Source organism: Elephas maximus, chromosome 21 (assembly GCF_024166365.1).
Source record: "Elephas maximus indicus isolate mEleMax1 chromosome 21, mEleMax1 primary haplotype, whole genome shotgun sequence".
NCBI lineage: Eukaryota > Metazoa > Chordata > Mammalia > Proboscidea > Elephantidae > Elephas > Elephas maximus.
The window spans coordinates 50257407-50545764 of NC_064839.1; the positions used below are offsets into that span (position 1 = coordinate 50257407).

A 288358-nucleotide genomic window follows, 5' to 3' on the forward strand; every position below is an offset into this window, starting at 1 on the left:
CACTCAGCAACATGGCTCCAAGGGAACTTTTCCGAGCAGACAGTTTGCAGGCCAGCTCAAACCTGAATGAGGCTGCAGCGTGAGCCCCCACCCACCCCGCCAGGGCAGTCCGTTCCTTGTCCACTCCTACCCAGGACAGCCAGCACACCTCCTGGGGAGGAGACCACCCAGCCCTCCAGGAAGTGCTCATTACCCAAGAGTGACAGGGCCAATCCTGGCCGTGTCTCCAGGCAAGCCCGGTGCCCCCTCCTCCTGCCTCCAGTGTCTCCAGGGCCAGATGTTGTAGGCCAGACTAAAAATAGCCAGGCAGGCTGGCCACCAGGGCGGGGCGGAGGGTGGTATGTTCTGGGCGCCGACACAGGATCCATCTGAGGTCCCGGCTGCCTGGAGCCAAGAAAGCCTGCAGTGCAGACTGCATGCTTGCCTCTCCCCACTTGGGGCAGGACTCTTCTCAGAGCATCTGGGAGGAAATGCCTCTGACCGGCCTCGGGATGGGCAGCAGTGCAAGGAGGACGATTCAGGCTCTGTGTTTCCTGCTGCTGCTCCTTGGAGCCGGCTCTGCCAAGAATCTCTGGAAGCGGGCGCTGCAGGCGAGGCTGCCAGAGAAGTCCCGAGTGAGTGCCGAGCGCCCGGTGGGGAGCTGGGGCTGCCTCTTCCAGGGGAGGCATCAGGGGGTCCCCACACGATGTGTACGCTCCTCCTGACTCCCGGACCGTCCGGACCGAGAAGGGCAGGTGTCTTTGTATCTCAGTGCTGGGGGTGGAGGGTGGACTGGGAAGACTTAGCCCACAGAAGGCTCCTGACCTGTAGATAAAGAGGCAAAGCACAGCAAAATATGCAGACGGTTGTGTGGCTGGCTTCTCCTTTCTCCTGGAAAAGAGCACCTGGCCTAAGAGTCAGGACTTAAGGCTGAGCGTTCTGTCTCAGCGATCAGTGAGCACGTGCTTATGAAGTATAGTTTGCGCTCATGTGGCAAACTATCCATTTGAAAAACATTAGTAGATATGACTCCAGACCAGGCACTGGGTCCCGTGGGTACAGGATGAAGGTGACACCAGCTCCCTCCTGTCTTTGAGGGTCTCATGGTTGCGGGGGTGGGGGCACATGGGGATGAGAGGAAGGGAAGGTGTAGCTGAGTGGGATTCCTGAGTGGAGTCCTGTCTGGGTTTGAACCCAGGCTCTGCTGCCCACCAGCTGTGTGCCTTCCACAAGCTGTTTGACATCTCTGAGCACCCATGAGCTCAGCTGTAAAAGACAAGCTTATGCATGTGTTTCAGCAAATCCATTTGGATAGCCACTGTGTACTAAGTAGGAGCCCTGGTGGCACAGTGGTCAAGCACTCAGCTGCTAACCAAAAGGTCGGCAGTTCAAACCCACCAGCCTTCCGTGGAAGAAAGATATGGCAGTCTTCTTCAGTGAAGATTTACAGCCTTGAAAATCCTGTGGGGGCAGTTCTACCCTGTCCTATAGGGTCACTATGAGTCTGAATTGGCTTGAAGATAATGGGTTTGGTTTTCGGCTTACCAAGTACTGTTACAAGCCATGGGCATACGGGCATTGATCCCCGGCCCTTGGAGCCCATGCTACCATAAGGTTGGCAGAGAATAAGCGAGCAATAAAAGGAAAGGGTGTACTGTGCTCAGTGGCAAATGTCAGGGAGAGAGAGAAAGCGAGGGGACTAGGAGTGAGAGAGATGAGTGTAGCCCATCTCCACATGCAGGCAGTGACTGAGTGAGCCAGGGGGTTCTCTGGGCATAGAGGACCAAGAAGATAATAACACCATTCGTGGCATGTTTGTGAGGATTAAATGACTCAGTACCCATAACGTGCTTAGCACATAGCAAGCACATCATCTTGGGAACTTTCAGTCAAATGTTTGTGGAATCGGTTAGTGCTTGCCTCCCTGGGTGGAATGTACGTTCCTCAGGACAGGCCTGATTCTGTCTTGTTCAGTGAAGTGTCCCCAGTCTCTCGGGAGGGGCTTGTCATTGAATAGGAGCCCAACATATTCTTGGAGATGAATGACGGCAAAATGCAGAGGAAGCATAGAAGAAAGTGTGTGTAGCTCTTCCCCAGAGAGTCAGGGATGGTTTTCTAAGAGTTGAGGACATTTGGCTTGGGGTTTGAAGGGATGGATAGGAGTTTGCCAGGTAAAGAAGACAGAGGGGGAGTGTCTAATGAAACTTTATTAAAGCTAATCCCTGTCTCCAGGGGCACACACTCACCAAGGACAACAGGTGCTCCTAGAGAGAGACAGGAGGCCATGTGGGAGTGGAAGAGTAATAAAGATGGAGATGATGGCGGGCGAGATGATGAAGTCAGTCACAGAAAGCTTCCTGGAGAAGGCGGAGACCCTGACCAGATCTTGAAGAAGTATTAATAATTAAGTGGAGGAAGGGGATTCCTGGAAGAAGGCTCAGCATGAGAAGAGGCTCAGGGGTAGAAACATTACATCTGGGATACCCTTAGGGGTCCTCACTTGGGGGGAGAGATCCTTCTCAGGTTTGACCTCCTCCATACTCTTTGCTGGCCCAACAGGATGATTTAACCCTCCCATTTATTTAGCATTTTGCTTCTAGGACCACAAAGAGATTTCCCATACATCATCTGATTTTATCTCTACCATGTCCTGGAGTGTCGGGGTGATGGGCGCCATGACATCCTCATTAGGAGGACCAGGGAGGCTGGGAGAGCTGGGGGGATGTGAGAAGGAGGCAGTGAGGTGGTTTCTTTAAAAACACGGACCTGGGTGGGCTTCGGAAGGTGAATTACTCCTAGTTATCATCTGTCGGAAACCCTGGTAGTGTAGTGGTTAAGTGCTACAGCTGCTAACCAAGAGGTCAGCAGTTCGAATCCGCCAGGTGCTCCTTGGAAACTCTATGGAGCAGTTCTACTATGTCCTGTAGGGTCGCTACAAGTCGGAATTGACTCGACGGAAGCGGGTTTGGTTTTTTTTTTTTTTTTTGGTTATCATCTGTCAGGATGAAATGCCTTGAGCTTATGCCTCACCAAATGGAAACTTTCCTCAATTATCAACAAACATCAGCCCCAGCCCACATGGAGACACACGAAGCCCTGTGAACTTGCCTCAGAGGAAGCCCCCAGAGAAAAACAGCCTCTTGAGTTGTGGCTCAGAGGACAGGGAGGCTGGGCGGGATGCCTGGCCATGAAATTCATAGAAGCCACTTCCTTAATGAGCTGTGTGACCTTGGGCCACTCACTACCCCTCTCGGTGCCTTAGGTCAGTAGCAGTGAAATGAATGTGGAGGACCAGATGGCCTCCAAGACCCTTTCAGTTGTGATTCAAATTTCTGTGCAAGTGTCCAACAGGGAATTCAGGGGTAATAGGAAGAAGCCCCACACGTGCTCAGGGTGGGCAACCCCCATGCTGAGGCCAACTTTAGCTGTGGCCCAGGACCCCAATGGCCTCAATGAAGTCACGTCAGTAGCTTGAAATCAGCCATGATGGGAGCACTTACACCATGGGAATTGGCAAAGGCTCTCATCCCTCAGTATGTTAGTTGTTGAACATTGACCAGCCCATTCATTACTCTGGGGGGTAACCCCTTCTTGCCTGTGAGCTCAGATGCCCCTGTCCTTTTGAGATGGGACTGGAGGAACAGCTGAGTTCCCCATGGCCTTCTCCTACCTTCTGAGAGTCCATCCCTCGACAGAGTGATTCTTTGTTTAGGGGCTGGCCTCTCAGCTGGCGTGGGAGTTCAGAGTTAATTTCTGGAACATTGTTTGTGCTTTATGGTCCAAACACTCAACAGCGCCAGAGGAGAAGATACTTGCCTTATATTCCCATGGGAGGCCCTAGCTCTGTGACCTTGAGTGAATTTCTTCTCTCTGAGCCTCAGTTTCCTCATTGGCAACATGGGATATGGCAGTGCCAGGTTTGCAGGGTTAAATGAAAAGATCACATGAAGTCTTTAGCCCCATGCCTGGCATAGAGCCACATTCTCTATGTGTGTGCTTTTTAAAAAAAAAAGGAAAAAAGAAACCAAATATTTAAGATGCTGGATAAGACAGAAGCAGGATGTTTGTAAACAGTCCGCTGACTTTCCGGGGAGCTCAGACCCACTTCTGTGGAGCTGGTGGTTTGCCTTTTCTTTCCTGAGGGCGAACGAAGGTTGCAGGAAAGCTGATTTACTCAGCATGTATTCTGTGTCCAGCCACGTGTTCAGTGTGTGTTAACTCTCAAGATCCTTCAGCAAATCTCCTGGTGGGGTCCATCGCAACCGCTATGTCAGCCTGGAACTGGGAGGCCTGGTGGTCCCTGTGAGCCGCTGTGGCTGTGGGTCTGTTCTGTGTCCCTCAGCTCCCTCCTGCATTGTGTGCCTCGCCCAGATGCTGCCCACCCAGGATGGTGGGTGCCTCTTTGTAGTCCACCCTCCCAGAGGGGGCATCTTTGGTGATGAACACAAAGTCCCTGTTATAGCCAGTTGTGTACCTTAGTTTCCCCACCCTGCTTCTCCATTTCCTTGTTACTTCTGTGAGCTCTTGAGGGCCTTCCAATACAGCCCTTCAGTTGTTTGCTTGAGATGGCAAGAGTGAGAGGGGCAGCCACTCCTGGGACTCTCCCAGTTGTCCCCTCATCTCCTTGATCTGCATTCTGTAAGCACTTGGTCTACTGGCCTAAAGGCCTGCTCAGCCACATGCAGGACAGGCCAAGGTTCTGGGAATAGTGCCCCAGGGAGCACTTGGGAGCTGGGGACACATGCCCTGGCCGCCTCGCCCCTGGGCAGGACTCCTCTGCACAGTGTTCTACACCTTTTCCCAGTGGCCCCCTGGGCTTGAGCTCCAGTTGCCCAGGTAGTCCCCTGCTCACCAACTGTCCCAGATGGGCTCTTTCCCTCCCCTGCCTCCATTCCCCATTCCCCTGCTGGAGCTTCCTGGGACCCCCTCCCAAATATACTTAAGCTGAAAGGAAATCAGTTGCTGTCAATTTGATTCCAGCTCAGGGCAGTGCCACATGTGTCAGGGTAGAACTGCTCCATAGGGTTTTCAATGGCTGAGTTTTTTAGAAGCAGATTGCCAGGCCTTTCTTCCGAGGCACCTTTGGGTGGATTTGAACTGCCAACCTTTCAGTTAGTAACTGAGTGCTTAACTGTTTACATTACCCAAGAACTCCCCCAAATATCCTCCCTGCACTCAAACCCTAGTTTCAAGTCTGCTTCTGGGAAAAAACACAGTTTTCATTACTTATAACCGGCAACCCTGACTTAGATAAAAACATTTCACGTACGAGGAAAATGGAAGCCATAGGGAAAGTGGCTCGGTTCATACCATCCTGGCCAGAGATGGGGGAAGCTACACACAGTCCTTGAATTCCTGGCGGCTTCTTCTGCTCCTTGAGAGATGAGAGATCATACCACCATGGTGTCACAAGGACCACTGAGAGGCCTCCATCAGATGAGCAGGGGTGCTCAGTGAGTCCTGGAGGATACATGACAAGGACCCTGGCAAACTCTGGGTTCTCCCTGGAGGCTGGAGAGAGGGAGGTGGCCTACCAAAGTGAAGCTACTGCACGGAAGCCTTCAGGCACGTCACAGGCTCTCAGCCAAGTTTACAGATGGAGGATGGGTGGGTGGAAGGAAGGAAAGTAATCGAATAGCATGACTTTCACTTTCCCTCTCTGGACTTCATCATCCTTTGCTGAGTTTCCAGCCCTGAACTTCCAGGTGGAAATGAGAGAGGGAAGAAACACCCAAAGTCCCTGTGCAGTTATAGTCTAGGAGCACACGTGTGAGAGGCAGGTGGGAATGCAGGTTAACCCAAGGTGAACACTGGGGGTGAGGCTGGAGGAGTGGATGAGGGTCCCTCTGTGTCCTTAGCACCGTGTTGAGGGGGCTCAGCAGCGGGGCTTGTTCATCATGCTGAACTCTGGTCATGTCTGAGCCTCGTGGCCACCTCTTACAACAGCTATTCCCTGGACGCCCCATTCTGATTCCCCTAAACGTCCTCATAGCATCCTGGCTTTCCATCATGGCACTTAGCTCCATTATTATCATCTGCGTGATTTGTTTTTCATTGTGGCTTTGTTTGGTTTTCCATTAACTACTTTTGTAGCTGAGAAAAACAATTAGTTTGCTTTACCTGTGTGATATTTTGTTTAGTGTCTGCCACTTGTCCTGGCACTGTGAACTGTGTGAAGGCAGAGGCAGGGTCTTCTGGTTGGACTAGTCCCCCGGTTCCCCACGCCCAGCCCTATGCCTGGCATGTAGCAGGCCTGAGAATTATGAATTTGTTATTAAGTAACTGAATATATGACATCAAAGCCTTCTGGAACAGAATAGAGGTATTCAGCAGCTCCTAGGAGACTTTCAAGGTCTCAGGGTGGCACAAATGGTTTGCACTCGGCTATTAACCCAAAGATTGATGGTTCAAACCCACCTAGCGGTGTTGCGGAAGCAAGGCCTAGCAATCTGCTTCCGTAAGATTGCAGCCAAGAAAACCCTATGGAGCTGTTCTATTTGGTAATACACGAGGGTACCATGAGTCAGAATCGACTCAGCACCAACAGGTTTGGTTTTTGGTTGGTTTTACAAGACCTTCAGGGGCACAGCTGTACTTAGTAGTCCCTGGTCGAAGGAGCTGGTGAGTTTGTGGTCGGACTTTCAGCACACTGCAGATGGGTTGTAACTTCACCCCTGGCAACCCCTGTGCCATCCCAGACTTTTGAGGCCCTCTCCCAGGAAGTCCCATTAGCCTTGCACCCAATCCTGCTCCCAGATTCCAGTGCTGAGGTCCCAGAGCACCAGAAAACGGGGCGTGTCAACGCATGCTGATCTCTAACCTCTGTGTTCCAGGGAGGAACATATTTTTAGATTTTTGACGTCCAAATTCCAAAGGAAGCACAAGTAATGCTTAGAGGAAAATTGGCTTTCTTCCTCTACCAGGAAAACCCGGCCTGGAGTGCCTTTTTATTGGTCTGCTTGTTAGGTCTCTGGAATATTCCAGAGGAGGGTAGAGCTCTTGCAATGAAGGGAGGGGGGACACTGAGGGAGGAACGTGAGTAAATAGGGGCAGAGTTTGGGGTTCTTCTTCCCGAAATGGAAGTGGCTTACTTTTTTTTTTTCTGATGATAAAAATACTAATAAAAAAAATCAGACTAGACAGAAAATTAATAAATAAGTAAAAGTTATCTAAATTCTTCCTCCGAGATGTAAATTCAGTAGACATTTTGGTGTGCAGGTGTATGTTTGTCTGGATTTTTCATAAAGCAGTTATAGACAGCATACATTTTTTTTCTTAATTTTATTCATACTTTTTTTTTATGGAAGTAAAATTTACATCACATAAAATGAATCCTTTTAAAGCAAACATTTCAGTGGCATTTAGAACGTTCATAATGTTGTTCAGTGACCACCTCTTTCTAGTTCCAAAATATTTTCGTCACCCAAAAGAGAGCCCACACCCATTAAACAATAGCTTCCCCTTCTCCCCCTGCCCCAGCCCCTGGCAACCACTAATCTGCCTTCTGTCTCTCTGGATTTGCCTATGCTGGACATTTCATATCAATGGACTCACACAATATCTGACCTTTTGTGCTTATTTGTGCTGTCTTGCGTACCTTGTGTTTTTCACAAGAGTAGATGTTGAATGTGTTAATGCCGTAGGTCTGCCTGGCTTGCCCATGTGAGATGTGCTAGTATTTATGAGATCAGCCTCCTTGGGTTGGCCAGCCAGGTCATTTGCTTTGACCGAATCCATACATGTGCTTGCTCAACTCAGCTTCCCATCGAAGCAGCCCAGAACGGGCACTTCCTTAGCCCCCCTCCTGAGGAAATCTGCAGTAGAATGGCTTTGCGACTCCATAGAGGCCTCCAAAAATATCTCCCAAGGGATGAAAAATAGCCACCAGAATGAAAACCTTCAGGGGATAATTTTTATCCAAGTGAGGCACACAGAACTGGAAAGTTGGTATCTGAGCTGTCGCATGAGTTTATGGTGGGCAGCTGTTTTGAAACAGACTTCACTGCCCAAGCCCTTGGCAGGAATGGAAATCTCTGAGAAATAGAAAACAGTGGCTCTGTGACTTTCTCTAAGGATGTTGTCGGTCTGCGGGGAGCTGCCTCATTTCTCTGAGGACTATATCATGCCTTTGTTTCATTCGCAGCTCAGGGGCAGCATGGGGGAGGTGAGGGCTGCCTGGGGCTGAAGAGAGTGGGGACCAGTGTGGCGAGAGAGAAGGGAGAAGGCGGGACAGTGGTGGGAGGGAGGTCAAAGAAGAGGGGAGGGAGCAGCTTGGCTCTGACCTGTAAACCAAGGGCCTTGGCCTTGAACCTGCGTGGGGCACCAGGAAGCCATTGGAGGGCGATTTATATATTTCTTGGAGCAAAAGTCAGGTCTTTCTCAGAACTCCTGGAAATATCCTCTGTTTAGAACTACCCTTGAGCATCACCTTGCGCTAAACAAAATTAAAAAAAAAAAAAAGAATTCAATCGTTTAATCTGAGCCCCTCAGTGAAATCAGTTCTTTATCACCTACAACCATCTGTTGTTCCAGCCGCACAGTAAATAATTCAGGGGGTTTGACTTCTAAGGCGCTTACCTCTGTTGTTCTCTCCAAATTCAGAGAATTGACGTTTGCATGTTTCTTGGGGTTCTGGCAGGTGGCACGTCTAAAACAGTTCTTTCTCCATACCTCCTGTCTGGGGAGATGTGGGGAGGCTTCGAGGGGCTGGGAAGTGTTTCCCTTCTGATCTCCAGGTTCCAGTAAATTTCATAAATGAGGCTTGATGCGAAAGCAGGCAGGGCGGAAAATGCCCCGTCCCCTTGGCCCCATGCCTGAAACACTCTTAATCACCCCCCTCCAGGAGGCCAAGGCAGCTGTCATATGAGATTAGGATTAGAGATAGCGGGGCCCTAACATGGGTCCAATTTTGTTAATTCTGTAAAGATGAACTAAGAGCTAATGGCATGGGATTAGGCCTCCTGCTTGCAGCTTGAAAATTATTCGCAATGATGCAGAATTAAGGAAACAGGATGGGGTAGGGGCAGTGAAAGGCTGAACCCAGAGTTACACAGGCCCATGCCCTGGCCTCCCCTCCGTCTCTGGGGAGACCCAGCACCTCTCCTTAAGCCTTCATCCCCTTATCTGTCACATGTTGGCTTAGAAGATGGATTCTCTGGGTGAAGCAGGGGTGGGGACCCAGGCCCTACACTTACCAGACAGTCACTCCTCCCCACAGTAGTCACTGAGGCTCTTGGGAGGCAGTTTGAAAACCACTGGTATTGGAAAGCCTACAGAGTCACACAAACGCCTACTCAGGTCCTGCTCTCAGTGACCTGTCGCCCCCTTCAGGGCATGGAGGGCAGTGCATGGAGTTTGCAACCATGTACCTGGCAGAGGCCTTTTAGATGAAAGGAATGGCTTAGGCAAAGGTGGGAGGTGGCAGCCCAGGTGGAGTTTTCTCCATTAACCTGTATCTAGCTGTGTGTATAAGGCCTGTCCTGCACGCGCCCACTATCCAATCCAGAAGCAGAACAGTGTTACTGGCATGGATGTTGTCTTAGTTATCTAGTGTTGCCATAGAAATACCACAGGCGGATGGCTTTAACAAACAGAAATTTATTTTCTCACAGTCTAATAGGTTACAAGTCCAAATTCAGGGCATTGGCTCCAGGGGAAGCCTTTCTGTCTCTGTCAGCTGTGGAGGAAGGTCCTTGTCCTCAGTCTTCCCCTGGTCAAGGAGCTTCTCAGGCACAGGGACCCTGTGTCCAAAGGATGCGCTCTGCTCCTGGTGCTGCTTTCTTGGTGGTATAAGGCCGCCAACTCTCTTCTTGCTTCCCTTCTCTTTTATCGCATGAGAGATAAAAGGTGGTGCAGGCCACACCTCAGGGAAATTCCCTTTACATTGGATCAGGGAGGTGACCTGAGTAACGGTGGTGTTACAAACCCACCCTAATCCTCTCAACTTAAAATTACAATCACAAAATGGAGGACAACCACACAATACTGGGAATCATGGCCTAACCAAGTTGACACATATTTTGGCGGGGGGATACAATTCAATCCATGACAGATGGGGCCTGGTGTCAGGAGAACACAAGGTGGGTTGCCTGATGTGACCTACACTCTCCCAGCCTCCCCTACAAAATATTTCTTGCTCACTGTTCCCTGCTTACTTTGTGCTGTTATGTCTCATATAACTTTCCTTTGAAACATAGCATACATGTTGGAAACGGTGCACATCGTAAGTGTCCACAGTGAACACACCCTGTAACCACCACCCAGACCAAAAATTGGAGCCTGACTAGCCCCTGAGGCCGCTGTGCCCCACCCGGTCACTGCCTGCCTAGGTGACCACTCTCCTGTCTGCCATCGCCAAAGATTAACTTGGTCTGTTTGTAGATTCATATAAATGGAATCATAATGTGTGTTCTTTTTGGGGGGTGTGGAGGGATTCTTTTTGTTGTTGTTGTTGTTGAGACTATACGCAGCAAAACATACACCAATTCAATTGTTTCTACATGCATAGTTCAATGACACTGATTACATTCTTCAAGTTGTGTAACCATTCTCATCCTCCTTTTCAGAGCTGTTCCAACCCCATTAACATAAATTCACTGCCCCTAAGGTTCCTGTTTAATCTTTCGAGTTGCTGTTGTCAACTTGATCCCACCCAGATAAGACAGTTCTTAAAAGAGCATAATACTCAAGGTAGAGACATTCTTTCCTAGTTAAGCTAAACTATTTTTTGGTTTTAAGAAGACTTCAGGGGATATTTTTGATTTAAGTTTTAAAGATTATCTCAGGGCAATAGTTTTAGAGTTTCATCCAAACTTCACGGCTCCAGAATGTCTGGAGTCCATGAAAATTTGTAATGGTGTTCAACATTTACCCCCTTTTGATCAGGACTCTTCTGTAGAATCTTTGATCAAAATGTTCAATAATGGTAGCTGGGCACCATCTGGTTCTGGTCTCAGGGTAAAAGAGGCAGTTGTTCATGGAGGCACTGTGTGTTCTCTTGATCTGGCATTTATTTTGATCACTATAATGTTTGTGAGATTTATCCAAGTTCTTGCATAAGTTTTTTCATTCTCTGTGTAGTCTGTAAAAGCTCTCTACAAACATATGGATTATGAATGAGAAATATGTATTTTATATATGCAAATTTCTATGTATCCATAATTGTCATGCATTTTGTATATATTATGTATATAATCCACTGCCCTCGAGTTGATTCCAACTCATAGCTACCCTATAGGGCAGAGCAGGACTGTCTCATAGGGTTTCCTAGGCTGTAATCTTTTTGTTTTTTTTGTAAGCCCACGGAAGGCAGGGCCTGATTTATTTGCTTCCTGTGGTCAGGCCAGGTGAGCACTCAAATTTTTTCTTTTTTGAGGTTATTATTATTTTTTTTTTATTGTACTGCAGAAGAAGGTTACAGAACAAACTAGTTGTTCATTAAACAGTTAGTACACATATTGTTTTATGACATTAGTTAACAACCCTGTGACATGTCAGCACTCTCCCTTCTCAACCCTGGGTTCCCTATTACCAGCTTTCCTGTTCCCTCCTGCCTTCTAGTCCTTGCCACCGGGCTGGTGTGCCCCTTTAGTCTCATTTTGTTTTATGGGCCTGTCCAATCTTTGGCTGAAGGGTGAACCTCAGGAGTGGCTTCATTACTGAGCTAAAATGGTGTCCGGGGGCGATATTCTTGGAGTTTCTCCAATCTCCGTCAGGCCAGTAAGTCTGGTCTTTTTTCGTGAGTTAGAATTTTGTTCTACATTTCTCTCTAGCTCTGTCCAGGACCCTATCAGAGCAGCCGTGGTGGTAGCCGGGCACCATCTAGTTGTATTGGACTCTGGCTGAGGCTGTGATAGTTGTGGTCCCTTAGTCCTTTGGACTAATCTTTCCCTTGTGTCTTTAGTTTTCTTCATCCTTCCTTGCTCCCGACGGGGTGAGACCAGTGGAGTATCTTAGAAGGCTGCTCAAAGGCTTTTAAGACCCCAGATACTACTCACCAAAGCAGAACGCAGAACATTTTCTTTATAAACTATGTTATGCCAGTTGAGCTAGATGTTCCCCAACACCATGGTCCCCCACTGGCTGTAATCTTTATGGAAGCAGACTGCCGCATCTTTCTCCCACAGAGGACTGGAGGGTTAGAACTGCTAACCTATTTATTAGCAGCCCAGCACTTAACCACCTCACCACCGGGGCTGCTTATTATATATGTAGTTCATATATGCGTGTATGTATATATAGATAGATAGGTGCACAACATACAAACTGTTCTCCCGCAAATATACCAAGATTCATGTATGCTTTTTGCTGTTGATGGCTTTGAGTCATTTGGGTTTGGGGCTATCATAAGGGAAACGGTATCTTTTAAACCTCAGAGCGGCCCTCTAGGCAGGTTCTGCTAGGCTCTCCCTTTTCTACGCCGCCGGAAGGCGGGGGCTCAGAGAGGTGCAGGGCCCGCCCGCGGTGCACAGCTCTGAGGGGCGGCGCAGGGGCTCTAACGCCGCCGCCGCCACCACCGCCCCCGTCTCTCCGCCCGCCCCGCAGGCCGAGGAGCTGAGCGCGCTGGGGCCCGGCCCCCGGCAGCCCCGCGCCGACCGCTGCCCGCCGCCCCCACGCCTGCTGCCCCCCGGCGCCTGCCAGGCCGTGCGCTGCCAGGCCGACGCCGACTGCCCGCGCCACAAGCGCTGCTGCTACAACGGCTGCGTCTACGCCTGCCTGGAGGCAGTGCCACCCCCTCCAGGTAGGTACCACCGTCGGGTCTGAGGCAGAGGGAGCCGGCCTGGGATTACCTGGACCACCTGGGCGGGTCACTTCACCTCTCCGTGCCTCCTCATTGCTTCACCTGTGGGAACAAGTAGTAGCTCACTGAGCCGGCGCCCTAGCTGGGTATATGAGTTGCCTGCTGTGTGCCGGGCACCCCGCCTGCCTCGGATACCTACAGTCTCGGAAACACCCAGTCCAGGGAAAATGTCACCTGCACTCCACCTGCCCTCAGGTGTCTATAGTCCAGGAAACAGCCAATCCAGGGAGGGGAGGGGGTGAGGTTTCTCATCGAAATCCAGATTTCTGGCTTTCTTGAACATACAGGGCTACATTCCCTGGCAGCCCTGGCTCCAGCCTCAAGTGTCCCCCCACAGGCTGCGGGCCCTCGTTCCCTCACTGATGAAGGAGGGGGCGGGGGAGGTTTAGTGGTCCAGAGGGGGTGTGCCCCAGAGGGGAGGGGAGGCTTAGCAGTCCAGAGGAGGTGTGCCCCAGAGGGGAGGGGAGGCTTAGTGGTCCAGAGCGGGTGTGCCCCGGAGAGGAGGGGAGGCTTAGCAGTCCAGAGGAGGTGTGCCCCAGAGAGGAGGTGGGAGGCTTAGCAGTCTAGAGGGGTGTGCCCCAGGGAGGGGGTGTGCAGAGTCCAGCTGGTTACTTCCTCACCTCTCCTCACCTGTACAGCAGGCCTGGAAATGCTCACACACAAACATTTCCAGATGTCCAGCCCTGCTTCCAGAGCACATAACCAATAGGACTTTTTGTGTGTGTATGTGTGTGTGTGTGATGCAAATTGCAAATCTCTGTGGGAGAAACAGTCCCCAGTGATTCCGCTCTGCAGGAAGGAATTCAGATTCCTTTTGGAGAAGAGGGTTTGGGCGGGGAGGGAGAGGAGCCTGTGGGGACACTGAGAGAGGCAGGAGGGGCAGCTATCCCCTGCCCCCACCAAAAAGGCTCCCCTAAGTTGGGTAGGGAAAACCTGGTGGCATAGTGGTTAAGAGCTGGAGGTGCTAACCAAAAGGTCAGCAGTTCGAATCCACCGAGCACTCACTGGAAACTCCAGGGGGCAGTTCTACTCTGTCCTATAGGGACGCTATGAGTCAGAATCAACTCGATGGCAACTTTTTTTTTTTTTTTTGGTTAAGGGGGGAGTACTTGTGCACTGCACAGAAGCACTTGCCCAGGTGAGGCCAAGATGAGGCTGCAGTTCCACCTACAGTCTTTATCCAATTCTGGGGCCCTGTCTCAGCCCAGAGGAAGAGTCACCTTTTTGACCTGGCCACCCAGAGGGAAGCACTTGTATGTGTTTCTTCCACCAGAAGGGCCACCATTCTGCCTTTTCTGAAGCTTCTTAGGGGCTGGAGCCCTGGTGATGTAGTGATTAAGAGCTTGGCTGCTTAACCTAAAAGGTCAGCACATCAAATCCACCAGCTGCTCCTTGGAAACCTTATGGGGCAGTTCTGCTCTGTCCTATAGGGTCGCTATGAGTGGGAACTGACTCTACATCAGCAGGGTTTTTTGGCTTTTCTTAGGGGCTAGCCTGGCCCTCAGCACCCACCCTGTCCTTGGCCAAGAGGTCTTGCTCAAAATGTGTTGTGGGTTGTAATTATGAATATTATTAAAGGTACCGAGTCCTTTGTCATCGCTGTGACCTCACCCCAAAGAAAACAAAGTGTGGTCATTCTTGCCTGTCTTCCACGCTCCTCCTCGGCCTTGGGAGAAAGGTCGGGACCACATTCTCAGACACCTTTGTAATGAAGGCGCAAGGCACCTCCCGCCTCTCACCAAAAAGCGCTGCCCAAAGAGGCTGTATTATCTGAGGGCTTGTCACCAGGCAGAACTGGCTCCTCTGTTGTTTCAGTGTCCATGCGGTGAGCGATCATCTTTATAATCATCTTTTTAAAGAAAAAGCTAATGAACATTCCTACTAGTACCCATCTATGACTTTAAAAGTTACCAAATAGTACACCGACCTCTTTATTTTTGTTGTATTTCACAGTCAAACTCAAGCAGGGATCACAAATATGATCTCAGACATGTCTTATTTGATCTCCAAAATGCCAAATTTTAAAAAAATTATTTGACAACATTTATAAGTGAGTAGACTTATATTTTAAAAATCCAGATTTATAGGTTTTTTGTTTTTTATCCGTAGTTCTTAGAACATTGGCGGTTAGAGCTACAGCTGCTAACCAAAAGGTCAGCAGTTCAGATCCACCAGGCGCTCCTTGGAAACCCTATGGGACAGTTCTACTCTGTCCTATAGGGTCATTATGAGTCGGAATCAACTCAATGGCAATGGGCCACAGGTTAGAACATTGGCAGTGGCTGGCCAGGGCTAAACAGCAGCTAATTCATTCAAACTGAAAACTCTCTCTAGTTTGCCACAGTCCCTACCTGGCCTGCTTTAGTCATTTATGTCACCTACCTGTCCCCTGGAGGCATTTGAGTTTTCAACCCCTGCTTTGGTTTTCTGAAGGTGTCCAAAGCTACTGCTTCAGCAACTCTTCCTATTAAAAATGTATTGGTTAGTTAGCAAGCTATGCTGCTGTAACAAAAAGACCCACAAATATAGGGTCCAGCCTATTAGACACTGACTTCTCTTTCGGTTAAGAGTCCAGAGGTAGGCAGGCAGCCTGTGGCATGAGCGGGTCTGCTCCACAGAGTCATCCAGGGACCCAAGGTCCTTCCATCTTGTTGTTCTACAGTCTGAGAAATGCCCTTGTGCTCATGGTCAGAGTCACTCCCAGCCACAGGAAGACGGCAGGAGAGGGAGGGGAGGAAACAGCCATCAGTTCAAGGGCAAGACAGGAAGTTGCATCATCAGTTCTGCTCACCTCCTGTTGGCCAGAACTTAGTCACATGGCCACACGTAGCTGCAAGAGAGACTGGGAAGCAGAGTTTCTAGCTTAGTGGCCAGTGCCCAGCTGAAACGCAGAGGTTTTGTTTCTAAAAGGAAGAAGGGGTAAGCTATGCTGGGGAAGCATAATGGTTTCTCTCACAAGGAGCCTTCATGTTTTGTTACAAAATGTAGGCTCCCCATCCCCAAAGCTGGAGCACTTCTCAGCTGCATAATGGGAGCCTGGATTTACCACGTCTTGTATTAGTCTTAGACTGGCTGGTGCAGCCGAAACCTCGATGGCTTGGTGGCAACGGCTGGCTCCTTGATGGTCCCGAGGAGATCTTGCAAGGTACCTGGATGGGAAGGCCCAGACCTGATGTAAGAGCCGGACCTCCTTCCCGGGCTGCTCTCAGCAAACTGAGAGCCAGGGGGCCGCCTCTGGCCCCTCAGCCAAGCACGCTGCCCTCTGTGACCCTCCCCTGCCAACACAGAAGGGCTGAGGTTGGGGGCCGGGCCAGGTTCTCAGAGTCCCCAGTACAAAGGGATTTGGAGTTTCCCTAAGAATGGGGCCTCCTTGCAGGAGAGAAGGGGTGACGTTGGTTTTCAGAATCCCTAAAATCACATGTAGGGGTTCACTACTTTCTAGTGATGAGGCCTTCTTCTGGGTGGGGTGGGAAGCAGTTTCTGAAAGGAATAGCATGCAGACCCGGGGCCCAGAGAGTTCCAGAGGTGTGAGTGTGTCTGTGTGTGTGCAGCCGTGCTTGTGACTGTGCACAAATCTGTGTGCATGACTGTGTCCACTAGGGTGTGCACATGTCCTGCAACTGTGTGGCTTTCCTGTGGCTGTGGTCTGAGGATTTGTCCATCTGTGTACGTGTATAGGTGTATGACTGCACATACGAGTGTGTATGTGTGAGAGTATATATGTATTTCTGCAGCTTTGTGTCTGAGGATTTGTGTGAGGCTGTGTGTATGCATATGTGAACATATGTGAGTGTGGGAGGATTTGAACATGTGTGTGTGTGTGGCTGTATGTGTGAACATGGGTATTTGTGTGTGGCTGTATGTGTGTGTGTCAAGATTTGTGTGTGCTGGTGAACATGTGTGTATGTGTGTGACTGCATGAGTATATTATCTGCGAGTGTTGGAATTTGAGTGTGAACATGTGTGTGTGTGTGTGTGTCACTGTGAATGCATGTATGTACATATATGTGTATGGGGTAAATATGTGTACATGTCTGACTGTGTGACTGTATATGTGTGTGTCAGGATTTGTGTGTGGGGTGAATATATGTGTATGTGTATGGCTGTCTGCATGAGTGTGCCAGGAGTGCGTGTGTGATTCTGTGTGTGTCAGTGTGCATGGGAGGGCATGTTTGGAAGCATCCAGCTTCAGACGTGTATGTGCGTGCGTGTGAACCCCTGTGAGTGAGACCCGAGGCCCAGCCTAGGATCTGGCGTGCAGCTGGGTGGCATCCCCCTGGGCGGGTATACCTTACTGCCCCAGCAGGCCCTGTGACCCTGGCATGTGTCCCCTCTGCAGCAGAGGCATGCAGCACCACCGAGGATGGAGCTGAGCCACTGCTGTGTCCCACGGGCTACGAGTGCCACATCTTGAGCCCAGGTGACATGGCCGAGGGCATCCCCAACCGCGGGCAGTGTGTCAAGCAGCGTCGGCAGACAGGTGAGTGTAGGTATCCCTGCCCAGCCCCCACTCTCCCCTGACCCCCTGTCTGGGACACTTGCCCTAAGAACACCCACCGGCACCCTCAGTCTGACCAGAGTTCTTCCAGTCAACCCACTGCCTGGAGCCTTCCCCAAACCCTCTGCCCTTTCCTTCCCAGGCCTGGGTGTGACACAGGCCCTGAAGTCAACAGACTGGCTTCAGCTCCCAGCTCTGCCACTTCCTAGCTGGGTGACCTTGGGCTCAATGGCTTCATATCTCTGAGCCTCAGTTTCCTCATCTGTACAATGGCTTCCTTCATGCTGTTTTGAGAATTGAGATCATACATGTAAGCCCTCAGAGCAGAGCCAGGCAGTAGTAGGTACTCAGGAAACACTGGATATTTTATATTTATCTATATATCTATTTGGAGTTCCAGGGGCACAATGGTTAAGAGCTACAGCTGCTAACCGAAAGGTTGACAGTTCAAATCCACCAGTCACTCCTTCGAAACCCTATGAGGCAGCTCTACTCTGTCCTATAGGGTCACTATGAGTTGGAATCGACTCCACAGCCACGAGTTTGGTTGTAGTTGTTGTTGTTTTTAAATGTATCTATTTAGGAATTTCTGGGTGGCACAAACAGTTAATGCACTCAACTGCTAACAGAAAGACTGGAGTTTCGAGTCCACCCAGAGGTGCCTCAGAGGAAAGGTTTGGTGATCTACTTCTGAAAAATCAGCCACTGACAACCCTAAGGAGCACACTTCTATGGTAACTCACAGGGGGTCACCATGAGTTGGAGTTTGACACTACTGATGACTACCATTAGTTGAGCACCTTGTAAATGGTCTCTTTAAGCTTCGCTGCTAGCCTGCCAGAGGAGAATGACACCCAGGAGGCGGGGTGGGGTATGCTTCAGCATACAGGCTCAGAACCACCAAAACAGACTAAAATCCTGTAGCTTCCTCCTGGGTGGCCTTGGACAGGTAGGCTTAGTGTCTTCATGTGTAAAATAGAGGAGATGATGGTAATTACTTTCGGGGTACTTTGAATGAGAGAATACCTATATTTTCTCAGGGTCTCAGTGAATGTGCCCCTCCGTCACGTCTGTCTTATGGTGGAGGGTGGACTTGGGATCCAGAACTTGTCCAGACACACACAGCTAAGAAGGGGCAGAGGTGGAATTCTGAGCCATCTACCTGCTCCAAAGCCTGTGTGTGTGTGTGTGCGCGCGTGCGCGTGTATCTGCGTGTGCGTGCGTGCGTGTGCGTGTGTGTGTGTGATCTCTCCCTTCCACTGCAGTGATTCCAACCTTCCCAATGGAAATGTAAGGGAAATTCCCTCTGGCCTTGTCCGCAGAGGGCTGTCACTTAGCAATAATTGCTGGTAATTATACAAGAGTTGGGAAACTTGTTGAATGCTACCAAATTGCTTGGATCAACAGTCTCAGGGGAGGGTTGGAGCACTCACATCCCAAGTCCCTGTTACCAAGGATGAAGCCTTTTATTTAAGGCTTATTACTTGAAGTAATTTCAAACTCACAGAAAAAGTGCAAGAATAGTACCTTGGACCCTTCACCATGCTCATCAGTTGTTAAAATCTTGTCACATTTGCTCTCTCATTCTCTCTCGCGCATATTTCTTTTTCTGAATCATCTGAAAATAAGTTGCAGATCTCATGCCCACACTAATTTGCAAGTCTCCCCTGAGAGTCTGCCTCTGAAGAGTGCCTATGGTCACTCATGTTTGAAAGTCGACCAGACACGTGAGGGGTTCACATCTTTCACAACAGGAAAACGAACACGGACACGCACAGACAGTCTTACTTTTCAGAGAGTAGGGTCAGGAGGAATCAGTGCATTTTCCAAGTGAGTTTCAGGTCACTCGGAAGCTGAGTGCCAGGGCCGAGATCTGGGAGACTGTCCTACCTCTGACAAAGTGGCTTTTCTAGGAGGCTTCACTGGAAAAATAAAAGTGGGACTCAGGCAACCATAAGCAGGAGGAAACTCACTGTGTGCAAATGAAAGGTTTGGTGAATAAATGAGATTTGGCCAAGGAAGAAGGAGCCCTGGTGGCACAGGGGTTAAGCGCTCGGCTGCAAACTGAAAAATTGATGGTTTAAACCCACCAGCCTCTCTGCAGGAGAAAGATTTGGCAGTCTACTTCCATAAAGATTACAGTCTTGGGAACCCTATGGGGCAGTTCTACTCTGCTATAAGGTCACTATGAGTCAGAACTGACTTGATGGCAACTGTGTGGTTTTTTGGTTTGGAGGTCAAGGAGGATGCCCAGTTTCCACAGGCAACTCTGTCTCCGTCCTGTGGCATTATGAGGCAGAATCCAAGCCCAGGAGTTGGAAGGAGGGGGCAGAAATATTTCCAAGACCCACTCAATAGCTCTAGCGTTTGCCTTTGGAAAATATTGTTGCTGCCGTAGCTGACAGGCAGTCACCCCGAGGGTGTGGATCAGCTCTGTTGGGTTTTGGCACCTTGTAAAATAAATGTCAGTGCTGGCCCTAAAACACCCTGATGATTTTTAGTGTGGCCACAAAACAGAAGAAAAACAAAATGTCCAGCTATTGCATAAATATGATTGATGAACGACGAAGCAGAGAAGACGAAGCTGCTGCACTGAGAACGAGAACGAGAAGCAGGGGTGGATTGCGGATGAGACACACTGCGTGTTGTCAGGTGTTTCCACCTTCCCACCAATGCTTTACTGCTATAATAGGGTGGGGACTGGGGAAAGAGGTGAGGGTTAATGACAAGCAATAGTGGGAATTACGTGGTGGAAATTCATATGATGTTTGAGACATGAAATTGCCAACAATTTACCACTTTTTACATACAAAAATAGTGATTTCATATGGTTCCACCTACATATAGATGCTTTAAAGGAAATTATTTCTTTTAATCCTCACAGTAACTTTAAGAGGTACTAATTTTATGCCCATTTTCTGTGGAGAAAACTATAAGACTCACAGATGATTAGTGAAGCGGTGGAATAAAGATTCATACTCAATAGTTACTTTCTCACTTGTAGTAGTTCTGTTACTTTCTTTTCGAATGGACTCAAGAAAGTACCCTTCATTCCCCATGCAAACTTTGATCCACCAATCTATCTATCCAGCCATCCATCCATCCAGTCTCTTTCATTCATCCATTCCTCCATCCAATCACCTATCCATCCATCCACCCAATCATCCAACCATCCATTCAATCATTCAACCACCCATCCATTTATCCTTCCATTCATCCATTCTTCCATGCACCCAACATATCCTTATCAAGAATTTTGTGATGACGTTTGCTGAACAACGTGTTGAAATTTTGCTTCCTATTCACCTGTTAAGGCAGCAGTTCCCAAACTTTTTGGTCTCACGATTTCTTTACACTCTTAAAAATTGTTGAGAAGCCCAAAGAGCTTTTCTTTATGTGGGTTATAACTATGGACATTTAATGTATGGGAAATTAAAGCTGAGACTATCTCATTATCTGACATTTCACATGTATGACAATAGTAAAAAAATCTACTATCCAACTATTTTGAGCATTAACGACATACATCTGGCAGTTAACAAATGCCAACACGTGAAGCAAGAGTAATACTGGCTTTGATGGTTAAGTTTATGTGTCAACTTGCATGGGCCATGATGTTCAGTGGTTTGGTAGTTATGTAACGATGTAATCTGGCAGTTATTCACGATGTAGTCATCCTCCATTTTGTGATCTGATGTGGTTATCCCTCATTTTCCCATAACACCAATTTTGCGTAACAGCCTGGTCTTGAGAACCTAACCATGTTGTCAAATGAAGAGAGGGTGTATTTATGTATTAATTCATTTAAAAATAGCAATCATTATATATTATTACATATTAAACTAGCAATAACATTTTATTAAAGATAACTGTATTTTCTGAAACCAAAAGAAGTAGTGAGAAGATTGGCATTGTCTCACATTTGCACAACTCTCTTTAAAAAGTAAATGACAGCTGGGTTCTCATATCTTCTTTTGCTTTCAGTCAGCTGAGGTGTCACAGGTCATGAAGCTTCTGGAATATCCCACTCTACACACATAAAAGTGAAAGGAAAAAACACATGTAGCTTCTTAGCATTGTTATGAATATAGTTTTAGCCTTATAAACACCCTCAAAGGGAGTTTTACAGCTTTAAGAAATTCTCTCATTTATTTTCCAGATGGAAGATTCCTACGACATAAATTTCACAGAGAATATCCAGGTAAAGGAAGGAATCGTTCTTTCTTTGCAGAGGGCGCTAGAAAGGGCAGTGAGCATGTCTTCGGTGAAGAGGAAAATAAAAACCTGTTAAAAAGCCTGTGAGAATGCTGCAGGCTGAAGCTGCTATAAAGCAGAATGGTCATGTTCTCCCCAGTTGCTCTCATGCCATCAGATGGCACTTTGGGGTGAGGAGGTAGGTGCCCAAGATGCTTCTATTGTGAAAATCTGTCCTCTACCCTGAGCATTCCTCTCAGTGGCATCTAACATGGGCAAGGGCCATCCAGATTGCAGACAGGGAGGGCTCTGAGGGGAGCAAGACCTGACTCCAGACCTGGGAACGGACTGGATATCTAGACAGGTGACCAAGACTGGGACTGAGGCAGCAGCTTGGGCTGAGACTTAGGGGATGAAATGGAGACCAGGACAGGGAAGTGAAAAAGACGCCCTGTTGTTTGATGATGGGAGCCAGAGAGGGGCTCACAGTAAACATGGCCTCATGCTGAACCTCAGAACCTGGGGCTGGACATGCTTAAGTCCCTCCTGATCTGAGTCAGGAAATTGGAAAATATGGGTGACACTATCCTTCCTCCTTCCATCGATCCACTCAGTCATCTATTCAATCACGCATCCATCTATCCATCCACTCACCTGTCCTTCCTTCCTTCTTTCCATCCAGTCGTCTATCCGATCATCCAGTCATCCACCTTTTCTTTCTTCCTCCTTCCTTCCATCCGTCCATCCATCCATCCATCCATCCATTCATCCAGCATGTCTTTACAAGAATTCGCAGCACACATCTACAAGCATTACTCTTCATTCTGTGCTAGAGATCGAGGCTACAGCTGTGACATGATAGGCCCAGTTCTTGTAGCTAATATTAAGCAGAGAATGCAAACGCCAATAATGATAACAGTGATGAGGGTTACTGAGGTCACATACAGGACCTCCTGTGGGGAGGATACTGTGTCAAGGAAGGCTTCCTAAGGAGGGGACTTGAATGTCAGACTTAAGAATAAGTAAGAGTGAGCAGAGGGGACAGCATGTGTGAAAACCCTGAGGCTGGAAGTAGCTGGCCATCCCTGCAGGCCATGGGGCTTTGGTGAGCAGAGGGAAGAGGCTGCGAGTGGGTTGTCTCATTTCAGGGAGAAGGGAGGTAGAGTGCCAGGGGACAGGCCAGGCCAAGGTATTTGGGCTTCATTTGAGAGTCACTAGAGAGCCATGGCAGGCACTGGAGCAGGGTGGACACACCTGCTCTGACAGAGGCATACTCTTTTTGCAGATGGTGACTCCAAGAATGTGGCCGAGCATGGTCGGGGCCAGCAGAGGCACGTTCAGTGAGGCAGCGGCATGCAGGTAGGCAGGGGAGGGAACGGGTCAGGGAGAGGCACAGGTTTGGGTATCAGGTGTCCTAGGTAGCTTTCATCATCAAGGTGATCAGAAGGGGCTTTATCTGCTGGTGGCATTTCACAATTCCCTTATACAGTGAAACCTGTGAGAGCCAGAACTCAACAGGACTGTCTTGTTTTTCTGGATCTCACAAGTTTCTCACCCTTGTTGGGCACAGTCTTACCACTTTTCTATCACTCTCTATCAGTGGAAAATATTTGAGTTTTCCTTCTTTGACATGTTTCCGCCTCACGCAGGCTCCAGCTTTCCCAGGTTTTGCTGTAGTTTCAAAGTGAACATATAAGAACTTCGTGTGTGATCAGTAGCGGGAGAGTTTCTATAGCCTTTTTTGGGGGGGGGGGCTAAATCCAAAGCTAGACTAGGTTCAAACTTTTCTTCCCAGCTCTTTTCTCATTCCTTTTGTTGTGGATTGAATTGTGTCCCCCCCAAAAAATAATGTGTTGTAAATCCTAGCCTCTGCCTGTGGTTACAATCTCCTTTGTGAATGGGTTGCGCTTACTATGTCAATGAGGATTAGGTTATGTTTGTTATGTTAATAAGGCGGAATAAGGGCGTATCTTGAATCAGAACCCACTCCACAGCAACAGGTTTGGCTTGGGTTTTGGTTTGAGTCGATCTCTTCCGAGATAGGAGAGTAGCAGAGATGGGGGAAGAGAGAGGCCAAGGCACATGAAGGTCACTTAGGAGCAGAAGCTCAAAAAAACAAGGACCTCCTTCTAGAGCCAGCAGAGAGAGAAAGCCATCCCCTAGAGCGGACACCCTGAATTCAGACTTCTAGCCTCCTAAAGTGTGAGAAAATAAATTTCTGCTTTTAAAGCCACCTACTTGTGGTGTTTCTGTTCTAGCAGTGCTAGGTAACTAAGGCACTTTTGCTTAATGCCTCCATGAATAGGCAAACAATGCTTCAGTGTGAAGTCTTATCTGTCTGTCCCTCCCTCTCTTCTGTCAGACCATACTGTTGAGCGCCAACTATAGGACAGACATGGTACCAGTCACTGTCACTCAACAGTAGTTAATGGATATCTACTGTATGCCTGGCATTGTTCTGGGGGTACCGCAGTGAACAAATCAAAGTCCTGCTTTCATGGGGAATACATCCTAGTAGGAAGACAGACAGTAAACAAGTCAACAAATAATAAAAGTGACAGGCTGTAATAAGTGTAACAGTGTAACAAATGTATACTTGTAAGAAGTTTGTAAGTAACAAGGTTACAAGTGCAAACTATGAACAAAGTAATGTGATACAGTCACTGGGCAGGGTATGGAGCGGGGTCAGGGAAGGCCTCTGAGCAGAGATGACATTGAGCTGAGACCTGAAGATGTGGGAAGATGTGGGGGAAGGGACACTTAGGCAGAAGGAGCTGGAAGAGCTGAAGTCCAAGGCAGAAAGATTTTGGTTTGAAAGTCAAAGGGAGGCTGCTGGGATGGGAACAGAAGGATGGAGGGGAGGCTGGCACAGAGAAGCTTACAAAGTAAGGCCCAGGCACCACTTCCAGGGTGCTCTCAAAGGTGAGATGCAGGTAGCTCCAAAGGTCTCTGGGATCATAGCCTCAGCCTGGAAACCCCAAAATCCTGCCCTTATCCCTGTGAAAGCTAATTATCTACACACAACAAAGGAAAGCCCATGCAAGTAGGCAATTTTCCCAGAATGTCCTTGAAAGGCAGACATCAGCTTTCAGATTCCAGAATATTCAGGCCCACCTCCAGGAAAACCTAGAGTCCACAGTGGTTGATGCCAGCAGGCATATTACCTGCCAATGACAGGAATAGTCCCTGGGAGTGAGCTCAGTGCATTTGAGAACTATGGACTATAAACCGGAAAGTGCTCATGGATCTGTGAATCTGAGTAAGACTTCAAGAGCTAGTTTCGAATGCTTTTTAAGAGTACGGGCTTTGGAGCCAGACAGACATGAGTTTAAATTCTTGCTCTACCACCGTGTGACCTTAAGCAACTGGCTTGAACTCTCCAAGCCTCAGTTTTCTCATCTGTAAAATGCGAATGCTAGTGAGGGATGTGGTAGGAACTAAATAATACACATCAAGACCTAATGGTGTGCTGTTCCCAGTAGTGAGCTCTCAACAAATGGGAGCCTAACAAGCCCCTGCTATGGAGTGTTTTTTTTTTTTTTTTTTTCCTTCTTAACTAAGAATCTGTTCAAGGGGATATTTCCCTGTGTGCCCTTGGGCAGAATTTAATGAGGGGCTGATAATAAGGTCACCCAAATGTATGAGAAAGATAAGCCCACAGGAATAGTCATGGCTTCATGAAGCTTAATATTCCACAGTCTGAAAATACAAAGCATGGACCAGACATAGCTTGTCAGCACTGATTTAGTTAGATAACATCAGGAAACAATTTCTTGGCTAGAACTGAGACACTCTTAATTCTTGCTTCTTTTGGTTGCACATGAAAGGAAGTCCAAGTGAAACTGACTTAAACAAAGGGGAATTTCATTGACTCATGGACCTAAAAAGTCCGTAGATAATTCTGGCTTCAGATGCGGTTTGATCAGGGCTCAAGCAGTGTCACCAGCACCTGTCTCTGTCCACCTCTTTGCCCTGCTCACCTGCATATTGGCTTCATTCTCAGGTTCCAAGAGGAGACAAGTTGGCTACCAGCAGCCTCAGGCACTCCTCACAGCATCAGAGTCCAGCCATAGAAGGACACCTTCCCTCCCCAGCAGTGAAATATAAGTACTGGACTTGACTCTCAAAACTGGGCAGGATGGGATCATGTGAACCAATCATCATGACCACTGAGTGGGACTATGCTGACTGGCTTTGGCCTGGGTCACATTGCACATCCCTGAGTAGGCTGGTCAACCCCTCCCCCCAATCCACATGGACTAGGTTAGGGGGAGCTTCCCTTTAAGAAGCTCAAGGTGTCACAAAATGGTAGATAGATGCAGGGGCATTGGCACATGCCCAAACCCCATCGACACCATATAACTGGGGCCCAGAGTGGTGAGAAGAGTTAGACCCCTCCTCTAATCACCACTCCATTTTGTACTCATGGGCAGGGGGCCTTGGCTGGGCTGGAGTCCCAGGAAAGGAGAGATGGCTGCAAGGAAAGAGTGGAATGGATGAAGGGGTGTCTCTTCCCTCCAGTTCAGCCCCTAGACCTGATCAAGCCCCTCTGTTAGGAGAACAAGTACAGGAAGCAGGCAGAAATGTGTTTGTTAGTAAATGTATTGTTCAGGGGTCAAGTCAACAAACCTTCAGTCAGGGGATCTTTAGAAAGTGACCCTACCGTGTAACCAGCACTGGATCAAGGAGGTGAACGTGACCCCTCTGCCTCGTGCTCCCACTAGTCTCTGCCCTCCCAAAGGGAGGCCATTACTCTTATCTCTACTAATAGGGATTGATTTCCCTGCACTTGAATAGCATATAAATGAATTCTACAGTGTGTGCTCTTATGTGTCCAGCTTCTTTTGCTGAACATTATGTTCATGAGATTCATCCTTGATGCTCATTGTCATTGCTGTATGGTATTCCATTGTATGAATATCTGACAATTTCTTTATTGATTCCACTGTTGATGGATGTTGGTCCGTTTCTGGTTTGGGGCAATTATGAGTAGAACTTCTATCATTGTTCTCATATGTACCTTTGGTAAACATACCCAGTGAACAGATGTTGAGTGTATACCTACAAGTAGAATTACTGGGTCTTTGGGTGGGTGTGTGTTCAACGTTTGTAGACATTGCTAGATAAGTTTCCACGGCGATTTCCATTGTGCACCCCTCAGTGCAGGAGAGGACAGAGTATGGGTGAAAGCTTTCATGTCCCGCCTCACACAGGCCCGTTCCTGCTGCATCACTGTGTGAGTCTCTTACGGCTACCGTAACAAAGTACTACAAACCAGGTGACTTGTGTTTGTGTTGTTGTTAGGTGCCGTCTAGTCAGTTCAGACTCATATTGACCTCATGTAACAGAATAGAACTACCCCACAGGGTTTCCTAGACCGTAACCTTTATGGAAGCAGATTGCCAAGTCTTTCTCCCATGAAGCCGCCGGGTGAGTTAAAACCACCAACCTTTTGGTTAGCAACCAAGCATTTAACCGTTCACACCACCAGGACTCCTTGGGTGACTTATACAAACAGAAATATGTTTTCTCACAGTTCTGGAAGCTGGGAGTCTGAATTCAGGGTGTCAGCACTGTACCAAAAAAGAATTGGTCAAAGTTTAACCATTTCAGCGTGTGATCAAGAACCACTGGTACTGAAAGAAGAAGTTCAAGCTACAGTGAGGGCATTGGTGGAAAAAAAAGGCTCCAGTTGATGAAATGGCAATCGAGATGCTTCAAAAAGCAGATGCAGTGCTGGAAAGATTCATTTATCTATGTCAAGAAATTTGGAAGACTGGTACCTGGTCAACTGACTGGAAGAGATCCCTATTTGCCCATTCCAAAGAAAGGTGATCAAATGGAATGCCGAAATTATCAAGCAAGATCATTAATATCACATGCTAACCAAATTTTGCTGAAGATAATTAAAAAATAACTACAATTGTATATCGACAGGGAACTGCCAGAAGTTCAAGCTGGATTCAGAAGAGGATGTGGAACGAGGGACGTCATTGCTGATGTCAGATGGATCTTGACTGAAAGCAGAGAATACCAGAAGGATGTTTTCCTGTGTTTTATTGACTATGCAAAGGCATTCAACTGTGTAGATCATAACAAATTATGGATAAAATACAAAGAATGGGAATCCCAGAACACTTAGTTGTACTCACGCAGAACCTGTACATAGACTAAGAGGAAGTCATTCGAGCAGAACAAGGGGATACTACCTTGTTCAAAATTGGAAAATGTGTGCTACAGGGTTGTATCCTTCCACCCTACTTATTCAATCTGTATGCTGAACTATATGAAGAAGAATGAGGCATCAGGATTGGAGGAAGAGTTATTAACAATTTGTGATATGCGGATGACACATCTTTGTTTGCCAAAAATGAAAATGACTTCAAGCACTTAATGCTGAAGATCGTAAAGACTATAGCCTTCAGTGTGGATTACACCTGAGTGTAAAGACAATGAAAATCCTCGCAACTGGACCAATAACCAACAAGATGATAAATGGAGAGTACATTGAAATTGTCAAGGATTTCATTCTACTTGAGTCAACAATCAATGCCCGTGGAAGCAGGAGTCAAGAAATCAAACTGTGTATTGCGTTGGGCAAGTCTGCTGCAAGAGACCTCTTTAAAGTTCTAAAAAAAGGAAAGGTGTCACTTTGGTGACTAAGATGTGCCTGACCCAACCCATGGTATTTTCAAACACCTCATGTGCATACGAAGGCTGGACAGTGAAAAAAGACAGAAGAAGAATTGATGCATTTGAATTGTGGTGTTGTGAAGAGTATTGAATATATCGTGGACCACCAGAAAAACAAACAAATCAGTCTTTAAAGAAATAAAACCAGAATGCTCCTTAAAATAAGGATGCTGAAACTTTATCTTGCTTACTTTGGACATGTCTTCAGGAATAGCCAATCCCTTCAAAAGGACGTCACGTTTGGTAAAGTTAGCAGGTCAGTGAAAACTAGGGAAACCCTCAATGAGATGGATTGGCAAAGTAGGTACAACTACGGACTCAAACATATCAAGAATCACGAAGATGGTCCAGGACTGGGCCACATTTCGTTTTTTTATACATGAGGTTGCCATGAGCCGGAGCTGACTCAACAGTAAGTAACAACTACAACAGCAACACTGCCATCCTAGTGGGGTGAAGTTGTGCCCTATGGAGATTTTCACAATAACTCAGACCTGGAAGCATGGACAATTGAACTGTGCACACTTTCCGGTCCATTTCAGAGAGGACCAGGGGACCACGTGATGTCTCCAGATCTCACAGTTCACGGGGCAGGCCTGGAAAGGGATTCTGGAAGTCACTCTTAGCAGACACTGGCATCCTTCTGGTGTTTCTGACAAGGAGGGGAAGGGACTAGATGTGACTGCGTGTTCTGTCCAAGCAGCTGCTTGTATTAATTCCTTCTTTGCTTCCTTTGCAGCCAATTTGCAAGAACATTTTTCCAACTTTCTGCTAAGCCGCAGAAACAGTTGGGTGGGAACAGTTTGACCCCCGGAGATCGCACCTTGCTCAGCAGAGCATGATTCCTGAGAACCATAGATTCTGGACTCCTGGCCCTCCATCCCCACTGGGCCTCTACCTGACTGGGTCCCTGCTTTACCAGCCTGGAAGTGAGACACCCTTAGAAGCCCACCTGACCCTGCAGTCCACCAGCTCTTACCCCAGGAAGGAGACTCCTCCTCTGTGAGCATCAAGGAAGTCCCTTCTGAGACAGAGGTCAATGTCTTGGCCACTTACAGATTTCTTCCAGACATGACACTGGGAGGCATGCACCCATTCCAAATGCCCTCTAAATAAATTTGCTTATCATAATATGAGAATGAGTTTACCTACTCATGCGTGATTCATAATTTTAACCCCCTTAGGAACCTAAGAGGAGTTGCTGAGTGGTGCAGTTAACACACTTGACTGCTAACCAAGAGGTTGGAAGTTCAAGTCCACCCTGAGGCACCGCAGAAGAAAGGCCTGGCAATCCACATCAAAAAATCAGCCTTTGAAAACCCTATGAATCACAGTTCTACTCTGACACACATGGGGTTGCCATGGATTGGAATCAACTTGATGGCAGCTGGATTTTGGATGCTGAAGCCAGAATGTTAGAAGAAGGTGAGGGGAGGTTACAGAACAACACAAACAACAAAGCGTGATGCTCAGTCTTGGGGATGTGGGGTACTTTGTCACTGTTTAATCCTGGGGTAAGGGACGAGGTGACTGGGATGAGGTGCCACTGAGCTCTGCTTCTGGAATCCAGGAGTACAGGGACCACCTGCCTTGCTGTATTGCTTTGGGTCCCTCTGAAGCAGACCCTGAAATGAGGATCTGTTGGAAGTGATTTTAGCAGGGAATTTCCTGGAAAAGACAGGCAGGGGCTAGGGGAGGTGGGGCAAGAGGAGAAGGAGGTCAGATGGGTCAGAGATCAAGGTCCCTGAGTCCTTCTGGGGTCCTGGAGGTAGTCTAAGTCCCACCAGGACCCCAAGGAGTCACACATGATGCTTCTCTCAGAGAGGCCCTGTGCTTGGTTTAACGCTGCACTGTCACAGTTTAGGAATTCTTAGTAATTATTGAATAAGAGCCACACACGTCTGTACTGCACCAGGCCCCACAGATGATGTAGATGGCCCTGACTCACACCGTGGAGTTGGCCCACTGGGTGCAAGTGAGCTAGAGTATTGAGAAGGCTCCCACCCCTATCAGTGCTTGGGTTTGAGGGGCTGCCCCTTAGGGGAGGGGTTGTCAGTTTCAGGGGCAGCCTCCCTCTGCTGGGGAGGGAAAGCACACAAAGGGACCCAAGGGGACATGGGAAGGCCCCGAGGGTATCTGTCACATTCTCCAAGTTTCAACAGTGTCTGCACACAGACACACACACACATACATGGCCTTCTTGGGGAAAAAATGGTTTAAATTCAACCAATAACCTGTCCCTTACAAAACAACCCAATGGTATCAATCAAGCATTGACAGGATTCAGCCTTTTCCATTCCAAAATGGCCCTGTGTGGAGACAAAGCCTGAATATCCGTATTTAAAGAACCAGCACCTTCTTCTGTCCCTGCCCCACCCATGAGCCTCTACCTACCATGTACACACTCTTTCTTTCTATAAAATGGATATTCTCTTGAAAATCACCCAAAATCCTATTTAAGATGGAGGTTGCTAAGTGGTGGGCCATTTTTTGTTTGTTTGTTTTTGCTGTTTCTGAGGCTCATTGCATTCATACTGCTCAAGAATTTTTTGTTTTTCCCCTGTACATATAGATAGGTGTGTAGAACATGGAAGAAAAGTAGTAAAATGATTTGTCTAAAAGTTGTACAAACTCGGCCTTTGTAGCACTGCCCAGGAGAGGTTTTGTCCCTCATTTTAATGGAAAAGAGACGGGGAGTTCAACAGGAGAGAGACAGTTGCCATTTTGGAGGACGAGCCTGATGCCCATCAATGCCAGGTATGAGTCCCATTGTGGAATCGATGCCCAGGATTTCTGGGGTTTTAAATCACCTGGTGCCCACCTGTCTCTGAGGGTCTGGATGAGGCCTGGGCCTGGGGTTGACTGAGAGCCCCCCTGTGCTTCTGATGAGCTGTGTGGTAGGGGAAAACACATCACAAAGTTTAGTAAAGCAAAAAGAAAGTTTTATTTGGTATAGATCCAAAAAGGCAAAAGTGGGACACTGACAAGCGTGCTGCTAGAGCTATGTCTGCCCGAATCTGAGGAAATACTACAGAATAAGCAAGAACGGAAAAAGGGACAAGCATGGGCCATAGCCATGTCTACTCGAGTCCAAGGAATGTTACAGAATAAACGAGAATGGGAAAACGGACAAACATACTGCCACAGCCATGTCTGCCCGAGTCCAGAGAATATCACAGAATAGGCGAGAGTGGGAAAGCGGACAAGCATACTGCACAGCCACGTCTGCCTGAGTCTGGAGAAGGTTATAGAGTCATCAGTATATATTAACATTACAAAATAGGCAAAACCATTGAAAGCTTCATCTTTTCACAGATTGGCTGGAAACTGTGATCCTCCATTTTGAATTGTCCCTCTCAACCATCATTGGTACAGGTTTCAGTGAGGACGGTCAGGAGGGTCCAACACATTCCTATTCACTAAATGCTAATACAAAAAGGTAGGACTGGAAAGTCTTTTGTCTTCTGGCTTATGCGAAGGGTTCCCTAAAAGATATTTTCCAAGATTATTTTAGGTATTGTCTTTATACCTCAGGGCCCAGTTGATGTGTCTCTGTGAGTCCTTGCAAGCCCAGCTCCAGCTGGGTCACATTCTCTATGCTCAAGGACAGGGAATAATGACACCAGTATTATTTCCTCAATCAGCAGCGAGATCTTTAGGGCTGAGGCCTGACGGTCTAAGGGACTATCTGCTTCTCGGCTGGTAGTACAACCAGCAGATAACTTGAGTGTGCCCAGCCCTTCCCATACATCTCTCAGATGGGGAAACTGAGTCTTGAAGAGCTTAAAGGACTAGCCCAGAGTCATGCAGTGAATCAGGGCCAGTGCCAGGATCCATACCAGGCCTGTCCAATTCCACAGCTAGGCCTCCGGCCCCTAGCTAGTCTGCTTGCTCTGGCCTGTGAAAACAGACTCCCACCTCTGAGGCCCAGGAAAGCAGAAAGGGACACCAATGGTGTGCAGTAGGGCAGAGGGCCGTGAGGACAAGGGAGAGGGCCACCACAGCCCCACTTCCCTGCTGGGCTGGCCACTGAGGTGGGTGGGGTGGAACAGTAGAGACTGGGCACCCTAGGTTTCAGTCCTGAGCAAGGCACTTAGCTCCTCTGAGCCTCAGTTTCCTCCTCTGTGAAATGGGTCTGGTAAGAGTAGCTGCCTTTCAGAGTTTCCAGGTGTTATACACTGAATTGTGTTCCCAAAAATATGTGTTGTAAATCCTAACCCCTATGAGTTGTCTTTGTTATGTTAATGAGACAGGATTAGTGTAGGGTGTGTCTTAATCTCTTTTGAGATATAAAGGAGATTAAACAAGCAAGTGAGTGAAGCAGAGATGGGGGAAGATTGATACCGAGCAACATGGAGATCTCCAAGGAACCAGGAAACAGGCTGAAGAGACAAGAACATTCTGCCAGGGCTGACGGAGACAGAAAGACTTCCCCTAGAGCTAGCACTCTAAATTTGGACTTCTAGCCTTCTAAACTGTAAGAAAATAAATTTCCGTTTGTTAAAGCCATCCATTTGTAGTATTTCTGTTATAGATGCACTAGATAACTAAGACACTGAGGGAGGTATATATTATTATTCTTAATTAACTTATTGTATCTCTGCCCTTGAGTTTAAACTCTGAAGAGGGAGACAAACAGAGGAATCTGTGATTCTGGTAGGTACTACGATACAGCACCTGAAATCTGGTAGGTGCTAGGATACAGCCATACAGGCACTCTGGGCATTTCATCCCAGCGAGGAGCAGTCAGGAAGGGCTTCCCAGGGGAGGGGATGTCTCAACTAAGTTTGGGAAGCAAGTAGAATGAAGTTAACCAGGCTTGGTGGGGAAGAGCAAGGAAAAGCATCCCAGGCAGAGGGAGCAGAATATGCAAAGGCACAGATCTGAGAGTTTTAAGGAACTACAAGCAGTTGGGCATGGCTGGAGAAAGAGGGCACTTTGGGAGTGGGGGGAGACGGGGCTAGAAAATTGTGTAGGTGCCAACGAGTTCACATCTTGAGTTTGAACTTGACTCTGAAAACAATGGAGAAGCCACTGAAGGGTTTACATGGGCCATTATCTCATTTGATTCTCCCACCACCTGGAAGAAGACACTGAGGTTCAGAGAGGTGAATTACTTTCCCAGAAGCACACCCTGGGCAGAGGCAGGATTTGAACTCCGGCCTTGCCCAGCTCCATAGTGGGGAGATGAGTATAACAGGGTGCTGTAGGTCTGAGAAAGGCAGGGGATGGGCTACCCAGAAAGAAGGAAAGGACCAAGAAGTGGAATCTTGCTGGGACCATGCTGCAGACCAACATCCCCTAATCCTTTACAGTGACAACAGCTCTCTGGGGCTGAACCTTGGGAGCCATGCTTTAACTCTGAGACCCACCCCCGCCCTCCTTGGCTATGGCTGATTGGACTAGAGATAGACCACCTGACTCAAGCTGAGCCAATCAGATTTCCTTCCAACAATGTGCTCTTAAGTCTTTTTGATGGCAAGAGGAAGCCAGCAAGTTGTCGAGGAACCTAGCTCAGGAGCCAGGAACCAGAGAGTTCAAATGCTGGCTCTGCCTCTCCTCTCAGCCGGAACAACCACGAAACACCTTGATTGAGACCATATGGCAGCCTGTAGGTCCCATGGAATCTGTTGGTGCCTCTCAGATCTGGATGCCAGGGAATTCCTGCCCCAGACCCGTTACCACATGAAGAAAGAGCCAGCAGGTCTTAGCCACGGCATGGGGCCCTGCCAAAGCCTGTCCAGGCCCTGTCTGGCTGGAACCCACAAACTACCTGCCCAGCCCACATTTCATACACACCTCCTGCTCCTGGAGGGGCGGGCTTCTGGGAAGTTTCACACTCCAGCACAGCACAAGGAAACTCGTTGAACAGGTGCCTTGGCCTGGGCACCACCTTGCCCTTTAGCCAAGGTGGGGCTGCCTGGCCAGGCTTGAGCAGGGAATATGTGGGCAGCAGAGGAAATTGAGCTGTTAAGAGCTACGGTTGCTAACTAAAAGGTGAACAGTTTCAATACACCAGCTGCTCCTTGGAAATCCTATGGGGCAGTCCTACTCTGTACTATAGGGTTGCTGTGAGTCAGAACCAACTCAACGGCAATGAGTTTTTTTTGTTGTTGTTGTTATTCTCACAATATCTCTGGTTATGTGCCAGGGCGAGTGCCGCATGCTTGACACCCTTTGTCTCATTTAAGTCCCACAATCCGGTTCGGTATTCACTGCAGTGTCTCACAGAATTTAGGATTTTGGGGTTTATTAGGGAAGTAAAAGGGTACAACTTGGGATCAGGATCAACTTGGAAGTTACAGGTACAACTCAGGATACAGTTCTTGATCAGGACAGCTTTTTTTGCCATGCCCAGCAGCACGCCTCTCCCTCAGCCCCTGGGCCCCTCAGCCTGGCCTCTGCCCTAATCCGGGAAGTGTTACAAAGCTCTTTAGCTCTGCCAAGTACCCGGAGGCACTCCACTCTGTCAGCAAGCCTCCTGCCCAAAGGCGCTCAGCCCTCTTGCTCTGTGGCTCGACATGCCCACTTTAGATGCCTCTCTCAGCGGGCTGGAAAGCCCATCTTGCCATCTCCTGCCAGTCTCCTGGTTCTGCTGCTGTTTCTCTGCTGCTGCTTCTTGCTGTATCGTGTCATCTCCAGTATTACAGCACTCTCTCTCTCTCGTCTCCTGGGTCTAGGAGGTTCTCAGCACAGGGACCCTGAATCCAAAGGACATGCTCTGCTTCTGGCTCTTCTTGTGACAGTAGTGAGCCCCTCTGCTCTGGGATTGACTCTGTCTAAGCCTAGCAGAATGGCAAAACTGACCAATCCCCTCGTTAGAGTTCCATACACCTTATTTGCCTGGTTCTACCCCTGCAAGAGTTCCATGCATCTTATTTGCATTGTTAGCAAGCAGTCCAATCACCTTGGTGGGCCACAAGCACCTTTTTCGCATAGTCCCATCCATTCATTTTGTGAGAGTCACAAGACCATGAATGGCTAGAAGGGCCATATAAAGTAATTCACTGCACTGCAGATACACAACTAAGAGTAGAAAGTGGTATAATGAACTTCTATGCATTGTTTCCTCTATACTACCAGTTTTTGGGGGGCTGGGCTGGAATATTTTAAAACAAACCTCAGGCATCATGTATTAGTTTCCTGGGGCTGCTACAACATGGTACCACAAGCTGGGGCCTTAAACAACAATATTAGTTCTCTCACAGTTCTGGAGCCCCAAAGCCTGAGATCAATGTGTTGGCAGGCAGGGCCATGTTCTCGCTGAGGCTCCAGGGGAAGATTCTTCAGTCAGATTGGATTAAGGCCCATCCTCCTCCAGTATGACCTCATATTAACGGATAACCTCTTAAAAGACTATTTCTACATGAGGTCACACTCACAGGTATCGGGGGTTAGGACTTCGACCTATCTTTTTGGGGGACACAATTCAACCCATAACATGTATGTCACCTGTAAATACTTCAGAGTGTGTAACAGATAAATACTTTAAAATATATATATATAACCATAGGGTCATTATCACAGAACTACCTGGTTCAGAAATGTCATGTTGGAACCACCACGCAGTGCATCCTGGCAAGGAGGCCCTACCACGTCCTGTTCCTCCATGGTTGGCAATTTCACTAGAACAGAGGTTCTCAAAGTGGGGTCCCTGGAGTGGGCCCAACAATCTGGGTTTTCACACACCCTGCAGAGGATTCTGACAGTGTTCAGTCCAAGAAGGGCTGCTCTAGAGACAGACAGATAGGATGTTGGTTCAGCAGTAGAATACTCACCTTCCATGTGGGAGACCAGGATTTAATTCTCAGCCAGTACAACTCATGCTCAACCACCACCCACCTGTTAGAGGAAGGTCGTGTGTTGCAATGATGCTGAACAGGTTTAGCAGAGCTTCCAGGCTAAGACAGACTAGGAAGAAAGGCTTGCCGATCTACTTCTGAAAATCAGCCGATGAAAACACTAGGAATCACAACGGTCTGATCCACAACCAATTATTGGGGTGGCGTAGGACTGGGCAATGTGTGGATCCATTGTGCATGGGGTCGTTGTGAGAGGGGGGCTGGCTCCTTGGTAGCGAACAACAACAGGGATAGACAGATTGTACAAGAAGATGATTCAGTTCTTGCATTTAGTCCATTTATTTATTATACAGATTCTGTCTCCTTCCCGCAAAATACGAAGGGCCAGTCTTGAACAGTATCATCTGTTGGTTAGAAGCTCCGACTGTGGAGCCCGACAGTCTATGTGTAAGGCCTGGATCCACCTCTGACTGCCTATATGACGTCCGGGCCCAAGTGTCCTCACCCATGAAATGGGTGTAGTAATCATACCTGCCTCACCTTAGGGTGATGATGAGTACTAAACCAGTTACGATGTTGTTATGGGTTGAATTGTGTCCCCCAAAATATATGTGAAAGTCCTAATCCCTGTACCTGTAAATATGACCCTTTTTGGAAGTAGGAGCTTTCTTTCATTACGTTAATGAGGTCAATCCAGAGTACGGTGGGTCCTAAACCTAATCACTGCTGAGTGTCTTGTAAAAAGAGCAGAATAGAAGCAGATACACACACGGAGGAAGGCAGATACCATGTGAGGACCCATATACAAGCAAAGGAATGCCAAGGATAGCCAGCAGACCCCAGAAACTAGGAGAAAGGCCCACAGAAGGAATTGACACAGCCGAGACCCTAATTTGGACTTTAAGCCTCCAGAATTGTGAAAAAATAAATTCCTGTTCTTTAAAGCCACCCCCCTCCCTCCCCGAGGTCAGCACAATTGGACTAAACCAAAAGCAGTTTCCTAAATAAAATGAATGTTTTGAAGGCCAGCGTAGCAGGGGCAGGGGTCTGGGGACCATGGTTTCAGGGAACATCTAAGTCAATTGGCATAATAAAATCTATTAAGAAAACATTCTGCATCCCACTTTGAAGAGCGGCATCTGGGGTCTTAAACGCTAGCAAGCAGCCATCCAAGATGCATCAACTGGTCTCAGCCCACCTGGATCAAAGGAGAATGAAGAACACCAAGGACGCGAGGCAATTACGAGCCCAAGAGACAGAAAGGGCCACATGAACGAGCGGCTACATCATCCTGAGACCAGAAGAACTAGATGGTGCCCAGCTACAACCAATGACTGCCCTGACAGGGAACACAACGGAGAAGCCCTGAGGGAGCAGGAGAGCAGTGGGATGCAGACCCCAAATTCTCATAAGACCAGACTTAATGGTCTGGCTGAGACTAGAAGGACCCTGGTGGTCTTGGCCCCCAGACCTTCTGTTGGCCCAGGAGAGGAACCATTCCCAAAGTGAACTCTTCAGACATGGATTGGACTGGACAATGGGTTGGAGAGGGATGCTGGTGAGGAGTGAGCTTCTTGGATCAGGTGGACACTTGAGACTATGTTGGCATCTCCTGCCTGGAGGGGAGATGAGAGGGTGGAGGGGGTTAGAAGCTGGCAAAATGGGCATGAAAAGAGAGAGTGGAGGGAGAGAGCGGGCTGTCTCATTAGGGGGAGAGTAACTGGGAGTGTGTAGCAAGGTGTATATGGGTTTTTGTGTGAGAGACTGACTTGATTTGTGAACTTTCACTTAAAGCACAATAAAAATTACTAAAAAAAAAAAAAAGAAGGTAAAGCCACTCCCTTGTGCTATTTTTTTGGTTACAACAGCACTGAGTAACTAAGACCCATATGTAAAGGGCTGAGACTCAGGCGTGGTGCATAACCAGGGCTATGGAAGGACTAGTTGTGCTTTCCCAAAAAGGTGTGCCCACAACAGAGTCAAGGTAGGTGCCCGTTCTATGTCCTCATCAAAGGACCCAGGAGTGAGAGCAAGACACGTCACCGGGGAGGGAGCAGGGAGCCTCCTGGGAGAAATCGGGAGGGGATTTGGGAGCTGCCCTTACAGCTTCTGGGAGTGAAGGATTCTAGAGGGGCCAAGGATGCCCAGGCTTGGGGGCTGCTGGGAGGAGCAGGGCCCTTCCCGGAGGAGGGGGAGGCTGCACAGCAGTGACTTGGACAAGGCAGCAGCTCACAACAGGTGAGGAATGAGCTCCTGATTGCCCAGGTGGTGCCTTCTAAATGCCCCTGGGATGGTCTCCCCGGAGCTATTCCTCAAGTCCCAGAGAGAGAACAGGAAGGGGGCCCCGCTGCACAGGAAGAGCTGCAGTGCCTCTGGGGGCCCCAAGAAGGTTCTCCTCTCTCAGGGCCCAGTGGGGAGGCAGGAGGCAAGAGCAGTCAAGGAGTGCGGGGTTCCCTGCACCCCTGGAAAGAAGAGGGGCCAGAAAGCTGGGGTGAGGTTCTGAGCAAACACTGGAGCAAGAATTGGCCGAGATTTGATTGTCCCCAGCTCTTGGGAAATAGAAATTGCATAGTATTCATTAAAATAAGACCCAGACGCTCAAGCTCTGTTTAAAAGAGAAATCTAGCAGAATGGTATGTGTTTCCTTTCCTTCCATGAATGTGGGAGAAGAGGGAGGTGCCTGTGATTGTCAACTGTCAACTGCTGTAACAAAGGAAACACATGGGGATTTACGCTTTGGAGAGAGTAGAGAAGTCAGTCAGTCTCAGCAGGGCAACAGTTGTGGAGTGAGACCAATTCAACCGCAGCCTTTTTAGAGCACCTCAGTATGAGCTCATGAAGCCTTTTATTTTGTATTTATACATATACATACATACATTTTTTTTTATATACATACATAAACAAAACTCGTTGCCATTGATTCTGACTCATAGCGACCCTATAGGACAGGGTAAAACTGCCCCATAGGATTTCCAAGGAGTGGCTGGATTCGAACTGCCAACCTTTTGGTTAGCAGCCATAGCTCTTAACCACCACCCCACCAAGGCTTCTCTAAAAGATATAGAGACTGGTGAAAATAAACCTGGAAGGATGCACTTTGCATAGTTGAGGAGGATAGGGCTGGACATCCCAGGTCAGTGTTCAGATTCAGAATCTTGAGCAGGCATTTTCGCATTACTCCATTTAATCTCATCTTAGTCCTTAATGGCCCCTGGGGGTGGGCACGTTTATCCTTCTGCTCTGACTTTTAAGAAACAAGGCTCAGAGAGTGGAACCGTTTGCCAGTGACTCCCAGAAATCAGTGGTAAAGATTCACTCAGGTGAATTTATTTCCCTAAATGCCCAAGCCAATTCTTCTGTTGACTGAAATCTTTCCCCCTCACACTACCTGGTATTCTTGCCACTGCCCAGCTTGGCCCCAAGGATGCTGAATCTTCTGGGCTTCAACGAGCTGTTCTCTGCTGTGGGGCCCACTCATGGGCACCAAGGATGTTCCCAAAGGCAAGTTCTGGCAGCGAGGGCCTTCTGAGCAGTAACAGCTCCCATACGGAGCCCCACTGGTAATCCATCCGGTACCTTTGCATGGATTAGAGAAGGGTGCCTTTTCTGCAAGACCCTCACTGCCATCAACGAGAAAATTGTCATAATCACTATGCGAATCTACCATGATGTGAATGGCGCCCTCTAGCATTCCACCCCAGCTGCCCAGTCATACCTGGTGGCCCTGCTGGATTCTATCAAGGGCTTGCTTGGGGCCAGGTAGTGCTCATCACATCTGCACAGCCACCTGTAAGGTGTATGTAACCGTTCTTGTTTTAGAGATGACCAAGGCCGAGGCTCAGAGGGTGGGAAAGGTGGCCCAAAATCCCAAAAGGGTGGAGGCAGGGGTCATCCAGGGCCTAGGCACTCAGCCCACACTGAAGGGTTTCCCATGGGAGGGCGTGGTGCGAGACACTTGTCTGAGGATGGGCAGAGAGCCCACCCCCGGGGCGTTTCCTTCTGAGCTGGGGCAAGACTGTGCTTGCCAGGGTTTCCTGTCCTTGCCAGGAGCCACAGATGTTACACAATGGCACCACTCCTGGGTCCCCTCCCCCACCCCCGGCTGCACCTTTAACGTGCCTTTAACAGGGCCCCTCTGCATCCTTTAACGTGATGCTACGTCACCTGCTCAGAAGTCATCTGCTGGTACTTCCCCCTCATGTCCCCACTGGGCCCTGTGCATGTTGTGGCACGCCCACGTTGTTCACTTGTCCCCTACAATCTACCCTTTCCTCAGAGCTCTCAGAAGGCAAGGACTTGTTTAAGCCACCTCTCTCCCTGACATCCACCATGGTGCAGGTGAATCAGTGAATGGGCTAAAGAATGAGGTTGAGTCTGCCTTCCTAAACAGGCTGAGAACCTCTGAGGAGGGACCTAAGGATCATGTTTTCCTGGACCCCGGAGCCCGGACTGTGCCTACAGTTGTTGTTAATGGCCATCGAGTCAGCTCTGACTCACAATGACCTTACGTAAAACAGAAAGAAACATCACTGTCTTCTACGCCATCACTGATCTTGCTATCCATGAGTTTTTTGTTGGCTCATTTTCAGAAGCTGATCACTAGGAGTAGGGGATGGTTAAAGCATGTTTGTGAATGAATGAATGTGTGAATGAATGAACAAACAAATGAATGAGGGTCTCCCTGGAGCCCGACTCTCCTGATGGTTGGGAGCGCAGGTCCTGGCCCCCGACTCCCCAGACTTGAATTCTTGCCTTCCCATTTCTCTTAGCTATGTGCAGTCACTTAACCACCGTGCACCTGGCTCCGCCTCAGGTCTGGTTCTCCGGAAGTATAGCCTATGATGAAAATTCAGGGGAGATGATCTACTAAGGACGTGCTCCCAGGAGAAACTGGTCAGAGAGTGGAGGAACAGGACGGGGAAGGGTGCATTGCAGGCCAAGTCCTGGCTGAGCCTGACCACACGTAGTGCTCTGGGGGGTGAGGTATAGCTCTTTGTTGTCCCAGCAGGAACCCAGGAGCTAGGCTTCCTGCCTGCACTTGTGGTCACTGGCCATGGAGTACTCTGGGACATATGATGGTCCTGCGGTCACTGTAACAAAGTACCACAAACTGGGTGGCTTAAAATGACAGAAATCTTTTATCTCCCAGTTCTGGAGGCTGGAAGTCCAAATCAATGTGTTGGCTGGGCCATGCTCCCTTTGAAGGCCCTAGGGAAGATCCTTCCTTATCTCTCCCAGCTTCTGGTAACCCCAGGTGATCCTTGGCTTGTAGACGCATCTTCGCATGGCTGTGGTCCTTCCTCTGTTTCTCTGTGTTTCTTTTTCTCTTTATAAGAACATGACTCAGATTGGATTAGGACTCATCGTACTCCAATATGATGTCATGTTAACTGATACCTTCAGAGAACCTATTTCCAAACAAGGTCAAATTAGGACCTCAACATCTCCTTTTTGGGGGCCAAATGTCAGCCCATAACAGGGGTAAGTACATATCCAGGCACATTTGGTCTCTGCACTTCCAAGCAAAGCAGCCCCAGGAGCTAAGGTCTGGCCTCCCCAAAGATCTGAAGGTGCTAGGTGTTAGAAGTGGGTGCCACCAGCCCTGAGGTGGGGGTGCACACGAATGGTAAAAAGGGGTGTGAGGGGATCTGGGTGGAACGCCACATGTCTGCTACAGTTTTCTCATCCATAAAACAGGGTGCTGATGACAAAGAGGGTATTTGTGAGGAGGGTTAAAAGAGTGTCCAAATCTGAGGACAGAGCCTGGCCCCAGTTGGCGATCCCTGCTCAGTGTTACTGTTATTGCCCTGCCACACACTCCTCATCTCTTTGCAGAAGTCAACTCCACTCTTTGCAGGCTCTCAGTGAGTATTTGTTCAATGAGCAAGTCAGCTTCCTACTGGTAAAAGAGGTTAGCGGTGCCTGCCCCATTCGCTGCCCAGCTGTCTATCACATGTCTCTTTGTGTCCAGGCTGGCTGGTAAAAATGACAGTGAGGCCCAAAGCGAGGAGAGCACCCACTGCTGTGGGCTGAATTGTGACCCCCAAGAAGATGTGTTCAAGTCCTACCCACCTGGTGCCTGGGAATGGGCCTTATTTGGGAATAGGGTCTGTGCAGAAATAATCAGGCTAAAATGAGAACGTTAAACAAACAAACAAACTTGTTGCCGTGGAATCAATTCTCACTCATGCAACCGCATGTGTTAGAGAGTAGAACTGCTCCATAGGGTTTTCTTAGCTGTCATCTTGACAGAAGCAGATCTCCAGGCCTTTCATCCGTGGCATCACTGGGTGGGTTTGAACTGCCAATCTTTAGGTTAGTAGTTGAGCACAAACCCAGGGACTTAAGATAAGGTCATGAAGGTGGCCCTAATCCAATGATTTATAAGATGAAGGTCTCCTGGGCACAGAGATGGACGCATAGAGGAGAAGGCCATGGATGATGGAGGCAGAGATTAGAGAGATGCAACCACAAGCCAAGGAATGCCAGGGGTTTATGGCAACCACCAGAAGCTGGGAGAAGCAAGAAAGGATCCTCCTGTAGAATCTTCAGAAAGAGTACCTCGGTTTCAGACTTATAGCCTCTAGAACTATGAGAGAATAAGTTTCTGTTGTTTTAAGCCACCCAGTTTGTGGTCTATTCTTATGGCAGCCCCAGGATCCTTACATAATCTGTTTCCCGGTGCACCTGCAGATCCAGCTCCGCCACCGTGCGGCACCCTAGACTCCCAGCGGAGCCCCCCTTGGTGGTTGAACATGGTTCTCATCCCTGGGGCTTGTGTCCCCCTCACTTTCACTGCGGACAAGGCTCTCTGTTGCCTCTGGCCATGACTCTTATTCATTTATTAATTCAATAAAAATTTAAGCACCTAGTAACCCTGGTGATACCCCCACATGTCTGTCAGTTTGTTGTACTGTGGGGGCTTGGATGTTGCTGTGACGATGGAAGCTATGCTCCTGGTATTCAAATACCAGCAGGTCGCCCATAGTGGACAAGATTCAGCTGTGCTTCCAGACAGACTAGGAAGAAGGACCTGGCAGTCTACTTCTGAAAACATTTAGCCAGTGAAAACGTTATGAATAGCAGCAAAACATTGTTTGATATAGTGCTGAAAGATGAGCCCCTCAGGTTGGGAGGCACTCAAAAGATGACTGGGGAAGAGCAGCCCCCTCTTACTACAGTCAACGTTAATAACCCTAATGACCTTAATGCCTATTCCTAAGAAAGGTGATCTCACCAAATGAGGAAATTATCAAACAATATCATTGATATCACACACAAGTAAAATTTTGCTGAATATCATTCAAAAGCGGCTGCAGCAGTATATCAACAGGGAACTGCCAGAAATTCAGGCCGGTTTCAGAAGAGGACTTGGAACTAGGGCTATCATTGCTGATGTCAGATGGATCCTGGCTGAAAGCAGAGAATACCAGAAGGATGTTTACCTGTATTTTATTGACTATGCAAAGGCATTTGACTGTGTGGATCATAGTAAATTATGATTAACCTTGCAAAGAATGGCAATTCCAGAACACTGAATTGTGCTCATGAGGAACCTCTACGTAGATCAAGAGGCAGTCATTTGAATAGAACAAGGGGATACTGCGTGGTTTAAAGTCAGGAAAGGCATGCATCAGGGTTGTATCCTTTCACCATACCTATTCAATCTGTGTGTGTGCTGAGCAGATAATCCCAGAAGCTGGTCTATATGAAGAATGGGGCATCGGAGTTGGAGGAAGATGCATTAACAACCTGCAATATGCAGATGACACAACCTTACTTATTGAAAGCAAAGAGGACTTGGAGCACTTACTAATGAAGATCAAAGACCACAGCCTTCACCTGTGGATTACACCTCGACATAAAGAAAACAAAAATCCTCACAACTGGACCAGTAAGCAACATCATGATAAACAGGGAAAAGATTAAAGTTGTCAAGGCTTTCATTTTACTGGGACCCACAATCAACACCCATGGAAGCAGCAGTCAAGAAATAAAAAAAATGCATTGCATTGGGCAGATCTGCTGCAAAAGACCTCTTTAAAGTGTTGAAGAGCAAAGATGTCACCTTGAAGATTAAGGTGTGCCTGACCCAAGCCATGGTGTTGAAGTTGCCTCCCATGCATGTGAAAGCTGGGCGATGAATAAAGAAGAAAGAAGAAGTATTGATGCCTTTGAATTGTGATGTTGGAGAAGAATATTGAATATATATCATGGACTGCCAATAAATGAACAAATCTGTCTTGGAAGAAGTACAACCGGAATGCTCCTTAGAAGCAAGGATGGCGAGACTACGTCTCACATACTTTGGACATGTTATCAGGAGGGATCAGTCCCTGGAGGAGGACACCATACTTGATAAAGTAGAGGGTCATCGAAGAACAGGAAGACCCTCAATGAGATGTATTGCACAGTGGTTGCAACAATGGGTTTAAGCATAACAACAATTGTGAGGATGGGGCAGGACCTGGCAGTGTTTTGTACATAGGGTCACTATGAGTTGGAACTAACTCGATGGCATCTAACAACAACCCTGGTGGCATAGTGGTTAAGAGCTATGGCTGCTACCCAAAAGGCCAGCAGTTCAAATCCACCAGGGTGCTCCTTGGAAACCCTATGGGGCAGTTGTAATCTGTCCTATAGGGTTGCTGTGAGTCAAAATCGACTCGACAGCAATGGGCTTGGGTTTTTTTTTTTATTATTATTGTTGGTACAAATGGTTAAGCATTTGACAGCTAGCTGAAAGGTTGGCGGTTAGAACCCACCCAGAGGCACCTCAGAAGACAGGCTTGGCAATCTATTTCAGAAAGGTCACAGCCTTGAAAACCCTATAGAGCTGTTCTACTCTGCACACTTGGGGTTGCAATGAGTTGGAATTGACTCGACAGCAACTAACAATACCACCATGTGCCACACACTCTTCTAGGTGCTGGGAATAAAGCAGGAAATGCAACAGACAAATTCCCTCCTTGACTTCATGGAGCTGGCAGTCCTGTGGCGGAGACAGACAGAGAACAGAAACAGATAAAGGCAGTGAGTGGAGGAGCAATGGAGGGAAATAAAGCAGGTGAAGGAATGCAGGTGACAAATGTGGGTGCTATTGCATTTTCATCTTTAACTTTTAATTTTGAAATAATGACAGATTCATGTTGTTAGTTCCTGTTGAGTCACCTCCGACTCATGGTGACCTTATGTATAACAGAACGAAATGTTGCCCAGTGTCGTGCCATCTTCATGATCATTGATACATTTGAGTCCCTTGTTGTGGTGATCCATCTTATGAGGGTTTCCCTCATTTTCCCTGACCCTCTACCAACCATGATGTCCTTTTCTAGTGATTGATTTTTCCTGACGATGTGTCCAAAGCAAGCAAGTTGAAGTCTTGCCATCCTTGCTTCTAAGGAACTTTCTGGTTGTATTACTTCTAAGACTGATTTGTTCATTCTTCAGCAGCCCACAGTATATTCAATATTCTTTGCCAACACCACAGTTAGAATGCATCAATTCTTCTTCTGTCTTTCTTTTTCATTGTCCAGCTTCTGCATACATATGAGACAATTGAATCAGGTGCCCCTTAGTCACCAAAGTGACATCTTTGCTTTTTAAAACTTCAAAGAGGTCTTTCGCAGTGGATTTGCCCAATGCAATACATCATTTGATTTCCTGACTGCGGCTTCCAATGTTGATCCAAGTAGAATGAAATCATTGACAAAACTATGGAGAGATTCATGGGAAGTTGCAGGCATAATTTTGAAATAATGACAGATTCAGAGAGTACCCTTCACCCAGTTCCCCAGGAAATTGACATTGTACAAACATGTGTGTCTAGTTCTGTGTTATTTTATCCCAAGTGTAGATTCCTGTAACCACCACCATCAAGATACAGACCTGGTCCATCACCGCAAAGGCCTCCCTACTTTATCTTCACCCCCACCCCCACCCCCACCCCTACACATACCATTCCTAACCCCTGGCAACCATTAACTTGTTTTCTAGCCCTAGACTCTTGTTATTTTCAGAATATTACATAAGTGGAACCATACAGTATGTGACCTGTTGAAATTGATCTTTATTTACTCAGCAAGGTGCACTTGAGACCTGTCCATGTGGGTGTGCTATTTCTTTTTAACTTTTTAATTTTGTTGTTGTTGCTGAGAATACACACAGAAAAAAAAAAGTTGCCGCCAAGTAGGTTCTGACTCATAGCAACCTATAGGACAGACTAGAACTGCCCCGCAGCGTTTCTAAGGAGCAGCTAGTAGATTTGAACTGCCAACCTTTTGGTTAGCAGCTGCGCTCTTAACTACTGCTTCAATAGGGCTCCATACGAAGCGAAAATACACCAATCCAGCTATTTCTACCTGTGCAGTTTAGTGGCATTGATTATGTTCTTTGAGTTGTGCATTTTCACCCTCCTTCTCTGTGTTGTTCCTCCCCATTAACATAAACCCGCTGCCCCCTAAAGTTACGATCTAATCTTTCCAGTGGCTGTTGTCGCTTTGATCCCTTATAGACAGTTCTTAAAGAGCATAATGCTCAAAGAAGACCTTTTTTTTTTTTTTTTACTAGTTAAGCTAAACTCTTGTTTCATTTTAAGACTTCAGGGGATATTTTTGGTTTAAGGTTTAGAGATTATCTCAGGGCAATAATTTCAGGGGTTTGTCCACCCTCCATGGCTCCAGGACCTTTTTAACTTAATTTCAGACTTACAGAATATTTGCCAACATAGTACAAATAATTTGCATATGTCCTTCATCGGAACTCTAAATCCATGCTCTCTCCCTCTCTTTCTCTCTGTGTGTATGTAATTATTATTTCTTTTTAAGTTGCAGTCTTAACTTCTTCAAACTCCAAGGTGCATTTCCAAAAACCATGAACATTCTCTTATATAACTTGGGTACAGTTACCAGAGTCTGGAAGTTAACACTAGTAGAATACCATTCTCTACAGACCTTATTCAACTTCCACCAGTTGTCCTGCTAATGTCCTTTAAAGCAAAAGGTAAAGACATTTTCCCCAGGATCTGATCCAGGATCACATGTTTCATTGAATCTGGAATATTCCTTGGCCGTTCCTTGTCTTTCTTAACATTGACATTTCTGAAGAGCATAGCCAGTCACCTTATAGAGCGTCCTTCGATTTGAATGTGATGATTCCTCATAACCAGATTAAGGGTAAGCATTTTGACAGGTACAGCCCAAAGTGATGTTGGGTTCTCTTCAGTGCATCCTATCAGAGGCACCTGATGTCGACTTGTCCCATCCCAGGTGATGCTAGTCCTTGTGTGGCACAAATGTTTAAGTGCTCAACTATAATCAACAGGTTGGAGGCTCAAACCCACCCAGAGACACCTGGGAAGAGAGGCCTGACCATCTACTTCCAAAAGGTGACAGCCACTGAAAACCCTATGGAGCACAGTTCTACCCTGCACACATGGGGTCACCATGAGTCCAGTCAACTCCATGGCAACAGGTTGATTTGATTTTTTTTTTCTTTTTTGATGATATTAACTTGGATCACTTGGTTAAGTCTGCCAGGTTTCTCTGATGTACAGTGACTGTGTTTCCCTTTGTATTTAATAAGTATCTTATAAGGAGAAACTTCATGACCCATTAAGCTTTTACCTGTTTTTCGTTAAACACACACGTGTTTTTCTTCACGGAGTTTTGTATTGAAGCAAAGCTTACATGCAGAAAAGTACACAGAGTTAATGTATGTGGCTCCGTGAATTATCAGCAGGGTGACACAAGGATGTGCTTTAGTTGGGGCGCTCAGGGGAGGTTCCCTTGGGAAGGGGACACTTTAGCTAAGATCTGAATAGAAGGAAGGTAGGCCAATCTAAGGTGCATCAATTGGTCCCATCCCACCTAGAGCAAAGGAGAATGAAGAACACCAAAGAAAGACACAAGGAATATATGAGCCCAAGAGAAAGAAAGGGCCACACAAACCAGAGACTCCATCAGCCTGAGACCGGAAGAACTAGATGGTGCCTGGCTACCACCAGTGACCACCCTGACAGGGAACACAGCCGAGAATCCCTGATGGAGCAGGAGAAAAGTGGGATGCAGACCTCAAATTCTAGCAAAAAGACCAGACTTAATGGTCTGAGACTGGAGGGACCCCGGAAGACATGGCCTGGGACTCTGTTAGCCCAGAGCCGAAACCATTCCCAAAGCCAACTCTTCAGACAAAGATTAGACTGGACTGTAAGACATAGAACGATACTTCTGAGGAGAGTGCTACTTAGCTCAAGTAGATAGATACATGAGACTAAATGGGTGGCTTCTGTCCAGAGGTGAGATGAGAGGGAAAAGGGGACAGGAGCTAACTGAATGGACATGGGAAATCTGGGGTGGAAGGGAGGAGTGTGCTATCACATTGTAGGGAGACCAACTAGGATCACATAACAGTGTGTATAAATTTTTGTATGAGAGACTGACTTGAACTGTAAACTTCCACTTAAAGCACAATTAAAAAAAAAAAGAAGGAAGGTAGGCTGTAAAATAGCTGGGGGAGAGCTTGCCAGGCAGAGTGACTTGTGAAGTATAAAGATTTGGAGGCAGGACTCAGATCAGTGTTTGACGAACACGAGGAGGCAGGGCCTGGGGCAGGAGGGGTGGGGTTGACAGACAAGCCAGAGCACGAGGGGCCTGTGTGTGGTGTAAGAGTCTGATGTTATCGCCAGCACAATGGCAAGTGTCCTGGCTTGGGTTCCACAAGAGGCAGACCCTGAGACAAGGATTCGAGAACGAGTAGTTTATTTGGGTGATTCAGTGGTAGAATTCTCACCTTCCATGTGGGAGACTCGGGTTTGATTGCTGGTCAATGCGCTTCCTGTAGCGGAGGCTTGTGTGCTGCTACGATGCTGAACAAGTTTCAGTGGGGCTTCCAGACTAAGATAGACCAGGAAGAAAGGCCTGGTGATCTACTTCTGAAAATCAGCCAGTGAAAACCTATGGGCCACAACAGTTTGATCCACAACTGACCATGGGCATGGTGCAGGAATGGGCAGCATTTCATTCCATTATGGGATACCATGAGCCGGGGGCCAACTTCATGGCATTAACAATAATCCCAGGAAATTGTGGTAGGGGAGTAAGGAATCGGGACAAGGAAGGGAAGTCGCCCATAGAGGGTATGTTAAACCAACACTTACTCCTGAGGGCAATGTTGGGGGAATCCTGGGAGATTGTAGAACAAGCCTCAGATTTCCCTCACCAAAGGAGAGGGAGCTGGGGTATTTATCCACCAGCTCTGGTGAGCCACTGATTGTGGGATGCAACCCTTTTGGTTCACGGTGTCAAAACCAAATCCTGCCGGCAGAGTTGCAGGTGTTAGAACCTTTCTTAGGAGCGAATGCCAAGGGGTTGAGGCAACAGTGTCTGCTCTAGGAAGCCATCGGAGGGCTTCACATCGGGAGGGATGGCACTGATTTTCAGCAGGGTCCCTCTGACTGTTTATGCAGGAGCGACTGTGGGGCAGCCAGAGTGGAAACAGGGAGAACATTCTGTTTGGAGGGGATCTCAAGTCCCTCTGAATTCCTCAGCCCTAGGGGGTGGAGCCCAGGAAATGAGCTGCACCAAACCAGGGGAGAGAAGGACAGGCCACAGGCCCTGTCTGGGTTCCTCTCTGCCTGTCTGACAACTACGTTACTGAGAACTAACTGTGGGGCGGCTCTACTCTGTTATATGCAGTTGCTATGAGTCGGAATCAACTTGATGGCACCTAACAACAAAAATCATCCCTGGGTGGCACGACGATTTGCACTCAACTACTAACCTAAAGGTTGGCTATGTGAACCCAGCCAGTGGCATGACAGAAGACAGACCTGGTGATCTGTTTCCGTAAAGATCACACCCGCAGAGCAGCTTTACTCTGTAACACACAGGGTCACCATGAGTCGGAATCGACTCCGTGGCAACGGGTTTCTGGTTTGGGTTTAACCCCACACTCAGGCCTCGGGAGCCCTGGGCCTGTGGGAGCTTTCAAAAGAGTAATTGGGACTTTGAACTCTTTTCATTGTATCAAAAAGTCCGACAGGAATCCTACCTTTAACTTCTGATCAGGCTTTCCAGCTTGAGTAAAATATCTATTTGTTCATTCTCCACTCGACAGATTTTTATTCAGTGCATACTTTTTTGTTAATTTTTTAATTAAGATAAAATCCACCTAACATCAAATTCACCATTGAAACCAATTTAAACTGTGCTTTTCAGCAGATTTTTTTTTTTTTTTTGTATATTCACAAGGTTGTACGACCATCACCACTATTTAATTCCAGGACATTTCTATCACCCCAAAACAAACCCCGTAGCTCCCCATTTCCTCCTCCCCCCGCCCTTGACAACCCCCAATCTGCTTTCTGTCTCTGTGGATTTACCCTCTCTGGACATCTCCTATAAATGGGATCATGCAGTAAGTGGTCCCTTGTGCCTGGCCTCTTCCACTCAGCGTCCTGTTTTCAAGGGTCACCTACGTTGTAGCACGCATCAGCGCTTCGTTCCTCTCTATGGCTGCATAATATCCCACTGTGCGGCTCAACCACAGTTGGTTAACCCATTCATCAGGTGATGGATGGGTTGCTCCCACTCAGTGCCTTCTTTTAAACTCAGGAGGATAATAAAGTGCCATGAATTTGCAGAAACTGCGGGGCTGAGGGATCCCCCAGCAGGGCCTCTCACTGAGCCCAGGAATCAGGAGGCCCGTCTCAGGTCCTCTCCTTTAACCCAAGGACCAAAACCAGCTGCCCTCGAGCCGACGTTATCTCATGGTGACCCCATGTGTGTCAGAGTAGAACTGGGCTCCATGGTATTTTCAGTGGCTGATTTTTCGGAAGGCCGTCAGGTCTTCCTTCCAAAGCACTTCTTGGTAGCCTCGAACCACCAACCAGTTAGCAGCAGAGCACATTAACCATATGCACTCCTCCCCCCCTGCCCCAGGGTCTCCTAAAAACCTGAAGATCAAAGGAGAGTTAGCCTGACGAGAGTTCGGGGTGAGGGTGCCACTGGGGAGTGTTCCGGGCAGAGGGACCAGCTCAAGCGGAGTTGGAGGGGAGAGGCCCACCAGGGGCCCTTGAGAAGAGAGAGTTTGGAAAGGATGCAGTGGGGAGATGGCGTGAGAGGTAGTAGCCAGGCGTGGTGACCCTGGTGTGCCATGTGAAGGATTCTGGGTGTTAACTTGGGGTGCAGGGTGTAAGCAAGGGGGTGACATGAGCAGGTGTGAGCTTCAGAACAATGCTGGGGGCGGAGGAAAGGGGGTGGCTGACCTTGCCTGGCCCGCGGGCTTCCTAGGAGCTGGGACTGCCAGTGCTAGAGCTTGGACCAAAACCGAAGTCAAACCAGTTGCCGTCGAGCTGACTCTGCCTCCTGGCGACCCCGTGTGTGCGGAGTAGAATTGTGTCCCATGGGGTTTTCATTGGCTAGTTTTGGGGGAGTAGATCTCCAGGTCTTTCTTCCAAGGTGCTTCTGGGTAGGCCTGAACCGCTGGTCTTTTGTTAGTATTCAAGGGCTTAACTGTTTGCACACAGGGTGGTTGGTTACCTCCAGGGCTGCCCTGAGGAGCATGGGCTGGAGGGTTTAAAGGAAAACCTTAGGCCCCTTTGCTTTCGGTTGGAATTCTCTTGACTCTGAGTGACAGGATTGGATGCCTTTGAATTTTAAAATTGAGAATAAATTTTAAAAGGGAGTCAATTGATACTTAGCAAATGCCATTTGTTTAGTGAGCAAAATCTTCCTGACCAGCAGTCCACTGGGTTGGGGAAGACTCATAAGAAGAGACTGTGGAGAAGTTTGGGAATCCTAAGGCCGGCTTTCCTCTGCCGGAATCTGTTCTTTCCATCCCCCAAACCCATCTTCTCTCCATCTGTGGAGATCTTTTCCTCCATTCATACCACCACCCTCTAGAAGGTTCCATGACTTCCCCCGCCCAAGGTCATTTCTTCCTCTTCTGAAAACCCTTTGGTGGGTAGGTTTGTTCGAGTGCCAAGTCTTAATAATAGCTGGTGGCCACTCAAAGTGTGAGGAGGAGGAGGACTCCTGGGCCTGCCCCTGCTTAGGGGAAAACGTCACCCCAGAATTGAATAGCCATGTCTGCTACAGGTGTCAGAGGAGGGAGGAGTGGTGTCTGTCCATGTGTTTACCTCCCAATTCACAAATTCCCTGGGTGGCGCAAGCAATTTGCTTTTGGCGACTAATCTAATCAAACCCACCCAGCTGCTCCACAGGAGAAAGACCTGCCCATCTGCTCTCGAAAAGATTACATCTTAGAAAACACCATGAGGGCAGTTCTACTACATCACATGAGGTCTCTAAGAGTCAAAAATTGAATTGATAGCACCTAACAACAACACTAATCTAAAGGTTGATGGTTCAAACTCACCCAGTGGCACCACAGAAGAAAGGCCTGGCAATTGGCTTCCATAAAGATTACAGCCAAGGAAACCCTATGGAGGTGTTCTACCCTGTAATGCATGGGGTCTCCATAAGTCAGAATCAACCCAATGACAACTTCTTTTTGTGTGGTTGTTGTTCTTGTTGTTTTTGTTTGTTAACACACTCCTTGGGCCCTGGGTTGTGTCTCACAGGTCTGTTCCTTGTGACTTCTGGTAGATCTAAGCCCCTTGCAAGGCTAGCCACGCCCACAGCATGGAGGATGCCTTTCTATGGTTTAGCCAACAAGGACTATGGAAAGAGCCACAGTGGAAGTCTGACATGAGCCGGGCCTGGACACAGGCTCGGTGCGGGAGTGTGGCCACAGTTCTGGTGCAAACATAGGAGCTACTTCACATGAGAGGGCCTCACTGTGATGGAACCAGGTGCAGAACATTTGGGGTCTTGGCTATTGCCCTTCTCTCTGGTTGGAATGCTTTTCCCGGAAATACTCACAGTGGTCCCCTCTGACCTCATTCAAGTCTGTGCAAATGCCCCCTCTTCTGACTGCTCCACCGACATCCCCCCACCTCTGCAGTCTCCGTCCTGTTTATGTTTCTCTGTAGCGTTGCTCACTCCCTGGCCTTGCAGTATGTATACACTAATGTGTGTGCAGTGTACCTTGTCCACTCAAAGATAAGACACAAGAGAGCAGGGATAGATTCTGTCATTGCACAGCTGTATCCAGTGCCTGTAACAGTGCCTGGCATGTGGCACGTGCTTAAAAAATATCTGTGGAGTGGACAAATGCAGGTGGCATCATCTCTCGGTGCCCCGATTTCTTCCTCTATAAAATTATACTAATTGCTGCAGTGCATGGCCAGAAAAAAAAAAGAAAAACACAAAAATATTTGAGGGTCTGTGTAAGGTGCCATGACTTCAAACACATTCCTTAAAATTTAAATTGTTGAGAATACAGTGTACCCTTTCTGAAAAGGATGCCTTCTGATGAATGCCAGCTCTATAACTTGTGAGGGAGGTTTTTACCAAATGAATTCCAGATGCCTTGAGATTGTATCAAGGCTTCCCAATAGCGTCCATTGTTCGGGGATAATTGATGGGTGATGAAATGACACCACTTTCATATGGAGAACAAATGGGTGGGGGAGGGCAGGGAGCTGCCTGTACAATGTGCCCAGAGCAGATATTTCAAGAAATGGCTGATGCCTTTGGCTGGTTTCACCCATGGCTCTCAACGCTGTCCAGGGTATCTGGGTCTTCCTTAGAGCTGCCAACCTTAGGAAGTTTCTCAGCTAGTTGTCTTGTGTGTGTGGGTTCTTTGACAGCAGACTCTAGAATTCTGCAGGCAGAAGACAAAAGCAAAATTCTTGGAGGAAAAGTCTTGTAATTGGTGGTAATGACCTTAGCACCATAACCAAGGCTATGGAGCTAAGAAAAGATGTTGAAAATGAATATAAATAGCAGCAGTAATTGCTGGGGGTGAAAATGGAGGATGCACAGCTCCCCTCCCCCCAAAAAGACTAAACTGTTGAGAAACTAGTTTGTTCTGTAAACCTTCATCTAAAGTACAGTAAAAAAAAAGTTCTTTGTTATTCCAGAAAAAACAAACAGACTAAAAAAAGGATGTGGGCAATTAGATTAAATTACTAAGAATCTGACAGCAAAAGGTAGCTAAAGATAGAAAATCAAAAATGAAAACGAGAAACGAAATTCCATTTAATTTGTAAAAGGAAATCAAGAGACTATATAAATATTTGTCTCTATTTCTGAAAGGCTTTCAGACAACTCCTGATAGAATTTTAAATGGAATGTTTATTCCAAAATCAAAGACGACAAAAAATAGCAGAGTGTTCACTTCAAAAAAAACACAGAAATAAAACATGAAAGAGGAAGACAGACATCGGTCTAATGATAACTATAATGATGTAAACAGTCAATGTCCTACTATGGAGCAAATAATCTCAAATAAGATTTTTTTTTTTTTAATTCCAGTGATCTGCTGTTTAGAGGGAGACTTATCCAGTAAATACGGCTGAACATTTGCTATGATTGACGCACTGTGATAGACGGCAGTGGGCACATGATGACGAAACCCACAGGCTCCTTCCTCTTGCAAAGCTTACTGTCTCGTTGGAAATGAACCAGGATAGCTAAAAACAAAATATCAGATGTCCATCACACAGACGGGAGCCACGAGGAAGCAGCACTGACCACGTGAACTCTTCAAAGTGGACTTTATGGAGCACAATTTAAGGAGATACAGGTGCTGCTAAACAATTAAAAAAGCTATAATCAACAGGTAAATCATTATTAATCCACCCAGCCCCATAATACAAAAAACGAAAATTCAGACATACAAGGAAAAAGTGGGCAGGAAAGCAGTCTGTGTGGGAAGTTTTAACTCATCTTGATCCTGTGCCAGGTCAAGTTCACAGTAAAAAATAAACAAAGATATTGTGTTGGTTACCTAGTGCTTCCGTAACAAAAGAAAAAGAAGGCCCAAGTGGGTGGTTTTAAAGAACGGAAATTTACTGTCTCATACTTCTGGAGGCTGAAAGTTGAAATCAGTGTTGATGCCCACTGGGGGCCTCTCTCCTGGTTTCTGGAGACTGCTGGAGATCCTTGGAGCTCCTTTGCGGCTTGTACACGCGTCTGCCTCTGTCTTCACAGGGGGTATCCCCCTGTTTGTCTGTCTGTCTGTGTCTGTTCTCCCCTTTATAAGACACCACTCAGAAGGGATTAGGTTTAGGACCCATCCTACCTTGGTGTGACCACATTAACGTAAGAAAACCCCCATTCCCAAACAGGGTCACATTCATACCTACAGGGGTTAGGACTTCCACATCTTTTTGTGGGACGCAATTCAATCCATAACAGACATGAACAATGTAACTAGATATGCAAAACTAATAGACACAGAACTAATTAACCCCCTTACGAAGTAGCATGCAGGAAGTTTTCTAGAACCCTTGAAACATAAGAATTGACTACAAACCAGGAACAAAGGCTCAATAAATTAAGAAAGAGGAAACAAACAAACAAACAGACCTTTGTATACAGGCTACATTTTCTGATCAGAGCGCTACAAAATAAAAAATGCTACTCAGAGATTCCAGGTGCAGGAGGTAAGTGTGAGGGCCGCCGCTCTTGGCTTCTGTGTGATCTTGGATGAGCTCTGTGCGCCTTCATCCTCACCTGCAGGCTGGGACCCTACACTCTCTGGTTTCTTAAGATCAGGGAGCCTTGGTTTACTGATCTGTACGATGGCCTTGGCCATAGGTGAAGCCACAGCCTTCTCCTCCCTCAACTAGGGAAGAGAGAGCTGTGGGTCACAGAGACGATGTGTGTCCAAAGCTGTACAGCTCAGGTAGGGGTCTGACTCAGCTTCCACCCACCTGGCTGCCATCATATTAGCGCTACCCACAAGGAGAATCACCTGGGCTCTTGTTACATACCCACCTTCCCGCTGGCTCCAGACCCGAAGACTCAGAGGAGGACCGGGTCTGAGAGTCCTCATTTTAAACAGACATTTTCTCCCCCACTCCCACCCCATCCTTCACCCCAGGTGATTCTTATAAGCCTGCTTGTTTGGACGCAGCCAGACCTCTGGCCCACGACACTGCGGGTCCTCGGGGCTTTCTGGGCCGCTGGCCCCCAGGGCCCGGGAGTCCCGGGAGAGCTCGCGGGCCGGGGCGGGGCCGGGGGCTCCTAGGGCGGCCGCGGGCGCAGCCCCGCCCCGGAGGCGGGGCCTCACCTGCGGCGAGCAGGTAGGCAGCTACCAGGTAACGTGGGCCTGTCCCTGGAGGCTTGGGCGCGCGCAGCCAGCCCCGGCCTCGCCAGGGACCAAGGGGCGCCGGACCGGAGGCCAGGCGTGGAGCCTCGCCGGCTCACCATGGTAGAGCGACGCTTCTCCAAGTTGCTGCAGAAACTCACCTTCTTCTCCCGCGCAGGCCACCAGTACGAGCCGCTGGAGAGGGGTGAGCTGGAAGCCCTGGTGAGTTGGGGCGGCGGAGTGCGGGGTGCGCGATCCGACCCCCCACCCTACCCCACCCCCCGGACCCCGTCTGAGCATTGAGGTCTGCCTTCCACACCTCGCCTTCCCCCCGGCTCTAGAAAGAAGCCCGTCTTCATGGCGATACAAGCTCTCTCCTCTTTGAGGAGGACACTTTATAATTTACCTTTCCCACGACCGCCCATTTTGCGGATGAGGAACTGAGGCCCGAAAGAGATTGAGTGTGACCCTTAAGAGCACACAGCTAATACACGACCTAGCTGGGAAGTTAACCCAGGTTTCCCTGACTCTAGAGAATTTAAACTCCGGGGAATTTAAGCTAGGTTTATCTGTCTACAGACCCGGGCTACTGTAAGAATTTTTTAAAAGTTACTTCCATCGAAAGCAAAGAAAAAACTGTAGCTCAAAAGTTGTAGTCAGAATAGCAGCAAATAATGATGGAAATCAAGAGCAGAGGAGCCTCCCAGCTTTGCACTTTTTAAAAACCACTCTGCCTTGCATGTTGACTTGGTGAACGCCGGGGACCCTTTAGAATAAACCAACAGGATTTAGATCCGGGGAGTTTACCAGCAGACAAACTGACACAGTCGTCAGATAAAGCCCTTCTGCTGCTCTGACTTGAGAAGCCAGGGGTGACTCCCGGACACCCTTGTGCTTGGCTCTGTTGGCGGAATTCCTACCACAAGTTAAAGGCAAGAGCACTCCGTTTTTGCAGAAGCATCTCCACCTGCGTCCCCCCTTTTTTTCCTTTTAATCACTCATTCAGAAATAAAATTCCTGAAAATTCATGGGAATTACCACTCTGAGGATGGTGCGGGACCGGGCAGTGTTTCATTCTGTTGTGCTTAGGGTCGCTATGAGTTGAAATCGACTGGACGGCACCTAACAACACCACCACTCTCCTCTGGCCTTTTTTTTTTTTTTTTTAATGGTGAAAATATACGCAGCAAAACATTTGCCAATACAACTTCCACGTTTACACTTCAACGATATTAATTACATTTTTCATGTTGTGCCACCATGATCGCTAAGCTCATTCAAAACATTCACCAGCACTAGCATAAACTCATTGCCCTCTAAGAGAAAACTCGCCCTTTCCCCCTTCCTCCCTCCCCTGGTAACCACTAATCCCTGGTTTCTATGTATTTGCTTATTTCATATGAGTGAGATCATACTGTATTTGTCCTTTTGCAACTGACTTCTTTCACTCAGCATAATGTTTTCAAGGTTCATCCGTGTTGTGGCCTGGATCAGGACTTCATTCGTCTTTATGACTGATGAGTAGGGTTCCATTGTACGTGTGTACCACGTTTTATGTATCCATTCATCTGTTGGTGGACATGTTGGTTGTTTCTACCTTTTGACTATTGTGAAAAGTGCTACAGTGAACGTTGGAGTATGCGTTTCTGTTTGCTTTTCTGTCTTCACTTCTGGATACGTATCTAGGATTGGACTTGCTGGGTCCTATGGTAGCTCTGGGGCCTCGTGGCGCAGTGGTTAAGAGCTCAGCTGCTAACCAGAAGGTGGGCAGTTTGAATCCACCAGCTGCTTCTTGGAAGCCCTATGGGGCAGTTCTACTCTGTCCTATAGGGTCACTATGCGTTGGAATCGACTGATGGTGGCGGATGATGGTAGCTCTATGTTCTGTGGCCTTTGACTGGTAAAGGGAAACATCAAAGTTAAATTTATTTTTTAATGAAAAAGATCAGCTGAAAAGTATTTGATTTTAAATTTTTCTCCCAACGAACGGCAACAGCCCAAACATTTTGCTTTTATGACTCTTAAATATTTGTGCGTTTTAAAAATCGTGTTTTATAACAGGTGTTGGGGTGAGTATTCTGGTGTTAGGATGGGGTACACCAAAGCACGGTGTAGCTAGCAGTTTTCAAATAATCTCTATTTTTTCTGAAGTATTGTGTGTTAAACTTCAACGGGATATAGACTTATTTTGCTACAAGTCATTTCTCTACTTATATTTTGTGTTGTGCATCCTGTTAAAGTAGTTTGGAGTTAGTTTGCCAAATGGTTTGCTTTTCCCGCATTACTTTTCCTCCTCCTCTTTGCTTTCCACGCTTTGACTTTTGCAGCAAGCTAGGTGTTTTCCAAACCCTCCTGACTTGTAGTTGGTGACAGTCAGGCTTTATAGGCTGTCCAGATAAGCCTAATACAGGGTGATGGACATGAACAGAGAGGCTGGGGCACTTTGGGGTTTGGATCACGGCCCCAAGGTGGACTGCATTCCCCAGAGCTTTCCAGAGGGGTCCTCCAGGCCTGGGCAGGTCTTCACCGTGTCTGTGGGTATGTAAGGTACCACCACTTGGCTGTGAACCGGTGTGTGTGTGGTGTGGGTGATGAGCCAGCGGTCTGGAGTGTGGGGGAGGTCCCTTATTCAGGCAGCGGGCAGGAAACACAGCAGAGAAACAAGGTGTCCTGTCTCTAAGGCACCTTGTGCAAACACAGGAAGTATAATAAAGGGAAGCAGGGTGTGGATGAGGGAGGAAGGCCAGCTGGAACCAGGCAACCTGCTTCCTTGCAGGGCAGCTCACAGCCCCAGCAGCTCCTCTGCCCTTAGACCTGCATCCTACAATTCAGCCCTTTTTCTCTCAAGAAAGGAGCCCTGGTGGCACACTGGTTAAGCACTTGTCTGCTTTGGTTCAAGCCTGCCAGCCACTCAGCAGGAAGGTGTAGCAGTCTGTTTCTGTAAAGATGATAGCCTTGGAAACCCTGTGGGGTAGTTCTCCTCAGCCTTAGAGGGTCACTATGAATCTGAATCAACTCTACAGCGATGGACTTAGTTTTTGGTTTTTTTCTCAAGAAAATTTAGAAATGAGGCACCACTGGCTTATAGTGACTTATTTCCACAATTGTCATAACTCTGTCTTATGAGCACGTACTGTATACCAAGTGTGCCACACCCATGGTGGCTTCCCAAGCTCCTTGTTGAGTTACCCTGGTTACAATACTAATCACATTGATTGAGAACTTGCTGTGTCTTCTCTTGGGTCCTCTTACTGCCTATTAATGTAGCAGTTTGCTGGATGAGGAAGTTCAGGCTCAGAGGTGGGGCTCTATCCTTCACAAGTATTTACCTAGGGCCAGCTTGGAGCTGGGCCCTGAGGATACCAAACCTGTTGCCTTGGAGTAGATTCAGGCTCATAGTGATCCTATAGGGCAGAGTAGAACTGCCCCGTAGGGTTTCCAAGGAGCAGCTCATGGATTTCAACTGCCCACTTTTAGATTAGCAGCCGAACTGGTAACCATTGTGCTACCAGAAGTCCACTGAGGATACAGCTATGTGCAGAGCAGAGCTACAGGGGCACAGGCAGTCAGCAGAGACGGCGTCAGGTGTTTCGGATACAGTGGTCTGGGTGCTGTGGAGAAAAAAGCAGAGTGACGGGGCCGGGGATGGTGGGTGAAATAGAGACCTGGAGGACCCAGAGTTAGTTAGCACTGGAGGCTGGATTTGAATACGGTCCCCACTCGCCCCAAGAGTGGCTTTTTCTTCCACTGCCTGCGTTGCCAGTGTAATGAAGAGGAAGGTGTTTGAGAGACCCATGTGTGAGTTTTCTAGGGCTTCTGTAACCAGTGACCACTAACTGGGTGACTTAAAACAGCCGAAATTCAACCTCTCACGGTTCTGGAGGACAGACATTCAAGATGAAGGTGTCAGCAGGTCCACACTCCCTCTGAAGCAGGGCTTTGAGTCGGTTCATTCTGGTCTGATGTCCTGCTGAGAATTCGTGTTTCTACCCCCAGATGTACTACGTTGGAATCTACATTTTAACAAGATCCCCGGGTGATTCTTATAGATCCCAAGGTGATTCTTATGGACATAACACCTAGAGATCTTGTTAAACTGTAGATCCTGATTCAGTATATCTGGGGGGTGGAAAGGCAAGTTATCAGCAGGGGGTCCAACCAGAATGAGCTGGTGTGAAGCCCTGCTCTGAAGGCTCTAGAGGAGAATCTATTCCATGATCTCCTAGCTTCTGGTGGCTCTTGGCAAGGTATTCCTTGACTTGTAGACGTATCACTCAGATCTCTGTCTCCATCACCACAGGGCCTTCTCCCCTGTGTGTCTCTGTGTCTCTGGTAAGGACACCAATCATTGGCTTTAGGGCTATGCTAATCCAGTACTACCTCGTCTTGACTAATTACATTTGCAAAGACCCTATTTCTGAATGAGATCACATTCACAGGTACTGGGAGGGTTAGGAGTAAACATATCTTTTTGGGGGACACAGTTCAACCTACAACACCTCCTTAATTTAACTACTGAAAACAGTTTCTCTGCTGACCTGAGAGTCAGAGTGAGGAGAACATTGGACCAGAAATTTCTGCTTCCCCATGACTAGGTGCCAATGTTGGGGAAGTCGTCTCTGCCCCTTAGGTCTCCCATGTCTTAACTGGGGCCAGTTGCAGCTCCACCGTGCGCTGCCTTCCTGGTTAGTAAACCGATTCGTTTTCCTGGGGCTCCCTGGCAGGAGGACTGGGTTCCCACAGAACCATGTAGTGGTCATCCATTCATTCAACCAAGATTCCCTAAGCCCTACTGTACACTGGCCTGGTGTTGTTCACCACAGATATGGTGGTAAAAAGAAGCTCACACGCCTGCCCTCATGGTACCCCACCCATGGGTAGAGATGGGCCCAGAACTGCCGGCCACAGCAGACTGTTTAATGACAGGTGTGTACGTACTGGGAGGAAGACGGGGTATTTAAGGTGAATGGGTGTGGCAAAGAGGAGTCTGCAGGACGAAGGGCAGAGGTTGGTGGAGTGATCTAGGCAGAAGGAAGTGAGGCTCAGGGGGTGGGAAGGAGAGATGGACAAGACTGTAGAGATGGAACAAGGCTGGGCCACAGTGTTTCGGATGCTGTCATAGAGATTGGCTTTATCCCTAGAGCAACAGGGAGCCACCCAAGGGTTTCAAGTCGGGGCTACAACATTCATTCATTCACTTATTCCCAGATGTGCCAAGTATTGGGAAAGTGGTGAACAAAACAGACACAGTCAGACTTGTGTTTTTAAGAGATCACATTTTGTTTGCAGGAATGGAATGTACAGGAGGAAGCTCAGAGGCTTACACACACACGCACACACATATACATCCTTAACCGTGTCTTTCTCAAGGACATCTTTTCATATGAAAACCTTTTCAAAGAAATGTCTTACAGTCTCCAGTGTTGTCTTAAAATGATTGTGCTAAAATGCAACTTACTTGAATAAGTCTAAAATAAGCATGACCCTTGTAATAACCGTAGCTGTATGCATACAACTTATGAAATCAAACTAAATTTACAAATAAAAGCACACAGATCAAATGTGACAACTTCCTTAATAATAAGGCTCATGACATTGAGTTCTCAGGCAGGGTTTCCACCAAGAAGGTAGCTGCAGTCTTTTTATGACCTCACCTCTGAGGCGATATGATATGCCATCACTCCTGCTGTATCCTATTCATTAGAAGCAAGTCGAGGTCCAGCCCACACTCAAAGGGAGGGAGCTTTGAAACAATGTGACTACCAGGAGGCAAGGGTGATTGGCGGCCAGTTAGAGCTGCCTGCCCCAGTAGTAGAAAGAAATATTTCCTTAAATGAGCTAACTCATATAAAAGCACTTAGAACCACACCTGCCATGTAAACCCAAACCAAAACCGATTGCTGTCGAGTCAATTTCGACTCATAGCGACCCTATAGGACAGGATAGAACTGCCCCATAGTTTTCCAAGGAGCGGCTGGTGGATTCGAACTGCTGATCTTTTAGTTAGCAGCCAAGCTAGTAACCACTGTGCCACCAGGGCTCCAACACCTGCCATATAGTCTGCTTAATAGTTATCTGTTTTTATTAGCGTTTTTATTTGTCTTGGGTTCTGTTCTTTATTTAGACTTTTTGAATTTTAATTTTGAGAATACTAATGCTGAGAGTGTCCATCCACATGTAAGTGTATAAAACAGTAGCTGAATTTGTCAACAATTTGTTTGTTTAGGATACTCAGGCCTCATTTTAAGCCACTTCTGCCGGCCAGCAGCCTGGGCATGCCAGTTTTAATGGCTGTCATTTGGTAACTTTAGAACCGACTTGTTCACTTGAAAATAAGATAAGCATCGGCCTTAGTGGAAGAGTATTTCTTTGTTTCGTACTTAATTTGTTTTTATAACCACACTTGGTACTCATTGCCTGTGACAGGTTGCTATGCACAAAGACTAGGTTCACGTAAGACCCCTGCTCGCAACACGACAAACTCAAAGGTAAAATTAGTAAGAATTTCAAGATGGTGACTACAGTGCATTAAACTGTAGTGTGGGGACCTTCTGAGCATGGAGTGCTATGCGGCTAGACTGGTCGTAGGCCTGTGAAGCTGGCCCTGCCCAGGGATTCTTGTTGGAGAGAAAAATGAAATTGACGTGAATTCTGTGGGATACTAGAAGTTCTTGCGAAAAGTCCTGGGATCAGCCTAGGCCTGCTGGCTATTCGGTGGCCGTGCGTCCTAGCATTCTCGCTCTCCAGGATAGCTTACGTGACAGTGATGATAGTGACAATTTAGTGAGTGTCCCGGGTGGTGCAAATGGTCAACGTGCTCTGCTGCTAACTAAAAGAAAGTTCCAGTCCACCCAGCGGCACCTTGGAAGAAAGGCCTGGCAATCGACTTCCAAAAAATTAGCCCCTGGAGACTCTATAGAGGACTGTTCTACTCTGGCGCACATGGGATCACCATTAGTTGGGGTCAGCTTGATGGTAACTGTTAATACAGTATCCCACGCTAAGACTTGCAGGGTTGGAGAGGCTGGGGGCCTTCCATCTAGATTACCCAGTGCCCCCATGTCTAAAACAGGGTTGGGTGCCCATCTGTGTTTCCAATGAGTGTAAATCCCAAAGATGTTTAGCCAACCCACCTTTGCTTGGGTAATTTTTTTTTTTTTTTTTAATATTTGAAGCTTAACACTATCTCTTTAATTCCTGTCTACCTCACAACTCTTTGGAGTAGATTCTCTTATCTCCATTTTACAGCAGAGGGAATGGAGGCTAAGAGAGGCAGTTTGACTTGCCCAGGACCACACTTACAGTAGTTAATGGAAGAAACAGACTGGAATGTTTCAATTTCCAGTCTAGGGAAGTATCCTTTCCACCACTGCTTTGTAAGATTTCGCCGGAAGACTCTCTTATCTGTTCACAATGTTCCTTGCTGTTGAGAATTTGTATCATTTTTAATATCATATATCATACTAAAAGACTAGAATATCTACTCTGTCACTTGTAGGAAATATACCCTTGAAGGGTATTTTCTTTTTGGAAAATGTGGGCCACAAGAAGAAACTGTAATTTTCTATTGAGGTGGCAGACACTTTTGAAATTGTGTTTATTACTCCACTCCCTGCCCCAAATCCCTAGTAGAAAGGAAGGAATTGTATTTTGGGGCTGTGCCAACTTCCCAATTGCCCACTCTGTTGGTGGATCTTATGGATTGTGCCCCTCCAAAATTTATGTTGAAGTCCTAATTCTGGTATCTGTGAATGTGACCTTGTTTGGAAATCGTTGTTGTACGCCGTTGAGTTCATTCCAACTTATAGTGACTTGCCTCAGAGTGATAGAGTAGAACTGTCCCACAGGGTTTTCTAGGCTGTAATCTTTAGGCGAGCTGATCACCAGGTCTTTTCTCCCGAGGACCTGTGGTGTGTCCGAACTGCTGACTTTTTGATTAGCGGCTGAGTGCTTAACCTTTGCACCACCAGGGCTCCTTTGTTTGGAAATAGGGCCATTGAAAATGTTACCAGTTACCATGAAGTTATACTAGAGTAATTCAAATTGATAGGAATCTGTATTTCCATCATTACTAATGTGTTTGTTAGCTATTTATATTTCCTCTTCAAGATTGTTTATTCATGTCCATTGCCCACCCTTCTCAGTGTCATCCCAATTTTTCTTATTTATTTTCCTGAGTTCTTTATGTTTGAAGGACATTAACACCTTTCAGTAATATTTGTATAAAATATGTAACCAGTTTATTTGCCTTTTGATTTTGCTTTGGATACTTGTAGTCTAGCTTTTTTTCTCCCCCACTATATAGGGTCGCTATGAGTTGGAATCGACTCGATGGCACTGGGTACTGGGTTTTGATCTTTCCTTTGGAAAATACTTATTCGATGCCCACAGCATGTGAGGCAACGTGTGGGCTCTTCTCCTCTGTCCTTCACTCCACCAGTCTATAAATCTGTATTAGTTGGCTCTCCCACGGACACTGTTTAAAGAACTCGGTCATATGAATCAAGTCTCACTAAGGGACAAATGCATAAGCCTAGAGCCTCTTTCCACCACCTGCCCTTCATTATGTTGTAGTGTGGTTGCTTGCATATTGCTGTGATGCTGGAAGCTATGCCACTGGTATTTCCAACACCAGCAGAGTCATCCATGATAGACAGGTTTTAGTGAAGCTTCCAGACTAAGACAAGACTAGGAAGAAAGGCCTGACGATCTACTTCTGAAAATTAGCCATTGAAAACCCTATGGATCACAACAGAATATTGTCTGATACAGTGCTGAAAGATGGGCCCTCAGGTAGTAAGGCACTCAAAAGACAAAGTGGGGGCAACAATGGACTTGAGCATACCAACGATCATGAATATGATGTCAGACTGGGCAGTGTGTCATTCTGTTTTACATGGGGTCGCCATGAGTCAGAGCCAATTCAATAGCAACTAACAACAACAGAGTCCGTTTATTAAACTCCGTGAGAGTATGACTGCCAAGTAGACTTGTTGATTGGTCGGTGTAGGAAAGTCTAAGAGGGAAAACGATTTACACCACAGGGTTGCTAGGCAAGCACAGATTCAGAACGAGAGGAGTGAATGTGATTTGCGAAAATACTTGTTTTTTGAGTAGTTTAGTACATTTACGTGATATAAAATCCAAAGGGCACTAAAGGATAAGGGCACCTACTTCCCTGCCACTCCTTTGTCTCTAGCTTCTCACTGTGTCTCCATCAACTGTGTCATTTCTTCTAGATTCTTCCAGAGGGATTTTATGCATTTTGTTGTTGTTGTGTGCTGTCAAGTTCATTCCAACTCATAGCAACCCCTTGTGACAGAGTAGAACTTCCCCATAAGGTTTTTCTTGGCTGTAAACTTTTTTTTTCTCTCTAAATTTTTTTTGTTGTTGTTGTCATTGTTGCTGAGAATATACACAGCAGAACATACCAATTCAATGGTTTCTACATGTACAACTTAGTAACATTGATTACGTTCTTTGTTTTGTGTAAGGATTCTTACCTTCCTTTTCTGAGTTGTTCCTCCCTCATTAACATAAACTCGTTGTCCCCTAAGGTTCCCATCCAATCTTTCAAGTTGCTGATATCAGTTTGATCCCATATACATAGTTCTTAAAAGAGCATAATGTTCAAGGCTGACCTTTTTTACTACTTAAGCTGGATTTTAAGATGACTTCAGGGGATATTTTTGGTTTAAGTTTTAAAGGTTATCTCAGGGCAGTAGTTTCAGAGATTCATTCACTCTCTCTGGCTCCAGAAAGTCTAGAGTTCATAAGATTTTGAAATGTATTCTGCATTTTCCCCCTTTTGATCAGGATTCTTCTATGGAATCTTTGATCAAAATGTTCAGTAGCGATAGCCAGGCACCATTTGTCTCGTGACGAAGGAGGCAGTTGTTTCTGGAGTCATTTAGCCACACATTCCATATCCACCTCCTATTCCTAACTGTCCTTCTTCCTCTGTTGTTCCAGGTGAATAGAAACCAATTGTGCATTGGATGGCCGCTTGCAAGCTTTTAAGACCTTAGGCACTACACAACGAACTAGAGGTAGAACAGAAGCACTAAATGTGTTATTAGGCCAGTTAACAGGAATGTCCAAAGAAACCGTGACTCTATAACTCCAAACCAAGGAATGAAATCCCATGAGATGTTTGGTAGTACATAAGCAGCCTCAGCAACTACTTTTTTTTTTTTTTTGCATTGTTGTAAATATGTTTATTACACAACTTTTGTCAATTCAGCTTTTTACAGGTGTATGACTTATTGACAGCAATTACAATAATTGGCTATGCAACCTACCCTTAATCACTATGATTTTTCCATCAGTGTTAGCCCTCCTTTTCCCCTTCCCTCCCATACCTGGTAACCACTAGTAAACTTTGGTCTCTCTACATTTGCCTTTTTTTGTCTTTTTATATAAGTGAGGTCATACAATATTTGTCCTCTTGTGACTGGCTTATTTTGCTCAGCATAATGTCTTCAAGTTCCATCCATACTGTATCATGTATCAAGACTTCATTTCTCCTACTGGGTAAGTAGTATTCCATTGTATGTATGTACCACATTTTGTTTATCCGTTCATCTGTTGATGGAAATTTAGGTAGTGTCCACCTTTTGTTTTTTGGGGGGGGCTATTGTGAATAGTATTGCAATGAACATTGGTGTACAAGCCTCTTTATGAGTTTCTGCTTTCAAATTTTTTGGGTATCTACCTAGGAGTGGGATTGCTGGGTCGTGTGGTAGTTCTATTTTTAGTTTTTTGAGGAACCGCAATACTGTTTTTCACAACAGCTGTACCATTTTGCTGTCCCACCAGCAGTGGATAAGAGTACCAACTTCCCTACATCCTCACCAACGTTTTTTTTTCTTAGCCATCCTAGTGGGAGTGAAATGGTATCTCATTGTAGTTTTGATTTGCATTTCTCTGATGGCTAACGATGCTGAGCATCTTTTCATGTGTTTGATGGTCATTTGAATGTCCTCTTTGGTGAAATGTCTATGTCTTTTGCCCATTTTATGATTGGGTTATTTGTCTTTTTGTTTTTTAAGTTGTCGAAATTTTATTATGGTTATTAGGTTCTCGTCAGATATATGGTTTCTGAAGACATTCTCCCAGTTGGTAGCTTGTCTTTTCACTTTTTGGTAGTCTTTCAATTTCATTTGACTCTAAGAAATTCATGATTTCTCTTTTGATTTCTTCCTTGAACTCATTGGAAGTTTAATAATGTGTTGTTTAATTGCTGTATGTTGTGTATTTTCTAGGTTTTTTTCTGTCACTGATTTCTATCTTCGCTCCATTTTGGGCAGACAAAATATTTGTATGATTTCAATCTTTTTAAATTTACCAAGACTTGCTTTGTGACCTAAAGTGTGGTCTATCCTGTGGGATGATCCACGTGCACTTGAGTAGAATGTATATTGTACCATTTTGGGATGGAGTGTCCTACATGTATCTGTTAAGTCTATTTGGCTTATAGTGTCATTCAGGCCCTCTGTTCCCTTGTTGTAGATATTCTGTCCAATGTTGGCAGTGGTGTATTGAAATCTCCAACTATTATTATAAAAAAAAATAATAGTCCTGTATATTTCTCCCTTCAATTCTATCAGTGTTTGCTTTGTATATTCAGGTGCCCTGGTATTTATTGGGTGCATATGTACTTAGGATTGTTAAATCTTCTTGATTAATTGGTCTGTCTTTATCTCTTCTGACAGATTTTGTCTTAAAGTCTACTTTGATATTAAGATTGCTACCCCAGCTCTCTTTTGATTATTTGTGTGCAATATTTTTTCTATCCTTTCACTTTCAACCTATTTGTGTCCCTGAGTTTAAGATGTGTCTCTTGTAAACAGCATACAGTTGGATCATGTTTTTTTTTTTAATCCATTTTGCCACTCTCTGCCTTTTCATTGAAGCATTTAGTCTATTTACATTCCCTGTAATTACTGATAGAAAGTGACTTACTTCTGCTGTTTTGTGATTTGTTTTTTGTGTGTCTTAAGCCTTCTTTGTCCTTTAACACTACTTGATTTTGTCTTTTGTTGTTTTTGTTGTTGATAGCCTTTTTGGTTCCCTTCTCCTTTCCTTTTGTGTATGTTTTTTTAATATATTTTATTAGCAGTTACCATGGATATTACATTTCAAAGCTTGATTTTATAACATTCTAGGGTAAGTTGGTACCAATTCAACTTCAGTAACATGCAGGAAATTCTATATCTATGCCATTCCTCTTCCCCCTTTTTGTTGTTATCACTAATTATGTCCTTATGTTTCATGTGCTCCATGACATAATTTTATCCTTGCCTTTTAATATATTTGGTATTAAGAAACATGCAGGACAAAATATTTAGAATTATCAAGCATGAATACTTTCCTACTAGCCCTTATACTTGTCCATGCATTTCGCTTTATTAGGGACCTGTCTTTTATGTATAGCCTTGAATCTTGGCTGTAATCTTTACGGGAACAGAGCAGATCTTTTCTCCTACAGAGCCGTTAGTGGGTTTGAACCGCCATCCTTTTAGTTAGCAGTTGTGTGTTTTAACCATTGCACCACTTGGACTCCTTTTTTATGCATTTACCAGCCTATAAATATGTGTATATATTCTTGTTGTCCCTTTCTTACAGAACAAGCATGCCACAGGTACTATCGAATTCTTCCTCACTTTTTTCTTTAATAAATCTTGGCAATCATTCCACCTCAGTGCAGAAGATGCCTCCCTGTGCTTCTTTGCAGCGGGTTTAAAATCTGGAGGTACCAAGCCTATCTAACCAGGTGGACTCTGAGGTGGTTGCTAGTGTTTTGCTTTAGCAGGCAGTAGTGTGGTGAAGGCCCTCACTGTCATGCCACCCCTCACCTGTGGAAGTGGGGTCACTGTTAGAAGGCATAGGCTTTGGTGGATTTTTAAAAAATGTCACTGTGGTAAAGTATATATAACATAAAATTTGCCATTTTAATCATGTTTAAGTGTACAATCCAGTGGCATAATTATATTCACCATGTTATGTAACCACCACCACTATCCCCCAAACTCTTCCATCACCATTAAGCAATAACTTCTTGTTATCCTTACCCACTAGCCCCTGATAGCCACTAATCTACTTTCTGTCTCTATGTGTTTACCTATTCTAGATATTTCATATAAATGGGGTCATACAATATGTGTCCTTTTGTGTCTGACTTATTTCACTCAGCATCATGTTTTCAAGGTTCATCCATGTCACAGCATGTATCAGAACTTCCTTTCTCTTTATGGCTGAGTAATATTTCGTTGTATGTATGTACCACGTTTTGCTTATCCGTTCATCTGTTGGTGGACATTTGAGTTGTTTCTACCCTTTGGCTATCGTAAATAGTGCCTCCGTGGACATTGGAGTACAAGTATCTGTTTTGTTCCTGCTTTCTAGTCTCTGCAGTAGATACCTAGGAGAGAAATAACTGGGGCATATGGTAATGGTATGCTTAACTTTTTTAAGGGACCACAAAACTGTTCTCCATAGCAGCTGTTCCATTTTACTGGGAAATGGTATTTAGAATTCAGGATCTAGAGCTTAGGGTGCTCATTGCTACTGGGGAGTTTTGCCTTCTCAGCCCTCTCGCCATCTATAATACATGCTGTTAGATCTACATTGAGTTCTATATCTGTCTACATTGAAAACCATAAATTCTAATCCAGTACCACAAGGTGTATGCAAGCCCTTTCACCAATAATGAGAACCCCAGCTCCAATTATCCTCAGCATATTTGCTTATTACTCAGTGTCCTGGTATATAACCAGTCTTCTCATATTGTCAGTCACCTTCTTGGCCCTGATCATGCTGGCCATCACCTTGCTCAGCCCTGACTTGTTCTGTCCATGCCAGAACAAGATACATACTCCATGTAACTCACTTTGTCCTATTGGTAGTTCATTTGCTGTCTGAGGTCACACGTATATGCACCTTACCACCACCATCACACACACACACACACAGATAAAAGGAAACATCACCAATATATACAGTATCATTGACTGGAAAAACAAACCCTGAAACCCATCCTGACCTGAGATTAAAATTTAAGAATGCCTGCCTCACCACAATCCTAGGGGTGTGATACCGTTATTCCCATTTTGCAGAGGGGAAACCTGAGTCTCAGAGAATCAAGAGGCTTGCTGAGGTTGGCACAGCTGCTAGGTGGGGCAACCAGCCTCTCGGACTGGTGATGCCCCCTTTACCCAGCTTGTTGCACATAGTAGGTTTTTTGACATTAAAAAAAAAAATAGGCAAGCTTCCTTGAGCCCATTAGTAACCTTCTTCTCCCTCTTTGCTCCCCGTGATCTTAAGCTCCACAGTCATGAGTCACCTGTCTTGGGCATGCTTCAGCACCTGACCTCCTTGTTCCTCTCTGCTCCAGCCACATTGGCTGCCTTCCAGTCCCTAGAATGAGCCACACTCCCTCTGGTGACAGAGTCTGAACACGCCATCCCCTGCTTGGGGTGCTTTTCCTCTTCTTGCCCTTTTCCTAGTTAATTTCCACTTGGTTTCTCAGAGCATCCCTTTCACATGAATTTTCCCCTACCTCCTTCATCCTCCCTAACCCCTAGGCCTGATCAGGACTGGTTTTCCCCCCACTGAGCCGACAATTCATACTCATGGTTCAAAATTTAAGAAGGTACAAAAAGGTATTCAATAAAGAGGCTCCCACCCATCCCTATCTTCCAGCCACACAGTTCCCAAACCCAAAGGCAGTTCACATCCCCAGTTTCTGTGTATTCTGCCAGAGGCGTGCCCAGCATATATAAACAAATACATATTCTTTCCCTTTTTGTTCCATATACACTATCTTATTCACGGTATTGTGCTCCTCCTTTTTTTTTTTTTTTTTTTCCTTCTCAGTCTATTGTTAATGGTACCACCAATTGGGAAAATTGTGTGGTGATGTCTGTATCCTGTAAATCATATCCTATGGCCCAGCAGTTCTACTTCTGGGTATATACCAGGAGAAATGGGTACCTGCTGGGGCTGGGAAAGTTTTACACTGGCTCTAAGTGGTGGGTACTCAGGTGTACACCTACATAAAAATACATCCAAATACATGCTTAAGATTTGTGCGTGTGCCTGTATGTAGGTTATTCTTCAATATATGTTTAATATTTTCCATATAGTTAAATAGCTTTCATAACTTTTATTATGTTAACATTTACCATTTCAACCATTTTTACATGTACAATTTGGTGACATTAATTGTATTCACCAAGTTGTGCAGGCATCACCACCATCCATTTCCAATTTCTTTCATCATCCTTAACAGAAACTTAGTACCCATTAAGCTATATCTCTGCCCTTCCAGTCCCTGGTAATCACTAAAGAACTTTAGACTCTATGCATTTACCTAGTCTGGATATTTCATATAGGTGGGATCATACAATATTTGTCCTTTTGTGTCTGGCCAATTTCACTCAACATCATGTTTCCAAGGCTATTCCATGTCATAGTGTGCATTAGAACTTCATTTCTCTTACTGGCTGAGTAATATTCCATCATACATATACATCACATTTTGTTTATCCATTCATGTGTTGATGGACACTTGGGTTGCTTCCACCATCTGGCTGTTGTGAATAATGCCACAGTGAATGTTGGTGTAAAGTATTTGTTTGAGTCCCTGCTTTCAGCTCCTTTAAGTATGTGCCTAGGAGTGGAATTGCTGGGTCATGTGGTAATTCTATGTTTAACTTGTTGAAGAACTTCCGCATTGTCTTCTACAGCGGCTACACCATTTTACAGTTCCACCAGCAATGGATGAAGGTTCCAATCTCTCTGCATCCTCACCAACACTTGTCATTTTCCATTTTTCTGATCTTAGCCATCCTGGTGGGAGTGAAGTGGTACCTCATTGTGGTTTTGGTTTGCATCTCCCTGATGACTGATGATGTTGTATATCTTTGACATCATTTCCTTTTATTCCATAGCAACTCTATGTTGTCCACACTAGTATAATCCCCTCTTACCAGATGAGGAAACTGAGGCACAAGGACAAACATATGTTGGAGAAATAAATGTTACATAATCCCTTGTGACAAGGAAGAGATCCTTAGGGTCTAGCTCAGTGTTTGAATGGAATTGGCCCCCGCGCTGGACAGGAAGGCAAGTAAAGCTTGGGGTTTGGTTCAGGTGAGGCTGGTTCACCCACAGGTACTGACATGCTCGTGTGGCCTGCAGTGGGCTCATGGCCCATTTCTTCAACCTGTCTTTCAGTGAGGGCCGCATTTGCTTTGTGTGGTTCCCACGGGAGCCACCACCAAAGTAAACATCAGCCCCTAGCTGTCTTTGCTTGATGAAAATACTCTAAATCAGCCTTAGGTGCAAGGCAATTTCCTAGTGGCTTAAGAAACCCTGCTCACCATCGCCAGCCCAGATGTACCAGTAGCAGGACTATTGGCCATGGGCAAACAGTCTCTGGGGTCACAGGGGAGAAGGGAGGGTTGGCTTTGCCCGAATCAGGATTGACAGGAAGTGAGAAGCAGGGGGGCTCCAGAGGGTGTCTGACTTTAAGCAGGATGTGCCGCCCTTTTTCCTACAGGAACACGCTGGTGATTCAAACCATACAGATGTCTACAAGCTAGAAACGAGCTGGCAACCCCTCTTGTCCTTCAGTCCACCACTGGGAGGCAGCTACTGTTATCTTCCTACTCTTTCTCCTGTGGTCACACAAATGTGTGTGCACACACATGCACATATGCATGTGCATGTGAACACACAATGCATACACACCCATATTCATGTGCACACGTGCAGTGGATGAAACACATGCATAAATACACACACACGCGCACACACATGCAGTGAGTATACAAATGCATGTACATGTGCACGCATGCAAACGATTCATGCACACACTTGTACACATACACATGCATGTGGCTAAGTTTCTATGTGTGTCTTTTCTTTTACAAAAGTGGGATTATACTATAAAGATAATTCTGCAAATTCCTTTTTTCTTTGGTGACATATCAAAGCCATCTCCCTCAGTCGACACCTGTAGCTCTCCTTTTCTTTTTAACTTTGTTTTATGGAGAGTTTCAGTCATTTACAAGAGTAGACAGCATAGTGTCATGGACCCACGTGGCTCCATCACCGACTGTCACCAGGTTACAAAGAGATGGCTAGTCTTGGTTCATCTGTACCCCAACCTACTCTTGGATTATTTCTGCACAAATCTCAGACTTCATATAACTTCATCTGTAACTATTTCTATATATATCTGTAAAAATATGGGCTCTTAAAAAATACAGTCACAGTTACCATCATCACATGTTAAAATACCAACAAGAATCAAGGACTATCAAATACGCAGTCAATATTCAGTTTTCCTTGATGGTCTCGTAAATACGGTTTCACAATTTGTTCAAATCAGGACCCTAGATGCATTTGGTTGAGATCCTCTTCTGCCTCTACATCTAGACACCCCTCCTTTTGTAGTCTTTGCAGTTCGTGTTGGAGAAGCTGGTGGTTTGTGCTGTGGTTGCCCACAGTCCTGTGAGTTGCATCCCAGTGGTATCATTGAGCATGTTCTGCTGTCTCCTGTATTTCCTCTATACTGGCTGTGCAGCGTGAGCTAGACTAGAGGCCTGATCAGAATCAGGCTTGATGTCTTTGGCCAGACAGCCTCCTCACTGGTGTTCCACCACCTCCTGTGTCATGGCTGTGCGATGTTCCACAGGAGAGGTTTAGCACGGTAGATTTAATTGGATCAATGTTTGTTTCCAGTTTTTAAGTATATCGGCTTCTAGATGGGCCATTCTTGGTCATATCAACGTGCTGATAACCAGCCGTTATGGGCCTATCTAGAGGGCAGTGGTAGTTTAGTGGTAGAATTCTAACCTTCTATGTGGGAGACTCGGGTTCAATTCCTGACCAATGCACCTTACGTGCAGCTACCACCCATGTCTCAGTGAAGGCTTGCATGTTGTTAGGATGCTGCACAGATTTCAGTGGAGCTTCCAGGCTAAAAAGAACTAGGAGGAAAGGCCTGACAATCTACTTCCAAAAATCAGCCAATAAAAACCCTATGGATCACCAAGGTCCAATCTGCTACCGATCATGGGGTTGGTGCAGGACCTGCAGCATTTTATTTTGTTGTGTGTGGGGTCTCCATAAGTGGAGGGGTCGACTCAACAGCAGCAAACAGCTACAACATGGGCCTGTTTGGAGAGAAAACACGGAGAGAGAGAGTGTGTGTGTGTGTGTCTATATGGAGGTGGAGTGGGTGTACCAGTCTTTGTATCTTCTTGCAACAGGGTGGGAGATTCCATTTTCAACAAAATGGTAATTCTGTTAAGTGCCATATGATTATAGGACTGTGGGCATGACTGTATGCCCCCTCCCCTGGGTGCTTTTAGGGAGAAAGAGGGGCAAACGTGAGCCTCCTGGAAGAAGCCACCAGGTGCAGCACAAGGGTGGCCGGGACCATCTGTTCAGTCGCAAACCTGAGGGTTCTGCATTCCAAGAATGGAGATGTTGGAGTGGAATGGGGTGAGCCCTCGCTCATGATATTTTGGGTCCAGGGGTATGTCCCAGCTGCCTAGAATGCAGGAGAGTCATGGAGGCCTGGTGAAAGTGGTTTGAGGTGAGGAAGTGGAGGCAGCAAGTGTAGATGAGTTCTTTGCAAGCTCGATTTTGGTGCATGAGGTGAGGAAGTGGAGGCAGCAAGTGTAGATGAGTTCTTTGCAAGCTCGATTTTGGTGCATGAGAGGAGTGAAAGGGTGTATTTCCAAAGCAAAGGCCAGAGAGGAGGTTATGGTTTCTGCAGAAACCTGCATTGAAATGTTTATGGGGGGAGCCAGTGGGGAGAGACAGCGAAGACAGGTCTCTGGTTGTTGGAAAGCTGCCTGGGGAGGTTATGGGAGGGAAGGGGAAAGGGGGGGAGAGGGGCGGGGGAGACCTGAGACCTGATGCAGGTGGGACCCAGGAGGGAGTGAGTGGGGATATGGGCTAGTTCAAAGGTCTGGAGGAAGTTCCTGTCTATGGCTTGTAAGTAGCTTTATCTTTTAAATTATTTTTTTATTTTATAGAGTTGAAATTTTCATAACGTAAATTAGCAATTTTAAAGCGAACAATTCTGTGGCATTTAGTTCACTCACAATGTACGACCACCACCTCTATCTAGTTCCAAGACATTTTCATCATTCCAAAAGGAGCCCCAATGCCCACTAGCAGTATCTCCCCCTTTTCCCATCCCTAGCCCCTGGCAACCGCTAATCTGCTTTCTATCTCTACGAATTTACCTATTCTGGACTTTCGTATAAATGGAATCATACAATGTGTGTCTGTCCTTTTGTGTCTGCCTTCCTTTACTCAGCATTATGTTCTCAAGGTCCGTCCATGTCATAGCATGTGTCAGAACTTCATTGCTTTTTATGGCTGAGTGATATTCCATTGTGTGGCTAGACCATGTGTTGTTTATCCATTCATCCATCGATGGGATATTTGGGTTGTTTCCTCCTTTTGGCTATTGTGGAAAGTGCTATAAGGAACATGTGTGGGCATGTATTTGTTTGAGAATCTGTTTTCACTTCTTTTGGATATGTACCTAACCAAAACCAAAACCAAACCTGTTGCCTTCGAGTTGATTCTGACTCATAGCAACCCGATAAGATAGAGTAGAACTGTCCCATAGGGTTTCCAAGGAGTGGCTGGTGGATTTGAACTGCTGAACTTTTGGTTAGCAGCCATACCTCTTAACCATTGTGCCACCAGGGCTCCCAGGTGTGTACCTGGTAGTGTGTAAATGACAGCAGGTGTGTAAGTATAGTAACCTTTGTTGTGTGCCGTTGAGTAGATTTCAGCTCATAGTGACCCTATATGACAGAGTAGAATTGCCTTGTATGGTTTCCTAGACTGTAATCTTTACAAGAGCAGATTACCAGGTCTTTTCTCCCATGGGGTCAGTTGGTGGGTTTGAACCACCAATCTTTTGTTTAGCAGCTGAGCAATTAACCATTGTGCTACCAGGGCTCCTAAGCATAGTACTACCATTACCATTACTGTCGAGTCGATTCCAATTCATAGCGTCCATATAGGACAGTAGAACTGCCCCATAGTGTTTCCAAGGATAGCTTAGTGGGTTCAAACTGCCAACCTTTTCATTAGTAGCCGTAGCTCTTAACCACTACGCCCCCCAGCGTTTCCTAGTATGTAGTATGTAAATATAGTCAGTCATAACAGTAGACTCAAGCATACCAACAATCATGAAGATGGCACAGAACCAGGCAACATTTTGTTCTGTTGTACATGGGGTCACCATAAGTCAGAGCCAGCTCAATAGCAGCTAACAATAACAACACTGTGTAAATGGTTTTTCCTTACAGAGTAAAGTCAGAGGCAAGGTCTTCTCACTCTGTGGGCTCCAGGCTGCCCCCATGGTCATAGGATACAATGTGTTGGGTGTGTAAGTCCCCTCTGTCAGTGCCCCCCAGGCTCCCTTGGCTCTCGGCGGGCCTTTCCCCGGCCCTGAGGCGTTTGCTGCCTGCACCCTGCCATGTTCTGACCCCTCCCCTTAACCATGCAGGCCTTCTCCAGCCACATGGCTGGCTCCCCAGGTGGTGGGGTGGACAGACGAGGACTGGGACTACATGTGAAAGGGTGGGGCTCCTGCTAGTACTGACCCACACAGGACAGGGGTTGTGGGTTCCTGTGATCCTTTTTTGTTTTAAATACAGAGAAATTATTTGAGAGTAGTGTCAAACACAAATCGAGGACGGTGGTTTTTTATAGGGTTCACAGTTTTCCTCCCTGCGGTCGCAACATTCACTGAGAGCACACTGTGAAGTGTTTACACGTCTTCTAGACCCACTGTGGAAATGCCACCTCTCAGAGAAGCTTAGGTGGTATGGGTCCCCAACAGGACAGGGTCGCAGAGAGGAGCCATCCTCAGGTCGGCTAGGCTCTTTAGGCTGCTGATCCCTTCCGGAACATTCATTAAGTTCATCTCATGGCCAAGTGCATTTACAGAGGTGTTTTTTTTAATCTTCAAAATGACTGTGTGACACATAAATTATCGTCCCGGTTTTACAGTGCGTATCTGGAAGTTCAGAGGTTATATAAGCGCTGGCACACAGCCTCACCATCAAAACACCATATACACTTCAGCTCTTTACTATTAGGTGAGTGGCAGGTGTAGGACAGGTATGATAGGCACTTAAAGCTAGCTGCTGTTATTGTGCTGACATACTTTATCTCGTGTAATCCTGTGGCAACCTTGGAGGCAAAGCTATTGTCCCCCCAGCGCCTCACCTCTTTTTTCTTTTCAAAGAAGAAAATTGAAGCTCAGAAAGGGCAGCTGTCTCACCTAAGGTCACACAGTCCAGTTGGGTCAGGGCCAGGACATGGACTGGATTTCAGAAGCACCATGTGGCACCTCCATCAAGGAGGAGCTAGGATTAGAACCCAGGGCTCACCTTGCCAGCCAGTACAATTTTAATATGCCCAGCTGGGGCCAGCTGTGGGCTCCAGAAGGCGGGCCAAGGGTTGTACCATTTTCTTGGCGATTTTCTGTCCTGGTACCTGGCCAGTGCCCCGGAGTGCTGCTGTTCTGGAGAAGGGCAGGTTCTGGGAGTGAGGCCAGACAGGCTGCCTAAAGATGTGGTGGGGACCCAGGGAGGGGAGCCTGGGGCTAGGAGAAATCGGCCTCGCCTGGCTGGGGAGTGAGCCATAAGCAGGTGGCCCCAGGCAGAGAGGGCTTCTTGAGAAAGGTGATAAGATGGTACTGGAGAGAGGTGTCTGCTCTGGGGAGGCAGAGCTACGTCAGGTGAAGGTTCCTGGACTTTCTAAGGGCCAGAGGCCTGGTGCGGGGGGTAGGGGAATGAGAGAGCTCTCCAGGGCTTGTGGCTGGAAGCCAGGAGAGAAAACTGCCGATGGGGAAGTACTCGCTCCATCCAGAGAGAAGAGGAGAGGGACAGACAGACAAGGAACAGAAGTGGGAGAAGAGGAAGAGATGGAGAGGGGAAATCAGGTCAGCAGGGAAGTGATATGCTCAGGACAGCCTGCTGTCAGATAAGTCACAATGGTTCAGGGATGGCGAGAGAAGAATTTGAGGGAGATGGAGGGATTTGATCTCACATCTGTAATTCCAGAGGACAGTGTGAACAAGTGGTATCAAATTTACAGTTGTTGTTGGTTATTGTTAGTTGCCACTGAGTCCTTTTCGACTGATGGCAACCCCACTTGTGCAGAGTAGAACTGCTTTTATAGGGTTTTCAGAAGCAGATTGCCAGGCCTGTCTTCCTCAGTGCCTCTGGGTGGGTTCAAACCACCAATCTTTTGGCTAGTAGTTGAGCATTTAACCATCTGTGCCACCGAGGGGCTCTAAATTTACAAAACCACTGTAAGGCAGGGCTGTGGTTCTGGTGACAGCTTGGATTAGGATGGTGACAGGGGCATGGGCGGCATGGTGGGGTCAGTTCCATCAGCCAGTCCTGTTGGTCTTTCATGATTTCTGATCATGCCTTCCTACCAGGAGAACAACGTTGACATAGATCCCCAAGACATTAGTGTTTTATAAACTAAAGCTTACATATACTGCTATAAATTCCCTACTCCATAAACGTGTAACAAAGTAAACACTCAAAAGAATGAGATTTTCTTCAACGAATAAATTCCGGGGTAGGGGAAGCATGGGGGAGGAACCTATAGATAAAGAGACTTAAGAAAACATCAGCTAAAACAAAAACAAAAAAAGTCCGCTAACCACAACTGCATAAACTTTATTTGGATCCTGATCAAACGAGCGGTTAAAGTTAAATGTTTGAGACAACTGGAAGTCTGAGCATGAACTGGATATTTGAGATTAAGGAATTGTTCATTAAAAAAAATTTTATTCTGGTAAAATATATATAACAAAAAATTTGCCATTTTAACCATTCCATTTAGCGACATTAATTATATTCACCATGTTTTACAACCATCATCACTATTTTCAAAAAGTTTTCGTCCCCCCACACAGAAACTCAGCACCCCTTTAGCAATAACTCCCCACCCATCTGCCCCCGCCCTTGGTAACTGCTAAGAAACTTTCCTCTGTGTGCATTTGCCAATTCTAGATATTTCACAGAAGTGGGAACATACAATACATGTCCTTTTGTGTCTGGCTTATTTCACTCAGCAGCATGTTTTTCAAGGTTCATTCATCCATGTAGTGGCATGTATCAGGACTTCATTTCTCTTTATGGCTGAATAATATACTCCGTTGTATTGTATATACCACATTTTGTATATCCATTCATCTCTTGATGGACACTGGGTTGCTTCTACCTTTTGGTTATTCTGAATAATGTTGTAGTGAACATTGGTGTATGAGTATCTGTCTGAGGTCCTGCTTTCCATACTCTTGGTTGTGTACGTAGGAGTGGAATTGCTGGTCATAGGAATTATTCCTAGGCTCAACCAGGACTCGTGTGTCTTTCTGTGTGTGTGTGTGTGTGTGTGTGTGAGAGAGAGAGATGATTGGATTTATGTCTTAGAGTCACTCAGGCTGCTGTATGAAAAATGGATTTGGTGTGGTCTTGGCAGGAAAGACATAGCAAGACCAAGAATACTAGGGGGTGGGAGCTGGTCCTTAGGCCCCCAGGACAGTCTCCCATTGTGGTGTGGGCAAGAATTGAACACTTTATTTGGTACAACCGAACCAGATCTTGAGGGTGGGAAAAAATTCTCTCATTTTGAAATACACGTTTCAAGATCAACAGTGATTCTTGCACAATAAAGAACGCAGTGTTGACGTAAGGAAAGCTCACAGCAACCAGAGGAACCTGTTGAATGGTCCGTGTAATTGTTATTGTGCTTCCTGGATGTCAGCATAGGTCCAAAACAATTCCTGGAAAAGGAGGTGGTTAGCATAGCTTTTCTAAGAAAACTAGGCATCTGGGGGATCATTTGCATATTGAGGGAGGAAAAAGGGTGCAGAAAGGGAAAGAGGAATTTGCAGTCTCTATTCCCGCTGCTGCAGGAAGAAGTCAGTCAACACGTCACTCTCGCCTTCCTCTTTCCAGTCCCCGACAATCTGATTGAAAAGGAAAAGATGATTATCATGTCCTGGGTATCAGAATACTAGGAACGATGTTGCAAAAATACCTAGCACTTTCCTGATTCTGAGTCTCCTCTGTAGTATCTGTCCTCCCAACCCCGCCAGTGTTTCTTATGGCTTCTCCCCAGACCTGTGGATCTCAACACAGAACGCTCACTCACACCCCCCAGAACTTGACTGTGTTCCCTCTTTCCTTGGGTTATTTAACAGGTCTCATAGAACCAGGCTGTGATGCCACCTATCATTAGTAGGAGGTGCTCTCTAACGTATGGGATATACTTACTGAGAATCTTGGACATTCAAGGCTCCTTGTTCTGAATATGTAACTTGTCACTCTGCTCTGTCAGCTTTGCAAGTTCCAATTCTGTTTAAATTTGCATGAAAACAGATGTGTTAGTAATGCCAACACCTGGGAACAGCCCAAATGTCCATCAACAGTAGAGTAGATAAATACATTGTGATACATTCATCTAATTGAATGCCCTGCAGTCATGAAAATGAGCAAACCATTGCTACATGTAATGTCATGCATGAATTGCACCAACAATATTGGGCAAAAGAAACCAGATGCAAGAGTTTATGTTGTACATTACCATTTATATAAGGAGCCTTGGTGATACAATGGTTAAGTGCTCAGCAGCTAACTGAAAGGTTGGTGGTTCGAACCCACCCTGTGACTCCACAGAGGCAAGACTTGGCAATCTGCTCCTGTAAAGATTATGTAAACATTATGGGGCAGTTCTACCCTGTCACATGGGATTGCTAGGAGTCGGGGTCAACTTGACGGCACCTAACACCACCACCACCATATATATGACATTCAAACCTGAGCAATACTCACCTAAGGTGATAAAGGGCATGATAGTGGTTATCCTTCTTGGGGTGGGTAGGCTGGATGGGCACAAGGAATCTCCTGGGAGCTGGCAACATCTGTCTCTTGATATGGAAGCTGGGTATGTGTTAGCTTGTGAAAACGAGAGCTGTATGCTTATGATATGCACACTTTCTATATGTAAGAATTTGAAAAGCCACATCGAGGCAAAATTCTAATCTGCCTAACCATAGTCCTGGTTTTTTCTCACAGACTGATGAACAATACGAGTTGAAAGCCATCGAAAAAGAGAGGACAGTGGTACCTCTGCCACCCAAGGAAGCATGCAAATGCGACAAAGAAGACTTGGCCAAAGCATTTTACGTAAGAATTGAATTTGCATCTAAGGTTGATTATGATAAGGTGTTTAGATTAAAAAGAGAGCAACACAAAATGGCCCCAAAACTGCCTTGAAATTCTATGTTGTAAAACGTTTTTATTAGCATCATTAGAAAATACTATCAGTGTTGACCGTATCATCGTTGTGGTTGTCAGTAGTGATTCTTCCCAACTTTCTCCTTCCAAACACTCCACACATTGTTACCTTAATCCTCCCATCTGCAGATGAATAAATGGAGGCACAGGGAATGAAATAATTTGCCCAGGTCGACAGTTAGGAAGTAGCACAGCCTTGTGTTGAATCCAAGTATTTTGTCATCAAAGCTCAAACTCTGCCCCATCCTTTATTCCATCTCTTGTCTTTTATAATCCATGGTGTGGCCAGTTACTTCAACCAAACTTCCACGAGTTTCTCAAATGGATTTGAATTCTTTTCTGTGCAAGACAAGTAACACCCCCACTCAGCCCAGGCTGAGGCAGAAGGGCACTGCTTGTTTTCATGTTTTTAATTTTCTTTACTTAGAAAACTGAGCAAACATAATGGGTGTGTGCCTGTGTGTGTGTGTAGTCATAACCCACCACACTTTTGGAAAACAAATAAAAATCTGCCAAGAAAGGGGCCTGTGTCACAACTTCAAGGAAGTTAGAAGGTAATGCTTCACACCAGCCTTGAGAATAATCCAGAAGTCTATTTAAATTCAGGTCCTGCTTGTATCTGGAGAGGAGGAAATATGTTTTTCTCTGCCTTGGTATTTTCTCTGTGAATGAGCTTGATTTTCTTTCTCTATTCCAAAGAATCTAGATAGGAATCAGCTCCCGTCACCCCCTGCATGCGTGCACCTCCGAGTAGAGCTTTCTCCTTGTCGAGTTCTTAGAAACAAGAATACCTTTGCTGAGATCAGAACAACAGCGCTCCCTTACACTATGCTTGACTCTTAAATTAGTTATATTTAGCGAGTAGATATACGCAAAGAGCGTGGAGCCACGTCTGGCACGATATATGCATGATATAATCGTTTTTTTGGAAACCCTCGTGGCGCAGTGGTTAACTGCTATGGCGGCTAACCAAGAGGTCGGCAGTTCAAATCCGCCAGACGCTCCTTGGAAACTCTATCGGGCAGTTCTACTCTGTCCTGTAGGGTCACTATGAGGCGGAATTGACTCGACAGCGGTGGTATAATAGTTTTAGCTGTTATTGTTTCTAAGGACAGGCCTATCTTTTTAAAGAAAAAATATAAGTCTTTCTGTATTTCTGGAATTCCATACTATAATTCCACTTGTTGAAATTTAGGCCAAAGATATTCATTGTGCTGTAACTTTAGGGCAGTTTTTTGTTATTTTGTTTTTTCGCTGCCATAGAGTTGATTCTGGCTCATGGCGACCCTATGTGTGTCAGAGCCGAACTGTGCTCCACAGGGTTCTCAATGGCTGATTTTTTGGAAGTAGATCACCAGGCCTTTCTTCTGAGGTGCCTCTGGGTGGACTTGAATTGCCAACCTTTCGGTTAGCAGTCAAGCACTTAACTGTTTGCATCAGCCAGGAGCTCCAGTGCAGTCTGTGAATCAATCTCCTCTCCTTTGTGGACAAGCGCATACTCCCCATCATCAGAGAAGCTGGTTCTAGGGCGGGGATTCTGTGCCCTGAGCTCCTCAGTCCTCACAGAGCCCATCGGTGAGTTTGTTCTTGACCGTCTCCCCTAGGTAGACTTGGAGAGCGGGCTGTCAGAGTTCTCGGTGACACAGCGCAGACTGGTCCATGGCTGGAACGAGTTTGTCGCCAACAATACAGAACCCGTGTGGAAGAAATACATTGACCAGGTAGGGCCCCAGGTGTCATGCCTGCTCTCTTCCGACTAGCCTAAGCCGGGGGTGGGGGGGGGAGTCATCCATTCTTTAAATATTGATTGAGGGTGTCCTTGGGCAGGTCCTGAGAGGTGGGACAGAGGTGCTATAAAGAAGGCTCACTCTGCTGTTCGGCAGGAGGGACAACCGTGCATATAACTATCCAGGCAGTCACGGTTATTAATAACAGTGGCCAAGCTGATAGCAGGCTGACTGCATGCCAGGTGTCATGCTCAGTGCTTTACAGGGACTAACTTAGTCCTCCTCATAGCCCAGTTAGTTAAGTACTAATATAATTCCCATGAAACACTGCTGGTTCAGTGGCAGAATCCTTGTCTTCCACGTGGGAGACCTGGGTTCGATTTCCAGACAGTGTACCTCAAGCACAGCCACCATCCACTTGTCCGTGGAGTCTTGCCTGTTGTTGGGATGCTGAACAGGTTTCGGCAGAGCTTCCAGGCTGAGACGGTCTGATCCCCAACCAACCATGGGGATGACACAGGACCAGGCAGCCTTTCATTCTGTTGTGCATGGGGACACCATGAGTTGGGGGCTGACTTGACAGCAGCTAACAACAATTCCAACCCTGTTTTACAGATGAGGTGCTAAAGTACACAGAAGTTGAAATATTTGCCTAGCTAGAGTTAGTAGGGCTGCCAGATTTAATGAAAATACAGGACACCCAGTTAAATTTGAATCCCTGGTAAAGAAGGAATGACTTTTTAGCATAAACATACCCCACGTATTGCTTAGGACATACATACACTAAAACATTCCTTATTTGTCTGAAATTCAGATTCAACTCTCCTGTATTTTATCTGGCAACCCCGGGCCAAAGCCACACAGCAGTAAGTGGCAGTGCTGAGAAAGGAACTAGATCCGGAATCTCTGTCCTTAGCCCTTCTATAGGTGCTGCCTTGGCTCTGAACCGAAGGCACATAAGTCAGCTGTCAGGAAGCCATTAGGAAGAGGGATGAAAAGTTTAAACTAGGCGTGGCTGCAAGTTCCAGTCTATAAGTCAACACCTCCACCACCCAGTTCAGAAAGCCCAAGTTAATAGGCAGAACTTTCCAGAACGCTGAAGGTAATCACACTGCCTCCCCAGCTGTTTGCAACACCACCCCTTCCCACGTCCACCCCTCTCCATCCTCTGGCTTTGGGGCTGCCCCGGCTTCAGCTTCCTTCCTATTGGCTCAGTGGTTAACACTTTCTTGATTGGTTGTTCAGGGACCAATCACAGCCTGCCTTGCAGCCTCCTCCCTCCAGCCTTCTCAAGTCCCACCCTGTTCATTGGTCCATTCTCAGCGCCTGGGGATGGAATCCACTGATGTGTTTTCCTCTGAAATGGGTTTCTGGGTATGCAGGTGGCTCTGGCCGGTTCAGAAATTTCCTAGAACCCAGTGTTCGAAAGCCACGGCACAGCCCCCTGGAAGCTGAAATTCAGGGAAAGAGACTGAAGCTCCCGTGGTGGTTGGGCGCTCTCTGCTCTGCAGCTGGAGACTCACCTTGCCCAAATCAGGAAGTTCAAAGCCTTCTGTAGCCGGCCTGCCCTGGATGGCCCTTCCTCTAAGACCTCTTGCCAGTCTCCCTTGGGTGTTCTCTTTCCTGCTGCTTGCCCTGTCAAACACACTCTCAGCTTCTTCCTTCACAGGAAGGTTCTCGTGCAGATTGCTTTCTTTCTTTCCACAACAATGCTGTTATCCCACTGGCAACATTAACACACTTCATTAATAGCATCTAATGCACTCTCCATTTTTTTTTTTTTTTTAATGCACTCTCCATAGTTAATTTTCCCAAATGCTTCAAAGATGCCTTTTGCAGTTGGTTAGAATCAGAGTCTGAATAAATTCCATCCATTGCCTTAGGATGATGTGCTTCTTAAATTGTCTTAATCTAGCCCATTTTTAAGTCTGTGAATTCATGGCCATGGAAAGGCTTACAGAGGTCCGCAGTTAGCTGACAGTTTATTTACATATTGAATACATCGCCTATATGGAGAAGCATGTAGCTTAAGTAAGTAAGGTTTGTCTCAGAAACTTTGGGTCATCTGACATGGGTCTCAAGTACTTGTGAGAAGGCCTTTTTGTGGGGCCTCCCTGGGTCATCCCCGCTCCCCACGTGTCTCGGACCCGAGCCCTGGGACTTGACAGGCAAGTTGGCTTGGAGGTGTGGTTCTTCCTGAAGGTGAGATGACCCTCAGCCCTGAAAACGATGGCTGGAGAAAGTGTCCCAGGAGGGCCAGCTATGGGACTCAAGAGCCCTGATGTAAGGCAGCTTTCTGGACTTGGGTGACCAAAATTCCTCCATTCAACTAGTGTTTATCAAGTGCCTTCCATAATCAATCTTGTCATTATGGCTACCATTTATTGAGCATTTACTATGTGCCAGTCACTGGCAGCCACTCTCCACTGAGAAAGCCATGGCTTGGAGAAGAGAGAGGCTTGCTCCAGGTTTCTCTGTGAGGTAATGGTGGAGACAGAGCTGGGACCTGGTTCTGATGCCTGAGCTCTTGCTGGCCACACCAGAGGGTCAGACTCGGTTCTGGGACCTGGGAGGACTGTGAACACCAGGGCGGACATGGCTTGTGCCCTCAGGAAGGTGGCATTCTAGCAGAGGAGAGAGTAACAACCAAAAAATTGGATTACCATTGTGATAGGCGATTTTGCTAAGAAGGCAAGATGTCTTTGGGTTCCTCGGTCTCAAGGAGTTGGAACAGCTGCTGTGGTAGCCTGAGGGCTGTGGTGGGCAACCACAAAGTACAGTAGACCTCTTTCACAGGAGAAAAAGCTGGCAACTCCAAGATGGCCTTAAATCCCTGAGTGCACTACCCCTGCGCAGCACAGATTGGCATCTGTTCACCAGCAGCACAAATCACACTTCTGATCACATTTCCCCTTTTGCTTTGGCTGTTGGGAAGCTCAGAGCCAAACATGCAGCCCTGTTTTAAAAACCATGACTTGCTGGCTCACATTCAGACTCTCTTCCTGATCCTGCTCTTCACTCTCTTCTCTCTGATCCTGTCTTTATGCATTTGTATTTCCTTTCAATTGTCTGTAACACAAGCCACCGTGAAATGTATCTGTGGGATGAGGGGGCATACATAAAACAATAAAATAAAAATCCTTTTGGGAAGTTTCTGGAGCAGCTAATCTCAAGAAGGACATAACTGGAGCCCCAGGTGGATGTTTGCATGAGCACGTTAGTGCCTGAAGCTGGACAGTTGGGACGTGCAGGATTTGGGGGACTCGGAGTGGTGAGAGGAGACCCCTTGGCCATGCTGGATCAGGACTTGTGTCCTGCTAGGAGGAATAGGTCATGGCCTATCGGGTCATGAAGATACAGTGAGAAGAGACCAACAACTCAAAGATGGGCCAGAGCTGGTGTGGTGACAGGGGATGGCAAGGTCTGTTTCAGGGACAGTGTCACCATGACCCCTGGGAAGCCAGTGTCGGTGAAACTGTAGTGGGAGGGGGGGTTAGGCAGAGTGCAGGTGGGTCGGGGAGAACTGTGGGATGGCCATCTTCTTCCTCCCTTAGCCCTCTGTCCCTCTAGTGTTGGCCTGGAAGACTGGCCTTGAGTGAATGTCTGAGTCACATAAAAATCCATTCCTGTCAAGTTGACTTCAACTCATGGTGATCCCCTCTGTGCAGAGTAGAACTGCTCCATAAGGTCTTCAAGGCTGTGACCTTTCGCAAGCAGATCTCCAGGCCTGTCTTGTGAGGCACCTTTGGGTGGGTTTGTACCACCAACCTCTCAGTCAGCAGCCGAGCACTTAACTGTTTGCGCCTCCAGTACACTGGTAAGGGTCTAATAGGAAAGAACCCCCCGCCCTGTTTCTCGTTTTCCAGTTTAAGAACCCCCTGATCCTGCTGCTCCTGGGCTCTGCGCTGGTGAGCGTGCTCACCAAGGAGTATGAAGACGCCGTCAGCATCGCTATGGTGAGTGTGTGAGGGGCCACCAAGGGGCTTTGTTTTAATTAAGAAAAAGTCTTATTTTCATTAAGCAAGGAAAAAAATGTAAATGTGTGTATGTATATATGTAATGTATCTCCCTCTCTCTCTATCATTCTCCCTCTCTTGCTGTTTCTATATATATCAGAATGACAAGAAAGCAAATCTAGTCCTTTCCCTGGCCTGGAGGTGTCCTGGTTTATCCAGCCCTCGCCCTCTTGGCTGACACTAGGTTGTTCTCAGGCTTTGCTGTTGGAAGCAGTGCTGTAGCCAGCTCCTTCCTTTCCTGATCCCAGAGCACATGCATCAAGGTTCTCTGGAAAACCAGGTGTGGAATTGCTGGATCCTGGGCTGTACACATGGCACTGAGTGACGGCCCATCATCCACTCTCCAGAGATCGATCCCTGGAGCACCTTTAGGTGGGCATCATTCCCACCACTTTCTGTTGGAGTGAGTACTCTTTTAAGATGACAAAAGTAAGGGGGAAATGCAGAACAGAACTTCAGATTCTTATGTACTCAGGACTTCCTGGTGCCGTGGGGGGTGAACGAACCCCTGAAACTATTGCCCTGAGATAATCTTCAAACCTTAAACCAAAAATACCCCCTGAAGCCTTCTTAAAACCAAACAGTAGTTTAGCTTAGCTAGTAAAGAATGTCTGCCTTGAGCATTAGCTCTTTTAAGAACTATCTATGTGGGATCAAAGTGACAACATCACCTGGAAAGCTAGGAACCGTAGGGGGCGGTACATTTGTGTTAATGGGGGAGGAATAACTCACAAAACGAGGGTGAGAATGGTTGCACAACTTGAAAATGCAATCAGTGTCACCAAATTGTACAGGGAGAAACTGTTGAATTATATGTTTTGTTGTGTATATTCTCAACAACAACAAAATTTTTTTTAAGTCAATATTAAACATCCCCCCCCCCCGAAAAAAAAAGCAGATAGGTTGGGAAGACAAGATCGAAACCTGGAACACTCAGAAAATTAGGCATGTGACAGAGGACCACAAGGATTTATATGTGTTTAAATTTTTATTTAACAAAAAACTTACAATAATACATTTGCCAGATATATTATATATCTATATATAAAAGCCAAAGCCATTGCCCTCAAGCTGACTCTGACTCATAGCGACCCTATAGGACAGAGTAGAATTGCCCCATAGAGTTTCCAAGGAGCATCTGGTGGATTTGAACTGCTGACCTTTTGGTTAGCAGCCATAGCACTTAACCACTACACCACCAGGGTTTCCCCATTATAATAGGAACTCTTTTAATATGCTATGAGGTTATCCCCATTTTACAGATGAGGAAAGCGAGGCCTGAAGAAGTTAAGTAACTTGCCTAAATCCTTGAAACTGGTCAGAAGCAGGGCCAGAGCTTGAAGTCAGGAAGGATGGCTCCAGGGTTTGCACTTCCGTAACCACAATAGTATGAAGCTTCTCAATAATGATAACAGGTCTTCTTCTGCTTCCTTCATATCTGCTGTTTTCAGGGTTCTGAAGCAAAGTGAATGAGGAAATGTCAAAGTTCCTCTGAGAAACCCCAGCCTTTGAGCTGTGGAGCGGAGGGGAGTATCTAGCCCAAGGCGGTGAGGACACCTTCGGGCAGCCTACTAACCCTGCGCCCAGGGGTGAGGAAGAGTTAAAAACATTCACTTAATGAGGTAGTGCTTTCCTTGTACCAGAATGAAAGATGAAATTTGAATCTTAACTGCAATTGGCAAATTAGGGTAGAGTTGGAATGAAGAAATTAAATGGATGTGCTTGGGAAAAAACAAAAGCAGGCTTGTTCCCCGCAGTGACATTTTCTGCACCTCTTTTCAATGCTGGGGTTAGGGCCACATCTACTGACCTGGAATGATGATTAGAATACACTGTTGAGTGAAAACGGAAGTTGTGTTTTGTTTTTTCAATTAATTTTTATTGTGCTTTAGGTGACAGTTTACAAATCAAGTCAGTCTCTCATACAAAAATTTATATACACCTAGCTATACACTCCTGGAAACCCTGGTGGCGTAGTGGTTAAGTGCTACAGCTGCTAACCAAAGGCTCAGCAGTTCAAATCCACCAGGCGCTCCTTGGAAACTCTATGGGGCAGTTCTCCTCTGTCCTATAGGGTCACTACGAGTCGGAATCGACTTGACAGCACTGGGTTGGGTTTATACACTCCTAATTGCTCTCCCCCTAGTGAGACAGCACACTCCTTCCCTCCACTCTCTTTTTGTGTCCATTCGGGCAGGTTCTGGCCCCAAAAGGGAAGTTTTTAAAAGGAAACGTGCTGTCGATCCCGTATTGTATGTGTGTATGTGCTGGAAGAAATCGAGAAAGATACCCCAAAATGTGAACTTGGTGGCAGAGTTGAGGGTGACTTTTCTGCTTTTTTTTTTTTTTTTGGCTTGCTTGTTTTCTACATTTTCTGCACAGTGCACTTCTTTTCAAGAAGGAAGGAAGTGCATTCAAAGACTGCCCCCTCCATCATCTCCCACCAGCTCATCCACCTGTACCCCGAGCACCTGGTGCCAACTAACTTTCTTCCTTGCTCTGCAGGCTGTGCTGATCGTGGTCACCGTGGCCTTCATCCAGGTGTGTATTTCCTGAGGTCCTGGCTGGGGTGAAGGGAGCTGTATGAAGTTCCTGTCCCTTAAACAGTGCATCCTATGTGCTTCTTGCCAGGAGTTCAGATCAGAGAAGTCCCTGGAAGAGCTGACCAAGCTGGTTCCCCCGGAATGTAACTGGTAAGTCAGAACCCCATGACTGTGTGGTCTGTCCGAGGAGCTGGTGGGCTGAGGAGTTTGGCAAAAGTTGTGTCCTTTGTAGCATTATCTAGGAGAACCACGGCCTGCTGGGAGTTAAAATCTACCAGTGGGTTGCTGTGTATCATTGGGCATCTCACTCAACCTCTCTGGGCTTCACCTCTACCCTTACTGTCTGCATCAGGGCCACAGTTTAGAAGAATATCTTTGGGAAGGAATAGTTCACAAGGCCTCTGAATTGTGTGTAAAGCTGTATCCATTTTTTCTAGGGGTAGGGTTCAGTGTTTTCATAGAATTCTCAAAGGATAGACTCAGAAGAGGTTAATTTGGCTTTAAGAAGTCAAAGCACCAAAACAGTGGATTGAAGCATGGGATGCCACTAAGAGAATGAAGTCCAGGCATTTGAAAGCATCTCACAAGTCTCTTTCCCACCTGGACAGGCCCCTTGGCCATCTGCTATCACAACTCTTACCCAAGATGTTTAGACAGGAAAAAGAAAAGGCAAAAATGTCCATCAAGACCTCGTGGGCGTTTCTGCTTAATGCTGTGCAGTAGAACTTTCTGTGACGATGGGGATGTTCTGTGTCCATGCCATCAATATGGCGGCTACAGCCACAAGAGGCTATTGAGGACTCGAAATGTGGCTGGTGCGACTGAGTTCTTAAAGCTAGTTCATTTCAATGAATTTTAATTAAAGTAACCACATGGGGCTAGTGGCCACTGTATGAAACAGCTCAAGTTCTGAGGATTTGTGAGGGCCCTTATTTTAGGGCCATTGGTAAAGGAAAATGAGCCCTGGTGGCTAGTGGTTAAGCACTCGGCTGCTAACCAAAAGATCCCTGCTTCAAACCCACCAGCTGCTCTGCAGGAGGAAGACCTGATGTTCTGCTTCTGTAAAGACTACACCCTAGGAAACCCTATGGGGCAGTTCAGCCTTGTGCTATCAGTTTCTATGAGTCAGAATTACCTCGACAGCAGTAGGTAGTAAAGGAAGCCGGAAGACATGGAAGGGGAAAATGCTTTAGGCTTGGAATTTTCTACATTTAGTTTTATGATACCAGTAATCCGTAATTTTATTTTGCTGGTAAGAAATGAAATGATTCAGAAGGGCCAAGTCTCCTCCCTCACCCCTACTCCCAGCACCTCCTTCTCCTGCCCCAGCTGAACTCGGGCAGAGAACAGCTGGTCCTTGAATTTAAGCAACTTCACATCAACCTAATCCTGACATGGAAACAGGGATGGACGGGAGGGGGCTGGGGCTGACTCAGGTATGCCTCAAGCTTACCCAGACCCCGGGCACAGCCCCTGTGGGTGGGTTAAGTCCATTATGTACAGCATCTCCTTTAATACCCACCTCAGCCATGCAAGGAGGCCAGTGTTATCCCCTTCTTACAGGTAAGAAACTGAGACCCAAGTCCATGGTGCTGAGGCCCAGGGAGGGAAGGTAGCCAGGAAACTGGCTGTGAGACAATTTCAAATTGTTTTATGGTGTGTCTGTCTTCCATGTCCCTGTCCCAGCTTCCTCTCTTTCTTCTTCTTGGATAATTGATGCTCCTAGATGGAGATATTGTTTAAAAACTTGCCAAGTGTGTTTCTAAAACAAGCCCAAAGTCGGGGCCAGATGGAGGCCAGAAGGGCATGGGGGAGGGGAGTAGGCCATCTCAGGTGGTTCCAGCATCGGCGCCTTCTTGCTCCCGGGGCCTTTTTATACATGGATGGGCTGTTACATATCAAATCATGGTGTCCTAAACTCAAAATCGTGTCCTTAAAACTGCCTTCACAGTTAGACTAGCCATTCTGTGCATATGCGGTGTTGCACAATTCACAGACCTGAAACCTTGCTCACCATGCAGCCCAGCAAGCCCTCACTGGGCAGCCAGTATTACCTTACATGTCTGAATATAAGGTCACCCAGATATAAGGCAATTCTGTCTTCTCTCCAAGTAGAAGAGAGAAAGTTTTGCCAACATGAGCATACAAACTTTGTGTGTTCGATGTCCTTCTTGCCAGGAGCGTGTGAAACAGTCAAATGTCTATTTAAATCACTTTCTTAAGTCAGTGATACAGGTTTAAATTGACTTTTTAAATTGGCTGTTATATAAAAAGTGCTTGCTTAGAAGTGCTGCACCTCACCGGACTCTTGCACTTCATGAGCCAATGTTGCACCAACCCTCTACTCGTACCTTATTGACCTCGGGTCTTGGTCACCCCGAGGGAAACTTTGTGAGCCCTTCACCCAGTCCTCCAGAACATGCCATCTGCACTTGTGTCTAAGTTATTAGAGCACAATTTTTGAATCCATGCAGGGTGCTGTCATTGGAAATCTTATCCAGGGTCACAAGTACTAGTTGTTGTGGAGCCAACCCTGATTCATGGTGACCCCATGTGTGTCAGAGTAGAATTCTGCTTCATAGTTTCCAGTGGCTGATTTTTTGGAAGTAGATCAAGAGGCCTTTCTTCTGAGGCAACTCTAGGTGGACTTGAACCTCCAACCTTTTGGTTAGCACACAAACAACCCAAAACTTAACCATTTATACCATCCAGGGACTCCAGATATAAATTATAGAAGTAAAATTTGACCTTTTCAGTATACAGCTCTATGAGTTTTGAAAAGTACAGACAGTCACGTAACCACCACTGCATTCAAGATGGAAAACACATCCAACACCCAGAAACTTCCCTCATGCCCCTAAGGAACTGAGCCCACCTCTGGCCCCTGGAACCACTGCTCTGTTTTCAGTCCCTAGAGGTCTGCCTTTTCAGAACAACATATAAATGGAATAACATACAGTATTGCTTTTAAATGACCTTTAATAGGCTCATTTGCAATAACACCACACACCTGGAGTTTAGGAAAACTTACCCCAGGAACTGTGGCTAAATTTGCATTGAATTTTGCTGGCTTCTAAAAGAATCTCCCATTGATTGAGGTAGTTTCAGGCTAATGTATCTTTCCCAAATATATGTTGCTGCTCAAAATAAGGTCATTGAAGGTATCTCATGAGCTGAGAAACATTAGGAGGACTTATGCTAGAAGGCAAGTCTGTTTTCTGAAGGGTGACTTTTGGGGAAGAACGTTAGCTTGTATTTGGACGTATACAGTATAAGCAAGCCGTGGGGCTGGGGGATAGAAAGATCAAGGGAGATATCTTTCTGCCTCTCAAGGAATTGGCAATTATGGTATGTCTTTGTATGTATGTTCAGGTCCCTGATACAAGACAGAGAAGGATGAACAATGAAACAGGGACCCAAAAAGGACGATATGGGAGCATTAGGGAAGAGGAGTTGATTCTAAACAGGCCATAAAAAACCAGTTGCCATCAAACCCAGTCTGACTCATAGTGACCCTATGTGTGTCAGAGTAGAACTGTGCTCCATAATGTTTTCGATGACTGGTTTTTTAGGAGTAGATCTCCAGGCCTTTCTTCTGAGGCCCCTCTGGCTGAACTCAAACAGTCAACCTTTCACTTAGCAGCTGAGCATGTTAATTGTTCGCACCACGCAGGGGCTCCAGATGAGCTATGGGGGGCAGTACAGCTGAGCATGGTGACTGTTTGCACCCCTCAGGGCCTCCAGACAAGTTACGGGGGCGGGGCGCAGTTAAAATGTCTGGGTTTCACAGCTGGACAGACAAGGACGTCAACAAACCAGATGTGTGGTGTGTGACCCTGATCACACGAGCTGGTGGAAGCATAAATGATTTATGTGGTTAGATGACCCAGTCTTTAAATATCAAGTCTCAGCCTTTCAGGTGGATAGTCTGCATTATTCGTGTCCTCAGAAGTCCCTTCTAAGAGGCGGTTTTATGTGTAAGAACAGCAGGGCAGACTGCCTGAGAGAGTGAGAAGAGCACTGAAGACCTGAAGGCTGAGCAGACCTCACTCTGAGGCTCCATTTACTAATCGGATGGAGCACCTGCATGCAGACCTTTCCTGCGTTCCCTCCACCCTTTGCGCAATCAGCAAATATTTATCGAGCACCTACTGTGTTCCGGGGTAAATGGCTCTGGGATTATACTGTGAGCCAATTAGAAAGGTGTCAGGCTTCACAGAGCTCCCATTCCTACATTAGGGGAGGCAGGTAATAAGCAAGGAAAAACAGGGGATTCCAGAACATGGCAGGTGTGTTCAAGTTAAAACAGCAAAACCCCAAAACTAAACAAAAGTTAAAACAAACCCCACAGCGGTACAACAGTGACTGGTGGAGAGGGGTGACTTTAGATAGTGGGTGTCTTAGTCTCCTAAAGCTGCTGTAACAAAATACCACAACGTGGCTAGCTTTAAGGAATAGAAATTTACTTTCTTATAGTTGTGGAGGCTAGAAGTCCAAACTCAGGGTCTTGACCACATTGATTCTTTCTGGGGCTTTGAGAGAGGAGCTGTTCTGTGCCAGATTACCTAGCTTCTGGTGGCTGCCGGGGATCTTGGCGTTCCTGCGTCTTCCCCCTGTGTGTCTATCCGTTTCCACGTCTGTTTTCCCCTTTTATAAGATGCCACTTAGAAAGGATTAGGGTTAAGACCCACCCTGCTCCGGTATGACTTCGTGAACTGGTAACATCTGCAAAGAAAAACCCTATTTCCTCAAAGAGGGTCACATTCACAGGTACATATCATAATTCAATCCGTAACGGTGGGTGACCGGGCTGCCCTGACCTGACGTCTAAGAAGGAGCTGACATTTAAGTTCACGCCTGAGAAACAGAAGGACCCAGCCACAGAAAAAGCTGAGGGAAGGATGTCAGAGACAGAGGGAACAGCAGCTGTGTATCTGATAGGTGCTCTTGGCCACAGGGAACAGAAAACTCCAACTCAGTTGCACAAACCACCAGGAATATATGTTATGCCATGTAGCAAGGATCTGAGGTGCAGGCCAGTGGCGTTAGTCAATTCAAAATGGCACCAAGGACTTGGTCTTTTCATTTCTCTGCCAACTTTGGCTTGTTGACTTTGTTCTCTGTCTGGATCTCCTCATGGTCCCGAGATGGCTGCACAGTTGCAAGCATCGCAGCCAGACATGAAAAAGTCCTGCGGAAGAAAAGGCCAGTGTGTGTGTATGAGAGAGTGAGTGTGTGAAGAGTGAGCACTCACGTTTCATGGGCTAGTGCCTGAGCCAATCTCAGACAGAGAATGGGGCCCTGCTGATATTAAGGTGGTCAGGACCCACCCCCTGAAGGCTACACTGTGCAATAAAAAACCATGGCGGGGGGTGTCTGCTCCCACTTTCAAGGTCTCCATAGACTCTGAGACTAGAAAGAACTGGGTGTGTCCAGGGGCTGGACAGAGTGAGGGGGGAGCAACAGGAGGGGGAAGAGGCGGACAGATGGAGGTCCTTGGACTTGATTCCCAGGGCAGCAGGAGGCATCAGAGGTTTGCAGCAAAAGGAAGCTGTGGGCTGGTTTTCACATGTAAAGAGCTCTCAGGCCTCTGTGTGCGGGAGGAATGGAAGGAAGCCAGAGGGGAGGCTGCTGCTGCCAGCCAGAGGCAGTGTGTGGTGGGGTTCTGCGGGACCTGTGCACAAACGCACATCATTATCTAGTGGTATACGGACGTGCAGACAGTCACTGCACTGTGGGACGGTGGTCCCAGACGTCCCGGGCATTGCGATGCTCCTCGAAGCTCTGACAGGCTCTCCTGGGCTTGACTTCTCTAGTTGGGCTCTGCACCCAAAAATGGCGTGTGCTCTGGGGAGGGACATGATGTTAGCAGTAGGCTCCACTAAACAGGCTTTAGAATCACTGCTCTAGACAGGCAGAATGCTTCCGGAAGTCGTCAGGAGTTGTTTCCACAGAGAGTAAACTATAAAAAAGCAAAAACCAAAAAAGCCAGTTGTCATTGAGTCGATTCCTATTTTGTGATGATCCCATGAATGTCAGAGTAGAACTGAGCTCCACCATAGATACATCCAAACTCCCTGAGGGACCAAAGTGCCAGGCTGAGGGCTGTGGGGACCATGGTCTCAGGGAACATCTAGCTCAACTGGCATAACAAAGTTTATAAAGAAAATGTTCTACATTCTACTGCGGTGAGTAGTGTCTGGGGTCTTAAAATCCTGTGAGTGGCCATTTAGGACACTCCACTGGTCTCACCCCTTTGGGTGCAAGTAAAAATGAAGAAAAATTATGAGGGAAAGATTAGTCCAAAGGACTAATGGACCATATCTACCACAGCCTCCACCAGACTGAGTCCAGCACAATTAGATGGTGCCCGGCTGCCACCGCTGACTGCTCTGACACGGATCACAATAGAGGGTCCCGGACAGAGCTGGAGAAAAATGTTAAACAAAATTCTAACTCAAAAAGAAAGACCAGACTTGCTGGCCTGACAGAGACTGGAGAAACCCTAAGAGTATGGCCGCCAGACACCTTTTCAGCTCGGTAATGAGGCCACTCCTGAGGTTCACCCTTTAGCCAAAGATTGAACAGGCCCATGGAACAAAACAAGACTAAAGGGGCGCACCAGCCCTGGGGCAGGGGGTGGAAGGCAGGAGGGAACAGGAAAGCTGGTAATAGGGAACCCAGGGTTGAAAAGGGAGAGTGTTGACATGTAGTGGGGTTGTTAACCAATGTCATAAAACAGTATGTGTACTAACTGTTTAATGAGAAACTAGTTTGTTCTGTAAACCTTCATCTAAAGTACAATTAAAAAAGAGAAAAAAAAAAAAAAAAAAAACCTGAGCTCCATAGGGTTTTCAAGGCTACGACCTTTTTGGAAGTAGATCATTGGCCTTTCTTTTGAGGTGCCTCTGGGCGGACTCAAACTTCCAATCTTTCTGTTTGCAGCCGAGCACTTACCATTTGCACCACCTGGGATGTGCACTTGTTGTTATGTTGTTGTTGTTTGCTGTTGGGTCGATTCCAACTCACAGCAACCCCGCTGGACAGAGCAGAACTCCCACAGGGTATCCTAGGCTGTAATCTTCACTGGAGCAGATCATCAGGTCTTTTCTCCCTTGGAGTGACCGGTGGGTTCGAACCGCCAACCCTTTGGTTAGCAGCCGAGTGCTTAGCCCCATTTTCAGATGACACACAGGGCTGCCCAGAAGCCACAAATTTCCCCAAAGTCTTTTAGTAAAGATGAATTACAGCAATAAAATCCATACAGGCACAAGAGTGTGTCCCTAGCCGAGAGAGAAAGTATGTATTTATCACCTTTGCTCTGATCTATCCAAGTGTGTAAACGACGGGTGTCATCGTGGATGCTTTTGCCTTTTTCTCTCTCAAATGCAGCATAAGAGAAGGGAAACTCCAGCACCTGCTTGCACGAGACCTGGTTCCCGGAGACATTGTGTCACTCTCGATTGGCGACCGCATCCCGGCAGACATCCGCCTCACTGAGGTGAGCACCCCAAAGCCTCGTCCGCAGGGCATGCAGACCCTGAGCTCAGCCGGAGGACACACTTCATGGTCTTGCTCCCTCTACCTCAGCACGTACACAGGCACACACACAGACATGCACACACATGGGTATGTGCATACACACAGATCAGCCAAAAAAGGCGCCAAACAAGCCAGTCTTAAGCATTTTCCAGTTACCATCAAGTTGACTCTGACGCCTAGAGATCCCACATGCGTCAGAGGAAAACTGTGCTCCATAGGGTTTTCAGTGGCTGATATTTTTGAAGTAGACTGCCAGCGTTTTCTTCTCATGTACCTCTGAGTGGACTTGAACTTCCAACCTTTTGGTTAGCAGTCGAGCACTTAATCATTTGTACCACTCAGGGACTCCACTTTGAGCTGAAAGCCCTTCAATCTATCCTCCATATATTCTTTTTTTCTTTTATCGTGCTTTAAAGTTTACAGAGCAAACTAGTTTCTCATTCAAAAAACATATGCACAAATTGTTCCATGACACCGCCATAGATTATTTATCCTCATTCTAAGTATTAAGTCTAGCGTTTTGGTTGTGATTTTCTAGTTCAGAGTAGACAGCTGTAGCAAATTAACCTGGGGTGTTTGGTGATGAGGAGGTAGACCTAACAGCATCCACAAAACAACACACAAAACCAAAAATTATAAAAAGCAGCACACGCGTTTCTAATACACGGTTTGGGACATTGATTGTAGGGCCTACGGTCCCCCAACCTGCAGAGGTGTCAGGGTGTCATGGCTTCACAGAACAATGACTGAGGCTCTTTGAGACCGTCTTGGATGCCCAGGAAGGGCTTCATTGAGTTGAAAGAGTGTTCTGTTTACTGGAGTCATCATTTTAGGGCTCCTTCCAAGAATGCTTAAAGACTGTTCAAAGCTTCCAGTGATAGAGGATGAAGCACAGGTCACCTGCCTGGTTGACTTGTGGTGACATGTTCTCACTGGCAGGAGTGGGTACCAAGGGAGGGGCAGGAGGGCCGAGGCTACGGTCCGGGACCTGCTTTCACCATAGCCCAGCCATCGATCAGTAAACCAGAGGCGGGAGCCAGGAGCCACCTCCTACGTGGCCACTCGGGCATTCTGCCCCCTCTGCCCGGACTTATAGACCTCTCCGCAGGCCGGGACTAGGGTATCCGGATTTCTGTCCAGGGCGCTACATTTAAGGAGGCACTCGGTCTCAGGCTCGGGCAGTGTCAAAGGGAGCTGAGCGGTAGTTCTGGAATGTCCCTGATGCCCTGTAGAGCTCTGTTCTGTTTTAATATAAAACACTATGAACCAATTAAGTCAGGTTAAAGGGCTCTGGGAAGTGGTCATGCTGTGTCTTTATGTTACAGAGAAGCTAACACTCAGAGAGGCTTGGCAATTTGCCTGTGGTGCACGGTCACTGTCATGGATTGAATTATGTGCCCCCAAAATATGTGTTGTAAATCCTAGTCTCTATACCTGTGGTTATAATCCCATTTGGGAATGAGTTGTCTTTGTTATGTTAATGAGGCAGGATTAGTGTAGGTATATCTTGAGTCAATCTCTTTTGAGATATAAAGAGATTAAGCAAGCAAGCAGAGAGAGAGATGGGGTAAGATAAATGCCAAGATACACGGAGATTGCCAAGGAGCCAGGAAGCAGAAGCTGAAGAAACAAGGACCTTCTCCCAGAGCTGATAGAGAACACCTTCCTCTTGAGCTGGTGCTCTGAATTCAGACTTCTAGCCTCTGAAAGTGTGAGAAAATAAATTTCTGTGTGTTAAAACCATCCACTAGTGGTATTTCTGTTATAGGAGAACTAGATAACTAAGACAGCCACTAGATAGCAGAACTGGAATTTGAACATAGGTCTGTGCAAGTCCAAATCCTGTCCCATTATCCCCTGTATCCTCCTGTCTTCCCAATGGAACAAGTGAGGCTGTGGAGGGGGAAGGGATGCCCGGCAGTTATGCTAGAAGGTGGGGTGGTTGATATCCTCAGCCACAGAGCTGTTTTTGTACCCTTAATTGAGAATTGGGGTGCAGTGGACAGGGATCCAATTCAAATCACCTTCGGGCAAAACATAGAACTTACTGGCTCATGTGACCCAATGGTAGAAGAGCAGGAATAGAGCCTGCATCAGTGACAGCTGGATCCAGGGCCTCAGACACAGGCACAACCTCTCTTCCTCTCCTCGCTCTCACGTCTGCTTCTCAATATCTTCTGGTGCCACACACTCCTCCTCAGATGGGCGTCCCTCCCCCCATCCCAGATTCATATCTTCAGAGCTTGTGGCCATGGGGCTCTTCCCCAACAACAGCAGGCAGAAAAGTCCCAGGGAAGGCCCCTGATTGGCCAGGCCTGGCCATGTAGACAGAGAGGTGACCCAGAAGAAGGATGGGAAAGGGGTGCAACAAACATGACCACTGGGAAGGTATCTTTGTGAGCCAGGTGGCCATGTCCATTACTGTCACCCTGATTCGCCCAACTTTGTGAGTGGCTCCAGCATTCAACCCAGTGATACCCAGTATTAACATTTCAACCATACCCTACAGTGACTCCTTCCTTCACTCACCGTTTATTTATTGAGTACCTACTATGTGCCAGCTACTCTGGTAGGCGCTGGTGATGATGTCATGGAGAGAATACACAAATCCCTACCCTCGCTGAGCTCACGTTCTAGTCCCACGACATGCGGGGAATCAGTGTTGCAGGAGAGTTGGGGAGAATTCTGTTCAATGGGCATTTCTTGATGCCTGCTTGGTGCCAACCACAGAGAAGAGAGGACAAAGCTTGACAATGCTATCCGATGTTCAGTATCGGCCAGAGCTCTTCATTGCAAGCAACAGAAATCGACGACAGGTCATGTATGAAAAAGGAGGAATTGAGTACAATATTGGGTAGCTCAGACTTCCTGGGAGAGCTGCCCAACCAGGGTGATGCAACAGTTTGATGAACAAACTCAAAAAGCCACACTGCAGACCTGGTCCCCAGTGATGCCCCTGCTCGTGCCGCTGCCACCTCTGCTGTGACCAGAAATGGTCCCCTCACAGCCCTGCTTCTCCTTGCACCAGCGTCCCCTTCCATGTTAGGGGCATATGGAGCCAAGTGGAAGAACCATTGTCAGGTGACCAAGTCCTGCCTGCAAGGACAGCTGGGAGAGCCAGGCTGACATTTTCAGTTCTCCCCTGGAAAGTGGGTTCTGCCTCATAGTGGGAGGAGGCCTCAGGAGGGGAACTGGGCTTCCAGACTTTGGGCAGCCAAGGAGAGGGACTCGTGCCCGCTACAGGTGCTGTTGTAGAGGCAGAGAGGCAGTGCGGAGGGCCCTGTGGTACACCCTGGGGCTGGCCGCCTGGTTTGAGGCCTGGGTGTACAGTTCACAAGCTGTGTGACCCTGAGTGAGTCACTTAACTGCTCTGTGCCTCAGTTTCCTGATATGTGAAATGGGGATGATAATGCCTCTTTGGGTGATTGTAAGGATCAAATGGCTTAGTGTACGCAAAGAGCCTAGGACAGTGGCAGCAGGTTGGGTGATGGACAGGTTGCTTTGCTGTCACCATTGAAGACAAGCCGGTGGTCACAAAGCACTGGGTTTCCAGTCCTGGCTCTGTGTCTCCCAATGTGTGACTTTGGAGAAGGCATTCACTCTGAGCCTCAGTTTCCCCATCTATAAAAGGGTTGCGATTACTTTCCACCTGATGGGGTTGTTACAATGTTTAAAATGAGCCCCTGCCATTGCTTGGGGAGCAGTCCCTGAATATCAGTCATTGATTTTATTTTTAAACCAATGTTGTATCTCTGCAACAGTTCTTTGAAGCCATTTTTTAAAATTCACGTAGCTCCCTTACTACCTTGACTTGCATGTTGCTTGCCCTGCTTATTTAGATTATATCGTTCCCTGTTCATTGAAACCACGAAGTTTCTTTCAAGGCTACCAGCCAGGAACACTCCTCCGCGTGTTTCCCCTTTGGTATTTTGCAACTCCATTTAACAATCAGTAGCTTTGTTTGTTCACAGTGGAAAATTTTTATCAACTGCTAAACTTTAAAATCCAGGAGGGCTTCATACACTTTAAAACCGTTTAGATCCAGGAAGCAGCCTGTGCAAGAAAGCTCTTAAAACAAGTGACCCAAATAATAGCCCTTTTGCATAGTGTCGGGACGGGGGTAGTCACCAAACAGTATTTTCTCTCCCGGGGTGGAAGCCAAGGCAAGAGCTCTCAGTCTAATTGCTGACCTGGTACAGCCAGTGAGACTAGGTCACCTACTGCTTTTTCTCCCCCTCCCCCCCATTTCTAAAATAAAAAGGGGTTTGAATTGCATTTGTTGGGACTCCAAGTCGTGCAGGGCTGCATGTGGGGCGAGTTGGCAGAACCTTTGTGTCTGCTGAGTAGGAAGTGACGTGGGCTTCCATGTGAGGCCTCAGTTGTACCCCATCTTTGCACAGGCCCCGCCCCCTTGGCAGCCACTGGCGTTGTGTGGGTTCTGGCCTCTGACTTGATTTTTGGCCCTCCCACATCCTTCTCTGAGCCCTCTTTGCCACTTAACAATCATTGTGCTCTGGAGTTACCAGAAGCTTCCTCCCAGCCCAACCAGCTCTGTTCCTTTTTGACCCAGAAGCTCCATCTTCTGTCGCCCTTTATTTTTCTCGCATGAAGAGGACTAATATTTTTCTGTGTATCTCGAGACTGTGCATTCAAATGACTCCATTTCATCTCCAAGAACCTTAGGAGACCAGTACCGCCCATTGCTGTCAAGTTGATTCCAATCCATAGCTACCCTATAGAACAGACTAGAGCTACCCCACAACGTTTCTAAGGCTGTAATCTCTACAGAAACAGACTGCCACATCTTTCTCCAACACACTGGCTGGTGGGTTTGAACTGCCAACCTTTTGGTAACTATTTAACCACTGCACCACCAGGGCTCCTTAGGAGACCAGTACTGTTACTTTTTTCATTCTACAATGAGGTCATGGGAACCTAGAGAGATTAAGGAGCTCACCTGTGGTCACACAATGGCAGTGTGGGGGGATTCCAACCCAGGCCATCCGGCCCCCACACCCAGGTCCTTAACCACAAAGTGGTCTTCTGACCCTGAATCTAGCTGTCTGTCTCTTTTTCTGTCTCCATGTCTTCCTCTGAGTTTCTTCAATGTATGAGTTTCCTCTTGCTGCTGTAACAATGACTATAAACTTAGTGGCTGAAAATAACATTTATCATCTCACAGTTCCAGAGGTCACAAGGCCAACATGGGTGTCACTGGGCCAAGATCAGGGTGTTGGCAGGGCCGTATACCCTCCAAAGACTCCAGGGGAAATCCATTTCTTTGCCTTTTCCAGCTTCCTGAGGCCACCCACATTCCTTGGCTGGTGGCCCTGCTTTACTCTGACCTGTTTCCGTTGTCTCATCTCCTCTGACTCTGGCCCTCCTGCTTCTCTTATAAAAGTCCACTTGAGGAATCCAGGATCATCTCCCATCTCAGGGTCCTTAACTTAATCACATCTGCACAGCCCCTTTTACTATGTAAAGTAACATATCCATAGGTTCCAGGGATTAGGACATGGATGTCTTTGGGGTCTAATATTCTGCTGACCTGATTCAGGCACTTCTCAGAGCCTGTCTCTCCTTTCTTCCTGCCCCAGGGTCCTCCCCCTGCCCACCCATGCCCCCATCACTTATTTACTTAACGAATATTTCCTGAGCATACTATGTGCCCAGGACTGCTGGGTACTGAGGACACAGTGGAGAAAGCAGACCTGGTCCCTGTCCTCATGGTGCTTCTAGCCCAGAAGAATTGACAATCCAGAATTTACTCCTGACAGGTAACTTTCAGTGATGACGGGGGAGCTGGGAGGAGGACTAAGGTTTCCCAAATCATTGTCACAATTGCAAATATGATTTTAAAAAAGAAAGTACACTTACAAAGTCATAAGACCTGTACTCAACCACAGGAATAATAATGAATGTGAGGGAGAATCAAGGCTCACATCTTGGCTCAGAGGGTGGGGATGTTCACTTAGCCTCGACCTGTTAGATTCCTGCCAACCCCGAATAGATCTTATTGAATGCAACCAGGATCAAAGATGCTTATTTTTAAAATGCTTTATAAAATATGTTTAGCTCTAAACCTTGGTACCCTCTGCCTTTCCTTCCATTACCTACTTCTGCTAATTGGTCTAGTTAGTCTCCTATTGCTAGTGAGTCTTCAATTTCTGCCCATTCTACTATTTCTTCTGTCTGGCCCCCTCCTTCTCTACCCATCACACCCCTCATCAAGAGCCATACTGTGCCTCACTGGGGCCGCAGCAGTGATTTCTGTCTGTAGGCTTCTCCTTACCTTCAACTGCCCTACCTCCCCGAGAATCTAACACAGTTTTGTCCAATTCCACCATGTTCCTTCTTCTCTGCCCAAGTAATGGCTCCTCATTACTTGCAAGGTCATATCCACATTTCTTAGCCTGGCAGTCAATGCCAAACACAAGTGGGCTCCAACCACACCTTCTGCAAATGCTCCAGTCAAGCAGTTCCTCACATGTGTCCCCAGGTGAGTCACACGCCCTCCTGTTTTTTTGCCTGTGCCCTCTCCTCTTGGCTAAGTTAAGTCCCATCTTCCCTTCAGCACCCCTTGAGGGCAGGGGCAGCTCACCTTCCTGCTTCTGGCTTCAGCACCTGGGACAGTGCCCAGCTCCACCAACCACCTGCCACTCCAAAGAGGGTGCATTGGTGACGTTGTGGGGCAGCTCCTGACCCAGTGAGAAAAGAGGTGGGAGAACTGAATCTCCCAGCACCCCAGGCTGCTGACCTCTCTCAGTTGACAGGCTTCTGTTCTTTTCAGGTGGGTGAAGTGGTCGGAAGGAGCCCTGGTGGTGCAATGACTAAATGCTCGGCTGCTAACTGAAAGGTCGGTGGTTTGAACTCACCAGCCTCTCCTTGGGAGAAAGATGTGGCAGTGTGCTTCTGTCAAGATATACAGCCGTAGAAACCCTATGGAGCCATTCTGCTCTGTCCTACAGGATTGCTGTGAGTCGGAATTGACTCAGTGGCAATGGGTTGGATTGGTTTGGAGTGGTGGGAGAAGAGAGCTCTTCATCTCCCCACTTTGTGGTTACTTTAATCAAGCATGCTATCATGTTCATCCACCATCTGTGCCCCAACTTGCTGCCTTTTCCCTCTCTAGAGAACTTGCCTGACTCTGTCACCAAATGTCTGCTCATCTCAGGGTCTGTTTCAAGTCTTCGATCCTCCAGGAGCCTCTGCTATGCTTCCAGCTCATCCCACTCCCCTCTCCTGTCTCCCTCTCCCAAACCTCCTGCTGTTCACAGTATCAGCACATCATGTAGTTCTAATTACGTCTCTCGAACTCAGACACTGGATGGAGGGCCCTTTCCAGTGTTACCTAAATGTATACAGATAAAAATGGGTATACAGCCCGTGTGCTTTGAATGCTTATACAACTGCACCACTGAGCCAAGCTTGCAAATTAAGTACAATTTATTCAAACTGCTGTCATAAAATTCTAATTATTATCATGTCTCATTTAGACAGTGTTTTCTGGAAACTAAATCTCTGCTTGTTTGGGGATGTGCTGCCACTTTCTACGGCCCAGGTCTGTGGGGTCAGCAGCCTGAGGGACGGGGTGACGCAGTTCTCACATCTCGTTTTCACTGTGAGTGAGAAGCTGCCCCATAATGTCCTTTGGCTTTCCTTTGGTGGCCTGGGGCTCAAAATTACAAATGCAAAAGGACAAATACAAACTCTAGGTCATTTGAGAGTTGCGTTTGAATCACTATATTAAGAAAAACATAGTGACTTAAACCAAGCTGGGATGCATTTCTGTCTGGCATACTGAGAGTCTGGAAGTGGGCAGTTAAGAGCCAATACGGCAGCTCCACCATGGAAGGGAGGACAGAAGAGTCTTGCCTTTTGAGTGGTATCTACTGCGTCTGTGGTCAAGAGGCAATTTTGCAAAATGGTTTTGAGTGCAGGTCTGGAACCAGAGCCTTGGTTCAAATCTCTGCTCAGCCACTAACTAGCTGTGTAACCTTGAGCAAGTCACTTAACCTCTTTGTGCATCAGTGTCCTTATCTGTAAAATGGAAAAAATAATAGCATCATCCTTGTAGGGTATGAAGATTAAGAGATAAGCCTTGTGAGGTACTTAGCACAGGACCTGGCCTGTCGTAGGTGTTTTTTAGATGTCAGTACCTCTATTCTCCTTGCCTGGGGGGTGTGGTGTGTTTCTGATGTTAACATAACATTACCAAATTTGTTGCTGTGGCGTCAACTCCAACTCATGGCGACCCTATGTGTGTCAGAGTAGAACTGTGCTCCGTAGGGTTTGCAGTGGCTGATTTTTCTGAGGTAGATCTCCAGGCCTTTCTTCCAAGGCACCTCTGAGTGGACTCAAATGCAAATCTTTTGGTTAGTGTCCAAGTGCGTTAACTGTTTGTACCACCCAGGGACACTAACATAACATTAGGTTGTCAATACTAACCTGACTCAGTGATGTTCAAGCCATGCAGATTATGTGGGCATCTCCAAGGTAGGCAGGGTATGGTGTATCAGGAGAGGAACAAAGGTGCTTTGAAAGGTATATTCTAAGTTAATTATCACTTTAATATTCCAAATAACATTAAAAGAAAGTGTGAGATTATAAACACTTGAGAAATAGTTTAAACTGAGAAGAAAACATTCTTTTGTGGTTACGAGAGAGGGGAGGGAGGGAGGGTGGGAGAGGGGCATTTACTAATTAGATCCCAAAACTAATTAGATAGTAGATAAGAACTACTTTAGGCGAAGGGAAAGACAGCACACAATACAGGGGAGGTCAGCACAATTGGACTAAACCAAAAGCAAAGAAGTTTCCTGAATAAACTGAATGCTTCGAAGGCCAGCATAGCAGGGGCAGGGGTCTGGGGACCATGGTTTCAGGGGACATCTAAGTCAATTGGCGTAATAAAATCTATTAAGAAAACATTCTGCATCCCACTTTGAAGAGTGGTGTCTGGGGTCTTAAACGCTAGCAAGCAGCCATCTAAGATGCATCAATTGGTCTCAACCCACCTGGATCAAAGGAGAATGAAGAACACCAAGGTCACACGATAACTATGAGCCCAAGAGACAGAAAGGGCCACATGAACCAGAGACTTACATCATCCTGAGACCAGAAGAACTAGTTGGTGCCCGGCCACAACCGATGACTGCCCTGACAGGGAGCACAACAGAGAACCCCTGAGGGAGCAGGAGATCAGTGGGATGCAGACCCCAAATTCTCACAAAAAGACCATACTTAATGGTCTGACTGAGACTAGAGGAATCCCGGCGGTCATGGTCCCCAAACCTTCCGTTGGCCCAGGACAGGAACCATTCCCAAAGACAACTCATCAGACATGAAAGGGACTGGACAGTGGGTAGGAGAGAGATGCTGATGAAGAGTGAGCTACTTGTATCAGGTGGACACTTGAGACTGTGTTGGCATCTCCTGTCTGGAGGGGGGATGGGAGGGTAGAGAGGGTTGGAAGCTGGCAAAATTGTCACAAAAGGAGAGACTGGACGGGCTGACTCATTGGGGGAGAGCAAGTGGGAGTATGGAGTAAGGTGTATATAAACTTATATGTGACAGACTGACTTGATTTGTAAACGTTCACTTGAAGCTCAATAAAAATTAAAAAAAAAAAAAAGGGGGGCCACACATTCAAAGTGGTTCAGAAAAGTGTTTCCAGTTGTTGGAGGTGTCTGGCCATGATTCTGATACTCGTTCACTGCGTGTGTTCACTGTTTTACATCCACTGACAAATGACATTAAGGCTCTGAATACCGTTCTGAGCTTGTAAAGCCACCAGATTGCAGGGTGAGAGGGAAGATCCCATTCTCTTTTCCTTTTTGCCCTCAGGTGACAGACCTCTTGGTGGACGAGTCTAGTTTTACTGGAGAAGCTGAGCCATGCAGTAAGACGGACAGCCCCCTGCCAGGCGGGGGAGACCTCACCACGCTGAGCAACATCGTTTTCATGGGCACGCTGGTGCAGTATGGGAAAGGCCAGGTGAACCCAGAGCTGGCAGGGCCACAGCCTCTCCTCCCCAGCATGCCTTCAGCCCTCCAGTCTCACACTTCTGTTTTCTGAACACAGGGTGTCGTTATTGGAACAGGGGAGAGGTCTCAGTTTGGAGAAGTCTTTAAGATGATGCAGGCTGAAGAGGTAATGGGCCATGGGGGTCTGGTCTCTTATAACCTGGGCTCTGAGATTATTCTAGGCTAGCATTACCAGTCCTACCCACCTCTTAGGAATGAGGATGATGTGGTCAATGTGACTATACTTTTTTTTTAATGAATTTTATTTTTAGAGCAGTTTTAGTTTACAGAAAAAAATTGTACAGAAAGTTCCGAGTTCCCACATACCCCGTCTCTTCTGTACACTGTTTCACCTATGACTAACATCTAGCATTCCTGTGGTACATTTGTTAACATTGACAAACCAGTCTTGATACATTATTATTAACTGAAGTCTATAGTTTGCATCAAAGAGTGCTGATGGTGCAATGGTTAAGCATTCAGCTACGAACTGAAGAGTCAGCGGTTTGAAGCCATCAGCCACTATGTGGGAGAAAGATGTGGCAGTCTCCTTCCTTAAGGATTACAGCCTGGAAACCCTGTGGGGCAGTTCTTCTCTGTCCTACAGGGTCACTATGAGTTGGCATCGACTCGATGGCATCCAACAGCAACACGACATAGTTCACGTTAGGGTTCACTCTTTGTGTTGTCCAGCCCTAGGGGTTTTGACAAATGTGTAATGTCACATGTCTACCCATACAGTGTCATGCAGAATAGTTTCACTGCCCTAAAGATGCCTTGTGTTTCATGTATTCATCTGTCCCCCCCCCACCCCGCCATGAGTACACTTTCTAAAAATTTATTTTTAGTTTAAAATATGTGTTAGGATATTTGCCACAATGAAACCTACGGACAGTAAGGTGACAGAGCCCAAGTGTAGAGGTCAGTGGATTTTCACACATGTGCCCCTGTGCAACCATCACCCAGAATAAGACAGAACCGTACAGGGAGTGCACTGTGAAGAAAGCCCCGCAGAAGCTGGGGGTGCTGGTGGGGTCTCATCTCATACATTGACTGTTTTTACCCTTTCAGACGCCTAAAACGCCCTTACAGAAAAGCATGGATAAGCTGGGGAAGCAGCTGACACTCTTTTCATTTGGCATCATTGGTGAGTGAACCCATGTCTGTGCTGGGGCCTGGGGATGTGGTGGGCCATCCTGGAGCAGCCACGGCTGTTTCTCAAATATCTTGCCACTCACCTGAGTGAGGATTGGGGTTGGACACATAGACGCTTTGACAACAAGAGGCTTCTGTCTTAGTCAGATTAGGTGAACTGCTGTAACAAACAGCCCCTACATTTAAATGTATGGTGGATCAGTGGTAGAATTCCCACCTCCCGTGCGGGAGATCCAGGTTCAATTCCCAGCCAGCGCACCTCATGAGCAGCCACTGCCCATCTGTCAGTGGAGACTTGCATGTTGTTAGGATGCTGAACATGTTTCAGTGGAGCTTCCATACCAAGACAGACTAGAAAGAAAGGCCTGACAATCTACTTCTGAAAATCAGCCAATGAAATCCCTATGGTTCACAATGAGCTAATCCATAACCAATAATGGATATTGCATGGGACCTGGCAATGTTTCGTTCCATTGTACATGGGATCGCCTTCAGTTGGGGCTGAATTGACGGCTACTAACAACAACAACCCTGATAAAAATGCGTTTCTTTCTCACACCATGGGACTGTTCCTGGCTTTCCTGGGTAGCTTGCCTCCAAACACTGGCTCGGGCCCAGGCTCCTACCATATTGTTGCTCTGCTTTCCTCTAGGTCCTTGGAGGCCATGGTTCTATTCAGCCAGCAGGTGGGGGGAGAGAAAACATGAAGGCTTAGGTTTGTGGGGGGAGTTTTCAAGGCCTGAACCTGGAAGTAAGTCTTCACTTTTGCCCATATTCTGTTGGCCAGAATAGAGTCACATGGCCTACCTAACCATAAGGAAGGCTAGGAAATGTAGTTTAGCTGAGCAGCCAGCCATGTTTCTATGTTATTAAGCAGACTATGCAGGGGCAGTGGTGGCTCAGTGGTAGGATTCTTACCTTCTGTGTGGGAGATCCAGTTTCAATTCCCAGCCAGTGCATCCATGTGTAGCCACCACCCATCTGTGAGTGGAGGCTTGCATGTTGGCTATGATGCTGAACAGGCTTTCAGCAGAGCTTCCAGACTAAAATGGATGAGGAAGAAAGGCCTGGCAATCTACTTCTGTAAATCAGCCAATGAAAACTCTGTGGATCACAATGGTCCTATCTTGTCATGCATGGGGTCGCCATGAGCCGGGGCCAACTCGTCAGCAGCTAACAACAAGAAGCAGCAGGCTGTGCCTGGCCTTCAGCCTCTGGCCTTTGACAGCACACCAAACAGCATCTTGTAGGTCTTAATCCTGAACATCTCCAGGATGCTGCCCTGGTGCCTTCACCAGCTCCTTCCTACTGTTGCAGCTCTGGCCTTGCTTCCTTTTGCCCTTCATTCCCTTCTTTAAGGATCAGCCAGTGCCTGGCCCAGAGTAAATCCTCAATAAAGACTTGTTGGGTGAATGAGTTGGTGAAAGAACAAACCTACAAGCCACTCCCCATAGCACAAGCAGGGATGTAGGGAGCATCGGTGAGTCCAGCTGAAACGGAGGGGCCAGAGAAAGGTCTTGGGAGAAACACAGACCGTCCTAGCAGCACTTTGTTGGGCTTTAATTCATTTAGCAAGTGTCCTATAACATGCCAGACCCTGCACTCGGTTCGAGGGCCACCAAGATGAGTAGAACACAGTTTATGCCTTTTGAAGGTCCTCTGTTCAGTAGAGGAGAGACACCTGAACAAACATGAAATGCTAAGGGAGCATCTGGTCATGCGTGGGAGAGTTGGGAAAGTTCCAAGGAGGATGTGATATTAGACTCTGAACCCTGTTCTAGAGAATTGAGATTACCGGAAAGAGATTGCACTGAAATAATGAGTGCTGCTCTTTCTACCTCCGCACCTCCAAGGACAAACATCAGGGAAGTGAGCTTCATGGCAGATTGTCAAAGAAGATAGTGTTAATAGGCCTTTTCTGCAAGATAAAACCTGTTTGTTTTAAAGTTCTGAGTCTGAGTTCCTGCACGGCCATTGCCATCGTAGGCACTGATTCTTCAAGTTAAATTAGAGCTTCATTAAACTGGTATATCCATGCCAAGGCTCGCAATGCCGTTTCTCTGACTTTTTTCTTGTTAATGTTGGAAGAACCACTCTAGCAGAGCGGGGGGTTTTGAAACTAGGTGTCATGATGCAAACAGTTAACGCACTCCCTGCTAACTGAAAGGTTGGAGGTCCAAGTCCACCCAGAGGCACCTCGGAAGGAAGGTCTGGCAATCTACTTCCATCAAATCAGCCACTGGAAACCCTTTGGGGCACAGTTCTACCCTGACACACATGGGGGTGCCATGAGTTGGAGTCAACTCAGAGGCAACTTAGTTTCCTACGGCTGCAGCAGCAAAGTACCACACCTGAGTAGCTTACAAGAGCAAATTTATTGTCTCACAGTTCTGGAGGCTAAGAGTCCAAATCAGATGTCAGCTGGCCCATGCTCTCTCCAAAGGCTCTAGGGAAAGACCCTTTCTTTTCTCTCTAAGCTTCTGGTGGCCCCAGGCATTCCTTGGGTGTGGCTGCACGAGTCTGTCCTCACATGGCCATCTTCCCTCTGTCTCTCTCTGTCCTGTCTTCTCTTTTATGAGGACATCACTATGATTGCATTAGGATCCACCCTAGCCTGGGTGGTACAAATCATTAACACACGTGACTGCTAACCAAAAGTTTGGAGGTTTGAGTCCACCCAGAGGAACCTTGGAAGAAAGGCCTGGTGATCTATTTCCAAAAAATGAGCCATTGAAAACCCCATGGAGCACAGCCATTGAAAACCCCGTGGAGCACAGTTCTACCCTGATACACATAGGGTCTCCAGGAGTCAGAGTTGACTCAGTGATCGTTGGCTTTGGCTGGTAAACACCAAAACGAAAACTTGGGGAAGGCAAGGTTGTTATTCCCATTTCACAGATGAGGAAACTGAGGCCGCACCTGGCAGCCCCAGAACTTTTCCGCATTCCCAGAGCATCTGCGGACTTTCACATGTCCCAGCTCTGCTCAGGCCCCTTCTTCTGCCTCAAGGGTCCATCTGAGAGAGAAAGGGGGGGCTTCCTTCTCATTCTCGGGGTCTTGAGAATAGCGTAGTGCCCGGTGTGTAGTAAACACTTGGTAAATGATCAACGAATGAGAAAGTGGGAAAGCGAATATATTGAATATGAACACTGCAGCGTAAAGTAGTTTAAGAAACAGTAGCCCATCTGCCATGTCAGCAACTCCACAGGTGAGCCTCGGACGCACACAGCACACAGGGAGACTTGCAGGAATAATACGTAGACATTCGCAAAAAGCCCCAAACAAACCAGGTGCTTGTTTCTTAACTCGAGCTTGACTTGGTCCTATCCTGCAAATATAAAACCATATTTGGGGTAGGTATAAAAGTATCTTCCTTGTTAGAAAGAGAGTACTTAAGGTTGCTAATCGTTTCTCTGCATTGTATTCCTGTGACTCCTTAAGGTAAGGAAGTAAGTTTGAAATGCACGTGGACATTGGTGAATATGCTTGTTTCCGTCTGACTCCCTCCAGGTCTGATCATGCTCACTGGCTGGCTGCAAGGGAAGCAGCTACTCAGCATGTTCACCATCGGGGTCAGGTAAGGCCGCTGTGACCATCCTCGCCTCGTCAGCTTGTTAAACGGGCTCCCAGCGCTGCTGTCCACAGCACAGTCAGGGAACCAGGGACAAAATTAGGCCCACATATCTGTCACCCTTCCCCCAAATGCTAAGGGTCGTTTCTGATTTCTTGCCCCTACCTTCTGTTCCAGTACGCTCATCCCACTTTGCCGTGGAAAACGTGCAATTGAGAGAGTTCTTCTCTCTGTTGTACGCACGACTTTGAAAGGGTGAAGTTTTTTGGTTTTCCGTGGCAGCTTAAAGCCACTAGAAACCACTGAATCAGAAGGTAGAAATGACTGAATATCCAGTGAGAAAATTTCCAAAATAAATTGAGTTGTCGTTTTTAACACTTTGTCCCTAACCCCCATACATTGAGAGGCATGCAAGATGATCCATGATACTGCTTTTCCTGGCCCCTTCGAGTCTGTATTAGTTTGTGGGTTAACTTTTTTATTATTATGAAAAGTGTGCAGATACATGTAAAAATGCCCTTCCCACGCCACATAGGGATAAAGTCCCTGTAATAACCCTGTGTAAATGTTTGCTTAGTTCATCCCGTCAGCTAGTACCATAAAACTGCAGGTGTCTTCCTGCTGTCACCAAGGAAACCAGGCACAACCCCTTGACCAAATTCAGTAATCTTGGTTTACGTAACTTGTCCCTGAATGTTCCCTGGTCGCTGGGGTGAAAGGTCACCATTCAGGTACCATATTTCTTTGATTCCAAGAAACACATTCTTTTTCATATTTTCACGGCTCTGAAATCTAACCATTGCTTCTATGCGCCGTGAGGAGAAAGCATCATGACACTGATTGACCGGTAGTGTTTTTCTTTCCTTAAAAAGGAGAAAGCACCTTGGATCATCTTGAATGTCACTCAGCGCATAGGGGTTAGGGATAAAGTGTTAAACAGGATGACACTCAATTTATTTTGGAAACTCTCTCACTGACCTTTCTGTGCCAGGTCCCCTCCCCTGTGTCAGGACCTGCGACACTTCCCAAATGGTCCTCTGGAAGCCCTGCACTGGGACATGGGGGTGGTGAGACTCAAGGCACAGAGCTCAGTGAAGCAGGTGCTCGCTCATCTCCAGTCTGCCCCCCTGGGGGCCGGAGGTCAGTGAAAGGTCATAAACCAGGCAGCCCCAATGCCCTGGGAACAGAAGGAATCCCTTTGTAACATCCTGTTATGTGACTAACGAAAGCAGCCCACAGGAGGGGCCATCCCTAGCTGTCTTAGTCATCTAGTGCTGCTATAACAGAAATACCACAAGTGGATGACTTTAACAAACAGAAATTACTCCCTCACAGTCTAGGAGCTGAAAAGACCAAATTCAGGGTGCCAGCTCCAGCGGAAGGCTTTCTCTCTCTGTCGGCACTGGGGGAAGGTCCTTGTCACCTTCCCCTGGTCTAATAGCTTCTCAGCACAGGGACCCTAGGTCCAAAGGACCCTCTGCTCCTGGCACTGCTTTCTTGGTGGTAGGAGGTCCCTCTGTCTCTCTGTTTCTCAAAAGAGTTTACTTAAAGATACAGCCTAATTTTGTATATTGAGTCCTGCCTCATTAACATAACTACCTCTAATTCTGCCTCATTAACGTCGTAGAGGTAGGATTTATAACACAATAGGAAAATCACATCAGATGACAAAATGATGGACAATCACACAATACTGGGAATCAAGTCCTGGACAAATTGACACACGTTTTTGGGGGGCACAGTTCAATCCATGACACCATCCAAATTCCCAAGAGGGACTCTCATTGGCTCAACTTGAGTCATATGGCCTCTTCTCATCCAGTCGACCATGGCTATGGTAGGGCCGGCGGGGGCTAGGGGTGCCCATGGTGCAGAAACAACTGGAGGGGTCATGAAGAGGAGAGCAGGCAATCCTAAACATATCTACTGCAATAAACAAAGGCCTTGACTTCCCTCAACTCTTAGTTTCTTCTTTTGGCTTCTTCACAGGAACTACCTAGGTCACTTAAACCTGTTGCCGTTGAGTCAATTCCTACTCGTAGCAACCTGAGGACAGGGTAGTTTCCTAGGCTGTAATCTTTACGGAAGCAGGCTGTCACATCTTTTTCCTGCAGAGCAGTTGGTGTATTCAAACCACAGACCTTTCTGTTAGCAGCTGAGTGCCTAACCACTACACCACCGGGGCTCCTTCCCTAGGCCACTAGAATAGTAAGTGAAACTCAAGGAGCCCAGGGAGTGCCCTTGGAAATGAAAATCCACTGCCCACAGATGTCCTGATTCCAGAAATTGCTTTCACAGGGCCAAAAGACTTTTCAATAAATGAGAATAATTTAAATGCAGAAGCACTCTGAGTGATGTCAGCTGACTAATTCACACTACTGTGGGTGTCTGATAGAAGAGGTCCCTTCCCAAGAGCAGGTGTTTGCAGGAGAGGAGCTCAGGGCTGATGAAGTAGGCAGGGGCATCATGGGGTTGGGAATGGAGACTAGAAGTGTGGGGGGAGGTGGTGCTAGGGACACAAAGACAAACTTCATCAGCTCAACAATGTTGCCACGCTCAGCTGGGATTCACATGGTCCTCACGTAACTGAGGTAACCCATCTGACTTCTCCCCCAGCTTGGCCGTGGCTGCCATCCCAGAGGGCCTGCCCATCGTTGTCATGGTTACACTGGTTCTCGGAGTGCTGCGGATGGCCAAGAAGCGGGTCATTGTGAAGAAGCTACCAATCGTGGAGACACTAGGTGAGTGACACCAGCTGGTGTGAATTCTGACAAGTTGGACCAAGTGGACGTTTCGGCATTGTGGTGACTCAGCCTGGGTCTTTCATAAGCCTGAGAGTTGGTGGTGACGACTTCTTTTTCAGTAAACTCTGATGGGGGGTTTAATTGTCCCAGGTTGCTGCAACGTCATCTGTTCTGATAAGACGGGAACTCTGACAGCCAATGAGATGACTGTGACCCAGCTTGTGACATCTGATGGGTTCCACGCCGAGGTGAGTCCCACGAGAACTGATGAGGTTTAAGAAGACAGAGGTCTGCCCTGCCAGACCCTTTAGTTCCTAGACAAGACACATGGAAATGTCTAAAAACCAAGGAAGAAGTAAATTTGAGTTATCATAAAATGTGACTTAAATGGCATATTTTATTATTTTTTGAACATCATAAAGCTAACATAAGCACATTATAAAATTTAAAATGTAAGATAGAAAACAACTACCCATCACCTTCCATGACAAACTAACCATGATCGGTCCATTCGTTTTTCTGTTGCTCTTCTGTGTGTTCGGCACAGTTGTAAGCTCCCAGAACATGACATTTTGTATCCTGCTGGGTTTTTTTTCCACAAAGCTTCCTAGATCAGGGGTTGGGCAATTGCCTGTGGGCCATAGCCTGTTTTAGAAAAGAAATTTTTATTTAGAAAAGAAAGCCACAGCCATTTGTTTGTGTGTTGCCTTGTGGCTGCTTTTGTACTGTAATGGCAGAGTTGAGTTAGTTTCGATGAGACCGTATGAGCTGAAAGCCTAAAATATTTGCTATCTGGCTGTATACGAAAGAGCCCTGGTAGCACAGTGGTTAAGCACTTGGCTGCTAACCAAAGTCCATGATTCAAACCCACCAGCCACTCCTCGAGAGAAAGGTATGGCAGTCTGCTTCCATAAAGATTACAGCCTTGAAAACCCTATGGGGCAGTTGTACTCTGTCCCATAGGGTCGCTATGCACTGGAATTGACTCAGTGGCAACAGGTTTGGTTTGGTCGAGTTTGGCTCTGTCAGAAAAAGTCTCCTGATCCCTGTTCTGAAGCAGAAGTATTCCTGTATGCTATTACTTAGTTTTCTCAACCATAGTTTTTACTGGTTGTAGAATGTTCCATTGAGCAGACATTGCAATTTGCTAAAGCATGGCGGTATTGTTAGTCGACAAGGTTTTTTAATTAGTATCTAATCCTGCAGGGAACGTCTTCATACACAAAGCTAGGTCTGTGTTTAGGATTTTGCCCTTGGGCTTGATCCCCAGGAGATAGATTTTGGGTCAACAGGATGACGATATGACTAGTGACAACCTTCCGTCTGACTTCCCCTGCAGGTCAGCGGAGTTGGGTATAATGGCAAAGGGAGCGTGTGTCTTTTACCATCCAAGGAATTACTTACAGAATTTTCCAACGTCTCAGTGGGAAAATTAGTGGAGGTAAGTGTCGAAAGTGCCATGGTTTGAATGTGCATTTAAGATGGGGTTTATGGTGATTCTCTGAGAAGATAAATAGCAATTGGACCAACTCATTCTTGATGACAATTGGGCCACCCCAGGGTTTAGGGGTGCAGAGTTATAGTGCTGGAAAAATACCCAAAAGAGGTAAGAGAAGAGCTAGAATGCTTTCCACCGTCACTGTCTGCCGAAGAGGCCATGAGGGAGCCCGCAGGGAGTAGGTGCTAAATGGATGTTGGAAGATAAGTGCTTGACAAATAGTCCCTATTGTTATTGTTGGGGGCAGTAGTGATTCAGTGGTAGAATTCTCACCTTGCGTGTGGGAGACCTGGGTTTGGTTCTTAGCCCACTCTGCAGCTAACAACACTGGGATGGTTATTAATGTTAACTGCACTCATCTGCACTCTGCCCGTTGCTCCTCTCCACACAGTGGGGCCTCTGAGCCTGCTTGCTCTGCCACGTTCAGTTAGCCATCACTTGGCGCGGTCTCCACCACCAAGGCCCCCCTTCATTGTCACGGCATCTGTGAAGTCACTCCTGTTAACTCAGTTTTGCAGATTAAGGAACAGGGGTTTGGAGAGGTCAGTGAGTGTCCAGAGCACTGGGACGGTTAAGGAAGAAAGCTGGGATCCCCCCATGTTCTCATTTGTTGGTTTGCCTTTACTTTTTATAAATTATTATCTTATTGAGATATAATCCACATACTGTAAAACTCACCCTTTTAAAGTATACAGTTCAGTGGTCTTTATTATATTCACAGAGTTGTGCAGCCATTGCCACTACCTAATTCCAGAATATTTGCATCACCCCCAAAAGAAACCCTGCACTGGTTAGCAGTCACCCCACCTCACCCCACACCTGTAGCCTCCAGTCTACCTGCCTTCCCATGGCAATGACTTTGTGGGAACTGACACTCAGCCTTGTTAGTCACTGTTGAGTTGGCTCAGACTCGCGGTGACCCCATGTACAACAGAATGAAATGTCGCCTGGTCCTGCATCATCCTCACTATTGCTGGCATGTTCAAGTACATCGTTGCAGCTGTCGTGCCAGTCCATCTCACCGAGGGTCTCCCTCACCCTCGCTCGCCCTCTGCTTCACCAGAAACAATGTCGTCCTCCAGCAAGTGATTCCTCCTGGTGATGTGTCCAAAGCAAGAAGCCGGACAGTGTCTGCTGTTGACTCATAAAGGCTTTCATTGACCAACTTACAGAAGTAGATCACCAGGCCTTTCTTTCTAGTCTGTCTTAGTCTGGAAGCTGTGCTGAAACCAGTCCACGACCATGGGTGACCTTGCCGGTATTCAAAACACTGGTGGCATAGCTTCCAGCAGCACAGCAACTCACAGGCCGCCACAGTACCGCCAACTAACAGGCAGGTGATGGATCCATTAGAAGGTGGTCATTAAAGTCTAGCCCACACTCAAGGGAAATTAGGCTCCACCTTTTGAGGAGGGCAGTGTCAAAAAATCTGGGGGCATATTTTAAAACCAGCACACCCATCAAATAATTAGCAAATATTTACTGAGTTTATTTTGAAGAGTGAGTGTTGTCTCTCAGCTGCAGTCCCCAAAAGTGGACCAAGTGTTCAGTGTCCAACTTGTTCCCTGCCTGAGGAAGCCCAGGCCCTTTGGAGTGCCAGCTACAAGTCCTCACTAGTGACACTAGGCCCTTCTCTCCCACAGGCAGGCTGTGTGGCCAACAATGCCATCATCAGGGAGAACACGGTGATGGGGCAGCCCACGGAGGGGGCCCTGATTGCCCTGGCGATGAAGGTAGGGGCTCTGGTGGTCTGCATTGGGCATTTTCTCGCTCTGAGCTGAGTTGGCAGCAGAATCCAAGCTCCCTCTGAGCAAACAATGGGAGGAAGGGCTGCAACCCCCTGCGGTCAAGGTTGCCAACGGGTGAGGGGGGCTCTGAGACATTGGGGGTGCATGGTATCCATCTGTCCCTCTTTGGTGGTGTTAATTTTTTATTGTGAAAATATACACAACAAAACATTTATCAATTCAACAGCTTCTGCATGTATAACTCAGTGACATTGTGCAACCATTCTCACTATCCTTTTCCAAATCATTCTACCACCAGTGACCTAAACTCAGTGTCTCCCTATTCCCCTATTCCCCCTCTCTCTCCCCACTGGTAACCCCTAATAATCTTTGGTTTCTATATATTTGCTTATTTCATGTAAGCGAGATCACACAGTATTTATCCTTTTGAGACTGACTTATTTTGCTCAGCGTGTTTCCTAGGTTCATCCATGTTGTGACAGGCATCAGGACTTCATTTCTCTTTATGGCTAAGTAGTATTCTGTTGTGTGTATAGACCACATCTTGTTTATCCAGTCATCTGTTAATGGGCATTGTGGTTGTTTCCACCTGTTGGCTATTGTGAAAGGTGCTGCAATAAACATTGGTGTACAGGTTTCTGTTTGCATTCTGCCTTCACTTTTTCTGAGTATGTACCTAGGATTGGGATTGGTGGGTCATTTGGTAGTTCTATGTTCAACTCTTTGAGGAACTGCCAAACTTTTCCACAGTGGCTGCACCGTTTTACGTTCTCGCCAGCAATAGATAAGGTTTCCAGTTTCTCCACAACCTCACCAACACTTGTTTTCCATTTTTTGTTTATTTTTTATCATCGCCATTCTAATATGGGAGTGAGGTGGTATCTCATTTAGTTTGGATTTGCATCTTTCTAATGGCTAGTGATGTTGAGCATCTTTTCATACGCTCGTTGGCTATTCACATACCCTCTTCGGTAAACTGTCTGTTCAAGTCCTTTGCCCATTTTTTGATTGGGTTGTCTTTTTGTTGTTAAGCTGTAGAAGTTTTTTTAAAAATATATTTTGGATATTAGACCCTCTGATCTCCTCTTCAGATGCTTCTTAGAGCCTCATGTGCTCCCAGGCTCACCTCCCTCGTCATACCAGCTATGTCCACGTGTCCACCGTCCCTCTCCCTGGCACTAGATGCTGGCTTCTTCATCTCTGCGTCCTGCTCATGTCATGGGGCTGCCACAGAGGGATGTTCTGAAGCCACTGCTGGGCAGGAGGACAAGTGGGGAGAATGAGTGCCTTTTATTAAGTCCCTGTAAAGGGAAATGTGGTGCTTCTCCCCAACACAGCAACAGTAAGAAACTATTACATCTTATTCTTTCCCTCCTACTTACAGAAGAAGATTCTCCCTGGAATGTGAATAATAAATAAGACTGAAACCAGTTGCTGTCGAGTTGATTCCAGCTCCTGGCAACCCCTGTGTATGTCAGAATAAGTGCGCTCTATGGTTTTCAATAGCTGATTTTTTGGAAGTTGATCACCAGGCTTTTCTTCTGAGGTGCCTCTGACCTTTCAGTTAGCAGCCAAGCAGATTAACTCTTTGCACCATCCAGGGACTCCGAATGGGACTTAGACCCCTCCCCCTTTGAAATAGTGCCAAGCCCTACTCTAAACTCCCCACTATCTATCAGGAGAGCAATGGCTCAGACAGCAGCGAAACCCTGGTACAGAGTCCCCACCTGCTTCCGCCACTGGGCTGGGCACACCACATGGGAAGGGCAGAGGTTCTAGAACCCTCTTTCCTTTATGTGTTATGATTTTCCTCTTTCACAGGTCTAAAAACATCTCAACAATTACTTTGGGGGCTTGGCCTAGGATTTTAGGATATACTTTGAGAATAAAATAAATAATAGCTGACACATATTGAGTGTCTCCTGTGTGCCAAGCACCATGTTGGGTGCTTTGTGCGTATTACCTCACTCATCCTCCAGCGACACTAAGAGGTTACGGCAGTGGTTTTCAACCATTTTTTTTCCATTGTTGTCCCCTCGCCACCACACCTCCCGCAATGGAATTTTAGGAACACAGATACCCTGTGCATCTGTTTAGGTTGTGTGTGTCTGTGTGTCTGTGTCTGTGTGTCTGTGCTTTATACATAGAGTAGGATTTCCTACTTCCCAGGAAGCCATTTTCGCCTCCTTGGGAGCAGTGGGGGTGCATGGGTTAGGACTGGTTTACCGTTGGGAAAACTGAGGTTCGGAGCTGTCATGTAACTAGCCTGAGAGCTGTCAAGGAACAAATAAGTGTTAGCGCTGCCTTAGGACGCCAGGCTGTTGACCAGTGAGAGCTACCTCACTGGCCCAGAGGACACACGAGATTCCTTTTTGGGAAGTGGATACGGCTGCATGTCAACAGGAGCCCCTGGGTGGAGCAAATGTTTAACTCACTCAGCTGCTAACTGGGAGGTTGGAGGTTTGAGTCCACCCAGAGGTGCCTCAGAAGAAAGGCCTGGTGATCTGCTTCTGAAAAATCAGCCATTGAAAACCCCATGGAGCACAGTTCTGCTCTGACACACATGGGGGCACCATGAGTCGGAGTCAACTCTCTGGCAACTCAATGGTTCAAGTCTAGAACATTCCTCCCAACTGAACCCTAGGCTTTTGTTTCTGAGTAGGTTTCAGGTAGAAGCTATTGCAGAAACCAGCAGGTTCTGCCTCTAGGACAAGAGACAAAAAACCAGTGATCTGCTCTTGGTGGGACATTTGAAAGCTCTGGGAGCTAAGTGCTTGGATTTCTCATCTGCCCTGAGATGGTTTGAATGAGGAATCTTTTCCGTCGACTGAGCTTTGCCTAGAGATTGCCTTTTCCTGACTCATCAAAAACCTCTCATTTTATTATCTTAGATGGGCTTAAGTGATAGTAAAGATTCCTATGTGAGAAGAAAAGAGATTCCATTCAGCTCGGAGCAGAGGTGGATGGCAGTGAAATGCAGCCCAAAGAACGAGGTGAGTTTGCCAGTCTGTCTGCCCCTTCGCCTCCCCACCCGCAACCCCATGAAATCTAAACCAAAATACAGACATGAGGGAGAAGGCCTGGAAGTTCTGGGGCTTTATCTGTTGTTGTTGTTGTTACATGCCATTGAGTCAATTTCAACTCACAGTGACCCCATGTGACAGAGGAAATGCCCCATAGGGCTTCCTCAGCTGTCATCTTTACAGGAGCAGATCACCAGGTCTTTCTCCCACAGAAGCCCTGGGCAGGTTTGAACTGCTGACCTTTTGGTTAGCAGCCAAGCACTTAACCATTTTGCCACCAGGGCTCCTTTGGACTATTTCTATGAGAGTCCAAATACATGAAAATATTGTTTATAAGTAACTAAAACTTCACATTATCTTGGGTCATCTACTGAACATTCTGTCTAAAACAGTGGTTCTCAAAGTAGGGTTCCCACCATGGTTTCAGAGGACATCTAAGTCAATTGGCATAATAAAATCTATTAAGAAAACATCCTGCATCCCACTTTGGAGAGTGGTGTCTGGGGTCTTAAATGCTAGCAAGCGGCCATCTAAGATGCATCAATTGGTCTCAACCCGCCTGGAACAAAGGAGAATGAAGAACTCCAAAGACACAAGGTAATTATGACCCCAAGAGGCAGAAAGGGCCACATAAAGCAGAGACTACATCAGCCTGAGACCAGAAGAACTAGATGGTGCCCGGCTACAACCGATGACTGCCCTGACGGGAACACAACAGAGAACCCCTGAGGAAGCAGGAGAGCAGTGGGATGCAGACCCCAAATTCTTGTAAAAAGACCAGACTTAATGGTCTGACTGAGACTAGAATGACCCTGGAGATCATGGTCCCCAGACCTTCTGTTAGCCCAAGACAGGAACCATTCCCGAAGCCAACTCTTCAGACAGGGATTGGACTATACTATGGGATAGAAAATGATACTGGGGAGGAATGAGCTTCTTTGATCAAGTAGACACATGAGAGTATGTTGGCATCTCCTGTCTGAAGGAGAGAAGAGAGAGCAGAGGGGGTCATAAGCTGGCTGAATGGACACGAAAAGAAGAGCAGAGGGAAGGAGTGTGCTGTCTCATTAGGGGGAGAGCAATTAGGAGTATATAGCAAGATGTATATAAATTTTTGTATGAGAGACTGACTTGATTTGTAAACTTTCACTTAAAGCACAATAAAAATTTTTAAAAAAGGGGGGGGTCTCCAGACCCACTGCATCAGAGACTCTGAGGGTGGGGCCCAGCAATCTGTGTTCCCTGGGGATTTTGCCCCAGGCTCAGGTGAGACTCGCTGGCCAATAATATACATACTAATTACTACTCAGCAGTGGCAGTACTGCTATAAGTAACTGCTCCATGACCACCAGTCCATGTCTTTGTACTCTTGTGCAGAATGAGATGGACAGTTACCATGCATGGAAGCACCCCGTGACACAGGATTTTCATCCTTTGGTCTTTTTCCAGGAGCAGGAGGACATTTACTTCATGAAGGGGGCCTTGGAGGAAGTGATCTGCCACTGCACCATGTACAACCACGGGGGCATCTCCCTGCCACTGACGCCCCAGCAGCAGTCGCTCTGCCTGCACGAGGAGAGCAGGATGGCCTCGCTCGGACTGCGGGGTCAGTGGCTGGGGCTCCAGCCGTAGCTTTAAGCTTGCATGTCACATTGACTTTTCGACTGTACCAATGAAGGGTCCTTAATCAAAAAGGTGATCAGCCAGAAAGGCAGTCAGGCTGCGTGCTGACGGAAAGGCAGCAAGCTCAGAACCAAATAACCATTTGCTATTGAGTCAGCTCTGACTCATGGTGACCCCGTGTATGTTAGAGTAGAACCGTGCTCTGGAGGGTTTTCAATGGCTGATTTTTCAGAGGAGATTGCCAGGCCTTTCTTCCGAGGTGCCTCTGGGTGAACTCTAACCTCCAACCTTTCAGTTACCACCCAAGCATATTTACTATTTGTGCCACCCAGGGACTCCTGGAATTGAATAGTTAGGTGAACATCTTTAGATGACAAAGAGCCACTAAATGATGACTGTTAACCCATATGTGGCTTACACGTGTGAGAAGGGGAACCCCACCCTTGCTGAGTTTTGTAGAGGATGAATGTGATGCCTGCAAACATTGCTTTTCCTGATTGGTCTTGCTCGTTGCCTCTTGTCAGGAAAACCAAAAGCTCTTTTAATCAAGGAAGGTGTTTTGTCACTTGGCCGTTTCCAATTTTCTGCACCAGCACCAACGCCTCCCTGACAGGGTGAAATTAAAACTCATGGCTCCTGGCCTGCCACTTGTCACCTGTCTATTTTCAGGGAAACCTGAGAAACTTCAAAACCCTGCACAACGCTTGTGCTCCTTCCGGGAGAGTGAGAGGCAGCTGGGCTTCCACGTTGGTTTGGATGCTTGGTTTTCTCCTTCGGGGAACAGAAATGATAAATTTCTGGTAGCTTGCTGACAAGCTTGGGGGGGGAGGAGGTTGCCCCTGCTCGCTGGGGCAGATCCACCTTGAGATGGGGTTTCTCTGTGAATGCTGAGCCATCTGTCATCTCTTCCCGAGTGAGGGTGTGTTCCTGTGAATGAGGGTGTGTTCCTGCCAAGCAGAAGTGTTTTACACACGTCAAGGCTCCCCAGGATGGTTTGTGCAGCGCTAGGTCTACAGTAGGAGCCCTGGTGGCATAATTGTTATGTGCTCGGCTGCTAACCAAAAGGTGGGTGGTTCAAACTCACCCAGCAGCTCCATGGGAGAAAGACCTGGTGATCTGCTCCATAAAGATTACAGCCTAGGAAACCCTATGAGGCAGCTCTACTCTGCTCTCTAGGGTCGCTGTGAGTCAGAATGGAGTTGAGGATACATGACAACAACAGGTCTACGGTAGGCCCACAGGTAAATGTTGTGCCTCAGTTTCCTCATCTGTTAAAGGAAGACAGAATAGTAGTTGCTTTATGGGGTTGCTGTGAGGCTCACATGGGTCACTGGACAAGGGGGCGCTCAGGAAAGAATCTGAAATGTCATTAGCTGCTGCTGCAGTCATTGTCATTAATATGAACAAACTGTAAAGTAGCTACACCTGGTAGGTCACCTTGTATGTCTCCTAACATTGGTACCAAATCACTTAAGACTGGACAAATTGATAAGTAAAACTGCCACCCGTCCTTTTCCTGACCTCCTGGCTCACCGGCCAGCCAGCTGAGGTCACAGGTGGCCACAAGCCCTTGAAGTCCATTGTGCCGGCTGCCATATTAAGTGCCCAACCAAGGCCATGCACCGAGTTCCCCTCAGCTTCATGAACCTTCGTGTATCTTGGTCTCTCCTCAGTGCTGGCCCTGGCATCTGGGCCCGAGTTGGGGCAGCTGACATTTCTGGGCCTCGTCGGGATCATCGACCCCCCGAGGGCTGGCGTGAAGGAGGCGGTCCAGGTACTCTCTGAATCAGGCGTGTCCGTGAAAATGATTACGGGAGATGCTCTGGAGACGGCCTTGGCAATAGGTAACCAGGGAGAGGGCTGGGGGTGAGGAAAAAAAGGACCCACCCATCCTTTAAAGCAGGGGTGCTACCACTGGCTAATCCTTAGTATCCCTGGCCAGGAGGGCACACGCGCGGTTTCTGCACGCTTAGAAGAGGTTGAGATTTCTACACCAGCGCTCCTCCTTCCAAGGAGTTTGCCTCCACTATGTTGGCAGGTTTCCCAAAATGGGGAGAGACCTCATGTCTTCGAGCACCTACTGTGCGTCAGGGGCTTTGTTTCATCTTCACAGGCAGCATCATTCCCAGGGTACAGTTCTGTCTGGCTTCTGCCACTAGCTTTTGCCCTTGGCAATTCACTGAACCACTCTGCCCTTCAGTCTCATCATCAGAGAACCAGCAACCCTCCTCCTACTACTGTAACTATTATTGTTATGAGGGTTGTCATACTGTGGTTTCTCCCCACTCTGTCTTCAAGCAGCCTGGTGTTGTGACAGGACCACAGACTGTGGGGTCAGACTCCATGCCAGGCTCCAGTGTGACCATTCACCAGCTGTGGGACCTCAGGGAGGCCACTTCCCTCTTGGCTTCCTCATCTGTAAAGCAGGGATAGTAGGCCTTTGTTGCAGGAACCGAGGCCATGTAGGTAAAGTGTGGCACATAGTAGGGGCTCAGTGAGCGGTGGCCATCCTGGTTTTATACTGGTTATTCTCCGTGGTCAGGACAGGGACTGATGTCAGGAGTGGGGAGGGGACCACTCTCAGGCCTCGAAGCATGCCCTCAGGGCTTGTTCTCCCCAAGGAAGAAACATCGGCCTGTGCAATGGGCAGCTGAGGGCTATGTCTGGGGAAGAGCTGGACAGCCTGGAGAAGGACGAGCTGGCCGAGCGCATCAGGAAGGTAGCACCTCCTGGGCACAGTGTGGTGGGGGCCCAGGGTGGTGGGTGGCATGTGGGGGGAGGCATGTGTGACAGCCACATGGCCACTGGATCTCTGCTATACTGTTTCTTTGCACCCAGGTGTCTGTCTTCTTCAGGACCAGCCCAAAGCACAAACTCAAAATCATAAAGGTACGTGTGCGAGGCAGGGGTGGTTCTGCTGCCGTAACCACAAGGCCCCAAACTTGATGGCTTGACAGACAGCTCATTTCTCCCTCAGGTTACAGTCTAGGGCACTGGGCGGCTCTGTTCCACAGGGTATCCAAGGCCCAAACCAGCAGGCAGCTCTGCCTTCTCACTAGATCCAAGGCAGGGCGCTGGCTCTGGGCTGCTTTACCACAGCCAGTGGGAGAAGGAGGGATGAGCAGAGAAGGGATATCACATGCTCACATCCCATTGGCTGTGCTTTGTCATGTGGCCCTGTCCAGCTGCAGGAGATGCTGGGAAGTGTAAGCTTTAGCTGGGTGGCCCTGTGCCAGCTAAACCTGGGGTGCTATGATAACTGGGGGGGGGTCGTTTGCCCCATATACTGAAAATAAGGGGCTGGAATTGGTATGTACAGAGTGAGAAATAGAACAGTGTGCATTTAACTGTGTGCCTTAGTTTCTTCAACTGTAAAATGGGCTATTAGCTAACTCCCAAGGTTGTCGAGAGAATGAAACAAAGGCATGCCTGTGAGGCCCTTGGCATCATGTCTGGCACACAGCAAGTGTCTAATAAAGGAGGTGATTTTCTTTTTTTTTTTTTTTAATTGTATTTTACATGAAGGTTTACAGGAGTTTCTCATTAAACAATACACATATTGTTTCGTGACATTGGTTGCCAACACCCTCCCCTTCTCAATCTTGGGTTCCCAGCTTTCCTGTCCCCTCTGACTTCTTGTCTGTGCCCCTGGGCAGGCATGCCCATTTAGTCTCGTTTTGTTTTATAGGCCTGTCTAATCTTTGGCTGAAGGGCAAACCTCAGGAGTGACTTCAGTACTGAGTTAAAAGGATGTCTGGAGCCATACTCTGAGGGTTTCTCTAGTCTCTGTCAGACCAATAAGTCTGGTCTCTTTGTTTCTGGAGTGTTAGATTTTTGTTCTACATTTTTCTCCAGCTCTGTCTGGGACCCTCTGTTGGAATCTCTGTCAGAGCAGTCAGTGGTGGTAGCTGGGCACCATCTAGTTGTGCTGGACTCAGTCTGGTGGAGGCTGTGGTTGTTGTGGTCCCTTAATCCTTTGGACTAATCTTTCCCTTGTGTCTTTGGTTTTCTTCATTCTCCCTTGCTCCAGATGGGATGGGGCTGGTGGAGTATCCTAGATGGCCGCTTACAAGCTTTTAAGACCCCAGATGCTACTCACCAAAGTAGGATGTAGAATATTTTCTTTATAAACTGTGTTATGCCAGTTGAGCTAGATGGTCCCCGAGACCTTGATCCCCAGCCATGAGCACAAGAATTCGAACCCTCAGGGAGTTTGGATGTATCTATCGAGCTTTCATGACCTTGTGTTGGTCCAGTTGTGCTGGCTTCCCCAGTACTGTGTACTCTCTTCCCCTTCACCAAAGTTACCACTTATCTACTGTCTATTTAGTGTTTTCCATCCCTGCCCTTGTAACCATCAAACATTGTTTCTTTTTGTGTGTAAACCTTTTCATCAGTGTTTATAGTAGTGGTCACAAGTGATTTGTCCTTTTGTGATTGACTTATTTCACTCAGCATAATGCCCTCCAGATTCATCCACGTTGTGAGATGTTTCGCGGATTCATCATTGTCCTTTATCGTTGCGTAGTATTCCATTGTATGTACGTACTGTAGTTTGTTTATCCATTCATCTGCTGACGGGCACTTAGGTTGTTTCTATTTTTTTGCTATTGTGAATGATGGTGCAGTGAACATGGGTGTGCATATGTCTATTTGTGCGACGGCTCTTATTTCTCTAGGATATATTCCTAGGAGTGGGAATGCTGGATCATATGGTATTTCTATTTCTAGCTTTTTAAGGATTCCAAAATGGTTGTACCATTTTGCATTCCCACCAGCAGTGCATGAGTTCTAGTCTCCCCACAGCCTCCTCAACGTGTTATTTTCTGTTTTTTTTTTTGTTTGTGCCAGTAATATTGGGGTGAGACATTGTGGTTTTGATTTGCATTTCTAAGTGATCATGAGCATTTCCTCATGTGTCTGTTAGCTGCTGAATTTCTTCTTTGGTGAAGTGTCTGTTCATATCCAGAGAGGAGGTGATTGTCTGATTGTGCATCTAACAGATGAAAAGTGTATAACAAAAGGACCCTGCAGACATCTGGGTTCTCCTGCCCCTGTATGCTTTAAACATGCTCATTAATGCTTTTGATAGCTGCGGTTTTTTTATTTTTATTTTTATAGAATAGATAACTCTTCAAGTTATCCTACATAGAAAATGCTAATACCTATTGGCCATCACATGGTTTCAGGGGATGAGTCATTGATTATAAATTGTGACAGGTAACATTTACAGAGCCTTTACTACATGTTGGCAGTCACATTCAGTGTCTTACTCAGGCTTCACAGCACCCCTATGAAGTAGAGACTGTTGCTCCCATTTTTCAGTTGGAGAAACTGAGGTTGAGATGTTCAAGCACTTGTTCAAATCCCCAGCTAGGACTCAGAGTCAGGCTGGCCGGCCCCAGTGCCTGCCAGAGAGGGGTCTGCTGTAGGCTACAAGGTGTGATGAAGGCAGCATGTGGGGAGGAAGGAAGTTTCTGGAAGAAGGCTTCCAATCGCCCCCTCTGTCTAAAGGCCTTGCAGGAGTTGGGAGCAGTTGTAGCCATGACAGGAGATGGGGTGAATGACGCGGTGGCCCTGAAGTCGGCGGACATCGGGATTGCCATGGGGCAGACAGGGATGGATGTTAGCAAGGAGGCTGCCAACATGATCCTGGTGGACGATGACTTCTCTACCATCATGTAAGTTGCTCCTTGGGTATATGTGCAACCAAGGACAAAAATGTCTGGAGCACTAGCTCCTGGGTCTGCTGTCCTTGAGACACATAACAAGCCACTCATAGCAGGTTGTCACTGCTAGAAGGGCCCTGGGGGGTTAAATCTTTTCCCTGTCACTGTGGCAGGTGTCCTAGGGTCTGAACACCAACAGCCACCTTAAGCAGAGTCATGGGGCCAACGAACTTTGGGGTTAATCACCACAGTGCCCAGCAGGTGTTCTGGCACACACACTGGGGCTTTGGTGTGCAGCCTTGGTGCCTTTTGGGCACAGAAAGGCACGTTTGCCCCAGGGAAGCCTGGATCATAGGTACAGAAAGAGCCTTTCGAGTTGCAACATTATTCATAGAAAAACCTAGAACCATTGTGCATGGTCACTAGCAACAGATGGGAAAACTATGTGGCCATTGAAAACCATGTTTTGAAGGATATTTTAATGACACAGAGAACTGCTCATACTGTAATGTTAAGTGAGTCTGGTGTTTGTGTTGCCAGATACATTTCATGTGTTGAAAATTCCCCAAATCACCAACACAGGTGAGGTCTCTAGGTTCTGGAATAGAAAAAGCGATTTACATTCTTTTTTACTTTCGTGTATTTTTCTCTTAATGAGTTTACCTTTCTTCTGGATCGTTTCAATTCTTATTTTAATTAGTTTTAGTTCAGACTTAAAAGTAAATTGCAGTCATCAGGAGTGGGAGTGAATTTTTTTTAAGCCTGATACCAAAACCGAATGAACATGTATTGAAGTTTGGGGTGTTTATCCATTTTACAAAGAGAGGCTTTTCTTTACAAGCGGATTCACCTTAGGGATCCTTTCAAAACACTAGGGTTTATCCTTACTTAAAAATCATAAAATGCAGCCTACTTTATATAAAGCTCTTCCATTTATTATCTTCTAGTTCTTTTGCAAAATTTCTTAGTTAAAAAAGGGGGGAAGGGTCAGTTTTCTACCCTACTAGTAACTCAAGATCCAGTTTTCTACAGGCTTTCATAAAGAGCCTTCTAAAAATGCAAGTTGATGTTTTTCAACCTCCCCTCTCGCCCTCCCCTCAGCCCTGGACCCCATTGTCTGGTTTACATGGGTGTTGGGTCTCTGCTCGCTGGTTATCAGTGATGCAGGGAGCACTCAGCAGTCCTGGGAAGGGAGGGAGGTGCCAGCCCCTGGCTGTGGTCCCTGGGTTTGTGATGAGAGAATAATTAGTCTAATTGGAGGCATCATGGGTAAGCTTTGGACCAGAGGATGACATGGCTCAGGGACCAGTGCCTGCTAGCTGAGGGCCTGCTCCGGCAGCAGCATCTTCTACTGGTGTGGTGTGCCGCCGAGAACACCTGCAAGGGAGAACAGGAAGGATGGGCCCAAGTACGATGCCATGTCAGAGCTGGTCACCACTGCTTCACTGTAACCGACTGAGCTGGCCAGACCACCCCACGGGATCTCTTTGTGAATAAGCACTCTCTCCTCTCCTCTAGAAACGCAGTGGAGGAAGGCAAGGGGATTTTTTATAACATCAAAAACTTTGTCCGCTTCCAGCTAAGCACGTAAGTAGAGGCCAGCCCGTGTGGGGGCCCCAAGTGCCTGCCACGGGTCCAGCCTGTGTGACCGCAGGCCACGCTAACGGCAGGCGCCATGCTTGTGTCTGCAGGAGCATTTCGGCCCTGAGCCTCATCACACTGTCCACCGTGCTCAACCTGCCCAACCCCCTCAACGCCATGCAGATCCTGTGGGTCAACATCATCATGGACGGGCCGCCCGCGCAGAGGTGAGCCCCACACACTGCCCTCTGCCCTCACGGAGTTCCCAGGACCCTGAAGTGCGCTGCGACCAGTGTGGGCAGGGCAGGGAGCCAGGCTCCCCTGGGGTATCCACCTGGCTCGCCCTTCATGCTGCCCACCTCCTCCAAGAGGCCTTCCCTAATCACTGTCCCTGACAGCAGCGTCCTTGCTCTGTCTCTGGCCCAGAGGGAAAATGAAGGTACAAATATTTCCTTGTTTATCTGCTTATAATCAGTCTGTCGTCTAGAATGTCAGCTCCGTGGAGGCAGGGTTTTTGTTTTGTTCCCTGCTGTATCCCCAGCTCCCAGAATGGTGTCTGGCCCACAGTAGCAGCTCAGAAAATTACTGGCTGAATGAATGGGAAGGGGGTGCTGGGGGAGCCAGGTGGCACAGGGGAAGAGCAGGCTTTAGAAGTGGGAGACCTGGGTGACCGAGCAAGGCACCTCACTGTGTGGGGGCACCTAGTAGGTGTGTCTCAGATGGAGCTGGTCTATTATTACTGTTACTATTTTAACCATTGCCAGTGTCGGCTGCCATGGGGACAGGATTCTTCAGTTCTCTCAGAGCGAAGTGTGGGGGTCACCTCCCCTCTAAGCTCCTCAGAAGCAGGGACCCTGGGAGAAGCTGGGCACCTCCCACCAGGGCCCCTCAGTTATCCATCAGCTGAGAGTGTGAACTGTGTGCTGGTCTAGCCTCCATCCCACCACCACCCTCACTGGGCGAGTGGCTCTGCGGAGGGCAGGCACCTGGAATGATGCCCAGCTTGGCGGCAGACAGTCCCTTGCCATGCTTGGAGGTGGGGGTGAGCGGAGCACCCAGGAGAGCTGAGAAGCTAGGGGGCAGGTCAAAGGGCATGAGGATGGGGGCATTCCCCAGGGTGCCTGCAGACCCATTGGCTCGGGGGAGAACCTGGTGGGATTGGGCACACACCCCTGGCCCCACCCTCAAGACACTGACTCGAAAGCCAGGGGTGTAAGCGCGTGTTTGTTCAGTGCACGCCCCTGGGGAACTACCTTGTTCAATGGTTAATTCCAAAGTGTTCTGTGCTCCATGCAGCCTGGGGGTGGAGCCAGTTGACAAGGACACCCTGGTGCAGCCACCGAGGAGTATGAAGGACACGATCCTCAGCCGAGCCCTCATCCTAAAGATCCTGCTGTCTGCTGCTGTCATCATCAGCGGGACCCTCTTCATCTTCTGGAAGGAGGTGAGCGAGCCGTCCACCAGCACCAAGGTTGTGGCCCACACGGGGCTTGGTCTGTGTGGGAAGCAAGGTGGGCAGAGCCTGTCCTGGCCCTCCAGGGGCTTGTGTTCCATGAGGACAAACACATGCATACACAGGAGGACTCTGATCTTCTCAGCATGAAAGAAGAGTGAGGGGGGGACAGAAAGAGACACACTAAGAAAGCAGTCAGAGCAAAGGGACACAGAGACACAGGGAGAGACAGAGCGAGAGACAGAAAGAGGTAGAGACAAAGAGCGATAGAGGGAGAAAGGACAGAGGAAGCGTGACAGAGATCTGACAAAATATCAATTTACACTCTGAAGGCAGAACAGCCTAAGGAACTCACCTTTCAGCTGATTCGTTACATTGCATTAGGTTACATTACAGAACTGCAATAGTCTAAACCCCAAATCCAAACCCATTGCTGTCTAGTCGATTCCAACTCCTAGCGACCCTATAGGACAGAGTAGATCTTGCCCCATAGGGTTTCCAAGGCTGTAATATTTACAGAAGCAGACTGCCATAACTTTCTCCTGTAGAGTAGCTGGTGGGTTTGAACTGCCAACCTTTTGGTCAGCAGCTGAGTGCTTAGCAACTAGTCTAGTTTTGGCAAACCATGGCCCAGGCAAGTTGACACAGGAACATGGCCAACACAGGGCATCTGGTCCAGCAGGTGAGCTCAGGTGAGAAACAGTGAGCCTGGTGCTGGGCCAGAGAGGGTTTTCTTCAGGTGAGACCTACACAGGTGCTTCTTACTCTGCGCCCTTCTCTCCCTGGCCCAACCCTGCCCTTGGAATGTCAAGGCCTGTCATGACTTCAGGCCTGCAGGGGACCAGAGCCATGGGGATTCCACGGCTTTTCTCATTGAGCCAAATCTGATCCTCGAAGGGCCTAGTTTTCCTAGGAGCCAGCTGTCCTCCTGTCTTCCTTGTAGGCGGGAAATTCTGCTGTTAGCTGCTGTCAAGTCAGCCCCTGACTCATGGCGACCCCACACACAATGGGATCGGCCCACTGTGATCCATAGGGTTTTCAGTGGATGATTTTCAGAAATAGATTCCCTGGCCTTTCTTCCTATTCAGCCCTTAGTCTGCTAAGTAGTTTAATTATAGGGGTCTCACCTCTCGAGTGTCCCCCTAAACCAACAAGCCAAACTGCTCACAAAAAGATTACAGCCTAGAAACCCTGTGGGGCAGTCCTGCTCTGTCTCAGGAGTTGCTACAAGTCAAAATCCACTCGAGGGCAGCCACCACCACCACCACTTCCCAGGGAGGCAGTGGTCTCCTGGTTACCTGCTGGAGGAGGCAGCACCTGTCCCTGCGTCAGCTCTCTAGGTAAGGGCAGCATTACCATCCTGGCAGCTGAGATTCCTGAGGAAGGGCTAATGACAGGGAAGACTGGCCAGGGCCCCAGGGTGGCCACAGTCAGCCTGTGGTTAGGAGACGCTCCTGATGTTACACCAATAAGCTCAAGATTGACAGGGGTTCTTGATCAATTTATGTCCGTAAAGTTCTACGCTGCCTGTGCAGGCAACTGTCCAGAATGTTCTGCTCCATCCCCAGGCTCTGGTGAATAATGGATTGTTCCACAAGGAATTAATTCTGTCTTCTTCCTGGATAACGTCTCATCCCCAAACACTTGTTTCAGATCCCTGAAGACAAGGCCAATACTCCACGTACCACGACCATGACCTTCACATGCTTTGTGCTTTTTGACCTCTTCAATGCCCTGACCTGCCGCTCCCAGGTGAGACCTTCCTGTAGGTCAGACGTGTCCTCGGTGGGCAGCGACCCCAGGCTGGCTCAATGTCCGCGGCTCTAGCTGAGATGGGGGCTGTGTACAAGCCGACGCCCACCCTCTCCTGCCCGCAGACCAAGCTCATCTTCCAGATTGGCTTCCTCAGGAACCGCATGTTCCTCTACTCGGTGCTTGGCTCCATCCTGGGGCAGCTGGCTGTGATCTATGTCCCCCCATTGCAGAAGGTCTTCCAGACGGAGAACCTGGGTGTGCTTGGTGAGTGAGGGCACCAGCACGGGCTGTGTAGAACCAGGGAGGCCCGTGCCGCCTGCATACAGGGCTGCAGAGCCAGAAGGTGTGATTAGTGTTAAAGCAGTGCGCTGGGACAGCCTCATCGGCCCTAAGGAGGGCGGGAGGGACGGGAGGCTGATTCCGGGTCAGCTCAGACTCTGTACCAGCCCCCGCCCCGCACATTGGCCCCCTGCGCTGGCACCCCTCCTTGCTTTGAGCTGCCTGAACTTTGCCTGGAAAGACTAGCTAGTGGGGCATGTCTGGAGCAGGCGCCGAAGCACATTGGCTCCAGGATTATAAAGCTTGCACCCCAACAGGGGAGTGAGAAGGGCTGGCCCTTAGCCCCCTGGCCCTAGCCTCCAACTTTTGATAAATAAGGAGGATGCAGTCTGCTGCACGTGGGTACTCTGGGGAGAGCCAGGGGAGGGCTGGAGGCCAGCAGGTTCAGCGTGGGCTCTCTGACTCTCTTCACCTTTTGGCAGATTTGCTGTTTTTAACCAGTTTGGCCTCATCTGTCTTCATTCTGTCAGAGCTCCTCAAACTCTGTGAACAGTACTGCTGCCGAGACAGGAGAGTCCAGATCCCCCAGGAGTACGTATAGTGGCCCCCGACCAGGGAGCTATGCCCTAGATGATCTGTTTTTATGTGACTGTGACCTGCTCCCCATCCTCCCTCTTCTGAGTATTTTTAGGAAGCTGTAGCATTTGGTCACTCACTTGACAATGATTCTTGGAAAATCTACAGTGCTCTCGGGGTGGTTCTCGGGAAGGCTCCGGCCAGGGCCCTGTGATGTCTCCCCCTGTCTTCTGGGATACATAGTGAGGAGGCTGTACAGAAACAATCTGCTATTTATTAAATCACAATGATTTTTATTATCCACGTCTCTGCATTATTTGGAACACAGCTCAACACGATGGGCCACTTGTTAGGAATACACAGGGCTTCTCGGAGAGGCAGCTGGGAGGGTGGGACGAGCAGGGGCTGGGGCTTCCGGCCATTTCTCTGCCCATTGTTGGCATGAGACTGGGCTGCATGGTTTAATCTCAGTGAGGCCCCACTTCCTCACCCATAAAATGGGCACTTCGGATACTTTTGTAAAGTATTATGCAAGGGGCCAAATTATTGTTTTGAAGGATTTCGCCAGTGTTGTTCCTATAGAGGCCAGGTTGAGAACCTTCCGCCATTTTGGAAACCTACAGTGTTTAGATTAAAAAGGAAGACACAATTATATGTTGCCTACAAAAAATACACTGTAAATATATAACACAAATATTAAAAGTAAAAGGGTAGAAAAAAATATACTATGCTAACACTAGTCAAAAGAAAGCCGGAGTGGCTGTATTAACATCTAAGTGGATTTCGGAGCAAAGAGACTACTGTCCAGGATAAAGAAGTTTATTTCATAAGGACAAAGGGGTCAGTTAGTCATGAGGACATAACAATCCTCAGCATTTGCATACCTAACAGCAGAGCTTTGAAATGCCTAAAAGCAAAAACTGAAAGAACTGCAAGGAAAAATGAATCCCCCATTTTAGTTAAAGATTGCAGAAAATCAGCAAGGATAAATATGACACCGAAAAAGCATAAGCCACCAAAGAAGAAATGGATAAACTGGACTTGATCAAAATTTAAAACTTCTGTTTGTCAAAGGACACTATCAAGAAAGTGAAAAAGTCACCCACAGGATGGGGGTAAATACGTGCAAATCATATAATCCCAAATCATGTATCTCCTAAGAGCTTATTACCCGGAATATATAAACTCTTCTTAAAACTCAACAATAAAAAGATAACTCAATTTTAAAAATGGACAAAGGATCTGAACAGACATTTCTCCAAAGATGCAGCACATGGCAAAGATGCTCAACGTCATTAGTCATCAGAGAAATGCAAATCAAAGCCAGAATGAAATACCAAATTACACTCAGTAGGCTGGCAACAGTGAAAACAAGTGTTGGCAAGGGTGTGGGGCATTTGGAACCCCGGTGCCTTGCTAATGGGAATGTGAAATGGTGCAGGCACTGCGGAAACGGTATGGCAGTTCCTCAGAGCATGAGACAGGAGAGTCACCATCTGACCCAGCAATTCCACTCCTAGGTGTGTACCCCAGAGAATGGAAAACATGTGACACTTGACTTGTACACATGTTCACAGCAGCATTTTTCACAGCAGCCAAAGCATGAAAACAACCCAAATGTCCACCAACTAATGAATGGATAACCAAATATGGTCTATCCATACACTGGAATATTATTCAGCTGTAAAAAGTTCTGATGCATGCTACAAACGTGATGAATCTGGAAAACATTAAGTGAAAGAAGCCAGATCAAAAGGCCACATATTATATGATTCCATTTACATAAACTATGTAAACTCATTGCCATCAAGTCGATTCCGACTCACGGCAACACCATGTCTTACAGGGTAGAACTGCTCTGTAGGTTTTTGTCTGTTGTAATCTTTACAGAGGCTGATTGCCAGGCCTTTCTTCCATGGCACTACTGGGAGGGTTCGAACCATCAACCTTTAGGTTAGCAGTCAAGTGCAAACCATTTGCATCGCTCAGGGATCCTCATGAACTATCTAGAAGAGGTCAATGGATAGAGACAGAAAGTAGATTAGTATTTGCCATGGGCTGGGGGCGGGGACAAGGGATTGAAGAGTGACTGCTAACAGGTATGGGGTTTCGTTTTGGGGTGATGTGTTCTGGAATTTGATGCTGGTGATGGTTGCACAACTTTGTGAATATACTAAAAACCACTCACCTGTCCACTTTGGAATGGCGAATTTTATGATATATGAGTATTAGAGTGGAATATTACTCAGCCATGAAGAGAAATGAAGTCCTGATATGTGCTACAACATGGAGGAACCGTGAAAACGTTATACTGAGCAAACTCAGTCAGTCACAAAAAGGACAAATACTGTATGATCTCCCTTATGTGAAATAAGCAAATACTTAGAAACCAAAGATTGTTCAAAGTTAGCCAGGGGTGGGAGGGAGGGAGGGAGAAAGGGGGAATGTCTGCCTGGGGGGCACTGAGTTTACGTTAATGGCGGTGGGATAATTTGGAAAAGGACAGGGAGAATGGCGGCACAACTTGAGTGCAATCAATGTCAGTGAATTACACATGTAGAAATTGTTGGGAAAAACTCAACAAGGACACAGGAGACTTGGACACTATCAAGCCACTTAGCCTGATTTACGTTTGTAGAACACACCACTCATCAGCAGCAGAGTGCACGTTTTTCTCAAACGACATGGAAAAGTCACCAAGAAAAAAACAGCAAGCAGAAATCAATGAACTTGAAAACAAAATCAAATTAAATGCTAGCTCTTTGAAAAGATCAATAAAAACTCAGTCCTGCTAGAGATTTATCAAAGGAAAAACAGAAGATAACAGAAGAAAAACATGAGAGAGGGCATATACTACAGACTCTAGGTATTCCAACAGTAATAGGAGAACACTATGAACAACCTGACGTACATAAATCCAACAGCTTAGATGAAGTAAACAGTTTCTTGAAAACCCCAAATTACTAAAACTTATTGAAGATGCAGTAGATCACCCTAGGAGTCCCATAACTGTTTAAAGATACTGAATTTGTAGTTAAAAACATTCCAAGAAATCTCCAGAGCCGGATGATTTCACTGGTGGACTTTACCAAACATATAAAGAAATAATAAGAATGCTACACAATCTCTTCTGGAAAATAAAAGGGGAGAAAAGACTTCCCAACTCATAAGGTGGGCATTACCCTGATTCCAAACCAGACAAACACAGTACAATATCCTTCATGAACACAGACCCAAAAACCCTCAACAAAATATTAGCAAATAGGACCCAGCCCAGTATAAAAAGAACAATATGCCATGATAAAGTGCGGTTAGTCCAGGAATGGAAGGCTAGTTCAATATTCAAAAATCAATCAATGTAATCCACACTATTAATAGTCTAAAGAAGGAAAGCCACACGGTCATATCAACTGATGTGAAAAAAGCATTTCACAAAATTCAACCCCTTATTCCTAATAAAAATGGCCAGTAAACTAGGAATAAAAAAGAACTTCCTCAATCTGATAAAAAGCATCTATAAAAGCGCTACAGCTAACGTCATACTTGCTGGTGAACAACTAACTGCTTTCCCTGTAAGACTGAGAACAAGGCAAGAATATCCAATCTTACCAGTCCTATTCAATATAGTACTGGGAGTCCTAGCCAACCTAGCCAGTGCAATATGACAAGATAAGAGAAGCAAAAGGTGCTGGAAAAGAGACTGGGAAGGAGAAAAAACTAATCCTATTCACAGATGATATTATTGTCTATGTAGAATATCCCATGCAATCTTAAAACAAAAAAATTCCTAAAACTAAAAAGTGAGCTTAGCAAGGTTGTAAGATTCAAGGTTAACACCCCAAAATAATTGTATTTATATATACTAGTAATGAACAACTGGAAACTAAAATTAAAAGCTGAATACCATTTACAACTGGAAAAAAAAGAGAAATACTTAGGTATAAACCTACAAACATGTATAGTACCTTTATGCTGAAAACTACAAAATGCCAATAAAAGAAATCAAAGAAAACCTAAATAGAGAGACATGGTGTGTTCACGGACTGGAACATTCAACATTGTAAAGATATCAGTTCTCCTCACATTGGTCTATAGGGCTAACACAATGCCTATCACAATCCCAGCAGGACTTTTTTTGTAGATACAAACTACTGTAAAATTTATATGGAAAGACAAGGAAACTAAAAATAGCTAAAACAATTTTGAAAGGGACTAAAGTTGAAGGAATTAGAAGTAAAAATGGAAACCACATAAGTAGCAGAAGAAAATGCAAATTTTTTAAAATCTCAGAGCGAAGGACTTAAGAAAATTACAAAACACAGAATCCATAGAAGTAAATGTCAGTAAATATGATGACAGAAAATGTCAAATATAGTCAAACTGGAAGAAGTACTTACCACACGCAACGGAGCCTATCATGCCTCATACCAAAAAGCACTCTCGCAAATCAAGAATAAAAAGGCCCACCGCCCTAGGAGACCAGGAAAAGGGTATGATTAGAGGGTTGATGGGAAAGGTATACAGATCGCTTTTTTAAAAAATGAAGCTGATTTTTCTCACTCATAAGAGACAGAGAAAATAAAATTACTTAATTTTCATCTATCAGCTGAACAAGTACTAAATTCTAATATAGTCCTGGCGAAGATACAGCAAACAGGCACCCCAGTATATTAGGAGTATAAATTGAGCTGAAAAGGGGTTATTGGTCCATATACACACCTTTTGGTCCAACAGTTAAGGTTCCAAGAGTTTATCCTACAGATAGACTCACACCAAGACACACACAAAGGATATTTGCTACAGCAGTGATTTGTAGAAAACGAAACGTTTGCCAACCCGGGGTGGCTGAAGGCAATCAGTGAAGGAGGTCCATACCACGAACACCACGAACACTAGGCAGTCGATAAAAACAGAGGTGGGTTGATGGGTAGAAATGGATTAACCTACAAATCAGAAAAATAAAGTGAGGGAAACACTAGCGTGTAAAAACACACTCGCTTCGGTGTGCAACAAGGTACCTTAGAAGGAGACCTAAGAGGTTTCGCCATCAGTGTTGCCTCTTGCAGGGGGGAATGGCTGGGGCAAGGAGCAGGAAGGAGCCTTATGCTTCCTCTTTCTAGGGCCCTGATCAGCCTTCACTTATAAAGAGAACTCTAGGAGCCCTGTTGGTCCAACAGTAAGTGCTTGGCTGCTAATCGAAAGGTTGGCAGTTCGAAACTTCCCAGCGGCTTCACAGGAGAAAAGACCAGCCTATAAAGGTTACTACAGCCTAGAAAACCCCATGGGGCCGTTCTAGTCTGTCATATGGGGTCACTATTCATTTATTAAAGTAGCACTGTGAGTCTCTCAGTCCCAGGTAAAGGATGTCTTGTCAAGCCCAGTGGCTCCAGGCCGATGCTGAGGTCCCAAACATGGTGTGCTTAAAACCAAACCATGATCTTGAGAGGCAGACCATCACCCCAGAAGCTGTAATACTGTCCCCATGCCCCTCAAAAGGGCTAGTCTCCCATGTTACCAACCACCTGCCCCCCCGGTTCCCAGGTACCTGGACTAGGCACCCTCTTTTCTTTGTATAGGTACACTACCTCGTGAAACAGATAAGACCACCGTTTTATCCACCGAGAAACTTACTCGGCTGATCTGCACTCTCGTTAGAACAAGCACAAGGCAGAGTGTGTGTGGGCAGAGAGAATTCTAACTCTCTGTGACAGATGCATGCAGAGGGCAGTCAATGGCGTGAAAGGCATGGACGCTGAGAGGCTGTTTGTAAACGAGGTATTTAATTGCATATGTGTAAAAAGCATTCCAAAACAAACTGAAGACCCCAGATGTAAGTCTGGATTTACGGTAGGAGCATTTCTGGATTCTAATATTCTCCATCTACTATGCTATCAGGAAGATCACAGGATGTACCTGAGAAGTTATTGAAAACTGGCTTTTTCTAAGGGAAACCCATCAGGACCAAGTCCTTGTCTGCCTCGCGCCCCGTACCTCCCCGCACTGCCTGAGTGCGCATGTTTCTTCTGAAGGCTCAGTAACAAGGCCTTTCGCTTCAGTCAGGGGGTTTGCTAAGTGGGAAGCTTGATGAGCCTCCTAGTGGAAAACGCAGAACCTGCAAAATGCAAACAGCTCGATGAACTATGGCTTGTAATCAGGACAACCTGTGTCATAAAGGCTGTGTTCTCATCAGACCTGCAAATGGTCAGTGTTTACAGCAAAAGACAGAAGAAGTCTATGTCTTAGCAACAGGCTGAAAGCTCCTCGAAGCAAGGAGTTCTGGGTCAGCAGTGTGGACGGACTCACAGAATGTTTATAGGGTTTTTCAGGCCTGCCGCAAGTGGGGAGATGGAAGCTCTGCTCGAGGCCCAACCCACCTGAGACTTCATGAGGTAATTCTCAGCATTTGGCATCGTGGGAGTCTTTGTTTAGAGTGAGTCCCCTCTGGGAGCAGCACTGGGCAAGTAGGGCAATATCATCAGCATGATGGCAGGAGCTGGTGCCAGGGGCTCTAGAAGCCAAGTCGAGCACCTCCGAGTTACTCACCACTAACTTTCAGGACGGATCTGAAAAGATGACGGAGTCCCTGGATGGTGCAAACAGTTAAGTGCTCAACTACAAACCAAAAGGATGATGGTTTGATCCCATCCAGAGATGCATCAGAAAAAAAGGCCTGGCCATCTGCTTCTGCAAGGTCGCAGCCTTGAAAACCCTATAAACCCATTGCCGTCAAGTCGATTCCAACCCATAGCAACCCTAGAGGACAGAGTAGGACTGCCCCATAGGGTTTCCAAGGAACACCTGGTGGATTTGAACTGCTGACCTTTTGGTTAGCAGCTATAGCTCTTAACCACTACATCACCAGGGTCTCCCTACGGTGCAGTTCTACTCTGAACACACGGGGTTGCCATGAGTTGGAATCAACTCAACGGCAACTGGTTTGGTTAAAGAAATTATACATAAATGCGGGCATGTGTGTGTATGTGTGCATATTATTATATATATTATTATTATATATAATCTATATAAGATATGTATCTCAACACTGCCAGCTTTAGGGCCTCTGGACGTCCCCATTTAAACCACTAACAGAACCCGACTTTTGCATCTCTGCACCTCTTCTAACTTAACACGCAACTTAAAAGGTCGATTGAGGAACCCTGCCCCCCGCCAACGGACGACCGTTACAGTCTCTTGCTCCCCCCATGAAGACATCACTGGTGCTTTTTTATAAACACAGGAACTCCGCGCCATAGGACTGTCACCAAAAAGCATCGAGCTCCTCAGCCAGTGCCTCTGCCCTTCCCAGCTAAGATGGGGCGTCAGGGCCGCACTGGCATGGCCTGGGCATGTGTTTGTTTGTCCGACAAGGCAACTGCGTCGGAGGCTGAGAGGGCAGGGGAGAGATGGGGTCAGCCCCTCTTGCTCGCCAGAACCCTCATTCCCCGCCCCCAAAGCTGCCCCGCAGGGCTCTCGGACGTCTTTGTGTCCCTCAATTTCATTTATACAGAATGAACAAAAGCATAAGGATTGAGTTGCTCGCTTGACATGTGAGAGCGCACAGGGCACCACCGGCCGATCGAGGTAGGCATCGGAGAGGGGCGTGTTGCAAACGCCTGCACTCTGGAGGACGACCACGGTCCCCGGGCTCTCCGCAGCGTGGGCTCCCTCATGCGTCATCCGGGGCTTCCCGAAGCCCTTCGCTGTGCGGGCTCCGCCCACTGATCTCCAGCAGGGCCTTGGCCGCGGGGTCCACGTCCAGGATGCTCTTGTTGCTCTTGGCCTTGGAGGGAGAAGGGAGGGACGGAGGAGGGATCAATGGGTGCACAGAGAGGTGCGCGCCTCTCTGTCACTGAGAGCAAGCGGTGACTTCCTGCTAGTTCTCAAGCCTCTTCCGGTGGGAGCAATATTCCGCTGTTGTCGCAAGAAGGAGGGGGTAGTGGCTCTGGCCCCTCCCTGAGCCCCCCCACTCCGGGATCCCATCGCTACAAGTAGCCAGGTGTTGTGGGAGGCACGGAGGGCCCGGCAGTGCTTTAATCACAGAACCACGGCCCCAGAGGGGCCCCAGAGGGCCACTCTAGCCACCTAGATGCACAGACGGGCAGAGGGTCGGAGGTGCAGCAGGCCTGCCCCAGTCCACACAGCCGAGGGGAACAGGTTCCTGAATCCTAGGGCATTCCACTAACCCACCCACAGCTGCCGACAACCATTTGGAAACGATCCCCCAATGCAGGAGGAGGGGTCAGGCCAGGAGAAGGGAGTGGTGTCCGCACTCCGGCGGCTGCAGGTATCCGCACGCCCACTCACCGGCTGAGACTGGAAGTCCCCGACGGCCCACACCTCCATCCTATGGAACTGGAAGTCCTCCTTGGCCGACAGCTGGGGGCTGTTGTAGGTGGTGCACGTGGGCTTGGCTTTGCTGTGTCCCTTCCCAAAGTCGATATCGATCCACAGCCCGAAGTAGCCGTGCTGGCCGCCCATGCCCTAGGAAGGGAGCACACCCGAGAGCCCAGTCACCCATCCCGGCCCTCTGCAGACACCAAGTACAAAACGCCTACACGGTACTTCCCACCAACCTGTGCGAGGCCATGAGCAGGGAATGCAATTCTTCCTTTAACTGTGAGATACATATTAAAAAACCAAGCCAAACCTGTTGCTGTTGAGCCAATTCCAACTCATAGCAACCCTATAAGGGCAGAGCAGAACTGTCCCATAGAGTTTCCAAGGAGAGCGTGATGGATTCCAACTGCTGACCTTTTGGTTAGCAACTGTAGCTCTTAACCACTACGCCACCAGGTTTTCCTTGAGATACACAGACGATGCCATTTAAGAGTCCCATTACAAGTTACTAGAATGATCACCCTGGTGGCATAGTGGTTAAGTGCTATGGCTCCTAACCAAGAGGTCGGCAGTTTGAATCCACCAGGCGCTCCTTGGAAACTCTATGGGGCAGTTCTACTCCGTCCTATAGGGCCACTATGAGTCGGAATCGACTTGAAGGCAGTGGGTTTTTTTTTTTTTTTTTTTGAATGATCACCAAGGTCACCAGATTGCCCCCCATGGCTCTTTCTCATAAGGCCACATTGCTGGAAGAGCAAGTGACAGCAAGAGGTGAAAAAACCCAGACCAGCAAGGCCCAGAGACCCCAACCACATAAACAGGGGAGCAGTAAGCCAGAACATGACACTGGAAACCCACCATGCCTGGGAACTAACCCCTGACCCACCCTGCCAGCCAGGGACCCCGTCCTTCTCTACACAGATGAGGAACTGAGCTCGGAGTGCTAGAGTGACTTATTCCCTCCATGCCGCTGGCTAGTAAAGGGGACAGCAGAAGACAGCCCCAGACGGGGGCGACGCACCCCATGTCTTTTCCACTCCACCACCCTGTGCTGACTGACACCAGCTGGAAGACAAGACCAGGACAGCTGGTTAAACCACCCCTCCCTGACCAGGCCCTGTGCTGCCGCCTTTTGGCAGAGGAGACTTGTGCAGGAAAATGCAGCCGACTGTCCACAGCTGTCCCGCCCCCAGCCACCCCTGGGTGATGCTCGCTGACACCCTTGCCCCTGCCAGCTCCACACTCCCTTTCTCGGGAGGTGTTTGGCATTTAAACTTGGTGTCTTTAAATGCCTGGGCATGCCCCTCCCCACGGGTAGCACTGGACCCCCTTTGTCCTGACCACAGGGTGGACCTGCCTTCTCCTCCTGGCTAGAATTCTCCAAAAGGAGCTTTTTGTTAAGGAACTGAGAAAAGAAACTGGCTGGGGCACAGGCAAGAGATCTTTCCTCCCAAATGACGCTGAGGCACAGGTGCTGGGTGTGCCAAACTCCTGTTCCATCCCCCCTGGGTGCCCCCCTGCAGGCCCTTGGCCTTTACCCTCTCCCGCTCCCTCCTGTGGCCGAGTGGCCATGAGGGGTAGCCAGGTCTTGTGGCCACCCAGTCAGAGCCTCAAACTGCATTACGAGTCACCGTAGACAATGTCCAGCAGGTCCAGGGACACATGTCAGAGTGCTGACCATAGCCCCGGCCCCCACCACAGCCCATCCTCCAGGCAGGTGACAGGACAGGAATGCCAGAGACAGCTCAGCACCAGTGCCCCACCCAGACCTACGGCCACCAACTGTCATTTGGTCAGCCCAGGAAAGTGGCCAAATAAGCCATTCACACCCAAACTACCAGAAGGCCCAACAGAGTCTGCATCCATCCAGATGAGAAATTCTGTCCTAGTTATCACTGATCACATCACACCTCCGGGACTAAATGCCAGCAGCTTTTCTCTGATTTAGGCAGGAAAGTTAGCACCTCTGACCCCCACGTGTCAGCCTGGGCATGAGCCGGGAGCGCGTGCATCCCAGAAGTGACGTGAAGAAGTTGAGACACCTGCGCCCCCTCAGCCTCACCAATCCATTTGGGATCGTCTGCTGCCCATGGTTCAGGTACATGAAGTGGTCATTGTAGCCGGTGCATGTGTACACAGCCATGTGGGGGAACACGGAGAACAGGAAGCATCTGTCGTCCCCTGAAAGTGACCAGAAAAAAAATGGTGGTGCTGTGTCTGAGCCGGGCCCAGGAGAAGCACCAAGTGCAAATGAGCTGCACCTCAGAAAGTAAAACTGCCGAGATAGCTGCACGGCTTTCCCAGTATACCCAGGTATGCCCCGAACACACAAGTGTGACCTGAACGTGCAGGTATCACCTGAATATGCAGGTACGCCTGGAATGCCTAGGTACGCCCTGGATGCCCAGGTATGTCCTAGACACTCAGGTATGCCCCAAACTCACCACTACCCAGAAAGGGGTCCTCATGGGGTCAGCGGCAGTTCCCTGCTGCTACCCCGGGGCCCAGGCCAATGAGTTGGGGTGGGGGACACTCCGGATGACAGCTAAAAAGGAATGTGGCATCTGCTTGTTGGGACACTTGGCTTTCACCAGGACAGTAGAGATCTGAACTCTGCCCACTGTTTCAGACTTGTGCTGGTCACCAGGCTTGGTGGGCTGAGCAGACCAAGGTCAGATGGAGCAGCGTGCTTTGAACGTAGGAGCCAGCAGCAGGAGGCCTCACAAATGGCCTCGGCTCCTGCCCAGCCCTCCTCAAGAAGGGAGATGGCGCTGTGTAGGCCTGTCCCCAGCTGAAAACAAGCATCGTCCAACTCGAGATGGTCAGTCACCCCAGAACGGCATAGACGGTGGGAGATGATAGGTGGCGGTAGGCCAGGGGCCAGGTGTCAGGGGCACATGGGACACTGAAAGAAAGGGCAAGACTCAAGGAATAGCTAGGGTCCCCAGGCACAGACAGTTGTCCCTTCATTCATTCATTCATGGACTCATTCATTCAACAAGCACCGTCGGACTCCAGAGAGAGTGCAGGCTGTGCCCCTAGGGAGCTCCCAGCCAAGGGCTCACACAATCGAGAGCTTTCTGCACCAGGAGAAGCACTAGATGGAAGACTGCACCTTCGTATCCTGTGTAGCCTGCAAGCAGCAGGGAACTGTATCTCTGGGTTAGCTGGCTTGCATGGCACCAGGACTGGAGGCACAACACAGAGGGTGGCGTGAGGGATCAAGGCCCAGTGGGACCTCAGAGGGGACAGCCCCCAGCAGGCAAAGGGACCTGCTCAGCAGAGTCTGGGCAAGGAAGACCCTGAACCCCAACCCAGACGGACCCCATGTGGCTTCTCAGCTGTGTGATCAGAGCTGGGACTCCAAATCCTGCTTCTCAATGCAAAGCCTGGGGTTTTTTCAACTGCACCACAGAAAACAGAAGCAAGAATGAAGTGGGCCCCGTGGCCATTAAATCACTTTAAATTCCCAAATACTGCTGTTGTTGCCAGCTGCCATGGGGATGACCCCTGACTCATGCAGCCCCACATACAACAGAACAAAATGCTGCCTATTCCTGCACCATCCCCATGACTGGTTGTGGACTGGACCATTTGTGATCCACAGGGTTTTCACTGGCTGGTTTTTGGAAGTAGATGGCCAGGCCTTTCTTCCTAGTCTGGCACCTCTGCTGAAATCCGTTGAGAGTCATAGCAACACGTGAGCCTCCACTCACAGAGGGGTGGTGGCTGTGCATGAGGTCATTAGCCAGGAATCAAACTCGGGTCTCCGGCATGCAAGGTGGGAGTGCTACCGCTGAACCACCAAGGCCCTCTCTCAACTATGAGATGTTATTATTTCCAGGACAGGTTTGCGTCACCGTGAAGGAAGGCTGCTCTCTGCGCAATCTCACCGGCATATTCAGGAACAGAAGGAGCTCAACTCCAGACCCCTGCCATACAATCTCACCATTCTTCAGGAAGATTAATTCTGCTTGTTAATAAAACATCACAACCCTGTATAGTCGATCTGTTGAAGGAGCTGGAAGCAGCAGGAGTGTGACCTATAATTACGACTCTCAGGGCATTTGCATGCCCTAGAGCAGGGCCTCTGACTACACGGTGAGGCGAGGCCACTTTTCATTTCCCTAAAGCCTCAGGATCGGGCAAGTTGGGGAGGGTGTCCCCTGCTTTTCTCCAGTAACACTGGGATGGAAAAGGAGGGTGTGCAGAGAAGGGCTAACCCAGCAGACCCGAGGCTGCCATCCTTGGGGAAGAGCACAGGACTGAGTGCAGAGGGCAGGGGCGGATTAGCCAATAGGCAAGGTAAGCACAGTGCTTGCCTTGCTTACCAGATCATCTGTAGTGAACAATTTCACATTTTTTCACCACATCAAATACTCTGCTTCTAGGTATGGCTGGCATCTGTCTCTTTCTCAACCCCACAGCACCTTCCTACAGAATCAAAGCCTCTTTTCAAATTTAAAATCCCTGATGGGGCAGATGAGCCTGTAAGCAAGGTAAGCATGGGCTTACTTATGCTTACTTACTTGTCTGTAGTGAACAATTTCACTACAGGTGATCTGGTAAGCGAGGTAAGTACTGTGCTTACCTTGCTTATTGGATAATCCACCCCTGCTGCCCAGAGGTGAGGCTCCTGGACAAGGTTAAAGGGCCACTCTCACCCCAGCATTTTTCTTTGAGGAAAGGGGACAAATTTCTTTAGAACCTTTTATCCAGTGCAGTTGTTGTTGTGTGCTCTCTAGTCGATTCTGACTTGTGACAACCCCATGTGACAGGGCAGAGCTGCTGCCCCATAGGGTTCCCAAGGCTGTAATCTTTCCAGGAGCAAACTGACAAGTCTCCCACAGAGCCGCTGGGTGGGTTCAAACTGCCGACCTTTTGGTTAGCAGCCAAGCACTTAACCATTGTCCACCTAGAGCTCCTTAGGCTGTGCAGAAAGAGTCCTAATTCCAATGAGATGATACAGCCTAAGTTCTGTGGAAACAAGAGAGGCAGAGTAGCAAAGCCACACACAGGGGGTCCAGGGCAAGAGACCACCTGGGGTGAGAACAGCCCCGCTCTTTAAAGACTTGGTGTTGTCTGGCCTGGGGAGGTGCTGCGAGGCCGGCTCAGCACCTGCACACCTCGCTTCGTTAAGCGGCATGGGGCTTATTTCCTCATCTGAAAACCAGCAATGAGGAGGCCTGTGCTGCGAACCTCACCATGAGGTGCTAAACCAGCCTAAGGCAGCGCTGTGCTTTACCGTCCTCTTGGCCACGTCTAAGAGGGAAAGGCCCTTCCTGAACATGTAGCCAGCGCTCAGCGGTCTCCAATAGAAGCAGCCATCAATCTAGAACTCTGTTGTTTTCAATTGCGGTAAAAATATATATAACAAAACATTTGTCGTTTCAATCTTTTGTAATGTCTATGATTCTGTGACATTCATTATATTCACCGTGTTGTGCAACTATCACCAGTATGTTTCCAAATTTTTTCATCACCCTTAAAAGAAACTCAGTGCCCCGAAGCAATAACTCCCCCGTCCCTCCCGCCCGCCCCTGGTAACCACGAATAAACTTCCTGTCTCTCTGTGTTTGCATAGACTAGGTATCTCACATATGTGGGATCTTATAATATTTGTTCTCATCTATCTGGCTTATTTCACTCAGCATAAGGTTTTCAAGGTTCATCTATGTCGTGCCATGTGGCAGGACGTCATTTCCCTTTAAGGCTGAGTAGTATCCCGTTGTGTGGATGGACCACATTTTGTTGATCCATTCATCTATGGGTAGACACTTGGGTTGTGTCTGCCTTTTGCCTGTTGTGAACAGTGCTGCAGTGACCACTGGCGCACAGGTATGAGCTGGAAGCCTTGGGATTTGGGTCACCAGATCTTACCTTGAAACTGAGGCTTGACCTCCCAGGAGCAGGACGCAAACCCGCCGAACACATGGCCATTGTGGTCCTCGAGAACAGCCACGCAGGGCCCTTGGTGAGTGATGCGCCCACACAGCTGGGAGAAGCTGTGCCCATGAAGCTCAGAGGAGAAGAGCAGGCGCCACCTGTGTTGCTGCTCCCTGGGCAGGTGGGCATTGATGTAGATGACCGACAGCACGTCCAGGATGCTCGCAAACTCCCGCCCCTGGTCAACGTGACACTCAGGGATCAGGGTGGCCAGACTGAGGGAGGCACTCAGGACGAGAAGGCCTTTGTGGATGACCACACTCAAAAACGTAGCCACGTGGGGGACCCGGAACACCCAGTCCTCGATTACAGCCTGGTCACAGACACAGTCCAGCTGCTCAGGCTCCAGAAGCTTCCTGCCATCTGGGGGAAGAGGGAGGACATGGCGTAGTGTCAGCAGGGGTATTACGTTTCCTTATATTTATGCTCTAAACCTGTGCTGCCCAACATGGCACCTGTGAACTGAAGAGCTACTGAGATGTGCTGAAAGTGTAAAATTCACACCTGATTTCAAAGACTTTGTGTGTAAAATAGAATTTTTTTTTTTTTTATATTGGCTACACGTTGAAAGGAGCCCTGGTGACGCAGTGGTTAAAAGCTCAGCTGCTAACCAAGAGGTCGGCAGTTTGGATACATCAGCCGTTCTTTGGAAACCTATTGGGCAGTTCTACTCTGTCCCATAGGGTCGCTATGAGTTGGAATTGACTTGACGGCTACAGGTTTGGTTTGTTTGAGTTTACATGTTGAAGTTATATTTTGGATCTATTGGGTTAAATAAAATACAGTATCAAAATTAATTTCACCCGTTTCTTTTTACTATTTTCAGTGGCTATTAAAATTTTTAGTTTAAAATTCAACTTGTGGCCTGCATTTGTGCTTGCATTACATTTCTGCTGGGCAGTGTTTGGCTCAACAATGTGACTTCAACGCTCACATCATTTCTTTCCTCTCCACGCTGTTTTTCAGAGGCCCAAGGGCCTTCCCCAGGGGCCCAGCCCCAGACCTTATGACAAAGTGACAGTAATCAAGACAGCATGGTTCAACTCTATAACTCAAAGACCTAAGATGGGGAGTCCAGTGGGGTCGCAGGCCCATCAGGCACAGAGGACCAGATGGCACTTGCCTGGCAGCTTCATCTCCGAAAGCAGCTGAGCAGCCATCACCTGCACTCTGGAGGGGGCACCTGGCACTTCCTTCTGCGTCCAGCCTCTCAGTTCCTGTCTGTAGTTGAGCACGTGCACTACAGAGGCGACCAGGTCCTCTGTAAACTGAAGACCACAGAGTTACCATTTAAAAACATTTCACAGTGCCCCCAAACCTCTGTCATGCCAACATGGGGAAGAGTGTGTTACCTCTTTAATGTCTACAAGGACAGACCACAACATAGGAAAACACGGTGCAGCTCAAGTCTTAGGGAGTTGTTCATTTTTCTAATTAGACACTTGGCTGGCCGAGACGTTTGGTCAAGGCCCTTGACCAGGAGTTCTGACTCAACCATACGTGGTCTAGGGACCCTGCGGGTGGACACACAAGGACACATCTAATGGCTGGGAGAACTTGTCGGCCTCACTACCTTTTGGACTTCTCTTGCTTTCACAGAGCTTTCCACAGGAGAGATCATCTTCAGAACCACGAGGCTCTTCTCCTCGGAGTTCCCTTTTAACAGATAGGACATGGACATGGTGAACTGCTCCTGGGAGACGTTCTCGCTGGGCCCCTTGGCCGTCCCCGTCAGGTCAACGCTCCGCATGCCGTCATACAGTCTGGTGACCATCCCCGCAGGGAGCGCTCCGCCAACATGGTCCTGTTGGGGACAACAGGGAGAAATGACTGTTAAATCTGGGGTGAGTTAAACTTGGTAGTATTTCAGAAAAATAACAAGGGGACCTAAACCAACCAGTGCTACTCCATGATGCTTCTGTCAGCTGGGTGACCTCCCTAAAGGCCCATATACTATCTCTGCCCCACTAAGGACCTCATACCATGTCCTGGCCAATGACTCCTCTTGGCCATCAGAGCCTTTCACAATCTGGTCCCACCCTGTCCTCCAAACTCTGCAGTTTCCCCAAACAGGCCACCATCTGCTCATCACTCTGCCTGGAACACCTCCACCCTTCTAGATTCTACTAGCCACCATGCGCATTTCTGAATTTATTGATATATGTAATATATGTCCACACGTGGCTAACTACTATGCGTTTATATATCTAATAAAGCACGAAGGGGGCACGCAAACATATCTGCCTAGACTCTACCATATTAGGGACTTCCACATATATTAGCTAGCCTCCACTTCTTATACACATTCTCTCTGCTCAATATGCATTTTTAGTTAATTTTTATCTAAATTTTAAATTTAATTCTTCATGAATGCCTTGACAATAACATTCTGTACGTACTGTTTTCCTTTTCTGGCTCCAGCATCAAATTTGACTTTGGCAAGGGATTACAAATAAATGGTAAAAGAAAACAAATTGCTAATTCTGGCACAGTAGTATCTAAAGACTGGATTCTCCTGGAACAAATTACCACATACCCAGAGTTTGCTAAAGATTGATATTCTGCAGTTCTTGTAAGGCAGGCTTCCACTCTCACCACTCAAAAAGAGTAATGTCACTTGTTATTTTTGGTGAAAGGTAACACCCAACGAGGGTGAAGTATACACAGTTTGATGAAGGTGAACAATGTCACTAAGAAGTACACAAGAAAAAATGACCTGTTGGTAATTGCTATGGCATATATAATTTTGTCAAGTAAATGAGCTCCCATTCTGCATGATCTAGAAGGGGGGAGCTAACTCCCCACCTCCTAGGAAGATGAGCTGATGTTCTCTGCCCATGTCTTGTGTCAGTCTGGGCAGTCAAACATGTAGTTAGAAGCCCTGAAAAACCAGGCAAAAACTGGGCAAATGGGCAGTTTTAACTCCTACTAAGGTGAGTCTTGAATTTGAGACTTCGTTGCTTCGTTAAGAATACCACAAAATTTTATGCACGCCCATATTCACTGCAGGATTGTTCACAATAGCAAAAAGATGGAAACAACCTAGATGCCCAAAAACAGATGAATGGATAAGCAAACTATGGTACATGCACACGATGGAGTACTATGCAACAATAAAGAACAATGATGAATCTGCGAAGCATCTTGTAACATGGATGAATCTGGAGGGCATTATGCTGACTGAAACAAGTCAATCACAAAAGGACAAATATTACATGAGACCACTACTATAAAAACTCGCGAAAAGGTTTACACACAAAAAGAAACAATCTTTGATGGTTATGAGGGAGGGGAGGGATGGGGATGGAAAAACACTAAATAGACAATAGATAAGTGGTAACTTTGGTGAAGGGTAAGACAGTACACAATACTGGGGAAGCCTGCACAACTTGTACAAGGCACAGTCATGGAAGCTCCATAGACACATCCAAACTCCTTAAGGGATGGAATTGCCAGGCTGAGGGCTGTGGAGACCAAGGTCTCGAGGAACATCTAGCTCAACTGGCATAACATAGTTTATAAAGAAAATGTTCTACATTCTACTTTGGTGAGTAGCGTCTGGGGTCTTAAAAGCCTGTGAGCAGCCATCTAAGATATTCCACTGGTCTCACCCCTTTGGGAGCAAGGGAGAATGAAGAAAACTAAAGATACAAGGGAAAGATTAGTCCAAATGACTAATGGACCACATCTACCATGGCCTCCACCAAACTGAGTCTAGTACTAGATGGTGCCCGGCTACCACCACTGACTACTCTGACAGGGAACACAATAGAGGGTCCTAGAAAGAGCGGGAGAAAAATGTAGAACAAAAATTCTAACTCAGAAAGACAGACCAGACTTGCTGGCCTGACAGAGACTAGAGAAACCCTGAGATTATGGCCCCCAGACACCCTTTCAGCTCGGTAATGAAGTCACTCCTGAGGTTCACCCTTCAGCCAAAGACTGGACAGGCCCACAAAACAAAATGAGACTAAAGGGGCACACCAGCCCAGGGGCAAGAACTAGAAGGTAGGAGGGGACAGGAAAGCTGGTAATAGGGAACCCAAGTTTGAAAAGAGAGAGTGTTGACATGTCGCAGGATTGTTAACCAATGTCATAAAACAATATGTATATTAACTGTTTAATTTGTTCTGTAAACCTTCATCTAAAGTATAATAAAAAATAATGAAAAAAGAATACCATAAAATTCCTAGATGTCAAACACAAGTTCCAAAGGCAAAGGTAGACATGAGATGTCATGGTTCCTGGCCCCATGAGTCCCACTAAGCAGATCCACCATGCCGTCTGTTCCCTAGTCTCTGGAAGGGGAAATCACAAGACAGGTGGCTTGAAAGCCGGCAAGCAGGGCTGGCTCCTTTGGTGCTGATCTCAAGTTAGAAATGTCCCTCAAACATCAAACAGATCTTTAATTATCTACTCTGAGTTCCTTTCTTTAATGCCCACTAAAAGACTATAAAAAAAATAAAATAAATTTTTTTTTTTATACTTATTTTAAAAAAGGGGGAGGGTAGGGGTATTGCCCATGGGTACTTTCACGCTACAGTGGCAGAGCTGAATATTTGCAAGAGACCGTATTGTCCACAAAGTCTAAAACAGGTACTAACTGGCTGTTTGCAGAAAACATTTTTTTTTTTTTCTGAGTTATTATTTATTTTTTTACTGTACTTTACATGAAGGTTTACAGATCAAAGTAGTGTCTCATTAAACAGTATACATATTGTTTTATGACATTGGTTAACAACCCCACAACATGTCAACACCCTCCCTTCTCGACCTTGGGTTCCCTTTTACCAGCTTTCTTGTTCCCTCCTGCCTTCCAGTCCTTGCCCCTAGGCTGGTGTGCCCCTTTAGTCTTTTTTTTTTTTTTTTAATGGGCCTGTCTAATCTTTGGCTGAAGGGTGAACCTCAGGAGTGACTTGATTACTGAGCTAAAAGGGTGTCCGGGGGTTACTCCAGTCTCTGTCAGACCAGTAAGTCTGGTATTTTTTTGTGAGTTAGAATTTTGTTCTACATTTTCCTCCAGCTCTGTCTGGGACTCTCTATTGTGCTCCCTGTCAGAACAGTAGGTGGTGGTAGCCGGCACCATCTAGTTGTACTGGACTCAGTCTGGTGGAGGCTGTGGTAGACGTGTTCTATAGTCCTCTGGACTAATCTCTTCCTTGTATCTTTACAGAAAACAAACTTTCTTGTGTTCCAATAAACCTGCTTTATAAAATCAGGCACACGGAGTTTGGCCCAAGGGCCGTAGTTTATAAACCCTGTTCTAGACCAAACAATAACTCTGGTTGTTATTCTTGCCTTCAGTGCCTGCAATGAGAAGGATCTGCGTGAGGTACGTGAGCTGCTTTTATCAGACGAGAGAGCATCAAACAATCGATCGATTTCAGCCTGCTCCTCAGAAAGAAACTGGGAACGAAAACTCCGGCCCGAGTGGCTTTGGTTGTTCCCCATCTTTCCTTATATGTAGCAGCAGTCTCTGCAGAAACAAGAGAGATAGAGTAAGAAAAATCCCAATGTGATAAGCATAGAAAATAAACGTTGATACTTATATGGTCAAGAAAATAAATATCGACTTAGCCGCAATTTTTTTTTTTAGCCGCAAAACGTAGCTAGAATGCAGGAGAGCTACATAACAATTATTTTTCCAGTTGCTGACTTGCTTTTTTATGCAAATATCACTACTATTTATTTCCAAAATTCTTCCGTCACCCTAAAGAGAAATTCTGTACTCATTAAGCAATAAGTTCCCCTCCTCCTTTCCCTCTACCCCTGGTAACCACACATCTACCTTGTCTCTACGAATTCTAGGTATTTCATATAAATAGACTCAAACGATATCTGTCCTTTTGGGTCTGGCTTATATCACGCCGTATGTTTTCAAGGTTCACCCTCAGGACAGCAAGTATCAGAACTTCCTTTCTCTTTATGGCTGAATGCCATTCCACTGTATGGACGGGCCACAGTTTGTGTATCCATTCATCTGCTGATGGACACTTGGGCGGTTTCTTCCTTTGGACTATTGTCCATAGTGCTGCAATGAACACTGGCGTACAGGTTTCTGTTCGAGTCTGTGTGCTAGAATCTATTTTTCAGGGTGTTATAACAGTCAATACAAACTCTAGTCCTGATTCCTATTATGGTCAAATAACCCAAGCTAATGTAACTAAAAGTAGAAAAAATGGTATTTTCATCAGCCTAAATATTCATTTTTTAAAAAACCTGAGTTGAAAAAAAATCTATGCGGTTGAATGATTAAATGTATTTGAACAGAATTATCACCCTGAAAATACTGCCCATAAAGAGAACGTTAAGATCTGAGTTTTTATTTAGTGATCCTGGCTCTGCCTCCTACTAGCTATATCACGTTGCACAAGCTACTCAAACTGTCTGTGCCTCGATTTCCTCTTTTGTAAAAGGAGAGCCATCATAATCCTCCCTCAGAAGTTTGATGTGGTAATTAAATGAGTTAACAAAAGCAACCAGCCATCTGTCTGCTTCTCATAGTAGGGTAGCTTGCGTGTTGCTGTGATGCTGGAAGCTATACCATTGGTATTTCCAATACTGCAGGGTCACCATGGTAGACAGGTTTCAGTGGAGTTTCCAGACTCAGACAGACTAGGAAGAAAGGCCTGATGACCCACTTCTGAAAATTAGTCAGTGAGAACCCTATGGATCACAATAGAATAGTCTAATGCAGTGCTGGAAGATGACCCCCCTAGGCTGGAAGGCACTCAAAATACACAGTGGCCACAACAATGGTCTCAAGCATACCAACAATGACGAAGATGGCACAGGGCCAGGCAATGCTGTGCCTGGGGTCGCCATGACTCGGAACTGACTCGACAGCAGCTGACAACAGCAGCAGCAAAGGCAAGAGCTGAGCCAGTAAGAACTGAGCCCGTAAGAGCCCAGCAGCACACCTCACCTGTGCGAGGAAAGCTACAAAAATCAGCACCTGAAGGTAGGTGACTGGGGGGGCCTTGTTCACTGTCACAGCCCTCATTACAGAAAAGGGGCAAGTGCAACAGATCAGGGATTCAAATGGAACAAGCCAATAGAGATTCTGAAACAACGCTCTTGAAGGGCAGAGCTGCTGTGGCTTCTCAATCCTTGTCCTTCGACTTTGTCTGGAAGCCCTGTGTTGACAAGACTGCTGGTAAGAGCCACTCATCTGCATGGGCAACTCGATGAACAGAGTTCATGAAATAGTAGACAATCTCCTACCAGAGGAGGCCGAGGCGGGAAAGGTGGTCCTGGCAGGCCTAGACGGCGGACAGCGATCCCTACCAAGCCCTGAGGTTCAGAGCCTCAGGGGAGAAGGGGCTACGGGAGGAACATTCCTCGCAGGCTGACTGCTAACATGGCCCCTGAGTAGGCGGCCTGCACAGATGGCTCCTGGAGGGGGCTGAGGGCAGCTTGTAAGGCAGGCTGGAAGGGAGGGCTTGCACAACCCAGTTTTGGCTGCCACTCACCTGCCACCCCAGCTAAATGTTTCCCTTCCTCAGTTTCCCAGGAGCATAGGAGCCAAGAAGGAAAGCCTCTAGCCCGGCTCAGGGTCAGCCTTTGCATGGGGCTGTCCTCATCTGAAAACAGGGCTCTACACCATTGGCCTTTCCAGTTCCTTCCCCTTTGTCCACGCTGCTAAGAGATGGCCAAGTTACCTGCACCCAAGCCCCAAGAAACACCCTGATCATTTAGGATGTGGTTATGAGATGAGCCATCATCACTTGGTTTTGAAGTGCACACTGATTTCGGAGGAGGGAGGGAAAGAGCACACAGCGGTCGTTACATCACTGATCCTGCAGTTAACGCAGGCTCTCCCATGGACCTCCTACCCCTACATAAGCACTGTTACACGTCCTAAGGCAAAGCCCAGGACAAAGCACGGTAGAAAAGCCACTGACACCCACAGCAGGAGCACACCTGGAGTCAAAGCCAGGTTTCTAACTTGCTGCACCAAGGAACACAGTGTCTTGGTAAGACAGTGTCAGAAGGGGCTTGTCATGGGGCCTGGGCTTGTCTTGGGTGATTTGGGGGAGGGTTCAGGGAAACAAGGAGACTCTGGGTGGTGCAAACAGTTAGTGCACTTAGCTAACTGAAAGGCTAGAGGTTTGAGTTCACTCAGACGTGCCTTAGAAGAAAGGCCTGGTGATCTACTTCCAAAAAATCAGCCACTGAAAACCCTATGAAGCTGAGGCAGGGCTCTTCCTGTCGTTCTTCTTACAACAAAGACCCAGAAAAACAAGTGAATCGATTATATATGACAATCTAGGAGCCCTGATCATCAAATGACTGAGCGGCGGGGGAAGTTCAGAAGCAGTGAAGAAGTGCCAGTTGTGAGCTTGCCAGCACCCTGCTGGCTGGGTCGGCTGGCACACGCAGGCTGGAGCCAGCAGTGAGCAGTATCGTTTGGGACGCGTTTCACCCCATTGGGAGAGGCCTGGCAGAGGGAAGTCTGCACAAGCCTCTGGAGCCGGGGAAGCGGTGCTGGACCTGTGAAAGTAAGTGCAAGCATATAACCTTCCAAGAGGGGTCAAAATAGTCACCCCCCTCCCTGGGACTTTCACAGCAGAGAAGTGCCTCTTTTCCCTCACCTACCCCCTATCCTGCTCCAGAACCAGTCTGTCAGTATTCAACAACTGCCAGGTCCCCTAAGTCAGAACTCAGGGCTACCCAAACCAGTCTTGAAACGTCAAAAAAAAAAAAAAACAAAAAGCTGACAAGCCGCAGCTTTAAAAAAAAAAACAAAAACTGACAAGCCCCCTAAGCCAGGAATTCAGGACTATCCACGCCCAAACCAGTCTAGTGGCTTTAAGAAATCACCACACCCCCTAAGCCAGGAGCTCAGGGCAGGTACTGCCCCTTTGCCTAGGCACGGACTTATAGCGCCCTTCACCCCTGGCTAGAGCTGTGTGGGCTGAATCAACATTGCAGGCCCTCACTAGTATAAAACAACAGGGCAAACACATGAAGCCTATTTTCTTTTTTTATTGTACTTTAGATGAAGGTTTATAGAACAAACTAGTTTCTCATTAAACAGTATATATATCATTTCATTACATTGGTTAACAAACCCACAACATGTCAATACTCTCCCTCCTTTTTTTTTGACCTTGGGTTCCCTATTACCAGCTTTCCTGTCTCCTCCTGTCTTCTAATCCTTGGCCCTGGGCTGGTGTGCCCCTTTAGACTCGTTTTGTTTTATGGGGCTGTCTAATCTTTGGCTGAACGGTGAACCTCGCGAGTGACTTCATTGCTGAGCTAAAAGGGTGTCTGTACGGGGGTCCACACTCTCAGGGTTTCTCCAGTCTTTGTCATGAAGCCTATTTTCAACTGCAGCAGCCAAGGGGGAGCTGCAGATTCGTGACAGTTGACACCACCCTGACCATTAAGCAGGGGCCTCACCCACCCACATCAGGGGCCTGAGGGCTGGCAGTATCACTCACTCTATCTAGCCACCCACTGACAGGGTTCTGAGAATAAGTGCGCCTCCCCAGTCCCTACAGCCAACAGCATTGGGTGCCTAAGGACTGGCTGAAAAACCCACCCCCCTACGCACTCTAGGGGACAGGGGCATGCCCTCCACCCAGGCACTCAGGAGGCAGCTGTCAGCCCCCTACCTTGCTCAGCACATAGCCCCCTACTGCAGCCAGATACCTGTGCCTGCTCCAAACACCCCTACACAGCCCTGACTGTCTAGGACTGTAGGTGAGAGTCTACACCACATACATACTTGGTGACTGATGACCAATGACCTGGACACCTCAGCCACATCTGCACAAGAAAAGTGAACAGACTCCTGGGCTCACACACCTAGTAGCTGCTCTAGCCACCTGGTGATACAGCGTGAGAGCTTCTTCAAAGATGCCAATAACCAAAGTAGCTCACACACCCAGCCTACTTGGGCATATCAAAACAAAACAAAAAGCCAGGACACAGTAAACAAACATACAACAAATAAATATAATAACTTATTGATAGCTTGGAAACAACAGTCAATATCAAATTACATAAAGAAGCATGTCAAGATAGCTCCAGCAAGCAACCAAAATAAAGAGCCAGGATACATTCGGAAGAAAAGAAAGTCTTGGAATTGTTAGAATTCAAAAGATTAATATACAGAGCTCTTCAAGAGATCAGGAAGTAGTTCAGGCAAAACTGAGACCATGCCAAGGAACACAAGACAAAGCAAGAGAGGAATTCAGGAAAATAGTACACGAAAAGAATGACAAATTTAACAGGCTGCTAGAAACCATAGAGAGACAGCAACTAGAAATCCAAAAGATTAACAATAAAATTTCAGAATTAGACAACTCAATAGAAGGTAAAAGGAGCAGAAATGAGACAACCAAAGTCAGAATTAGTGAAAATAAAGATAAATTCCTTGACACCAATTTATTTGAGGAAAAATCAGGAAAAAAAGATTTACAAAAAAAAGGAAGAAACTCTAAGAATCATGTGGGACAGTATCAAGAGGAAAAACCTACAAGTGATTGGAGTACCAGAACGAGGGGGGATAACAGAAAATACAGAGAGAATTCTTGAAGATATGCTGGCAGAAAACATCCCCTGATATAGTGAAAGATGAGACGATATCTATCTGAGAAGCTCAACGAACCCCATATAGGGTAGATTCCAAAAGAAAGTCGCCAAGACATAATCAAACTTGCCAAAGCCAAAGATAAAGATAGAATCTTGAGAGTGGCTAGGGAAAAATGAAAAGTCACCTACAAAGGAGAATCAATAATATAACTCTGACTACTCAGCAGAAACCACAGGCAAGAAGGCAATGGGAAGATGTATATAAAGCCTTGAAGGGAAAAAATTGCCAGCTGAGAATTACATATCCAGCAAAACTGCCTCTCAAATATGAAAGCGAAATGAGGGCTTTTCCAGATAAACAGAACTTAAGGGAATTTGTAAAAGCTAAACCAAAATTACAAGACATACTAAAGGGAGTCCTCCAGATAGAGACTCAATAACATCGGATAAGAGCCCCGGACTAGAACACAGGACAGAACAACCAGGTATCAACCCAGATACGGAAGTCACAAAAATAAACCAAAGTTAAAACACTGAAAATAGGGAAACGGAGACGTCAATATGTACAAGATGACAACATTAAAACAAAAGAGAGGGACTAAATAATGTAGTCATAGAACTTTCATATGGAGAGGAAGTTAAGGTGATACCAAGAAATAAAAGACTGGCTTAAACTTAGAAAAACACAGGTAAATTTTAGAGTAACCACAAAGTAAGCTAACAAATCTACCCAACAAAATAAAAAAGAAAAATATACAGACTTTGCAAATACAAAATCAACAATTAAAAAGAAAATACATAAAGAAAAATGACTCAGCACAGAAAATTAAGTGGAACAAAGAAACTGTCAACACCATAAAAAAAAAATAAAAATGACAGCACTAAAAACTCATACCTGTCAATAATCACACTGAATGTAAATGACTAAACGCACCAATAAAGAGACAGAGCAGCAGAATGGATTAAAAAAACACGATCCATCTATATGCCACCTGCAAGAGACACACCTTAGGCTCAGACACCAACTAAAACTCAAAGAATGGAAAACATATATCATGCAAACAACAAACAAAAAAATCCAAGAGTGGCAATATTAATCTCTGTCAAAATAGACTTTAAAGCAAAATCTACCACAAAGGAAAGACACTATACAATGATTATGGGGTCAATACACCAGGAGGACATACCTATAACAAATATGTACACACCCAATGACCCGTTACCCGACAGGGGTCCAAAATACATAAAACAAACTCTAACAGCATTAAAAAGAGAAAGACAGCTCCACAGTAATAGTAGGAGACTTCAACATACACTTTCAGTGAAGGACAGAACATCCATAAAGAAACTCATTAAAGACACGGAAGACCTAAATGTTACAATCAATCAGTTTAACCTCACAGACATATACAGAACACTCCACCCAACAGCAGCTAAGTATACATTCTTTTCCAACATACATGGAACATTCTCCAGAATAGACCACATTTTACGCCACAAAGCAAGCCTTAACAAAATCCAAAATATCGAAATACTACAAAGCATCTTTTCTGACCATAAACATAGAAATCAACACCAGAAATGGCAAGGGAAAAAAATCAAATACATGGAAACCGAACAACACCTTACTCAATAACTACTGGGTTATAGAAGAAATCAAGGACAGAATAAAGAAATTCATAGAATCAAATGACAATGAAAATACATCTTACAAGAACCTTTTTGACACAAAAGCAGTGCTTAGAGGTCAATTTATAGCAATAAATGCACACATCCAAAAAGAAAGAAGGGCCAAAATCAAAGCATTAGCCCTACAACTTGAACAAATAGAAAGAGGGCAGCAAAAGAAGCCCTTGGGCACCAGCAGAAAGGAAATAATAAAGATTAGCACAGAAATAAATGGATAGAGAATAGAAAAGCAATCGAGTCAACAAGACCAAGAGCTGGTTCTTTGAAAAGATCAATAAAATTGATAAACCACTGGCCAAACTAACAAAAGAAAAACAGGAGAGGAAGCAAAAAACCCAAATAAGAAATGAGATGGGCAATATCACAACAGACTCAACTGAAATAAAAAGTGTCGTAACAGAATACTATGAAAAATTGTACTCCAACAAATTTGAAAACTTAGAGGAGATGGACAAATTTCTAGGAACACACTACCTACCTAACACAAACAGAGGTAGAAAAACTAAATAAACCCATAACAAATGAAGAGATTGAAAAGGTAATTAAAAAACTACCCTCCCCCCCCAAAAAAAATCCTGTCCCTGACGACTTCACTGGAGAATTCCACCAAACTTGCAGAGAAGAGTTAGCACCAGTACTATTAAAGGTATTTCAGAGCATAGAAAAGGAAGGAATACTCCCAAAGTCATTCTATGAAGCCAGCAAAACTCTGATACCAAAGCCAGGTAAAGATACCACAAAAAAAAAAAAGAAAATAACCGACTAATATCCCTCATGAACACAGACACAAAAATCCTCAACAAAATTCTAGCCAACAGAATTCAACAACATATCAAAAAAATAATCCATCATGAAAAAGTGGGATTCATACCAGGTATGCAGGGATGGTTCAACATTAGAAAAACAATCAATGTAATTCATCGTACAAATAAAGCAAAAGAACCACAGAATCTTAACAATTGATACAGAAAAGGCATTTGACAAAGTCCAACAACGATTTCTGATAAAAATTCTCACAGCAAAATAGGAATAGAAGGAAAATTCCTCAACATAATAGAGGGTATTTATACAAAGCAAACATCATTTTAAACTGAGAGTCTGAAAGCATTCCCCTTGAGAATGGAAGGAGACAAGGATGCCCTTTATCACCATGTTTATTCAACATTGTGTTGGAGGTCCTAGCCAGAGCAGTGAGGCAAGAAAAAGAAATAAAGGGCATCCAAACTGGTAAGGAAGAAGTAAAAATATCCCTATTCACACATGGTATGATCTTATACACAGAAAACCCCAAAGAATCTATAAGAAAACTACTGGAACTAACTGAAGATCTCAGCAAAGTATCAGGACACAAGATAAACATGCAAAAATCTGTGGGATTCCTCTACAGCAACAAAAAGAACTTCAAAAAGGTAATCACCAAATAAATACCATTTCCAATAGCCCCCAGGAAGATAAAGTACTTAGGAATAAACCTAACCAGAGACATAAAAGACCTATACAAAGAAAACTACAAGACAGTACTGCAAGAAACCAAAAGAGACCTACATAAGTGGAAAAACATACCATGCTCATGGAGGGGAAGACTCAACATTGTGAAAATGTCAATTCTACCCAAAGTGATCTGCAGAAACAATGCAATCCTGATCCAAATTCTAACGGCATTTTTTAATGAGATGGGGAAACAAATCACCAACTTCATATGGAAAGGGAAGAGGTCTCGGATAAGTAAAGCATTACTGAAGAAGAACAGAGTGGGAGGCCTCACAGTATTTGATTTTAGAACCTATTACACCGTCACAGTAGTCAAAACAACTTGGTACTGGTACAACAACAGATACATAGACCAATGGAAAAGAATCGAGAACCCAGATGTAAATTCATCCACCTATGAGCAGCTGATATTTGACAAAGGCTCAAAGTCTGTTAAATGGGGAAAAGACAGTCTCTTTAAGAAATGGTGCTGGCATAACTGGATATTCATCTACAAAAAAATGAAACAAGACCCATACCTCACACCATGTACAAAAACTAACTCAAAATGGATTAAAGACCAAAATATAAAATCTAAAATGATAAAGATCATGGAAGAAAAAATAGGGGCAATGCTAGGAGCCCTAATACATGGCATAAATTGTATACAAACCATAACCAGCAATGCACAAACACCAGAAAAGAAAGTAGATAACTGGGAGCTTCTAAAAATCAAACACTTAGGCTCATCAAAGACTTCGCCAAAAGAGTAAAAAGAGAACCTACAGACTGGGAACGACATATCCAATAAGGGTCTAATCTCTAAAATCTACAAGATACTGTAACATCTCAACAACAAAAAGACAAAAAACCCAATTAAAAAATGGGCAAAGGATGTGAACAGGCACTTCAACAAGGAAGACATTCACGTGGCTAACAGTCACAGGAAGAAATGGTCAGGATAATTAGCCATCAAAAAACACATAATAATAAATGTTGGAGAGGCTGTGTTGAGACTGGAACACTTACACTGCTGGTAGGAATGTAAAATGGTACAACCACTTTGGAAAATGATTTGCCACTTCCTTAAAAAGTTAGAAATAGAACTGCCATATGATCTAGCAACCCGCTCCTAGGAACATATCCTAGAGAAACAAGAGCCCTCACAAGAATAGGCATATGCACGCCCGCCTGTGTTCACGGTGGCATTGCTCACAATGGCAAAAAGATGGAAACATCCCAGGTGCCCATCAACAGACAAATAGGAGTACTTTTACAAAACAAAAACTTCAAGTATGAAAGCGGAGTGCTATTTGAAAAGCCCCAGCCCCTCCCCTCTGTTCCTCCAGAAACAGGTTCCTGGGAATTGTCTGAAAACAGCAGGACAGTGCCACACCTGGCCAGACCCAGCTCGACCCCAAACGGCTGGGAGAATGGAGCTCAGCTGGCAGGTGGCCAGCAGGGGGAGACTGTCAGCTTGGATGGGCACAGAGCCGTCAGGAGAGGATAGGGGAAGGGGTACAAGAGGTGAGACCCCAGCATGGCCAGGCGCAGGGCAGCCAGGGGAGGACAGTGAGAGAGTGCAGAATGTGAGACCCCAGTACAGGGAAGTGCCAGGATAGACTGGAAGGAGGGAAGTGCCAGGAGAGACTGGAAGGAGGGCAGTGCCAGCAACCCCAGTTTTTCAAGGAGAGAGAAGGGTATGGAGTAGCCTCAAGTAGAAGCCACAGGCTGGAGTCAACAGAGTGGTGAAGACAAGACCCCCTAAGAAGATACCCTGCCCCCTGACTACCACTTCTGGTGTCTGCAGGGCACTGGTGATGGGAAGCATCTTAGAACAGCAACCAGGACAACCCCACCTCCTCTTAAAGGGCCCTCTGCAAGGCAAGAATAAGAAATGCTGGACCAAAGTGTTCCAAATGGAATCTGTCCTTGCCTCGGTCTCTTCACCCATGCCAGAAACCCCTATAATCAATTGTTTCTCCGCAAATGCAAGTTCCTGAACTTCCAGTCTGTGACATCAGCTTTCTGAGGCTCGAGGAGCTCTCCCGGTGACCTTGCTGCGTGGGGCAGCCTTCTCCTGGCAAGCAGTGCATAAACACAGCCCAACACTGGCTTTTTGTGCTCTGTAGTCAAGTTCTCCTTTACGAGAGCACATTACGATGCTTACGATAGCGGGTCTCAACTGGGGGCAGTTTTGCCCCGGAAGGCATATTTAGCAATGTCACTATGAGTCAGAATGGACTCGATGGCAATGGGTCTTTTGGGGGGAAACATTTTTGGTTGTCGCAACAGGAGAGGGAGGATACTACTGATCTCTAGTGGGATGTTGTTAACATCCTCATTGTACAGGGCAGCTACCACCACAAAGAATGATCCAGCCCCAAATGTAAGCAAGGCTGAGAGTGAGAAACCTCCGCTTCCAAGTATGCAGGCAATGGGTCAGAGGGGATGGTCTGCCCAAAGTGCAGTGACATCTAGGATGCTTGCAGCTCTCAGCACAAGGGCCCTGGTTGTGACTCACGGTGTATCAGAGAGCACCCCAGAACCAGCAGATCTGGGTTCAAGTTCTGATACTTGTTGGTTTTATGACTGTTGGGTAAGTCACTAAGCCTTTCCGAATTTCAGTAAAAAAGGGGCAGTACCACCAGCCCTACATGACAGGTTGTAGGATTAAATAAGGTCACACAGGGCGCTCAATTCTACATTCTGGAAGCCAGAGGCAGGTGTGCCCAAAAAAACCAGACGTGACTCCTTGAGACCTTGCCTTAGAATGAGGGTCAGAGCCTTGCTGAGAAGTTCAGGGCTTTGCTGAGAAGTTCAAAGAATGCTCTCACTGGTGTGAGGGGAGGCAGGGGGAGCCAGGAGCCTTTCTCGGGGAGAACAGGCCACAGCCCCTGGTGGCGGGCATCCTGGGACCTCAGTCAGCTTCTCAGAGCTGCTCAGACTGGCTCTGTGTCCAGGGTGCTCGCCACCCTAGACCGGCCACCTCCACCTCACTCCCTCCCAGGAGCCATCATACTGAGAGCCTTGAACCTGGCCCAGCGGCTGCCTTTCGGGAACGTCTCTACCTGTGCAGACCGCCTTGCAGCCTGTCTGTGTCGCAGAGCCCCACGGCCGGCTGCGGGGTTCCATCTGCAAAGGGTCAGCTCGAGGCTGGCCAGCCTCCAGCCACATCAGAAGCGTCTGCCTGCAGTCTACGCACGCCGCCGGGAGTGGCTTCCCTCCCTCACGGGTACAGCCACAGAGCACCTTTTCTTCTTCTCCCTGTGCCCTGAATTCAGTTAGCAGCTGGACTGTCCGGAGGCGGCCGCTCGGCAGCGGTCAGAATACAGGAAGACCCCCGCCACAAACGTCCTCCTGCATATCCCCCGGGCCCTCCTCCGGGCATGCCCGCTCTGTTCTCGTCCACACCTTGCCCTAACCAGCTCTCTGACCCTCTTCCTTCCGGACACCTGATGGCCTGGACCCTGAGGCTTGACCTGGATGCGCACCTCTCAGGACCCGCCAACCTTGACCGTACACAGGAATGGCCGGAGGCAGCAGAGTGACCACACTTGCAGGCTGTCCCTCCCCGCAGCTGCCCTACCTTCACCTCGGCCGGCTGGCGAAGGGACAGGGCAGGCTGCTCCCGCACAGTCCGCCCGGGGACAAGGCCACGGTCCGATGCCCACTCAGCGACCCTCCTCCCGCCCGGCCTGTCCCCGCTCCGCTCACCTGCTCAGCCCGAGCTCGACCCACCAACCACTTCCGGCCCACGGCCCAGCCGCTCTCCGTGGAGCCGGAGGCCTGCCCTATTGGCAGGGACATCGCTGACAGGCAGCTGTTTCCACCAATCGCAGGAGAGAAAACTGAGAGAGGCTGAGCCCAGGGAAGAGCCACCAATGGCAAGGCAGCTCTGGTGAATGGGCGGGCGGCCAGCCGGCATGGGCAGCTGGGAGGGCGGAGTTGAGGGTGGGATGAGGGTGGGGTTCTTGCTGGGTACAGCCCGACAGGAGTAGCTGGGGAAGGAGCTGAGGAGGGTCTGGGGATGAGGACAGCAGCTGAAGGTGGGAGGAGTCCGAGGCAGTGCCTGGGCCAGGGCGGAGAGCCTGGGGAGGGAGAGGAGACCGGGGGCTGGAGGGGCTGGGATTAGGGGACAGCTGAGCCTGTGGGTGGAAGATGACCCAGTGGGCAGCCATGGAGGCACACACAGTAACAGAAAAAGAGGGGTAGTTACCCAGCGAGGGGGCCCTCCACTGAGGGAGGTGAAGATTAAACCCATAGCTGAGGGGGAGGAATTGGTTGGGGAGGGTGTGGCTGCGGATAAGAGCTTGGGGAAAGTTAATGACAATGTCGGATTTCGCCTGAACTCTGATCCTGGAAGACAGCTAAAGTTTAAGAAACCCCCTGCCCTTTGTGTTTCCAAAAACGGCTTACCGCAAAGAACCACCGTTTCCAAATGATTTAGATAAATCTCAGGGATGCCAAACACCGCCAGTTGCCATCAAGTCCACTCCCATTCGTAGCGACCCCTTGTATGTCAGAGCAGAGCTGTGCTCCATAGGGTTTTCAATGGCTGTGGTCTTTTGGGGAAACCCTGGTGGCTTAGTGGTTAAGTACTACAGCTGCTAACCAAAGGGTCGGCAGTTCGAATCCGCCAGGCGTTCCTTGGAAACTCTATGGGGCAGTGGTCTTTTGGAAGCAGATTGACGGACTGTTCTTCCGAGGCATCTCTGGGTGGATTCAAACCTCCAACCGTCTGGCTAGTAGCCAAGCACTTAACCGTTTGCACCATCCTAGAACTCAGAAGTCAGACACAGACTCTCCAAATTCTCATCCTTTGCTTCCTAAATGATTAACTGAACTGCTTGTCCCCACAGGTCAATTGGAAACAAAGGGCTTGTTAACCAGACTTTGGTTAAGCTTTACTCTTCCCTCAAGTTCCTGAACTCTGGTCCACCCCCTGCCTGAGCCAACGTGCAGCCCTCCTGAAGGACCCCTCCTGGAGAATAGGCTGGCCTCATCTAAAGCATTCTCTTATCTACTATCCAATTCTAACACCCATTCATCCCAATTCCCACACCGGTTCTTTCTTGCCATGTTTCTCTCCTCTCTGTAAACCTCAAGATGCTTGCTGATCTTAGAATCAGTGCGTTCTCCCCTGAAACAGACCCCCGACTATTATAACTACTCATCTCATGATTACATCTGAAAATAATTTTATCAAATAGAAGGGATGTTAAAAATGATTCACTCGGAGTGTCCAATACAGCAGGCACGTCGCGGCCTGTAAAAGGCCCCGGTAATTCAAGACTAATTTCTCCACAGCAATAAAGGTAAAGACAGATGCCATTTGCTAGCTGTTAAAGTGGCGCCAGAGCCCTGGTGGCACAGTGGCTAAGTGTTCGCCTGCTAACTAAAAGGGTGGCAGCTGGAATCCACCAACCGCTCTTTGGGGCAGTTCTACTCTGTGCTATAGGTTCGCCATGAGTCCGAATCAACTAGACGGCAATGGGTTTGCTTTAAAGTAGCGCCACCTTGTGGCCAGGTCAGAAACACTTTGCAATCACTTCTGCTCACCGGCGTGGAAGTATTGTGGGTGGCACAGTTTGTGCTCTACCACTAACCTAAATTTTGGCGGTTTGAACCTACCCAGCAGCATCATGCAAGAAAGACCTAGCGACATGTTTCCATAAAGATTACAGCCAAGAAAACCCTATGGAGCAGTTCTGCTCTGTAACACGTGGGGTCACCATGAATCAAACTCAGTGGCAACATGTTCAAAGTGGCGCCACCTTGTGGCAATAGCAGAAACAGCTTACAATCCCTTCTGCTCACCTGCTTGGAAAGTGTTCTTGAGGTTTTTTGTTTTGAGAGGGATTTATATATTATTTCAAGCTTTGCGTATGGAGTGAGAGTTTGCCTTTTTTTTTTTTTTTAATATATCCATCATGCTATTCCAACCAGTCACTGCTCCTTGGGCAACTGAGCAGTTGGCTGATCCCTCGTGGCCGGTTCCTATTTTTACACCAACTTGAGGTATTGTTCTCTCCCCAGAGCCCCGCTGTACCTACAGGGCTGGTCCTGCCGCCTGTGGCGGTACCTCCGCGAGTGTCACCCCTGCCAGATCTCCCAAGTGTAAGGTTGACAGTCAACACAGACAGGTTAGGCCACCTACTACGTGCCCTCTGAGGGTGTGCTTCTGCCTGTCCTGCCCCCATGCACTCCATGAACCCCTGACTGCCCCTCTCCCAAACTGCCAGGGAACCCCGCAGTTTGGGCCGCATGGACCAGCTTCCAGGCAAAGACCTTAGGAGCCACACCAAGCAGGAAACCTGACAACCCCAGTGCCCAGAGGCTTATTTGTGGCTGTTCTATTTACAAAACAGCTACTGACCCTGTTGTTTCTAGTGCATACCATGAGTGAGTTGCAAGTGGGAGGTGATCACAGGGACAGGTCTTAATAGTCACCACATTGGTGACGCAGTAGTAAAATTCTCATCTTCCATGTGGGAGACCAGGGTTCCAATCCCGGCCAGTGCAACTCACGTGCAGCCACCACCAGTCTATTACCAGAGGCTTGCATGTTGCTGTGATGCTGAATAGGTTCCAGTGGAGCTTCCAGACTAAGATGGCCTAGGAAGAAAGGCCTGGCAATCTCCTGAAAATCAGCCAATAAAAGCCCTATGGCTCAGAATGGTCTGATCTGTAACTGACCGTGGGGATGGTGCAGGTTTGGACAGCATTTCCTTCTGTTGTGAATGGGGTCACCATGAACTGGGGCCAACTTGATGGCAGCTCACAACATGTGCCAGGCACTTGCTGGGTTCGTGATGTGATTTATCCCGTTGATGCCCCACAACAATCTTACAAAGTAGGTTTGATTCTATTTTACTGTATTTTAGGTGAAATTTTACAGCACGAGTTAGTTTCTCATTCAAAAATTTATACACAAATGATTTTTTGACATCGGTTGCAATCCCCACAATGTGTCAGCACTGTCCCCGCTTTCCTTTTATACCACAGGTTCCCCGGGTCCATTCGTCCAGCTTTCCTGTCCCTTCTTGCCTTCTTGTCTTTGTTTTGGGGCCGGTGTTGTCCATTTGGTCTTGTATACTTAATCCAACTAAAAAGCACATTCATCACGTGTGTTAGTGCTTGTTTTATAGACCTGCCTGATCTTTAGCTGAAAGGTGGACTTTGGGAGTGGCTTCAGTTCTGAGCTAGCAGGGCATCTGGGGGGTTCCTCCAGTCTCTCTCAGACCAGTTAAGTCTGGTCTTTTTTTATGAATTTGAAATTTTGTTCTACATTTTTCTTCCATTCTATTCAGAACCCTCTATTGTGATCCTGTCAGAGTGGTTGGTGGTGGTAGCCAGGCACCATCTAGTGCTTCTAGGCTCAGGCTGGTGGAGGCTGTGGTTTATGTGGTCCATTAACCCTTTGGACTAATGTTTTCCTTGTGTCTTTGTTTTCCTCTGCTCTTATGCGATAGGAACAACAGATATATTTTAGATAGCTGCTCACAAGCTTGTAAGACCCCAGATGCTACTCACCAAAGTAGGATTGTAGAACATTTTCACCATGAACTATGTTATGCCAGTTGACCTAGATGTCCCCCAAGACCACAGTCTCCAGCCCTCAGCCCCAGTAACTAGGCCCCTCAAGGTGTTTGGATATGTCTAGGAAACTTCCATGGCTTTGCCTTGGTCAAGTTGTGCTGACATTCCTTATGTTGTACATTGTCTTTCCCTTTACCAAAGTTAACACTTGTCTATTGTCTAGTTAGTGATTGCCCCTCTCCATACCTTCCCTCCCTCGTAACCATCAAAGATTGTTTTTTTTTTTCTGTGTATAAATTTTTCTTGGGTTTTTATAATAGTCGCCTCATATAATATTTGGCCTTTTGTGATTGACTTATTTCACTCAGTATAATGCCCTCCAGATTCATCCATGTCGTGAGATGTTTCACAGATTCATCATTGTTCTTTATCGTTGCATAGGAGTAGGTTTGATTATTATCATTACCCCCATTTTATAGATAGGGAAACTGAGGGCCAGAGGGTTGAGGAGCTTGGCCACAGGCACACAACTAGACCACAGCTGAGCTGGGACACACATGAAGAGGCTCTTCTGACCAGAAGACCATTTGCAATTACTGTTGAGAACACTCCTTGGTTTGGGTGCACGCTCACGAGGCTGACCATCTCTTCTCCCGCACCCAGACCACCCTGGGCCAGCAAATCAAGCTCATTCACTCTATCAAGGTGGCCTGCAGGGCTAGGACCTTCACTATCTGGCCCATCTGTTTTTACCTTTTTCCCGGGCCACTTCCACACACTCGTCATGTTCTCCAGCACCACCAAACTACTTTCATTCCTCCGTGCCTTTGCACAAGCTGTTCCCTCTTCTTGGCATGCCCTTCCCTCCCGTGAACTCACATCTCCATCCAAGGAAAAGTTAATCCCACCCCTTCTTCCACACCCACAAGCCCACAAGGAGCACAGGCTTCTCCACAGACCTGACTGTGCTGAGGCCAGGTCCCAACTCTGTCTCCTAGAAACCATGACCTCAACCAAGTGATTCCATCCCTCAGAGTTCCGGTGGCCTCATCTGTGAATGGCCACACTAGAGCTGGTGTGTGTGTCAAATCAATGCAGGTGAAGGTTAAATGGGCCTTTTTAATGGAGACATCAAAATACAACAGAAATTCCATTCCAGTGCTCTCCAACAGAACTTTCTGCTACCACGGAGTGATCTATACAAATTGTCCAGTACAGTAACCACGAGCCACATGTTTAATTTTATTAAACATTAGTTAATTTAAGTTTGAATAGCCCACGCAGCTATGGTGACTGTATTAGACAGGGCGCTGGTGGCTCATATATAGCATTTCAAAGTAGAACATCAAAAACAAATATGCGCCACACCAACTAGGGTGCCTAGAATTAAAAAAAAAAAAAAAACACAAGTGTTGGGGAAAATTAGGGGAAATTGAAAACCTCACCCATTGCTGGGAGGAAGGCAAAATTGTACAGCTGATGCAGAAAAAAGGATGGCAGTTCCTAAAAAAGTTAAACATAGAACTACTATCACCAAAAAAAGACCACACCCATTGCCCTCCAGTTGATTCTGACTCATAGCGACCCTATAGGACGGAGTAGAACTGTCCCATAGGGTTTCCAAGGAGCACAAACCTTTGGGTTAGCCGCTGAGCTCTTAACCACCTAGGCAAATACACGAAAGAACTGAAAACAGAAATGCAAACAGAAACCTGTATACCAACATTCACTGCAGCTCTACTCACAGTAGCCAAAAGGTAGAAACAACCCAAACTGTCCATCAACAGATGAATGGATAAACACCGTGTGGTATACCCATACAATGGAATAGTATCAACCACCAAAAAAGAAATGAAGTCCTGATACATGCTATCACATGCTGACCTTGAAAACATCATGCTCAGTGAAAGAAGCCAGGCACAAAAGGCCACGTATTATACGATTCCACTTATAGAAAATATCCAAAACAGGCAAATCCATAGCTACAGAAAGCAGATTAGTGGTTGTCAGGGGCTGGAGGGAAGAAGAATAGGTGTAGGGTCTCCTTTGGGGTGAAAGAAATGTGCTGGGAACTAGACAGAGGCAGTGGGCACACAACACTGTGAATGTACTAAATGCCACTGAAACCTTCACTTTAAAATGCAAGCGCTGGACACTGACTAAGGAAGACCGAAGAGGAATTAACGCCTTTGAATTGTGGTGTTGGTGAAGAATACTGAATACACCATGGACTGCCAGAAGAACGAAAACATCTGTCTTGGAAGAAGTACAGCCAGGATGCTCCTTAGAAGCGAGGATGACGAGACTTTGTCTCACATACTTTGGACATGTTATCAGGAGGGACCAGTCCCTGCAGAAGGACATCGTGCTTGGTAAAGTAGAGGGTCAGCAAAAGAGGAAGACCCTCCACAAGATGGACTGACACAGTGGCTGCAACAATGGGCTCAAGCGTAGCAATGATTGGGGAGATGGCGCAGGACCGGGCAGTGTTTTGTTCTGTTGTATATAGGCTCGCTATGAGTCAGAACTGGCTCGACGGCACCTAACGACAGCAACAATAAATTTTATCTCAATTATAAAAACATGCACATACACAACTCTTGAGCCCCTCATCCAAATGGAAGGTATAAAACGTCAAGGTCAGAGAGATGTGAAGGGTCTGGGTCCCAGTGGCCAGGTGGGGTAGGGTGTCTGCCTGGACCTCAGGGCTTGTGGGAGGGGCTTCAGTGGCCCCTCAGAGAGCTCCAGCCAGCGTCCACATCACACATGAGGCAGCCAAGGGGTTGCAAAGACAGGTCTGCTCCTGGGTGGTCACCGCCCTGCCACCAAGCAGCAGTCGGAAGTGCGGGACCTGGGACGTGTGAGCATGCCAACCTGGAGTCCTGTGGAGGTGACGGGCCAGCAGTGAGAGGCTTTGGGGTTACTGGTTGAGGGGCACAGACCTGCAGCCATAGACAGGCATTGCCACTGCAAGGCCCAGAAGGAGACTCTTCAAAGGATGCACACCCTGGCCAGGAGATAGAGTCAGCACGAAACGCAGGCCAAACTCAGACAGCCCAGAGCTGCTTCCCACCTGTGTCCAGCAGAATAATGGCCCCCAAAGTCATCCACGTCCTAATCCCTGGAACCTGTGACTTTGTCACCTTACTAAAGGGGCCACTTGCCAAGGAATGTGGGTGGCCTCTATTAGCTGCAAAAGGCAAACAAACGGATTCTCCCCTAGGGCCTCCAGAAAGAATGCAGCCCACCAACACATTGATTTTAGACTCTGACCTCCAGAGCTGTAAGAGAATTAATAAGTATTTTAAGTCACCAAGTTTATGGTAGCCTGTTACAGTAGCAATTGCAAAGGCGTATAGCATGGTACCCGTCAAACAAAAACTTTCTGCCCAAATAGCACTGGGGACATACTTGTACTAAAAACTTGTTGTTTATCTGAAACTCAAATTTAACTGGGCGTCCTGATTTTATCTGGCAGCCCTAGTCCTAGAAAGCAGCTAGGAGGAACGGGAAGGAAGGGAGCAAGAAAGAGAAAAAAAAATCTCAACCCCCTGCTGCCCACAGGAGACTCTAGAGTGCAGGGGAGAAGACGTAACATTAAATCAAGTTCCAAGTGCTCCTACCTGGGGCTGGACATTTTAAATTAACGAATTGAAGCTGCTTCAGATCTAAACAGGTCCCTGGATGGCACAAGTGGTTTGCACTCAGCTATTAACCTAAAGGGTGGTGTTCCAAACGGGCTCAGAGGTACCACAGAAGAAAGGCCTGGTGACCTGCTTCTGTAAAGATTACAGCTAAGAAATTCCTATGGAGTAGTTCTCTGTAACACATGGGGTCGCCATGAGTCAGAGTCAATTCAATGGTAATGGGTTTGGGGCTTTATTTTATTTTATTTTTCGATCTTAAGTGACCCTAGACCTAATTTCCTAGGAATGGACAGAAAAATCATGGGAGTGCCTAGGCTTTTCATCCAGCACGGTTAAGAGAGACAAGAAGGAGACCCTCTTCCGCCGTCTTCACCAAGAGGATTTGGGGGACAGTGGGAACCGGGAGTGAAGTTGACTTCACGAGTGCCCCTTCTGAGCCGTCTGGTTACAACGGATGAATCCCTAGCTGCCTCCACCCCAAAGTAAGGGCTCAATCAAGATTGGCTGTGATGCCAAGCCTGCGTTTATTCTGCATCTTCCCCACCCAACACGCAATTAGGGACCACTGCGAGGGAAGAAATGGGTCTGCTCCATTTCCCAAACCCCCACGCCCCAAATTCTACCGGCTCAGTAACTAGTCACTGACTATGTGGATGAATTCAAGTTCATCTCCAGGTAGATTCGTCACACAGAAAGTAGACATGTGTCCACAAGGTGGCGCTCAAGGTTACCACAAATAAATTTCTTTGGTCATGTGGATTTTTTTTTTTTTTTTAAAGAGACTTGTTTTAGAAGAGTTTAGCGTTACAGAATTGTTGAAAAGATAATACAGACGTCTCTCACAAAAAAGACCAGACTTACTGGCCTGACAGAAACTGGAGGAACCCTGGAGACTATGGCCCTGAGGCACCCTTCTGACCCGGAAATGAAGCCATTCCCGGAGACCACCTTCCAGCCAAACAATAGACAAGCCTATAAAATAAACAATAACACCCAAGAGGGACGTGCTCCTTAGAACACTCAATTATACAAGATCAAAACGGCAACATTTGCCCAAAAGCAAAGATGAGAAGGCAGGAAGGGGTAGAAAATCCAGAGGAGAGGAAACGGGGAACTGGGCGGAGATGGGGAAACTGCTGACACGTTGCGGGGGAGGCAACCAATCGCACTGAACCCTTTATGTACAAACTGTCCAATAGGAAACTAATTTGCTCTGTAAACTTTCACCTAAAGCATATTAAAAATGCAAAAACAAAATACAGAATTCCTGTATACCCCATGGTCACTTTCCCCTATTATTACTAATAGCTTCCGTTTATGTGATACCTTTATCACCATTAATGAACCAATATTGATATATTATTACTAAACTCCACACTTTATTTTGGTTTTCCCTAAAGTCTTTTTTCTGTCTCAGAGCCCCATCAGGATCCCGTGTGACATTTAGTCGTCATTTCTCCTCAGGTTCCTCGTCTGTGGTATTTTCTCAGACTTTTTTTTTTTTTGTAACATTGACCATTTTGAGGAATCGAGTGTTTTGTAGACTGTCCCTCAGTTCGGATTTGTCTGGTGTTTTTCCCATGGTTAGAATAGGATCATGGGATTTTTGGAAAGAAGACCCAGAAGTAAAGGGCCATTCTCATCACGTGATATCATGCGTTCATCCTGTTGACATGACTCACTATTGATGCTGGCCTTGATCACCTGTCTAAGGTTGTGTTTGTGAGACTTCTCCACTGTAAAGTTAACCTTTTCCCCCCTTTTCTAGAGAGTAGAACTGTGTTCCATGGGGTTTTCAATGTCAGAATTTTCAGAAGTAGGTCACTAGACCTTTCTTCTGTGGCACCTCTGGGTCAGTTCGAACCCCCAACCTCTTGGCTAGTAGTCGAGCATTTAACCATTTGTGCCACCCGGGGACTCCACCTTGGCCATTAGAACCTAGCATTTCAGGACGGCAGGGTGGGAGGAGGGCAGAGAGGAAGTGGGGAGCTAGTTGCATGATGTGAGAGTGAAGTGCAGACTTGCAACCTGACGGGAAGGGCCCAGAGATTCAGAGTTTGGATAAAGCATAAAATTGCTTAAGGTTTTTGCCCCTTCCCACCCTTCCCCAATTATTCAGGAAAAACTTCATCAATGTCCTTAAAAGGCCACAGGAAGAAAAATCCAGGAATGGGCAGCCAGAGAGACGTGGAGTGAGAAAGACAAAGGGACAACATCACTCTCCCCTGTGGGCACCACTAGGACACAAGCCCTCGAGAGTAGAGACACTGCGCCTGCGTCCCCTGTGCCTGGCTGGACAGGCCCACGGTAGGTGCACAACATACAACTGAATGAATGGATGGATGACTGGAAGGAAGGCTTGAAGGCTGTCCACTCCATCCACCTCGGACTCCTTGGAGTTGTCAGAAATCCCTCCCACTTCAGTCAGACCTGCCTCCACCCACCTAAACCATCTAGTGACTTCCCACTGCCAGGAGATACCCTCCTGGCTTGCACCCCACATGTGGGCTGGCCATCTCTCCAGGCTCGACCCTATGCCCAGCCCTTCAGTGTGTAGAGAAGGGCACTCACAGAGCTCAGAGCCTTCACACAGGCCCTTCTACCCTGTGGAACAAGCTGCCCTTTCTCCTCACCCCATCCGCCCATCCTTAGGCCTCAGCTCCAATCCAGCTCCTCAGGGAGACCCTCCTGCCCACTGTCTTCCCCCTCAGCCATCATGGCCTCTAGCCCAGAGATGAAGACATGGGGGGCAGAGAGAGGTAACACCCTTTGAAGAACAGTGCCAGGTTCGAGGACCATATGTGAAAACCCAGCCCAGCCTGGGGGTCAGGGACACCTTCCCAAGGGGGAGGCACTTCTGTGGACCCCATGGAAGAGCTATGAGGCGAAGGAGGCATGGAATGGGCTTAAAGGGCTCATACCCCATCCAAAAAAAAAAAAAAAAAACCCTCTCTGGCTTAAACAGTGTAGTTGATCCAGTAAGTACCCCCTCACGCCCCATGGTAACAGGGGTGCAGCTGGGTACCAGCCTCCCTGCAGAAGCACATCTTGGGGTTCCTGTGAAGGTGGCTTCGCAACAGAGTCGCTGTGAGTTCACCCCACCGCTTCTCACCACAATAAGTCCTCGTGTTTCTGCTTTCGTGGTCCATGAGTCTTTCTTCTTCTTCTTTTAAAACCATAAAAGGTGTCAAAACCTCCTTGCAGAAAAAACCCTTTGTGTACCCGCTGGGCGTAATGAGCCTCTGTGGCTTCACAGCCGCCTGCTCACCTGTGTTGCTGGCTTGTCAGGGGATCACCTTATATGGGGAAAAGCAGTGGCAGCACCAGCTTCACAAAGGAAGTCCCCCATCTGGGAGCAGCTCTGTGCGATCTCTGCAGACAGCTGGCCCCCAAGCAGGCAGCTGGCTAGGTAGCTTTCCAGAAAGGCCAGGGTGAATACAGCAACCAGAAGTTAGATGCCCAAAGCTGCATGGGGGAGGTCTTCCACTACTTACCCTGCAGTTAAACCCATTGCCGTGAAGTCGATTGGGACTCCTGGCGACTCTATAAAGCCCAGAAGATGAGCCCAGAGAGGAAGTAGAGTATGTAACATTAGGCGGGGCCGGATAAAACTCTCATTTTGAATTCCCAGTATGGTAGTTTCACTAAATGTTAGCTGCCATTGATTAAACTACAGCTTAGCCCTCACAACCCTATGGGGAGGCACCGTTATTAGTCCCACTTTACAGACAAGGAAACTGAGGCCCAGGGAAAGTGGTAACTTCTCTAAGGCCACACAACCAGCATGTGTGTCTGGAAATCCTGCCGCTCTTCTTGTGGCAAGGCTGCTGTGCTTGTAGGGGGAGGGGGCCGAGGCTTACAGCTGTGGGGCCCAGCACAATAGCAAAAGGCACATGTGGCTCCGGAGCACCTGAGATGCAGCTGGCCCGAACCAATGTGTGCTGCAAGCATAAAATACACCCCGGAGGGCAGAGGTTATTAGGTGCCCTCTAGTCTGCTCCAACTCATAGCGACCCCACGTATAACAGAATGAAACGTTGCCAGGTCCTGTGCCATCCTCAAAGTAGTAGGTACATTTGAGCCCTTTGTTGCAGCCACTGTGTCAATCCATCTTGTCAAGGGTCTTCCTCTTTTTTCTGACCCTCTACTTTACCAAGCGTGATGTTCGCCCCCAGAGATTGGTCCCTCCTGATAACAAGTCCAAAGTAAGTGAGACAAAGTCTCACTATCTTCACTTCTAAGGGGCATCCTGGCTGTCAAAATACTTAATATTGAAAATAAAAACCGAACCAAATCAGTTGCCATCGAGCCAACTCCAGTTTATGGTGACCCCATGTGTGTCAGAGTAGGACTATGCTCCGCAGGATTGTCAACAGCTGTGATCTTTTAGGAGATCACCAGGTCTTTCTTCCAAGGCACCTCTGGGTGGATTCAAACTGCCAAACTTTTGGTTAGTAGCTGAGCACTTAACCGTTTACACCACCCAGGGACTCCTGAATAAATAAATAGAAGAATGTCAAATATCTCATTTTCTTAAACTTTTTGTTTTGAAGCCATTATAGATTCACAGGAAGTTGCAAAGATAGTACACAGAGCTCTGATATACCTTTCACCTACTTTCCCCAGTGGCTGCATCTTACATACACACAGCACATGTCAAAACCAAGAAGCTGACCTTGGTGCAATGTGTGTGCCTAGCTCTGTGTCATTTTATCACATGCGTAGGTTTCCATGGTGGTTACATGAATCAAGATACAACCACAAGGTCATTCAATCATTTTTAAACATGGATTACATGTTGAAATAATATCTTGGCTATACTGGGTTGTTGTTGTTTTGGGTGCCATGGAGTTGATTCCAACACATAACAACCCTATAGAACAGAGTAGAACTGCCCCATAGGATTTCCTAGACTGTGATCTTTATAGGAGCAGATTGCCAGGTCTTTTCTCCAGCAGTGCTATGGGAGGCTTAGAATTACCAGCCTTTCAGTTAGCAGCCAAGCACTTAACCACTGCACTACCGGGGCTCCTTTACAGTGGGGCAAAATATATATTATTAAAATTAATATCATCTGATGCTTTCTACTTTTTTTTCAATTTTTATTGAGCTTCAAATAAACGTTTACAAATCAAGTCAGTCTGTCACATATAAGTTTATATATACCTTACTCCATACTCCCACTTACTCTCCCCCTGATGAGTCAGCCCTTCCAGTCTCTCCTTTTGTGACAATTTTGCCAGTTTCTAACCCTCTCTACCCTCCCATCCCCCCTCCAGACAGGAAATGCCAACACAGTCTCAAGTGTCCACCTGATACAAATAGCTCACTCTTCATCAGCATCTCTCTCCTACCCACTGTCCAGTCCCTTCCATGTCTGATGAGTTGTCTTCGGGAGTGGTTCCTGTCCTGGGCCAACAGAAGGTTTGGGGACCATGACCGCCGGCATTCCTCTAGTCTCAGTCAGACCATTAAGTATGGTCTTTTTGTGAGAATTTGGGGTCTGCATCCCACTGATCTCCTGCTCCCTCAGGGGTTCTCTGTTGTGCTCCCTGTCAGGGCAGTCATCGGTTGTGGCCGGGCACCATTTAGTTCTTCTGGTCTAAGGGTGATGTAAGTCTCTGGTTCATGTGGCCCTTTCTGTCTCTTGGGCTCATAGTTATCGTGTGACCTTGGTGTTCTTCATTCTCCTTTGATCCAGGTGGGTTGAGACCAGTTGATGCATCTTAGATGGCTGCTTGTTAGCATTTAAGACCCCAGATGCCACATTTCAAAGTGGGATGCAGAATGTTTTCATAATACAATTATTTTGCCAATTAACTTAGAAGTCCCCTTAAACCATGGTTCCCAGACCCCCGCCCTTGCTCCGCTGACGTTTGAAGCATTCAGTTTGTCCCAGAAACTTCTTTGCTTTTGGTCCAGTCCAGTTGAGCTGACCTTCCATGTATTGAGTATTGTCCTTCCCTTCACCTAAAGTAGTTCTTATCTACTAACGAATTAGTAAAAAACCCTCTCCCATCCTCCCTCCCTCCCCACCTCGTAACCACAAAAGCATGTGTTCTTCTCAGTTTATACTATTTCTCAAGATCTTATAATAGTGGTCTTATACAATATTTGTCCTTTTGCCTCTGACTAATTTTGCTCAGCATAATGCCTTCCAGGTTCCTCCATGTTATGAAATGTTTCACAGATTCGTCACTGTTCTTTATCGATGCGTAGTATTCCATTGTGTGAATATACCACAATTTATTTAACCATTCATCTGTTGATGGACACCTTGGTTGCTTCCAGCTTTTTGCTATTGTAAACAGAGCTGCAATAAACATGGGTGTGCATATATCTGTTTGTGTGAAGGCTCTTGTTTCTCTAGGGTATATTCCGAGGAGCGGGATTTCTGGGTTGTATGGTAGTTCTATTTCTAACTGTTTAAGATAACGCCAGATAGATTTCCAAAGTGGTTGTACCATTTTACATTCCCACCAGCAGTGTATAAGAGTTCCAATCTCTCCTCAGCCTCTCCAACATTTATTATTTTGTGTTTTTTGGATTAATGCCAGCCTTGTTGGAGTGAGATGGAATCTCATCGTAGTTTTAATTTGCTTTTCTCTAATGGCTAATTATCGAGAGCATTTTCTCATGTATCTGTTAGCTGCCTGAATATCTTCTTTGGTGAAGTGCGTATTCATATCCTTTGCCCACTTCTTGATTGGGTTGTTTGTCTTTTTGTGGTTTCTACTTTTTTAAATGTGGCCCCAGAACTGTCTGTCTGTTTGTCGCACTGTGGTGGCTTGTGTGTTGCTGTGATGCTGGAAGCTGTGCTACCAGTATTTCAAATACCAGGTGGACAGGTTTCAGCAGAGCTTCCAGACGAAGTGAGACTAAGAAGAAAGGCTTGGAGATCTACTTCCAAAATCAACCAATGAAAACCGTGTGGATCACAAGAGAACATTGCCTGATATAGTGCTAGAAGGCATGCAGACATACCATTGATCATGAAGATGACTAAAGACCAGGCAAAGTTTTGTTCTGCTATAAATGTGGTCACCAGGAGTAGGAGTTGACTCAACATCAACTAACAACAACACTAGGATATTTAGAATGACCTATGTGGCTTGCTTTCTATTTCTGCCGTTTTCGGATGGGTACTTAACCTCTCCTGGCTGTCTCCTCGAGTGGACAGGCCTTAAGAGGGACTGTACAACTGTTCTTTCGCGCAGCACCTGCTGTGTGCTGGGCATTGTGCTGAAGGCCGGGGGTAAAGGAGGACATGAGAGAGACAGTGTCCTCACAGACAAGCAGCCTGAGGAAGGGGGACAGCCCCCTAAAGGCCCACACACAGGCTGGGGGCTGAGAAGGGGAAGTACAGCAGCCAAGCCAGGCAAAGCAGGGGAGATCAGGAGGGGTTAAATCAAACAGCAAGGGAGACAGCCCGAGAGCAGTGCACCAGACAAACTCACCCATAACAAGATACCAATAAGAATACAAAGATGCTGCTATGAGCTGAATTGTGTCCCCCCAAGAGATGTTGATGTTGAAGCCCTAATTACCAGTATCTGTGATTGTGGCCTTATTTGGAAGTAGGGTCATCACTGATGTAGTAAGTAGACATGGTTCCTCTGGAGTAGGGTGGCCCCTAATCCATATGACTGGTATCCTTACAAGGAGGAAGAGACACACAGGGAAGGCCTCCTCATGAAGACACAGGCAGAGGCTGGAAGGATGCAACCACAAGCCAAGGAACACTGGGGCTTCCAGAAACTGGGAGAGACGAGAAAGGATCCTGCTCTAGAGCAGGCCTTGCTGACACCCTGAATTCCGACTACCAGCCTCCAGAGCTGTAGACAATGAATTTTTGTTCTTATAAGCAACGCGGTTTATGGTACTTTGTCATGGCCGCCTAGGAAACAGGACAGAAGCATTGCCAGCAAATAAAGACAGAGCAGGGAATGCTGCTCAGAGCAACATTGTTCCCCTGAGCAAGCAAACTGGGTAGGGTGCTTCCAGAATCCGCCTCCTTCCTTAAGACCTCAAAGCACTGACTCAGACACAAACAAAAGGAAGCCACCGTGGCAGAAAAACAAAAACAGGGTCCGACACACAGAAGGTGCTGGTACGCGCAGCAGCTGGCCTCAGAGGACTTGGGGTGGGCTCTGGGCCCCAAATGCCCAGCTCCTGGACAGCCCTATTCACTGTCAACCCCAGAGGTCCTTGGCCCCAGCTCACCTTTCTCTCACCTGGAAAGTTTTTTTTTTTTTTTTTATGATTATAAAAACCTTCAAACATGCAGAAAAGTAGACTAATGAAACAAATGCTTATACTCATCACCCAGATTTAAGAACTGCTAATATTTTCCCCTCCTTCCTCTTGTTAATTGGAGTATTTGAAAGACAGTTACAGTCATCCTGATATATCAGCCTTAAATCTTTCCATCGGTATCTTTTTTTTATGACACTTTCTTAACTAACCAAAATACTATTATCCCACTAGCAGAATTAACAATAATTCGTTGATATACTCTGATACTCAATCCTGGGTACTTGTTAGAAATACAGAATCCCAGGCCCTGTCTAGACCAACTGGATCAGAATCTGCATCTTAACAAGGTCCATAAGGAAATCATGATGTGGCCTGTCATGGTTCAGTGGCGGAATTCCCACTTCCCATGAGGGAGACCCGGGTTCGATTCCCGGACACTGCAACTCATGCACAGCCACCACCCATCTGCCAGTGAGGGTTGCATGATACTACGGCGCTGAATAGGCTTCAGTGGAGTTTTCAGACTAAGAAGAACTAGGAAGGAAGGCCTGGCAATCTACTTTAGAAACTCAGCCAATGAAAGCCCTATGGATCACAACGCTCTGATCCACAACCAATCATGGGGATGGCGCAGGACCGGGCAGTGTTTCCTTAGGTCACCATGAGTCAGGGCCCAATGGATGGCAGCTAACAACAAGTAACTTATGTGCACATTACAGTTTGAGAAGCAAACTTTATACCTGGTCCGTATTCAAATTTTGTGAATTTCATGCCCAAGCCCATACTAAAAGCTCCTAAAGTAGCCAGCCTGGGGCAGGGCTCAGACATGAGTACTTTTAAATGCTCCCCAAGTGATTTTGAGATGCAACCAGGGTAACCAAAACAATAGGTGGGGTAGGGCTTCACTGAAGCACCCATCTGCTGTCTGCTGCTCTGTTAGCACTCATGGACAAGGGCTATCTGGAGAGAAATACCCGCCATCAGAGCTTGAACCCTGAAAGCAGTGGTCTTCAAAATGTGATCCTGGACGAGCAGAACTTGCATTGCCTCATTAGAAATGCACATTCTTACGCCTCACCCAGACCTCCTGAACCGCGGTCTCTGGGGGTGGGCTGCAGTCTGATGCTTGGGCACCTTATAGCCTGTGGATCCCAGGCTCTGAGTGCATCCTAACAGCCTTAGCACAAGCCTGCAGAGATTTTAAGAATGATCAGCTCTATTTCTGCTAAAGTGAAGGACAAAGAAACAAAATCTAAAGGGGGAAATGCTAAACAGAATTTCAATCTGTCACGGTATCCAGACTTTCTGGAGACACAGAGGCTAGATAAATCCCTGAAACAATTGCCTGATACAATCTTTAAAACTTAAATGAAATATATTTCCTGAAGTCTTTTTAAAACTGAACAATAAAAAAAAAGTTCAGCTTAATTAGTAAAGAATGTCTGCCTTAAGCATTATGCTCTTTTAAAGAACTGTCTATATGGGATCAAAGTGACAACTCAAAAGAATAGATAGGAACCTTAGGGGGCAGTGAATTTATGTTAATGAGGGTGGAATAACTCAGAAAAGGAAGGTGAAAATGGTTGCGCAACTTGAAGAATGTAATCAATGTCACTGAATTGTAAATGCAGAAATTGTTGAATTGGTGTTATGTTCTGTTGTGTATATTCTCAACAACAATAAATTATTTTTAAAAAAAGAAGCAAACTCTCACATCTAATAGCCCCTGAACTGGGTATTTCCTTCCTGTACTTCTTAACTAGTGTCTCAAGCACGGTATGGTTCCCAGATGTTTTCCATTAATTAATTTGTTTATTGAAAAATTAATGCATGTAAACTGGATAAGTAAAGCACTATTGGGAAGGAGAATAAAGTAGGAGACTTACACAACCTGACCTCAGAAACTACTATAAAGCTACAGTAGTCAAAACAGCCTGGTACTGGTACAACCACAGATATATCAACTAATGGGACAGAATTGAGAACCCAGATGTAAATTCATCCACCTACAGCCACCTGATGATCTTCGACAAGGGCCCAAAGTCCTTCAAATGGGAAAAAGACAGACTTTTTAACAAATGGTGATGGCAAAACTGGATGTCTATCTGCAAAAAAAAAAAAATGAAACAGGACCTGTACCTCACACTGTACACAAAACTAATTCAAAATGGATCAAAGACCTAAATATAAAACCAAAAGCTATAAAGATCATAGAAGAAAAAATAGAATCAACAGGAGAGGCCCTAATACATGGCATTAACAGGATACAAGCCATAACTAACCACACACAAACTCCAGATGATAAGCTAGATACTGGAATCTTCTAAAAATTAAATGCTTATGCTCATCAAAAGACTTCACCAAAACAGTAGAAAGGGAATCTACAGACTGAGAAAAAAAATTTGGCAATAACAAATCTGACAAAAGTCTAATCTCTAAAATTTACAAGAAAAGCCAACACCTCTACATCAAAAAGACAATCCAATTAAAAAATGGGCAAAGGAAATGAATAGACATTTTACCAAAGAATACATTCAATCAGCTAGCAGACACAAGAGGAAATGCGCACAATCACTAGCCTTCAAAGAAATCCAAATCAAAACCACAATAAGCTACCATCTCACCCCAGGCATTACTGGCACGAATCAAACAAACAGAAAATAGCAAATGTTGGAGAGGCTGTGGGGAGATCAGAACTCTTATGCACTGCTGGTGGGAATGCAAAATGATACAACCACTTTGGAAAACGATATGGCGCTTCCTTAGAAAGCTAGAAATAGAAATACCATATGATCCAGCAATCCCACTCCTAGGAATGTATCTTTGAGAAATAAGAGACATCACACGAATAGGCATATGCACACCCATGTTCATTACAGCACTGTTCACAATAGCAAAAAGATAGAAACAACCTAGATGCTCATCAACAGATAAACTATCGTACATACGCACAATGGAGTACTACGCAAAGATAAAGAACAATGATGAATCTGTGAAGTATCTCTCAACATGGATGAGCCTGGAGGGCATCACATGGAGTGAAATAAGTCAATTACAAAAGGGCAAATATTGTATGAGACCACTACTATAAAAACTCATGAAAAAGTTTACACACAAAAAGAAACCATCTTTGATGGTTACCAGGGAGGGAAGGGATGGGGATGGAAAAACACTGAATAGACAAGAGATAAGTGGTAACTTTGCTGAAGGGTAAGACAGTACACAATACTGGGGAAGCCAGCACAACTGGTTCAGGCAAGGTCATGGAAGCTGCATAGATACATCCAAACTCCCTGAGGGACCAAATTGCTAGGCTGAGGTCTGGGCACCATGGTCTCAGGGAACATCTAGTTCAATTGGCATAACATAGCTTATAAAGAAAATGTTCTGTGTTCTACTTTGCTGAGTAGCATCTGAGGTCTTAAAAGCTTGTGAGCAGCTGTCTAAGATATTCTACTGATCTCACCCCATCTGGAGCAAGGGAGAATGAAGAAACCCAAAGATACAAGGAAAGATTAGTCCAAAGGACTAATGGACCACAACTACCATAGCCTCCACCAGACTTGAGTCCAGCACAACTAGATGGTGCTCAGCTACCACCAACAACTGTTCTGACAGGGATCACAATAGAGGGTCCCAGTCAGAGCTGGAGAAAAATGAACAAAATTCTAACTCACAAAAAAGACCAGACTTACTGGCCTGACAGACTGGAGAAATCCCGAGAGTATGGCCCCGAACACCCTTTTAGCTCAGTAATGAAGTCACTCCTAAGGTTCACCCTTCAATCAAAGATTAGACAGATGCATAAAAGAAAACAAGAGTAAAGGGGCACGCCAGCCTAGGGGCAAGGATGAGAAGACAGGAGGGGACAGGAAAGCTGGTAATGGGAAATCCAAGGTCTTTCGGGAGAATGTTGGCATGTCACGGTGTTGGTAACCAATGTCATAAAACAACATGTTTACTACTTGTCTAATGAGAAGCTAGTTTGTCCTGTAAACCTTCATCTAAAGTACTTTAATAATTTTAAGAAAGAAAGAAAAATTAACACATGAACGTAATAAATATTTCAAACAGTCCATAATAGGATATCATGAAAAGAAGGTCTTCCCACTCTAGGCCCCTAATCTTGCTCCCCAGAGGCAAACACTACTGGGAACTTCTTGTAGATTCTTCTAGAGCGTTTCTATGAATTCACGCCCATCTGTCTTTCCAAAAACATACACGCACTGGAAGCCTGCTATAGTTTTCCCACTTGACAGCATATTATGGAGTTCAAATGGACCTACATTTTCATAATACACACTGAGTGTATGATAATTTATTGAACCAACACATACTGCTGGGCATTTGGATGGCTCCCCATCTTGTTTCCATACAAGATGCTGTGTTTAACATCCTTGTTTATGCATCTTTATACAAACAGCTGAGTATTGAGATTTCCGGACTTGTGGATTTCATAGATGGATTTAAAAATGTCAAGGGGCTGACATGAAGCTCTCTGTTTTTTATTTTGCCACATAAGGGCATTTTTATAAACATTAATTATCATTTATCATCACTTTCACAAAGTAAAAATCATTGGAATACCTAAATCTTAGAAAAGGCAAAAGAATAGATTAAATGCATTTAGTCTTTTGTAGGAAACTCACTTCGTTGTCTTCATGTTGCTCATGTCACTGTGGACCAGAGACAACTTCATTATGACTGGTTGTTAATGTGGTTCTTCAAGTGAAAGAACAGGTGACATTCCCCCAGGGAGACGGGGTTATAACTGTGCACTCCCCTGGCACGTTCCAGGCACCCACCCGCCAACAGCCCAGGACTTGCTGTGTTTTCTGGAGGCCCTCTGACGGGTTCCTTTCCCTTCTGTTTCCAATTACACCAACCTGATTTCCTGGGCTTCCATTTTCATTAGGTGGGCCACAGACCTGTGTGGAGAAGGTAATTCCAAGCAGGTGCCTAATGAGACCAGCAAGCAACTTGGGCAGCTGTTTAGTTTTTAATGAAATCCGTTAGCAGGTGGCCATCTATGTAGGGGCAAGCAACCAGACCACTTGTTTAGCTCTATTGAATGCCAGCTGCTCTGTAATTAGATTGTGACATGGTCTCTGCTATCCAGGTGTTAAGATGCCTGGAAAACAGGCTGGGCCCTGCCTGCGAGTGAGACCTCCCTGCCTCACTGAAGTGCCCTGGTTTTCTAATCTCGTATGGGAGATTGGGAAACCCTGGGGTGTAGTGGTTAAGAGTTACAGCTGCTAACCAAAAGGTCAGCAGTTTGAATCCACCAGGCCCTCCTTGGAAACCCTGTGGGGTAGTTCTACTCTGTCCTATAGGGTCGCTATGAGTTGGAATCGACTTGCCAGCAGCGGAGTTTTTTATGGGAGATTGATGTTGTTGTTGTTGTTGGGTGCAATGGAGTCGACTTTGATTCATAGCGACCTGGTGGAACAGAGTAGAACTTTCCCAGAGGGTTTTCTAAGCTGTAATCTTTATAGGAGCAGATCACCTGGTCTTTCTCCCTCAGAGTTGCTGGTTGAGTTTGAACCACCAACATTTTTGGTTAGCAACCTGAGAGCTTAACCATTTAGACCACCAGAGCTCCTTTATGGGAGAGCAAACCCGTACTAATCAAAGCTGGCCCAAGGGCCACAGTGTCTGTCGGCATCAGCTGGCATTCACATTCAAGCCCTGGCTACAAAGAGCCATGTTGAGACCAAGCGAGGTCATGGGCCCTGACAGTGTGAATTTGGGGCAGTGTGAAGTCAGACTAAGACAGAGGTCGCCAGGTCACTGCCTCAAGCAGCTTTGCATCAAAATCCTGTTTTCTTTGCTTGCCCTGGATCTTTGTATTAAAATCCTGTTTTCTTTGCTTGGTTTGCCCCTCCCCCCCACATTTTTGCATTAGAATCCTGTTTCCTTTGCTTGGCCTCCTGCGTGATGCATGAAGTTAACGTAAACTCCATTGTGCCTGAGTAGTATGATTAAAAATGTTTCTGGTGTAACTTTTACGTACCTCCTACTTGTAAATCCCTTAAAAGTAACCTTTCACCTCACCCTCAGGGAGCAGTCTTGGCCGCAGCAGCTCCGGCTGACTCTCTGCCTTGCGCAATGAAATAAAGGTGCATTTTCTGCTCTCCCACCTCGGTCCCTCGTTTATGGGCCAATTTGAGTCACATCAAGCAGAGCCTGGGGTTTCCACCCAGTAACAAGACCGTTGGTTATGAATCCAACTCTTCCACATCTGCTTGTGGGATAGTGAGTAAAATGCTTCAGCTATCTGGGCCTCAGTTTCGTCTGCAAAGGCGTCCAGGGGGTTCCAGTGTGTGGCCAGCTCTGAGACCCAGTGGTGTGGAGCTACACGCTGCCATAGTACTGGCCAGGCGTTGGGAAGACATGCAGCGCTGGGCAGCAAGTCGCGGCTTTAGGAGTCTCCAGGGGGCCTTCCAGTGGCAGCGCTTAGAAATAGCATTCGCATCAGAAACTGTCCTTCCGCTTCCATCCAATGAGATGCACTTGGCCCTCATCCTCAGACCCCTCCTTACCTTTCCAGCATCAGCTCCAGTAATGAACTTTAGCCCCAGCACCCACTCCTCTCTGGAGTCAGCAACCCTGAAGGGTAACTGCTCAGCCTCCCTTCCGGAGAGGACCTGCTTAGGCGACAGCAGAACTGTGCTCCATGGGGGTTTCGATGCCTGGTTTTTTAAAAGTAGATCACCAGGCCTTTCTTCTGTGGCATCTCTGGGTAGACTCAAACCTCCAGCCTTTTGGTTAGCAGCCAAGCATGTTAACCCTTTGCACCACCCAGAGACTGTCATGAGCTGACCACCAGTGACAAGCAGGCAGGGCTGCTAGAGCTCAGGCACTTCCACCTCTGCCGGGCTCCTCTACTGGGCCATTTCTGTTCTGGGACTTCCCCTCGTTCTGGCCGAGACCCTCCCCAATGCTCCTCCTTGCCCCTCTCCTCCCACAGGGTCAGACCGGCACTGTGGGCTGAGGCCGCCTCGCCTGTGCTTGCTGCCTCTACCCTTTATCCACCACAACTTTGCATCCAATGAGCTGCTTGCAAATCTAATTCCAGCGTGGCATCTGTTTCTCAGCGGAACTGAACTGGTACAGAGTTCAATGTGGGTTCTGGCTCAGGACTCGTAATGTGGTTGCTGTCGTTGTTAGGTGTCGTCGGGTCGATTCCTACTCATGGTGACCCCATGTGACAAAGTAGGACTGCCCCATAGGGTTTCCTAGGCTGTAATCTTTACAGGAGCAGATGACCAGGTTCTTTCCTCCCACCAAGCTGCTGGTGGGTTCAAACTGCCAACCTTTCAGTGAGCAGCTGGGACGTTTAACATTTGTGTCACCAGGGCTCCTTTTGTAAAGTGGGCATATCCTGAAATATAGGGATGGTTTCAAAAGACTTGGAATGGCCACAAACATGAATAGTATCCTCTGTATTCAAATATCTCCCCAAAGTCCCACCTCAAGCAGCAGTTGACCCAATCTCTCTCTCCCTGTAAAAAGCCAGTACCCCTAGCTCTCTGCTCTCTTCCTTTCCTCTCTCTTCTAAGATATTCTTTCTTCTTTTCTGGTTCTTTCCATCATGCCCTTTCTGATCTAAATGTAACCCATTACCCTGATCAATACTATAAAGATCTGGGAACATGGCAATCAGGCAATCCATCTGTCAATCCTACCAGAAAGGACTAGCATCCTTTTTGGTTACTGTTTTTGTTTCTGTCCCATGGACACGAACTAAATAATTAGACTACCTAGCCTTAATAACTCACTTCTTAAGCTAATGCTAAGCATCCTTTAAAGCACTTGCCAACAAGTAAACCCCAACTCATAGCAACCCCATATATAACTGTATTCCACGGTGTTTTCAATGGCTGAGTTTTTGGAAATAGACCACCAGGCCTTTCTTTGCGGTGCCTCTGGGTGGGCTCGAACCTCCAACCTTTCAGTTAGCAGTCAGGCTTGTTAACCATCTGTACCACTCAGGGACTGCCAGCACCCCTTGGTTGCATGTAAAAATCAAAGTCCAGGAAATTGCTCATAATTTGCCCAGAGGAACTTATGAAAGGATCCTCTTCACCAGCGGTGGTCATCTGCCCACTTTCAGGGGGTCTGCCTTAGAGGTTTTCGTTTCCACGTTTGGCAGTGGCCCCCTCTCCCCGGCCATCCTTACTATCCAGCAACAGCAGCAAGCGGTCAGGCCTCCAGCCTTAAGTGCGGAGACGTGCTGACTCCAGGTTGGAGAAGGACCCCCCTCTCCTGCCTTTCCTTGCCCTCCTCCCCGCACCGCCCAGGACGTTGGCCTCAAGCCTGGGCCTCCATCTCTTTGTTCAGCAGCATCGGCCAAGCTAGGATTGCCAGCACAAATCCTCCTTCCATCAGCCCAGCTGGTCACAGAGGCTGCCCCTCGCCGGGCTTTCTCTTGGTAGAGGGGTCATGTGATACCACCGGGAAGGGGTGAACCAGCATAGGCTCCAGTGTACCCAGAGGAGGCCGTGGCATCGAGAACCACAGGCATATTGTTTTCTTTGTTAGCACCCGTATTTCCTGATGGCCCTTCAACACCGGCTGCTGCCAGTCCCACTGTGTGAATGACAATCCCAGCCCCTCATCAGTCCCCGAGGTGGAAAACAGGAAAGGACAACGGGTGTTACTTTTGAGACCATGTTATTAATGACTCCCAGGGCCTTCCAGTGGTGGCTCAGGGCCAAGCTCAGAGACACAGGATTCCTGCTCTGAGGCTGCATTTGCCTGCGTTGATCTCCGATTAATATGTTAGAAGGAAAATAAGCTCTCAGATTCAGGGCTTCGCTCTGGAGACAGCATTTCCTTGAGCCCTCACAGGACCCTTGTGCAGAAGGACAGCACCTGATTTTGCAGAGGCAAGCACTGATGCTCAGAAAAACTCAATAACTTGCCCAAGGTCACACAGCTAATAAGGAGCAGGACTCAGACTGGAACTCAAGTCTCTGATTTGAAGCAAAGCAGACTGCTCCTCCAGCCCCTCAGGAACGGACTAAGGAGAAAAGAATTTCTGAACCAAGGTCTGTGCTTTGAGCAAATATGGATTTGTTGTTATCTTTAAAATATAATAGGAACAAGTACATGCTAAAGATATCTGCAAATATCATTTATGTGCATTTTTTTAATAATTTTTATTGAGCTTTAAGTGAACATTTGCAAATCAAGTCAGTCTGTCACATATTAGCTTATATACGCCTTACTCCATACTCCCACTTACTCTCCCCCTAATGAGTCAGCCCGCTCCCTCCTTCCAGTCTCTCCTTTCATGACAATTTTGCCAGTTTCTAACTCTCTCTACCCTCCCATCTCCCCTCCAGACAGAAGATGCCAACACAGTCTCAAGTGTCCACCTGATACAAGTAGCTCACTCTTCGTCAGCATCTCTCTCCAACCCATTGTCCAGTCCCTTCCATGTCTGATGAGTTGTCTTCGGGAGTGGTTCCTGTCCTGGGCCAACAGAAGGTTTGGGGACCATGACCGCCGGGATTCCTCTAGTCTCAGTCAGACCATTAAGTCTGGTCTTTTTGTGAGAATTTGGGGTCTGCATCCCACTGATCTCCTGCTCCCTCAGGGGTTCTCTGTTGTGCTCCCTGTCAGGGCAGTCATCGGTTGTGGCTGGGCACCAACTAGTTCTTCTGGTCTCAGGATGATGTAAGTCTCTGGTTTCTGTGGCCCTTTCTGTCTGTTGGGCTCATAGTTATCGTGTGACCTTGGTGTTCTTCATTCTCCTTTGAGCCAGGTGGTTTGAGACCAATTGATGCATCTTAGTTGGCCGCTTGCTAGCATTTAAGACCCCAGAGGCCACATTTCAAAGTGGAATGCAGAATGTTTTCATAATAGAATTATTTTGCCAATTGACTCAGAAGTCCCCTTAATATGCTCATTAATTTTTAACTGTTTGCTATTAGACACACCACCAGATTTAATTTATTTAATGCATTAATAAAGAAGCAAGTGTATTATTTTAAAAAGAACAAGAAGCATGCAAATCACACACACACACACACACACACACACACACACACACTTGGCCATGCCAGGCACTGTTGAAAGCCCTTCATGGGAGCTGACACAGTGAACCTGTCTGTGTGAGCCAGGCTCAGGTCGTCTCCAAATATTATATGTGAGGAAGGCTCCAGTTTCTGCTTTCAAAGCAAAGCCGCCTCTAACCCATCTTTGTACTAGATAATAAACAACCCAGGGCTGTCCAGTCTCATGCTTTAATTGCTTGAGTCACATCCTAATCAGTGCCCAGAGCCCTGGTGGCGCAGTAGTTAAATGCTCGGCTACTAACCAAAAGGTCGCCAATTCGAACCCACCAGCCCCTTCACTGGAGAAAGATGGGGCAGTCAGCTTCTGTAAAGATTACAGCCTTGGAAACCTATGGGGGCAGTTCTACTCTGTCCTATAGGGTTGCTATGAGCGGTAATCGACTCAACGGCAACAGATTTTGAATCAATGCCCCTGCTTCATCCCACCTGCTCCTGAGCCTGGCAGCCAATCCTGTCTGATTATCTTCCTATTGTATACCTATTCGAATATCATGCAGGAACCTTTACTAGCACAGGAGAGTCAGACAGACCCAGGTTTCCTCACTGAGCCTCAGTTTCTTCACCTGTGAATTGGGGATAGCAATAGTTGCCTACCTTCTTTTTGCCTGAAGTATAGTCATGGACCAGCAGCACTGGCATTACCCAGAAGCTTGTCAGAGTTGCAGAATCTCAGGTCCCAAACCCAGACCTGCTGAATCACAGTCTACATTTTAACAGGATCCCCGGGGAATTCATGTGCACATTCAATTTTGAAAGTCCCTGCGCTAGGATTCCCCTTTGGATTAAATAGAAGTGAAGTTCACACATAATTGATCTCTATAGAGGTTAGTTCTCTTCTCCCACACTTCCTTTCTGCCCTTAAGCCTCAAAAAAAAAAAAAAAAAAGCCCGTTGCCATCGAGTCAATTCTGACTCACAGCAACCCTAGAAGATGGAATAGAACTGCCCCTTAGAGTTTCCAGAGAACAGCTGGTGGTTTCCAACTGCCAGCCTTTTGGTTAGCAGCCGTAGCTCTTAACCACTGAGCCACCAGGGCTCCTTTCTGCCCTCTCCCTAACATGCTGTCCTGCTAACCCGGAGGGGTTAGTGGCCGTAACGGTTGCCTTGGTGCCTGCACTTTATACATCTAACCTCATTTAATTTTCACAGCAACTCTCTGACATAGAAATTATTGTCGCTGTGCTACAAAGAGACAGACTTTCTCTTGTCCCGTGGCTGGTCCATATTCACCATGACTGAGATAGAACTAAAGACCAAGTCTGTCTGGTGCCACTGCACTTGTTCTACTACCTTTCTGATTAACCTGGCCACAGTTTGGGACCTTGAGGTTCGAAGAGCCACATCTGCTCGTGCGTTCATTCATTCACCCACCCATTCACTGCTTCTATAGATTGTGAGCCTTGGTTGTGAGCTAGTGTGGTGAGATGCTGCGTCATCCTACGTAAGCGAAGCTACTCTGGGTCAATATGGGTACTCCAGACAAAGCCAGAGCTTGAACAAGGAAACATAAAAATTTTCCTCAGTTGCAAATTTATGGGAAATCTTGGCTGCCTGATTTGCATTTTTGGCAGCATCCTTCTGCCCACTCTGCCGCTGAGATCACTCTATTCTCTCATTCACAGGCTTAACCAGGCGAGGCAGTGGGACAGTAACTGCAAGCTAAGCGGTGACCTTTGCTGGAAAGAATGGCCAGCCGCCTCAGCACTGCTTGAGAGGAATTCCCCAGGAGCAGCAAGGAAGCTGGTAGCATGTCTGCAAGCGTGCTCCTTTGCTGCTCAAACCTCCCATCTGTACTTGGGAGTTCTAGTTTCTAGCTGTATCCACACTGGCTTCCCTTTCCGGGCGAGGCCTTTGCCCTGGGATATCCTAGCCATTTCCTGCCTGCAAGCAAGTGGCAGGAGAGGAGGTGGTGGGGTCTAACAACCTCATCTGGAGGGAGGGAGGCAGGAGCCGAGGCCAGGGGCAGGAAGGAAGTCCACAGTGAAGCAGCTACTAGAAACTGCTGAGGACGCAGCAGTGGGAATGGGTTTTTATGACTGTCATAGCATCATGGTGGAGAACTTTTCTGACAAATTATAAAAGCATATTTATTTTTTCCTAACGAGAGTAACAGAACCACCTTCCAGAAAAGAGAGGCAAGAAATCACAGACACATAATGTGCCAGGGGTCCCCAATACCACCCCCGTTCAGAGATTTGCTAGAAGGACCTGTGGGTCTCAGCAGAGAGTTGTACTCAAGGCTAAGATTTATTTACAGTAATGGAATAAGGAGCCCTGGTAGCTCAACAGTTAAATGCTTGGCTGCTAACCCAAGGACTGGCAGTTCGAACCCACCCAGCCACTCCATGGTGGAAAGACCTGGTGATCTGCTCCCGTAAAGATAACAACCCAGGAAACCCTATGGGGCAATTCTACTCTGTCACACGGGGTCAGTGTGAATTGGAATCAACTTGATGGCACACAACAGTAACAGTAAGGAGATACAGCAGGATACTAAGGGAAAAAGACAGGCAGAGTCTGGAGGAGTCCAGGCACAGGTTTCCATATACTCTATCCTTCCCATGGAAACCCTGGTGGCATAGTGATTAAGAGCTACGTCTGCTAACCAAAAGGTTGACAGTTTGAATCCACCAGGCGCTCCTTGGAAACCCTATGGGGCAGTTCTGCTCTGTCCTATAGGGTTGCTATGAGTTGGAATCAATGCAATGGGTTTTTTTTTTTTTTTGTAGGGGGGGTTATCTTTCCCATGAGCTATCATACCAAGAGCACTCTTCCCCCAGCAATGGAAATGCTGCAACATGTGTGTGCAGGGGAGCCCGTGAGAGACTCAGTGCCCAAGGGTTTTTATTGGGTGCTGGCCATTTTGGCCGTGTAGGAACCCTTTGCCTAGCACATACCAAAATTTCAGAAGGAAAGCGAGTGTTTAGCAGGAACCATATTATTTGTACAAACAGTCTGTCACAGTGAACCACCCTTATCATTTAGGGAATGATTCAAGTGCCAAGTTCCCAGGAGCCAGCCAATGAAAGCAGGTCTTTGTAAGATAGCTCTTTCAGGCCAGCTGTGCTCTTTCCTACTTACACACATACCCCCATACCATGGCCACTGCTAGCACTTCCATGGGTTGCCCTATGCTTTTTTTAAACTTTTTAAAAAATATCACCTAATCTTGTGATACGAAGTTTAACAACACAGACGTCCATAATTCTGTATTCTGCTTTGTCACTTGACACCACGATTTGTAATAGCTGAATTCATGCAAGCATTCAACCCGTCTTTATTAAATGAATGATATCCCCGTAGTAGATGTACTGTAGCTTACTATAACACACGGTTGTCTCCTTAATCACCACTTCTTCTGCACCTGTTGTATGCAAGCCTGAAAAGTGAGGCTAGCTCTGATTTCTGAAAAGTTGAGGCAAATAAATTTTAAGTATGACCAACAAATTAGCTTGATGCCAACCCCAGGCTTAGAAAAGATTCTAGAATGGTTTATTAAACGAGTGGCCTGGGAACACTTGGAGAAGGCATAGTATTCATTAGAAACCAGTACAGATGAATAGTAATAATAATTTACCTCACTGCCTGCCAGGCGAACATGATCTACATTATCCCATTTAATCTTCATAGCAAATTTGTGGGATAGAAAATATTATTCCTATTTTACAGCTGAGAAAACAGAGACTCAGAGAGGTTAAGTGACTTGCCCAAGGCCACACAGCCTTTAAGTGACTCAGGTTCAGACCTATCCACTATCTAAGCCCAATCACTTAGCCATTGCACTAAGCATCCCCAACTTGCTTCCTTTTCTTTTCAACAGGATAGGCCAAGTGGAACCTGAAACAGGAAAATGCAACTGACACAGTGGAACTGGATGTCAGAGAGATGGCTGACAAGGTCGCTCCTAACTTCTTTGACATTCCATACAATGGGTGGATTCCAAATGGTTGCAAGATAGCCCTCAGCAGGACTTACTGATTCACAGGCCTGAATACTGATGGCCGAGGGGGTGACGTGTCACAGGGCTATAGCTCTGCGTGACCCTGGTCAACGGGCTCATGAGTAATTTGGAAGAAGACAGGAAGGTAGGCTGTCATCCCCCAGCACCGTGTGGGGTGTGACATACCATCCACCTAGGCGGACACAGGCCAGCTGAGGGAGCCTCTGTTAGGGATACCGCTGACCTCTCCCCTCCCACCCTGGGCCTAGCTCCATACATCGGTGGCCTTTATCCATTCCAAAAAGTAAAGTGGGCATTTCTTTCTTTGTTCAACTTTTTTAATAAAAACTCAGATGAGAATATTTGAACCCACAATGGAGAATGAAAACAGTATCCAGTTAATCCCACAGTTAATTAAACATAGCAATGCTGATCAAACTACAGCTTCATTACCAGGAGGTGCCACTGGTTCTCCCCCCCTCCTCCCATTGTATTGCTGGTGAGAACCTTAGCTACACTTGGCGCTCTACTTTACTCAGATTTGGCCCAGATGCCCCTTCATCATTGGTCACACACTTGTGTTAATTCCCTTTGGGTCCTCCATTGCACTGCTCTGCCCCAAGAATGTACCTCCCTGTCTAAACTTGTTCCCATAGTATGGAATTTGAAGGAACGCGCTCTTTTAAAGAACTATCTATATGGGATCAAACTGACAACAGCAACTTGAAAGGTTAGATAGGAAACTTAGAAGGGCAGTGAGATCATGTTAATAATGGAAAAATAATTCAGGGGGAAAAAAAAAACGTGCTGTCCATTCCAACTCATAGTGGTGCTATAGGACAGAGCAGAACTGCCCTATACAGTTTCCAAGGGTGTAAATCTTTACAGAAGCAGACTGCTACATCTTTCTGCCATGGATCAGCTGGTGGGCTCAAACCACCAACCTTTAGTTAGCAGCTGAGTACTTAGCCACTGCACCACCGAGGGGAGAATGGTTGTACAACTCCAAGAATGTAATCCATGTTACTGAATTGTACATGGAGAAACTGTTGAATTGGTGTATGTTCTGCTGTGTATATTTTCAACAACAAAAATAATTAAGAAATTAAAAAAATATAAAGACACACACACACACACAAAAAAAGACAATTGGAGAGATGTTACTCATTACACTGTTAGTCCAAAACAATTAGGTGTTGTCCTATTTAGTAAATGATTGGACAGCTACATTTTTTCAGGCAGAGTTCAATTTTTATGCTTCACTATTATAATCATGTGCATACTGTTATACAATGCAAAAATCAAGCTCTATTAAAAAAACACCATGTGTCTTGTCATGGATTGAATTATGTCCCCCCAAAATGTGTGTATCAATTGGGCTGCGCCATGATTCCCGGTATTGTGTGATTTTGTAAATCCTGCCTCTACGAAATTAATGAGGGAGGATGGGTGGCAGTTGTGTTACTGAGGCAGAACTCGACCTACAGGACTGGATTGTGTCTTGAGGCAATCTCTTGAGATATAAAAGAAAGAAGCAAGCAGAGAGACAGCAGGACCGCATACCACTAAGAAAGCAATGCCAGGAGCAGAGCACGTCCTTTGGACCAGGGGTTCCTGTGCAAAGAAGCTCCTAGTCTGGGGGAGGATTGATGAGAAAGCCTGACTGAGAGAGAAAGCCTTCACCTGGAGCTGATACCCTGAATTTGGACTTTAACCTACTAGACTGTGAGACAATAAATTTCTCTTTGTTAAAGCCATCCACTCGTGGTATTTCTATTATAGCAGCACTAGATGACAAAGACATATCTAAAAAAAAAAGAAAGAAAGAAATTTAAAAAATAAACGCATACGCTCCCAGTCTCCACCCTAATAAAGGCTCTCTACTACATGCCTGCCCCAGGGTGTCTTCTCTTTCACTCTATTTAGTCATCCTTGACTTTTTCTGTCCTGTAAGGCATTGCTAAGGAGCCCTGGTGGTGCAATAGTTAAGCACTCGGCTGCTATCGAAAACGTTAGCAATTTGAACCCACCCAGCCTCTCCCCGGGAGAAAGATCTGGTGATCTGCTTCTATAAAGATAACAGCCTAGAAAACCCTATGGGGCACTTGTACTCTGTCACATGGGGTGACTATGAGTCAAAAATTGACTTGATGGCACCTAACAACAATAAAGTTTGACTGGCTGTGGCTATCTCCTTTGATGCAGTTCTAGAAAGGATTCTGAAATATCTTGGCTTTGAGTAGGAAGACCACCTTTTTCCAACTGGGGTCTGTCTTGCTCAAGGTTCTTTTGGTTGCAGGTAACATAATCCCAGGGCCACCTTACGGGTAGGCAACCTGTGCAGTCGTTCAGGGCCCGCACTTAGACCGCCTTGTATCTTGTTTAATGTTCTGCTGCTGCCATCTTGAAATTCTTTAAAAGTTTTGAGCAAGGGACCCCATGGTTTTATTTTGCCCTAGCCGTTGCAAGTTATGTAGCTGGTCCTGAGTAAAGCCATGCTGGTAACTCGAATGACCAAGGGGAGATTTATTGGAAGTATAACCAAATGTGGTTCTTGTCCCATTCTATTAGCCTATCAAGATAATACTGATGCCACACTACCAGTTGCAAGGGAAACAGGAAGTGGGAATTTATTATTTGCACAAACAAGAAGCAATGTGGGGCCCAGAAGCCAAAAGACCACGTGCTCCCCACCCCAGGGGAGCTTGGAGCTTTTATGCCCTCCAGTCCCCAATGGGCAGGATTGGCATCCAAAAATCCGACACCTGGATCCCACCCATGTCCATATTTGGAGATCCAAGTGCTGAGTTATATAGCAAAGGAAGGGACCCTTTGCTTCTCAAAAGGGCTCGGATGCAGCTGTGTACCAGAGAACAGTTTCCCCTCTGGTGAAGTTCAGGTCCACGGTCAAGTTCAGGGCCAAGGCTATCCAGGTCCTACACATGTGCCAAGATCTTGGCTTGCACATGCAGGGGATTTCAGTGCCAAATCCAAACCTCGGTTAGAGCTGCAGCGCAGTCGGACCAAACTGCAGTTATAAGCCGCAGCTTGGCGGGCTGCGAGGAAAGGGGGAAACTGTGGCGGAGTGGGGGAAGCCTCAGCGGCAGCTTCAGAAGAACAAGGGGTGTCTCACAGAATCCTAAGGCAGGGCTGTGGTTAGACCTCACAGGGCTGGAAGCAAGAAAACCAAAAGGAGCCCAGGCGGCTGCTCTGTCTCTTTCTGTCTCCATTTGAACTTTCTTTTTTGGGTCTGTGCCTTATTCTGTCTCTGAGAGAGACAACATGGATGCCTGCCCCATCCAAGATTTCACCTTCTTTGATCCGGAATTTGTCCAGACTGAAACAAACATTTCTCAGTCGGAATGGCCATTTTGTGGTAGAGAGAATCTGGTTGGCCCAACTTGGGTCAGGTGTTCAGCCTGATCCAATCAGTTTTGGCCAAGGGGGCAGGTCCCACAGTTCCAACATGGCTTCCATGTGGAGACTGAAAGGAGAAACATGGCTTCTGTGTGGAAGCCAAAAATAGAGCTAGCAATCAACAAAAACCAGTTTGCCTTGAAACTTCCTGTGAAGTACATTCAACAGCCCCCTGTTTTCTGCAGCAGCCTAGAAAATATCATTTAGCCATTTCATATTCACTCTCCACGAGCTTTCCTCTCAGGAAGGAGGTCTTCAAAATGTATGTGGTGATTGATTGGTTGACCTTTGACCTTCAGTGCATTTCCGGTGGAGCTATTGACTTGCTCTGTTGAAATGGGGAAAATATTATTCCCTCTTATCATTTTATTTCGCCTTTTGTTTAAAAAAAAAAGAAAACTCAGGGAGGCTGGGAGTGTGAACAATAGAGATGGCTGTAAAAATGAAAAATGGCTGATCTGGAAAGAAGCTTCTCTCTTGCCCTTTATCTCTCACTCACACATGAATGTATATTTTCTGAGACTCTGTAGGCAAGCTATATATCTTTGACCCTTCAGGGCTTGACCCTTTGTAACTAGATGCACAGAATTCTCTTGGGGGCATTGAGAATTCTGTGAGAGACAGACAGGAGCCTCTCTGAAGGAAGTTTATTAGGCTCTGAGAGATAAATCTTCCTCGCTTCCTTCCTCTCAGCACTGATTTCAAGGGAAGTGGTCTGTAGTCCCTGCAGGGAACAAAGGCACTGTGTTTGGGAGGCACCTCCCCCCCACAACCTCCCCTGCTTTATGAACCCCAACCTCATTGTCATTTCATGAAGCATTTTTACACTCTCCAATGGCTGCTCCCCAGCCTACACAGCTGCAGAGGAACCCTTTGCTTCCCCAGGGCTTGTGCCCCCTGCCCCTTCCCTCCAGCTCCAGAGGACAGCCAGCCCCCAGTGGTAATACCAGCCAGGCCTTCACTGATGCCATTGAGCAGCCCTGATTGACACTGGGGAGGCAGAGGCTCCTCACCAAGAGGGTCTTCCCCTTCCCTCCACCATTGTCTGAGGGGGCCCAGATCTTCCCGGAAGCAGGTTATCCTACTGGGGTCACGAGCACAGGATCTGGGATCAGATATCTGTTAAAAATTCATTGCTGTGGAGTCAATTCCAGCTCAAAATGCCAAGCCCTGTTCTAAGCACTTTACATGCATTACCTAAATTTATCCGCACAAAAACCTAAGCGGCAGGGGCTGTTTACTATACTGTGGTGGTTAAGGTTGTGTGTCAGCTTGGCTGGGCCATGATTCTCAGTGGTTTGACAATTATGATGTAGTTTGTTAGTTATATAATGATGTAACCAGCTGCACGATACAATCTGATATAATGCAATCTCCTCCATGATGAGATCTGCTATATGCAGCCAATCAGTTGAAAGGGAGCTTCCTTCGGGGTATGGTCTGCATTCAATATATACAGACTTCCTGCCAAAGCTCACTGGCTTTTGCTCTGCTCTAGATCCTGCATTGAGCTTGCCAGCATCTGAACTCCAGTTCTTGGGGCTTGAGCCAGCAGCCTGCCATCTTACCTGCTGATCTTGGGTTCATCAGTCCCTGCAACTACTTGAGTCAGGAGAAGCCTCCAGCCTGATACCTGACCCATGGACTTGGGACTTTCCAGCCTCTGCAACTGCATGGGTCATTTCCTTGACGTGAATGGGTAAAGGAATGAATCTCTCCCTCTCTCTTTCTCTATACATATATACACACACATATATATACATACACACACACTTCACTGGCTTTGCTTCTCTAAAGAACCCAGCCTAAGACATATACCCATTTTACAGGTAAAGCAAACTGAGGCCTGGAGAAGTCGCACAGGGGGAGAATTGTTAGAGCTGGGATTCCAAACCCAGCAGTGTGGCTGCAGACTCCATGCTATTAAAACCGTTCCCTGTATTCCTCAAATAAAGCCTGATTATTATAAGAGGAAAAACCTTCCTACCAGGAGCTTTTCTATTTAAAGATTTAATGATAAATCCAAAAATTAAAGACAGAAGGTGTTTCCTCTGTACTCAGAAAATTAAAGGAACATAAAACCAATCATAGCTGGATATGAAGACCATGTAATAACCTGCAAAAAAGATTAAACAAAAAAGTAGGGTAAGTAGTTTATACAGAGCAATACCGCAGATTTGTAAAAAAAAAAAAAAAAAAAAAATTAAAACATTTAAAATACACACACAAGAAAACAGCACTAGAACAAGATACATGAAGATACTACTGTGTTTGCTTTAGAGAGCTGAGGTCTTGGTGTTATTTTTTCTTCTCTCCATTTTCTGAAATTATCTATAATAGGGTTATAGTTCTTTCATAGTGAAAAAGTTATAAAAATTTAAAAAGACAAAACACGAGATGAATGGTAAGCTGTTGGGGCTAGTTGAACATGTAAAGTCCAGCCTAGAACAAAGGTTATAAACAGGCCATCAGCAGGTCCAATTTGCCTGCAGAATGTCGTACTTGGCTGAATCATTACTATTTTAAAAACATTAATTAGTTTCTATCACTCAAAAATAGGGATATTTCATATAAAATCCATCTTTCTCTGAACATTTGCCTACCTATGTATGACTCAGCCATCCCACTGCTAGACAAATACTCAATAGAAATGTCTGTGTGTCTATGTGTGTATGCACCGAAAGGCATGTACTAACATATTCATAGCAGCTCTGTTCCCCAAGCGAGAAATGCCCCAGATGCCCTTCACTAGAATGAACAAATTGTATGTGGTGTGGTCACACCAGGGGATACTGTCTCATGGTGAGAATGAACAATCTACAACTATACCCAAAACCCATATGGCTTCTGCATACTGTGGAAGGAAAGACACAGAAGTACACTCTGTAGGTAAAAGATTGATACAAACCAGGCCAAGCTAATCGCTGGTGTTACTGCCAGGACAGTGACAGTGAGGGGGCCCTGGGGGCTGGTCCTGCTCTGCATATTGATCTGGGTGCTGATTACATGGTGTATTCAGTTTGTGATCCGGTTGCCTTGGAATTCACTCCAACTCATGATGACCCCATGTGTGTCAGAGTAGAACTGTGCTCCATTCGGTTGGTTTTCAATGGCTAATTTTTCAGAAGTAGTTTGCCAGGTCTTTCTTCCAAGGCACCTTTGGGTAGACCAACCTCTAACCTTTCAATGACCAGTTGAGTGTGTTAACCATTTGCACCAGGGAATGATTCCGCTACATGGGGATTGATACTTCCCTAGAGAGGCGATGGAGCAGTTGGTGCATCAAGACACTCAAAAAACACTGGTTCCCACCCCCTGCTTTTGTCTTCACCCTAGTGGGAGACAGAAAGGAATATGTGTAGACCCAAATTCTAGAATGAGTTAAAGATGCCATTTCTGTTCAAAAGTCTCAGCAGTAACATCCAACTCAGACATCTAGAAACATCTTCTGAGCATGCTCACCTCCCAGAGTCCCCCGCTAGTTGAGCCCTGCTCTCCTGGCGTGAAACCCAGCTTTGTCAGCTGGTGTAAGTCTACCATTGTGGCAGTGCTTTGCAATCCCCTCTCAAAGGAAGGCACACGCACACTCCCCCCCCTTATGAATAAACCCAAAAAACTTACCTGCCATCTCAGTGAGCTATTGTCTGCAATACAGCAGTATCATTATTTAGTTCGTTTTAAAAAAATTAACGTACATTTTTTTTTTCTTAGCCTTATCCAAGACAAAAATATCCATGAAATCAGGGTTTTGGTGAACTGTAGTATTCAGGGTGACCTTTAGCAAGTTACTTAAGCTTCCTGGGCCTCAGTTTCCTTATCTGTAAAATGGAAATAATAATAGCACATACTGTATGTCGCTGTTGCTGTGTGCCGTCGCGTCGATTCCAACTCATAAGAACCCTGTAGGACAGAGTAGAACTGACCATAGGGTTTTCTAGGCTGTAATCTTTACGGCAGTAGATCACCAGGCCTTTTCTCCTGAGGAGCCATTGGTGGGTTTGAACCACCAACCTTATGGTTAGCAGCCAAGCGCTTAACCATTGTCCCACCAGGGCTTCTTACTGCATAGGATGGCTGAAGGATTAAGGAAGCTAATATGTGTAAAATGCTCAGAACAGTGCAAGCACTGGTGTGCTGGAAATGTCCAACAACCAGACCTGAGGGGAGCCCTGACTTGTAGCACTTGCTGATTTTCAGCCTCCTTGGTGTAAAGATTTTCCTCACAGCTGATCTCAGGCTACCAGCTTGAAGTTACCAAGCTCAGGCTGGGAAGAATGAACACCATCAGCTCTCAAAAGCCAGTCTGAGCAGACTTCAGCACACCTCGGAGCTCACAGGCTTGGTGGATATCAGCTGGTAAGTGGTTCCTGAAGCGTGGTCCACGACCAGCAGTACCAGCATCGCCTGGGGACTCACCAGAAATGCAGATTCTCAGGCCCCGCCCAGCTCTACAGAACCAGATATGCTAGGGGCAGGCCCAGCAATTTGCGTTTTAACATGCCCTCCAGATGGTTCTGGGCAGGCTTAAGTGGCGTCTGGGCTGATGGAAGCTTTAATACATCCCAGTAATTGCATAGCAATTAAAACAATAACTTCATACCACTTGGAATGACCGTGCAGCTCACCAGTCTTAGCTGCACCACCTTTGGGGAACACTGACTAAATCCCCGGGGGCACACTTAGAGCCAAAGAAACACAAGGACTGTCGCAGCATGGTACAACTCGTCCGTCCGTGGCAGAGCCAGGTCTCCGGACTTGGGTCCAGAGCTGCCTGAGCCTGCTTACTCCCCTGACACCACAGCCTCCTCACTGACAGCTGCTGTGGCCAAGGTTGGGCATTATGATCGGAGGTGCTCTCTCTCTCTCTCTCTCAGCCAAGCAATAGCCCCAGCCCCCAACACCATCTCAGCACAATTCTCTCCTCCCACTCCATCTGCTGAGGGTGGTCATAAAACCACAAGAACAAAGCATCCTAAAGGCAGCTCCATGACACACGGGGTGGGTGTGGGTCTGCTGGGCTGAAAGAGGGCCTCAGGGCTCTTTGAGGAAAACAACACACCACAGGCCCGCTTTTTCCTCAGCTGCTTTTCAGTGCTATGGAAACAGCCACAGGGACTCAGGCAGCTGAAAAGAATGTTCTAGAATCTGGGCTGGGCCTGGAGATGGAGCCATGTGCACCCTTATGGGGCTTTTCAAGCCTCCAACAGCCTGGGGACCTGCTGTCCCCACACTTCTTGTTCTGGTGGCAAAGGAGCTGTGGCAGGAATTTGAAATGCCACTATACAGAATAGACAAAGAGACACAAGGGGGAAGACAGTGCCACGGAAGACCAAGATGGTTGGCAGACACCAGAAACTAGGAGAGAAGCCCTCAGAAGCCATTGACGTGGCCAAGACCCTGATTTGGACTTCTAGCCTCCAGAACTGTGAGATAATAAATTTCTTTTCATTAAAGCCCCCATTTGTGTATTTCTGTTATAGGAGCACCAAGAATAGACGTTAATTCGTTTTATGTGAATCTCCGCACTTGGGACTTTTGCAAATCAGGAGATCTGGCAACACTTGGCTACCATCGTAAGGCATATGCCTCCCCTTTGCCATGGCCCCCACTGCTCCAGCTGTCTCCAGCTGTTGCACAGCCTCCACCCCTCACTCCATTCCTCTCAGCCCCTTGCCCAGGGATACCTCAAGGAAGGCAGCCCTGTCCAATGTTGAAGACCTGCTGCACTAAGGCAGGGAAAAGATTCAAGGCAGGGAAGGTCCAGGAGGTACCTCCAAATTAGCATCAACAGGCCTGGGGCACAAAAAGGGGAGAAGTGAGTTTGCCGAGGTCTCGAGCTGAGAAGCTGGTGTTGCCGATGAGGCTGCTGAAGGCCATGGGGGTACAAGGAGGAACCAGAGGAAGAAAAGTGTGTCTGCTGGGTGTTTCCTGAGCCCCTCCCACATGACCTGCTCAGGTAGCAAGTGGGACATATTCACATGACCTTCAGCAACCTTGCCTGCCAAGAGAAAGCAGGCCACAAAGGCAGCTTCTACCTCACGCGAATGCATCTAATCGCCACAACCAAACTTGCACCCAGAGCCCTAGCTCCGAGGGCGTGTGGTAACTCGTTTTTAGCTGTTGAGCTTCAGCAGTGCGTGAAGTTGCACTAGAAGGAGGTGAGAACACAGGCCGAGTACCAAGTGTCATTTATTACCCAGGACAGGAACTACGCCAGCAGAGGTAAAGGACCGAGATGGGGGGCTGGGAGACAGGGCAGGATTGCCAACAAGTTCAGACACAGACTCACCGTCCAGCAGCACGAACAGCCTGGCTTGGGCCCCACAAAAAAAACAAAATCCATTGCTGTTGAGTCGATTCCTACACATAGCAACCCTATAGGACAGAGTAGAACTGCCCCATAGGGCTTCCAAGACTGTAATCTTTACAGAAGTAGACTGCCACATCTATCTCCCATGAAGTGGCTGGTGGGTTTGAACCACCAACTTTTTGGTTAGCAGCCAGGTGCTTAACAGCTGCACCATCAGGGCTCCTTCTTGAGCCTCAGTGGTCCTTAAACACAGTGATGGGGTTGGGTGTCTCTGCTGTGACCTCAGTGTGGCTGTACAAATTAGTTCCTGCTAAACCCACACTAACAGTTATTGATACTCATCGTAATAGCCCCTCTATATGGAGTGGGTGCCATTCACCAAGCACTCCGCTGAATGCTTCATGCATCATAGGCATTAGATTTTTTATAGCCATCTTATGAGATGGGGGAAATTATTATCATTATTAAAAAGGTGAGGAAACCAAGACTCAGAGAGGTTACTTGCCCAAGGTCACACAGCAAGTGAATGACAGAGCCAGAATTAGAACCTACTTATTTAACCACAGTATGACATTGGTAGCAGTATTCACCTCTGGTTTTCTTTTTAAATGAGAGAACAAATCTGTGCTTACTAAATGTAGTTTGTATGGCAGGCAATTGTTCCAAAATACGAAATATTCTTACCACCAATTCAACTACAACTGGAAGTGTATCCACAGTGAAAGTTTCTCCCTGTGGAAAGGCGGCGGGGGCGGGAGGGGTGTGCTGCTTCATTGAGGATGCTCTGTGATCAATGCCTGAGCCATCTACAATATGGTCCCAGGGTTGCCATAGCAACTCCTCATCTGGGCTATTTAAATGGAATAAAGGGAGCATTTTCTGTCTCTCCACTACTGTGGCTTTGAAGAGTGATTTCTTCATTCATTCAGTAAATATTTAAAAGTGTAATCTAGGGGTAGCAAACTCAGATGCCTACAGGAACCAGATAGTTACCACAGAACAGGGAGATTAAGTAGAGGGTTGTGACTTCAGGCCCTAGAAAGTGCACCCCCATCTGTACAAGGCAGCCACAACTCAGTCCTAGCGCCTTGTGACTCCATGGGAGTATAGTTCCAGTGTTATGGAGCTTCAGATTTGTCAGGAAAAGTTGACAGCTGGATTTTTATGTTAAATTTTTTGACTTTTAAACACTAGCAACCAATTCAAACTTTGGGGAGGGCTTCTGGGTACTGTTGTACAGGTTGGGCACTGCACAACTCTGTGGACACCAGTCTCATGTTATTTCAAGTGAACAGTACCCCTGGAGTTGTGTGCTGGCAAACTGCTCAGCCATATGTGTGCAGGCTACACAAACCTGTCAAGGGCCCAATCTCGCCTGTGGGTTACCAGCTTGTCAATTCCAACTCTAAAGATTCTCCCACAGAGATTAGGCTAGGTAAATTCTGGCACAGCAGTCTCATATAAGCCACAAAAAAGATGACTATAATAACATTCATTAACACAGAAAGATGTTCACCACAAATTGATAAGTGAAAAGAGCAGGCTATAAAAACACAAGTAGATTTTAATTTCAATGTTTGAATCTATTGAGCAGTTATTGAGATCCTACTATAAACCAGGCAGTGTGCCAGGAGCTGGAAGAGCTGACAGGTGTACCAGACACACTCCTGCCCCCAGGGTGGCACTGGGGGTAGACCCAGAAGCGGAGGCACGCACCCCAGAGAAGGGAGGTTTCTGAGGAAGCCGTTGAAATGGCTGTGGAGATGCAGAAGATGTGGGCCTGGGCAGCGGGATCCCCTGGGGGCTGAGGGAGGCAGCCTAAAGTGAGGCGGGAGAGGGCACTGGGAGCATCTGGGGGCTGCCTTGGCCCTCCTGAGCCATTCTTCCTTGCAATCTTTCAGGTCAACAATTTGGTTCTCAACAGTGACCAGCCTATTTTCCATTAGTTTTGAACTTTCAAAGTCAAAACTCATGCTATTGAGAGGTAACACATCTTCCCTGCTCTTCACTGGATCTCCGTAAGGATTGCTATTGGTTTTTCCTCGGCTTCTCTCAGGCTCTCCTGGCAAGTCTACCTTAAAGGAAGTCACCTGCTCAGGTGTGCATTTTGCCATTTCTCTTCTGTTCCTGGGGGCACTGTTGAATTATTCTGTTTGTTTAAAAAACATTTCGAAGGGCCATATGTACCAGAGACTACATCATCCTGAGACCGGAAGAACTAGATGGTGCCTGGCTACAACCAGTGACTGCCCTGACAGGGAATATAACAGAGAACCCCTGAGGGAGCAGGAGAGCAGTGGGATGCAGACCCCAAATTCTCATAAAAAGACCAGACTTAATGGTCTGACTGACACTAGAAGGACCTTGGTGGTCATGGCCCCCAGACCCTCTGTTGGCCCAGGATGGGAACCATTCCCAAAGCCAATTCTTCAGACATGGATTGGACTGGACAGTGGGTTGGAGAGGGATGCTGGTGAGGAGTGAGCTTCTTGTATCAGGTGGACACTTGAGACTATGCTGGCAACTCCTGCCTGGAGGGGAGATGAGAGGGTAGAGGGGGTTAGAAGCTGGTGAAACGGACACGAAAAGAGAGAGTGGAGGGAGAGAGCGGGCTGTCTCATTAGGGGTAGAGTAATTGGGAGTATGTAGCAAGGTGTATATAAGTTTTTGTGTGAAAGGCTGACTTGATTTGTAAACTTTCACTTAAAGTACAATAAAAATTAAAAAAAAAAAAAACTATTTCAAAACTTCTGTATTCCAAACAGATGGAAAATAATCTAGCAAAGCCCTACCTGCCCCTCACATAGATGTTAACATTTACTGTATATACTTCTTCCAACTCTTTTAAAAATAAACGAAACAGTACAAAAATAAATCCGTACATCGATGGGCAACTGATTTTCATCAAGGACACTAAGTCCATTTAGTGGGGAAGGAAGAATCTCCTCAATAAAAGGCACTGCCAACAATGGTTGTCAACGTACAGAAAAATGAAATAGGATCCATGCCTCACAAACACAACCAAACCCAACCCGGTGCCATCGAGTCGATTCCGACTCATAGCGACCCTATAGGACAGAGTAGAACAGCCCCATAGAGTTTCCAAGGAGCACCTGGTGGATTCAAACGGCCGACCATTTGGTTAGCAGCTGTAGCACTTAACCACCATGCCACCAGGGTTTCCCCATGCCTCACACCAGACACAAAAACCAATTCAAAATGGATCAAGGGCCTAAATGTGAAAACTAAAACCATAAAATTCTTAGAAGAAAATTTAGGGGCATGGCTGTGGGGCCTAGTTTTTAGTGATAGATTATCAAATATGGCAACAAAAACATAGCAGCAAAAGACAAAATAGATGAATGGACCTTCATAAAAATTAAATACTTTTGTTCATCAAAGGACTTTATCAAAAAAGTGAAAAGATAAGATTGGGAGAAAATTTTTGTGAACCATGTATCTGGTAAGAGTCTAATATCGTATATATATGAACTTCTGCGATGTAACAGCAAAAAGACCAAAGAACCCAATTTAAAAAGAAAAATAGGCAAAAAACTTGAACAGACATTTCACTGAAGAAGATATTCAAATGACCAACAAGCACATGAAAAGATACCCATTAGCCATTGTTGTTTGTATGTTGAGAGTAGATTCTGATGCACAGTGACCCTATAGGACAAAGTAGAACTGCCCCATAGGGTTTCCTAGGCTGTTATCTCTACAGGAGCAGATTGCCAGGTTTTTTTTCCTGAAGTGGGTTCGAACCTTTCAGTTAGCAGCCAAGTGTTTAACCATTACACCAGCAGAGCTCTTTTATTAGCCATTAAAACTCATTGCCCTTGTTAGATTCCAACTCAAAGCAACCCTATAAGACAGAATAGAACTGCCCCTTAAGGTTTCCAAGGAGCGGCTGGTGGATTCGAACTGCCAACCTTTTGGTTAGCAGCCGAAAGTCTTAACCACTGGCCACCAGGGCTTCAAATATGAGGTAAAACATGAACGCACCAGGCAGGGACTGCACATTCATTTTATTCTAGTCTCTTTCTTCTTAACCTTTTATTATTATTCATGAAACTTTTCAAAACATGGTACAATTTATTCTTCCTTACTGCAAAAGTAGTATTAAAGCCAAAATAAATAAAGCCAAGGATTTTTTATCTCAGGAAAATTACCACTACAATGTATTCTTCATTACTGCAAAGGCAGTACTTACAGGCCAAATAAATAAATCTAAAGGAATTTGAATCTCAGGAAAGTTACCACTATGTATTCTTCATTATAATAGAAGTAGTACTAACAGCTAAGGAGCAGAAACAGCTGCCCCAGAATACTGGACAGCTGCTCACAGCAAACCATCCACCTGCTACATGTGGAAGCAATGATTGGGCCCTAGGATGGAAGGCGGGGGTAAGAATAACTTCTGAGAGTTCTAGTCTCTTGAAAAGTATCACCGCAAGGCATTACTCTTTATTGTAAAGGCATTATTTACTGTTCAGAAACCAGAAATGCAGGGAGCCAGTAACACCTGGACACAATGAATGGCATCAAGGAGAAAATGGCCACTATGACTGAATGAAGACTGGGAATAGCTTATTCGTGTGGATAAATACATTCTTACTGAGAACACAGTAACTGGGAAACATAAGGAGGAGGCTTATCTCACGGAAATAAAAGCAAACACGTCAAGGTTTAGAAAATTCACACATGCAGGGGACATCACCTAAGACAATGCTCCATCTACACAAAAACAAGGCTCCATCTCAGGGTTCTTGAATTTCTCGCATTGGGCTAATTGGACTACCTCCTCCCCAAAGAATTCCAGAGGCTTAAAAAGTTGTTGGGATACTGTATGTCCACGGGTCACTAACAGGTTAAAACAACAGAAATTTATCCCCTTAACACTCTGCAGGGCAGAAGCCCAAAATCAAGGTGTTGGCAGATCTTTCCCTGTCTCTTCCAGCGTCTGGAGGCCCCAGGTGTTCCTGGGCTTGTAGCCCATCACTCCAATCTCTGCCTCCATCTTCATGTGGTTTCTCCTCCGGGCCTATCTGCTCTCCTTCTCTTGTAAGGACACGAGTAATCCACCCCAATTCAGGATGACCTCAGCCCAGAATTCTGCAAAGCTGTTAAGACGTGGGTCCATTCACAAATGGGCCTGGAGATGGGTAGTCACCACCTACTCACACGGAGCTTCTCCTCTCTGCACTCAAACAGAAGTTCTTTGCGGGTACATCAGATGACCTCTGGTATGCCTGGTTTTAACTTGATTCTGCTTGGAAGTTCTAGTGGAAGTTCATGTTGTACCTGTTCTTGGCCCCACCAGATTCTTGACTGATCTTTCTTTATTTAGGATTATGGGCTCAACACATCCTGACCGAGACACAGAGAACCAACGTTCGAGCAATTCCTCTGACTGAATTACACTTGTCTTTCTTTGAAGGTGGCATATTTGATGTGATAGTCACCATTTTGAGTCATTTGGATGCATGTAGACTGTGATCTGAGAATTATATAACAAAATTACTCAACAATCCCTAGCGTTTCTCTCTGGCATCCAGCTATCAGCTAAAAATGACTAATAATGATTTTCTTTTCCTTTTTTTATGTCATGGAACCACTCCCTGCTTAAACCCTTCGGAGCTCTCACTCTGCTTGGGATAAAAATCCAAAATCATTACCCTGGCCTACTGGAACCTGCTGTGCATCAGATTCCCCTGGGGATCTCAAAAATCTATTAATGCCAACTCTACCTCAGACTTGGATCCAATTGGCCTCAGGTTGGGCCAAGAAATAAGTAGTTTTTTTAGGCTACCCAGGTGATTGGAATGTACAGGGGGAGTTCTGATACATGTTGCGCTTCCTCCTACCCCAGGGCCTTTGCACATGCTTTGCTTCTGCTTGAAACATCACTGCGCCCCCTGCTTCTGCTTTCAGCCTACTCATCTCTCAGCTCTCAGTGTGTCAGGGTAGAAATGCACTCCATAGAGTTTTCAATGGCTGATTTTTTGCAAGTAGATCACTAGGCCTTTCTTCCAAGTCACCCCTGGGTAAATTTGAACCTCCAACCTTTCAATTAGCAGCCAAGCACATTAATAAAGTTGCATTGGTTACCAACCTCTGTCAACTCTTCATGTTCTATCTCCTTTACAACCATATTTCTCTTTAGTGGCATTGGTCACACTGGGCCAGTCATTTAGTATTTCTCCTCTCCACTAGACTGGAAGCTCTTTGAGAGCAGGGACTGGGGCTATCTTGTGAGATCTCCACTGCCATCTCGTGTCTGGCACTTAGTAAGAGCTCAATAAATTTTTGGGAGGAATGAATTAGACGTTGTGGCATGCGAATTGAGGTAGGAGGGAGGGGCCATGTACCAAGGCAGCAGGCCACAGGGTTCTTGCTCTCAGGAAATCTCCACTCTACTATGTAATAGATGTGGGCCTTCACCTCCCAGTCCTCATTCAAAAAATGGGTAGACAAAGGCATCCCTGGTCTAGGAGTCAGGCTACCTTTCTTCTACTTTTTTTTTTTTCCCCTAGGACAACATCCTTCTAATCTCAGCTCTGCCATTACAGTTACCTAGGACAAGATACATAAACTCCCTGGGCCTTAGTTTTCACCTCTGTAAAATGGGCATAACACTGAGTCCTTCTGAGGTGCAAGAGACTTGGAAAATGCTTGGGGCACTATCAGATGTGACCGGAGCAAAGAATGATGTTATCGGGGTCGGGGATGGGGAGGGTGTTAGGCTGGCCCCTTTGAACATGAAAGAGGAAATGACAGAAAAACTGGGGGAGACTGAAGCTGGAAGAGGAAAGAAAAGAAGTGATAACTGAGGGTCCTCATTGCTGTTCTGAGGTGGACAGAGGAGGGGTAGAGAACCCCTTTCAACCTAGATTCTTAAGGAGGGGTTGAGCAGGGACCACTGCCTCCCATGCTGTGCTTAGGTGGCAAACATTCAGAAACCTTACTCTCGACAAGCCGAGAAGTTCCCAGCGTTACCTGCAAAAGGGCCTGAGCCCTGGTCAGAGCTGGAACTTCCTCTCGGGCCCCAGCCTTGTGTTCCTGAGTCCTCCTCTGCACAATCAGAAAGTCCCCCAGTTCCTCCTTCCTCCAAACCTGCTCTCAGGAGGCATTTGTAAAACTTGGGGTCAAGGGCTTAATGTTCACCAGGCTTAAAACCCCATTAAGGCTGACTGACATTTTTAAAGGGGCAAGCCCTTGACTTTCCAACTGTGGAATTTTGCCCAGAAATAAGAACAGAGTAGAGAACTGTCGGGGTTTTATTTTCTGGCGTGTTTTGGGAGTGGTCAGGGGGAAGACCTTTGGGCCTAAAGGGAAACATGACTCTTTAAAAAAATTAACTTCATTGTTTTTGGGAAGTGTGGCTAGTTGCCATCGAGTTGGCTCCAACTCGTGGTGACCTTACGTGCAACAAAATGAGATGTTGCCTGGTCCTGCGTCACTGGAAAGTATATGCATACTCAAATAAAGCTTCTAAAAGATAACATAGAAGAACATGCTGATGACCTTGGGGTAGGCAGAGAGTTCTTAAACAGCACCCAAAAAGCCCAACTCTAAAAGAAAATATATGGCTCAGGGCACAGGGGTAGAAGAGAGTTTAATGGGGAACTGTCCACAAAGGAAGTCCCTGGGTGGTGCAAACAGTTTGCACTTGAATACTTACCTAACAGTTGGCAGTTCGAACCCACCCAGTGATGCTGCAGAAGAAAGGCCTGGCAACCTACATCAGTAAAAATTAAAGCCAAGAAAACCCCATGGAGCACATGGTTTGCCATGAGTCAGGATTGACTTCAGGGCAATGGGTTTGGTTTCTCATTTGGTCCATGAAGGTGTGAGTGGAGTCCAGGGAAATATCCATAAGGTGTCCCAGGGTGACCTGGGGTGTCTCGGGGCTGGCAACAGCAGGGCGCGGGGGAACCCAGAGAGGGCAGCTGTGTGGAAAGGGGCCCCACGGGAGGGATCTGGGGAATTAGTACCCCAATCTCATCTCCAGCTGTGCCCCCATTGGAAATGTGGATCACCCCACACAGATCAGCCTCCCAGGCCCAGGGAGGGTAGAGAGAAGAAACTGGAAGGGAAAGGAAGGGGAATCGGCCAATTACAACCCAGGAAGAATGTGCAGGGAGGGAGTGGCCCAGTGACCATAGGACTGAAATATGTCCTCAGAGTTCCACTGTGTCTGAAAGGCCCCCAGACAGAGGCATGGGTGATTAGAATTGCAGAGGAGACACATACCCTGGGCCACCCTGAGGTCCAGCTCCGAGCTCCACCCGAAGCTACCTCCAGGTTCCCCTTAAGGAATGGATACTGTTGTGAGAGTTGACTTTTTCGTCCTTGTTTTTGTCTCTTCTAACCCTGGTGGCATAGTGGTTAAGTGCTATGGCTGCTAACCAAAAGGTCAGCAGTTCAAATCTACCAGGTTCTCCTTGGAAACTCTATGGGACAGTTCTACTCTGTCCTACAGGGTCGCTATGAGTTGGAATCGACTTGACAGCAACAGGTTTGGTTTGGGTTTTATGGTTCGCTAAGAAATGGGGAACAGGAAGCACCAGGAGGCTGCGATGAGGACAACCCACCCTGGGGTGAGGGCAGCAGACCTTCCTCAGCAATGGTTGTGGGGGAGCAGCCTGCCTCTCCACTCCCAGAGAACCCCTAGGGAGGAAGCCGCCTGCAGGAGGACCGGACAAAGTTGAGAGAAAAGAAGCATCTCCCAGGGATCAACCGGCTAGGAGCAGCAAGCTACTGGGAGCACAAAAATAATACGCTGTAATTATTCGCCTGTCTTATTGTCAGCTGCCTCTCCCCACCCTACCCCAGACAAATTCTGCAAGCCTGAGGGCACTGAGGCAGGGATATTTCCTTCACCCCTGCCCCCAGGAGGCAAATTCCTTGATATTCCTCCTACTGAGGGGTTGGTTTATGTCCCCTACCTTTGGAGTCTCTGGGTAGCATACAGTTAAGGGCTAAACTACTGGCAAAAGTTGGTAGTTCAAACCCACCTAGAGGGGCCGGGGAAGACAGGTCTGGTGATGTGCTTCTGAAAGGACCTTGAAAACCCTACAGAGCAGTTCTACTCTGCACACGTGAGGTCGCCATGAGTTCTAATACGCTCCACCACAACTAACAACAGGACCACCTAAGAATAGAGAAAATGATGTGTGACTTCCAGGCTAGGCCAGAAAAGGTCAGTCAGCTCTGCCTGGTTCTCTCGGGGTGCTGGTTTCCCCACTATTCATATTGGGGCCTGGGAGTCCGGTGGAAACAAGCCTGCAGGAGGGGCCAGGAGACCAGCCACTCTCCAGGCCAGGTTTTCCAAAACTCGGGGGACAGACGTGAAGATGGATATCTACTGAGCCCAAGTTCTCCCACCGTAGCTAGGAAGCCCTTATGCTGGGAAGCAGAAGAAACTAATTTGGTACAGGAAAAAAATAAACACACATAGAGCTACAGAGGCCCCGCCACAGTCAGGCTGAACTCAAAACACCAGACACCACTGCATGCATTCCACACACGCAGTCACCGCTCTTCTTGTCTTCCTCCACGGTAGTATCTTAGTTAGCAAGTGCTGCTGTAACAGAAATACCACACATGGGTGGTTTAAAAGAACAGAAACTTATTTTCTCACAATTCAAGAGGCCAGATGTCCAAATTCAGGGCGCTGGCTATAGGCAGAGGTCCTTTCTTGTCTATTTCAGCTTCTTTTGTTGTTGCTGGTAGTTTTCATCTAGTTGATTTTGTCTCAGCTTCTAGTAGCTGGCAATCCTTGGACTTCCTGGGCCTTGACTGTCTTCAGATAGGGTCTGTCTCTCCCCACTTACGCTTGCTTGCTTTGATGCCTAGCCTTCTCCTTTTAGATCTCAGAACTGAGTAGGTTTAAGACACAACTTACACTGGTATGGTCTCATTAACATAACAAAGAAAACCCTATTCCCAAATGGGATTACATCCACAGGTATAGGGCTTAGGATTCCAACACATATTTTAGGGGGTCGGGAGGCACAATTTAATCCGTAACAGGTAGGTAAGAGTAGTGACCACTTCACAGATCAGGAAACTGAGGCTCAGAGAGGCTAAGTAACTTGCCTAAAGTCACACAGCTGGTGAGCAAAGGAGCAGGGACTTGAAGCCAGACATAGCTGGGGTGGGCTGGGGGCAGCGTGATTACAACCTTGTCTATATCTTGCAAGATTCTGTCCTGTGAATTTTGTTTTCCATCCTTTCTCGCACCCTCCCTGCCCCACGCTTGGCTCCTCCAAACCCAGTTGTCCGTGTGTTCGCGCTCTGCTGGCCTGATTCTGTGTCCCCCCGGACCTAGTGTGCTGAAATTCCAGTTTTAAGATCTAGTATGAGCTCAGAAAGGATGTCACAGCTAAGCTGGGGAAGGTGCTTTCTTGCAGCTTTTGTGAGAAGTCTGGGAGGAGGATTCTGGCCACTCAAGAACTATGGCAATCCTGCTGTCTCATCACCCCTTCAAATCGAGTGCCTCCCCACTTACCCACAAGCTACAGTCCCAGGGCCTCAGGAGACTCGGGTTCAAACCCCAGCTCTGCCATTTTTCTCGCTGCGTGACACTGGGTTGTTTAGCCAGTCTGAGTCACTGTTTCCACAAAATGGGGAAGACAGCACCTGTTTCTTGCAGTGGTTTTTAAGAAGTAAATAAGCTACTGAACATGCACATGTCTAATCCCCAGTAGCTCTACAAACGCCTCGCACAGCTCAGTAAGACAATTACCTTTATTTTGTTAAAAGAGAGAGAAGAAACAGTTTTATGAGACAAATCAGAAAATCAAACTGTTTTTTGAAAAACAAAAAAAACATTTATTTCTGTAAACTGTTTGAGTGCGGGTGTTCTTCACAACCCCAATACAGTACAGACATCCTCCCCTCAAGTGAAATGAGCAAAGAAAACAAGAAAAAGATCTACATAAAATGTGCTCATGAAGAACAAAGCCAATCTCATCTTTCCTTTTTTTTTTTTTAAAAAAATCCTTTTGAATGTGTGGTGCACATGATTGAAACCACAGATGCCGGGGTCCCCATGAGTGCTGGGACTTCCACTTAAGACGCAGCAAAATAGGCAGGGTAGGCCCACAGGCCCGAGCATCCTCGGTCCTACAGAGGACCCTGCTGAATGTAAGGACCAGTTCCCAGTTTCACGTAAATTCCCATTCCCCATCTGGTCCTCTGTCCCTAACGTCCTGGTCACTTTGGGAGCCCCTGAAGCTAACCCTGAAGTTAACCACTTCCTGTCAAGTCTTGGGACTCAGACCTATGCCCTCTCTTCATGCCACAATGAGATTTCGATCAACAGGATGGGGATGGGCGGTTCCAGACCACCTGGCAAAGCCAGTGCCAAGCCAAGTTTTAAGGCAAATTTTATCTCTTCTTATTCGGTCTGAGTCAGACATAGACTTGTCTCCATCTCTGTCAGACATGTCCCTTAGGCACCTTTGATGGGGGTGGGGGTGAGGGACCCTGAAGCACATTCTAGGAGGTCCAAGCTAGAATACATGTGTGTTCCTACAAACGCTGAGGTGGGCCAGCACTGCTCCTGGGACAGCTGCCTCCTTAACAGTAAACAGGAGGGCATGCCAGAAAGCCAAGATGGTGGCACAGGTTTCATTAGCAACGTGAGGTCATGGTGGCTCAGGCTAGGCAAGAGAAATGTCAGGAAAAGGGGTCACTACAGGAGGTACCTCAAATCTGATGACATGCATGACCTTGGCATCAAAACGATTTTTCTTTAGAATAAAAAAGAGGAGGAAAAGGAATAAGGTAAAAGAAAGATGTTCCATGAGCGTCAGGAGATAGAAGACAACAGGGTTCATGAGGGAGGCAGGAAAGGGGACTGGGCTGCAGACACAGGATGGCGGCGTTGCCTCTCGTCGCTTCTCTTCTCCCTGGTGGGCTGGTGGGCTGGTAGCTGGGCCGGGGGGCCCTTCCCCCGGGGAGCAGGCAGATGACTTTGGCCAGGGGCAGGGGGAGGGCGGGGGTTACTCTGTCTGAGCATCGTAATTGGCTCCCCCTGCCTTCTTCAGCTCACTCTTGATGAAGTCTTCCTCCAGCTCCTTCCGATCACTGATCACAAACTCTTTAGCAAAGTTCTGCAAGAACAAATTAGAACACACACAGTTCCTATTAAAAAGGAAGAGGCGGGATCGAAGTGTTGCTCAGCCAACACACTAAGAAGTCTTGGCACCGAAAACATTAAGAAATGATCAAAATGGAAATTTGTCAGCAGGGTGGTTTGGCAGAACAAAACAACCACTAGAGATCATTGAATGGGTGAAGTTGAAGTCCTCTGAGCCTCAGTTTCCTCAGATGTGAAAAAAAAAAAATCCTTTTCAGCAGAATGATAGTGACAACACTGGAAAGGCAGGCTGGTGTGCTGGCAAATGTTTAACACTAGGCTCTCTAGTAAAAGAAAAAACGGGAAACGCCCTTATTATGGATTGAACCTTGTCCTTCCAAAATATATGTTGAAATCCTAACCCCTGTCCCTGTGAATAAAAAGGCTACTAAGTAGCACAAATGGGTTGTGCTTGACTACTAACCTAAAGATTGGTGGTTCAAACCTACCCAGCAGCACTGTGGAAGAAAGGCCTGGCAACCTGTTCCCATACAGATTACAGCCAAGAAAGCCCTATAGAGCAGTTCTATTCTGTAAAACATGGGGTCTACTACTCAGTGTCAACAGGTTTGGTTTGGTACCTATGAATATGATCCTGTTTGAAAATAGGTTTTGTTATGTTAATGAGGTCATACCAGAGTAGGGTGGGTCCTAAACTTAATCCCTTCTGAGTGGTGTGTTATAAAAAAGGAAAACAGACATGAAGAGACAGACACACAGGGGGAGATGCCATGTGATGATAGAGGTAGATACACCTTTAAGCAGCAAAGGAACACCAAGGATGGTTGGCAGTTACCAAAAACTAGGAGGCTTGAAGGTCATCTGACTCCGTAGCTGGTGGTTATAAAAGCATCGTCTACCACCAAAAAGAGAAACCCTGGAGGCCGAGTTTCACGGTATTAAGATAAACCACTTACTAAGTTACTAAGAATACTAGCAGGAAGGGAGAAGGGGGACTAACACTTATCAAGCAGCTAAGATGTGCCAAGCACATGTGCAATTTCTCATTTAATCATTCCTCAGCATATTAGCTTTTTTCTTTTTTTTTAAACAGATAAGGTCCATGGGCTAGGCTTGGAGAGATTTCATAACTTGTCCAGAATGAGTAAATGTTCTTTAAAACCTTTTTCTTTCTATTCCATGATACTGTGCCACCAAGTATACATGTATGTGATCAGTACAAATGAGAGAATACAAGCCAGATGTGAAAGATTTAAGAAAGGAGAACTGAGAATTAACCTGTTTCTCAATGCGGAGCCCCAGTGGCATGGGGGAGGGCAGACAACAGCCCCAGGGAGGAGAAAGCCAATAGCTTAAGATGCCTGTGGAAGGAAGTCCAAAGGGCCTCTGCTGTGTGATAGCTATATATGGCAAACTAAGGAAATAGGAACCCTGGGTGTTTGCATAAGTTAGTTATCAGAAGATTTAGATTAAGAAGAAATACATTTGATAAGACCTAAGAAATCTAAAGTGAAACTGTATATGCACCATGCACAGTCAAACTTAAAACCACAAGTATATGGGAAATCAAATTATAACCAAAATAAGATGCAGAACAGAATTGCAGAAGGTGATAAATTGTGACACAACAATAAATGTAAATGAAAAAAATTATTTTTTAAAAAAGATATGTCTCCAATTAGAAAAAACGGGAAGATTATTAGAAAATGGTTCTAAGTTATATCCAACAAGAGTATAAAAAAGAGCAACAATTTGGTCTCTGAAAAAGTTTAAAGTAAATTGAACCTAACACAGGGTCATTCTGCAACTTGATAACCCTTTCGGATCAGCTGGATATCCTTTGCTCTCTTCGCCAATAGAAAGTAAAATAGAAGATGATTTTACCCATAGCAGATATGTTTTTATTGTCATTGTCTGTTGTTGTTAGTTGTCATTGAGTCAATTCTGACTCATGGCAACTCTGTTTTGTACAGAGTAGAACTGCTCCATAGGGTTTTCAAGGCTGTGGCCTTTTGGAAGCAGATCAAGCCTTTCTTCTGAGATGCCTCTGGGTGTGTTTAAACTGCCAATCTTTAATCGAGCACTTAACTGTTTGCAGCACTGAGGGACTCCCTGTCACTGTCTAAAGAGGCGTTAAAGACAAGTAGCCCAGTGATCCAATGACTGCAGGAAAAAAAAGAGTGGCAGGGGCAGGGGACTACAGAGCTCAGTTTAAAGTTCCATATTATTTTTAAAATCTTTTATTTTTGTTGTTGAGCATATACACAGCAGAATACACACCAATTCAACAATTTCTACATGTACAATTCAATGACTTTGATTATATTCCTCGAGTTGTACAAACATTCTCACCCTCCTTCTCCGGGTTGTCCCTCCCCATTAACATAAACTCACCTCCCCCTAAGTTTCCTATCTAACCTTTCGAGTTGCTGTTGTCAATTTGTTCCTGTATAGATAATTCTTAAAAGAGCATAATGCTCTAGGCAGACATTCTTAAATTTTTTTTTATTGTTTTGTTTTAAGAAGACTTCAGGGGATATTTTTGGTTTAAGGTTCAAAGATTATCTCAGGACAATAGTTTTGACGTTAATCCAGCCTCCATGGCTCCAAGAAATCTGGATTCCAGGAGTATTTGAAATTCTGTTCTAACGTTTTCTCCCTTTTGGTCAGGATTCTTCTATTGAAGTCTCATATTAATATTTCATTCCCAATTTCCCTTCAGGGATACACCAGAGAGCTGGACTGTGCAACATTAAAAGTCCTTCTTCGTTCTTGACTGAAAAAAATGTACTTTCTCTTCTAATGACTGAGACGAGCACTTTAAACATTTCTGAGGCTACAATGACTGTGGCCATGCTTCAGGACCTATAGAAAAGACCCCAAATTCCCTCTCTGGGAGAATCCTGCAGCTCTGCCTACAGGGTGGGTAGGTAGAACGGCCTTCTATTCAGATAAGAGCCTTGTCGTGTCCCTGCACCTTCAGCCTGACTAATGGCTGGTGCATTTGGGTTTGCTCTGCCTGTCATATGAGTCCCTGCCAAATAACTGTCAAGGGGTATAACCAGGAACTGCTAAAGGGTATAACCACGCTGTTCCAAAGCTGAGCCAAAAGGAAGGGATTTATGGATGCTCCCTTCTAGGTCTTACAGCCTCAACACCATCTTTTATGAGTTGAATTTTTTCCTCCAAAAGGTAGGTTAACCTAACCGCCAGTGAATGTGACCTTGTTGGGAAACTGGGCCTTTGCAGAAGGAATTAGTTAACATGAGGTCACACTACAGTTGATAGGCCCTCATCCAATTTGACTGCCGTCCTTAGGAGAAGAGACTGACAGGGTGAAGGCCATGTGATGATAGAGGCAGAGACTGGAGTGATGCATCTACAACCCAAGGAATGCCAGGAACCAAAAGAAGCTGGAAAAGACAAGGTAAGATTCTTTCCTAGAGCCTTCTGAGATAGGACAGCCTGTCGACACCTTGATTTTGGACTTCTGGCCCCCAGAACTGTGAGACAATAAATTTTTGTTGTTTAAAGCCACCCAGTTGGTGGTACTGTGTTACAGAAGCCCTGGGAAGTGAGTACAGCATCACAGATTGCAGGGCTGGAAGGTCTTTAGAGGGCACCTTATCTCAACTCTTCAATTCATGGAAAGGGAAACTGAGGCTCAGTGAGTGATGCTCACACATGGCTGACTAAATGACAGAGCTGGTCCCAGGGCCACTCTCCTCACTGCTTAACCCACCACTCTCTGCCCTCCCATCTGCATTCACCTTCCTCCCTAACCCACTGCTCTCCACCCTCCAATCTGAGTTCACCTTCCTCTCTAACCCACTGCTCTCCACCCTCCCATGTGTGTTCACCTTCCTCCCTAACCCACTGTTCTCCGCTCTCCCATGTGCATTCAACTTCCTCCCTAACCCACTGCTCTCCACCCTCCAGTTTGAGTTCACCTTCCTCCCCATGTCTGTGGAGGTGTCTCAGCATTCATGTGTTCCTCTCTGCTTCATGCTCATCCTATGATCTGCCCATCCCTTCCCATCCTTGTGCCCAGCGGGGACCCCAGTACCTTCCAGACAAGGTCTCTGGGAATGCCTTCCCCTTTGTCTCCTGGACGGACTAGCCATGCGTGTGCCACCACAGGACACCATGTGCACATGCAAGTGAGACAGGCATGGGGTGGTGTTGATGTTCCTGAGGCAGCCCCAGGGCCGGAGCAGATGCCACACCTGCTCTTACCCTCCACTCTGACAGGGCAGCACTCCACTCCTTCAAGGCCAGAACCAGTGGGTTGAAGAGGTGAATGGCCCACTGCCCATGACTCCCAGCCACCTCGTAGGCCTCCACCACACACAGGATGCTACACACCTGCAGGGGCTCAGGGATGAGTCGACACTTCCCATCCAGGCAGAACAGTGGGTTAGGGAGGAAGGTGAACACACATGGGAGGGCGGAGAGCAGTGGGTTAGAGAAGAAGGTGAACTCAGATTGGAGGGTGGAGAGCAGTGGGTTAGGGAGAAACAGCCTGACTCCAGCCAACCTGAATGCCAGCTTAAAAAGATCCCACCCTGCCCACCGCCAGTCCTTCCTCCCCAGAGAAGGCCTTCAACTTCACAGGGGGGACTCCAGCACCTTGGGCAGCAGGCGTGACTGTATGTTTGTAAAAAGAGGCAGAAAGAGAATGAAAGCGGCTCTGTGGGCAGACCCACCTTGCAGTGGGGGTGATGTCTGAGACAGGAAGTAGCCGGCAAGGGGAATCTGCAATCAGACTCACTGAAACCACGGAAAACACGTCTATGCAAAGCCTGGCCACCTCCGTGCACGCACACCTCTGCACACACAGCCACTGTCCCCAGAACCCTTCTCACACCCACCAAACACGAAGCTGGCGATGCTGACGGCTGCAAGGCTTCGGAGACACATCCTTATTTGGAAGGACTTTGAGGGTCCAGAGCACCACTGACCTACAGAACTAGAATGCAAGCCACACGTGCAATATCAAATTGTCTAGTAGCCACATAAGGAGCCCTAGTGGCGCAGTGGTTAAGTGCTTGGCTACTAACCGAAGGGCTGGCTGTTTGAACCCACCAGCCACCCAGGTGGAGAATGATGTGGCAGTCTGCTTCCATACAGATTACAGCCTTGAAAACCCTATGGGTAGCTCTATTCTGTCCCATAGGGTCACTGGGAATCGGAATCGACTCTACAACAATGGATTTTTGAGTTTTTTTAAGTAGCCACATTAAAGAAGGTAAAAAGAAACAGGCGACATTAATTTTAGTAGGATTTTATCTAACCCAATATACCCAAAATCTTATTTCAACATGGAATCAAAAAAATATTAACAAGGTCTTTTGCATTCTTTTTTATTCATACTAAGTCTTCAGAATCTAGCATGCCTTTTACACGTATGGCGCATAGCAATGCAGACCAGCCATGTGTCATGTGCTCAGTGACCGCACATGGCTGGTCACAGTGCAGGTCTGGATAGAACATGAGAAAGGCTGAAAGAACAATGTCACCAGCCAAGGAGAATCAATCTCCTCAAAGCCACATGTGCCAGTCTGGGACACTGTCACCATGGTTCCAAGAGACATCCTGTGGCTTGCTAATAGGAACACAGTGTCGCTTCTGATAGCTTCCAAGTGGAGGACTTTCCTTTTGTTCCTGGGCAGGACTGTTTAAAGGAAGAGGCCCCTCCAGCTAAATCTGACTCCAAGCGGCTTATGCCACCATCAAGAGTGTTCAGAAACAGGAAACAGCCATTGCAAGTTCAGGACAAGTTTCTCCCCTCTAATTTTTCTCAAGTGGATATATGTTCACGCCTCAAAGATGTAAAGACATCAGTCTGATTTCCAGGTGGAGGCAATTCTAGCATTTTTGGGACAAAGGCAATTCTAGCCAACAACTGGTATTAGGCACCAGAGACCTGTACACAGAAAAGCATCTATTTGCAAGGCTGGTTTTTAAAAGCATGTAAGCATTTTCCTATTCCTGCCTTTAAATCGTCCCTCTGATTTTTAAATGCCTGGCTTTAAACCCCAGTTCAGTCCTAGCGCTGTGAGTGGGTTCGGGCCCAGCAAACATATGGGCAGCTATCCATACACATCGCCAGCAGCCTGACCTTCGTCAGTGACTCAACCTCCTTGAGCCTCAGTCTCCTCTGCAAATGTGGACAATAATAGTACCCACGTGCTAGAGATGTTGTGAGGACTCAATGGGTGTGCAAAGGGTTTGCAATGATGCCTGCTACTGAGTAGTACTCAATAATCATTAGACATCATTTTACATGATCTTGGGTTCACTTGCATTCTCAAGATTGTTAAGGGAAACTGAGATATAAAGAAATTCTGTGAAACACTCAGAGTGAAGGCAGGGAGTGACTGGTTCCTCTTCTGTGCCCTGCAGTGATCTCTTCATTTCTAATGTTTATTTTTAAATAATGGGAAGTCCCAAGAATTTCTCTGAGTAATAGGTATCACTGGCACCTCTTCACCCTTGCAGAGAGAGGGTGGCAAGTCCAGGGGGACAACCAGGATTTAGGAGGGGGTCAGCTGCAGGAGAAAAGGGAGCAAGCCTGTTGGGGTAGACCAGTCGGATCTTCCACTTAGGCCACTGGGAGGATGGTGGGGATGTTAACCAATGCGGAGAATATGGGTGCAGGAGGAGGTCTAGGAGAAAAAAAATGAGTGGGGAGCCCCTGATAAACAAGCTTGTGATGTCACTAACGTGCAGAGGGACCAGGGAGGAGAGGTGATCTTTGTTGTATCCAAAGACAAGGAGAGCTAAAGCAACTCATTCTTCCAATAAACATTTGTCTGTTTAATACCTGTCATACACCAGACACTCTCCTAAGCCCTGGGAAGTCAAAACTCCAGTAGTCAGAGTCTCTGTGAGGGTCTGAGGGCAAAAAAAGAGAAGTAGAGCGTTCTGGGAGGCTCTGGAGGAGCCATTCAATGGCTCTGGGCCCTGGTTTCCACCGCTATGAAAGAAGAGAGCTGGGCAAAAAGGTCCTTTTCCTACCACCATGCATAGATGTGCAGCTAAGTCTTGACAGAGCATCAGACAAAGCCCCACCTTGGATGCCAGAATCCAAGGGCCAGTGGGGAGAACAGGCACAGAAAAGTCAACTTTGGGATCAGCTTTTAAAATGAAGGCTATATGCCAGCTTCAGGCACATCTCAACCCTTGCAAAAATGCGCACTAGAAGGGGCCAGGGGTGGACAAGAAGCATGCTGGCCTCAATAATGTGTCTTTTTCCCACATGGACAAAGATCAATTATAAACCAAAGATCCTGGAGTGCTGAAGAAAAGCCGTCAGTCCCCAGCATCCAGCATCTTGCTGGGAAGCAGGGTGCCCTCCCAGGAGACAAAGGAAAATGCACAGCCTTCAAGCCTGTTGGGCATTCAGCTGCCAGCCGCCTCTGGGCCTCTCCATGTCCCCTTCTGCAACTGTTCTAAGCACTTAAAAGACCAAGGCTGAACAATTCCTAACAGCATGGTGTAATTTACTCAAAAAGAATTAGTTCTTATAACAGGTGTGAGTCATCATAGAAAAGAGAAAAAAACAAACAGATCAAAGTGGTATGATATAGCATTCGACAGATTCGGGAACAAAGGGATCTGTGTCATGTGAACAGTGCAGAAGTGACTTGACCCTGCTTCACTGGGGGAGGAGATAGGGCAAGACAGAGGCACACAGCCACATTTCGGGTGGGCACAGTGTGATCATCTAATGCAGACAGATGGCAGGGGGGCATAAAGTCCTAAAGTGTGCTGTGAGTGAACATGGGCCAAAACCACATAAGGGCAGTGCCCACATGCCTGGAATCTTGACCCTGATGGGGTCACCACCTCTTTAGCATTTGGACGACCGCCTGGAATCTGACCTTCTGCCTTTCTGACCACAGATATTTACAGACGCCCACCTTGTCTGGTTTCTGACTACTGTTTCACTTTATCTAAATCAGTGATGGCAAGAATGTGACAAACATACCTCTACTCTCTCCTCCTGTATCCATGGCAGACATCACTAATCTATTGTAGCATTGTTCCCACTGAGTCCAGACCTAACCAGAATTCTTAACACAGAGCTTCAAATAGCTACTACCTATTGATCATTTGAAAAGGAGTTCTGGTGGTGCACTGATGAAGCACTTGGCTGCTAACTGAAAAGTTAGCAGTTTGAACCCACCAGCTGCTCCATGGGCAAAAGATGTGGCAGTCTGCTTCCATAAAGATTTCAGCCTTAGAAACCCTATGGGGCAGTTCTACTCTGTCCTCTAGGGTCTCTATGGGTTGGAGTCGACTCAATGGCAACAGATTTGGGTTTTTGTTTGTTTCGTTTTACTGATTATTTGACAAGTTAGATTTAAATCTAGGTTTAGATCTTCAACTTCTGCCTGGTCAAAATTGTACCCAGCATTTTTTTGTTCCTCAGCCACACCCACTTCTGGGAATTTTCCCAAATAAAAAATTTTCAATAGAATTTAGAAAAATTATAACACGTATACCCAAAGAGGTTCATTGTCAGTAGATACCCAGCTGTTTCCAGTTTTTAAAACTGAAAGTTGAATAAATAAGTAAACAGTATCTTCGTTGAATGCTTCATATACACCAGGCACTTATATATAGTATCCTTTTTAATCCTTGCAACAATTCCATGAATTAGATATTATCATTCCAAATTTTCCGATAAGGAAACTAAGGCTCAGAGAGGTGAAGTAGCCAGCAAAAGGTCACAGGTTTGGTGAGTGGGGGGGCTGGGAATCCAACCTACATTTAATTCTGTACCCAAGCTCTTTACCAGGAAAACATACACACACATACACACACACACATATACATACATACACACACACACAAAATGAGGGTTATAGTCTTATGTATGATATACTGTGTTCACTCAACAAAACAGTACCCAGCCATTAAAATTCTGGAAACTGAAAACACATTTCTGAAATGTTCAGGGAAAGAACATAAATCATATCTGGTACGATTAAAGCCCGGTATAACCATGCACCCATGGGGCAAAGGCTGCACGGGAATGAACAGAAATCTCTGTGTGAGGTGAAGGATGGTGGCTGATCACTATTTAACTCCTCAATTTTGTCTGAACAATTTTTAAAAACCACAATGCCCTGGGACAAAACCACTGTGGGGGAGGAAACGGAGAGCAAAGGGTTTGTTCCAGGAAGGGAATCTCAAAAGGCAGGCTGTCCAAGGACAAATATCAGAAGAGCAACAGGAAAGTATGGAAACATACAAGGAAGGGGAAAAGAAAGAGGGAAGAAAACAATCTCAAAGACAGACAAAATTTAAAGAATGCAGAAAGCCTTCAGCCTTAATAAACGACGTGCAAAATCCGCATTTCACACATTAAGACCTGTCTAGATTCATTTCTTCGGGCTCCTCCAGCTAAGACCTGTCCACATTCGAGTCCAGCACCCTCACAGCACGGAAACCGTATACTGCCGGGTGGTGTGAGGCACGGCTGCATCAGGGTGTCAGGAGGCCAGCTGACAGGAGGCGACTGGAGCAGGTACCACACTGACGCAGGCTGGCCAAGGGCGGGGACCCATCTGGGGTTTAGGGAAGGGCTGCCAGGCCACAGCCTGCATGGCAGAACTCTTTGCTGGTTAAGGCAGTCTCCATTTACATGATAGGCTCATTCCCTGGGATGCAGGGAGCACAAAGCTGGCTCCATCACCCCCAGGGTTAAAGTCTTTTTAGGGGCCCCTACCCTCCTCAGGATAAAGCCCTACCTTTAACTTGGTCTCTGATCCCCCACCATTTGGCTTCTGCCTCAGCACTTAGCCTGTAAGCCTCTGTTTCCTCATCTGTATATTGGGGTAATAACAGCACTGGGCTCATGCAGGAATGTACCTGGTCCTCCATACATGGTACCCGGCACCGCTGTTCACACGCTGTGAGGGAGCCTCTTCTTTTTCAATCAGGCAGTTTGTGTTTTAAATATATGACATAAGCAACAACCACCCGCCCCAACCGGCCTAATTCCAGTCCCAGGTGCACAAAACGGAGACGAAGCAAGAGCCTTTCCGTCAACCACTGCTAAAAGAAACGTAAACATTCCCCGTGAAAACAAACAGCGGAAGCCCTCCGGGGAGCCATGAAGAGAGTACAGATCGTCCCTGGAGCACAAGGCCCATAAATCTCATTACACGAAGGTGTGCAAGGTTCTCCCAGCTGACCCCATCAGCTCTCACCTCTGCTTTCTGCTGAAACAGAAGCCTTGGAAATTCCAGCCCACCCCTGAGTCCCTCCCCGAGTATAACTGGCTTCCACAATTTAATTCAATCCAAAGTACAGTTACTGAACATTTACTAGCATCTGTCCTAAGAATGGAAACGCTGGTGGCATAGTGGTTAAGTGCTGTGGCTGCTAACCAAAGGGTCAGCAGTTCAAATCCGCCAGGCGCTCCTTGGAAACTCTATGGGGCAGTTCTCCTCTGTCCTATAGGGTCGCTACAAGTCGGAATCGACTAGACAGCACTGGGTTTGGTTTTTTGGTTTTGGTCCTAAGAATACGCAAGAAATAAGACACAGTCTAGAGCCATTGGGAACGGATTCATTTCTCTTTCTTCTGAGCATCTGTTATATGCACTAAAAAAAAAACCCAAATCCATTGCTGTTGAGTCGACTCTGACTCATGGCAACCCTACAGGACAGAGTAGAGCTGCCCCACACGGTTTCCAAGGAGCGCTGGTGGATTCCAACTGCCGACCTTGTGGTTAGCAGCCGGAGCACTTAACCACTGCACCATCAGGGCTTCTGTTATATGCACAGTACCTTTCTAAACACTAGGAAAACTACCTAATAGACCAGCCATGGACCCTGACTGCCCTTAAGGAGGTTATCTTCTAGTTGGGCGCTTAATTATAATTCATGGGATCAGGACCACAGTGGAGACACAGACAAGGGAGTAATTAATTCCAACTGGAGCTGGCAGAAGAGTGGAGTAAAGAATCAGGGTTTTGAAGGATGAATAGGAGTTCACTAGGCACCAGAATGAAGGAACTCTTTTTACATTGGTTGCTTTTCTTTAATCCTTCTAACAACTCTGAAAATTTATTTTCTCCTTTTCACAAGTGAGAACAGAAATTCTAGAGATAAAGTCGCTTGTCCATGGTCCTAAAGCTAAGAGACTGATGGAGCCGGAATATTAATTTGGATTTCACTCCCCCAAACCTAGGCTCTTTCCTATTTGATACGGCCCCCCCCCTTTTTTTTTTACTCTTTGAAATGTATTGCCATCACGTATTTAATTTAAAAAAGGTCAAGACCATAGAGAAATATCATTCAAATTTCAGGATGATCCTTAGCCTTCTCTGACTTAATAAATCTCAAAAGAATCTATAGGAGAATTAAGCTTGAAAGACTACACCAGTAGAAAAGGGGAAAGGCATCAGAGGTACGGGGTGAAGACGTGGGGGTTACTTATCGTTACGGGACCTTGCGGCATCCTTGCGGCTACGGTTGACACAGGGATGGATGTCAGCACAACAGGATGGAAACTTCACTCCTGTCCCTTTGGGAGATTCCTGAAATCTCTTGGTTTTTTTTTTAATATTGTGTCTCTTTTATAGTCTTGATTTTTGTTTTAAGATTTAAATTTAGGAAACATCTCTCATTCATTTTATCTACTCTCAATCTTAGTTTCTACACCTTGTTTTTTTTTTAATTTATTTTATTTTTGTTATTGCTGTTGTTGAGAATATACACAAAAGAACATACACCAATTAGACAATTTGTACATGTATAATTCAGTGACAGTGATTACAGTCTTCAAGTTGTACAACCATTCTCATCCTCCTTTTCTGAGTTGTTCCTCCCCCATTAACATAAATCCACTGTCCCCTCAGTTTCCTATCTCATCTTTCAAGTTGCTGTTGTCAGTTTGATCCCATATAGTTTCTTGAAAAAGTGTAATGCTCAAAGCAGACATTCTTTACTAGTTAAGCTAAACTATTGTCTGGTTTTAAGAAGACTCGGTTTTTCAGGGAATATTTTTTATTTAAGGTTTAAAGATTATCAGGGCGATAGTTGCAGGGTTCATCCAGCCTCCACAGCTCCAGACGGTCTGGATTCCCTGAGGGTCTGAAATTCTGTTCAATCACCAGCTTTTTACCCCTAGGGTATTCTCGGCTGTAATCTTTGTTTGGTAGTTTTTTTTTTTTTTTTGTACTTTAGATGTAGATTTACCGAGCAAATTCGTTTCTCATTAAACGATTAATACGCATATTGTTTTGTGACATTGGTTGCCAACAAGCAGCATTTTTTCAAGTAAGTGCTGGGTAATAATGTCTGGTGTCTTTTTTTTTTTTACACTAAAAATGAAAAACGTTCCCTCATCAAGGAACATTGGGAATCGGTGAGTTTAAAAACAAGTTAAAAAAGGTCTGTTTCCTACAAGACTTTTCAGAGCCTTTAACGTGCCATGTGCAATATAAATCTACACAATAACCAAAAAAATCTACTGCCATTGAGTCATTTCTAACTGCTACCCAATAAGACAGAGTAGAGCTGCCCCACAGGTTTCCAAGGCTGTAAATCTTTACAGAAGCAGACTGTCACATCTTTCTTCTGTGGAGTGGCTGGTGGGTCTGAACCACTGACCTTTCAGTTGGCAGCCGAGAGCTTTAACCACTGTGCCACCAGAGGCTCCTTACCTACACAATAAGAGTCTCCAAAATGCATATGGCCTCGGAATATGTTTCTTGGTGCTGGTGGACTTGGGAAACTTGCATACGGAAGTGCCAGAGTTGGGGGTCTGGGGCTAGACAACGCTCTACTATGTCCCAGCTAGGGACCTCAAACAAGTTACTTAGCTTTTGCGGGCCCCAATCTCCTCACCTATTAAGTGGGGATAATGATAATGCCTAGTCTCGTCATGAAGAATAAATGATTTAATACATTGAATCGAGTTGTTGAGATGACAGTGAGTTGACTCTAATTCATGGTGACCCCATATATGTCAGCGTAGAACTGTGCTCCACAGGGTTTTCAATGGCTGATTTTTTGGAAGTAGGTGGCCAGGCCTTTCTTCTGTGGTGCCTCTGGGTGGACTCAAGCCTCCAACCCTTCAGCTGTTAACCACTTGCACCACCTAAGGATTCTGATTTAATACATAGGAAGTCCTTAAAAGAATGTCAGGCACATAGTAGGGGCATAATAAACAGCTATTTTTACTAATATTGTTTCCACATTGGTATACAAACAAGGCCCTCAGAAGGCCACAATGGGTATATCTGGCACTGGGGGATGAAAGCAGCCCCAGAACTTAAACTGAATCTACCCCTAGGGTTGGGAAGCCGTCAGAACACCCAGCCGTCTGGTATTTCTGCACCTTATGGCAATGTCCCTGTACACCCTTCCCCCACTTCTCCTTGGAGGAAATCCTCTGCAGCTCTCTTTCCTCAGTGCTGTAAACTGAGATATCCCTCTGGAGGCTTGGCTCAGCGAACATTTATATTATGTCAGAAAATAAATAAAAGTGTCACGTGAATAAAACCATTTTGTAAGACAAGCACGCTGCATTACTGACGGAGTCTGGCTCTACATCAAGACAGCCTGGCCTGGGCACTGAGCTCAGTTCTCCCAGTGGTGACTGCATTGTCCCCGCAGTCCTGCAATGGCACAAGAACAATGGGGGGGTGTTCTGTCCCCGGCACCCGCTCGGCCCTGCGCCACGGACCAGCTGAGACACAGCAGCTGTCCACTCGGCGCCTTCCCGACTCACATCTCTGTGTCTCCATGGTCCAGCCCTCTCCCCTCCAGCCTCTCCTCTGCTGCCTGTGGTCTTGCTGGTGTACATCTTGTTTTGTCTTGTTCTTTCCCAATCACAGACGTGGCTCAGTTTCTCAGTCTGGCTCTAAATACAGACTAGATAGACTCGGAGTCCAACCTTCTGACTTTTAACTCCTTCAGGTTCTAGAACCGGCTCTACCGCATGTTGGCTGTGAGTTTGGGGCAAGCCCTAGCACCCCGGGCCTCAGTTTCCTCAGATGCTGATCTACTTGTGTGGCAGGCCACAGGTTAGGCAGCAGGGAGAGAGCCTTAGTCCTGTATGGATGGTTTTAAGGCCACACTGGCAATAGCGGGTGAGGCCAGCACCTTCCTGTGTTGCTGGGCTGTGACTTTGGTGCAAGCCTTTTGGAAGGCAATTAGACGATGTGGATCAACAATAACGACAAGATTCTTGTCACGTTCCCCGTGGCTCAACATGTGGAACTACCATCAACTCCTAAGGAAATAATCCACAATATAGAAATGTTTTTCCGCCTAAGCCATTCATCACAGTGCTGTCTGAAAGGAAAAACTGGAAATAAGAGCAATAATTACTTACTGGGGAGTCCCTGGGTGGTGCCGTTAATGGATACAGCTGCTAATCAAAAGGTTGGAGGTTCAAGCCCACCCAGAGGAGCTTCAGAAAAAAGGCCTGGCAATCTACTCTAGAAAAATCAGCCACTGAAAACCCGACGAGTACAGTTCTACGCTGACACACATGAGGTCACCATGAGTTGGAGTCAGCTTGATGGCAACTGGTGCTACTTACCGCTATTGAGTCTTACCAGACACTGTTCTCAGTATCGTCCCTCCCTACATTCACTCATTTAATCCCCACGACAACTCTAAGAGGCAGATCTTTTATTATCCCTGTTTTACAAATGAGGAGACTGAGGCCCAGAAAAGGTCAGCTACATGCCCCAGGTCCCACGGTAAGTGGCGGAGCTGAAATCTGAACCCACACTGCCCAGCTCAAAAGGCTGCACCCCTGACCATTAGACTACACTGCCTCTTTGTCCAATAAATAAGGTTCCTTTAAAGGTAAAATATCTTCAGGAACAAATGATCTCATTTTTTTTTTTTTTAAATAAAAAATTTTCAGGATATATAAAAATTGAGAGAGACACAGAAAGTCAGCTTATCCCACTCTCCCTTTTACAGATGGGAAACTGGGGCTCAGGTAGGCAGAGACCTGTCCGCCCATTCCTCTTGTTTCCGTGTATCTGCGTTGACAACCAAGCGATTGATTAACATTCTTGATGTTTCATAAAAGCACAGGGTGTGACTGTACTACCTCGGTTGTAGTAAAAGCACAGGATATGAGTGTACTACTTCAGTTGTAGTAACAGCAAGAGTTTATTAAGAATCATAAAGTAAAAGTCAACCCATGGATTCTTCACATGGAAACAGTTACAAAAGGCAGCTGGGGAAGTGGTCGACTCCCACAGACAGGGCAGCTGGAATGGCCCATCTGGAAGGTTTCATAGAGAACACTGGGTCGCTGTCCCCATTGTACAGAGGGCATGTATGCAGGCATGACCTAGTGACTGTCCAAGAACACTATTCCAAAACCCCAAAGCAAACCCACTGCCGTTGAGTGGATTCCGACTCATAGCAACCCTATAGGACAGAGTAGAACTGCCCCATAGAGTTTCCAAGGAGTGCCTGGTGGATTTGAACTGCCAACCTCTTGGTTAGCAGCCATAGCACTTAGCCACTATGCCACCAGGGTTTCCAGAACACTATTATGTATGTATAATTGAACTCTTGTAACCTCAGTGGCTATATTTGCAACTGCAGTATAAATGTGAGATCTCATTTCGCTTCAGGTAATTAATATTTGTTAATGTAAAGGTGTAAAATGTAAAATGATAATGGTAAACTTACTGTATTCCACCTGCAGCACAAGATGGTTCCCAGCTCCCCACGGAGGGGACATCTGAGTGTTTTTGTCTACCCAGTATCCCTTTAACAACTGGGATCATGCCAATCCTGAAGCCCCACCTCCCTGCCCCACAGAGTGTGCATATGACCCAAGCTGGGCCAATCGGGGTCCTATGAAGGGGTTGATTGGTATTGAGAGGGGTCTCTCTCTTCTTCTGCAACCATGACCCAGAAGGACACCCAAAGCCTGCACCATTTCTCCCGGCATGCAGAGCCAGCCTGAAGCCAAATCCAGAGAATAGCAGACCCAAGAGATGAGACGGAGATACCACCTGAGCCTGGATCCAGCTACACCTAAGCTGGCCACACCCGTACTTCCAAGCTCTGAGAACAAAGCAATTCTTTTTGCTTCAACTTATGTGAAGTTGCAAACAATACTCACACCTCAAGGTCTTACCAAAGAATCATATTTCCCATATCACCCTCAGTCACTGGCCATGTAACCAAACTGAAAAGGTGCTAGATTTAAAGGAAACTGCCATTTTAAACAGCAGGCATTCTCTCTCTGTGGTTCCCTCTCCTTCTGGCCCCACCCAGCCAGCCAATGGAGGTAGAGGGACTAAGCTTGGACAGGCAGAATGGAGGAGACCTCTGGCCATGGAACACATGTTCTTTTGCATTTTCCATTCTGCTGCCCCACAGGAGACCCCTGAACACTGTTGAACCATTAAAACCCAAACAGGCCCAGAGAAAAATAGCCCAGTGACAGGGGTGTCAGTGCCAGGCAGGGTGCAGACAGCAGTGTTAACTGGTGACACTAATTAAGATATGAAGGAAATGACACTTATTGCACATTTACTATGTTCCAGGCACAGCGCTGACCCTTTTAGAAGACAAATGGAATGCCTATACCTTTTTAAATGATGATCACGCCTATTAACGCTCAAACCCTACCTCCTGAGAATGCATTCTAAAGAAATAAAGCAACAGAACCGAAAAAAGGAACTATGTGTATTAAAATGTGAATTGGAACATTATTTGTAAAAGTGAAAATCAGAAGTGACTCAAAAGACCAACAACAGGGAACATCTAGAACATGACAGCGTAGTTATGAAAAGGTACAGTCTGCCATCAGAAAAAAAACCTTCACTACAAAGGACTATGCAGCCACAGAATTTTCGAAATTATGTTAACCTAGAAAAAAAGCCAACCAGAGCAGGACTTGGAGGCTGAAACTGCAGCAATGTACAAAGGCAGGGAGGGCACACACAGAGGACTGGTAAGAAGATCAAAAATGAGACCCTCATCCTGGGGTGACAGGAGTTTTTTCCCTCCGTATTATTTTTTTAAATAAAATTTTCATTTTGAAATAGTTTCAGATTTTCATTAGAGTTGTGAAAGACAGTCCTGAGAGTTCCCATATTCCTCTCATCTGGGTCCGCCTATTGTTAACATCTTTCGTGGCTGCGGCGCGTTTGTCAAAACCAAGCAGCCGACATGGGTGCCTCACTATTAACTAAACTCCACACTTTATTCAGAGTCTACCAATTTTTCCCACTAATACCTTGCTCTGTTAGTAACATTTCACCAGTGTCTCAAACCATCACTACGGGTCCAGAGATGTATCATGGCTCATTCAAAGCCACACGTTAAGTCACTGACCCAGGGCCCAGACCCAGCCCATCCCAGCCGGATGCGACACTTGGTGAAGTATGACATGACTCCCAGACAATAAAGAACCCAAGGAGAATTACCTGTACCACCTCCTTCACCAGGGTCTTGTCTGTGCCGGTTTTGGCTCGCTGCAGCCCACTGACATTCTCACCGATCCACGTAATGAGGGCAAATTTGGACCTCTTGCTCATGGCGTCCCCAGTGGTGAAGCGTACAAAGGCAAACAACCGGACATCATCTGTGGCCGACAGCAGAAAGAAGGCACAGTGCTCAGTTAAACATCACAGACCATTTTCCCGAGGAAGACGCTGTAGCCACAAGGGTGCCCAGGGCAGCACGCAGGTGCCCAGCCCCAACCCTGAGGGCTCCTGGGCTGTTCTGCAGCAATGCCAAATGCAGAAGGCAGAAGGGAGGTGCTCATACATTGACCTTGGCCAGCATTCTCCTGACAAAAGCACCTCAGGCTTCAATGTCCGTTTCACAGATGGGAAATAGAGGTTCAGAGAGGTTGAGTGACCTTCCCAAGGTGGCCCAGGCAGTTGGAGGCTGTGCTGGGATCTGAACCCAGGTCTCTCTGGCTGCAATGCCTTCATATGGTCAAGTCTCAAATTTTGGATCTTATTTTGGGAACAGGAGTTTATCAACTCTTCTTATCCTCAATCTTGGAGACTCTGCTTGGAATGGGAAAGCCGCAGCAGCCCACCATGAGGAGAGAAGAACTGAGCTGCGGCAAGATGTGGGGGAGGGGGATGACGAGGAAGCAAAAGAAAGTGGCCCTGATTTTGGCACAGGACACAGCTCTAGGCCCAATGGCCTGTTCTCAAACAGCTTGCAGTTGCTAGTTGAGAAACACTCAATGAGACTGTGAAGGGGAGCTTCTAAACACTAATGTGCACTGGAACCCCTTGAGGATTCTGACTCGCAGGTCTGGGGTGGGGTCCAGGGTCTGTATGCTTAACAAGTTCCCAGATGCTGCTGTGGCTGCTAGTTCACAGACCACACTTGGGAGTTAAAAAAACAAATCAAGACGCCTTTCTTCCTAGAATCTCTCCTGGGTACCTCCATGCCAATCCCCAGGTGGAATATAGTTTTACACCAGGACACAAGGCCACGAACCCTCTGAGCCCAGAGCAGATGCAGGCCTGGAGATGATGACAAAGTTCACTTCCACACCTGCAACAACAAGCTCCGCCCTCTAAACGGGTCACCGGCCAGGTGTCCCAGGGGAGCGAAGCAGCAGCAGCACCACACAGCTCTCAGCAGGCAGACCACGGGACAATACATGTGGTTCACATTCCAGCCCCAGGTCAGGCGGCTGGCTCCCCAATACTTATTTCTTAAAGAGAACATATCACCATTTGCATTGGCACAGCACTTTTCAGTTTATAAAACTTGTTTATATTTCATTATCTCATGTGGTCTTCAAAGTGATGTGGTGAGGTAGGTGGGGCAGGGGAGGGGCCATCATCTTCATCTTCACCATCAACATCCAAATCACCATTTGACAGATCAGAGCCCCAGCCCAGAGAGGCCCCACAATGTGTTCAAGGTAACAACACACTGATGACAAAGCCAGGTGGAGGTCAAGGGTCAAGACATCTCAAGGGTGTCTGCCCAGCCCCCACCCCACGTGGGAGTCTGGAGGGCACCCATCATGGCAACACAACGCAGTGGGACAGAGAAGAAAGGATGACCCCAGAGGCACGTCACAGGCCCAGTCAACAGCGCCGGGTGACTGGATGAGGGAAGTAAGGGAAGGGGAGGCCGGGGGAATCCCAGGGGACCACATAATGGTAACAGGCAACAGTCTGGCTCAACTGCCAGCTTCCTCCCCAAGAACTCTGACTCGATTACTCAAACCTCTGAGCCTCGGCTGCCTCACCTGTAAAATGGGGTGATTTTACACCTGACTCATCAGTCGGCCATGAGGACTACATGCAGAAGCTATGGAACACACCTGGCCCAACCTGTGGCAGTACCTTCCCCCAGAAGCTATTACCACAAGACAGAGCTATCAGGTGACCACTGAGCACCTGAAGTGTTGCTAGCTGGCTCAGGAACTGAACTTTTAAATTCTAATACCACATGTGGCTGGTACAGACCCAGTGCATGGGGAGAAGCCTATTGGGTGGAAAATGTGCCCTCAGCATCTGTGTTTGGGAAGCCAACAGCACTGTTTTGAGTAGAGTTGCCAGAGGAAAAGGGGGACCAGCACCAAAGTGTTTCATTAAACCGCTGGTTGTAACCACAGACAGCCTTGGTCGGAAGGGAGCTGGGGCTTCCGGTCAAGACACCTCACACACGTGAATGCCAAGCAGGGATGGATTACCCAATAAGCACAGTAGGGACGGGCTTAACTGTGCTTTCTTACTAATCTGTAGTGCACAATTTCACCCATGTAAACTACAGATTAGTAAGTAAGCACAACTAAGGCCGTGCGTACCTCGCTTACTGTAAACTGGTACATACTGTGCTTATTGGTTAATCTGGCCCTGCAAGGCAAAGAAGTAACAGAACACACCAGAACCTGTTTCCATGGCAACCCTCTGTTTCTCATTTCCACATTGATCAGTGTGGATGCTCGGGCTCCCATGACTGCATGTGGACCTGAATGCCCCATCACTGGCCAAAGGACCCATGGTGGACACTTGCTGGCATTGCTCTGGGCTGACCCGTCTCCTGTAGACTCTGATCCTCTGTTCAGCCAAGTGTTGAGCATTCCTGTCAATGCAGCTCCCTCGCTTCTCTTCTTTTCACACAACACCACCTTCACGGCTATGGCCCACTTCTCCATGCAGAGCTACACCTTTTCCAAGGTCTGCCCTCTCTACTGGCTGCTGAACATCTCCACAAGGACATCCTCTTTGTGCCTCCAACTCCATGAGCTCCTGCTCTGTCTCCTTCTGACCTTCGCCAGCACCCTCCTCTTGTGGAGCAACCCAGGCCTTCTCCCAGTCAAACCACTTTCCCAAGAACCCAGCCCAGGACCTGGCACAAGATAAACACACAATGAGCAAGTTACCCCACCCCACCCAAGGACACTGGGGACCTGGTGTCCTTCTAAAAACTTCTAGAACCTGCGGACCTTCTAGAGCCACAGACCAATGTCATTTAAATTATCATGGGGGTGGCACATTCTTCTAGGTGGCTGTTTGGTGCCAATCTGACAATGGCCTGGCCAACAAGATTGCTGATGGACATGTTTTTGAAAATTCAGGAGTCACATGCTCACAAATGTTTGCTGAGCAAGGTTCGGCATAACATTGGAAAGTCAGCTTTGTCTGAGGTGAAAAATCTGTTCAACTGAGCAATATTTTCATAGTTGCCCAGGCAGATCTGAAGCCTCTCTCTCTCCACTACTCATCGTGAAGGAGATTCTAAGCCCATTTGACCTCTGACTGGTCAGTACAAGAGGAAGTTCAAGTTCTTAGTGCCTGGTTTGGCCCCCTTCCATCTTCCATACAGAACAGCCAGACTGAACACAAACACGAATATGCAGCCAAGCACCACAAGAACACTGGGAAGCATCAAAGTCCCATATCTACCCCCGCTAAAACCACTTTTCGAACCCACCAGCTGCAGCAGTCTGCTTCTGTAAAGATTACAGCGTTGGAAACCATATGGGGCAGGGCAGTTCTTCTCTGACCTATAGGGTCACTATGAGTCGGAACTGACTTGATGGCAACAGGCTTCTGGTAAAACCACCCTAGTGCACAAGGAAACTGTGGGTATATCAACTGAAAGGCATCGCTAAACTTCATCATATATATTATATATGTTGTGTGAGTGTGTGTCATGGATTGAAGTATGTCCACCTAAAAAGATATATTGAAGTCCTAAGCCCTGGTACCTGTGAATGTGACTCTGTTTGGAAACAGGGTCTTTGAGGATGTTATCATCAGTTAATACAAGATCATATTGGAATAGACTGGGTCCTAATCCCATCTGAGTGGTGTCCTATAAAAGAGGAGACACAGAGACAGAGGAAAGACTGCCATGTGAAGATGCATCCAGAAGCCAAGGAATACCTGGGGCTACCAGAAGCTGGGAGAGAAAAGGGAAGGATCTTCCCCTAGAGCCTCTGGAGAAAGCACAGCCCTGCTGGCACACTGACTTTGGGTTTATACTATCCAGACTCTGAGACAATACATTTCTGTTCTCATAAGGCACCCTGAGCTTGTTCCGTTAGAGACCTCAGCAGAGCTCATCTGCTGATTCCTCTGCCATTCACCCTCAACCTACTGCTCGGCAACCTATTAGAAACCCATCTCCCCCCTCCACCTCATAACAGCTCTGTGACCTGGAATGCTGAATGTCTCTAGGTCTCAGTTTCCTCATCTGCACAATGGGTCGTATACCTACCTCATAAGGTGGTTGTGAGGATTAAGTGGGGGAAAAAAATGAGTGGGATGGGCTTGGTTGTTGAGGATGATGGCTATTTTTCTACCCCACTTCTCAAATGAAGCTGCCCTTCAGAGGTCCACAGTGGGTTCCTAATTGCCAAACCAATGGGTGGCCTCTTCTCTGTGCTCCTTCCTAGTTGAACTCTCCGTGGCGTTGCACATCGTTTTCAATTCTGTCCTTGAAATGCTCCCATCCCTCAGCCCCAGGACATGGCACCATCTTGGTTCTCCTAGCTCTGATTCCACCTTCCACCTTCTTTGCTGGCTCCTTACCCCCTCTGCCGCCACACACACATCGCCCCAGGTTCTGCCTCATCCTCCTCTCTCCCCCTACACTATCTCCCCTAGGGAATCTCCACTATCAATTCCAAAGTGTTGTTTGTTCATTCACTGAGTGAATATCTGAGTGTCTACTGTTTTTTTACTGTCTGGGAGTTGCCTTCTAAACACTGGGAGATTTAGGTGTCCTAGCCCCTGCCCTCACAGGCTTCTGAGTTGCTCACTGGTCTGTCCCCAACTAGACTGGACATTTCTTGTGGGCAAGGTCTGCAGCCTATTCCCACCCACCTTGCCCTGCACCTCACATACCTCACACAGTAATGTTTGCTGAAGCAACTTGGCATATGGAGAATGCCAGAGCCAGGCAGGTCAAGGCTGGGTGCTTGTCTGATTCCTTTGCTCTGAGCCTCAGTTCTCCTAGCTGTAGAATAAGGTAACGTTCTGTATCCAGTAAGCCTCCACTGGCTTCTCTGGGTTTCACAGCAGGGGCACCCCTCGACATACACACAACTATGTGCCTAGATATCTATTCACTCATTCCATAACCATTTCTTGAGGGCCTACTATGTGCCAAGCACAGTGCTGAGCACTGGTGGATGCAACAATATAGACAAGGATTCTGGAGATCACAGAGGTCAATGGTTATTGAGCACTTACAATGTGCAAGGCACCGTTCTGGGCGCTTACACGAACTGACACATTTCATCAACCCAACCTCTCAGTAAGGTGAGTACTGCTCACAACCCCATTTACAGACGAGGACACTAAGGCTTAGAGAGATAAAGTAATAAGGAGCCAGACAACTCTTTCCCTGTCCATCGGAGAACTAGTTAAGTCTAGAGCAGTGGTTCTCTACGTGTGGTCCTCAGATTAGCAGCATCAACATCATCCTTACTAGAACTTACTAGAATTGTGAGTTCTCATATTTCACCCAAGACCTACTGATTCAGAAACTCTGGGTTTGGATCCGGAAATCTGTCTTTAACAAGCCCCCTGGGAATTTGATGTCACCAAAGCTTGAAAACCCTGATCTAGAGAAAGTGGGCAAGAAGAGGAAACGGTGGGGCTTTTAGTATGGAGACCTCGCTCCACCCTGGTAGAAAAAAGGGTGAGACAGAAGGTTCTTGAGGGCAAAAAAGCTGAAGTGCTCAAAGTCAGCAATCACCCACTTCGTTCCCACTTGCACCCCTTTCATTTTAAGGAAGTTATCATGTAAAGATGCTTCCTGAATAGTCCTACTTTCAATACTATAACTCGCAGAATGAGAGGCATCTAAGCGTGGTCCCTAAGCATCTCACCACCAGAGACCACTGGGACTGACTCCCAGGAACTCTCCCTTCCCCCCAAACTCTGCCTCCCAAGAGAAGGAAAGCCATATTTAGAAAAGAAACAATTGGAAAATGGCACTAGGTAACAATTTGTTCTTTCTGTATTACCTTTAGGCCTTCTACCTGACAACAAGCCAATATAAACAAGAGTTTGTCAATGCATCATAAAAAGCCCATAAAACCTCATCTCCAGGAGACATCAATCAATAATAAAGCAAGGTCAGGACAACTGTTGGCTCCCTTTTGGTAGACACCATGGGCTCAAGGCCAAGGTTGACCGTGTGTTAGATGTTTCGCATTTGGGGACTATGATCCCTGCCCTCCCACCCAGTGTATGTCTTATCCATGAAGACTTGGTCCCCACACAACATTAATAAAATTCTACTTGCAAAAGAACTTGGCTCTTTGATTGGTCTGTGAGGTCTCATTATTGATCAGTGATGGACCACTGTTGTTAAAGAGCTTCTGGGCCACCCCAACCCCACCAGCTTTAAGGACCCCTAGAGTCTCTGGGTAGTCCAAACAGCTACGGTGCTCAGCTGCTAACGGAAAGACTGGATGTTCGAGTCCACCCAGAGGCACCTTGGAAGAAAGCCATGGTGATCTACGTATGAAAATCAGCCATGAAAACCCTAGGGAGCAGTTTTACTCTGCTACACACGGGGCTGCCATGAGTCAGAGTCAACTGGATGGCAACCAGTTTTTATTTGTTGTTTTTTTAGAGACCTAGAAACCCCAGGCAGGGCCCACAGGCATATCCAGTTCATCTCTCTAAGGCTCCTTGGCCCTCATTTACTAAATAAGTTCCTATGTGTCATTGAGTTATCACATGGAAAGTTCTCAGGATGCTGCCTGCTGCATAGAGTAAGCGCTCAATAGACGTTAGCTATTGTGGTTTTTACGTTCTCTCCCCTAGGCCCCTTCCTCCCTCTGGCTCTCTTCTCTTCCCCCTGGGAGTCCCACCACTTTCCCTATCTCTTGCCCATCTATCATCTTTACCACCTCTCTTACCTCCTGCCCATCTGCGTCTCCTCCTTCCATTGCTTCCTTCTTCCTGACTCTCTGTCTAGAGTTAGAAAGGGGGCGATGGATTTGGGAAAATAAAGGGGTAAGGCAGGGAGCAGAGTTTGAGTACAAGGGTGTCAGGATTGAATTATGTCCCCCCAAAAATGTGTGTATCAACTTGGTTAGGCCATGATTCCCAGTATTGTGTCGTTGCCCTCCATTTTGTGATTGTAATTTTATGTTGAGAGGATTAGGGTGGGATTGTAATACCACCTTTACCCAGGTCACCTCCCTGATCCAAGATTAAAGGGAGTTTCCCCAGGGTGTGGCCTGCACCACCTTTTATCTCTCAAGAGATAAAAGGAAAGGGAAGCAAGCAGAGAGTTGGGGACCTCACACCACCAAGAAAGCAGCACCAGAAGCAGAGCGCATACTTTGGACACTGGGTCCCTGAGCCTGAGAGGTTCCTCGACCAGGGGAAGATTGAGCACAAGGACCTTCCTCCAGAGCCCACAGAGAGAGAAAGCCTTCCCCTGGAGCTGACGCCCCGAATTTGGACTTGTAACCTACTAGACTATAAGAAAATAAATTTCGCTTTGTTAAGGCCATCCACTTGTGGTATTTGTTATGGCAGCACTAGATGACTAAGACAAAGGGAAAAACAGCCTGAAAGAGGCAGAGGAGAAAAGATGAACAGGGGGACCAAGAGGGATATGCTTAGGAGCTAGAGTGACAGGGGAGTTGGAGAAAAAAAAAACAGACTAACAACAAGCAGTGGAGAGAATGACAACAAAGGGGATAGGAAAGGAGAGAATGAAAAAGGGGGGACTCAGGTGTCTCCAGAATCACCAAGGCCACAAGGATGAGCTGCTGTAATATTCTCCCAAAGATTACAAATGGCATATAATCCCCACCATGCTCTTAGGGACCTCCTCTCCCTGCCCATTCCCACCCAGACTTGAAGTCTTCTAAGGCTCAAGGCAATCAAGGTGCGGCAGATTCTGACAGATCTCACCAGCGTCCTCACTGGGGTGACCCTGACACAGGGTCCACACTGCCTGAGGGCTCCTACCTCCTCCCAAAAGGGACTCTAGTTTTTGCCTCTCCCTTCCTCCAAAAGTCAGTCCTGGCTGGTGAAGGACAAAACTCAGAGACACTGAGGATCTGGTATGGAACAAGAAGTGGACAACTTTTTTACACTTTTGTAAGTGTTTTGAACAACTTTTTTTGTTACATACAAAACACAAACTAGGTGTAGCATAATTAGAAATACAAATAGGCAAAAATAAGGATCCCACCACCTAAATGACCACTGTGCACTCTTGATTCGTGTCCTTCTGGTCTTTTTAGCTACATTTATGCCTGTCCAATTCTTACCACCAATAACCGCCCCGGGCACATAGTTCTTGTTAGCTGCAGCCAACTCATGGCGAACTCATGCGCAATAGGATTGGACCATTGTGATCCACAGGGTCTTCACTGGCTGATTTTTTGGAAGTAGACTGCCAGGCCTTTCTATCCTAGTCAGTCTTAGTCTGGAAGCTCCGCTGAAACCTTTTCGGCATTATAGCAACATGTGAGCCTCCGCTGACAGATGGGTGGTGGCTGTAGATGAGGTGTACTGGCTGGGAATCGAACCAGATTCTGCAACATGAAAGGTGAGAATTCTACCACTAAACCACCACTGCCCCAAAAAACCAAACTCATTGTGTCCAGTCAATTCCGACTCACAGGGACACTACAGGACAGAGTAGAACTGCCCTATAGGGTTTCCAAGGAGTGGCTGGTGGATTCAAACTGCTGACCTTTTGGCTATCAGCCAAGTTCTTAACCACTGCACCAGCAGGGTTCCAGGTACATAGTAGGCATTCCATAAATATTTGTTGGTCAACATAAAAAAGGGCGACAGAACTAATTGTTTCATAATTTCCATCTAACACTGAACTTCAGAGCAAGATAAAGGAAGGGGGAAGGGGAAGGCAGAGAGGAAATTACCTCAGAGCTTGACAAGATTCTGCAGCTCGCTCTAAAGCTGACCTTACCTTATATAGACTCCCTAAGAGGTTATGCAAACAAGGTTCACTAAGAAAAAAAAAAAAACCCACACACGAAAAAGCTGAGCTGTCAGCTTCCACTGAGTGAGCGCTTGGAGCTGGTATGAAAGGGAACCACAGGAAGGAGTTCTCGCATCCTGCCTCATAGAGCAGGGAGGCAGCTGGGCAGAGGCCAGCAGAGGCTGGTGGACTGCTAGCAGGGACTCAGGAAGTGAGAGGGCAAGTTCGTGAGAAGGAAAATGTCCTGTCTGGGACTATGGCGGAAGGAGAACTTGGGGGGGTGCTGTGTTTCGGTGAAGGAGACTAAGGACTGAGGCTGGAAGGAAGAGGGTCCTCCTTGAAGTGAGAGCTCTAACTACTCAAGGGCTGATGTCACTTACTCTCCTTTTTAAAGTGACTTTTATTTACTGTTTCTCTCGACAGGTTAAAAAAAAAAAAAAAGTGCCACCTTCTTACTAAAAAATTTTTTAGAAAATACTAAAAAGTATTTTTAAAAAATAAAAAAATCCATTTCCCTGAAATAAAATCCCTGTTTACATTTTGGCTTATTCCTTATAGAGAATGGGGGTAGTTTTTATTTATGTGATCTATACTCTGTGTGTGTGTGTATGCAGATATGTATTGTTGTTGTTGTTGTTGTTGTGTCAATTCTGAATAGAATTGCTCCATAAGTTTTCCTAGGCTATAATCTTTGTGGGCGCAGATCGCCAGGTCTTTACCCTGCGGAGCCACTAGTGGGTTCAAACCGCCAATCTCTCAGTTAGAAGCTGAGTGCTTAACAATTGTACCACCAGGGTTCTTAATATGTAACAGATATACATATATGTATATATATATATGTATGTACATACATGTGTATACACTGTATATATTTTATACACATATGTACTACATTTGAAATCACACTGTACATGCAAATCTTATGTTTGCTCTGCCAACTCCCCAAAGCAGTCGACTTCACAAATGATTCCTTCCTCACTGAATTTTCACTAAATGTGAAATGACCCAACTTTCCTAGTTTGCAAAGAACATAAGAAAATGGGATGCAAGATAGCCAGAGGAAAAGGAAAACAATTACTCCAGTAGAACCATCGGGGAATAGGTTGATCTGCATACCCAAATTATAAGGATGTCTAATGGCTTTCCCTCTATGAGAAAGCAACGAACTTTTTAAAAATTAATTTCTACTTCCTTAAATGGAAGTCAGTGAGTTGTATGGGAAGATCCTCAACGAGATGGACTGACACAGAGGCTGCAACAATGTGCTCAAACAAAGCAATGACTGTGAGGATGGCGCAGGACCAGACATTTTGTTCTATTGTACATTGGGTCGCTATGAGTCAGGACTGACTCAACGGCACGCAACAACTACTAACGTACACAGCAGCGGATATGACCAGCCCCTGGAGGTCTGAGTGTGCACTAGCACAGCGTGCTACAACAGGAGACAGCAGGGTACAATGGACTCGGCGCCTGACTGCCAGGGCCCAGGTGGCCCTGGCACGCACTGCTTTGCATTCTTGTAACTGCTTTTTATAATTTGCTATCTCCTCCATCGTTATCAGTCAGTCATTTGACAAGCGCTATTGATAATCTAAGATCCAGGGACTTTGCTGAATGAGGGACAATTCCCACCCTCAATAACTACACAATTACAAACAAAAACAATGTAAACATGATAAAATTAATGCTATAGCCAAGAGTTATCACAGCGCATTATGGGTAGATGGGAGTCCCTGGGTGGTGCAAGTGGTTAAGCGCTCAGCTGCTAACCAAAAGGTTGCAGGTTCAAGTCTACCCAAAGGCACCTATGAAAAAAGACCTAGAGGTATACTTCTGAAAAATCAGCCATTAAAAAAATCCCATGAAATTGTACATTTGAGAAATGTTCAATTGATAAATGTGTTATATATATTTTTTACAACAATAAAAAAAAAAAAGAAAGAAAACTCTATGGGCTGTGGGGACCATGGTCCTGGGGAACATCTAGCTCAATTGGCATAACATAGTTTATAAAGAAAATGTTCTACATTCTACTGTGGTGAGTAGTGTCTGGGGCCTTAAAAGCCTCTGAGCGGCCATCTAGGATACTCCACTGGTCTCACCCCTTCGGGAGCAAGGAAAAATGAAGAAAACTAAAGATACAAGGGAAAGATTAATCCAGAGGACTAATGGACCACATCTACCATGGCCTCCACCAGACTGAGTCCAATACAACGAGATGGTTGGTGCCTGGCTACCACCACTGACTGCTCTGACAGGGATCACAATAGAGGGTCCTGGACAGAGCCGGAGAAAAATGTAGAACAAAATTTTAACTCAAAAACAAAGACCAGATTTGCTGGCCTGACAGAGACTCGAGAAACCCTGAGGGTATGGCCCCCGGACACCCTTTTAGCTCAATAACGAAGTCACTTCTGAGGCTCCCCCTCAGCCAAAGATTGGACAGGTCCATAAAACAAGATTAGACTAAAAGGGCACACCAGCCCAGGGGCAAGAACTAGAAAGCAGAAGGGGGCAGAAAAGCTGGTAATAGGGAATCCAAGGTTGAGAAGAGAGAGTGTTGACACATCATGGGGTTGTTAACCAATGTCATAAAACAAAATGTGTACTAACTGTTTAATGAGAAACTAGTTTGTTCTAAAAACCTTCATCTAAAGTACAAAAAATTGAAAGAAAAAAAGAACCCTACAGGGCACAGTTTTACTCTGACACACATGGCACCACCATGAGTTGGAGTCGGCTCAGGAGCAACTAGTATAAGATGGGCATTCCTGTCTCTCTTTTGTGCTGACGTCACCATGTGTGGTACCACCAAAGAGCAAGGCAAATTCAAAAACTCACAACTCCCAAAACCATCAGAAGAGCCAGGTCTTCAGGCTCTCACACTGCCTCTGCCCACTGTGTGACAGTGGCCTAGTAGCCCCCCTCTCTGATCCTCAGTTCTCTGTGCTGTGAGCTGGCTTCTCAGTCTCTGCCTCAGAGCCAGCCGGGTGGCGCAGGAGGAACAGAGGGACAGTTTTGGTCCCCGTGGCTGTTCACAACAGTCCTTGGGAATGCCCACGGTCAGCACCAGGCTGACCCCCTTTACTCATTTATTATTCTTTTATATATTAATGCACAGGAATACCCAAGAGAGAAATGGCTTTTCTTTAGGTACTCATTTCTCCTGAGAAGGTTTAAGGCAATGAAACATCGACTCGGGTACCAGCTCTGAGCCCAGCACTGGATGAGGCCAGATGGGAAACAGCTGTGGACACCGTGCTGCGTCTCCACCCTCAGTCAGGTGGGGAGATAGAAGGGCACCCACTGAGCCAAGGCGGCATGATAAGCTTCACACAAGTGACCCAACCTCCCCCGCAGTTTCCTCATTTGTGTCACGAGTGTATTAATCCTCACTAAACTCCATCGATAGTGTAAAGCTCTCAGAATTGGGGATGGCACATAGCAAATGTTAAATAAGTTAGATATTCCCCAAAGGGACCCCTGTACCCTGTACCCATTAGGCAATAACTCCTCTTCAGTCCCTGCCCCTGGCACGCACTAATCTGCTTTCTGTCTGTATAGATTTTTCTATTCTGGATATTTTATATAAATGGTCTTATACACTATGTGGCCTTTTGTGTCTGCCTTCTTTCATTCAACATGTTTTCGAGGTTCATCTACGCTGTAACATGCGCCAGTACTTCCTTCCTTTTTATGGCTGAGTAATATTCCTTTATGTGGATAGATAGATCACACTTTGTTTATCCAGTCCTCAGTGGATGGACGTTTGGGTTGCTTCTAGCTTTCAACTGTTATGAACAGTGCTGCTGTGAACACTCGTGTACAAGTTTTCATGTAAATACATGTTTTCAATTCTCTTGGGTATATACCTAGGAGTGGGATTGCTGGAAGGGACCCTAGTGGTGCAGTGGGTAAAGTGCTTGGATGCTAACTGAAAGGTGACCAGTGCAAACCTACCAGAAGCTCCATGGCAGAAGGATGTGGCAGTCTGCCTTCGTAAAGATTATAGCCCTTATGGGACAGTTTCTACTCTGTCCTATAGGCTTGCTATGAGTCAGAATCAACTCAACAGCAATGGGTGGTTTGGAATTGCTGGGTCATATGAAATTCTATGTTTAACCTTTTGAGGAACTGCCAGACTTTTCCACAGCGGTTGTACCATTTTATATTCCTACCAGTAATGGACAAAGGGTCCAATCTCTACACATCCTCTTCAACACTTGTCATTGCACTTTCCTTCTTTTTGACCACAGCCCTCGTAGTGGGTGTGAAGTGGTATCTCATTGTGGTTTTGATTTGCATCTCCCTAATTACTAATGACAAGCATCTTTTCAGGTACATATTGGCCACCTGTATATCTTCTTTGGATAAATGAGGTCTTTCCTCATTCTTCAATTGGGTTATTTGTCTTCTTATTCTTGAGTTAAGAGTTCTTTATGTACACTGAACACTAGACCCTTATTGGATATATGATTTGAAGGCTTGCTTTTTGCTGTACCCTCTGCCTGGAGCCCTCCTCACGCAGATGCCCACCTGTCTGACTCTCTCACCATTCAGAACAGTGTCACCTCGTCTTTAAGGTCTCCCTGTCCATCCTAGTAGCACAGTGGTTGACAGCTCAGCCACTAACCGGAAGATCAGCAGTTCAAACCCACCAGCTGCTCCTTGGAAACCCACTGGGGTAGTTCTACCCTGTCACTATAGGGTCACTATGAGCTGGAATCAACTCGACAGCAATGGATTTGGGGTTTTTTTTGTTGTTGTTGTTTTTTTGTCCACCTGGCTGGGGGGCCGCCCCCACAGTCTGTCTTTAGTTCACTGCTTCATTTTATTTTCCTTATGGCACTAATCACATTCTGAAATGATCTGATTGGCTAACTTGTCTTTTATCCATCCCTGTGTCCTTAATAGAATGTAAGTTCCATGATGTCCACCACTGAACCCTCCCAGTATCCAGAGTGCTTGGCATATAGTGGTCCTCAATTCATATCTGTCAAATGAATGAGTAGATAAAAATCACCAAGGAAGAGACGAAGTTAGTTTTCCAGGATCCAGGGTCAAATACATGGCAACCAAGAATTGTCACATCAAAAACAGAGCAAGTGGGTCCCAGATCAGGGCTTAAAGAGCTCCAGGGAGTGACGCCCAGACTCTGTCTTCGGGTGGGGGTCCCAAGGGGGTGTGACTGCAGGGGGTCACACAGGGGGTGCTTTCTACCCTTCCCAGAAGCCCCAGTGTGACCCAGAGACCCCTGGCCTGCCTGGAGCAGATACTTCCTTTATTTGTAAACAATGAACAATACTTTGCACTTTACAGGCAGCATGGAATTACAGCCAAAAAAGGAAGAAAATGACTTCAGGTCAGATCAACTGGCCTCCAGGGAACGTCCTTTCAGGCAAAAGCAGTGAAGTCAGAATTTCGCCCAAGGAAGGATCGAGGCATTTGAGGCATTTGAATTCTCCTGCGGTGCTGACCAGAGAGACCTTCACAGGTTTTCCACTTCAATGCAGGCAGAAAAATTCCCTGCAAGCAGCTATTCCCACAGGAGCAAGCTCATTCGGCTGGAGGCACAGGCCTTAGATCTGCCCATTAGCTTTCAAGAAAAGAGCTTGCCTTTGCATTCCTTATGAAAACCTGTATGTGTATCACAAAGTTAAGTTGCAAGTGTCAGGTAGCCAGGGGGTGTGACAGAAGCACAGGTGCTGGGCTAGAACCACAGCTCAGCCATTGGGCAACCTTGGGTGAATGCTTTCACATTGCTGAGCCTCAGTTTTCTTATATGTGAAATGGGACAGCAACAGAGCCTACCACATTGGGCCCTGGTGGAGACGAAATGAGATTATGATAATATGACTATAGTAGCCAGAATAACAGCCCCCAGAGTTAAAAGCTTGGCTGCTAACCAAAGGTCGGCCGTTCAAATCCACCAGCCACTCCTTGGAAACCCTGTGGGGCAGTTCTACTCCGCCCTACAGGGTCGCTATGAGTAGGAATCGACTCGCCGGCAAAAAGTTTGACTTTTTTTAATAAAGATGTCCACATCCCAATTTCTAGAACCTGTGAATATGTCGCCTGACATGGCAAAAGGGACTTTGCAGGTATGATTAGGTTAAGGATCTGCGATGGGAGATCATCCTGGATTACCCAGGTGGGCCCAGAGTAATCACAAGAGTCATTACAATCGGGAAGCAGGAGGGTCAGAGTCAGAGCGATCCAGCGTGAGACTCGACCTGCCATCGCTGGCTTTGAAGGTGGAGGAAGGGGCCCTGAGCCAAGAAATGCGGGCAGCTCTAGAAGCTGGACAGTGCGTGAAAATTGATTTTCTCCTAGAGCCTGCAGAAATGTATGCAGCCCTGTCAACACCAAGATTTTGGACCTCTGAGTCCCATTTTGGATTTCTGACCTCTAGAATTGTAAGATAATATACTTGCGTTGTTTTAACCCACTAAGTTTTTTTTTTTTTTTTTAATGACAACTTTATTGCTGGCAGCATTTAAAAAAACAAAAGGTCAACTTTTACATCAACGACAGATAGGTATGCTGAAGAAACCAACATTAGAAAGATCAAAATGTTTTTGTCAAATATATTTACAACTGGACCAGATTATCTGTTTTGTTTGTTAACACAATATTAATACTTCTTTTGAGAAAAACTTACATATGGAATAAAATTACGTAATGTTGAGGATTTTTTTCTTTGTAACAATTCAGTAGTCACTGTTTGTTGGGAAATTGTTTTTTAATTTTGTAAAATAACTTGATGTCAGTGTTGAACTCCTAATTAGAAGGAATGCTTAATACAGCATCTTGTATAATTTGAACTTCTAAATGTAAGACTATATTATTTGAAAAGATATAATATGTAATTCCTAGGTAATTTTCACATCTTGAAATGTGCTCATTTATTGGGGTAATGGTGTTACATTTTTATAAAATTTTCCGATCCTTTTTTTCGAATTTCTTGAAGGTATTTTACTTAAATCATTTCCATCAATTGAATTGTTCCCATTGCCTTTTTTTTAATTGTACTTTAGATGAAGGTTTACAGAGTAAATTAGTTTCTCATTAAATAATTACCACACATATTATTTTATGACACTGGTTGCCAACCCCATGACATGTCAACACTCTCCCCTTCTCGATGTTGGGTTCCCCATTACCAGCCTTCCTGTCCCCTCCTGCCTTCTTGTCCTCACCCCTGGACTGGTGTGCCCGTTTAGTCTCATTTTGCTCTATGGGGCTATCTAATCTTTGGCTGAAGGGTGAATAAACTACTAAGTTTTTGGTAGTCTGTTATAGTAGCAACAGGAATTAATACAATGACCTTCAGACAGTACCTGGCACAATAAAGTCCCCAGTCTTAGACATTATTAACATTGCTATTAATTATTGTCAAGGAAGTGCACATAAGTGCAAAGAAGGTGAAACAAGAATTGGTGCAAGAGGGAAAGTGAGATGACCGTGAACTAAATACAGAATCAAAACCAGCATCTAAGGGACGTTAATTTCAAAATGCACTGATGAAATAGAATATACTGAGGTGGCCATCCCTCTTGTCCCACACACACATACCCGTCTGCCTTCAGAAATAGGTCGCTGGGGACCCACCGAGGCCACGGAGCTGGATCTGCAAAGCCAAATGCATAAGATTAAGTCTGGGGGAATGCAGGGCTCAAGAGAGACCTGGGCCTGAGCCAAAGCATCATGTGGCCAGGGCGCTGAGCTGACAGCTGCATCCTGGTGCTGGGCTGTGATTCCAGCTCAGGAGAGCAGGTCTTCCCAGGCTGGCTTGGCTTTCAAACGTCTCTGGCCACTGTCATTCATTCATTCATTCCTGGACATGGAGAACTCCAGACACTGTGCTAGCTGCTGACAATGCAGCAGAGAGCAAATCAGACATGGTTTCTACCTCAAAGGAGGTTAGACTCTAGCAGGACAATAAACAGACACAGGGTGCCATAGGGATGCCACCACAGGGGCTTGTAAGTGCCTTGCCTTCCCTCTCCACCTCTGATGTCAGGCACAGAGGTAGCCGGTCTGGGCACACCACCCTGGAACCCATTCAGTTAACCACTGATTAACAACAGTACTCTCAGTAATTTATATTTCCAACATGCTTGTTTGAGAGAGAGTAATAGTTAGCACCTAAGGAGGACTTGCCAAGTCCCGGAGGAGCCCTGGTGGCACAGTGGTTAAAGTGTCTGGCTGCCAACCAAAAGGTCCACTCCGTGGCAGAAAGATATGGCAGTCTGCTTCTATAAAGACTCAAAAAAAGGAAAACCTACAGGGCAGTTCTACTCTGTACTATAGGGTCGCTAAGAGTCAGAATTGACTTGATGACAGTGAGTTTGCGTCTTTTTGGTTTTGCCGTGTCCCGAATACAGTCCATATTATGTATGAAATCAGTTAATCCTCCCAGCCCTGTGAGATGGCTCCCATGATTGTCCCCACTTTCCAGTTGTGGACACTGAGGCATAGAGAGGTTGAGTGACTTGCCCAGGACCACATAGCTCATACGTAGTAGAATTGAGATTTGAACTGTGACAGCCTCAGTTCTCTAAGCAAGAGATAAAGGTGTGGAAAGTCAGTGATTATCTGGGAAATGCCCATCACACAGGCTACAGCCTATCACCTGGGCTACAGCCCATCACCTAGGCTCCTTCAAGGAAGCAACACACCCACTGGGAGATTGAGAGCTGGCTAACCATGATGGGTGGGGATTCTCCATCGAGGATACCACCATCAAAGAGGCAAAGTTCCTCTTTCCAGGACATGGTGATGGGGTTGAGGAAACAGACATGCACGTAAACACTGTACAACATGGTCAGCACCATGAAGGCAAGGAAGGAATCACAGCAGAGTGGGCATTTATGCTGGGTCTTAACAGGTGTGTAGAAGTCCTCTAGGAAAACAAAATGGACAAGGACAGTGCAAGCAGAGGAAAGGAAAAGGGGGAAGGCAGGGCGACACAGCCCAAGGTAAAAGCTGGGAGCCTCGTACACAGATCTGGGATCAAAGTCCAGTCCTACCTACAGTGCTATCTCAGACAGGAGACGTTGGCTCTGAGGAAACTCTTCTACGTATAGGTGCCACTGCATTTATTACCACCCACAGAGGAGAGCAGTTAGATGAGCTAATAGAAGTGAAGCCCCCACACAGTGCTTTGTGTTTGGGCGTCCACGAGGTCAGGGTCGTGTGTGTCGGGGACGTGTGTTTGAGGGGTTAGCTGGCTGGCACCCAGTCGCAAAGGGCATTGCATGTCATCTCCAAGCATTTGGACCTTATGGGCCAAAGCTACGATAGGTTCTTAAGGGGGGTGACAACGTGAGTGGATCTGAAGCCTGGATTGCGAGTTCACTGGGGCAGGGAAAGGGTCCAGCTCAGCACTTGGCAAAAGGCTTAGCACATATAGTAGGCACTCAAAAAATGTCCCTGTGATGATCAAGGGTGCAGCCCTAGGAAATGCCCACACTTAAGGGGCAGGAGGGGGAAGGAGGTGAGCAGAAGGAAGTGAGACCGAGAAAAGAGAGACATGAAAGGAGAACCAAGCGAGCTCAGCAGCACAGAAGCAGAGGTGGAGGTCACTGGCAATGCTGGAGGAGGGTGAAGAGGAATAAAGACAGAGTAGCAACCATTGAGTTTGGCAACCAGAACATTACTAAATCTCCAGATTACCAAAGACTTCTGCAGGGGCTTCTATGCTCTGGGTGTAAATAGACACCAGAATGTAACAGGCTGAAGAAAGAATGAGAGATGAGGACGTGGATACAACATTTACAAAATTTACAAATAATACTTCCAAAAATTCACCATAACTCCTGAGAATTTTCAAGAAGCAAAAACTCGATTCAGCTCAACTAATATTTACTGAAATGTCCCTGGGCGATACAAACAGTTTACACTCAACTACTAACCTAAAGGTTGAAGGTTCAAACCTACCCAGCAGCACTGAGGAAGAAAGGCCTGCCGATCCACTTCCTTAAGGATTACAGCTAAGAAAACCCTATGGAGTACAGTTCTCCTCAGTAATACATGGGGTCAATATGAAGAATACTTATTGAACATCTTTTCTGAACAAGTGACATCTAACTTATCAGGTAGAGGGACATGTAGCAAACTTCACCATGGGAGACACAGGTACAAACACAAAAGCAAGCACAAATATCACCAAGAGGTGGGCCAAAGGATCTGTCACAGAGCCCACGTACCTTAGGATATAGGGAAGCCAAGCCTCCCAGAGACAGGCAAGTGGGAAAGCCAGCAATGGGAGATTGAATAATGAGAAAACTGCAAAGGCAGTTTAAACTCATCAGCCCTTCAGGATATTGCTTTTAAAAAATTAATCCAACTTCACTTTTGGCACAAAGTAGGGGACGCTCCATTAATAATAAACACGTTTATTGAGCATTTACTCCTTACCAGGCAGTGGCCTATGAGCTTTATATGTATCACGTCAATCTACCCTCACAACGGCCCCGTGAGTTATGTGCAATTATTATCCCCATCTTACAGAGCAGGAGTCAGAGAATCTGGACGACTTGTCCAAGGTCACATAGCAAGAGTGCCGCAACACTGCAGTTCAAGGCCAGGTATTGGTTCTACCATAAAAAGCTCTTAACCATTAGGCTATTATTGCCTCTCAACTCTACCATCAGAAAACTGGATGCATTCCCAGATGCCTGGATTCTTTCCAAAATAAAACTGCTTGCAACAAAGTACTTTGGGGTCCATCAATTGGTGAGTGGTAAAACAATGCATTTATACGGAAGAACACTATATGTAGCCATTTTAAACCGTGCTGCGGAAGAAGAGCTTAAGACAGGAAGATGCTCAGAGGTTACAGTTAAGGGGAGAAAAGTTAGCTGTAAAATAGCATCTATACTTTGGTCCCTTTTGGTAACAAAAAGGTACAACTGAAAAAAGAAGAGATCTCACTAAGCTGGGTGGGTGCCTGAATCCTAGGTGGGCAGGGTTTCCCCGGGCAAAAAGCATGTCTTTTGTCATCTTTCATAACTCGCATCCCATCCACGTGGAGAGAACTCCCTGAATAAAAGGAATCAAGACTGGGAGAGATGGCGATAACAGGGGTTGGTTACAGTGTCAGGCTGTAGGTACACAAAGCAGGGTATGGGAGCTACTGGGCAAGACAGTCTGGAATGCCAATCAGCCCGGCCTGGGCTTAATTCAATGGGCAGAGGGGAGCCATAGACGGTTAATGAGCAGGGGACTGACTTGTTTAGAGATGTGCTTTAGGAAGATCTACTCTGGTAATGGGGTATAGAATGTTGCTGTAAAGAGGGAGCGAGCACAAGGAGGCTGAGGGGCATGGACATCTGTTTTTGGTTTGTTCCCCTTCTTCCCTTAGGAAGTCACCCTCCTCTAATCTGTCTCCTGGTTTGGGTGGAGCTTACCTCCCCCTCACTCCAGTTCCTGCTCCAGAGGAGGACATGTGATCCAGGCCTGGCCAGCCAGAGTCCCAGTGACTGGTCCAAGAATGGGCACGTGTCCCCAGCCAGGTCAAAGAAAGTCAATCTGGGGACTTTTGCTGAAATCATTGGCAAACAGGGACTCTCCACCAGGACGGCTGTGCTGGTGGGCTGGAATCTGGAGCTGGTGGTGGCATCTGTACCACCACTCAGAGAGAATCCCCCTGCCCACCCCTGAGAAGGAAGACGGAGGATGAAGGCAGAGCTCAGAGCTGGGAAGAGGGGTTTTGAGTTTTTTCAGCCTGACCTGCAGCAGTGCTTCCCCTGTATTTTCCAATCCGGTAAACTACAGACTGACTTTTTGCCTAGGCTAATCTGAGTCAGGTTGGGTGGGGTTTCTCACTTTCTCCTGAAAGAGCATGGACCAGCATGTATGCACAGGGCTGAGGGGCTAGAGCTGAGTGCAGAGGCAGTGTCGGGGCAGTTGGCAGGCACGGCAGGAGGGAACAGGCACGCCAGGATATCACTTTTAATAAGGGTCCCTGGCAGGCCCCAAATCCTGCCAGCACAAAGAAAGAGGAAGGTGAGTGTTGAGGAGAGGGCACAGCCACAACCCAGACACAGGCGAGCTTCTAGCAAACAGCTCCAGCGGAAGAGAAGCCAGGCCTGGAGGCTGAGGACCATGAGAAGGCGAGGCTGGAAGGCAAATTTATTCTGGAAAACACCGTGGGACAGAAGGCAGTAGCTTTGGGAAGAGGGGAGGGGAAGGAGGGTGTATAGGAAGGAGAGCTCCTGGAAAGGGTGTGCCAGCCCAGGGGAGATGGGGGCTGAGGGAGAAAGAGAACTGGGTGCTGTTTGCAGCTCTTGGGGCCCCCTACGCACCTGTGAGTAGACCTCTGGAAACAGAAAGCCAGAGCCAGAGAAGTGGCCTTTCTGTGATGACAGTGTGGGACCATCAGTCTAGCCAGGATCCTGGCTGAAAACTGGCCACAAAGAGCTCCCCCACCCCCCGCACCACACAAGCAAGCAAACATGTCTTTTGTAACTCACACCCAAACCCACAAGCCTGGACCAGAACCTGCCATACCACTGAAAAAAGCTCCCGGCTCAGAGATGAGCATCTAAACCACTGGCCAGGGGCATGGGCTCCGAAGCCAGACTGCCAGTGCCACCTCCTAGCTATGTGATCTTGGCCAAGTTCTTAACCTTTCTGGACCTCAGTGTCCTCATCTGTAGAAGGGGGCCAATCTCAGTACCTGGCACACAGGACTGGTTTGACAGGTCAAGTTTGGTGGTCAGCAAAGGTCAGTCTTGAGTAAAGTGACTGGCTTTGATCCCACTGTCACTGGTTTACAAGGCTATCTCAGGGCAAAGGAACAAGGTTTTCTGAGAGGAGACATGGCCACCACAACTTGTCTACACATTTGGCCAACAGATGGCTTGGGAAGGCAGACTCCCAGCTAAAGCAGACAGAGGCTTCAGAGCCTCCTCTGCCCACTCACGAGGATCAACAAGCAGCCCGGAAGTATTTTCAGTTCCCGGCTACCACTAGGTCTCCCCACTCCGCTCCTCATCTTTGGCCTCAGGGGAAAGGGTCTGAGCAGAAAGCCACAAAGCCCGAGGGAGGAAGGAAATGCTCTCTGGCCACAGGGTGGGCGGAAGCCCAAAGGCCAAGAGCATCTGCTAGGAATCCTTTGGCCAGAAGTCCTTTCTTCCTCCGTCACCTTCTCCTGCTCTGAGAACAATAGCTTCAGGGGTGGAACCCAATCTGATGGGGGCAGGGGATGGTGGTGGATAGATGACCAGCAGAAAAGAAGCCACGTGGTTACTGCCCACCCCCACCACTGAGTGCAGGGGGATAGTGAAGCTGGCCTGCCAGCAGAGCCCAAACCCTGCTGAGTGTCCTGGTTGAGCACACAATTGAGGGATAAGTTAAGTGTGTGGTCTATTCCACTTGCAAAAGCATTCACCACTGAGCCAGAGGCCTGGGTTCAAATCCTGGTTCCACTAACTCTCCACCCTGTGACCCTGTCACCTTATGAAATGTGAGTTATTATAGACTTTACACTTCTGATATTTTAAGCAATCTTTTTCAAAAAGCAATGAATAAATGCCTGGAGGTGGCCCCCGGGAGAAATTTTAGTTGGGAGAACATTTATTAGGGAAAAGAAAAAAAAACTTTGTACCATCTAGCCCACAGCGGACACTTCACAAACATTCTTTGAATAGAAATTAAATGTGAAGGCTCATTTGGCTAAGGAAGCAACCAAGGCAAGGAGCAGTTATAGGATCCCTGGCACTTTCATACTTTCTGTTTCATACAGTGCTTCGTGTAGCTTATGCTGAGCATTTTAGACACACTGACTCACTCATTCTCACAGCGGCCCTGATATCACAGATGAGGAAACCGAGGCCCCGGGACAGACGGGAAGTAATTTGCCCCTGACCACACAGGTAGGAAGTAGTCACTCTGGGATTCAACTCCAGCCATCTGGCTCTGAGTACAGGCCCTGACCTCCCGGCTGTGCTGCCTTTTGTCTGAAAACATCTGTTTTCAAGCTACAGACCCAGAGACACTAGCATTCTCAAACCTCAGCTTTAAAGGGTGGTTTGGTTGGGTTTTTATTACCCACAACAGGGAGTCTTTTACCTCTATTTAGGGCTTTAGGTTATGCACGCCACATGTTTTTCTTTTTAATGGTTGCACACACAAAAGACAAGTGTGTAAAGTGCACTAGCTTTAAGTATCCAGCTTGAAGACTTTTTTTACATATCCGCACACCTGTGTAGCCATCTTCCAGATAAAAATGTGGAACACTTCCAACCCATATAACCCCCTCCCACTCAGTCATTCTCAACTGCAAGAGGTTGGTGGCTGTTCTAACTTTCTACACCACAGATTAGCTGTCTGTTCTGGAATTTCATGCACATGGAATCAGATGGTGTGTACCCTTTTGTATCTGGCTCTATATTCTTCTAATAAAAAATATGAATATAATCAGCACACAGATAGCAGTGATCCTGGGAGAAAGAAGAGTGTAACTGATGGTTTTTTTCTCCGCTGTTAGCAGCCCGCCTTTGCCTTTATTCTGGCTCACTGACCCACCAAGGCGGGCGGCGGGGAGAGGCTGAAGCTGGAGTTTGGAACTGCACGAGTTGATCGTGGAAAACCAGTGACCCGCAGGGGGCAAAAGCACTGCCCCGCCTACGCTTAAAGAGAGTATTGCTGAAGCAAGGAAGCCAGATGGGCCACCTTTGCTGCCCCGGATGTCCAGAGGGGGAAGGCTTTATTTATGAGGCTTTAAAACGCTCAAATCTGGCTCCTTCAATGCCCCACGCAGACACGCCGATGGAAGCCACCCCCTGTTCCTCCCATTGCCGCCTCTGCCGCGTCCCCTGGGTGACCGGAGCGCCCCCCTACCTGTGCACTGCTGGATGAAGTCTTGATACTCCGCTCCCTGGTCTCCGGGGACGATGGTGGCGCCGTCGTATTTAAAAGTCACCCTTTGGGTTGGGAGAAGAAAAGAATACAAGTCAGCGTTGGGGTTGAACGGCGCCGCGCTCCAGCGGGGATCTAAGGGCGCTAGGCGCAGTGGCTCCGCGCGGTCCTGGTACGGGATGCAGACGACGGCCGGGGAGCACCCGACTCGGCTCCGCGTGGACCGGGGAGAGCGCTCACCAGATGACCGCCGAGCCGTCGTCGCGCACCAGGTTGTACGCCTCCCGGCAAGCCTCTTTGTCGATCCTGGTGGCCATCGCCTCGGTGCCGCCGCGGAGGACCTGCCTAGGAGTAAACGAGCGAGCTGGCGCGCCCAAGCCGCGGAGTCAGAGCGCGGGGCAGGCAGCGGAGACGCGCGGGCGGCAAGGACGCGGCGGGGACGGCGACGGCGAGGACTGCGCTGCTCCGGCTCGGATCGCGGCTGCCCCACTGCGGACGCGCGCTTGGGCCCCGCCCGCCTCGGGCCCGCCCCCCTCGGCCATTGGCCGCGGGCCCGGGGGGCGGGGCGTCCGTGCTCACCGACGGCCAATCCCGGCCCAGCGGGTTGCGCAACTCCCAGGTGGGGGCTGAAATGGGGCTTTTCTTCCTTCTTTCTTCCACCTCCTTCCCCTTCTCTTCTCCTCCCTCCCTCTCCTCGATTCTCCCACCCCCAGCCTCTTCTTCCTCTCCCTCCCTACTCCTCCTTCCCCCTCCTTGCCTCTCCTACTATCCTAACCCCTTCTCCCCCCTCCCTCTTCCCTAACTCCTCCTCCTCTCCCCCCTTATTTCCTTCCATACACCTCCTAGCTCCCTTGCCTCCTTTCTGTTCCCTTCGCCCTCCCCTCTTTCTCTCGCTTATTCCCTTCGCTCTCCTCCTCTCCCTCCTCCTTACTCCTTTATCCCTACTCTGTCCTTATTCCCGCCTCCCTCCCCTCTTGTCTGCCCTCCTTACTCCCTTCTCTCTCTCATCCTCCCTCAGTCTTCTCCCTCCTTCACCCCAAGGCTGCTGGGCTGCAAAGGTCCACGGGGGACCTCCGAGTGGGTGATGTAATACACCAAACATGAGCACACAGCCCTCCACTGCCCCTACCCCAGTGTTTGGCTCCGTGGTTTCTAGGTGGGGAGGAATGGGAAGAACAAGGCATTTTGAAAAGGAGAGGTAGGACATGGATGGCTTCCAACATGCTGGTGGGATGGCTGTTTGCTCTGTGTTCTGGTTATTAGCATGCATGTCTGATCTTCCCCTCTGGGTTTCTCAGAGAGCAAGAGCTGACTCATCATCTTCTCTTCCCTCATTTCCTCACTGACTCCTTCAGTCATTCCTTTCTCTGTCTTTCCCCAGACACTGTCACAGGGTAAAGGTAGGCGGAAAGGCTTCCGGAACGGCCCCCAGCTCTGCCTTGTTCTAACTGTGTGCCCTTGGGCAAGCTTCGAACTGCTCCAAATTACCATCCTCAGTTGGCAAGGATGATAATATTGACACCACAGGGTGGTTTTGAGGTTTAATTGAAATGATTCATGTAAACAAATATATTAGACCTTGTCTAATATAAGGTCTAATAAATTCAATTATTAAATAATTAAATCCTAAATGGAAACTGAAGAGGTCAGGGACAATAAAAAAAAATAGCCAATTAATATTAGAACTCTCAGTAGCAAGCTAAAAAGAACAAATGAATGAATGAATCAACCAATCAATGGATGGGTGGATAAGTGGGTCGGATGGAACACATTTTCGGGAAAGTAGGACCAAGTGTTGCATATAAATAAATAAAAAGACAAAGATAAGAAATTCCAGTTAGGTGCAGCCAGAAGTGGTTCCAATTTACTCTTTGATAAAGATGAGAATTACTGGAAGGAAAAACAAAGATGGATTCACACATCATAGATCAGGGCAAACTCCAAAAGGATCAAAGCTTTAACATAAAAAGGAAAAACCACAAAAGTAGAAATAACCTTTCTAACCACAACTCAGAATCCAGAAGCCATAACAAGAGATTGATCATTTCAAATGTATAAAATGTCTTCTTCAAGGGGGGAAAAAAAATGCCACCTCATGTGAAATGTGAAACAAAAGACAGACCAGTGAAAAGTGTCAGCAACTCAAATCAAATCTCGCTGATACATAGAAAGGCCAACTTTCTACATATGATTTTTAAAAAAGAGAAATGGGCAAAGGAGATGACCAGAAAAATCAATGGCTATTAACATATGAAAGATGCAAAACCTCTAGTAAGAGAAATGCAAATTAAAGCAACACCAAGATACTTTTTTTTGGTAATCTAACAGACTGGTAAAAATCAACAAGTTTAGAAGTCTACTTTGTTGGCGGGGCTGTGAAGACGCAGTCACTCTCATGTATCGCTGATAGGAGTGTAGGTTGGGGCAACTTCTATGGAGGCCGACTGGCAGCAACTAGCAAACTTACCAATCCCTGTGGCCTTCAGCCGATCACTTTGCCCTGGCTGTACACTGGAATCACCTGAGCAACTTTTAAAAAGACTGATGCCCTGGGCCCCTCCTCAGAGACGCTGATACAATTGGTCTGTGGTGTGCCTGGGTATCCGGGTTTTTTTTAAAGCCTTCCTGGTGATTCTGGAAGCCCTGGTGGAGTAGTGGTTAAGTGCTACAGCTGCTGTCCAAAAGGTCAGCGGTTCGAATCCACCTGGCGCTCCTTGGAAACTCTATGGGGCAATTCTACTCTGTCCTACAGGGTCGCTATGAGTCGGAATCGACGGCAATGGGTTTTGGTTTCTGGTGATTCAAATGTGCAGCTGAGGTTTGTGGTCCCTGATATCGATACACTCGTATCCGTGCAAAATATATTCAAGGTTATTCATTGAGCGTTATCCCTAATAGCAGAAGGTTAGGAACAACCTAAATCCCATCCACAGGGAACTAGATGAATAGTGACACAGGAGTACAATTTTATAAGCGTGGAGAACGATGCAGCTGTAAAAGAAAGAAAGGGAGAAGGGGGGGAGGAAGAGGAAGGGGAGAAAAAGAAAGGAAGTGATATAGACTATTCCATAAGATACATTGCAAATAAACAAAGCAAGGTGCAGAAGAGTGTATACGCAATGCTACCTTTTGAGTAAAATGGGGGGGGGGGGGTAAATAGATATTTGTATTTGCTTATATGTTCATAAAAACCACTGGAAGAGCGCACAAGAGAAGAATTACAGTAGAACCTGTGGTGAAGGTGAGGCAGAGGTGGTTGGAAGATTTCACCATATGCCTTGTTTTTTAGAACTATAGACTGCATTGTCTATTCAGGACATTAAATTACTACAAACAAACAAAAAAAAAGTGGCTCCCTTCCTGAACTTGTGCATTACTGGAGGAATACAGCAAATGTGTTAATGATGTGGAAAGCCTAGTTCCACTCCACATTGAATTGTTGCTTTCCCTACTGGTTGGTGCTGTCACCCTCTAGTGGACAGAAAATATAAAGGTTGGTTTTAAAGAGAACCCTGATTTTTGAGCACCCTGAAGTCAATTTACCCAGCTAAAGACTGGAAAATACAACAGCATTGGGTGCCCATAGTTCGGCTGCAAAACCTACATACCTACGTGCTGTAGGGAACAAGGACACTCCTTCCACCCAGATAGTCAGGGGCAGCAGTCAGTCCTCTGCCTTGATCAGTGCATGACCCCCGACTGCAGCCAGATATCTGTGCCTGCTCCAATAACCTCTGCCTGTCTAGGGCTGTAGGTGACAGCCTGTACCACACACTCAGTGACAGATGACATGGACACCCAAGCTGAATCTACACAAGAAAAGTAAATGGACTCCTGGGCTCAGATACCTATTAACAGCTCTAGCCACCTGGAGACAGGACATGAGAGCTTCAAAGACACCAATAATCACACTAGCTCACATGACCAGCCTATTTGGGCATATCAAAACAAAACAAGGAGCTAGGACACAGTAAACAAACATAAAATAAATAAGTATAATAACTTATTGATGGCTCAGACATAACAGTCAATATCCAATCACATAAAGAAGTAGACCATGATAGCTTCAGCAAGCCACCAAAACAAAGAATCAAGAAACCTTCCAGGGGAAGATAATTCCTTGGAATTACCAGAGGTAGAATTCAAAAGACTAATATACAGAACTCTTCGAGAGATAAGGAAGGAGATCAGGCAAAATGCAGAACAAGCCAAGGAATACACAGACAAAGCAATTAAGGAGTTTAAGAAGGTTATATAAGAGCATAATGACAAATTTAACAGGCTGCAAGAATCTGTAAAGAGACAGCAAACAGAAATCCAAAAGATTAAAAATGAAATTTCAGAATTAGACGAGTCAACAGAAAGTCATAGGAGCAGAATTGAGGCAATGGAAGTCAGAATTAGTGAGATTGAACATAAAGCGCTTAACACCAACTTCTTTGAGGAAAAATCAGATAAAAGAATTTTAAAAAATGAAGAAATCCTAAGAACTATGTGGGACTCTATCAAGAGAAATAAATAATCTGTGAATGATTGGAGTACCAGAACAGAGGGTGATAACAGAGAGAATTGTTGGCAGAAAATTTCCCTGATATTGTGAAAGATGAGAAGATATCTATCCAAGAAGCTTATTAAACCCCACACAAAGTAGATTCCAAAAGAAAGTCACCAAGACATACTATAACTTGCCAAAACCAAAGGTAAAGAGAGAATTTTAAGAGCAGCTAGGGACAATTGAAAAGTCACCTACAAAAGAGAGTCAAAAAGACTAAACTCTGACTACTCAGCAGAAACCATGCAGGCAAGAAGGCAATGGGATAACATAAATAAAGCCTTGAAGGAAAAAAAATTGCCAGCCATGAGTTACATATCCAGCAAAACTGTCTCTCAAATATGATGGTGAAATTAGGGCATTTCCAGATAAACAAAAGTTAAAGGAATTTCTAAAAACCAAACCAAACCAAAATTACAAGAAATACTAAGACAGGAAAATAAACAGCACAGCAGAAATAAACACTGCAGGTAAATATTTGTTTAAATTGAGATCCACACAACATAAACGGCAATCTAATTCAACTCACCATCCCTTAGAAGAGCAATCAGATGAAAGCATTTGACACTTACTAGGTACTATGTACCGTGTTAAAGATTGGAGTAGTAGTACAAATTCACATGTGGGTGTGTTTGTTCATTTGTTCGTTCATTCATTCCTGGCATTGGGCTTGTTATGTATCAAGGGAATCACAAACTCACTTGCCTGTAGGGGGCAGGCATGCAATATAAATGAACCAAGCACGCAGGGTGTCAAAACTTTTTTTGGAAAAGGTAATTCTGCTCTGCCTTCCTCTGTGTGTCAGTTTCATCTTCTGAGTGGCTTCCCCATTTAAAGGGGCTGCTAGTTCTCAGACCCACTCTAGCTGCCATGCAGAAATGCTAGCACCTGGTGCCAAGTTTTTCAATTTTTTTAAGGCAAAAAATATGGATTTCTTTAAAAGTGACATATAAGAATTGCTAGTTTGCAAGCTTGAACGAGACAAATACTCTCCCTGTTGTCACAGAGCTTGCAGTCTAGTAGGGGAGACAAGCAATTCCTTCAGTGCAGATATGATTGCTTGCCAGCATTAGAAAACCCAATTCAAGCAGGTTTGAGTAATAACCAAAACCATACACTGCCGTCAAGTCGATTCCGACTCACAGTGACCCTACAGGACAGAGTAGAACTGCCCCATAGAGTTTCCAAGGAGTGCCTGGCGGATTCGAACTGCCAGCCTCTTGGTTAGCAGCCGTAGCACTTAGCCACTACGCCACCAGGGTTTCCAGTTTGAGTAACAGAGGGAAAGAAATGGCTCATTGACGGGAAAGTCTAGAGCTAGGTGGAATTTATGGTTTAATCAGGGTTTTAGCTCTATCATTCTGCATGTCTCTATTTTGCCCTCTTTTGTGTATAAGGTTCATCTTTAGACAAATCTACCCCTTTGCCTGGCATACTTTACCCCAAATTCTGCATGGCTGACTTCTCCTTCAGACCTCAAATGTTACACCCTCAGACAGCCTTCTCACATCCTTAATGTAAAGTAGGCCCCTCTGCAGCCCTCCACTGGCCACTTTATCACATGTCCTTCTCTTGGTTCCCATAGCATTAATCACTCTCTGAAATCACCTTTTTCATTATCTCTTTACTCATATATTGTCTACCCACTCCCAGAAGAATGTTAGGTCCACGAGAACGGGACCAGTGTCCACCTTGCGCACCACTGTATGCCCAGCTCCAGGCACAACATCAGTCCCAGACAGACACACGATTCATTGTCGTGGAAGAGATGGATGTGGTTGGGCAACGGGAAAGAGTCAAGGGAGGCGGTTCTGGTCTAAGGATAGACATACAGATCGATAGAATAGAACTGAAAGTTCAGAAATAAACCCTTACATTTATGTCCAATTGATTTTTGACGAGGTGCTGAATCGATTCAATGGGGAAAGAATAGTCTCATAACAAATAGTGCTGGGACATCTGGATCTCCACATGCAAAAGAATGCAGTCGGGCCCTACCTTACACCACATACAAAAATTAAATTAAAATGCATCATAGATACAAATGTAAGTGCTAAAACTATAAAACTCTTAGGAAAAAACATAGGCATAACTCTTTGTGACCGTGGATTAGGCAAGGGTTCTTAGACATGAAACCAAAAGTGCGAGAAACAGAAAAAAATACATAAATTTGACTTAATCAAAAGTGAAAAGAGAACCTACAGAGTGGCAGGAAATATTTGACAGTCATAAAGTGGATAAGGGATCGTACCCAAAACATATAAAGAATTCTTACAACTCGATGATAAAAAGACAATCCAATTTTTAAATGAGTAAATGATTTGAATAGATATTTCTCCAGAGAAAATATACAAACGTTCAATAAGCATATGAATGCTCAAAATCATTAGTCATAAGAGATATGCAAATCAAAACCAAAATGGGACACGATTTCACATCTGCCAGGATGGCTATAATTAAAAAAAAGGAAAATAACAGGCGTTGGTAAAGATTTGGAGAAACTGGAATCTTCAGACATTGCTGGTGGAAATATAAACATATACATATATCTACACAAAAACATATTCATAGCAGCGTTATTAATAATATTCAAAAAATTGAAACAACCCAGATGTCCATCAACATCTACCAATGGATGAATAAAATCTAGCATATTTATACGATGGAATATTATTATCCAACAAAAAGCAATGAAATACCGACTCATGCTACAACACAGATGAACCTTGAAAACATTGTGCTAAGTGAGAGAAGTCAGTCACAAGAGGCCACATATTGGATGATTCGATTTATATGAAATGTCCAGAGTAAAAAATTCATAGAGACAGAAAGTAGATTAGTGGCTGCCACGTGCTGGAGGAGGAAGGAATGGGGAGTCACTGCAATGGGTTTAGGGTTTCTTTCTGAAGATCATGAAAACGTTCTGGAATTAGACAGCTACAATGGTTGTGCAATTTTGCGAATATACTAAAAATCATTGTATGCTTAAAAAAAAAAAAAAAAAAAAGGAAGACCCCTGGGGTTGGGGCCTGAGCGCCTGGGTGGGTGACAGATGAAATGGGGTAGTTTGAGGTTAACTGGAATTTGAAATGCTCATGGGACATCCAGATGGAGATTTCCAGTAGACTCCCAGGTCTGAGACAAGAACAGGGATCTGGTTAAGGTTAGGGTCTATGGGTGGTGATTAGAAGACCATGGGGGTGGTTGAGATGGCCCAGGGAGAAGGCTTAGCAGGAAGAAAAAGGTCTACGTGGAGTCCCAAGGTACATCAGCATTTAATTCTTCTGAGAAGCAACTGCCAGAGAGGAATGAACCCATTTCAGTAACTGTGGAGTGGTCAGCAGTGCACAGCTGGGCCCCACCTCTGTAATACTGGGCAGGGGAGGAAGGGGACAGCAAGTGGGGAGGAATATAAGACAATGCACAAATACATTTTCAGATCTGTTACTGGCCCAGGAAATGAACTAGAGGTTCCAACCGGTTGGTTCCTGTTGGAACATCTGCTGAGAATTTGGATTTCTAACACGTTACCAGGAAGTTATACATAAGAATCACCTGGGGACCTTAGTATACCGTGGATTCTGATTCAATATATCTGGAGTGGAAATGCAAATTCTCAGCAGGGAACTTGTTAGAAATACAAATTCTCAGCAGGGGTTGCAACAGGAACAAACGGGTTTGAAGCACTGAAATGAACAGAGACTAGTTTGTGTGAGCTCGTCCACATTCACTTCCATTTTTGAGCTCTACCTCTGTGCCAGGTATGTGTCTGTATAATAGTCTGCATGTATTATATATTTCCTTAATATATAATATACATACATGCACAGTAGTTAAGCACTTGACTGCTCATCAGAAGGTCAGTAGTTGAAACCCACCAGCCCCTCCTTGGGTAGAAGGATGTGGGAGTCTGCTTCTGTAAAGATGTATAGCCTTGGAAACCCTATGGGGCAGTTCCACCCTGTCCTATAGGGTCACTATGATTTGGAATCGACTTGACAGCAATGGGCTATCATAATATATGATAAAACATTATATTACATATAAAATAATACATAAAATATAATTATATTATCTATTATAACACTATTAATGAATTCTTAATATATTAGTATAATTTTAATTATATTTATTAATATATATAAGATTTTTATGTAATGTAATAGCACATTATTGTTGTTAGGTGCGGTCTAGTTGGTTCTGACTCATAGTGACCCTATTTACAACAGAAGTAAACACTGCCCTGTCCTGCATCATCCTCACAATCGTTATGCTTGAACCCACTGTTGCAGCCCCTGTGTCAATCCACCTCGTTGAAGGTCTTCATCTTTTTCACTGACCCTGTATTTTACCAAGTGCTGCTATAACAGAAATACCACAAGCAGACGGCTTTAACAAAAACAAGTTTATTCTCTCACAGTCTAGAAGGCTAGAATTGCAAATTTATGGTGCCAGCTCCAGGGGAAGGCTTTCTCTCTCTGTTGGCTCTGGAAGAAGGTCCTTGTCAACAAACTTCCCTTGGTTTAGGGGTTTCTCCTCACAGGAACCTCAGGCCCAAAGGAAGTGCCCTGCTCCTGGTGCTGCTTTCTTGGTGGTATGAAGTCCCCCTGTTTCTCTGCTTGCTTCTTTCTTTTATTCTTTTCTTTGATAGCTCAAAAGGGATTGGCTCAATACCCAACCCAATCTTGTAGATTGAGTCCTGCTCATTAACATAAGTGCTGCTAACCCCATATCACCAACATCATAGAGACAGGAGTTACGACACACAGGAAAATTACATCAGATGACAAAATGGTGGACAATCACACAATACTGGGAATCACGGTCTAGCCAAGTTGACAGATATTTTTGTGGGACACAATTCAATCCATGACACCAACGATGATATCCTTCTCCAGGGACTGATCCCTCCTGATAACATGTCCAAATATAGGAGAGGAAGTCTTGCCATCCTTGCTTCTAAGGGGCATGCTGGGTGTACTTTTTCCAAGACAGATTTGTTCGTTCTTTTGGCAGTCCATGGTATATGCAATATTCTTCGCCAACATCATAATTCAAAGGCGTCAATTCTTCACTCTTCCTTATTCATCGGCCAGCTTTCACATGCATATGAGGCGACTAAAAACACCATGGCTTGGGTCAGGTGCGCCTTAGTTTTCAAGGTGACATCTTTACTTTTTAACATTTTACAGGTCTTTCGCAGCAGATTTGCCCAATGCAACCTGTGTTTTGATTTCTTGACTGGTGCTTCCATGGGTGTTGATTGTGGATCCAAGTAAAATGAAATCCTTGACAACCTCAGTCTTTTCTCCATTTATCATGATGTTGCTTATTGGCCCAGTTGTGAGGATTTTTGTTTTCTTCATGTTGAGGTGCAATCCATACTGAAGGCTGTCTTTGATCTTCATCAGTAAGTGCTTCAAGACCACTTCACTTTCAGCAAGCAAGGTTGTGTCATCTGCATAACACAGGTTGGTAGTCTTCCCCCAATTCTGATGCTTATTCTTCTTCATGTAGTCCAGCTTCTGAGATTATTTGCTCAGCATACAGATTGAATAAATACACACCTTTCCTGATTTTAAACCACGCAGTATCCCCTTATTCTGTTTGAACAACTGCCTGTTGTTCTATGTACAGGTTTCACATAAGCACAATTAAGTGTTCTGGAATTTCCTTTTTTTGAAATGTTATCCAGAATTTGTTATGATTCACAGAGTCTAATGCCTTTGCATAGTCAGGCCAGGACCCATCTGATATCAGCAAAGATATTGCTGGTTCCACATCTTCCAAATTTGGCTTGAATTTCTGGCAGTTCCCTGTCTATCTACTGCTGCAGCCACTTTTGAATGACCTTCAGCAAAATTTTACTTGTGTGTGATATTAATGATATTGTTTGATAATTTCTGCATTCAGTTGGGTCACCTTTCTTTGGAAAAGGCATATATATGGATCTCTCCTAGAGGGTTGGCCAGGTAGCTGTCTTGCAAATTTCTTGGCATAGAGGAGGAAGCACTTCCAGCACTGTATCCATTTGTTGAAACATCTCAGTTGGTATTCCACCAATTCCTGGGCCTTGGTTTTTCGCCAGTGCCTTTACTATAGCTTGGACCTCTTCAGTACCATCGGTTCCTGATCATATGCTACCTCTTGAAATGGTTGAATGTCTACCACTTTTTTTTGGTAGAGTGACTCTGTGTATTCCTTCCATTTTCCGATGCTTCCTGCGTCATTTAATGTCTTCCCCACAAAAGCTTTCAATATTGTAACTTGAGGCTTAATTTTTTTCTTCAGTTCTTTCAGCTTGAGAAATGCTGAGCGTGTTCTTCCCTTCTGGTTTTCTAACTCCAGGTCTTTGCACACGTCATTATAATACTTTACTTTCCTTCTTGAGCTGCCCTTTGAAATTTTCTATTCAGCTCTTTTACTTCACCATTTCTTCCATTTGCTTTAGCTACTCAATGTTCAAGAGCAAGTTTCAGAGTCTCTTCTGACATCCGTTTTGGCCTTTTCTTTCTTTCCTGTCTTTTTAATGACCTCTTGCTTTCTTCATGTATGACGTCCTTGGTGTCATTTCACAATTCACCTAGTCTTTGGTCATTAGTGTTCAATGCATCAAATCTATTCTTAAAATGGTCTCTAAATTCAGGTGGGATATACTCAAGGTCGTACTTTGGCTGTCATGGACTTGTTTGAATTTTTTTCAGCTTCAACTTGAACTTACATATGAGCAATTGATGGTCTATTCTGCAGTCGGCCCCTGGCCTAGCTCTGACTGATGATATTGAGATTTTTCATTGTCTCTTCACACAGATGTAGTCAATGTGATTCCTGTGTATTCCATCAGGTGAGGTCCACATGAATAGTCACCATTTATGTTGTTGAAAAAGGTATTCGCAATGAGGAAGTTGTTGGTCTTGCAAAATTCTATCATGCGGTCTCCAGCATTATTGCTATCACGAAGGCCATATTTTCCAACTACCAATCCTTCTTGTTTCCAACTTTAGCATTCCAATCACCAATAATTATCAATGCATACTGATTGCATGTTAGATCAATTTCAGACTGCAAAAGTTGGTAAAAATCTTCAATTTCTTCATCTTTGGCCTTATTGGTTGGTGTGTAGATTTGAATACTAGTCGTTCGTATTCACTGGTCTTCCTAGTAGGTGTATGGATATTATCCTATCACTGACAGTGTTGTATTTTAGGATAGATTTTGAAATGTTCCTTTTGACAATGAATGCAACAGATTTCCTCTTCAAGTTATCATTCCTGGCATAGTAGACCTAATGATTGTCTGATTCAAAATGGCCAATACCAGTCTATTTCAGCACACAAATGCCTAGAATATCAATGTTTATTCATTCCATTTCATTATTGACGATTTCTAGTTTTCCTAGATTCATACTTCTTACATTCCAGGTTCCAATTATTAATGGGAGTTTGAGTCATGCCACATCAGCAAATGAAGGTCCTGAAAGCTTCACTCCATCCATGTCATTAAGGTCAACTATAATTTTAGGAGGCAGCTCTTCCCCAGTCGCATTTTGAGTGCCTTCCAGCCTGAGGGGCTCATCTTCTGGCGCTATGTCAGATAATGTCCTGCTGCTATTCGTAAGGTTTTCACTGGCTAATCCTTTTCAGAAGTAGACCGCCAAGTCCTTCCTCATCTGTCTTAGTCTAGAAGCTCAGCTGAAACCTGTCCACCATGGGTGTCCTTGCTGGTATTTGAATACCCATGGCAGAGTTTTCATCATCACAGCAACATGTCAGCCCTCAAAGAACAACAAACTGACAGATGTGTAATATAATAGCATATTATATAATAATACTGCCTTAGGCTGGTTTCCCTAGAGAAGCAAAACCAGTGCAGCATATAAATATATAGAGAGATTTATATAAAGGAAAGGGCTCACGCAGTTGTACAGGCTGGAGAGTCCCAGGTTCTGAGGTGAGGCTGGAGGCTTCTACTGACTCATGTAGCCACAGAAAGGTCAGATAGGAGGCCCCTGGCTTACAGGCTGTGGATCCCGACGAATCCCAAGATCGGCAGGTAAGCTGCTAGCTCAAGTCCCAGGAACTGGAGGTCAGATGAACAAGAGCCAGCTGCAGGATCCAGAGTGAACAAAAGCCAGTGAGCCTTGCCAGAAGGTCTACCTATATTGGATGCAGATCACAACTTCAAGGAAACTTCCTTTCAACTGCTTGGCTGCTCACAAGAGATCGCATCATAGAGGCGACCACCTCGTATCAGATCTCATTATACAGGTGTTTACATCATTAAAAAGCTCCCAAACTACATCATACCCGCCAAACCACTCAGGATCACGGCCCAGCCAGGTTGATACACAACTAATTTTGTGTGTGTGACTTAAGTGAAAGTTTACAGTTCAAGTTAGCTTTCATACAAAAATTTACATGCACATTGTTATGTGACCCTAGTTGCTATCCCTATAATATGACCCCACATTCCTCCTTTCTGCCCTGGATTTCTGGTGTCCATTCGACCAGCTCCTACCCCTTTCTGCCTTCTCATCTCGCTTCCAGACAGGAGCTGCCCATCGAGTCTCATGTATTTACTTAAGCAAGAAGCACAGTCTTCACGAGTATCATTTTATATCTTATACTACAGTCTAATCTTTGTGTGAAGAGTTGGCTTCGGGAAGGGTTTTAGTTCTGAGTTAACAGAGAGTCCAGGGGCCATATCTTCTGGGGCTCCTCCAGTCTTAGTCAGACCATTAAGTCTGGTCTTTTTACCAGAATTTGTGTTCTGCACCCTACTTTTCTCCTGCTCCGCAGGGACTCTCTGTTGTGTTCCCTGTCAGGGCAGCTGTTGATGGTAGCCCGGGACCATCTAGTTCTTCTGGTCTCAGGCTGATGGAGTCTCTGGTTTATGTGGCCCTTTTGTCTCTTGGGCTGATATTTTCCTAGTGTCTTTGGTGTTCTTCATTCCTTTGCTCCAGGTGGGTTGGGACCAATTGATGCATCTTAGATGGCCGCTTGCTAGCTTTCAAGACCCCAGGCGTGTGACGGGTCTTATTTCCCTAGGATATAGTCCAAGGGGTGGGATTGTTGGATCCTATGGTACTTTTTTTCTAGCTTTTAAAGGAAGCACCAAATCGATTTCCAAAATGGTTGTAGCATTTTACATTCCCACCAGCAGTGTATAAGAGTTTCAGTCTCTCCACAACCTCTCCAACATTTATTATATTGTGTTTTTTGGATTAATGCTAGCCTCGTTAGGAGGAGGAAACCCTGGTGGCGTAGTGGTAAGTGCTGCGGCTGCTAACCAAGAGGTCAGCAGTTCAAATCTGCCAGGGGCTTCTTGGAAACTGTATGGAGCAGTTCTACTCTGACCTGTACGGTCACTATGAGTCAGAATCGACTCGACGGCAGTGGGTTTTGGGGTTTGTTGGGATGAGATGGTATCTCATTGTAGTTTCGATTTGCATTACTCTAACAGCTAATGATTGTGAGCATTTCCTCAATCATCTGTTAGTCGCCTGAATGCCTTCTTTGGTGAAGTGCCTGTTCATATGCTTTGCCCATTTTTTAACTGGGTTATTTGTCTTTTTGTTGTTGAGATGTGGCAGTATCTTACAGATTTTAGAGATTAGGCCCTGATTAGATATGTCATATCCAAAAATTTTTTCCCAGTCTGTGGGTTCTCTTTTTACTCTTTTGCTGAAGTCTTTTGATGAGCCTAAGGGTTTGATTTTTAGGAGCTCCCAGTTATCTAGTTTCTCTTCTGGTGTTTGTGCACTGTTAATAACATTTTGTATTCTGTTTATGCCATGTATTAGGGCTCCTAGCATTGCCCCTATTTTTTCTTCTGTGATCATTATGGTTTTATATTTTATATTTAGGTCTTTGATCCATTTTGAGTTAGTTTTTGTGCATGGTGTGAGGTATTGGTCTTGTTTCATTTTTTTGCAGATGGATATCCAGTTATGCCAGCACCATTTGTTAAAGAGACTATCTTTTCTCCATTTAACAGACTTTGGGCCTTTGTAAAATATCAGCTGCTCATAAATGGATAAATTTACATCTGAATTCTTGATTCTGTTCCATTGTTTACACATAACTTTAATCATCGCTGTTCACCCCTTGTCAACTTGGCATCTGTAACCATCCCCTTCAACCACACATAATCTCTGAATAAAGACAATTATAAAGTCATACCTGTGCCTAACATGATACAACTAACACATGTACAACTGAAAACACACTAGCCCTGCTTACATCTTATATTTTGTAAGTGACAAAAACAAAAATATTTGATGTACACATACAAGGAAGAAATATTTATAACAATTACAGCCCTTGTTTTCTGCAACTGATCATGCAGTTGTAACTGGTACTTAGAACTGTCTTCTTCCACTGTACATTCTGTATTCCCTTTCCCCTCAGCAAGCACCTCAGCTGGTCACGGTTCTTTGCCTGGCGGGGTGACCCAAGCCTTCATTTCTGAACGGTCTGGGCCACTAATAGCCATGTCAGAATTAAGTTGTTGTAGGTTTCCATTGACTTTAATCACAGGGCATGGTAGTACTAAGAGACATCCTAAGGGATCACCTGCGTTCCAGACATACCCTTCTTTACCTCTATTATGTAATAGCAATCCGATTTCCCTTTAGTAATCAGGATCAATCACACCAGCCAATGTGCTAACTCTCTTCTTTGCCTGTTAATTCAGAGTCATAAGGAGCCCAAAATGACCAAGTGGCATTCTTAGCTTCCAGTTCAGTGGAATCAGTGATGTGTCTCCAGGTGGGAGCATTCCTCCCTTTGGAGCTAAGACCTCTGTAGGCCTGCAGAGCATAAGATTATGGAGACAGGAAGCAAAAATCTGGTGAACGAGTCACTAAGGGTAATAGTGAGTGGTGCCACCCCCATTTCCACCCCTTGATTCCTAGATCCATGAATCCTGGCTATGGGAGAAGCAGCAGCATATATTGGACACTGGTTTATAGCATATACAGCCTCTTGGAGAACACTGCCCCAACCCTGCAAGGTATTTCCACCTAGCGGGCATCGTAATTGTGTCTTTAGAGGGCCATTCCATTGTTCTATCAAGCCAGTTGCTTCAGGATGATGGGGAACATGGTAAGACCAGAGAATTCCATGAGCATGGGCCCATTGCCACACTTCATTTGGTGTGAAGTGAGTCCCGTCATCTGAGGCAATGCTGTGTGGGATACCATGATGGTGGATAAGGCATTCTGCAAGTCCATGGATGGTAGTTTTGGCAGAAGCATTGCATGCAGGGAAGGCAAATCCACATCCAAGTAAGGGTCTATTTCAGTAAGAACAAAATGCTGCCCTTTCCATGATGGAAGCAGTCCAATATAATCAACCTGCCACCAGGTTGCTGGTTGATCACCTCAAGGATTGGCGCCATATTGGGGACTCAGCGTTCATCTCTGCTGTTGACCGATCAGGCACTCAACAGTGGCTGTAGCCAACTTGGCCTTGTACAGCAGCCTGAACCTGTTGCAAGGCCTTCTCTTGAACTGGGCCCCACTCAAAACTAGCAGTTTTTTGAGTCACTTGAAAAATAGGCCAGAGTAGCACAGTCAAATGAGGAATATGTTGCCTCCAAAATCCAAAGAGGCCCACTAGGCATTGTGTCTTCTTTTTGGTTGTAGGAGGGGCTAGATGCAATAACTGATCTTTCACTTTAAGAGTAATATCTCAACATGCCCTACACCACTGAGCCCCTAGAAATTTCACTGAGGTGGAAAGTGCCTGAATTTTTGTCAGCTTTATTTCCTACCCTCTAGCACACAAATGTTTTACCAATAAGTCCAGAGTCACTGACACTTCTTTCTTACTAGGTCCAATCAGCATATCATCAATGTAATGGACTAGTGTGACGTCTTATGGAAGTGAAAGGTGATCAAGATCCCTGAGGACTAAATTATGACATAGGGCTGGAGAGATGATATAGCCCTGAGGTAGGACACTGAAGTTGTATCGTTAGCCTTGCCAGCTGAAGGAAAACTGCTTCTCGTGTTCCTTTGAAAAAGGTATGGAGAAAAAGTCATTACTAGATCAGTAGCTACATACCAGGTACCAGGAGATGAATTAATTTGCTCAAGCAATGAAACCACACCTGGAACAGCAGCTGCAATTGGAGTCACCACCTGGTTAATTTTTCGATAATCCACTGTCATTCTCCAAGATCCATCTATTCGTTTGCACAGGCCAAATAGGCTAGTTGAATGGGCATATGGTGGGAATCACCACTTCTGCATCCTTCAAGTCCTTGATGGTGTCAGTAGTCTGTGCAATTCCTCAAGAATGTGGTATTGCTTCGGTTTACTATTTTCCTCAGTAGAGACAGTTCTAACGGCTTCCATTTCCTTTTCCTACCATAATACCCCTTACCCCACTCTCGGTACCAAACATCTTAGGCTGGGCTCTCTAGAGAAGCAAAATCAGTGCAGCATATAAATACATCGATTTATATAAAGGAAATGGATCATGTGGTTGTAGAAGCTGGAGAGTCCCAACTTCGTGGGTCAGGTTGGAGGCTTCTCCTGACTCATGTAGCTGCAGGCGCTGGTGAATCCAAGATCAGAAGGTCAGATAGGAGGCCTCTGGCTCACAGGTTGTGGAGGTCAACAAATCCCAAGATCGGCAGGTAAGATGGCAGGTAAGCTGCTAGCTCAAGTCCCAAGAACTAGAGGTCAGAGAAACAAGAGCCAGCTGCAGGATCCAGAGTGAGCAAAAGCCAGTGAGCCTTGCCAGAAGGTCCACCTATATTGGACGCAGGTCATAACTTCAAGGAAACTTCTTTTCAACTGATTGGCTGCTCACAAGAGATCTCATCATGGAGGTGATCACATTATATCAGATCTCCTTACGGAGGTGATTACATCATTAAAAAGCTGCCAAAATACATACCTGCCAAACCACTGAGGATCATGCCTCAGCCAGGTTGACACATAACTTTAACCATCACAAGTACTATGTATTATATTATATAATTACATATTAGTAATAGTAATTATATTGTATATTACATAATTACTATATTATATAGTATTAATAATATTTTCCTACATACTGCACAGTGGCATGTGTGCCAGGTACCACGCTAAGTCCATTACAAGGATTTTCTGTTGCTTCTCACATCAACCCCAGGAGGCACTATCATTAGCCCTTTCCTTATATGAGGGAACTTGAGGCACAGAGAAGTGAAGCTACTTGCCCAAGGTGGTCCAGCTAGGCCATTGGGAGGGCACTATTTGAGCCCAGGCAGTCCAACCTCAGGGGTGTTAGCCTCTCCCTCAAGAGCACAGGTTTGGAGACCTTGAGATTGACTCCAGGTAGCTCAGCTACCTGAGCTTTGAGACAACTAGAAAAATCTATGTTGGTTTTTAAGAACATTGTTTTTACATGGGCTGTATTTTTTTAATTGCAAAAACTGTGCAGATTTTTGAGGTCAGTGTTCTGATTTCTACATTTTCTTTGGAATGGCAAATTAAAAAAAAAAAAAATCCAGCTCAGCTGTAATTAGAGACTGAGAATAAAACACAACCCTGGAACTTGCTTTTCTCATCAAGGTGGTTGTCATTTTGAAGCAGGTGCTTTACACGGAAAGGATATTTATAGAAAATTACATTTATGGAGTCTCTGAGCTGAGCTCATCAGTCGTCAAACCTCTGAAAATGGCCTCATGGGCACATCTGAAGACGCTGAAGCACTGACTGAGGGACTGTAACATAACACCCCTAAGGGTCTTTCTCAGGAACTACAGGTGGTTTGGAGAGAGCCCCACTAACGTACCAGGAACCACTTGGGGTTTAAGGGCAGTGGGGTCAGTGTTGCTGAGAGGGGCAGTGTAGCTATTGGTTAAGGGCTTTGGCAGCCGCTCTCCCAAATCCTGGCTCTGCCACATCCTTCCCAAGCCTCAGTTCCCTCTTCTGTGAAATGGGCTGTATCCATTTCCTGGGCCCACTGCAACAAAGCACCACCAATTGACCCATTGCCCTCGAGTCAGTTCTGACTCATAGTGACCGTATAGGACAGATTAGAACTGCTGCATAGGATTTCCAAGGCTGTGACATTTACGAAGCAGACTGCCACATCTTTCTCTCGAGGAGGGCTGGTGGGTTTAGAACCATTAACCTTTCAGTTAGCAAAAAAAAAAAAAAAATTTTTTTTTTTTTTTTTTTTTTTAGCAGCCAAATACTTAACCACTGCACCACCAGGGCTCCTTTAACACAAACTAGGTGGCTTAAAACAACAGAAATGTATTGTCTCACAGGTTTAGTGTGCAGGAGAGATGTCTCATGGAGGACATGAGGGCTGTCTCTCTAATTTCAGGGGCTCTCTGAGGCAGACAATAGTCTTCCTACACAAAGCTCCAGAGGGCAGAACAAAACCAGTTACAGGGAGACAGAGTTGGGTTCAAGATAAAGAAGTTCTTTCCAAGGCAGGTGGAATGGCAGGTAAGGGAGTGAGTTCCCCATCATACCTAAGTGGTCAACTGCTGGTCAGGGACTTTATAGAACCATTCAAGTATCCGCTGATTAGATGAAACTAACTTTCCAACCCTGAACTCCCATTAGAGTTAATTCTTGACCTGGTGACTGTTGCCATTCTAAACAAGTCTGTACTTCTGCCACATCAAAGAAGTCTCAGTTACACAGAGAATCTTGTAGAATCAGTTGAACTTTTAAACTTGCATTGTAAATACCCTCTATCTGGTCTTCTTCTCTTTAAAAAAAAAAAAAAAACAAAAAACGGGTTGCCATCGAGTCGACTCCAACTCATAGTGACCCTACGGACAGAGTAGAACTGCCCCTAGAGTTTCCAAGGAGCACCTGGTAGATTCAAACTGCCAACCTTTTGGGTAGCAGCTGTTGCATTTAACCACTATGCCACCAGGGCTCAATTCCTCAGACAGAAATGTGTTTGTAGATTGCCTGTCTTTAAGCAAACACAACACATAAAATTCTGGATTCGTGGTTTTACTAAAAAAAAAATTAAAAACAAAAATCTACCATGAAATTCCTTTAAAAAGAAATTCTTCCTCGAACACTGAAAATATAATATCCGGATCATATGTGATTTTTTCTGAAACATTTATTACGCGCTTTAGAGTACGGAAACCATTATGCTGAGGAGGTCCACAGAGAGGAAGAAATTAATGCGGACAATCTGCAAATTAAAAGCCACAATCATCTGCAGCATTTTTTAAAGTAAGCATCCTGTTGGCTTTACGCAGCCCAGAACCCAGCATGCGGTAAGGAATGAAATTTTTTTTTAAGTTAATTAACAAAGACTATCCCATTTATCCCATTTAGTTCAATAAGTATTATAAATTAAAAAAAATTTTTTTTCTTCAGGTTGTGCAATGTATGTGTGTTCTTACCCTTAGTCATTACCTGTTTGAGAGAAAATAGAAACAGATTTTGGACACTTAGTTCCTGTTGAGGCAGTTTTTGCTGGATCATGGATACATGTTGGAGAGATTAGTTGAACTGTTTCCTGAGACCAAACATGTTTTGGAGTAAGACAGGTCCAAGAAACTCAACTTCTCTGCCTTCTCTTGGTTTAAAAAAAAAAAAAAAAAGGCTATACTCTCTTTTTTGTGTGTGTGTGTGTGTGTGCCCTTTAGCTCTTCCGTATGGTTGTTGAGTTTCTTTCTAGATGTTCTGTCCTTTACCGAGAGTGGTGTGTTGAAGTCTCCTACTATTACTGTGGAGCTGTCGGTTTCTCTTTTCAGGGCTGTTAGAGTTTGTTTTATGTATTTTGGAGCCCTGTCACTGGGCACATAGATGTTTATTATGGTTCAGTCTTCATGATGGATCGTCCCTTTAATCATTATATAGTGCCCTTCTTTGTCTTTTATGGTGGATTTTGTTTTAAAGTCTATTTTATCTGAGATTAGTATTGCCACTCCTACTCTTTTTTGGTAGTTATTTGCTTGATATATTTTTTCCATCCTTTGATTTTTAATAAATTTACTTCTTTGTTTCTAAGGTGTGTCTCTTCTAGACAGCATATTGATGGATTCTGTTTTTTTTTTTTTTTATCCATTCTGTCACTGTCTCTTTATGGGTGCTAAATTAAAAATCTTGAGTTCCCTATTTATACATTTAATACAGAGAGAAAAAGGAAGAGAAAAGAGCAGAGGAAAGAGAAATAGTAAAAGAATAGAAAAAAAGAGAAGACAGGTAGAGAACTTCAGAAAGACGAGGAAAGTGTCTTATCCTATAAAGTGAGGACTTTGGTCAATTGGTTGATTATGAGCCTAAGAAGTCAGTTAATGCAGGAAGTCACCATAAATTCACGCATATTTTATGTATTTCATTTGACCTAATACATGAGTGTACCTTCTTTAAGCACCAAAATAAATAAATAACCCACTGCCATGAAGTCAATTCTGACTCTTGGCAACCCCATGAGTAGAACCTCCCTGTTGAGTTTTCTTGGCTGTAATCTTTACAGAAGCAAGTTGCCAGACCTTTCTTCTATGGTGCCTCTGGGTGGTTCAAACCACCAACTTTTAGGTTAGTAGTCGAGTGGAAACCATTTATGCTTCTTTGAGAGTAGGCGTGCAGAAGTAGCCCTGCATCTTTCTTCTCACAGACACCACACCTATAACCCTTGTGTGGTCTCTTTGAGGTGGCTAGAGAACCTAAAGACACTTTCAAAGTAACCTTTGTGCAAGATCATCCTGGGATTGACAACCTGACCATGCATCCCTGGTTTCCCCAGTTCCCTGTTCCATGTCCCCACCCTGCATTCCTACTTCTGGAATCACATACCTTAGGTAACTTAGAAAACAAAAATATGAAAAGCTCCAGTTGGGTTCAGCCTTCCTGGAATAAAAAATATGGGAATGGCCCTCGACTATGGGGACTCGTAATCCAAGGCTCTCAGTCTGTAAATATGTCCCAGCAAATATGCTGCCACTTTGGATTTTGAGGGATTTAAAATATTAATAGTCCTTGTATTTGTTAGGACTCAGTTGTTGCAGAGAAGCAGAAATCACACCAGCTTAAGGCAACAGTTAAAATAAAAACAAAAAACTAAGCTAACGGAAATGGAACAACCAGAATGGAAATAATAAGAATGTTCACATATTGTGAAGAATGTAAGCAATGTCACTGAACAATTTGTGGAGAAAATGTTGAATGGGAACCTAAACTGCTGTGTAAGCCTTCACCAAAAACATAGTATTATTAAAAAAAAAAAAAAGAATGGGAATTTCCTGGCCCATGTAACCACCAAACATGTTTTGGAGTAAGACAGGGAGTAGAGGTACAACTGGACCTAGGGACCCAAACATCATCATCTTCCTTGTTTGACACTCTCTCTGTCTCTCCCATCTCTCAGTTCTGTTTTTCTGCATGTTTACCACTCCACACTCTATTGCAGATGAGCTACTTTCATGGAGAGAACTCTGAGCGTACATTGTCCCTGCTTAGTGACAGAGGGAAGAAAGAGCTTCTCTCTCCCAGCCACTGTAAAAAAATCTCAGGGAAGAGTTCTGATTGGCCCTGTTTGGATGACATATCCATCCCCTCAGCCATTCACTGTAGCCAAGGAACAGGCTACTATGATTGGCAGGGCCTGGGTCATGTGCCCACACTTGCAGGAGGGGTGTGTGGGGTTCAAGATTGGCAGCTTGAACACTGCTCTTGGAAGGGCAGAGGGACAGGAATAGTTTCCTAAAGGAAGGCACATTGGTGTTACTGATGTTCTGTTCATCTCCCTTAGGACTTACTTCGTCAGTTGCAGAATCTGCAGCTCTGTACCTGAGTGCTTTTTCCTAAAACCACAGAAACCTGCTCTGCCCAACTGCCCAGCAGGCTGCAAGTGCTGGCGAGTTAATGCCTTCCAGCAGCTGACAGACAACACCTAAGAGAAAATGATGTATAAACACCCCAACTCCATCACCCCCTGGGTGTGATAACTCTAAGGTACGTATTTTCAAGAGTTTTTTTGAGTTCCAGGGACTCTGGGGCTGAGCAAGGAAAGAGATATGACCATGAGACAGCAGTGTTACACAAGCTATTTACTGGGACCAGGGCAATGACAACAGCCTGAAGGGGGCAGTCCCCCACGGCTGGAGGTCTGTCAGAGGCCGGTGGCTGGAGGTCTGCCAGAGGCCAGTGGTGCCGGGAGCCACCAAAAGGGGAAGAAGAGAAAGGGGGGGCTTACATGATGTCCTTCTGCTGCAGGATGGGAAGTCTCTGGGTCAGAGAGCATCCTAGAGTCTTTACAACTACAAGATTTTATTTTATTTAGGGCTACCTGAAGTTGGGTGTAGTTTCCCAGGGTATGCAAAGCAGGCAGGATCTGAATAGCTAAAAATCTGCTTATTTGGCTTAATTTAAACTGGATGTGAACAATTTTGAGTTGGGTGCCAGAGGGCTTTTTTGGATAATGGGTCTCAGGTTGCCCTGAAGAAGTAAACAACTGGGGCCAGGGCACACAAGCCACCTCTGGCTTCAATTACCCTGGGTTGATGCATACCTTTTAGGATTTGCCAGATGCAATATGTTTTTTGATTTCTTGGCTGCTGCTTCCGTGGATGTTGATTGTTGATCTAAATAGAGTGCCAAAAAGAGTGAATAGCACCATAAAATATTCCCTTCTACATGGGGCAGTTCTACTCTGTCCTATAGGGTCACTATGAGTCGGAATCGACTCAACAGCACTGGGTTTTTTTTTACCTCGAGGCTATTGGGACAGGCCTTTATACCCTGATACTGGTTGGTCATTGGCTACAGACTGTCAAGGGAAGGAGCCTGAAACCTTCCAAACATTTCTGGGGCAGGAGGCCATTCTCCAGAGAAGGGGCTTCTGTGAGCCATTCACAGCCAATATCACAGCTGAGAGTGGTGTGCATCACCCAGTAGACAGGACCTGGGCAAGGCTTTCACAGCATCTTTCACTTGAGGGTTGCAGGCTACAGAAGAAAAGAGCCCAAAAGTCACTGAAACTTTTGAAGCGGACAACAAATGCCTATTGAGTGTGACGAAGACTCAGGACGCACGAGCTTTACCTTGACAAAGCTCACGACCTGCTTGTGGGATTTGAAATACAGATACTTCAGTAACCCTGTGTTAACACTGGGTAAGACCTGCAGGTTTCTGCCCTCATTTCCCACTATCCCCTACAAGCACCTCCTCACCCCCCAGTTCCAGCCAGACCTCTCCCTGGACCCCGTCTCTGCTTCACTCCCCTAGGCCTTCAATGGCGCTGCTGTCTCTGCCTGGGACTCCCTTTCCTCTCTTACTTGCCTCACGATCTCCTACTTAGCCTTTAAAACATGGTTCATTCTGTTTGGGGGGATGAAATAGTTCTGGAAACAGATGGCAGGAATGGATGCACAGCATGGTGAATATAATTAATGTTGCTCAACTATCCACTTAACAGTGGTTAAAATGGCAAATTTTCTGTTATATATTTTACCACAATAAATTTTAAAAAGCAAAAAACAGAAAATTCTGTACAAAGACAAAAAACAAACAAACAAAACCCAGGGGCTGGGACAGGCAGTTCAAAGGGTCTGGCAGTTCAGGATGGCACTCCCTCCATGAAGCCGGACTCCTCTGAGACACTGTGTCCCTTCCTCCCCTGGGAAGGCCAGTTTCTGCCCTTCCCTTTATCTCACTATATTGCTACTCTGGGTCCACTTGTCTCTCTCCCACTTCAGCACAGAGGCCGGGTTCCACTCAGCCCAGTTTGGCCTGGATGGTTTGCCCAGCCCCAGCAAGAATCTGTTTTTCTTAAAAGGAGAGGAACAGGATTTGAGGCTCCAGAAGTACTGCTGAGGGCACCGAAATTCCCCACTCTGGGAGACAGTGAAACGGAAGGTCAGCAGAGGACCAGCTGCACAGCTGACAAGGTACTGACCAGGTGCTTCTATTTCCCTGAAGGGGAAGCCTAGGCCTGGTGTCTGAACTTGAATTCTGCAGACAGCATCTAAGAGTTCCCAGCACCCGGGATTGTGTGGTGTGAGCAAAAAGTAGGTGAATGCCCGAGGTGATGTTGAAGGGGGTGACTGTGAGTTCTGCCTGGTGCTCTGTTCTGAGAATTCTGTAGGTACTTCCGGGCTAAGTGGAAATGTGTGCTGTGATCGATTAGCAATGTCTGCCATAGGCATGGTATGGGCAGTGGTGGCACATATATCATGTGTTTACCTTCCTAGGTATCAGGTAGCTGCGAAGAGGGAGCTGGGTGTGTTACTAGTAATAATAGATGCTAACATAGGGTGTAGCAGGCATTGCATTAAATGTTTTTACTGCTGTATCTCATTTACTTCTCAAAATAACCCTAGGATGTAAGTGCTATTATTGTCCCTCCTTTAGAAGGTCAGCTCCATGGGGGCCAGGATTTTCTATCTGCGTTGTTTACTGCTGTGTCTTCAGCTGCCAAAACTGTACCTAGCACATGGCAGGTGCTCAATAAGTAGCTGTTAAATGGATTAACTCTCACTTTGAAGATAGGAATTAATCTGAACTCTGAGATTCAGAGACATAAGTAACTCATCCAAAGTCATGCAGCTAGTAATTGCTTCTCCAGGGCAGCATGTCTCATAGAACTTTGAGGATGAAAATGTTCTCTAATCTGCGCTAGCCAACATGGCAGCTAGTGGCCACATGTGGCTACTGAGGACTTGAAATGTGGCTACTGGAACTGAGAAACTCAATTTTATGTAATCTTAACTAATTAAAAGTTAAATTGGCTGGTGGCTACCATATTGTATAGAAATAGTCATAAGTGGCTGGTGGCTACCATATTGCACAGCACAGCTCCAGAGCCTGAGCACTTGGCCACTACCCTAAGTCCTGAGGTTCAGAACAAACCCAGCCAAGGTTCTCCCCAGCTTCACACAAACATGCTCAGACTTAAAGTGATCCTTTCACCAGGGAGGGCAGGGGGTGTAACCAATGAATGGATCTACCAGCTATTGCATTTATGTTCTTCTAGCCACAACAATTCTAAGAGGCTTTTATCGATGCTGTATAGTTTTACATATGAAAGAAACGAAGATTCCAGAGAAGAAATTGCTTGCTCAGAGTAACTTTCTAGCCTTAGACATTTTTTAAATCCCAATTCCCTGAGCCACCTCACTGTGAGAGAAGCACACAGCGTACTACAGAGAAGTCAGCCTGTGGGCACAGCCAGACTGGTTATGGACTAGCAGTTGCAGCTTTTCAAGTCATTCTGACCTGGTAGGCCCCAGGACAAGAGTTGGCTTCAGGAAAAACCATGCTGTACAAGGGCCTCCCACCTGACACCTGTCTCCTCTCCCTCCTTTTCTGAACCTCTGTCTCAGGCACTGGAATCTTCATGCCCCTCCAGTCAAATACGATCTTGAGAAAATACCTGAAGCTGATGAACACTAAGGTGTAAATGACTAATGAAAAGGCATCATTGCCAAGGGATTTACATTTTAACAGGAAGCAAAGGTTTACATCAAAGAACACCTCTCTAGTGGTAGACTATAAGGCATTATCAGCAAAGGCTAACATTTACAGGTCTCTGGGTGACATAAATCAGCAGCTAACTGAAAGGCTGGCAGTTTAAACCCATTCAGCAGCTTGATGAAAGAAAGGCCCGGTGTCTTGGTCATCTAGTGCTGCTGTAACAGAAATACAAGTGGATGGCTTTAACAAAGATAAATTTATTCCCTCACAGTCAAGTAGGATAGAAGTCCGAATTCAGGGCACTGGCTCCAGGGGAAGGCTTTTTCTCTCTGTCAGCTCTGGAGGAAGGTCCTTGTCATCAATCTTCCCATGGTCTAGGAGCTTCTCTGTGCAGGAATATTGGGTCCAAAGGAAGCACTCTGCTCCTGGAGCTGCTTTCTTGGTGGTATGAGGTCCCCCTCTCTCTGCTCGCTTCTCTCTTTATATCTCAAAAGAGATTGGCTTAAGACACTATCTAATCTTGTAGATCTCATCGATATAACTGCCACTAATCTACCTCATTACATTATAGTGATAGGATTTACAACACATAGAGAAATCACATCAGATGACAAAATGGTAGACAATCATACAATACCGGGAATCATGACCTAGCCAAATCCACAGATATTGGCGGGGGGGGGGGGGGGTGGCGGATACAACTCAATCCATGACACCTGGCAAGACACCTGGCAATCTGCTTCTGTGAAGATTACAGTCAAAAAAACTCCATGGAGCCCAGTTCAACTCTGTAACACATGAGTCACCATGAGTTAGAATCAACTTGACCGCTACGGGTCTGGTTTTTTTATTTGTATTGAGCACTTACTACATACCTGGCACTGCTTGGAAGTGGTCCTTATGAATGTATTCATTTCATCCTCACAACCATGCCATGAGTGAGAAGCAAACATTATCCCATTTAGAGATGAGTAAACTGAGGCACAAAGAAGTCAAGCGCCTTCTCCAAGACCACATAGCTGGGAAGTAGCTGAACCAGGGCTCAAATTTGGGCAGACTGGCTCCAAAGCTGTGGAAAAATATTGGGGAGGAGAAGGAAGATGGAAGTTAGCCCAGGCAGCTGAGAAAAGAGGAGGTCTATTTTCTTTAATGTGATATCAACCATGACCCAAGGTCTGGGCCCAGACTCCTACCCAGCTCTGGTCCGATACCGTGGAGGCATCCGTTGCTTCTTGTTCCCTGATCTGAACAGCTACAAACTTACAGAAGTGAATGGGCCAAGAACTCTGCTTGCCAAGGTGGTGTGGGTTGGGCCCTAGGCCTGCTCTTTAATGCTGAGCTGCAATTTTTCTAAATTACTCAACCCTTGGGAGGAAAACTGGGCCAAGGACAAAGTGTTGATAAGAACAGGGTGTGTAGAGGACCAGCCTAGCCTTCTTCTTCAGGAAACACACTGGCAGGAGAGGGGCTTCAGCTACAAGAAGCAGCTATCCCAGCGCCTCCCTCCCCTTCTAAACCCAGCTGTTCTTTGTGACACTCCCTTCCAAATAGTTTTCTGGGAAGACAGAATAAGACCCCTCTCTTTGCCTCCCCTTAGTAACAGCTGCAGCCTGCTGTGTATGAGGTACAGCTCAGGCTGACCCAAAAGAAAGCAGTGGGCAGCCCTTCCCGGGAGCCATCTGGGGGCCTAGTTAACTGCTTGGACTCTAGCATGAGACAGCCAGAGTTCCTCATCCTCGTTAGTGTACTCACCAGCCGTGTAACATTGGGTGAGCCATTTCATCACCCAGAGCCTCACTTTCCTTGTCTGTAAAGTGGGCTAACAATAGCCTTGCCCCATAAGGTTACAGTGAGGATTCAACAGCATAGTGAGTAGGGTGTTCAGCACGGGTCTTGTATGTTAACCAAGCACTCTTTCCCCAACTGGCCTAGGACGCCGTACCTTTTTTTTTATGCTGTTCTGTATGTTTGGGTGATGTGTTTTTTTATACTGGGTACTCCTCGGTGACATTGGTTTGTTTTTAATAATATTTTATTGTGTTTTCATTGAAAGTTTACACAGCAAATTTGGTTCCCATTTAACAATTACTACACAGAGTGTTCAGTGACGTTGAGTACATTTTTCACAATGTGTCAACATTCTCATAAATTCCGTTCTGGATGCCTCCTTTCCAGTAATCTGGTTTCCCTGTTCCCTCACCCTTTCATCTTTGCTGTAGAGTAACTGTTGACCATCTGGCCTCATAAAGATGACTTTTTTTAAAGGTGCACAGTACCGATAAGTAATATTGTTTATTTTATGAGCAAATCTGTTATTTAGCTAAAAGGTGCCCTCAGGGGGTAGTTTTAGTTCAAGGTTTATGGAGTATCTCAGGGCAATAGTCTTGGGGAGTTCTCCAGTCTCATCAGGTCCAGTAAGTCTGTTTTTTTTTTTTTCCTTTAAATAATTTGAGGTCTGTTCTACATTTTTCTCCCATTCTATCAGTGTTATGGATTGAATTGTGTCCCCCAAAAATGTGTGTCAACTTGGTGAGGCCATGATTCCTAGTACTGTGTGGTTGTCTATCATTTTGTGATCTAACATGATTTTCCTATGTGTGGTAAATCCTACCTCTATGACGTCAATATGACAGAATTAAAGGCAGTTATGTTAATGAGGCAGGATTCAATCTACAGGATTAGGTTGTATATTGAGACAATCTCTTTTGAAATATAAAAGAAAGAATCGAGCAGAGAGGAGAGGGACTCCATGTCACCAAGAAAGAAGTGCCAGGAGTGAGTGTGTCCTTTGGAACCAGGGTCCCTGTGCTGAGAAGCTCCTAGACCAGGTGAAGATTGATGACAAAGACCATCCCCCAGAACAGACAGAGAGAAAGCATTCCCTAGGAGGTGGCATCCTGAATTTGAACTTCTAGCCTCCTAGACTATGTGAGAATAGATTTCTGCTCCTTAAAGCCACTTGCGGTATTTCTGTTACAGAAGCATTAGATAACTAAAACAATCAGGATCCATCTATTGTGGGCCTGATCAGAACAGTCAGTAGTAATAGATAGGTACCATCTAGTTCTTCTGGTTTTAGGGTAGATGAGGCCGTGATTCACGTAGACTGTTAGTCCCGTAGACTAGTTTCTTCTCTGAGTCTTTGGCTTTCACCTTTCTCTTTTGTTCTGAACAAGAAGAGAATGATATAGGTGCATCTTAGATGGCCACTTACAAGCTTTTAAGACCCTAGACACTACTCACTAAATAGGATATAGAACATAAACTTTATGAACCATATTAAGCCCATAGACTAAGTTGTCCCAGAAGACTATGGTCCTAAGTCTTCAAACCCAGAACACCAATTCTGCAAGGTGTTTGGTTATGTCTAAGAAGTATATGTAACTGTGCCCCCTATGTGCTGTATTACATATATGAATATATATGCACACACACACACATACACAGATACACGTATATATGCACACATATAAACACACATATACATACCCATACACATATAGGTGGATCTCACTGGATGGGAAATACAAGAATCAATTCAACTACATCTGTGGAAAGAGACGATGGAAAAGCTCGATATCATCTGTCAGAACAAGGCCAGGAGCCAACTGCAGAACAGACCAGCAATCGCTCACATGCAAGTTCAAGTTGAAGTTGAAGAAAATTAAAACATGTCCACGAGAGCCAAAATACAACCTTAAATATATCCCACCTGAATTTGGAGACCATTTTGAGAATAGATTTGACATATTGAACACTAATAACCTAAGACCAGGCGAGTTGTGAAATGA

At 46.4% G+C, this 288358-nt stretch overlaps 4 protein-coding genes across 8 annotated transcripts; 2 read left to right on the plus strand and 2 right to left on the minus strand.

Moving 5' to 3' along the window:
• The first annotated feature begins 261 nt into the window (after positions 1-261).
• WFDC1 (WAP four-disulfide core domain 1) lies at positions 262-31615 on the plus strand. Of its 5 annotated transcripts, XR_007514675.1 has the most exons (8): positions 272-614; positions 12523-12718; positions 15840-15923; positions 17118-17258; positions 21436-21477; positions 22756-22829; positions 28903-29588; positions 30809-31615. XR_007514675.1 is itself a non-coding variant. In XM_049864407.1 (7 exons), the coding sequence occupies exons 1-6, from the start codon at positions 417-419 to the stop codon at positions 22812-22814; spliced, it is 720 nt and encodes a 239-aa protein (XP_049720364.1). In that variant the 5' UTR covers positions 272-416; the 3' UTR covers positions 22815-22829; positions 28903-29832. The 5 variants fall into 5 exon arrangements, 1 of the variants encoding a protein (XP_049720364.1); XR_007514677.1 differs by lacking the exon at positions 21436-21477 and having other exon boundaries at positions 262-614; XR_007514678.1 differs by lacking the exon at positions 15840-15923 and having other exon boundaries at positions 264-614.
• Positions 31616-56129: 24514 nt separating this feature from the next.
• On the plus strand, positions 56130-134302 carry ATP2C2 (ATPase secretory pathway Ca2+ transporting 2). Its single transcript, XM_049864230.1, has 27 exons — positions 56130-56347; positions 81274-81384; positions 83100-83216; positions 87089-87178; positions 89744-89779; positions 89870-89931; positions 97174-97282; positions 107170-107319; positions 107407-107475; positions 108420-108495; positions 112014-112080; positions 114691-114815; positions 114969-115066; positions 116158-116259; positions 117960-118049; positions 120956-121057; positions 122537-122693; positions 124384-124554; positions 125332-125429; positions 125549-125599; positions 128225-128391; positions 129898-129966; positions 130071-130187; positions 131257-131404; positions 133067-133165; positions 133291-133432; positions 133930-134302. The coding sequence occupies exons 1-27, from the start codon at positions 56246-56248 to the stop codon at positions 134046-134048; spliced, it is 2844 nt and encodes a 947-aa protein (XP_049720187.1). The 5' UTR covers positions 56130-56245; the 3' UTR covers positions 134049-134302.
• A 3627-nt stretch (positions 134303-137929) lies between these two features.
• On the minus strand, positions 137930-165714 carry MEAK7 (MTOR associated protein, eak-7 homolog). The gene is made up of 8 exons (XM_049864594.1): positions 165597-165714; positions 153605-153782; positions 149880-150110; positions 149430-149574; positions 148241-148669; positions 144423-144541; positions 142328-142504; positions 137930-141803 (listed from the first exon to the last, which is right to left on the minus strand). The coding sequence occupies exons 2-8, from the start codon at positions 153755-153757 to the stop codon at positions 141690-141692; spliced, it is 1368 nt and encodes a 455-aa protein (XP_049720551.1). The 5' UTR covers positions 153758-153782; positions 165597-165714; the 3' UTR covers positions 137930-141689.
• Positions 165715-215940: 50226 nt separating this feature from the next.
• COTL1 (coactosin like F-actin binding protein 1) lies at positions 215941-259090 on the minus strand. The gene is made up of 4 exons (XM_049864132.1): positions 258856-259090; positions 258598-258680; positions 234756-234913; positions 215941-217328 (listed from the first exon to the last, which is right to left on the minus strand). The coding sequence occupies exons 1-4, from the start codon at positions 258930-258932 to the stop codon at positions 217218-217220; spliced, it is 429 nt and encodes a 142-aa protein (XP_049720089.1). The 5' UTR covers positions 258933-259090; the 3' UTR covers positions 215941-217217.
• Between the last annotated feature and the right edge of the window lie 29268 nt (positions 259091-288358).

Excerpts from the sequence above, each read along its gene's own strand:
- WFDC1 (XM_049864407.1), top strand. The coding sequence starts at position 417 with ATGCTTGCCTCTCCCCACTTGGGGCAGGACTCTTCTCAGAGCATCTGG. Across the intron at positions 12,719-15,839 it reads GGCAGTGCCACCCCCTCCAG|TCTTAGACTGGCTGGTGCAG; the intron begins GTAGGTACCACC and ends GTCTTGTATTAG. Across the intron at positions 17,259-21,435 it reads CAAGCAGCGTCGGCAGACAG|ATGGAAGATTCCTACGACAT; the intron begins GTGAGTGTAGGT and ends TTTATTTTCCAG.
- ATP2C2 (XM_049864230.1), top strand. The coding sequence starts at position 56,246 with ATGGTAGAGCGACGCTTCTCCAAGTTGCTGCAGAAACTCACCTTCTTC. Across the intron at positions 125,600-128,224 it reads ACAAACTCAAAATCATAAAG|GCCTTGCAGGAGTTGGGAGC; the intron begins GTACGTGTGCGA and ends CTCTGTCTAAAG. Across the intron at positions 128,392-129,897 it reads GATGACTTCTCTACCATCAT|AAACGCAGTGGAGGAAGGCA; the intron begins GTAAGTTGCTCC and ends CCTCTCCTCTAG.
- MEAK7 (XM_049864594.1), bottom strand. The coding sequence starts at position 153,757 with ATGGGGAACAACCAAAGCCACTCGGGCCGGAGTTTTCGTTCCCAGTTT. Across the intron at positions 148,670-149,429 it reads TTCGGAGATGAAGCTGCCAG|ATGGCAGGAAGCTTCTGGAG; the intron begins GCAAGTGCCATC and ends CTCTTCCCCCAG. Across the intron at positions 142,505-144,422 it reads AGACGATCCCAAATGGATTG|GGCATGGGCGGCCAGCACGG; the intron begins GTGAGGCTGAGG and ends CTCCCTTCCTAG.
- COTL1 (XM_049864132.1), bottom strand. The coding sequence starts at position 258,932 with ATGGCCACCAGGATCGACAAAGAGGCTTGCCGGGAGGCGTACAACCTG. Across the intron at positions 258,681-258,855 it reads GACGGCTCGGCGGTCATCTG|GGTGACTTTTAAATACGACG; the intron begins GTGAGCGCTCTC and ends CCCAACCCAAAG. Across the intron at positions 217,329-234,755 it reads TGGTGAAGGAGGTGGTACAG|AACTTTGCTAAAGAGTTTGT; the intron begins GTAATTCTCCTT and ends TTGTTCTTGCAG.